This window comes from Cnephaeus nilssonii, assembly GCF_951640355.1.
Source record: "Cnephaeus nilssonii genome assembly, chromosome: 15".
NCBI classification, from domain to species: Eukaryota; Metazoa; Chordata; class Mammalia; order Chiroptera; family Vespertilionidae; genus Cnephaeus; species Cnephaeus nilssonii.
Window position 1 is genome coordinate 58643913 of NC_137086.1, and position 288358 is coordinate 58932270.

The window sequence follows — 288358 nt, forward strand, 5'->3', positions numbered from 1 at the left end:
AGGCAAGCCAACTGGGCAGCTCCCCGCCCCTCTGCACCTGAGTGGCCCTGGAGGGGGAGGCAGGGTGGGCCAGAGCTCAGCCTGCCCAGGCATACCTGGCAAGGGGCTGGAGAGAGCAGGGGGCCAAGCCAGTCAGGCTTCTGATAAAACCTACCCTGCCCAAGTGAGTCAGGGGGCTCACAAGGCTCAGAGCTCAGGGGCTCCACCAGGAAGCGGGCGCTGAGAGTCTAGGAAAGCCCGCTCACTGCTAACCCCACTAGACAGCTCCTGTTCCCACTACCCTGAGAAAAGGAAGCAGGCTGGCCGGCCAGCCCCTCGGGAATTTCAGGGATGTTGCTGCCATGGAAGAATCTGACTGTGGGAATATGCAGAAGGCAGTAGCCAGAGCCCAAGAGTGGGGGGAGGGGAGGAAGCAGAACCTACTGGACAGACTGAACGAGGCAGTCACTCTGGCCTCACAGCCCCCCCAGAGCCACCATCGCTCTCCTCGCCCTGAACGAGGGACCCAGGAATTCCTGAAGGCTGAGTATGTCGCTGTGAGATGGAGAAGAAAGGTGCCTGGTGCTGCACCCTGGCTCCCCCTCATCATGGGCTGGACTTTGCAGCAGCCCCCCTCCTCCCACCTTTTGAACTAGGAGACCCCAAGCTCCTCTGTTGTCTCAAAGGCCAGCCCCTGTCTTCTTGGCAAGCCCACCTTTTAAGGTCCCAGGTCTAAAGCCAACAGCAATCAGAAAAGGACCCACAACAAGGCTCACAGACATGGGTCTGGGAAAGGGCCTGAGAGGGCGGGGCCTTCCGGCCTGGCCTTGCCCTCCATCCGCTGTGAGACTCATGGGTCTGGGAGGCCGAGCTGGGTCCTCTCAGGGAACGCGCTCAGATCCTCACACAGCGGCGACCAGCAGAGAAGGTTGTGGCGAGGCTGAGACGAGCAAATGCCTGGCACCGAGGCACGGGGGCTCCAGGTGAAACGCAGAATGCCCAGTTAAATTTGAATTCCAGACAAACAACAAATGATCCCTGGTATAAACATGTGCCAGACATTTTATGGGCATATTTATACTAAAAAATTACTCATTGTTCATCTGATATGCAAATTTAACAGGGTATCCTATTCGTCTGTTTTTTGCTAACGCTGGCAACCCCAGAAGTGGGTCTGTTTATCCCCTCGTGGTGTCGCTGTGAAATGTGCCACACTCTCCCCTCAAAGGCGAGACAGAGCTTTCTCAGTGCAGAGTCCCATGGGCTTCATGCCACCCTCCATGCCTTCAGGCACAGAGCAGGCAGAGGCCTCCTACCCTCCCCAGGCAGCCTGGCCAGGCTTAGGGTCCACCCATGAAAGGCCCCGCACTGCCTGCTTACCTCACGGTGAAGCCTCCTCGTCAGTAAGCCCTGCCCTCTCCCCACCCACAAGCACGTGGGGCTTCCAGTCCACATGGAACAAGCGTGCGGCCGGGTCCCCCTACATCTGGAAACACTCTCAGTGCGAGAAACTCCAAAACAAACACATGGAACCAGAGGTGCAGAGGCAACAGCACGGAAACAAGGAGAGATTCCGAACAAATAGCCACTCCCGTTAAAATTAATATTCTGACACAGCAATTAAAATTCCACCTGCCAGAAAGCATCACTAGACATGGATCTACCTAAAATTATCGTCAACAATAAGTCAACAATTAGCAGTCAAAACCTGTTACATAAAAAATAAGGAAGTCTTTAAAAAATCCAACCAAAATAGATGAAAATGGCTGTATGGTGTGAGGGAGGCTGCGGCAGGTGCCAGCTCTGTTTCAGTATTTGTAAATCAAACTTTTTAGTTTGGGTCATTACAGATTCCTAGGTAGTTATAAGAAACTAGAGGCCTGGTACATGAAATTTGTGCACAGAGGGTGTGTCGCTCAGCCCAGCCTGCACCCTCTCCAATCTGGGACCCCTCGAGGGATGTCCGACTGTCCGTTTAGGCCTGATCCGGATCAGGCCTAAATGGGCAGTCGGACAACCCTCTCACAATCCAGGACTGCTGGCTCCCAACTGCTCGCCTGCCTGCCTTCCTGATTGCCCCTAATGGCTTCTGCCTGCCAGCCTGATCACCCCCTAACCACTCCCATGCCAGCCTGATTGATGTCTAACTGCTCCCCTGCCAGCCTGTTTGTCCCCAATTTCCCTCCTCTGCCGGCCTGGTCACCCCTAACTGCCCTCCCCTGCAGGTTTGATCATCTCCAACTGCCCTCCCTTGCAGGCCTGGTCCCTCCCAACTGCCCTCCTCTGCTGGCCATCTTGTGGTGGCCATCTTGTGTCCACATGGGGGCAGGATCTTTGACCACATGGGGGCAGCGATTTTGTGTGTTGGAGTGATGGTCAATCTGCATATTACTCTTTTATTAGATAGGATAGAGGCCTCGTGCATGGGTGGGGGCCAGCTGGTTTGCCCTGAAGTGTGTCTCGGATCAGGGTGGGGGTTCCCTTGGGGCATAGGGTGGCCTGGGTGAGGGGCCTGTGGTGATTTGCAGGCTGGCCACACCCCCCAGCAACCCAAGCAGAGGCCCTGGTATCTGAGATTTATTTATCTTCTACAATTGAAACTTTGTAGCCTGGAGCAGAGCCAAGCCTTCTGCTCGCTCCGTGGAGGCAGCCATTTTTGTTGGGATTTATTTATCTTCTATAATTGAAACTTTGTAGTGTTAAGCAGAGGCCTGGGCTGGCCAGGGTGTGTGGAAAGCTTGGCTTCCTCCATCACTGGGGAAACCCAAGCCTACCTCCTGCTCTCTCTGTGGCCACAGCCATCTTGGTTGGGTTAATATCCATACTCGTTCCTGATTGGCTGGTGGGCATGGCTTGTGGTTATGGCTTGTGGGTGTAATGGAGAGATGGTTAATTTGCATATTATTCTTTTATTAGATAGGATAATGCAGAGGCCACACTGCTTTTTACTGAGTTTCCCCCAATGGTAACATCTTGCAAAAGTATAGCCCATTGGCACCACCAGCATGTGGACTTCGATACAGTCAAGATACAAAATTTCCATGACCATGAGGGCCCTCGTGTTGCCTTTTTATGTCCACACCCTCCTCCTGTGTGCCCAGCCCACTGAGTAACCCGGTACCCATTAGTTTGTTCTCCATTGCCATAACTTGTCATTCTAGGGAGGTCATATACCTGGCATCATTCAGAAGGTAGCCCTGGGCTGTTCTCACTCAGCATTTTAGGAGTGATCCCATTCCTCCACACCTTGCCAGCCTCAGAGGGGTCACTGTTTCCTGCCTTAGCAGTTCCCTGATGTGTAGTGACACCCTGTCATGCTTTAATACTCACTCCCTAAAGGCAAATGACATTGGACACCTCCCCTTTACAACTTACCTCCAACGCATTAACTCTGCTCCCCACAGCTCTTCCGGAAGTGCCTGGCCGGACCTTGCCACATCTGCTTAGGGAGGACCGGTCTGGCCTCAGGTGAGGATGGCACATCCACAAAAGTGGGGACAAGGACAGTACATAACAAAGAAACAAAATAGAGCCCTGTGCACCTGTTGCGGGAATAGAGTCAAAGGCCAGGTGCGTTAGGCAGAAATGCCGACCCTACAGAAAAGGATTGTGTTTGGGGTGTTTGTTGGGTGAATTTTCTTGCTTTTGTTGATTTTATTTTGTTTTTTTTAATCATTTATTTGTAGTAATGCTGTGAAACTTTTACTATTTGCCTGATATCTATCAATCTCAAACAAGCATAAAAAAAAAATCATTCATAGCCCTAGCTGGTTTGGCTCAGTGGCTAGAGCATCAGCCTGCGAACTGAAAGGTCCCAGGTTCGATTCCCGTCAAGGGCACGATAGAGCCCGGGTTGTGGGCTCGATCCCCAATGGGGGACTTGCAGGAGGCAGCTGATCCATGATTCTTCTCTCATCACGGATGTTTCTATCTCTCAATCTCTTCCTTCCTCTCTGAAATCAATAAAAATATATTTGTTAAATAATCATTCATATACATGAGTCTTCTATTATCGACCACACAAGACTTTCAACAGAGAAGACATGTGCTCTGTGCACAACTCGACACTTCCTTCCCACACACCCCGGGGGGAAGGAGCGGCTGGGGCCTGGGGTGCAGGGGAGCTGGGAAGCCTGACAGAGGAAGCCGGCAGACGGGCAGTGGGAGCAGGGCAAGCTCTCCTCCCGGCTGTGAGCCAGCTCTCCTGGCTCCTGAGGGACCTGAGCTCTCTCCCTGGTGAAGTCTGGGATGTGAGCACCTCCCAAACCCTGGTCTGGCGCTCAGAGACATTCATAGACTATAGGGAGGGGCCATGGAAGAGCAGCGGAAGGATGAAACCCAGGACAAGAGACAAGAGGAAAAGAAAGGTGCATCCTGGAGAAGGTGTTCAAGTCCACGATGGTGAATAAACAGCCTTTTAAACTTCTACCAAGAATTGAAAACACCTGTGAATTTCATTAATTGGGGTGTGTGTCGGGGGGGGGGAGTGCGGCTTCAGGCTTGGGCACAGCGAAGCACAGAGGCCACGGGACACTGGAGCTTTCCCTTATGGAAGACCCTCAAGGACAAGCTGGACACCTGCTGGGCTGGGGTGTTTTTTCTGAAGCCCCAGAGATGAATGAGGGGTACAGGTGACTCTCCTGATGCTGCCTTCCCTTGCCCAGAAAGAGATAAATGGGTGTCCATTCTGGGACCCAAAAGGCAGTGCAATGGAAAACAGCCTGAGTGATGGAATTCCACCCCGGAACACCAGGGGGCTGCACAGGTGTGAGGGCAGCATGAACTCGAGCAAAAAGCCAGGTAAATGGAGCAGTGTGTCCGGGAGGAGGTGAAGGCCTGGCCCAGAGCTTTGACAGGTCATGGTCAAGAACCTAAGGAACGCGTTTTTGATGAGTGTGTCATGAGTCAGGGGTCACAGTACTCTGGTGTTATGCCCCTGAGGTCCGGATCACAGCATAAAATGAATAAATTCTTAAAAATTAGGAGTTAAGTCTCTGGGTAAAATGATGAGGGATTTTTATTTCCTTGTAACGTTTTCTTGGCTGAGCAGGTAACCTTTTCGTAATCGGAGAGAGGCAGGAAGATGGTGTTTGAAAGGAAGAGAAAGCACCATGGCTCTTCATTAGGCCCTCCTTTTCTCATTCTAATTTTTATCTGTTTCCCAATTATATAGATTTCATTTTTATTTCTTAAATTTTTTAAAAATATGTTTTTATTGATTTAGAGAGAGAGGAACAGAGATAGAAACATGGATTGGCTGCCTCCTGCCTGCCCCACTGGGGACCGAACCCTTAACCCAGGCATGTGTCCTGACCAGGATTCAAACAGGTGACCTCTCAACGCATGGGACAATGCCCAACCAACTGAGCCACACCTGCCAGGGCACAAACATATCAGTCTTTAGGCATCAGGTGTCCTGTCGGGTGACAGGACATTTCCGGAGCCGGGCCTGCTCCTGGAACAAGCTGGAGGCAGCAGCGAAGCCAGCCTCCCAGAAGATGCCTGGCCGTGTCTCCGGCCTCAGCTCTCTGCTGTGGGTGCCAAGGTCGAACCACAAGCCAAGGCGCCGTGTCAGAAGTGGGCTCACCGCCACGCTGGCTGGAGAGAAGCCCTGTCCAATCCAGGCCATTCTGCTCAGACACGGCCTCCAGCCAGTGTCCGCCGGAGCCCAGGGGCTGCCAGCCTGGGCCAGGAAGCTGGTGGTCAGCTGGTGGAAGCTGGAGCACACACTAGCTCAGTCGAAGTCCTCTCACTCTTCTAGTGGCTACAATTCTCTCAAAAGCCACAATGTTCTCCTAAATGAAATGAATTATGGCAGCAAGAGTGGGAAGCAGACTCCCTCTGCGTCCTTCCTGCACACTGAGAACTAACTGCAAGGCTGTCTAGATCCAAAGTGGGGGCCAGCTTGAGGCCAGGGCCAGCAGGAAGGAGGGAACAGTGATTCATTTTCGAAGGCACGTCCCACAACGTAAAGGCACGTGTCCTCCGGTCCAATGAGGATTCCTGTGTCTGAAGATTGTAGAACAAAAACGTGTTTGGAAATTCCGAGTCCGGCAGGTAACGTGTTGGGGTCATTGTAGACCGGTCTCTCCACTGGCTCATTGTTTCCTTTGTCTGGCCTTGGACTGGTTCTGTCACCTCTCTGTGCCTCAGTTTCCTTCTGTGTAAAATGACAGTAATAACACTAACACCAAACAGGGCCGGTGAGGACTAAACAAGCAGACCAGCTGGTGGTAATGACATGCCCTCAGTACGGGGTTATCACTCTTACACGCTTTTCCGATGGCGAATGTTGAGAGAAAGAGGCTTCCCACCCAGGGGACGGGCTGGCACGAGTGGCCTGCCCTTTGTGACCACCCACGGGAAGAGCCTGGGGAGGACACCCGGCCAGCGACCCCCACGTGGGCCAGGCCTGTCCTGGGACAGTGAGGTGGGCCCTGGGACCCAGGGAGCTGGGAGGTCATGGCTCCTCCTATCCCTGAGGACAGGGCGCTTGCCAGGTGCCCTGCTAGAAGCTGGGGTGGCAAGGGGGTGATTTTGGACACATCACTCATCATATCCTAGATTCTGTTTCCTCCTTTCTAAAGTCAGGACCAAAACTGAGATGCAAAAAAGAAAAAATCGTGTGAATATCCAGTGGCCCTCGGGTACCTTGAGGCGGGGCCTTCCACCGGATGGATTCTAAGGTTACACACACGTGCGGCTTCTCCAGTGACCTGAAGGGGTGGGCGCTGACCGTGCCCCCAGCGCTGTCAGGATGGTGGAGTAGGTGAAAATCCACCTGTGGGGCCACATCTCTGTAGCTGGTGATGCGGCGACTGTTTCTCAAACATTGGAGCTTCGGGCCCTCTGGGTGGGATGGAGAGAGCAGGACAAAGCCAGCAGGACCCACGGAAAGTCAAGGAGAGATGAAGGACATAATAAAAGGCAGAGACAAGTAGTGGGTCAGCCACCGGGAACGAGTGATATGACGCCTGGTGAGTATTTGGTGATCTCTACGTGCACTCCTTTTGGCTGAACGTGCCAGGCCCATCTGTAACGTACCGTGCCTCTTCGTGATCCACAGAGTGAAGAGGGTTTTAAAACAATGACCTGACTCAAATGTTTAAAAAAGGCAAAATCCAATGTAACAAGTTCCGAGAGGGTACAGGAATTGTACAAATGACTAAGAGTATAGGAAACTGATGTACATATGTGAGACTTGCTTAGGCTTAGAAAAAGGAATTACATAATCCTGTTGCTTCTAATCATTATTTAAAATTCAGAAACTGCCAAAGATGAAAAAAAAATTCCACTGCATTTAAAAAGAGCAATAACAACGACGTTTTTATGGCAAAAATAAAATGCCGTGGGCAGACACGCAAGGTGAATAGGTAAGTAGGATAAAATGCTGCAGTTCGTAACAGACCAGAGATATCACCTTAATGTGTAATGAGCTCCTAGAAATCAATAAGAGAACGAACGCGAATGGATAGTTCACAGAAAAGAAAATGCAAATGGCCCATGAAAACGCCGTAATAAAAGTTAAAACTAGTGAGATCGCATTGTCTGCCACTCGGGTCGGCAAAAGTCCAGGAGTTTGCTGGAGTTGGCTTTTACCAGCTCACAAGAACCAATGATTAAGTTTTCAGGAATGTAGCAAGCCAATACAAAAATTTAAAATTAGCCATTACTAACATTTTAAATATATAAATATATAATGAGTACATCATAATAAAAACAAAAGAACTAAAACCCAGAACTTCCTCATTATGCTACAACGTTTCACTGTTGCCTCTGCTGCTTGCATCTCTCAGGTCTCTGTGTTGGAAATGCCCACAAAGATGTGTTGCTCGATTCTTCCCAGTCCACCTGCAGGGACATGGAGTTGGTAGCTTGAAGTTAGCCTGAGTGGAAGGAAGTATTTACACCATGGCCATCAGCAGACACTGCAAACCAGAGCTTTTTCTTTTTTTGGGTTTGGGATTTTCTTGAGGGAGAGGTGGTTGTTCATCGATTACCAGCACACCCCTGCAGAAATCCCGATGTTAATAGCATCAGGGGAGCCCGGGGCAGCAGGTGCTTCATTCACTGCCAATGAGAGTCCAAGGAGTTGGTGGGACCCTGAGGAGGGCACTGGGCAACATGTGTCAAAATTAGGAGAATTACGTCCCGCAATTCCCTGTCTGAGCGTCTGTCCAACAGCTCCGCCTGGGCGTGTGAGAAGTGAGGGAATGTGGGCACCTAGCAGGGCTTGTTTTAGCAAAACGCACCAGCCGGCCAAGAGCCTTCTCGGGGGCTGGGGAACGCGAGCACAGTGGGCCACATCGGTGGGCTACGCAGCCTGACGAAGGGCAGCGTTCAGCACCACAGTGCGGGAAGATCTCCAAGGCACAGTGACTGACAAAGCAAGGCACACGGCAGGACGCTGCTTTATGTGTCAAAGGGGAAGACACAAGGTATTTTTGCTTATTTGCATTCGCATAAAAGAACTCTGAAGGACAGAGTGGTTACCCAGTTCAGGAGGCAGTTGTGGGGCAGGTGGGATGAGCGGGAGACAAACCTTTTTATCTAGCTGTGATTCTTAAACGATGTGACTATGTTATCTATTTAAAATGTTTAAATTAACAATAGTCTTTTTGTGATGTGATTTATCATCCATATCTCCATCAGTCTCCCCGGTCTCAAACCTAGCCTCAGAGAGCTGGGCTTCAGGCCTGGGGGAGGTTGGGGGCATAGTGACAGCACACGTCCCAGCCCCTCCTTTCAGGCAGGGAACCCCTTCCCAAAGAGGCCTCTCCCCCTCCCTGCTGGCTGCCCGCACATTAAGCAGTTATGGCTGAGACAGAAACTGCGCAGACTGAGTCCTGGGAGAGCCCTGAATCTCAGTGCTCGGGCCCAGGACTCACTTCCACAGGCCCCTGTTCCCGCTCCCCACCCGGCCAGGTTCCGTCCTGCGGTCCCCGAGGGAGAGGCAACGTGCCTGGATCCTCACTGCACAATCCATGCTCATCTTTTTCCTATAAAACAACTCTGAGTACCTGAGTTATGCATCTTATCAGAAACCATGTGCTGGCTGATCTTGAAGTATTATCCCCCAACTACATGTATATTATGCCAAGGAACCATCAACTGGGAATTCCCTTCTGCTCCAAGGGCCACAACATGTTCCTGTCACCATGCAAGTCATCCACATAAAATTCAAAATGCCTCACATTTTGTCGTTAAGATTTACAAAATTTATTGATCTTTATAGCCATGGAAAGCAAGAGGACATATGCTTAAGTTCACGTATTTTATTACTGATCCAACTGACCATGTGAAACAGCTCAGATTTATCATCCGTCCAGTCGCCAGCATTTACGGCAACTTTTAAACATGTCATTGAACCGGGGACTTCTCACGGTTTGGGCCACTTTGGGAATTTACCCAGTAAGTGTGATTTCAGGATCAGAACAAATAAACGGTTTGAGTACTTTTGCAAATCATTGAGAATCTGAATTCACTTGAGTCAAGATTGTGAACTGTGGGCCATAGAAACTTAGGGAAGGGCCAAACACTCCCCAGATTTATGTCTCTTTCCATGTGGGAATAAAGGCCCAGCTCCCTCTGCCAGACACAGGTTCCCATGCTGGGGCGGGGGCGGAGACGGTGGCGGGGAGGAAGGGGGCAGGGAGGTGTAGGGGGGCAGCTCTGCTTTGTCAGGGACCTTTAAGAAAATAGTATTCCATTGTACCTCCATTTTCCAAAGAAAAGGTGATTATTTATACATGGGATGGAGGCTTCGGTTTCTTTTAAAGTGCCCTTCAGTGCTGTTTGCCACGAAGCAACTGTAAATAGAACCGTCTTCGCTGTGCATGGAATCTGCCTCTGTTCATTCTAGAGGCAGGAGATGGTTTTAAAATACCAGCACCCACAGGCGTCCCACTCAATCCCTGTGGAATTCAAGGTGGGGTCCCCCTTGCCTCTGCTCCTCAGGCCTGCACATCCAGCTGCTGCCTCGGGCCTGGGTCATGGTCCCTGCGTGCCCACCTCCTCTCTCCCACCCTCGGCTCAGTGCACTCTGCCACCCACACAATTGACTTTCTTTAAACCGAGTTTGTGACGTCACCTCCAGGCTCAGCTACCTCATAGGCTGCACGGACCCAGAAAACAAAGTTGAAACATGTCTACAAGGCTGAAGTCCCCGCTGCGTGTGCATCCGATCTTACACCCAACGTGAGATTTCTGCTCCAAGCACCCCTGTGAACCCAAACACCCAGCTGCCTCCGGACTTCGCATGTAGCAGCTCCACAAAGCATCCCCACCGATCAGCCTTCAGGGGTGCCTGCCCTCTCCTCACCTCGGGCGTGTGCGGCAGCTGGCTCCTGCTCCATCCTGCACAGCTCTCTCTCTCTCTCTCTCTCTCTCTCTCTCTCTCTCTCTCTCTCTCTCTCTCTTTTATTGTTTAAAGCAGGGGTCCTCAAACTTTTTAAACAGGGGGCCAGTTCACTGTCCCTCAGACCGTTGGAGGGCCGGACTATAGTTTAAAAAAAACTATGAACAAATTCCTATGCACACTGCTAAGTCGGCTGCTAAGCAGGACAGGCAGCGGCGGCAAAAACACCCGGCGGGCTGGATAAATGTCCTCGGTGGGCTGCATGTGGCCCGTGGGCCGTAGTTTGAGGACCCCTGGTTTAAAGTATTACAAATAGTAGTACATATGTCTCCTTTTTCCCCCATTGACCTCCCCCTGGCCTCCCCTACCGCCTGGCACATGCCCTCACCACCACCCCCCCCCCCCCACAGTGTCTATGTCCATTGGTTATCCTTATATGCATGCATACAAGTCCTTCGGTTGATCCATTACCCACGCCCCAACCCTCCCCTGCCTTCCTGTTGTAGTTTGACAGTCTTCAATGCTTCTTTGTCTTTATATCTATTTCTGTTCATCAGTTTATGATGTTCATTATAGTCCATAAATGAGTGAGATCATGTGATATTTATTTTTCTCTGACTGGCTTATTTCACTTAGCATAATGCTCTCTAGGTCCATCCATGCTGTTGCAAATGGTAAGAGTTCCTTCTTTTTTACAGCAGCGTAGTATTCCATTGTGTAGATGTACCACAATTTTCTAATCCACTCATCTGCTGATGGGCACTTAGGCTGTTTCCAAATCTGAGCTACAGTGAATTATGCCACTATGAACACAGGGGTCCTGCACAGCTCTTGTTGGACACTCAGCTGTGTGTCCAACTGAGTGTTCTGCATGTGGCGTTGCTACCGCAGGACTGGACACCTGAGGTAGGTCCTGGGTCCCACACACAGGAATCCTCCCTGGGATCTGGCCCAATGCTTACAAAGAGTAGGTACCGAATAGACAGGTTTTGAATAGAACTGAATTTATCTGCACAAAAATTCAGGCTATAAGCAGATAAAAATGATGCAAACTCATTCACTTCACAGTGTTCTGTGGACAGTTTATACGAGCTGCACGTGAGGAAGTGCCTGGCAACATCTGTAGAAGAGGTGCCCACGTCTAGAAGTGACCACTCCCTCACCTATGCCTCCCCTTCCCCACATCACGTGCCCCTGTCTGCAGGTCTCAACAGCAACACGTCCCCCGAGGCCCAGGACTCCCGGGCAGGAAACGGGAGCCCAGAAGGAGCCGAGGTGCCAGGCAGTGGCCAGCTTTCTCCGTCTGCAGGGGAGCTGGCTCCATCCTGTGGGTCAAAGAGAACACATGTGTTTGGGTTTCTCAACCCATTCAATAAGGCTGGAGAACGCCCTGTCTCTTTCAGGCACAGAGGGCTGGTTTCTGCCCTGGTTCTGAGAGAATCCTTAGTGGCCAGATTCAAACCCCGCCATCCAGGAGTCAGACCAAAGCACACGCTTCCCATCACTGTGACAGGCAGTCTGCTTGCTAGGAGAAATGAAGGGGCACCAAGGAAATAAAAGCGGAAGGAAAGAAACGGTAATGGAGAAGACTGCTGTCAAAAACAAAAGCTCCACAACGTAGCCTCCGGGAGCGGCCGAGACAGGCACCTGCAAGGATGCTCAGACAGCCCAGGACAGTGTCTTCCAATCTGAGATGGCCATGGACCTGAAGGGGTGAATGGGGCGTCCCTCCCCCAAGGTACCCACTGCTTTGGGTGTGACCCTTTCAACCGTCCCTTGTATGAGTTTACTAGGAGCTCCGTCCTAACCAAGTGCCACAAACTGGTGGCTTAAAGGACAAAACCGGTGGTCTCCCAGCTCTGGAGGCTGCATTTCCCAGCTCAGGTGAGATGGGGGCGGTTCTCCCTGAGGCCTGGAGGGTCTGTCCCGGGCCGGCTTCCGGAGCTTGGCTGGCATCTTCGGTGCCTTTGCTTGTATAGGCATCGCCACAGGCGCCTTCATCGTCACATCTGGTCCCCTGTGTGTGTGTCTGTGCCCAGATTTCCCCTTTTTATACAGACACCCCACTTCCAGCACGACCTCTTCCTAACTAACTCTAGTTGCAACTATTGCTTCTAAATAAGGGCGCATTCTGAGGTCCTCAGGGTGAGGACTTCATCAGAGGTATTGGGGGGGGGGGGGGGAAACACAATTCAACTCACATTATGTTTCTGGCGCTGGATCAGCTCCGGAGATAGAGAAATCAGTAAGATGGCCTGGGAATGTAGCAGCTCCCTGTGGGGAAACTGAGGCTATACCCAACACTGTTCCTAGTTGTGACTGCATGAAAACTGACAGGAGACCCGGCAAGCCCCGATGCCCAGGACCCACAGGGTCTACCTGTGCACACTGGGATGACACCTGTTCAACTGGTGAGCAGTGGGGTGAGGGGAAGTTTCCAGATTCTGCAGGTCTAAAACTTGAGGCATGAAGTCTAGCAGTTGCATAAACCCTAGATTTCAACAGCACAGAGAGAGAGGCACACAGGTGACCCCATCTCCACCTCAGTGAGAGATACTCTAACGAGGATGGGACACAGGTGAGGGAGCCACGTCTCCGCTCCAGGGCTCCAGGTGAGGCTGGGGAGACAGCGCAGAGGCTGGTCCCTGACAGGGGGCAGGGTTTCCCAGGGGGCACAGCATGAGCCAGGCTGGCAGAAGGACCAGCGGGCAGACACACACCGAACAGCAGGTCCCAGGCGTGTTTCCGAGAACCTCAGTTTTGCACATTGTTCAGACGGTTTCTTGTCACCGAGCTGGTGTCTGTGGGAAGTGAAAGTGTACAATACAGTGGTTTCAGAAATAGGTGTTTATGCACCTAAAAAGTTATGAAAACCTTATGCTAGGCAGACAATGTTAAAAGTTAAAAAAATATTTAAGTAAAATAATGTAACTAAGTTCCTTAACTTCTGATGGTTGCAGAGAAACCCCAAAAGCATTAAAAGGTGGGTCTATTTTTGCTAATACATTCTGGAATGTTCTGCCATCTATAGGGCCCAAATTGAATACAACAACGTCTAAAATGGTTGGATTAAAAGAGAAAATTCTCTCTCCAGCCCCCTCCATCCGGGTAGGTATGACGAGATGTCTTGAGATGCTCACGGCTCCTCCTCCCTGCGTGTCCTCTCCCAGGCGCTGTTCCCTGCTCCCTGCTCCAGGCAAAGGTGACTTAGACAGCAGAGCACACAGGAGCGTCTGCCTTCACTTCTGTGTGTGGCGCCGAGGTCCGGGGTGAGGCCAGGCTCCAGGAGGAACAGCATGCAGGGGCTGGAGGGTCCTGGGAAGGCCTGTGCCCCAAAGTGTGTGCCATGGCCACTTCATGTGATTTGGGGGATCAATGAGCAGCAGGATACCCTCTTCTTATAAGGACACCCATCAGACTAAACCAAGGCCCCTCACAGCCTCATGTGAATTTCTTGGAAAGCCTTACTCCCAGAAGAGCCCATTGTGAGGTGCTGGGGTTAGGACTCAATGATGAACTTGGGGGTGGGGGGCATAATTCAGCCCACAGCAGATGATAATAGTTAGAGATTGAAGTTGTTACATTCTCTTCACACTTTTCTCTTTTTCTTATCTAACTTTCCCCCCCAGGAGACATGTAGCACTGTAACATTGATGTTAAAGGAAAAAATAGGGCACCACGGAAGCTCTTCATGCATCCAACACACGTGAGAGCACGCAGGCCACAGTCCCGACCACCCTCGGGAGTGGACTTCTGATGTCACCGTCCCCAAGAACCAAGGAGGCAGGAAGAAAACAAAGCGGCAGACATCCTCTTGTGGGGGGGGGGGGGGTGCAGGGCAATGCTCAGGTGGAATCCATCGCCCCCTCTCCCCCGGCTCTGATAAGCAGGACCTCGCTGGCCATCATCTGTCAGTACATTCAAGACGCTGCCGCTCTGCCCCACTCGTTTGCACAGTCAGCGGAGCTGGAGCGCAGTGCCCACGGTGCCCACCTGGGGCTTGCAGAGCACGGGGTAAGTCCTGGCACAGCTGGAGGGCAGGTTCAGAGCAGCCTGGCTGTGACGTGTGGCAGCTGGAAGGCAGGTGCACAAAGGTCCGCAGCTGGAACAGAAGTCACCACCCTGCCCGGGCCAGCTGTGGACGTGGTCTCCAGGTGAACAAGGGGACTTCCATATTTTCCCACTTAAAGTGAACTGAGCCCGGCCAGCATGGCTCAGTGGTTGAGCGTCAACCTATGAACCAGGAGGTCAGGGTTTAATTCCCGGTCAGGGCGCATGCCGGGGTTGCTGGCTCGATGCCCAGTGTGGGGTGTGCACGAGGCAGCCGATCAATGATTCTCTCTCATCATTGATGTTTCTATCTCTCTCTCCCTCTCCCTTCCTCTCTCTGAAATCAATAAAAAAAATTTTTTTTAAAGTTAGTCAACATCATTGCCTCTGCTGACGTGCCTAACATCTAAGACAGCTGGGCTCATGCTCCGGCTAAGGATGAGTTTTCCCTCCCATTTTTGTTGTAAAAACATTCTGACTAGAAAAGGAAAATCTCTCAGAACCTCTCTATCCCAGACAATACTCTTTTTTCTTTTCTTTCCCGTTTGTTCATTTCTGGAGCATTGCCTATGCACTAATGGATTTTACACAACGGATCAGAGGACAGAAGGGAGGCATCAAAACTTTCTTTCTTTATAGAAGATGATTGTGCGAGCCCTCCTGCATACCAACACACACACACACACACACACACACACACACACACACATGTGTGCGCACTCACTTGCACACGCATGCATACACACACATGCGCATGCACACACACTCACACATGCACACACACACACACGCATGCATGCACTAACACTGGGCACTCTGTTAGCATTAACCAAAGATCAAAACAACACCAGCCTTGACCTTAACTCAGAAAGAGACTCTGAAGAAAAAGGAAAAGGACAAGGCTTTGAGCGAGGGAAGTAGAGCCACTAAAACCCTCACCCAGAGCAGCGTGGCAACAGGTATTGGATTTAAAGCCTGCTCAGGCCTTTTGGGCCCTGTGGCCCAGCAGCGCAGCTTGTAGATATGTCTCATGAGGAAGCAAGGACCAAAGAGACTTAGGGTCCCACATGCTGACACAGCCTTTTCTATGACAGTTAAGAATGGAAGCAACTCGATATCTAACTGTAAAACAATGATTAAATGCACATGCCGCACCCTGAATAGAAGGCGAACGTGTGTGCCCTGCGGAGCAGGAAGGGCTCCCCAGCACCCCCACCCACGCCCACAGGGGGCCAAGGGGAACACCAGCCCCCGGGTGCCTCCCCAGCCCGGGGCATCCAGATTGTGGAGAAGGTAGCTTGGTGGCCAGACCCACAGGTTCCAATCCACTCAGGCAGCTCTCCTGCCCCCACCCTCGGACATGGGCCGGAATCCTGAGCGCTGGGGCAGAAACCACAGAGGACGGCCAAGCCGGGGGCTTTGCCCTGGGAACACAGGAAGTTGGTTTGAGAGGTCACAGAAACCAGGAGTTCTCCCTGGGAGGCCCCAAGTCCTAGAATTGGGGTGCTGGAGAAGGATCCAAAGAAAACAGGCTCTGGTTCGGAAGCAGACACTGCTGTGGGCCACACCAGCCGTCGGAGGGATGGGATGGGGCTGGCGGGCAGGCAGGCGCTCTGCTTCACTTGGCCATGATCCACGTGTTTACGGTGGTTTACTGTGGATGGGAGGCAGGAGAGGACTTTCCTGCCTGCTGCAGACAGAAGGCGGCGGCTGCCAGCCACCTGGAGGTAGCTTCCTGCTCCCTCAGCGGGACCTCCTGGCGTGGATGCTGCCCTGGGGCAGGGAGCTGTGTCAGGGGCTCTTGCCCTGCCCTGTGGAGGCCCCAACGGGTCAGCCCTGCTGACACGGAGCTTCCCTGCAGTCAGTCCTCCACTTCCCCTGCACCCTGAAAAAATACACAAGTCCACAAACCGCCACTCCGTGGCATCCTCTGTCCTGCTTGCGTCATTGTTTTGACAGTCTTTCCAGTTTCCTTTCACATGCGCGGGAGGGGACACCTCTCCAGGCGCCTGGGTGTGACGGGCTATTTAGAAGCAGGAACGCGCTGGGGAACACAAGGACGTCCTTCTCGTGGGAGCAGACATCCTGGGCCCTGCGCAGCTGTGCAGCCAAGTGTCTATTTGGGGACAGGACTCCTGCAGGCCAGGCATGGAGGCCACACTGACAGGCCTGCCTCTCCTCCTTCCTACCCCCTCCTTCCATTTTCTTCCTCTTCCTCCTCTTCTCCATCAAAGAGACCAAGTACAACTAACGCTGAATATGCAGCAGGTGCTCTAAATGCTGAGCAAACACCCAAAGGTCCTGCAGAGACACGGTCCCCTCATCTCCACATGATGTCGCCAAGGCACAGCCACCCTCCCCGGGGAGGAGACGGGAAGGATGGAGGGAGCATTGACGGAGTACCTCCTCGGTGCTCCAGTGAGGCAGGTGTGGGAGAGCTGAGGGGGAGGGGGGGCAGGGAGTCCCCAGGGCAGGACTAGAGCTCAGCTCTCCAGCGCCCGGCAGCAGGAGTTACATTAAAACCCACCCAAAAGGCTTTTTGTTTTTGAAAACCAGTGACTTTTGCCGAAAGGCCACAATAAAAAGAACCAACATATAAACATTCAGAGAATGGATGATCTATAACTACACACCATGATATATGAATGAATCCTGTGGCCCCAGGGAGGGAGAGGGGGGTGGTAGGAAGGAGCCTGGCTCGGACCAGCTCATGGAGCTGACTATGACATATTCTAGAATGTTGCAAGCTGAAAGAAATCAAATGAGGCTTCAGAGAGAGACTCTCGAGTTGGCTCAGGAATGAGGCTCCAGCTCTGCCAGCTTGGGCACCTTCCCTGGTCACTCTGGGCCTCAGTTTCCCCACTGTTAAATAGAAAAAAAAATCAGACCTACGAGGAGGTTAAATATGGGGGACATTGCCTCAAATACTCTAAATATTCAATACATTAGCTATTGTGTATTTTTATTTTTATTATGAATCTGTCCCAGATTGGGTAGGAGGTAAGGGAATGAGCAGAAGAGGAAGAGCTAATATTTGTGAAAACAGTTCATGAAGAAGAGCACACCATTTCCCACAGAGTGTGTCTTTGTCTCTGTGCTCCCGCATGGCTCACTAAGCTCCCTCCCAGCTCTAAAGAAACCACGTCTGCAATAGTACAATGGCCCTGCGTCAAAATAACTCCGTCATGGAACAAGTGTGATTCTGGAGCAGGCCTGGGGACGGGGTCTGCTCTAGGTGCACGTGGAGGAATCCACCCAGGCATCCACAGCAGGTTCCCCGTGCGGCTCTAATGGAGCCACACCAATCTGGAAGGGCTGAGAAGGCTGGTGAGGGCTGAAAAGGGAAGGCTTGTGGAGGAAACTGTGAAGGCCTATAATGGAAACTGTGATGATGCCCTTTCCTTCAGAGTGGATCCTGGTAGACCAGTTCTTCATGCCTGCATCCCAGCATGACTTTCACCTGGACCTATCAGTAACCCACTTTGTCCTGCATCAGACTCACTTGAGGTTCAGGGAGAATCAGAGAACCTCTGAGGTAGAAGGGACCCATCTCATCCAGTCACCCACTGAGCGCCTCCATTTTCAAACAACATCACTGGACCAGTAGGTGGCCGCCAACATTTTCAACGTTTGTGCACTTTCAATAACAGGGAATCCCCTGATCCCCAGGGCAGCCTGGGGCATCTGCGCACTGCTCTGAACACCTCACTGTTCTGGAGAGAAATGGGTCTGACTGTGGCTGGGTCAGAGCTACCCAACATCAGAAAATGCCTCTTCCCTGAGCGTTTCCCATCACACGTGCACACCTCCCACCTGCCCACTCTCCTCTTTTCTTGGCAATGCCTTTGGAGGGCAGCACCTCCAGTTCTTCCACATATGACAGGGCTCCCCATATTTTCATCTTTCTGGTCTTGTTCCTATATTTTACTGCAAAACCACAAATCAAAGACTGAAGAGCATTATTTCCTCAAACTTTTTTTCTTTTCATTGAAAGTATTCTTACTCAATCCATGACATCCAGATCTTTTGTGCTCTGCCCCTGCCCCTATTTCCAGCCATGTCTCCTGGCCTGGATCCATGACCCCCTTCTCCTTCAGCAGCAATGGGTTCTCCTCGCCTGCTGCACAGTCATTCCTTCTGGCTCTGAAGTGGCTGCTCACCTCTCCCGTGCAGCTTCCCAACATCAGTGCCCATCACCCACCAGGCCAGGGAGCTCCCCCCACCACGGTCCCTCTAGGACTTTCTCTTCCCCTTGTAACAACACCTGCCCCCACCCCTCACTGAAATCCTTTCTTTGCCTATCCCTCTCTCACTAGACAGTGGATTCTTGGGTCAGGGACCACTTTTTCTTGTCATTCTTCCAGCTCTACCATCCTCTTCATACCTGGCAGACCCACCATTCTCACTGAATGATTTTTTTTGTGTGTCTGAAAAGCCAAGTCAGCTAAGTAAGTGTTTTCCATAAATTAGCTAGTTGTGTTCCTTTAAGAAATGTCAAGAGTACATTTCCTGATATAAATCACAGTTTGTGTAGAAATAGTACTTTAGTTAAGCAATGTGTTCAGATGCTAATCTTACGTAAGCCCACTAGATGAGGGCATTTCTCAGCATGGATTTCTAAGAAGAATGCTGCGGGGAGGGATCTAGTAACAAGATTTGCTCACAGAAGCAACTCACAGTATAATATAAAACACCATATAATTGGTCTGTGGGATATGAAACCCAGCCCCTCCAGTTACGCTTTTATTATATTGGAATTTGATCACATTTACAGATTAATAATCCACTATGCTGAAATCTGTCATAAGTTAGTTAAAATGAGCAAATTTCTTAACTGTAATACCAGAATTTCAGCTCATGGGAAGATAAAATACATGTACTTTTCCTGTTTCTACTGCTGAGTTCAACTAAAAGCCCTGGACATGAAGTACGATACATACATACATACATACATACATACATACATACATAGAGGCCTGGGAGGTGGAGAGAAGGCAGACAGGCTAGGGAACTCAGAATCCAAGTAACAAAACAATGATGAGTTCTCTGAGTTAAGTTTTTAATTAAATTATTTTTTAATATCACCTGGGGATATGTTTATTGATTTGAGAGAGAGAGGGAGGGAGGGAGGGAAGGCTGCAGAAACAGAGAGAGAAGCATTGATGTGAAAGAAAAATATCAATCAGTTGCCTCTCGTACATGCCCAGACCTGGGATCAAATCCAAAACCCAGGTATGTGCCCTGACCAGGAATCAGACCTGCAACCTTTTTTGGTGTACAGGACGACGCTCCAGCCAACTGCACCCCTGGCCTTATTAAAAAATATGAATTCAAAAATATGGCTCCTTGAATTCATATTTTTCCTTATACTTCCCAGACTTGCAGCTGAAGAAGCCAGCAAACTGGGAACACCAATGGGCACAGGCAAATTAACCCAGACCAGGGCCTTCCCTGTCCACTGAAGGACAGCAAAAGAACAGACTAGAAAGACAGAAAACTTTTAGACCACCCCACTCCAAACACATGCCGCAAAAAAAGCTGTGGCCCCACTCCTACCCACACAAGCACAGGCACAATGAAGCGCCTGCAGGAGGTGCCCCATCCACCCGTCAGGTGGGCATCAGAAGAGGCGGAGTAGAAAGCCGGAACTTCCATCCCACCCACAGTGAAAAGCACTTCCTGCCACAACGCAGTGTTGGTGGAGACCACCTGGAACCTCTGGGTTCCACTCCAACTCTGCATAAATGAGGCTCCCCCGCCCTGCTGAGCTAGTGAGGAGGCAGGAGTCAGGATTCAGGAGTGCCCACAGTCATGTCTCCTCTGCCCCCAAGTGGTGTCCACTGAGGCCACAGGAGGAGCAGCACTGAGCCCCTCCCTCCCTCTCAGCAGGGAGGCATCTGTAAATACCAACACTGAGGTGTCAGAGATGCTAGAATAATCTGACAAAGATTTTAAAGCAGACATTATAAATATGCTTCAACAAGCTATTACACACGCCTGTGCAATGAATGAAAAATAGAAACTCTCAGCAAGTAAATTGAAAGCCTCAGCAGAAAAGGAAATATTTTTTTAAAAGAACCAAATAGAAATTTTAGGATTGAAAAGTAAAATATCTGAAATAAAAAGCTCTGTGGAATGGACTCAAAGTAAAATGGAGGGGACAGAGAAAAGAATCAGTGAGCTACAAGGTAGAACAAGTGAATTGACTGACGGAGAGAAAGTAGACTAAAAGAAATAAGTTAACATATTTTTGATGCTTACTCCGTGCAAGGCGCTGCACTCACCTGCCACAGCGAACCAGACAGGCAGAGCCTCCTGGGCTCCGCTCACTGCGGGGACCTCAGTGAGGATGGGCCGCCTGCCGACTAGGCTGGGGTGTCTCAGTGGTAGCCTTTGGAGAAAATAAGTTTCACAAAAGTGAATATTCCTTTACTCCAACATTTGAAAATTGCTTTTATTTATTTTTATTTTTTGTTAATCCTCACCTATATTTTTTCCATTGACCCTTTAGAGAGAGTTGGAAGATGGAGAGAGAGAGAGAGAGAGACATCGATGTGAGAGAGACACATCCATTGGTTGCCTCACACGTATGCTCTGACCTGGCTGGGATAGAACCTGCAACCCAGGTACATATCCTTGACCGGGAATCCAACCTGCGACCCTTTGTGAGTGGGACAACACTCTAACCACGGAGCAACACCAGCCAGGGCCAAGTTGCTCTTATTTTAACCATATAGGATAGAAAGTTTTCTGTGTGGAGTGCACCATCACAAAATGGGTCAAAGTCTGAACTCCTCTGGGTGGTCCCCAGCCTTTGCCACACTTCTGTCTCCTGCCCTTGTTCTGGCTCAGCAGCCGGTTTCTCTCCCACCTGCTTTCTTAACTCTCCTCTCCCGCCTCACGGTCAGCCTGCCAGCTGTCACTCCGACTTCAGGGCACCTACTGCTGGAAGGCTCAAGGAAAGCACATGGCCAAGGCTGTTTTTATTGTATCTGAATTCAGAGTAAATTGACTATGAAGGAGAATCAAACAAACGTATGTTACAAGCCAGAGCTTGGGTGCTTGGACTTTTGATAACATTTTGGCAGTTTGGTGGCTATCTATATATTCTATATATATAAAAGCCTAAGCAACCGGCCAACCGTTTGACCATCCCAATGGTAGCTATGATGCACACTGACCACCAGGGGGCAGTCGCTCAATGCAGGAGCTGCTGAGCTGCAGTGACTTGGCAGTTGTGGTTTGGGGTGACACACCCGGAACCAGAGAGGAGGGAGCCCGATTCCGGTGTGAGTCACCCGAGAATCACCCTCTTACAATCCGGGACACCTCGAGGGATGTCAGAGAGCTAAGTTTTGGCCCAATCCCCGCAGGCCAGGCCGAGGGACCACACTAGTGCATGAATCTGTGCACCAGGCCTCTAGTTTTCACTATAATCTTATTGTTGGTCATGTTCCAGATAATCAAGGCTCCGAGACAAGTGGTCTCTAGATAAATTAAGTATTTTTTCACTTGTGTTATAACTCCCTCTCCCCCTCCCCACACAACAACACCTAGCAGTTTTAAGTTCATGACACGAACCCAACAAGCCCTTGTTGGGGAAAATACACCAAAGTGAAGATGATTTTTTTCTACTTTTCTATTATAAGAAAATAGCTGAAAGGGCATTTTATAACCTCCAAGATAAATTGTTTCTGTGCCAAAATCCAACATGAGACATTTCAACCCAAAATAAAATCTGACAATGCCACTTCGTCACACCTGTTCTACAGGAAAACAGTATGAGGCAAAAGGTTTTCATCTGAGCATTGTTGGAAATAAAATCCAGTTATAATTAGCGTTAACTGCACCGGGTAATGCCATTTCCAAAATGTAGAGCATTCCTAGCCGGTCCAGATTTTAACTGTGAGGCTCAGTGCCAGGGACATGGAACTCCGAGAAGGAAACCTGGGAGGCCACACCGCAGGCCCTGGAGTTAGCCCAGCTGGTAAAGGGACACGTGCGACGTAACGGGACAAAACAGCAGCCAGCCAGGTACTTCTGATCTCACCTGTTGGGACTCACGATGACTTCCTATCAACAGCACACATGGGAGGACAAGATGAGCCACCTCTTCCATCTTCCTGATGCACAGGGTCTCCTGGGTGACTCAGCATCCTCCCCCTCCCCTTTCCCGCAATCACACTGACTCATTCATTCTGAGGCCTCCCTTCCCACTTTGCCCTGCGTGGTGTGGGCAATTACATCACCTTGAGGCCCTGCTTCCCTTCTCAGGCTCAGCTTGTCTCTCTCCCCAGAGCCCGAGAAGAGATGTTTCTTAAGGAAATTGGCCTCCAGAGCTGTTGCGTCCGTGGGCCGCACCCTTCCACGGCCATGTGCCCTGGCGCCAGCCTAAGCGGTGATTTTGGTCCAGCAGCGTCTGCACCTGGCTGTGCAGGAGTGTGTGTCTATGCACGTGTGCATACTTACATGCGTGTACACAGAGGTTATAAACAGGAACCCCCTCGTGGGCACTTTCTTCTTGACCAGCTCTCAGAACTCCAAACAGCCTCTAATGTGTCCCCCCATCTGACCTGCCGCTCCCAACCCCTCCCATCCCCTGCCAGATGGGTCTTTCTGAAACCCAAAATGAGAGCAGCCATCTCCCCCTTCAGAGCCTTCTGGGGACTCACTGTCTCACTGCCTGGAATGGGGGGCTACCTCAAAGCCACACTTGTCACAATCCTCTCCCCCTTTACACTGCTCAGAAAATGCCCACTTACTTTCATGACTCCTTTAACACTCGTACCCTCCACAAACCTTTCCCGACCAGTCTATCCATCTCTCCACCTCAGCAAGCGGAAGCAACACCAGATGTATCGTTTATTCCGCAGGAGCTCTCATCCCGTGTGGCAGTATCCCTCTATGGCAGCGGTTCTCAACCTTCCTAATGCCGCGACCCTTTAATACAGTTCCTCATGTTGTGGTGACCCCCAACCATAAAATTATTTTCGTTGCTACTTCATAACTGTAATTTTGCTACTGTTAATGAATCGTAATGTAAATATCTGTGTTTTCCGATGGTCTTAGGCTCTACAGCAGTGGTTGGTCGCCTAAGACCATCAGACAACTGCATGAATACCTCTTCAGGTGGCAACACATTCCTTGAATAAAGGACACAGTTTTAAAAAAAATGTTTGAGCCCAAGGCACTTTCCCACATTTGGGAAAGTGTGCAGTGGGGGAGCCTGCTGGGTCCTCCACAGAACCCACAAATATGCCTCCCAAGAGGGCCCCCATGTGAGTGTCAATGATGCAGAGGGTGCTTACAGCCAGCAAGGACCAGGGGGGAGGACCTGAGCCGTGGTCATCTTCTTCCCAAACTGCCCCAGCACAGGGGGTGTGAGGCGAGGAGAGGCAGAAGGCAGAAGAGGGAAAGAGCAGACTTTATCTGCATCCCTGCCCAGTGATGGTCCCCAGAGCCTAGTCAGACCTGTAACTCAGGAAGGGACACGTAAAGAGGGTTTTAGTAGTTGGCTCCTTTCCTGCTCCCCTCTCTCCTAGGCTCTCACTTCCCTTTTCAAAAGAGTTACTCAAGGAAGGGATCTGAGGAGAAACCAGCCAGAGCACACACGCCTTCCTTTGCTCTCATCTCAGACCTCTGGAGATGACAGTGAAGTGTGTGTTATAACATAAAACCATCCCTAACTGGGATAGACAACCAGAAAAACGTGCCCAGAGGACCAGAAGCTCACAAGACCCCTGAGAGATGAGATGAGATGGATGCAGAGACCACATCCAGAGACCACCTTCCGGTCCCACCACACCCTCATCACTAGGTTGTAGTAAAGGACACATGGCGCTCAGACAATCTCCAATACAAAACTGGAAAACAGCCACAACAGGACGAATATTTAAAGAAAGCAAGCATCATGAAAGAAGCATCATTCTCATAAATGGAAGAATAAATTGTCCAAAGAATCTAAAGTAAACATAAGAGTAAACATAATTAATCGTATACCAATCAAAATAGACATTTTAAAAATTTGAGTAAAAGTTATTAAAAAGAGCACAAGTAAAATCTTCCAGGTATAAGAGAGGATAGGCTTTATGAAGAAGGAGGAGGGGAGGGAAGGCAGGGGAGAGAGAAGGAGGAGGGTGAAGGGAGAAAAGAATAGAATATTCTATACCTAACTAAACTATCGTTTAACTGTGAGGGGGGAGGGGATTTCATTTACATCATGGTAAATTAAATTATTGTTCCCAGTTCTTCACTCCCTCCCTTCGGCTATGGGACCTTAAAAATGCCTCCTAGCAGAGGAGGAGGAATATATATCCCCACCCTATTGGCTTTAGGCTTAGCCATGTGACTTGCTTGAGCCAATGACATGTGAGCAAAAACCTGAGATGTCATTGCATGGTTTGGCCAGCCTCTTGAGCTCCTGTGATTTGCCATGAGAAGAGTATGTCCTGGGAGCTGCTTCTCCCAGAATGAGATACATGGGGCAGATTCAAATCTGATTTACAGTTGAAGCCAAGCCTATCCCTAAGCAGCCAACCCTCAGCCGGCCAACAAACCCACAAGCCAGCTAAACATATGTTTGCCATTAGAAGTCACAGGACCATGCATTAATTGTTATGTAGCATGAATGCAGCAACACCTGGTTAACAGGAACACAAAAGGTTTATTCTTCAGGACTTTTTCTGGAAGAATCACTAAGACTGTCCTTCATCAATACAGCCCAAGAGATAGCCAGGGAATTTAAAAGTGATAGAAAAAATAAAATATACAGTTACATCTAAGTAGGTGTTGATTGTAAGAAAAAATTAACAATGATCTTGATGCTCAGTCCAGATCACCTGAAAATGACAAGCAGTGAGGGCAGGGAGAGGAGAGTTAAGGTTGCATCTTGTTCAGCTTGGGACAGGGGATGAGGGACGTAAAGGTAGTTAAATCAACATTGGTAGGGAAAGTAAGTACCAATGTGTAAATTAAAGTTTTAAGGGTGATCACTAGAAAAATATAGACTTGAGATGTATTACTTTCAATCCATTAAAATAAAAGAGAAACAAGAAAATAAAAACCAATCAATCAAAAGGCAAAAAAGACCTTTTTTAAAAAAAATTTTAAAAAGCGGATCAGGTAGCATTATAGAGATAAAGCATAGAACAACATAGAAAGAATAAATTCAAACATTAGTAATCACTAAAAAAGCAAGATTAAATCTTTCTATAAAGGCAGAAATTCTGGGATTACAAAACACTCCTGAAACAAAATAATGCAAATAGAATAAAAAGAAAAGTTAAAAAGAAAATAGTATAGCAGGCAAACACTAACAAATATATACCAGAGCAATGTTACTTTCAGACAATAGAGTTCAAAGGTAAAAGCATCAAAGAGGACAGAGAAAAGCATATCTAACCAATAAGAAAGTAAAATCTATATTATCATCAACCTTGATGCACAAAAATAGTTAATACAAACACTGATAGAAAGTTAAAAAAAAAAAAACTGGACAAGTCCCCCACACAATAGACACTTTAACAGATTTCATCCAAAACTCAGCAGGTTAAATAGGCCTGCCAAAAAGTGAGGGTTGAGAAGATTTGAATGATTTAATAGAGAACTTTGTATCCACAAGCAGAAAATACACATTCATTTCAAGCACATAAAACCCACAGAAAAATTGGCCACTGTTAGGCTTCAAAGAAAACCTCAACAGGCTTTCAGGCAAGATCTCACAGGGCATCTTTATTGAACACAATTCCATAAGATATAAATTGATAGCAGAACATGAGCCAAAAATCCAATTCATCTAATAACTTTAAAACCACAGAAAAACTCAAGCAGTGTAGTGAGCTATTTTAAAACAAACAGGGCTAAGCATAGCAAAACCTGCACATTGCTTTCAGAGAGGCACTCTGAAAAAAATTTAGTCTTTCATGCAAACATCTAAAAATTTTTTTAAATAAAAATGTGTAATAACTATTCAACTCAAGAAATTAAAAAACCCACAAAATAGCAAAGCAAACTGCAGAATTAATAAATACAACAGCATAGATAAATTAGTTGCTTAATGAACTCAAAGATGCTTTTCTTGAAAACTAAATCAGTATCTAGATAAATAACTGTTTAAAATGCTTAGAGTGTAGTTGCGTGTGTATGTGTGTGCATGTGTGTAAGTAAGTGAATATGAAATTGATGGCATCACAAATCAGGGGGAAATTAAATAAATTCTGTTGGGATAATCAGTAAGGTTTATTGGGACAAAATTCAGTTTATGTCTCTACCTTACACCATATACATAAAAATGAATTCCAAATGAATCAAAGAACAAACATAAAGCACATACTATAAAAGCATGACAAGAAATATAACATTTTTTAAATTAAATTAAATAGAAATAAAATGCAAAGGTGATAAACAAAAGGACTATGTATGTTTTCACTTATGTACAACAGAATGAAACAAAATATATGCAACATGCATAACAGTTAAAGAACTTGCACCCAGAATTACACACAATTTAATAAGGAAAAAGTGACAACTTTTATGTAAAAAACTGAAGGATGTGGAGGGCAATTCACACAAAGAGAAATGCAAACTGGGCAGCAAGCACAGGAAAAGAGGCCAGCCTCGCCGGTCTCTGCCACCTGCACCTGGCTGTGGGGAAGAGAGAGGGCAAAGAGAAGCATGACACCTTGGACTTGAAACCCTTAGGAGATGTGCAAAGTAGTGATGGAGGAAAAGAAGTTTGGGTGCCAAAAGGTGGCATTACCCACGGATGTCTCCCACCAGACTCTGAAAAGTACTTAAAGGGCCTCTTTTACCCACCACAAGTTGTGCTCAACATTCTTGGGAATTTAAGAGCAGCACAAACTTTTGTGTTTCCATCTGCATCATAAATGGGATCACACTTTGTTTTCCTTTTTGGATCACACATTCTGAAGCGAGTCTTACATGTAATTATTCTTGAAAACTCACCCACGTGTAAATCAGACCACAATGTTTTACTTCATGCAAAAAGCACCCAATCCTTCTTCCCAAGATTGCAACATGAAACTTAGTCAATATCTTAGAAACCACAGACCAGGCTTGCCCACAAACACACCACTCCCAAGGGCCGGAGCCCACTGAGCCCTGGCGTGAGAGTGCTCAACCGCATGAGACACTCAGAGCTGAGCACAAGATGCAGAATTCAGAGCCTGCAAATAAGAGGACATCAGGGAACATGGGCCAGGCCAGGGAGGACATGACAGCTATATCAGTGTTCCTAGCACAAGGCACATGACATCTGAGGACACAACAGCCTGTCCTAGGATCAGCTCTCACCTCAGAAAGTACTGCATGAACCATCCTATTTTATGTGAATTGTGGTAAAATACACAGTGAAAAATTTATCTTCTTGGACATTTTTACGTGTACTGTTCAGTGGCATTAAAGTATGTTGACATCATTATACTACCACTTCCACCATCCACAAAAATCTTTTCATCATCCCAGCTGAAACTCCAAACCCATCTATACTAATAAAAGGGTGATATGCTGATTAGACTGGGCATCCTTCCAGATGTCCTTCTGGACAAAGTCACAGTAGCAGGGGCCAAGGCAGAGGCAGTTAGGGACAATCAGGCCAGCAGGGGAGCAGTTAGGAAACAATCACGCCAGCAATCAGTGGCAGTTAGGGTTAATCAGGCAGGCAGGCAGGCGAGTGGTTAGGAGCCAGTGGTCCCAGATTGTGAGCAGGATGTCCAACTGCCGGTTTAGGCCTGATCCGAGGAGTCCTGGATTGGAGAGGGTGCAGGCTGGGCTGAGGGACCCCCATGCATGAATTTTATGTACCAGGCCTCTAGTGAAATAATAACCACCTACACCACCTGTCCGCAGCTCTGAGCAACCACCATCCTATTTTCTGTCTCTAGGAATCTGACTGCTCCAGGTCCTCATATAAGTGGAATCATACAGAATGTGCCCTGTTGTGGCTGCCTTATTTCACTAGCATAATGTCCAAAAGTTTCATTCATGTTGTAGCACATGTCAGAACCTCCTTCTTTTTTTACATCAATAAATAAAGAATAGTTTATCTAACAAAATCAGAACCCCACGTGCATGTAAAATAATGATATAGAAGTTGGTGACTAGTCAAATCGTTCAGGTTCATATTTTACACTTTCTACCATTTTGAATTGCATTGATTGATTCTGTTCAAAAGAACGTTTCCTTACATCCTCTCACAATGGGTCTTTAGTCTCTCTCGGTGGTATCCAAAATGAAATTATACATAAGGACTGACTAGGCAAGGTTTAACATACTATTTTAAGTTGTTTTGCACAATGAGATAGGACACAGTCTTACTTAAGAAAAAGAAAAAGCAATGTCAATAGTTTAAAAGTAAGTACTCCTTGAAGCAGCAGATAAATACATTCACTACCAGCCTGTGCCAAAGAACCTGGCAATGGCAAGATGTGTGGCTTATGAAAGAACCATCACCACGACCTCTATATACAATTTTTGTAGCATTTGACCACATTTTTATCTCTTGAAAAATCCTCCCGTTCTTCAATATAAGTAAATATTTATTAATCAAAAAGAAAAAAAAAAGTCAGGTTGTGGGGAGATAATGATAACATTTGTTTAAAATATTAAGATGCCAATGAACATTTGTGCAGTCTCCCAAGACCGTGAATTTCCATCTGTGGGTTTTGTCAAAGGGGAAACCAGCTGCAGGATGGACAGAGAGATCTTTACTGACTAGAAACAACAAACTTCTGCATTTTGGCTCCAGGAGAGCTCAGCATAACATGATAAACCACAGTCAGGCACTTACCTAGTTCATTTGGGTCAGTGGTCACCAACCAGTAGTCCGTGGACCGCTGGTGGTCCGTTAGGTCCAACAGGTTGGCAACCGCTGATCTGGGTAGAAGAAAGGAAGGTATCATGCAAGTTTTAGGCAAGTCAGACATTTATGGCAACTGAAAGTGCCGCTTTCCTCAGTGCTCGCCCAGCCACTTCCTGCCCTGAAAGGTCAGTCTAATGGGCCCAACTTGACTTTCAGAGAAATCAGGCCCTCCTGCTGGCAGCAAGCATCTGATTCAATCTTTTTTGGTTGTTATTAATCCTCACCCAGATATATCTATTGATTTTTTTTTTTTTAGAGAGAGAATGGAAGGGAGGGAGGAAAGGGTAGAGAAAGAGAGAGAGAGAAATAGAGAATCATTGATGCGAGAGAGACACATGGATTTGTTGACTCCCACACACGCTCCCCCACTGCGGCCCAGGAACGAACCTGCCACCCAGTACGTGCCCTTAACAGGAACTGAACCCGAGACTCTTTGGTGCACAGGCCCATCCCCTACCACTGAGCAACAGGAGCCAGGGCCCATTTGCTCTTGATCGCTGATGGACATATTTGACAGAAATAATAAGGTGAAGCAGGAGGGAACTGCTTGAATAGCAGCTAGAAGAAAGAAGTAATAGTTCAATGGCAGCCACTGATATTACTGAAGTCTGCGTGGTTGCTCATCTACCCAATGGCCTTGATGGACACCAGCGCCGGCAGGCCCGAGCCCACGAAGGACCTAGCGCCAGAGAAGAAAAAGAACAAGCCCTGATGGCACTCTGCATGGACCTGGGGGCCATGGAGGATGCGAATTCCAGACCTGCTTTATACTTGCCAATATCCCACTGATGCCAATCAGCACGAACTGTGGGACCTGCCACCATACCAGCAAGTCCACAGCAAAATACGCGACATTCCCAGAGATCTGGGTACTGGTTTTCTCTTTCATGGGTCCAGCCTTTTGCTTTTCAAAATCCTGCAAGGAAGGCAGAACACCTGACAAAGAACATTCCACAGTGATCCTTTACTAAGGACGACAGCAGTGAGCTGTGTCTTCTCAAAATGGGAATTAACAGGAGGACGAGCACCATGTGGGACATGGTGGGCCAGGCTGCAGAAAACGTACTGAAGATACCTGAATCCCCAAAGATGTAACACACGCATCTTCTGCATTTGAAAATACGCTGTCCGGCAAGGTATCAAAGCCAAGAATGTGGGAATAATCTCGACAAGAGACTTCGCATCTTCCCCTTAGTCTTTCATAAATGGCCCTCCAGGAGATATTTTACACAAATCAGACTTTGTTTGCTTAAAGAGTCCACCGCCTTCACCACCACGACCCTGCCCCGTTCTCAGGTCCTCTTTAGGGGACAGCACGAATATGCCAAAATCTTGAACATATGGAGGAAGGCACTGCAGCTAGAGGTCTTGGTGATGAAACAGCTCTGGCCCCAGAGGAAGATCAGGAAAGAGAAGCTGATGCAGACAGTGAGGATATCATAGCCTATCACAAAGCGCACATCTGCTGATGTAGGCAATGCCTCCTCACGAGATTAGTGCTCCAGTAAAACCAATGAAAGTACCTTTCGTGGCTTCCCGACCTCTATCTTTACCTTGCTTGGCACCGAAGGGCGTGACCGCACCCTCACCCAGGCCGACCATCGAGAGCGCATTGCACACACGCAGTATGGTCAGAAAATACTTGATATGATTTCAATCTTCTTAAATTTATTGAGACTTGTTTTGTGGCCTAACATATGACCTATCTTGGAGAATGTGCACTTGAAAATGAATGTGCACTAGAAAATGATGCATATTCTATTGTTCTTGGGTAAAATGAAACCTCAAAAAACTCTGAATAGCTAAAGAAATCTTGAGAAAAAAAACAACAAAGCTGGTAGTATCATGGTCTCTGATTTCAAAATATACTACAAAGCTATAGTCATCAAAGCAATATGGAACTGGTACAAAATAGGCACATAGATCAATGGAATATATTAGAAAGTCAGGAATTAACTCATGCTTATATGGTCAATTAATTTATGGAAAAGGAGGCAGAAATATACAATGGGGAAAAGACAGTCTCTTCAATAAATGGTCTTCAAAAAATTAAAAATAAAATTACCATATGTTCCAGCAATTCCACCCCTGGCTATTTATCCACAGAAAACAAAAGCGGGAATTCAAAAAGATATATGTATCCTTTTGTTCATTGAAGCATTATGTACAATAGCAAAGATATGGAAGCAACCTATGTTTCTATTGATGAATGAATCAATAAAAAAAGAAGTGATATGGAATATTACTCAGCCATAAAAAGGAATGAAAAAAGTTTAGCTAAATCAGAAAGCAGGTCTAATTAAGCAAGTTTATTCTATATATATAAAAGATTAAGTTGACTCACGCATGCACAATACATATAAAGCTCTCGCTAGCGCCAACCCCACACGTGTTTCAATCTATCATTGTCGATAGTGAATTTTGTTGACACTTCTATTATAGAGAAAGGGTGAATAGCAAGATTAAAATATTTCTTCTAATTAATTTCCTTTCAATGTGCATGAATCCATGCACCGGGACACTAGTATGTGAAATATAAAACACACACACACACAACCAACAAATTGTTGAATCCAAGATGGTGGTGGAGTAGGTGGAAGCTACATTCACCTTCACCCAGGACCAAACTAGAATTACAAGTAAATTATAAAATAATCATTCTGAATAAACCAACTAAATATTATCTGAATAGCAGTCGTATAACCAATGATTTACAGAAGAAGCCACATAGAGATTGGTAGGAAGGTCTAAGACATGAAAACGGCTGGCCCAGTTCCCATAGGCCGTGGCTGAGGTTCCCAAGGAATATCTCAGCCGCAGGAGGGGTCCCCCTGAGAAGTGTGGGGTCTAAACCTCAAGCCAGGCTCCCCATCCCAGGGCACTGGAGCCAGGAAAAAGCACCCACATAACATCTTGCTGTGAAGAGCATACAGGTTTCTGTCTGTCGGGGAGGGACAAGAATCCCCTAAAGACACAGGCGCCCTCTTAAAGGGCCAATGCACAACGTTGCATTCACAGCCTCTCAACCTGGGCTCTGGTGGAGAGAGGGTGGAGCAGATTAGTATCATGTGAGCAGAGCCGGGGATTTGTGCTTCTGGGGAGAGAGCTAAAGGGACAGCCACCAGGATCCCTGTGCTGAGTCATTTTGCATACTGCAGACACCATCTGTCTTGAGTGGAGCACTTCCCTCTGTGTAACATCAGCCTGATGTAAAGCAATAGCCCCACCCTCTAACCTCCCTCTCACCCCACCCTGTGGAGTTTATGCCCTACTGAGGAGTCAGCTGCCTTGGCAATGGGGTCGTGGTCTGGACAGACTCAGTGGGTGTCAGTGACAGAGTTATGTGACTTTGGGTTGGGGGCCATTCTCCCCACTTTCCCATGAATCTGACTGGCACTTCCCCCTCAAGGGAGATCCCTAGAACCACCCTCCAGGCCTCAGAGGTCCCACTTGCTTGACTCCTACTAGCTCCACCCTGCAAGATCAGGGCAAAATTCAGGATAGACTTGAGTTGTGTGGCTCTGGGACCAGGCCCACACTCCCCACCTTCCCTGAAGTCTGACTGGCACCTCCCCCTCATGGGAGATCCACTAGCCCCATCCTCCCAACTCCTGGTGGCCCCAAACTGCTGAGCTCCATCTCCTCTCAGCAGAATCTAGGACAGACTAAACTGTGTGGCTCTAGGCCAGAGGCCATTTTTCCTTTGCACACCCAACTGGAGCAGAGCCCTCCCTTCACATGGCCAAATGTTGGTCTGTTTGTGCCTGATAACCTCTGCTGGCCTTGCCCTGATAATTCTGAGACCCCAAACACAAAAGTGTGCAAGCACCCAATGGGTGGCAGCTAGACTTGGTATGCCCTGGGATATTTCTGAGTTGCCTTAGACCCAGCCCTGGCACCAAGTTTGAACCTGCATCAATCTGCCCCTACCTGGTGACTCATTGAGAACCGACCTCATGCAACTCGAATACCAACAGAAGCTCTTTCAGTGACTGAACCTACAGGCAGCTGGCAAGTGGAGACAGACAGAGGTGGGTTTCAGAATGCCTTGGGACATGTGCAGGCCCGGTGCTGGTAAAAGCTGGCCTTGGTGAGCAGTTTGGTCCTTATTGTGTGTACCCAGGTGCAGCAGATGCAGCCACAAACCGTAGATCACTCATAGCTCCAAATAGGTTGCCCAGGGTTAGGCACAACAGTGTCTGACATTGGCCTGCACCAGAGTGCCCCCAGGAGGCCCAGAAACAGCATACCCAGTGCCCAGCTTCAGACAACATCAGAGCAGGATCCAAGAAGCTTCACAAACAGCATAACCAAAGGGAGATCTCAGCAGGCACCAGACCCTGCTGAGACAAATTCTGCTTTGCATGGTCATCACCTGCACAGCAGCTCATACACTGAAGTCAAGACTAAGCCTCACAGTCAGCCAGCCTTAGGGTCAAATTCCACACATGAAAAAATAAATAGCAATCAAGACTAAATTGCAACAGGAGGGCCCACATAACCCACACAGGGGACATTTCTGGAGCACTATACTGTGATCAAGGAGACTATACTGTTGTACCCCACAGGACACCAAGTACATAAGGCCACCCCTCAAACACTGGGAGTCATAGTAGATCTGTCTAATACATAAAAACAAACACAAAGGGGCAGCCAAATGGAGAGACAATGAAATATCCATCAAGTGCAAGAATAGGAAAATCATCCAGAAAAAGACCTAAATAAAATGGAGGCAAGCAATTTATCAGATATAGAGTCAAAGTATCAGATATAATGGTTGTAAGGATGCTCTACAGCAAGATAAAGGACATAGAAACCATAAAAAAGTACCAGTCATAAAAGGAGGAAACAATATCTGAAATGAAAAATAACTGGAAGGAATAAACAGTAGGTTAAATAAAGCAGATGATCAAACCAACAATTTGGAAGACAAGCTAGAAAAAAAAAAAACCAGAGCAGCAAAAAGAAAAAAGATTTTTTTTTAATGAGGATAGATTAAGGTAGCTTTAAGACAATATGAAGAGTAACAACATCCAGATCATAGGATACCAGAAGGGAGAGAGAGAAAGCAGGGGAGCAAAAACCTATTTGAAGAAATAATAACCAAAAAACCTCCCTAACCTGGTGAAGGAAATAGACACACAAGTCCAGGAAGTGCAGAGAATCCCAGACAAAATGGCCCAAAGAAGGCCCACACCAAGACACATCATAATTAAAATGGCAAAGGTTAAAGATAAACAGAGAATCTTAAAAGGAGCAAGAGAAAGATAGTTAGCTACCTACAAAGGTGCTCCCATAAGACTGTCATTTGATTTTTCAATAGAAACATTTCCATTCAGAAGGCAGTGGCATGAAGTATTCAAAGTGATGAAAAGCAAGGACCTAAAGCCAATACTACTTTACACAACAAGAATATTAACATTGAAGCAGAAATAAAGAGCTTCCAAGACAAGAAAAGGCTAAAGGCGTTTGTTACCACCAAACCAGTATTACAAGAAACATTAAGGGGCTTGCTTTAAGAAGAAAAAGAAGAAGAAAAACAGAGGAACATAGTTAAAAGAATAAAATGGCAATAAATACCTATCAATAAATCACTTTAAATGTAAAGGGCTTAAATGTTCCAATTGAAAGACATAGGGTAGCTGAATGGATATGAAAACAAGACCCATATATAAGCTGTCTGCAAGAGACTCACCTCAGAATGAAAGATATACACAGACTAAAAAATGAAGGGTTGGAAAAAGATATTTCATGCAAATAGAAAGGAAATAAAAACTGGGGTAGCAATACTTATATCTGACAAAATAGACTTTAAAACAAAGGCTATATAGTAAAGAGACAAAGAAAGACACTACATAATGATAAAGGGAACAATCCAACTATAGAATATATTTCTTATAAACATTTATGCACCCAACATAGGAGCAGCTAAAAATGTAAAGCAATTCTTGATGGACATAAAGGGAGAGAGCGACAGTAATATAGTCATAGTAGGGGATTTTAACACCTCACTGACATAAATATATAGATCTTCCAGACAGAAAATCAACAAGGAAACAGTGACCTTAAATGACACACTAGATCAGATAGATTTAATTGATATCTGCAAAGCATTTCACCCCAAAGCAGCAGACTATACATTCTTTAGAAATGTACATGGGGCATTTTCTAGGATAGACCACATGTTAAGACACAAAACATGTCTCAATAAATTAAGAAGATTGAAATCATATCAAGAATTTTTTCTGACCATAAGGGTATGAAACTAGAAATCAATCACCAGAAAATAACTGAAAAACACACAAAGACATGAGGCTAAATAACATGTTACTAAACAATGAATGGGTTAACGATGAGAGCAAAGAAGAAATCAAAATATACCTTGAGTCCTGGCCAGTGTAGCTCAATTGGTTGAGCATTATCCTATGAACTGAAAAGTCCCTGGTTAAATTTCCAGTCAGAACACATGCCCAGACTATGGGTTCAGTTCCCAGGGTCAGAGTGCATATAAGGCAACCGATCAATGTTTCTTTCTCACATTGATGTTTCTCTCTCTCTCTCTCTCAAATCAATAAAAACATAAATAAATAAAAAAGATATATGAAAACACAACTCCAAATTTATAAGACACAGCAAAAGTAGTTCTAAGAGGGAAATTCATAGTATTACTGCCCTATCTCAAGAAACAAGAAAATTTTCAAATAAACTATCTAACTTTACACTTAAAGGAACTTGGAAAAGAACAACAAACAAAGCTCAAAGTGAAAAGAAAAAAGGAAATAATAAAGTTCAAAGCAGAAATAAACAAAATAGATTCTATAAAAACAGTACAAAAGATCAATGAAACCAAGAGATGATTCTTTGAAAAGATAAATAAGATTGACAAACCTTTTACCAGACTCATCAAGGAAAAAAAGAAAAAAAACGAGGAACCAAATAAATAAAATCAAAAATTAAAGAAGTAACAACTAACACCAAAGAAATGCAAAGGATTGTAAGAAAATATTACAACAAATTGGACAAACTGGACGAAATGGATGAATTCCTAGAAACAGACAATCTTTCAAAACTCAATCAGGAAAAATGAGAGAATCTGGACAGACAGATTACAACTGATGAAATTGATGCAATAATCAAAAAACTCTCAACAAACAAGTCTTGGACCAAATGGCTTCACAGATGAATTTTATCAGACATCTTTCAAAGAAGAACTAACACCTATCCTTCTCAAACTATTTCCAAAAAAGTCAAGAGGAGAGAAGACTCCCAAGCTCATATATCAGTGATGACGAACCTATGACATGCGTGTCCATTTCTGATGACACGCGGCCGCTGAGGTGGCTGCATGCGGAGGATGAAACATTTGCTGCTCCTGAGGATGAAACATTTGCGAAATAATGTTTTTTCCTCAAAGTGACACACTACCTGAGTTATGCTCAGTTTTTTTGGTGAAGTTTGACACACCAAGCTCAAAAGGTTGCCCATCACTGTCATATATGAAGCCAGCATTATCCTAATTCCAAAATCAGATACACACACTACAATGAAAGAAAATTACAGGGCAATAACCCTGATGGATATAGATGTTAAAATCATCAACAAAATATTAGCAAGCTGGATCCAGCAACATATTAAAAAGATCATACACCATATTCAAGTGGGATTTATTCTGGGTACAATATCTGCAAAACAATAACTGTGATAAACCACATAAACAAAATGAAGAATAAAAAAAAACCACATAATTATATCATCAGATTCATAAAAAACATTTGATAAAGTCCAGCACCCATATATGATAAAAACTCTCAGCAAAGTGGGAATAGAGGGAACATACTTCAAGGTAATAAAGGCCATATATGACAAATCCAGAGCCAACATCTTACACAATGGGCAAAATCAACAAGCATTTCCCTTCAAATTAGTAACAAGACAAGAATGTCTGCTTTCACCACTCTTATTCAACACTAGTGGCCTGGTGCATGGATTCATGCACATTGAAAGGAAATTAATTGGAAGAAAGATTCGTGCAGTAATTATGTTACTGCAAAAAATTACATTTCCAAAATAGTATCCTACCTAATAAAAGAGTAATATGCAAATTAACCATCACTCCACTACACCCACCAGCCACGCCCACCAGCCAATCAGAGCGAGTATGCAAATAAACCCAACCAAGATGGCTACAGCCACAGAGAGCAGGAGGGAGTCTTGGGTTTCCCAGGCAATGGAGGAAGCCAAGCTTTCCACCTGCCCTTGCCAGCCTAAGCCTCCACTCAAGGCTACAAAGTTTCAATTATAAAAGGTAAACAAATTCAAACAGTAATGGTGGCAGTCACGGAGCTGGAAAGAGTGGGAGGCTAGGGTTGCCCCTGGCAATGGAGGAAGCAAAGCTTTCTGCACACCCTGACTGGCCCAGGCCTCCACTCTAGGCTACAAAGTTTCAATTGTAGAAGGTAAATAAATTCCAGATACCAGGGCCTCTGCTTGGGTTGCCAGGGGGCGTGCCTGGCCTGCAAACCACCACAGGCCCCTCGCCCAGGCCGCCCCATACCCCAAGGGAGCACCCACCCTGATCCAGGACACCCTTCAGGGCAAACCAGCTGGCCCCCACCCAAGCACCAGGCCTCTATCCTATCTAATAAAAGAGTAATATGCAGATTGACCATCACTCCAACACACAATATGGCTGCCCCCATGTAGTCAAAGATCCTGCCCCTATATGAACACAAGATGGCCATCACAAGATGCCCAGCAGGGGAGGGCAGTTGGGAGGCACCAGGCGTGCAAGGGAGGGCAGTTGAGAGGGACCAGACCTGCAAGGGAGGGTAGTTGGAGATAATCAACCCTGCAGGGGAGGGCAGTTAGGGGTGACCAGGCCAGCAGAGGAGGGAAGTTGGGGGCAAACAAGCTGTCAGGGGAGCAGTTAGACATCAATCAGGTTGGCATGGGAGTGGTTAGGGGGTGATTAAGCTGGCAGGAAGAAGCAGTTATGGGGCAATCAGGAAGGCAGGCAGGCAAGCAGTTGGGAGCCAGCAGTCCTGGATTGTGAGAGGGATCCCAGATTGGAGAGGGTGCAGGCTGGGCTGAGGGACACCCCTCCCGCCCCCATGCATGAATTTCATGCACTGGGCCTCTAGTATATAATATAGCATTATAAAATTGAAATATGCATGCAAATTGGCACCAGCGAGAGCTTTATATATATCATGCATGCACAAGTCAACATTCATTTTTAAATTGCCAGTGTGCGTCATATGTACTGGTCAGTCGGTTGGTCAGATGGCCACCCCCATGTGGTCAAAGTGACAGACAGTTAGTCACTTAGCCTTTTTATCTATATAGATAGTACTGAAAGTCTTAGCCACAGCAATCAGACAAGAAGAAGAAATGAAATTGGAAAGGAAAAGTAAAACTGTCACTATTTGCAAATGACATGGTATTATATAGAGAGAACATAAAGACTCTACCATAAAACAACTAAAACTGATAAATGAATTCAGTAAAGAAACAGGATACAAAAATCCAGAAATCAGTTGCATTTCTATGAACTTTCAGAAAGGGAAACTAAGAAAACAATCCCATTTACACTTGCATAAAAAAATATCTAGGGATAAATTTAACCAAAGATGCAAAAGACCTGTACTCAGAAAATTATAAGACACCAAAGAAAGAAATCGAAGAAGATAAAAATAAGTGGAAGCATATAGTGTGTCCATGGATAGGAGCAATTAACATTATTAAAAATGCATATTACCCAAAGCAATCTATAGATTCAATGAAATTTCTATCAAGAAACCAAAGGCATATTTCACAGAACTAGAACAAATATTCCAAAAAATTTATATGAAACTACAAAAGATCCCAAATAGCCACATTAATCTTGAGAAAGAAAAACAAAGTTGAAGGAATCATGCTATCTGATATAAAACTATACTACAAGGCCACAGTCATAAAAACAGCATGGTACTGGGGTAAAAACATCCTATATAATAAAGGGGTAATATGCAAATTGACCATAACTCCAACACACAAGATGGCCATCCCCATGTGGTCAAAGATGGCCACCCCCATGTGGACACAAGCTGGCCACCACAAGATGGCCAGCAGGGGAGGGCAGTTGTGGGTGATCAGGCCTGCAGGGGAGGGCATTTGGGGGCAACCAGGATGGCAGGAGAGAGCAGTTAGGGGTGACCAGGCCGGCAGGGGAGGGCAGTTAGGGGTTACTGGGCTGGCAGGTGAGGGCTGTTAGGGGTGACCAGGCTGGCAGGGGAGAGCAGTTAGGCATGACCAGGCTGTCAGAGAAGGGCAGTTAGGCATTGATCAGGCTGGCAGGGCAGTGGTTAGGGGGTAATCAGGTTGGCAGCAGAAGTGGTTAGGGGCAATCAGGCAGACAGGCAGGAGAGCAGTTGGGAGCCAGCAGTCCTGGATTGTGAGAGGGATGTCCCAGATTGGAGAGGGTGCAGGCTGGGCTGAGGGACACCCCCCGCCCCACGCACGAATTTCGTGCACTGGGCCTCTAGTACAAGTATATCTATGGAACAGAATAAAGAGCCCAGTAATCAACTCAAGCCTTTATGGTCAATTAATATTTGACAAAGGAACAAAGATAGATAATCTATTCAATAAATGGCATTGGGAAAATTGGACATATACATGCAAAAAAATGAAACTAGACCACCTTCTTATATCACACACAAGAATAAACTCAAGCCGTGTGCCCCTGGATCCGGGTGAGGCTGGGTCCCAGGCCCGGGAGAGGCCACGCGCCCCTGGGTCCGGATGAGGCCAAGTGCCCCTGGGGCCGGGTGAAGCTGAATCCTGGGTCTGGGCGAGGCCGTGTGCCCCTGGATCCAGGTGAGGCTGGGTCCCGGGTCCGGGTGAGGCCGTGGGCCCCTGGATCCGGGTGAAGCCACGCGACCCTGGGTCTGGGAGAGGCCACGCGCCCCTGGGTCCGGGTGAGGCCATGTGCCCCTGGGTCCGGGTGAAGCTGAATCCTGGGTCTGGGCGAGGCCGTGTGCCCCTGGATCCGGGTGAGGCTGGGTCCCGGGTCCGGGCGAGGCCACGCGACCCTGGGTCTGGGAGAGGCCACGCGCCCCTGGGTCCGGGGGAAGCTAAATCCCGGGTCTGGGTGAGGCCGTGTGCCCCTGGATCTGGGTGAGGCTGGGTCCCGGGCCCGGAGGAGACCACGCGCCCCTGGGTCCGGGTGAAGCTGGATCCCGGGTCTGGGTGAGGCCGAGTGCCCCTGGATCTGGGTGAGCCTGGGTCCCGGGTCCGGGTGAGGCCATGGGCCCCTGGATCCGGGTGAGGCCACGCGACCCTGGGTCTGGGAGAGGCCACGCACCCCTGGGTCCGGGTGAGGCCACATGCCCCTGAGTCCGGGGGAAGCTAGATCCCGGGTCTGGGCGAGGCCGTGTGCCCCTGGATCCGGGTGAGGCTGGGTCCCAGGCCCGGGAGTGGCCACGCACCCCTGGGTCCGGGTGAGGCCATGCGTCCCTGGGTCCAGGTGAAGCTGAATCCTGGGTCTGGGCGAGGCCGTGTGCCCCTGGATCTGGGTGAGGCTGGGTCCCGGGTCCGGGTGAGGCCGTGGGCCCCTGGATCTGGGTGAGGCCACGCGACCCTGGGTCTGGGAGAGGCCACGGGCCCCTGGGTCCGGGGGAAGCTAGATCCTGGGCCCGGGTGAGGCCGTGGGCCCCTGGATCCGGGTGAGGCTGGGCCCCAGGCCCGGGAGAGGCCATGCGCCCCTGGGTCCGGGTGAGGCCATGCGCCCCTAGGTCCAGGTGAAGCTGAATCCTGGGTCTGGGCGAGGCCGTGTGCCCCTGGATCCGGGTGAGGCTGGGTCCAGGGTCCGTGCGAGGCCGTGGGTCCCTGGATCCGGGTGAGGCCACGCGCCCCTGAGTCTGGGAGAGGCCACGCGCCCCTGGGTCCGGGGGAAGCTAGATCCCGGGTCTGGGTGAGGCCGTGTGCCCCTGGATCTGGGTGAGGCTGGGTCCCGGGCCCGGGTGAGGCTACACGCCCCTGGGTCCGGGTGAAGCTGGATCCCAGGTCCGGGTGAGGCCGTGGGCCCCTGGGTCCGGGTGAAGCTGAATCCTGGGTCTGGGCGAGGCCGTGTGCCCCTGGATCCGGGTGAGGCCATGCGCCCCTGGGTCTGGGAGAGGCCACGCGCCCCTGGGTCCGGGTGAGGCCATGCGCCCCTGGGTCCGGGTGAAGCTGAATCCTGGGTCTGGGCGAGGCCGTGTGCCCCTGGATCCAGGTGAGGCTGGGTCCCGGGTCCGGGTGAGGCCGTGGGCCCCTGGATCCGGGTGAGGCCACGCGACCCTGGGTCTGGGAGAGGCCAAGGGCCCCTGGGTCCAGGGGAAGCTAGATCCCGGGCCCGGGTGAGGCCGTGTGCCCCTGGATCCGGGTGAGGCTGGGTCCCGGGCCTGGGTGAGGCCACGCGCCCCTGGGTCCGGGTAAGGCCACGCGCCCCTGGGTCCGGGTGAAGCTGGATCCTGGGTCCGGGTGAGGCCACGTGCCCCTGGGTCTGGGAGAGGCCACGCGCCCCTTGGTCCGGGTGAGGCCACGCGCCCCTGGGTCCGGGTGATGCTAGATCCCGGGTCCGGGTGAGGCCGTGTGCCCCTGGATCCGGGTGAGGCTGGGTCCTGGGTCCGGGTGAGGCCACGCGACCCTGGGTCTAGAAGAGGCCACGCGCCCCTGGGTCTGGGTGAGGCCACGCGCCCCTGGGTCCGGGTGAAGCTGGATCCCGGGTCCGGGTGAGGCCGTGTGCCCCCGGATCCGGGTGCGGCTGGGTCCTGGGTCCGGGTGAAGCCACGCGCCCCTGGGTCCGGGTGAGGCCACATGCCCCTGGGTCCGGGTGAAGCCGTGCCCCTGGGTCCGGCTGAGACCAAACCAGAGGGAGTCAGACCTGCATTACCACCATTTGTCCACCATCCAGAGCTGAGGGGTCAGTGCCGACATGTACTCATAAGGAACTGGTGGACATTGATATTGGGTCTCAAAAGAACTGTTGGTCCAGAAAGAAACTCACTACAGACTGATTCATTTGCCTGTCAGCATAACTATTATTGCTCGTCTCACATTCAGTTCTTATAAGTTTATCTCTAGTGACACATGATTTCGCTCATCTAGGGGGAATGATGAACAACATAGACTGATGAACAACAACAGAACCAGAAACAAGGAGGCATCGATCGGACTATCGGGCCTCAGAGGGAGGATAGGGGAGGGTGGGGGGAGGGGGGAAAGATCAACCAAGGGTCTTGTGTGCATGCATACGAGCCTAACCAATGGTTAAGTTCAACAGAGGGTTGGGGCATCCGTGGGGAGGGGTGTGGGATGGGAATGGGGGGATGAGGACAAATATGTGACACCTTAATCAATAAAGAAATTTAAAAAAAAAGAATAAACTCAAAATGGATTAAAGACTTAAATGTTAGACTCAAAACCATAAAGATCCAAGAAGAAAACATTGGCAGTAAAATCTTGGATATTTCTCATAGCAATATTTTTTCTCATATATCTCCTCGGGTGAGGGAAAACAAAGAAAAAATAAACAAATGGGACTATATTAAACTAAAAAGTTTTTCCACAGCAAAGAAAATCATCAACAAAATTAAAAGACAATCCACTGTATGGGAGAACATATTCACCAATGATACATCTGATAAGGGGTTAATATCCAAAATTTATAAAGAAATTATACAACTCAACACCCCCCAAAAAAAACCAAAAAAATCCAATTTAAAAAATGGGAAAAGGACCTGAATAGACACTTCTCCAAAGGGGACATACAGATGGTCAATAGACATATGAAAAGATGCTCAGCATCACTAATGATCAGAGAAATGCAAATTAAAATCACAATAAGGTATCATCACTTCACACCTGTCAGAATGGCCATCATCAATAAATCAACAAACAACAAGTGTTGGTAAAGATGTAGAGAAAAGGGAACTCTAGTGCACTGCTGGTGGGAGTGCAGATTGGTGCAGCCACTGTGGAAAGCAGTATGGAGTTACTTCATAAACTAAAAATGGAACTTCTTTATGATACAGTGATTCCACTTCTGGAAATATATCCAAAGAAACCAGAGACACTAATTTAAAAGGATATATGCACTCATATGTTCATTGTAGCGTTATTAACAACTAGAAGCCCAATGCATGAAATTCATGCAAGGGGCTCAGCCCTGACAGCCCCAGCTTTGTCTGGACGGTCGTTCTACTGTTCGGCCATTCATTCAATTTGCCTATTACACTTTTATTATTATAGATAGTCAAGATTTGGAAGCAGCTCAAGTGCCCATCAGTAGATGAGTGGATAAAAAAGCTGTGGTACACTTACACAACGGAATACTATGTAGTAAAAAAGAGAAGGAAAGCTTACCATCTGTGACAACATGGATGGACCTGAGCATATTATGCTAAGCGAAATAAGCCAGTCAGAAAAAGACTAATACCAGACGATTTCACTTACATGTGGAATATAATGAACAAAATAAACTAACAAAATAGGAACAGACTCATAGATAGAGAACAGACTGACAGGTGTCAGAGAGGAGGAGTGTTGCAGTGCTGGGTGAAAAAAGGTGAAGAGATTAAGAAAAACAAAACCTCATAGACACAGATATCACTATAGTAATTATCAGAGGGAAAGGGGGTGAGGGGGGTAGAAGTGTGCATAGGGGAGAAAATTGGTGATGGAAGGAGACTTGACTTGGGGTGGTGAACACACAATACAATAACAGATGATATATTGTAGAATTGTACACCTGAATTCTATATGATTTTGTTAACCAATGTCAGCCCAATAAATTCAATAAAAAATAAAAGAATTGTTAAAGGTAAAAAGTAAAAACAACAACAAATGAACAAACAAAACAAAAACAGACTCATAAATATAGAGAATAAACTGAAGTTTGCCAGTGGGGAGGGTAGCAGGGAAAGGGCAAAAAAAGTGAAAGAATGGAGAGGTACAAACTTCCAGTTATAAAATAGTAGGTCACGGGACATAATGCACAGCACAGGGAATACAGTCGATAATATCTTTTTAAAAATATATTTCTTTATTTATTTTAGAGAGGAAGGGAGAGTGAGAGAGAATCATTGATTGGCTGCCTCCTGCACACCCCCTACTGGGGATTGAGCCCGCAACCTGGGCATGTGCCCTTGGCCAGAATTGAACCTGGGACCCTTCAGTCCACAGGCCGACACTTTATCCACTGAGCTAAATCAGCTAGGGTCAGTCTATAATCCCATATAATAAAAGCCTAATATGCAAATTGTCCCTTCGGGCGGTCATTGAACCGGGAGTTCAACCAGGAGACCAGGAGTGTGAGCACTTGCTATGACATGCGCTGACCACCAGCGGGCGGGGTGGAACATGGCAGGCGTCAGCGACACGGCGCTGGCAGTGGGCAGCAGTGGAGGTGCTGCTGGCCCCAATAGGCCCCAATGAGAGTGGGACCATGGTGGGACGGTGGAGCAGGTGAGCGGGCGGCGCCAGGTTAAGGCGGGTCACCCCACAGACGGCAACCAGCAGTGGCAGCAGGGGGTGAGGCCGCCACCTGGCTCCCAGGCGCTGAGGGAGAAAGGGCAAATAGCAATATTAAAATATTTCTTCCAATTATTTTCCTTTTAATGTGCACGAATCCATGCACTGGGCCACTAGTATCTTAACAACTGTGCACGGTGGCAGTTGGTTACTATACTTACTGGAATGATCACAGTGTAAGGCAGGCGTCCTCAAACTACGGCCCGCGGGCCACATGCGGGTGTTTTTGCCGTTTTGTTTTTTTACTTCAAAATAAGATATGTGCAGTGTGCATAGGAATTTGTTCATAGTTTTCTTTAAACTATAGTCCAGCCCTCCAACGGTCTGAGGGACAGTGAACTGGCCCCCTATTTAAAAAGTTTGAGGACCCCTGGTGTAAGGTATTGAAATCTTGTGTCACTATGTTGCACACCTAAAACTAATATAATATTGCATGCCAATTATACTTTCACAAAAAGAAAGTAAGTTTATACTAATAAAATGCAGCCGTTAGGTATTTTTTAAAAAACAGGGAGGCAGAATCTTTGGTTAGACATGTGATTTGAAGATGGGGGAGTCTGGAAGCGGGGCAGGGCCCTCAGTTTCCATCCAGCAGGAAAACAAGGAGCTCAGTCCTATACCCACCAGCAACCCAAATAAGTCAAGAAGCAGATGGTACCTGACTGGCCTCCAGCGGGGAACACCGGCCTGCTGACACCTGACTGTGAGACCCACGTCGGACTTCTGATCCGAAAATGTAAGGTCATACACGTGTGCTCTTTTAAGTTACAGCAGCAAGAGCAACTAATACAGGTGATAATCACGTGTCACTGTGTCAGGCCTGTGCTGCGTGTTTTATGTGTGTGATCATGTTTAACCTTCACCACGGCCCTGTTAGGTAACAACTGTTACCATTATCGCCACGTTATAGACTAGGAGGCGGTGTCCAAGAGAAGCTATGTCCCATTCCAAGGTCACACAGGCTCCAAGTACAGAGTTTGGATTGGATTTCGAACTGATCAGATTCAGAGGGTTGTCCATAAGCCACTGTGCAAGTGCGCCTTCCCAGGTCCCAGGGCCCAGCACAGAGCACTAAATCACTGATCCTCTAACACACACACACACACACACACACACACACACACACACGCACACACACGCACACACACGCACACACACAGGAGTGACATCCTGCTCCATTACTGTGCTGATGACCCTGAGTACCTTTTTATAGAAACTTCTGCTTGTTTTGCTTGGTTATGAGGTCACTTAGAACTTGGTGGCTTTCTAGGTCTGTCAACAGGGCATACACTAGGAGAAAGGGTTTCTCAGTTCAGCAGCTGCTCCAGTAAGAAAAAGCCATCACTTGGAAGGTAGTTGTGCCACTTAAGAAAGAGTTAGAGACCGGCTGGTGGGGCTCAGTGGTGGAGTGTCGCCCATGAACCAGGAGGTCGCCGGTTTAATTCCCAGGCAGGGCAAATGCCCAGGTGTGGGCTCAGTCCCCAGTAGGGGTTGTGCAGGAGGCAGCCAATTGATGTTTCTCTCTATTAATGTTTCTATCCCTCTATCCCTCTCCTTTCCTCTCTCTTTAAAATCAATAAAAATATTTTTTTTAATAAAGGGAGAGAGCCAAAGTCAACACCCCTGCCACTCTCTACCATAGGAGATCAAAAGCATTGGCTTCAACAAAACAAATCATCTTTAGAATCCTTTTCTTAAAAGTCAAGGGAACCATGTATAAATCTAGAATGAAAAGTCTTTCGTTAATAAAGGGGGCCGGGAGAGAATCCTTAATCAGTAGTGTAATTTCTTCTTACTGCCTGATAAAAATCAAGATGACAGACATCACACCAACTGTGAATTGACACCCAGGAGGCACAATCTCTGACGTTTGTTTGTCACTAATTCTCAAAATTGTAGACTGGAATGACAGTCATCCTAATAAGCCACAGTTTGCAGCCTTGATTTCCTGAATTAAAAAGGGGTTTCGCCCAGGGTTAACCCCTCAGTCACTTTCTGTTTTTCAACTTTGGCAAAGGGCAACCTGACACAGCAGCCGTGCCCCGGGGGGGACCTTCACTTTCTGTGAAGACCTAAGCTCAACCCACCAGATCACTCCCTGTCTTCCCCCAGGGCTTGCTGGGTACACAAAGGCGACTTCTCTGATTATGTAAAAGAACTAAAGTCTGCAATTTTGTGGGATGTATACAAATCCCCCAAATGAAGAGCCCTTCAGTTCAGCAAGTAACAAATTAGGAAATAATTCCTAAGAGAGCCTAATGGGTTCTCCTTGAGGACCATGCCAGCAGCCTCCACCAGGAACAAGGAGGGCATCGGAAGAGACGCTTTTTCATTTACATCCTTCCTGGGGTTCCCGGAGAGCCCACTCCAGGAGAGCACAACATGGATTGCTACTCAAACACCTCTAGGCCAAGGAGGAAGGAGGAAATAGAGATTGCGTCTTTACCATGTCTCAGAGGCTGTGGATATAGCAACACTAGGTACTCTGCTGTGCCCATTACATGTATCACCTCATTTGTTGTTCACAGCAATGACCAAAGTCCCTAACATGCAGATGGAGAAACAGAGGTGTCCCAAGGTGCTTCAGGTATTGGATCATAAACCCAGATTGGAAGCCTGGAGCAAGAAGCTTTCACACGCATCCACTGCTGTATTTGTTACAGAGCAGGAATCCTTGCCGCTGGTTTACCAAAGGTCGTCCGTCTGGAGGGAGGGGAGACATGGGTGAAAACCACATTGTCTTTCCCCAAAATGAGACAGGTTTAAGGAAGGTGCATTGAATGTAGGGAAAGCCTGCCACTGAAAGGACTTGCTACCTGGAAAGTAAGCAGTGGACAGCTATGGGTTTACCCCCACAGAGGCTGACCAGATGGAGCAAGCAGAGTCTCCCAGGCTTTCAGCAGGCTGGAGCAAGGAGAATGTGGAGGGCTGCAGACAAGAGGCTGACTGGGCTCTGCAGTGTGGGCTGATAAGAGCTGAAGCAAGCCCCAAATCATACCTGCATACAACACTCTCAGACAGGCCTGCTCTTGCTTTGTGAATGTGAGAGACTTGGTGCTCAGAACCAGGAACACAGAGCACAGAGACATGGGGAGGAGTGTGACCAGAGGAGGGAAGCTAAGCCAAACACTTTCCTCCCTTTCTCCATAGGTTAGTAGCTTACAGTCAAGGCAAAGCTTTTAAGCAGTACTGATTCCCTTCCTTTTAAAAACAATGTCTTTCCCACCACTGCATATGTATCTTGAGGGGAGAAAGAAATTTCCATTTGATAAGAAGCCTGTGCCATGGAGCTCCTCCTGCTCCAGAAACAACATAGGAACATCATCCCTTCACCCGTGCCTCACGGGGTGCCTACCATGTGCCAGCTGTCATACAGGCACTTGGGAGTCATGCAGAGCTGGAGAAGGCATCACACAGGAAGCTGCGTGGCTATGCGGCTTTGCAGCGAGGTAAGGTGTTGACTTAGAGCTGTGGGAGCAAGGAAATGATTGCTCTGGGGTGGAGCAGGACAACAGCATCATCTCCGTACATCTGGACGTGAGGAAATCGCGATGGACACCGTACACATGAAGCAAGTCTGTTCTGTCTGGGAGCCCTGGGACAAGGGAGGAGCTACCCAGACGGTTGACTTCAGAGTTCTGTGCACAGAGATACTTTGTTTTGAGACATCTCCCAGGCCAGTCAAGCTAGAGGAGGATCTAAAGATACTCTACAGCAATGCCCTCCTTCACAAACAAAGATAATGTTCTGAAGGAAGTGGTCTCAAGAGAGTTTCAGGGGCCTGTTCGAGAGAATCAGATGAGTGTCAGATCAAAAGCTGAAGCCCACTTATCTTTATTTTGTCTGGATCATCAATTTGCTCTGATTCATTCATTCACTCATGTATTGAAACTTTTATAGGACACTAATTACATGCCAAGAATTGGACTTGGCTCTTCATCTATCTAGAATGAAGGATCTAAGGTTCCTGCAAATGAACTTCATTACCACTATTTAAACTAATCCTTAGAATTGTTGTGATTTATTTTGTCATTTGTTGTTTTCATGCCTATCTAACCATCTGCTGGTGAAAGGAACCAAGGGGATGTGTATGGTGCATTGCAGCATCTTCTATGATACACTGCAGTCAAATCACATAAAGCCAAAAGACAGAAAAATCTTGAAAGTAGCCAGAGTGGGGAAGACATGTTACCTTCAAAGGAGTAACAATGAGGATGACAGCTAACTTTCTAATAAAAACAATGGAAACCAAAACAATGCAGTGATATTTCAAGTACTGAAAGAAAAGTCACAACCTAGATTTCTATACCCAGTGAAATACCTTTCAAAACTGAAGGCAAAATACATACACTTTGAATCTCAAGTACCCATAAGAAAAACCAAAAAGTACTCATCAAAATAAAAAACACACTGAATGAGATGCTAAACAAAATTCTTTAACAAAAGGCAAATTATTCCTCCATCAAAAAAAAAAAAGAAAGGAAGAAAGAAAGAAAGAAAGAAAGAAAGAAAGAAAGAAAGAAAGAAAAAGGAAAATCACAGAAATAAAAAAAGAGCAAGGGAACAGGCATATAATGAGTAAAGTAAATAAATATATCAACTGTACAAAATAATAATGATGGCTTAATGAAAATAAATTATATGTGGAGTTAAAATTTATGATTACTATAACAGAAAAGATGAAAGTGTTCTGTCATAAAATTGTCTGATAAATGGTAACAATATTTATTTATATTCAAGGGCAATAGGTCAAGGTTATAAAACTAACAAGCTCATGGAAAAGGGGAAATTGAATAACGAAGTTATTTTATTAATACAAAAGAAAGCAACAAGGGGTGAAGGGAAGCACAAAACAGATGGCACATGTAGAAAACAAACTACAGGAGGACATAATTATATGAAATAGAAATAAAATAAATGTTCCTGTTAAAAGATTGAGGTGACATGAACAAAAGTGGAGAAATAAGGACTTCCAAAAGTTCCACCCCCTCTCCACCCGCCCCCCCCCCCATTAAAAGCAATTTTTAAATTGGTAAAATTTCTCAAAAAAAACTTTGGAAATAAAACTCTGGAAATAGCAACTTGACTCACAGCAACCTGGGAAGCATTTGGTCAAGAAAATCAGCTAAATTTCATAAAGAAATAAAAGGCATCTGATTAGAAAGGTAAAAGTAGGTCTGTTAACAGGTGAGCTTATACAAGAGTGGACAAAAGTAGGTTTAGAGTTGTTCATATGGAAAAGAATACAAAAATAAATAATACAAGAATCACAGATGGAATATTAAGCAAAAGAAGCCAGGCTCAACAGACTACACACTGTGTGGTTCTGTTGATGCAAACTTCTTAACAGGCAAAACAGTCCATGGTGAGGGAGGTGAGCTTTAGAGCAGACTGGGAGCTGGTGCTGCTGTGTCTTCACGAGGTGGGGTTTTTACAGGTGTGTTGATACTGACATACAGCATGATGCACACATTGCTCCCTATGTATGTTCCACTTAAATTAGAAGGTTACCAAAAAAAGCTTAGCAAAGGCCATCCCAAAACTGCCTGGAGGCATGTGCGTAGACAGCAGTAGAGGTGAGAAGGAGGCTGAGCAGAACCTGTGAGCAGAGTTGAAAAGGTAATGTACTTTGAGACCATTATCTATCCTATCTAATAAAGAGGGAATATGCTAATTGACATTCATGCCCTCACAAGATGGTGGCACCCATAGCTACAAGATGGCGGCACCCAGTCCCCTCAGCCCCGCCTCATCCAGCCTCAGTCCCCCAGTCCCCTCAGCCCTGCAGGGGAAGACAGTTGAGGGCAATCGGGCCAGCAGGGGAGAGCGGTTGGGGACGATCATACCGGCAGGGGTGCAGTTAGGCATCAATCAGTCCAGCAGGGAAGTGGTTAGGGGACTATTAGGCTGGCAGGCAGAGTAGTTAGGGGCAATCAGGCAGGCAGGCAGGTGAGTGGTTAGGAGACAGCAGTCACGGATTGTGAGAGGGATGTCTGACTGCTGGTTTAGTCCCACAGGGATCGGGCCTAAACCAGCAGTCGGACATCCCCCAAGGGGTCCCAGATTAGAGAGGGTGCAGGCTTGGCTGAGGGACACCTCCCTCATGCACGAATTTCATGCACTGGGCCACTAGTCTATACTAATAAAAGGGTAATATGCTAGTTAAACCAGGAGACCTTCTGGACGTCCTTTCAGACAAAGCCATGGTGGTGGGGCCGAGGCAGAGGTGGTTAGGGGTGATCAGGCCAGCAGGGGAGGGCAGTTGGGGGTGAGCAGGCTGGCAGGGGGAGCAGTTGGGGCAAGCAGGCCGGCAAGGGGGGCAGTTGGGGGAGATCAGGCCAATGGGAGGGGTAGTTGGGGGCAAGCAGGCCAGCGGGAGGGAAGGTGGGGGTGAGCAGATCATCAGGGGGGCAGTTGGGGGAGATCAGGCCAATGGGAGGGGTAGTTGGGGGCAAGCAGGCCGGCAGGGGGGGACAGGTGGGGGCAAGCAGGCTGGCGGGGGGGGCAGTTAGGGGCGAGCTGGCCAGTGGGGGATGGTAGTTAGAGGCAAGCAGGCTGGTGAGGGATGGCAGTTGGGGGCAAGCAGGCCGGCAGGGGGGTGCAGGTGGGGACGAGCAGGTCAGCAGGGGGGGCAGGGGGGACAAGCTGGCCAGTGCGGGGGGGGGGGGGAAGGGGACAGTTGGGGTTGATCAGGCTGGCATGCAGAGTGGTTAGAGGCGATGAGGCAGGCTCATCCGGGACCACTGGCTCCCAGGCAGGTGTGTGGTTAGGAGCCAGAGGTTCCAGATTGCGAGAGGGATGTCCAAACTGATCGGGCCTAAACCAGCAGTTGGACATCCCTCAAGGGGTCCCAGATTGGAGACGGTGCAGACCGGGCTGAGGGACACACCCACCCCATGCACGAATTTCGTGCACCAGGCCACAAGTTGTTAATAAAGACTCATGTCAAACATTTCATGGAAGTGACCACACACACAAAATTTCAGCAGTTATAAATGATGTTCTCTTCAGAGGTTCACATATACTTGGCAAAGTTCCATTTAATTCTGTCCTCAAATCCTGCTCTTTGTTCTATTAAACAGATTACCAGCCTAGTGAGGGCCTGTCCCTTTAGAAAGATCTTTTCAAGTGCAGGCTGTTGCACGATAGAAAAACTGTGTGCTGGCATTTCTTTTTTTTCTTTCTTTCTTTTTTTTTTTTTTTTACTTTTAATCCTCACCTGAGGATATGTTTTTTGTTTTGTTTTGTTTTTATTGATTTTTTTTTTTTTTTTAGATAGAAAAGAAGGGAGAGATAGAGAAACATAGATATGAGAGAGAAACACTGATCAGTTGCTTCCTGTATGCATCCTGACCCAGGATCAAACCCAAAACCTAGGTATGTGCCCTGACCTGGAATCAAACCAGCAACTGCTTGGTGATGGGACAGCACTCCAACCACCTGAGCCCCCGGTCAGGGCTGTGCTGGCATTTCCAGGCACTACTCCAGGGATGCCTGTGAGCCGGGGCTGCTGGAAGTGAATTCATTAGCATCGTGCAAGAGCTGTTCCCCATCTGGGACTGTTGAAACCCTCCTTCCTTTCTCTCTGGAGCATTCCAGAAGCAGGCTGACAGACAGGGCTCACGTGAGTATTTCTTGCTTCTTCTAAGCACTCAAATGTGGGGACCTGAATATAAACTGGCCCAGAGACCTCCCCATCATAAATCACTGGACCCCGAATGTTCCAATCTGGGAAGGTCTGCAATGGGGTATAGCTGCTTCTTCTCCAAAAAGAAACTTGCTTTATCATCACGGCATGTCTAAGATAGCTTTCAACTGTGATGAAGAAATGTGTGCACAATTTGGAGTGTTATAGGTCAGTTGCAAGGTGGTTAGTAAGCCCATTTACAGTGCACGGTCTATTAATGCCGCTTCCAGGTCACTCGCAGCCACCCTCCTCTGTGTACACCTAGTGGAACCAACTCCTTCACAAAGCACAGCCACACAGAGAACCGCCTGCTTAATGCGAAAGCTGCAAGGTCTCAGTTAGTCCAGGAGAGCCAGAAATGATGGCTTCAGATGTGCTGCCCTGGGAGGGAGGGACCTGCCGGGTGCTCTGGCTACTATCAGCCCTGCACCAACTCGCCCCTGCCCCTCCCACCCACTGTGCCCACCGGCTCCAAAGAGGGAGACCAGTGCTGTAGCGTTTATTTCTCTTCAAAAATGACGTTTCAGTTATTCCTTTCAATAAAGGTGCAGCTAAGTGTTAAGCTTAATGAAAAGAAAGGGTGCCCTGATGAGAACCTCAGACCACGCTGCAGAACTGCCAGAGCCGCCTGCTCAGCCAGGTCACTCCACAGTCAATCTGAGGAAACAGTTTTGAATTTCTTTTTCCAAATCCGATCATTATCTGCTGCAAAATGCAAAGATCGTCAAGGCTCTCCACCAGAAGAGAAGAAAGAAAATCTAAGAAGGCAACTGACAAGGTTCTTAGGAGAGTTTTTGAGCCCCTCACCTCTCTTGGGTCTTCAGAGAGTGTAGAGGTTCACAAACTTCATTAAAGACCAGATTTCTTGTAAAAAAAAAAAAAAAAAAAAAAAAAACCACCCCTGAGCTTTCTCCACCCTATTGAGGCTTATTTATAACGAGAGGCCCAGTGCACGAAATTCGTGCATGGGGGGGGGTGTCCCTCAGCCCAGCCTGCACCCTCTCCAATCTGGGACCCCTCGAGGGATGTCCAACTGCCCAAACGGGCAGTTGGACATCCCTCTCACAATCCAGGACTGCTGGCTCCCAACTGATCACCTGCCTGCCTTCCTGATTGCCCCTAACCGCTTCTGCCTGCCAGCCTGATCACCCCCTAACCACTCTGCTGCCAGCCTGATTGATGCCTAACTGCTCCCCAGCCAGCCTGTTTGTCCCCAACTTCCCTCCTCTGCCGGCCTGGTCACCCCTAACTGCCCTCCCCTGCAGGGTTGATCGCCCCCAACTGCCCTCCCTTGCAGGCTGGGTGCCTCCCAACTACCCTCTCCTGCTGGCCATCTTGTGGTGGCCATCTTGTGTCCACATGGGGGCAGGATCTTTGACCACATGGGGGCAGCTATATTGTGTGTTGCAGTGATGGTCAATCTTCATACTACTCTTTTATTAGATAGGATAGAGGCCTGGTGCATGGGTGGGGGTTCCCTTGGGGCATGGGGCGGCCTGTGTGAGGGGCCTGTGGTGGTTTGCAGGCTGGCCACGCCCCCTGGTGACCCAAGAAGAGGCCCTGGTATCTGGAATTTATTTACCTTCTACAATTGAAACTTTGTAGCCTGGAGCAAAGCCAAGCCTGCTGCTCGCCCGTGGCCAGCAGCGATTTCTGTTGGAGTTAATTCACCTTCTATAATTGAAACTTTGTAGCCTTGAGTGGAGGCTTAGGCCAGCAACGGGAGGCGCAGAAAGCTTGGCTTCTTTTGTTACCGCAGAAACCCTCCCGCTCTCAGTGGCTGTAGCCATCTTGGTTGGGTTATTTGCATATTTGCTCCTGATTGGTTGGTGGGCGTGGCTTGTGTGTTGGGCGTGGCTTGGGAGTAGCAAAGGTGCAGTCAATTTGCATATTACTCTATTATTAGGTAGGATTGGTGCTTACATTACAAATAAGAGTCTTGCTCTTATTACAGTTACGGGTATATTATTTTTTATCTCTCACACTTTATTTGTACTGTACCTTTTCTATGTTTAGAAACACAAACACCACTGTGTTACAACTGCCTACAGTGTTCAGTACAGTCCGTGCTGTGAGGGCTGTACCTCAGGAGCAACAGGCTGTCCATATCGCCCAGGTGGGCAGTAGGCCGTACCATCTAGGTGTGTAATGTAGCCTAGGTGCTCGGACGATGAAATTGCCTGACACATTTCTCAGAACATAGCCCTGTCATTAAGAAGCACAGGCTATACTTTCTGTATTGTGTTTTTAAACCACTCCCAGCCTCTGCAGCATGTGTTAGGGGTGACCAGTGCATGGCCACAGGCTCGGGCCACCACCGCCAAGAAGGCGCTCAGATTTCGGCATGGAGTGGGCCAGTTCTGACCCAGACCTTCACACGGAGCCTGAAAGTACAGCCATTGCCGGCCGGGTTCATGTTTATTGTCAGCAAGGAGGTGGGTTAGGTGGGGTGCTCTGTTGGGAAAAAGGAGGCAGAGACGGGAGCCACTCGGAGAGGCAAAGCAGAGAACAATCTCGTGAACTTGCACCTTCCAGTCGAGGTGACAGAATCCTGTCACCTACTGAAAAGCTGAGGAAACACGCGGGTCTCCTGGCGAGGGGCTGGGGCTCCCGGGCGTGGCCTGGGGACAGGAGGATGCCCACCCCTGGCCTGCCACCTGTCTCCACAGCACAGCAAGGACAGAAGATGCAGGCTTCCCTTTGCTTTCCGAGGAAAGGTTAACAAAAGTAATGACTAAAAGTTTTGTTGCCAAACCCGCAAACGCAATCTCAGCCCCAAGACCAAACGGTTTCAACTCCAGCTCCCTCTCCTCCCTCCCGCCTTCCCGATGAGCCAGGCAGCTGCCTGCACCGGAGAGCAGGTTGGAGACCCTGTGCCCCACACCCTCGCAAGCCTGCTCTGTTCCCTAAGGACAGTCTTGCCGGGGCCCTCCCTCTGTTCCGTGCCACCTTACTAAACAGTTCCTTATTGACTTATCGGCCACAGGGCACAGGTCTAGCTGGTTTCCTCACAGAGGGCTGTCAGCACAGCACCGTCCCTGACCCCTGGGCAGAGGATGACCAGACGCCGATGGCCGGCCTGAGCCAGGAGACCGGGATGATGGCTTATCCAGGAGATTGGGGTCTCTTACTCTCTCCCTTTTTCAAAGCTTTCCAGGTGTCTCCTGCCACATCCAGGTCCACCCTGCCCTCTTATCAGGTCTTCTCCACATCCGCTTCAGTGGCTAATGAGGCCGGCTCCCTTCGCCTCTCCAAGCTGGTTCTCTTAGGACCGTGGTCAGCAAATTGCGGCTTGCGAGCCACATGCGCCTCTTTGGCCCCTTGAGTGTGGCTCTTCCACAAAATACCACGGCCTGGGCGAGTCTATTTTGAAGAAGTGGTGTTAGAAGAAGTTTAAATTTAAAAAATTTGGCTCTCAAAAGAAATTTCAATCGTTGTACTGTTGATATTTGGCTCTGTTGACTAATGAGTTTGCCGACCACTGTCTTAGGGTCATAGACTCAGGCACACCCGCATTCCCCCCAGCTCCCTAGTGCTGAGCCCAGAGACCCCAGGGACATTGCTCAGCCTCTGAGCCTCCATCTCCTCACCTGGCAAGCAGGGATGAGAAAGGGCTGCCTCCTGCAGCTGCTGTCAGGGAGAAGGGGGGCTGCGTGTGGGAAGTGCGGCCACAGTCCCTGGCAGAGTAAGTGCTCAGTAAGCAGTGTCTGTGGTGATGGGGCTCATCGTGTTCTGGTGGGAGAACTGGGAAACAAAGAGTCAATGCCATTTGGTTGAACCCTTTTGGTTCACAATGAGGAGCCAAGGCCCAGAATTGGGGGACTGGTACTCGGGCGCGTGGACACACAGCCAGGGTTGGGAGCCACATCTCCTTATGCCCTAGCTCTCTCTGTGTGACTTTCTGAGCTTTGAAACTGCTTAGGCGACGTATCACCAGCGCCGGGGCTGTGCTGTCCTTTGTCCTCACGCCGCCACCCTGGGTCCTGCCACTCCTTGAGCTCCTGCAGAGCTGGGGGCTGCATCAAACCTTTACCAGCCTCACCTGTTCAACTTGGATGACCACCCTCAAAGGCAGGTCCTGTCACCAGCCTCACTTTACCAGTAAAGACTGCCAGACTCAGGAGGCAGAGCATGTGATCAGAAAGGTGGCACTTTCTCACCACCCGGATCTCCAGGGCGGGCTGGAGCCCAGTTCAATCACATGATTGGATCAAACCCGCCCGCATTGAAACCCTGGACGAGACCGGAGCAAGGCTGGGGGTGTCCTGGCTGGTGAAAGCATTGGTACTGGGAGGGCACCGCCTCCTGATCCCACCGGATGGAAGCTTCTGCACCTGACCCCCCACCCGCTTCCGCCTTTGCTGCCTCGGTCATCTCTCATCTGACAGCTATTTGTATCCTTTATAATAAAATGGTGACTGTAAATGTAGCACTTTCCTAAGCTGTGTGTCTTTCTAGTGAATTATGGACACTGGAGGGGTGATCACGCCCAAATCGCAGGCAGGTGGGACCGAAGTGTGAGTAGCCTGGGACCGGGACTTCCCATGGTGTCTGAAAGGGCAGGCAGTCATGCGTAACTGGGCTCCTGAGCCTGTGGGTCCATGCGCGCTCTGCATAACGTCAGAATTGGACTGGACTGCAGGACACCCCGCTGCTGTCTGGGAGTTTGTGTTGGAACAGATGTGCCCTCCACCCGCAGCCGCTGCATGAAGGCTCGCAGCCCGTCTCTCGGCCTCTTTTCCTCGCCAGCTTCTTCTCTTCGATCATACTCCTGTCTTCCGACGCAGTAACACCCACCCACCACACACCTTTCCCACTCAGATAACTCCTGCTGGTGCTCAGCACGGTGCCAGGTTGTGAAGAGAGCCACAAGAAGGGGCGTGGGGTAAGCTCATCACTGCGGGCAATACCCTAGTGATGAAATTCACAGTGAGAAACTCAGGCAGTAGCTAACTACCTTCTCCCAAACAAGGCCCTCCCAGAGCTGGTGTAAAGCTCCGTGCTCAGTGAAACACTGAGGAACACACCTGCGGGAGACTCGTCATCAGTGGTGTGATGGGCCGAGCGCACCGAGTCTCTGTGGCCGTGCAAGGGCCCGACCATCACTGCCCGTGTAATTGTTGCACAGACCTTTCTTGAGTTGCCTCCAAGATTACACACGCTGGAACAGGGTAGAGACCAGGAGCCTGCTCTCAAGTTGAAGGTTGCGTTGGCCCTGGCTGAGTCCCCAGCTCTCCCTGGTGTTACCCACCGGCTGTCGATGTGGTCGGCAGGCCCTCTAAATCAAGTCTCTCTCTCGTTAAACAAGAGGCCAGTGATGGGGGATTGATCGTATGTTCTTTTCACAAATCTGTTGGGAAAACACACAGCTTTATTTAAGACGGTATTTTTTCTTTTGAAACTCAGCCTGTGATTCTCTGTCTCGTTCTCCTAATTCAACACATAAAACTCCCCATGTCCCTAATGTCCCCTCCATCTCCTCAACAAAACTGGGCTGAAGCTTCCTCCAACAACAACACTACATTGCAAGTTTAAATTTCCAAGTAACTTTCACACGCATGGCCCTTTCCATTTTCCTTTTTACTTAAAAAATATTTTTTTATTGATTTCAGAGAGGAAGGGAGAGGGAGAGAGAGATAGAAACATCAATGATGAGAGAGAATCATTGATCGGCTTACCTTCTGCATGCCCCACACTGGGGATCAAGCCCATAGCCCAGGCATGTGCCCTGACCGGGAATTGAACTCTGACCTCCTGGTTCATAGGTTGATGCTCAACCACGGAGCCACACTTGCCAAGATGTAATTTTCCTTTTTAAGTATGGGAGAACTGAAACCTCCAGCATAATAGTAACCATGTATTAAACATTTATTCTGCCTGGGCCTCCATCATTTCCATGTATTTACCCCTTTGGGCCTGTCAACACCCTATGAAAACCATGCTGTTAGTGACCCACTTTACAGATGAGGAAACTGAGGCTCAATGGAGCCAAAGAGATTACTCAGGGCCAAACATAGCTAGTGAGGGGCAGAGCCAGGCTTCTGGCCCTGAGTGCACAATGCCACCTCATGGGCTCCTAGGGCCTCATACCCTTGGCAGCCCATCCATGGTGTAAGCCCCACCGTGCCTGCTTTCTTTGAGATAACACAACAGATATGGACTCGATGGCCTGGGGGAACACCTACCACATCTCTGCCAGCGTCTTCCCTGTCCCAGCTTCTTCCTCCTAATATTCACCCTTGTGAGGAGTCAAGGCCACAGGCAGAAAATCATGGTGCTACTCACTCCTCAGACCTTGGCCTCTTCCTGCCTTCTAGCTCGGCTTCCTTTCCTGGCTCTCCTCCCACCAGGACCCCCTCCCAGCCTTTTTCCCTGGCACCTCCTCTTCTCTGAGGTCCAGTCTGTTCTCCCCTCCACCCTCACAGCCACACCTACTGCCATCTCTTCAACCATCACCTCCAGGTGGGAACTGCAGGGGTTGGGCTAAAGCATTTGATTTGTCCTATGTTTGGACAAATTACTGGATGCATATGGACCCAATAAATATCTGTTTAATTGAATCATAAACCCATAAATAGGAGTAACTTATGGTCTAAATCAGGGGTGGGGAATGTCCGGTCCAGGGGCCATATAAGGTCTGTGAAATCAATTGGTCTGGTCCTGCCAATGCATGAGGGATGAGTTAATTAAATATTTGGCCAAATATAGCAGACTAATTTTTTTTTCTTTTTAATCCTCACCTGAGGATATTTTTGCATTGATTTTTTTTTTAAGACTGGGGCCAGGGATCATTCCAGATGCTGCCTCCCTCTGCTGGTTCCACCAAAATTCATTCTCAACCTTTGTGGTGACTGCTTTGGCCAAATGCCCAGCAGGAGGGACTGGATGGACACAGCCCGCACTCCTGGGGAGGGTTTTCCGGGCAGGACATAATCCATCTTGCTTTTTCCATCAACATCGGAAAGACTGCACCTGTCATCTTTCACTAATGGACAGGGTCCAAGCAGTCCCTGAACCCATGTCTCCTTCCACGCCAGGCCTCCTGCTTCGGCCCGTGTCTTTGGCTGTATTTCTTTGCTAGTGGAAGTGGGAGTTCCCACTCACTAGACAGTTTGCCTCCAGGTCTGGATTTTCCACTATACTTTTTCAGTAAGAACTTCCTCTGGCCAACCCCCTCTCTTTAAAGGCATCTGCCCAAATTTGTTTTCCCAAAAGCTTGGCTCTTAGACAAGCATGAGGGAACATAGACTCCAAGTGAAGATTCTGAAAGAGACAGGCCAGGGATTGGCAGCAAGCCCTCCATGGGCTGAGGGTGAGGAGGACGCTATGACTGCTGCCCTCCCCCTCCCCCCCCCCCCACCCACCTGAACTGCAAGAGCTCTTTGCTCTGGGCTTTGAGGTTAGAGTAAGAGTGTTAAACACACATTTGTTTATGATAATTTTTTTAAAGTAATAAGTAGTCAACATTTAAAAATCAGGAATTTTTTTGCCCTAACCAGTTTGGCTCAGTGGATGGAGTGTCGGCCTGCGGACTGAAGGGTCCCAGGTTCGATTCCGGTCAAGGGCATGTACCTTGGTTGCGGGCACATTCCCAGTAGGGAGTGTGCAAGAGGCAACTGATCAATGATTCTCTCTCTCATTGATGTTTCTAACTCTCTATCCCTCTCCCTTCCTCTCTGTAATAATCAATAAAATATGTGGGGGGTTTTTTAATTAAAAATCAGGAATTTTTGCATTAAAAAATTCTAATTCTAGCTTCTTTAGGGGAGGGGAAGTCAGAAATCTGACAATAACGGGCTCTCATTTTCCCATGGCAAAGATGGCTTGAAGCTGAATGGCTTTATTCCGTGGAGGTGGCTTTGTTCCCCCTGCCCGTTCTGGAGGCACTGGAGCTCGGCCCCCAGCAACAGGCCTTGCAGCTTGGTTCTCTCCTTGCACACTCCTCTCCAGCTTCAAACTCCCCATCCTCACCCCAATGCCTGCCCATCTAGTTGCTCCTCAGAGCAAAAAGAAAAGACATGTGTACACAGCCGTGCAAAGAAACAAAGGCTGTAAACAAATGAAGGATTTGCCCTCAGGGTTAGGCCTGCTCCTAAGTCTCAGACCTGTGCCTGTGTGAGTTTGAACAAAACAGGATGTTTCCTATCTAATGAGAGGATACATTTTCCCCAGACAGTAAACTTCAAGAGAGACAGTTACCCAACAAGTCTCCCCAACACTTATATCCAAAAGAAGCAGGACTTACACCCCAGACCCCAAAGATAAGCTGTGCCGCCATGAGTGCGGAGAGAGAACCTCCCAGGAGAGCCCCAGGCCGGCAGGGGAGCAGGGGGCCGGCAGGGGAGCAGGGGGCCGGCAGGGGAGCAGGGGGCCGGCAGTGACCGGGAAGAGAACGCTGCCCCAAGTCCTGCAGGAGAACCCCCCAGCTGTCCAGCTGTTCTTCCTGAACTCGGGTTATCCTGTCACACTCCAGAATCACCTTGGAAACCAAAACACCATTTGGCTTTGCTGCCCTCAAGTTTCCTTCTCCTCTTTCACTTCCTTCAGGAGCCTTCTCAGATGCCAGGCCAGGAGGGTGCATCTTGGCCCCTCCCCACCACCACCCAAGGCGGCCCTGCTCTCTAATGATGAACAGATTGGCGATGTTTCTCCTTTGACTTACATTTTCATAAATGCCCCCTGGAAAGAATTCATTAGTGTAGTAAAGTATGATGGAGCACTGTGTGCGATGGTTTAAAACAGTCTTTAAGATCTAGAACGCTTTCTTTGGGTGGACTTCTAGGAGGAAACTCCAATATGAAAAGCAAACAAGGAGGGTGCTTCGAACTGAAGCGTGAGCGGCAAGGACGGGCCAGAGCCTCTTCTGCTCTGGGGCCTTTAAATCCCACTTCTTCTCCACCCCGCAGGGGTTCCTCAGAGTCTGAGGGTTTCACAGGTGTCATTTGAAAGCCTCTGCAATGGAGTCTTGTCCAAATGTGAGTGAGAGTGATGGCAGTGTTGCTGGACGTGGTGGCAATGGCAGTGGTGATGGTGGCCATAGCGGCAGTATGCTAATCGTGGTGGTGCTATGATCATAATCGCGGGGGTAGAGAGGGTGGAGGTGGTGATGCGATATTGGTGCTTAGGGTAGCGATGATAGTGGTGATGGTTGTGTTAACGGTAAAGTTGGAGGTGATGGTGATGGTGATGGTGGTGGTGGTAATGGTGATTGCAGTGGTCCTGGTGGTGGTGGTGATCATTGGAATGGTGGTAGAAGTAGATAGGAGGTGGTGGTAGTAATGATGGTGATGGTGGTGTTGGTGGTAGTGGTGGTGATCATTGGAATGGTGGTATAATTGGAATGATGGTAGAAGTAGATAGGAGGTGGGTGGTATTTATGATAGTGATGGTGGTGTTGGTGGTGGTGGTGGTGATGGTGATCATTGGAATGGTGGTAGAAGTAGGTATGGAGGTGGGAGGTAGTAATGATGATGATGGTGGTATTGGTGGTGGTGGTGATGGTGATCATTGGAATGGTGGTAATTGGAATGGTGGTAGAAGTAGATAGGAGGTGGGTGGTAGAAATGATGGTAATGGTGGTATTGGTGGTGTGGTGAGTGTAGTGATGGTGGTAGTGGTGGCAGCATTATGATAAAGGCATTGGTCGTGATGGTGGTGGAGGTGGTGATTGTGTGTGCAGTGGCCACGGTGGCGCTGGCATTGGTGGTGACAGTGGTGTGAGTTGTGATGATTGTGGTAGTGATGGTGGTGACAGTAGTGAGAGCTGTAAACAAGGTTGTATTGGAACAAAGAGCTTAATAAAATGATCTTAATTTCAGGCACTCTGGTAGGGAAAATAAGACAGTGAACCCCTTTTTGAAAAGTATTGCCTTCCAATTCTTTTGTATTCTCAATGCTAAACATATAACACCAAAGGCACAAAGGGGTGCTCAATGAATGTAACTTCATTGCATATCTTTATGTCTTAAAGGAAGCAGCTGATCCAGAACTTTCTCTTAGGGTATACCTAAACCCAGAAGGACACAGACTAGAGAGAGAAAAACATTTTTCCTATGAGAAGGAGATAAAGATATTTCAATACAAAGGAGAAAGAGCAGAGAAGTCGTCTATTAAGAAACCCTTTGAAATTAGGGAGGTGGACACTGACCTCCCGCAGGAAGGAAAGGAAATAAGAAGGTCAATGTGTGGGGAGCCCCTAAGGGCAGCATGATGACCCCACATTCTGCAGGAGCCTCCAGGTCCCCACGGAGGCGTTGGCGCTGCCAGCACCACAGCCTGAGGGCTAGAGGCAGACTCCGGCAGCCGGCTCTCTCCGACACAGGTCTTGGACAGAGGCTTGAATTAGCAGAGGAACCGAGACACCCCTCTGAGCCAGCTAGCACCAGGGACAGGACTGGCTGTGAGGCGTGGCAGTGAGGTGTGGTTCTCAGGCGTGGATTTGCTGACTGGGCTGTTTAACCTCGGTCTTGGGAACCTGCCTTAGGTTTTCACTCTGAATAGATTGTGGCTCAGTTGCCCGTGCGCAGTTGGGTGCGTTTCACTATGAATCTGGTATGAGATAACAAGGACCCAAACATGTCTGAATTGTGTGTGCCAAACACATGACCAGCCAACACTGGGAGACCACCCGTACCTGCTTTTGGCGTTGGCAAAATAGAAAGAAATATCTTTATTCTTCCCCTAGGGCACCTCCAACCACCTAGTCACGCTAAGTGCGATTGGAGCCAGGCCTCGCCACCACTGAGGCCCACCTTTGCTCCACTGCTTATGTGATTTTTGTGGCTCTATTCTATACAGGAAAAAAATGTGAAATCCTTTATTTTTTCCATTTAAATTGATTTGTCATGTGATAAAGGCAATAAATACTTATTAATGACATTTTGAAAAATATTTAACATAAGTTAAAAATTCAATTGCACAAGATCAAGCATAGACCTGGGCATGAATAAATGCTTCACATTTGTGGGTGAGTGACTCTCGAGTCTGAATTAGATACAGTGTCCTGAGTCCCCAGCCACTGGCACAATTAAACTGTGCCCTCAAGCATAGATGGCAGCCCCTGCCCCATTGCCCACTCCTGGGTCCACAGATTCAAATGTGCATCTCAGCCAGAAACACCTCCCAGACACACCCAGAAGTAGTGTTTTATCTGCGCACGCTGTGACCACTCAAGTTGGCACATGAAATTAACCACACGCCATCCCTGCGCGATTGAGTGCTGCCCGACTGTTAAAAGAAATGATGGCGATTTGAGCATAGTGCTGTGGAAAGATGTCCATGAAACATGGAGTTAAAGAATGGAACCTAGCTGCAGACAAATGTGCATATGAGGGCCCAGCGTGTGCTAAATGGGATGCTCATGTATTTGTGTATGTTTGTGTGTGAAGAGAAAAAATTCTGGAAAGACAGTCAACAAATTACTAATAGTGGTTACAGCAAGAGTAGGTTTTAGTAGGGTGATTTTTACTTTATAAATTAAACTGTTGATTGATTATTTTTGTTACTCAGATAATATTTTTTGGAAGTGAAATAAAAATTATCCATTATTTGAAAAACTATATTGATGTTTGGATTTGCTTAGTGCTGCAGACTCAGATATTTACCAAAAGCAGTGAGATGTTTGACTAGAAAAAAATAAAAAATATTCATAGTAACTACATGCTTGGGCACACATGGGGGAGGGCGTGCACCGTGTTCTGCTTGGACAGCAGCGGGTGGGGACACTGACAGCCACTGGTGGTCCCTGTGGAGCAGGGCTTGCTCATGTTTAAAGGGAAGCAGAGAGATCAACCCTAGGAAGATACAGAGGACCTGACAAGTTAAACAACAGGTTGAGCGCCCCAGAAGGTCACAGTTCGATCCTCAGGTTGGGGCACGTATGGGAGGCAACACATCAATGCCTCTCTCTTACATGGATGTTTCTCTCTCTCTCCCCCCCCCCTTCCTCCCTCTCTAAAATCAATTTAAGAAAAATTTCTTCATCTACAAAGAGTTCTTGCCCAAAAAAGCTGGCCTTGCCTCCAGTCCAGCCTTCAGATGAATTTCCATTGATTGGGAAAACAACAGTAGAAGATCAGGTTTGCTCTGGTCTGAAAGTTTGTATCCCCTTCCCCCCCCCTCCTCAAATTCATATGTTGAAAACCTCATGTCCAAGATGATGGTATTCAGAGGTGGGCCTTGGGGTGATTAAGTCAAGAGGGAAGAACCTCGTGATGGGGACTAGCGACTTATAAAGTCCCATCGACCTCGCTCTCCACCTGCCCCCAGCCCCACTCTCCCCCTCTCTCCATTCAGACATTAAGGAAAGGCCATGTGAGGACATCAGAAGGCAGTCATCTGCCAACCAGAGCGAGCGCTCTCACTGTGAGAAATACAGGTTGCTTACGCCACCCCATCTATAGCATCTGGTTATAGCATCCTGAGCTGACTAAGAAAGCAACTGAGATCTCCTTTAGAAACTTGAATCACACGCCGAAAAAGTGCACGGGCACCTACGACAGCATCTGATCCAGCCCAGCACCTGCCCCACCCCCTTTGTGAGTAAGAGCGGTTAACCAAATATTTTCAAACTATGTTTTTCCTACTAGACTGAGTTATGAAAAACATAACTACCATGTTAAAATATTACAATGGTCTTTCTCAGGCACAATCATTTTTAAAAAACATTAGTTCTTTCCTTCATATATCACCTTAAGTGTTTCCTACAAGAAAGGGGGGAAAAGCCAATTTACATACAAAATTAACTTTAAGGTAGAAAAGCTATGCCTTCCAGGTTTCAAAGACTTGACTTGTGACCATTCTGACCCCTAAGGTCTGTATGAAAAGGTGAGCTTCACTCCACGTGCACAGGGCTACATCACCATGTGTGTTCTTAAGGTCATAGAGGCTTTCTTTCATGGCTGTCCTAGTTTCCTATGGCATCTATATATACACTGAGTGGCCAGATTATTATGATCTCTGAACGCATAATAATCTGGCCACTCAGTGTATATCCTATGTAATAAAAGGCTAATATGCAAATTGTCCCCTTGACCAGAAGTTTGACCAGCAGGCAGGCCAGCCAACCACCCATGTCCCCAGGCTGGCTGGACCCCACCCATGCACAAATTCATGCACTGGGCCTCTAATATATATATGGTGGCCAGATTATTATGCATTCAGAGATCATAATAATCTGGCCACTCAGTGTATAAAAGGCTAAGCAACTGTCCAACTGTCCAGCCAGCCAGTAGGTATGACACACACTGACCACCAGCGGGCAATGCTCAACGCAGGAGCTGCCAAGCTGCAGGGACTTGGCAGCGGTGGTTCTCAGGTAAGGCACTCCAGGAACCCTCAGAGGATGTTGGAGAGCTGGTTTTGGCCCAATTCCTGCAGGCCAGGCTGAGGGACCCCCCCTGCCAGAGGGACCCCGCTCACTCTGCAGATGCCCTTTGAGCCGCAGCGCCACCCCAGGTGTGGCTGGCTGGGGAGAGACCTTAGGAGGTTGGCTCCAGGGCGTATCCAGCCCATCTTGCTCATCCTGCCCCACCAGCCACCTTTTAATTAACTTCCTTTCAATGTGTATGAATCCATGCACCGGATTACTAGTTACATATAACTAGAGGCCCGGTGCACAAAATTCATGCATAGGTAGGGTCCCTAGGCCTTGCCGGCATTCAGGGCGGATCGGGACCTTCCGGCTGCCAGCCTGGACCTTCCTTCATTCTACGCTACCCCCTGGTGGTCAGCACACATCATAGCAAGTGATTGAACTCCTGGTCTCCTAGTCGAACTCCCCAGGGAACAATTTGTATATTAGCCTTTTATTATATAGGGTTATCCAATACTTAACAGTTTAAAACCATGTCCACCTGTCAGCTCACAGCTTGTTAGATGACAAGTGCACAGCTGGTGTGGCTGGCAGGGCCAGGTTCTCTGTCCAGAGTCTCACAAGACTTTAAATCAAAGCATCAGATGGGTGCGTTCCACCTAGAGGTTCCAGGGAAGATGCTGCCCGCAAGCTTATTCAGATCATCAGACAAAGGAGCTGTTGGATTTAGGTCGCCGTTTCTCTGCTGGCTGTCAACTCCCAGAGACCAGCAGCATTGCCTGCCACACGAGCCCTTCCAGCTTCAAAACCAGCAAATGAGAATCTCTGTCACGTCAAGTCTCTCTCACACTTTAAATCTCTCCCCCGAGGAAGAGCCAGTCCCTTCCAAGAGCTCGCCTGCTTAGGCCAGGCTCACCCCGGATGAGCTCCTTTCCTTCAAGCCTCAAGCCCACTGGCTGGGGGATCTTAACTGCAGCTGCAAAATCCCTTCCAGCAGCACCTGGATTAGTGTTTGATTGAATAACTGGGAGAAGGTGTGCCCCGGAGGTGGCGGAGGGGGGAAGGGGAGGGGGGTCTTGGCAGTCATCTTAGAGTCCTGCCTACCAGAATGGCTTAGCCTGCCTCATTGTCTGCTTTATTCAAGAAGAGCAGGGAAAGCTCCCTCACTTGTAATTATTTCAATATGCCAGAAAATAAAACTTATTTTGGAACTGACAATCTATTCTGTGGCCAAATTGGCTACATTCCAGAGACCAAAATAAAACCCAGCCTATTCTGAAAATGTCTTGTGCAGGGCTTTACATCGAAGTCTCTTCCCAGCGTTACTCTCATCAGGACACCTCGGGCCCTGCAAGGCACCACAAGGCGCTCCGGGGTACCTGGGGCCTGCACAGATGGGCCTAGCTGTCATCTCCCAGCGGACACTGCTCTCAGAAGCAGCTCTGATTACCGAAACCTTCACTCCTCAAAGTGTGGTCCTGACCGGCAGCACCCACGCCAGCTGAGAGGTGGGAGGAGATGCAGAATCTCAGCCCCACCCAGAACTACCGAGCCTGGGCCTGCCTTTCAGCCAGACTCTAGATATCCACGTGCACGTTGGGGTCGGAGGAGCACTGCTGGGAAGCCACACGCCCAAGGACCAGAGCGACTGTATGCCATGCAAAACCCATGACCACCAGGGGAGACTGAACATGTCACTCCACAGTGTGGTGATTGCTGGGGGGCGAGGGGAGGGGAGGAGGAGGAGGGGATCGGAGGGATAAATGGTGATGGGCAGAGACTTGATGTAGGGTGGTGAACACACAATACAGTGTACAGATGATGTGTTATAGAATTGTGCACCTGAAACCTGTATAATTTTGTTAACCAGTGTCTCCCCAATAAATCCACTAAGCAGGAAAAAGCACATGTCATCCTTCACACTCCTCAGGGTCCTTGCCAGGCCCCGCTTGCTAATGGGTTAGATCCATACTGTATCTGACCATTTGAGAGGAATCTCAACGCACGATTCCCTGAACTCATCCCCACTTCCCGCTATGCTCAAGCCAGAGAGTGCGCGGAGGGATGTGGGGCCGGCAGTGTCATCCACTGGCAAGGTTGCTGCCTTCTCTGTGACATGGGACAGCAAGTGCTGCCTGCACAGGGTCAAACGTGGGGCACCTGGCATGGGTGCCCAAAAACAGGCAGAGAGAATGCGAATGAGACAAGGCTGGCCTGCTCGCCGCCTGCCTGGAACAGCTTTTAGAGTCTGAGGCCAGCCTTCAGCGGGTCTTTCAGACACAGCTGCCCACGAATGGCAGCCCACACTGTGCGCAAAGGACTGGCGTCCTGGGAAGTGCTGGGTAGTCCTGGGCCAGGTGAGGGGTGTCCCTGGGCCAGGGGGCCCCAGAACCTGGGTCTTCATGTTTGTCATCGTCAGGACAACGCTGGCTCTGCAAGGTCCCAAAGTGCAGCTCTACCACAGGCTTTGAGGCTGGGCGGCCGTGGCCTGGTCCTGGCACTGTTCCTCATCAGCGGGCGGCTCTGAGCATGTCACCTGACATTGCTGGGTCTTGGTTTCCACTTGGGTAACCTGAGCGCCTTAACAGCATCTCCCTCTTAGGACTGCAATGAAGGATGAGGATGAGTCAAGGAGTTAAGAGTTGTGGGGACTAGCCCGGCTGGTGTTGCTCAGTGGTTACAGTTCAATTCCTGGTCAGGGCACATGCCTAGGTTTCAGGCTCGATCCCCAGTAGGGGGGTCTGCAGGAGGCAGCTGATCAATGATTTTCTCTCATCACTGATGTTTCTATCCCACTTCCTCTCCCTTCCTCTCAGAAATCAATAAAAATATTTTTTTATGAACGTAGGGGTGCAAATATCCTTTCTGATTGGTGTTTCTAGCTTCTTGGGATATATTCCTAGAACTGGGACCACTGGGTCAAATGGAAGTTCCATTTTTAGTTTTTTGAGGAAACTCATAGCAGCACAATTCACCATAGCTAAGATTCGGAAACAGCCTAAGTGCCCATCAGCAGATGAGTGGATTAAAAACCTGTGGTACATCTACCCAAATGGAACACTATGCTGCAGTAAAAAAGAAGGAATTCTTACCATTTGCAACAGCATGGATGGAACTGGAGAGCATTGTGCTAGTGAAATAAGCCAGTTAGAGAAAGATAAATATCACATGATCTCACTCATTTATGGAATATAATGAACAACACAAACTGATGAACAAAAACAGATCCAGAGACAGAGAAGCATCAATCAGACTGTCAAACCTCAGAGGGAAGGTAGGGGAGGGTGGGGGTAAGGAAGAGAGATCAACCAAAGGACTTGTATGCATGCATATAAGCCTAACCAATGGACACAGACACCAGGGGGGTGAGGGCATGAGTGGGGGGGAGGGTTGGGGGGTAATGGGAGGGTGAGGACACATATGTAATACCTTAATCAATAAAGAAATTAAAAATATATATTTTTAAAAATATATAATGTGCTAATAAATAAACAAAAATAAAATAAAATAATTTTTTAAAGAGTTGTGGGGACTAAACATGCAGCCTTCAGGGTGCAAACTCTCATCCTAGACTCCGCACCTCGGGCGCGGATGGGTTTGGATGTGGTTTGGACACACAGCTGGCATCCCTCCCTGTCCAGACTTCTCTGACCCTTTGTGCATCACGGTGCCCACAACCCTGCCGGCCCATGTACATGGAATTGTCACGCTTAGGTGGGCCTCAGTACATAGCTGGTCACTGACAGGTTTTTACCTGTGGGGAGCCAGCTTCCCACATCTCACACACTCTCCTGGCCCCCGTGACCATGCCATGTACAAGGGGGCGTGTTTATCACGGGAACACACATCCTGATGGGAGGCCAGCTCTCTGAGCGGTCTGCACTGTTGGCTGTGGCCGTTCCTGGGCGGAACATTGTTTAGACTGTGGATGGATGGACAGAGGACAGGATCCCCTGGTCCCCTCATCCTCAGATCCCACCCATCAGCCACCTGCCTCAGGGTTCCCGGCAGACCCTGTGCCGGGGGTTGTTGACAACAGAGGGCCGGCCACTGTGCGGAAGACAGAATTTTGCCTTATCCCCGAGGTGCTTGGGGCTCATAAGCCAACGGTGCTCCACACCCCGTATGGAGAAATCAGCAGCAATTACGAAAGGGCCAGGCTGAGAGCAGCTGGCCTTCTGAAGCGCCCATTTCTTTAAAAGGCTATTTTCGTTGGTGGTTGTTTTGGAATGTGACAGTCCTTTTCTCATTTTGAGCAGTTTTAGAAGAAAAACATCACCTGTCCAGGAAAACCATCGTAACCTGCTGTGTTTCAAAGGGGCTAATTTTGGAAGGGTCTCAGAAGTTTCTAGATTTCTAACAGTCCTGTGTTCTCAGAGGAAAAGAGAGGAGCAGCCTTTACCAAGCCGAGGCTGTGGCCCCTGCGGCCCCCTCTCATGCTCTCCAAGGTGTCTCATCCAGGTTTCACCAATGGGCAAGGCCTCCTCAGGAAATCGGTGAGGCCTTTCCTGTTGTCACCGTGATGGGGAGGGACGTTGACAGCAGCTGTCACATAAAGTCAGGACTCCAGGAGGGTCCCATCCTGCAGGACTGTCAAGCCTCCCCCTTGATATCCGCCTGGGTGAACATCTGTCCCCTGTTCAGTGCCGGAGCCGGAGCTGAACTCCATTTGCCATGTAAACATCGTGTATTTATTTTTTTTACATGGTTGAAAATACATGCAGTCGCCCAGGATTCCAGAGAAGACGGTACTTTGACTCATTTAAAACTTCCCCAAGAGCCTAGACAAGCAGGGCACAAACACTGCAGCATCCCAGGGGTTCCGGGGGGCAGCACCGCGCCCCAGCTCTGTCTCATTGGTAGGTGTCGAATTTGTAGTGATTCTACATTTAGAAGCGGCTGGTGTGTGGACATCACTCAGAGGATCCCTTGCCCAGCAGGGCACATTGGCAAGGGGTTTCTCAGGTGGCGAGTTAGAGGGCTAAATGAGGAACAGAGGACTGAAATATTTGCCTTAGGTCCTCCGACATTTAAATGTACCCACTGACCCAAATCATAACTGAGTCCAAGAAAGAAAAAAGTCCATGTGTTAAAAGTTCCCCTCTGAGGCAGAATGAGTCCATGTGAGCAGAAGTCAGGTCCTATGGCTTCCAAAGCTCCTCCCAGAGTCTGTCTCTGCACCAAGGACTCGGGCTCACTGAGAGGCCTCCTGGGCAGCCTGTCCTGGCGGGTGCAGCCTCCCTCTTCCCAGTGATTTCTCTTCCCGGTGAAGGTCAGACACTCCATCCGGTCTGAGGACAGAGCCTGAATTTTGTAGCAATGGGTGCCCTGGTTCTGCTCTCACCTGCTGGCCAGAGCCCATCGCCTCGTGCAGGGGCCGCTGAACCCAGACTCAGCTCCAGCTCCCCTCTTTCCAGCCAGGTGACCTTGGGCCAGGTCCTCCCCGTAAGCCTCTTCCTCCTGCAGGAGGAGGGAGTGCCTGCCACAGAGGCTGGATGGGGGCTGCATGGAGAGCATGCGGTGGGCCAAGTGCAGTGTTTGGAGGAGGGGTGACCTCCCACAGCTGTGATCTCTAAATTCCACTCTTGTGGAGCCTATTTGTGCAGCTCTGGGCTCAAATGCAGGGTGATCTCCTTCCTTCACTTTCCATCCCAAGTAACATCTCATTTTAGGGTCCCTGGTTCCACTTGGAGTCATCCTGATACCCCACTGGGGTGTCATTGGAAATTGGCCAGCTAGTCTCCCTTATAGTCTCAAAGGGGCGCCACCTTCCCGGGACTCCTGTAGCCCTGGCCTGTCCCCAGGCTATGCCACAAGCTTCTCCCACGTGACACTGAGCTCTACAAGGGCAGGGCTCTCACCTCTGTCCTCCCAGAGCTGTGCACACACTGAGCCTGACAAGTACTCACGGGTTGGATGGATGGATGGACAGACAAATCTGACAGCAGACCCAGCGCAGGTGGGAAGGCCCATGAAGATGACCAGGGTTTCAAAGTGGCCCTCCCCCTCCCTAGGAGAGAAAGAATGCCCCTCCTGCCAAGGCCCTCTCCCGGGCTCCCTGCAGCGGACGAGACAGTAGAAGCTGGTGGTAGTTTAGGTTCATCTCAGTATCTCAAATCATCTTTCAAACTCTTGGCCCAGCCCCTCAAACCCTTTGCCAAGCACTTTCCTCTCGGTTTTTTAACCCTGGGGAAATGTTATCGGAGTGTTTCCAACTCGTTTATGCTCAGCTCATCAAAATGCCATTTTATAAGAGCTGTGTGAACTCCAGAAGGATCTGGGAAGCCTTCCCCTCGTGTATTCACATGTGAAAGGCAGCCAGGGCTCTCCTGTTAAATGGGGTGCCCTGCTGTGCTGTCGGGCTGTGCTCCCCCGCTGGCCCCCAGGACAACCTGGGCAGGTGAGGAGCAGAAAACTCCAGGCAGGTCAGGCTTGGCGCCACCCGGCCACCTCACCGCTGCAAAAAGAGAAAACACTCTTGGATCCAGGAGGCGGTTTGAGTCCCCAAATACAAATATTTTTCAGGAAAAATCCTCCTGAGCCAGGTTCCTTATATGCAAGTGAAGGCATCCAGAGCTGTCCAGGTGGGTGCTGGAAGAGGAGCCGGGGCTGTGTTCTGAGACATGGAGGCCCACAGAGTCTCAGCGTGCCCTTCCCTTTCTTCCTGACTGCATCATGGGGTCTAGGTGAGATGTGTTCCGCAGTGCACCTGGGTCTGCCCTCACCACCTCCAGCTCACCCCACAATGCAACATGGAGTCAGAAACACAGTAAACACGCTGGATCTGCAGGAATGCCTCCTCCGTGACATCGGCTGTTTCCTGCCATGTCTCCACCCCTTCCGTCCACAGCCCTCCAAACAGAAGGATGGAAACAGTTTCCTCCCCCGACCCCTTCTCTGTTTCCATGATCCAGTTCAAGCCTCGCCTGCTTGGGGGGAGGAGGAGCACCAGAAGTCAGACATCAGGAAAAGCAGACATGATTAGAATTGGAAACAGAAAACCAATGGAGAAAATCAATGAAACAAAAAGCTGGTTCTTTGAAAGATCAATAAAATGAACAAACCTCTAGCAAGACTGACAAAAAAAAGAGAGAGAGAAGATGCACATTACCAAGATCACTAAAGAAACATGATAACTACAGATGCAGCAGACATCACATGGATTACAAGGAAATGCTGTAAATAACATTACATGCATCAATTTGACAACGTACATGAAATGAACCAATTCCTTGAAAATTACCAATTGCCACAACTCAACCAATATGAAATAGATACTATGAATAGCCCCATGACTAATAAATAGATTCAATTTATAATTTTAAAATTCTCTGAAAAAAATCTCCAGGCTCATATTATTTCTTTGAAAGGAATTTTAACTAATTTTTTTAAATGTTTAACACAAATTCAACACAATTTCTTCCTGAAAATAAAAAAGGAGGAAACATTCTCAATTTTTTTATGAACTTTGTATTACTTGATATCAAACCAGACAAAGACAGTACAAAAAAGAAAACTACAGACCAATATATCATAAATATAGATGATAAATTCCTTAACAAAATATTAATGAATAAAATTTAGCAGCATATAAAAAGAATGCCACATGACCAAGTGGGGCTTATTCAGTGATGCAAATTTGGTTCAATACTTGAAAACCTGTCAGTGTATTCCATCATTAACAGATGATAGAAGACAAATAACATTATCAGATCAATTAAAGCAGAAAAAACATTTGACAAATTTTAATTCCCTTTCTTGACCAAAAAAAAAAAAAAAAAAAAACCAGGAAACTATGAATAAAGGCGAATTTCCTCAACTTGATATACAATAGCTACTAAAAACTGTAGCTAACATCAAACTTAATTATGAAAACCTGAATGCTTTCCACAGAGGATTAAGAGCAAGATAAGGCTGTCTGCTCTCACCACTATTATCAACATAGTTCTGGAATTTCTAGCTACGGCAATAAGACAAGAAAAGTAAATGAAAGGCTCACAGATCAGAAAGGAAGAAAATAAAATGTTGCTCTTTGAAGATGACAAGATGGTCTCTATAGAAAACCCTAAGGAATCTTCAAAACAAAACAAAGAAATAAAAACAGGTCCACACAGAAACTCATACACAATTTTTTATTGTTGCTTTTTAAAAAAAAAAAATAGTTAAAACACTGGAAATAATCAAAATATCCTTCAATGAATGAGTGTTAAACACACTGGTACAACCATACTATGAATGAGAGACAGAGAGAGAAATATTTTAAGGGATTAGCGCACAAAATTAAGGAGGCTGGCAAGCCCTAAATATGTAGGCTGGAAGGCTGGAGGCCAGGGAAGTGATGTCGCAGCTCAAGTATGAAGGCCATATGCTGGCAGAATTCCCTCTTTTGGGGGGAAGATCAATCCTTTCTATTAAGACCTTCAACTGATTGAATGAGGCCCACCCACATTATGGAGGGTCATCTATCAAAATCTACTGATTTACATGTCAATCTCTTCTTTTAAAATACCTTCATTAAAACACATAGAATAATGTTTGACCAAATGCCTACGTACCATTGTGACCTCATCACAATAACATAAAATTAACCATAAAAAAAAAATACTACTCAACAAGAAATGGACTACAGGCACCCCCAACAGGTGCGGGACAGGTCTCAAGGGAATTCTGCTGAGTGAAAAAGATGCCATCTCAGCTCTGGCCAGTGGCTCAGTGGTTAGAGCGTCGGCCCATGGACTGAAGGGTTGTGGGTTAGATTCTGGTCAAGGGCACGTACCTCAGTTGCAGGCTCGATCTCTCTGTCCCTACCCTTTCCTTCCATTCTCTCTAAAAATCAATGGAAGAAATATCCTTGGGTGAGGATTAATAACAGCAAAACGCCATCTCCAAAGTCACATACGCTATGATTCTCTTTTCATAACATTTTCACGATAACCAAAATATAGACACGGAAAACAGGTTAGTGGTTACTAGGGGTTGGGGATGGTGGGGAGAGAAGGGAGTGTGACTACAAGGGGGTCTCTGTGGTGACGGGACAGTTCTGTGTCGTGATTGCAGCCTTAAGACTGCACGTGCGATGGAGCCGCATGGAACTATAGACACACGTGTACCCAAGAGTGAGTTGCCTGATTTGGTATTGTGCTATAATTATGTAAGATGTATCCAGTTGGGTCAACTGCATGGAGGGTACACACAACCTCTTTGCACTATCTTTGCAACTTCCTGTGAATCTATAATGATTTCAGAATAAAATTTTAAAATAAGAAAACCAAAAGGATTTACAGCTAAGAGTCAATATGCAAATGTTCAACAATAAGCATGTGTTCCTCCTGAAATAATACAAGTTTCTTTCTGTTTCCTTTTATTTATATTTTTTACAAGAATGTCCAAAATTTTTCCCTTAGAAGGAATTAAGACAAGCAGCAATTAACGCAGTGACGTGTGTTAATAACCGTTAGAGGAAGCAGGAAAGGGAGTGGGCCTGCCTCAGAAGAAGGTGGAGGGTGTCCTCTGCCTGAACCCCAGGAAGCCACAGGGGTGGCCCAACCTCCAGTTGCCAGGCTCCAAAGGAAAGACTGAACCCCTCACGCCCCCCTCCTCTCCCAGTGGTCCTGGGAGGGCACGGCTGCCACGCGGGCCAATGGCACGTGGAGAGAGGTTGCTATGGAAGCAAAATGCATTCTTTGCCATTTCCTCACATTTTTAAGACAAACTTTCTTTTCTAGATAAATGAATCTGTAAATAAAAAGTCAACACCATGTCTGCTAAGCCACACGAGTCTGTGTGAGTAGATCCATTGAGACAAACATATCATAGCCCAAGAAGATGGACAGCACAGCCCTCCCTAAAACAAGTGCTTTATCACTATTAGTGGAAAAGTACAAATAGAATAAATTTATTTTTGAAGCCACGTGACTCATTAAGCTGACCCTTTGGTTATGGGACTAGACTGCATGCACGCTGCCTTTCAAAGAGCCTGGAAATAAACATGAGAACCATGTGCACAGGACGTAGAGGAGTCTAAGGGGCCAGCGAACAAGAGGTCAGCGACTGATGGCCTCCAGTCACGGGGGAAGGACCGGCGGGGTGACATGACCGGGCTGGCTCATGGGGAACAGCCACATGAGGACTTTGCTGTGGCGTCCCCTGTCCCTTGCCTGCAGCCCACCTCCTCCTTGCTCGTCAAGACCCTCCTCCCCTCTGACCTCTCAGCCAGGCCCCTGCCTCTCGCCGTCGTGGGGAGATAGGTTTGCGGGCTCTGCCTCCTGCCTGTGGTCCTCACAGCCGACTCACCAGATCCAGCGAGCTCACGGTTTGGGTTTTGATGCAATCACTTTACAGTGGCTCCTTTCCCCTCTGTCACTACAAGTTCTTGGGAAACATAACGTTTACCAGCTGCTGACGTTGCCGGGACCACCTGCTTCCCAGTGCTGGCTGTCACACTGGCTGACCTTGCGTCCTCCTGGCCTCGGACCATCCAGTGGACAGCGGACACCCACATGTGGCCATTCTTGGGAATTTCATGTGGCTCGTGGGTCCCAGCAAGTCCTAAACATCTCTGTATCGTTTCTCCATGGAAACATGACAGACACTAAAAGGAAAAAAATAAACCCTCTAATGAAGTTACTGTGGCCCTGAAACGGCCTGGCCGTGAGCCCATCTGGAGCTGCTCTGGGATATTTCCATTCAGTGGTTCCGATCACGGAGAAGCAGTGAACGTTCCCACCTGAAGTGACGGAACTTAGCTCGCAGCGCCCAGAAGAGGGTGTTAGAGAATCCCTGAGTCACAGAAATCTTTAAATAATTATGTTTGCCACACAAAATATGTTTACATACCGATGTTCAGAGCAAAAGAACTTAAAATATCGTGTTTACAATAAGGCACTTGTCTCCCCATCCGAATAGATGCTGTACGTTAGAAGAGTGACCACCAAGTTCTTCCCTCAGGAGGCTGGGCGGGTCAGGTGGAGGTGGCGGGTGAAGTCACAGTGCAGGCCGGTGGGAGCCTTACACAGTCACTCCGATGACAAAGGACACATGCGTCTCCTGTGTGAAGGGATAAAGCTCGCGAGAAAGGCAGGCAGTGGTCACAGCAGCCTTGTCCGCTGAGCGCACACTGGGTCCCAGGCACCGCACCAAGTACTTTTTATGGAAAACAATCACCACCCCTTGGTGGAGGTATTTTTGGCTCCAAAATGGCAAAGGGAGGAATGCTGAGCTGCAAATGCAAGAGCTCACATCCCAGAGTTCAGAACAGTGTATGGAGCCAGCAAACAGTGTTCCCAAGCCAGGGCCTGGAGCCCCTGCCCTCACGTGGCTGTTTCTGGTCAGAGGCGGGAGAGACCCGCCACTCTCGCCAAGGCTTTCCTGGGAGCTGCCACCAGCTTTGGCTCCTCTCAGCCTTGTGCCACTGGTAGAAATGGTAGAAATCGGCATCCGCTGTTCCTCTCTGATTGCTCTGGGGCAGCAGGCGTTTCCAGGTGGCCGCCAGAGTACCTCCCGCCCCACACGCTCTGCCCAAAGCTTGCATTCCTCCATCAGGATGCGGATTGATTACTGTCTTCTAGGTCTGGGCCGGCGTGGGACTTGCTTACAACGAAGAGCATGAGGCAGTGGTATGCCTGCTCTCCTGAGCTGGGTCATAAAAGGCAACACAGTTTCCAGCTGGAAGTTGGAGTCCTAACCCCCTGTGAGCAGTGACCGCTCTGAGGCCGCCATGCTGAGAGCACGTGCCACAGGTAGTGGTTCTGGCCAACAGCCCAGATGAAGTCGCACCGATGGCCAGCATCACCACCACACAGGCCAGCCTTCGGAGGAGTCCAGGCCTCCACCTGAGACACCACCAGTCTTTGTGTCTTCCCAGCTGCGGCCCCAGACATGGTGGCGCAGAGCCTGGCCCGGAGGCCAGGGCAGCCGGTAAGATGTGACTACAAGGACACAGAAGGGAACTCACGAATGAGTGGCATCACTTCCAGGACTACGTAGGATTAGTGGGTGGTCAAGAAAATAATTGCCCTGAAATCTTACAGCTCATGCATGAAGGAAACTTAAATAAGGAATGAATGGCCCACACTCTCCAAGTTCACAGCTCCACGGAAAAGCTGAACTGGAGAACGTTGTTGGTCCCAGAAACCAACCTGGAGGCGCATCATCTCCGCAGTCAGGGCCCTGGACTGGCCAGAGGGGAGGTAGGATCCGCTGGCTGTTTGGAAGGTGGCGCCCGGGCCCACTCGGGCCCAGAACATGGTGGGAAGGAACTGGGCCATCGAAGAGGCTGGTCCCACCCCAGGCGTGCTTGCCCTCTGAAGAGGAAGCAGAGACAGCCCCGCCTTCTCCCCGCGGGTGAGACTCGAGGAGAGGTGCACGTGGCCACGAAGGAGAGCTCCCGGACAGCAGGTGGCCACGTTCCCGCACCTGGGGCCCAGCCTGTGCAGGCTCCTCGCGAGCCTCCCAGTCAGACACCACACGCTCCTCCTGGGGGACAGGTTGGCAAGTTGGGTGGAGCAAAACAAAGGGCTCACCCCAACACTGCCCCTCCAGGGAAAGGGAAGCAGTTTCCTCCCCTCGAGGTGACCTTGAGAGCAGAGGAAGAAAGCCCCACACGGACACACACCAAAGGGTTTTAGGTGCAGCCGGTCCTGCTCTCTCCAACGCACTTGTGGTTGCATTGTTTTCCCCGCCGCTCCCCGCTCAGAGCGAGCTCACAGACTCCGGGCCCAAATAAGGAAATCGCTCCCCTGTGTCCACAGCTCGAGGCCCCCGACCGCTTTGAGGGGGTGCTGGGCTGGTGCCGAGAGGGACCGCAATGGCCCCCTGGGCTCCTTTCTCTCTGCACAACGTGAGAACTCGTTCCGTGGAGAGAAGGAAAGACTGACTGTGGAGGAAGGAAAGGTTGTGGTCACTGGACACGATGGGAGTGTGGAAGGAAGACACTGCGTCAGCTGAGGGAGGGACACGGAGCACACGCAGCCAAGCTCGCCCAGACACTCCGTTCCCCTGGAAGCCAGTGAGACAGAGGAGGCGGTGCCTGGCTGCTCTGTGGGATCTCCCCTCCTCTTGGCCCCTCTTCTGGGCAACAGCCCTCCATGCTCCTGTCATGCCTGGTCTTGGATGAGGAGATCGGCTGGGCAGGTAAGCGGCAAGCAAGCATGTTGGGGGCTGATATCCCGGAGCTACTGCCAGGCAGAAAGACAAAAGCTAGACACAGAGAGGCAGACATTTGGGGCACCTTTAACTCCTGGTGAAAATGCTCCCAATCTGGCCTGGGCGGTGTCACCCAATGATTGAGCATTGACCTATGAACCGCTCAATTCCCAGTCAGGGCACATGGCTGGGTTGCGGGCTCCATCCCCAGTGGGGGGATGGGAAAGGGGGGAGCATGCAGGAGGTATCCAATCAATGATTCATCATTGATGTTTCTATCTCGATCTTCCTCTCCCTTCCTCTCTGAAATCAATAAAAATATATTTAAAACAAAACAAAAAAAAATAGGCTCCCGGTCTGTGTTTCCTGGCAGATCCCAGCCAACTGCAGTCCCGAGGCTGGCGGCCCACACTGCCCCCACCCCAGTGGAGAGAGCAGCCTTGATTGGAGCCAACTCTTGCCATTTCGAAGGTCTTTGCAGGAAAGTCTGAAACTCATCTTTTCAGGCCCAGGAACCCTAGGGGACGCCGGCTCCGGCAGCTGGAGAGGCGGGTTCCCGTGCTCCTGTGTGGAAACGCGGAGTGTGTGCGTGCTGTGGCCTCGGGAGGGTGGAAAAGCCGCAGGGTCTGGCGCTGGTGGAAAGAGAGCCCAAAGCGGCATTTGGACAAACGCACGGCTTTTATTTCCATCCAAAAAGCCAGGGAACCCAAGGTGAAAGCTGTCAGCCCATCCGGGCTGCCTGGGGAAAATTGAAGGCAAGGTCAGAGCAGCGCCCGCTTCCACATGGGGTAGGGTGGGGTTGCTCGGAGGGCCTGGGGGCCCTGCCGCTGGCCCAGCGAGGGAGCAGTTCAACTTCACCCCGAGAGCAGCCACTCCAGACACTGGCCCTGTTCACAGCGCCGCAGGGGCCTGTGCTCCGGGCGCAGTGGTGCCCGGGGGCGCCTGTGAAAGGGTCTGCTGGCTACCCCTTATGTCATTCCTCCTTTTAGTGTCAGGCAGCGGGCAGCCGCGCGGCTGCAGGACGGAGCTCGGCGCAGGAGCAGTGTTTCCAACAGGCACCCAAACACCTGTTTTTCTTGTTAAGTAAAAACAAGTGAATAGTCACAGCAAAACCATGAAAGAAAACCACAAGTGACCTAAGGATCTCTGACTCACCAGCCTGGGTGCTCTGTGACATTCCACGGGAAGCCTTCAGCCACCTGCAGCCTCTGAAACTGCTGAGGGGCAGGCTGGCTCCGCTCCGGGCAAGCACCGCCCGCCTGCTCCAGATGGCTGGCCTTCAGATGAAAAAAGAGAAGAACAACAAAAAAACCACCTTCCCCCTAAGCCGATGACTAAGAAAAGCTGGCAGGGACCCTCCCTCAGACCATAATTGTGGGAAACCTCTTGCAAAACAGTTTTCTCTGCGAGATAAACGGTGTCTGTTCCCAGCAGCGAGAGCCACACCCCGGAGAACGGTGAGAGATTTCCTCTAAGAAACCTCCCGAAAACATTGCCAACGCTCGCTCTTCTGGGCCCCGGGAATGGCTGCCTGAGATACATATCTTTTGTCTTTAAAAAGACAAATACTGCCTCCAGGATAGGCAATTCTGGAACCAGGGTCATTCCTGCCAACTGTCTGAGGCTCCTTCCCTCCTGTCCACAGAGCGTGCCACGCGCCAGGCACAAGTCAGGGCCCTTTCCTTGCAGGCTGGGCGTGGCCGCCTGCCCTGCTGCCCAGGACAGCACAGGGGCAGCCAGGCCCACAGCCACCCCGGGAGAGGTGGCCCGCGTGACGTTGTCCCGGGCCGTGTCACACAGCACAGGGCGCAGGGTCACACCAGGCAGAACTGGGCCTGGGCTGCCCCAAACGCTGCCTTTCGTGGGCTGGACTAGGGCTCTGAGGGCTACGAAGTGCTGTCCCAGCACGGCCCTGGGCGGACGGGGCCCTCTGACCCAGCAGCACCTCCCGCTCACTGGGGTGTGGCAAGAGCACTGAGGTCACTACAGGGGCAGGTGAGGGGCGGCCACCTCTGTCTGCCCTGGGCCCAGCACTGCCCGTGAGCTTCTGGATCCTCAGTCACCGGCCTTGCTGTACCGGCACTGGGCTGGGCCCTGTGACTCCTGGACTGCCCAGGCCCCAGGACACCTTTGCTCTCCGAAGGCGCCCAGCGGGCACAGGGCTCAGGGCCTCATAGCCACGGCGGGTGCTAGGGATTCAGAGAAACCAGAGGACAGGGAAATGGCGGGGGGGGGGGGTGGGGGAGGGCTCACAAGAGAGGAGGCTGCCTGGGGCACCAAGCAGGGAGGGGCTGGGGGTCCGGGCCCCACGTGGGGGAGCCCCACATTGTGCATGTGTGGTGAGCACCCTCTGAGGCTCAGGCATGTCTCTGCTCAAGGAAAAGCACCTCCCTTGGTGGCCTCTCCACAGAAACCCCCTTCCCGGTTGCCACACGCTGTGTCACATAGCACAGGTCCCGTGGTCACACCTGGCAGAACAGTCTAGGGGCTTCTCTCTCCCCCTCGGTGAATCTAGGGGCTCGTCTCTGCCCCCTGGTGGGTCTAGGGGCTCATCTCTGCCCCCCGGTGAGTCTAGGGGCTCGTCTCTGCCCCCCGGTGAGTCTAGGGGCTCGTCTCTGCCCCCCGGTGGGTCTAGGGGCTCGTCTCTGCTCCCCGGTGGGTCTAGGGGCTCGCCTCTGTCCCCAGTTTGTTGTCCTGTGGGATGAGGCACCTGCAGTATATGTTCTTACAGTATATGTTCTTTCAATGCAGGACCACAGCCACCTCAGAGGCGGGGGCCGTACCGGCTGAGACGTGTAAGGTCTGCAGGACCCAGTTCTACGCCGTGAACATCAGACACCACCAACATTGTCGGTGGCGTGGCACGCTGCCTGAGCACAGCGCATGCGCCTGCCTCTCTCCTGGTGGTGCCGGCAGAGCCAGTTCCCTGGAGGAGGAGGACTCGGCAGGGTCTCCTGCTAGGCCTCTGCCCCAGGTGGCCCTGATCCCGGGACATCTCGGGGAGAAGGGGGTCCTGGGCAGCCTCCCTGGGGCTCCTGCTGCCCATTTCAGCCTTCGAAGCACTGGCTGCAATGCGTGTTTTCATGGGCATTTCAAAGAAGTAACCCTAAATCTGAGAACAATCATGTTCCCTTCTCCAGCACTTACATTCGTGGCTCCGAACTCAGCAGCAGCAGGAGAAAGTCCTCCAAACCTGAGGGAAAAACCACCTCCAGAAGCCGAGCCTCGCCAGACACCCCCAGGGTCCTTGTGTGGGTCCCCGTGTTCAGGATGACGTGCCGAGTGACAAGCGGACACTTCCTGGAGGGAGCGGGGCCTGCGTGTGCCCAGGACACGCCGCAGCTACTCCGGAGCAGAGAAAAGCTGGAAGTCACAGCTTCTCAGGAAGGACAGGAAGAAAGCAAAAAGCGTGATGGGCCCTATACCCTCGCTCATTCCCAGCCAAGGTGGCGCGACACCTAGAAAGCTATGGGAAAACCTGAGCTCAGAGCCTTGACAGGGCCCCACACGTCCCCTGGCGATGACCTCGGGCAACCCGTTGGAAGCAACCAGTCAGCAGCTTGGTTCATTTGCAAAGACATTCACTGAACCTCCTATGTAGTTGAAAAATCTGGCACCAGTATATTTGTCTGGTAATACGGGGTTGGTCAAATAAATGATGGTACATCCTTAAGATGGGAGAAATAGCAATTTCAGGATGGTGTTTTTTAAGACTATTCAATGATATAGAGATGTGGTTATGCTGTCATGTTAAGGGGAAAGCTAAAGCTATACAAAATTATATACACAAATTCCAAAAACATGCAAAAATTGCACATATATGTGTGTATATGTATGACTGGAAAGAATTATAGCAAAATGTTACAAGTGGCTATCTCTGGATGGTAAGATAATGATTCATTTATTTCTCTCCTTTTGTCCCTCATTATTTTCTATATGTTGTCATTAAAATTTTAAAAAGCTATTGAGCCCTGGCCAGGTGGCTCAGTGGTTGGAGTGTGGGCCTGTTCACGGAAGGACCCCAGCTCAATTCCCTGTCAAGGGCATGTACCTGGTTTGCAGGTTTGATCCCCAGCCGCAGTTGGGGCACCAGTGGGAGGCAACGAATTGATGTCTCTCTCTCACATTAATATTCTCTCCTCTCTCTCTCTCTCTCTCTCTCTCTCTCTCTCTCTCTTATCCACAACCCCTTCCACTCTCTCTAAAAACCCATGGGAAAAAAATTCTTGGTTGAGGATTAACAACAACAACAAATTTTTTAAGCTATTGAAAAGAAATTTTCTCAAAAATGACAAGAAAGAAACTTTCCATCATTAGCAGTTCAAGTTGGAGACTTTTCTATGGAAATTTTTCTGTTTGAATTTTTCTAGGAAAATTCTCTATGTAAAACTACAATTAAGTCCGGCCGGGTCTGCCTTTGCCCTTGCTGGCAGACTTTGTTGAGACTCCACAGGAGGAAGAGGGGTAGGGTCTCAGTAGCACTCCAGACTCCCAGCAGGGTCTCAGGACCCTGAGCTGCAGCAGCCGGGGCTCCTTGTCTTTCCTCGTTCTTCCCAGTGCTGTGGTGAGCCTCAGGAGAGGACGGTGAGTTGCTGTTCACACTGGGAGAGTTTCTTTAAGAAAGGAAGCTGTTAGTTTCAGCCATAGGTTACAAGACTGTGCTGAAGACACACATCCACCCCAGGCTGGAGTGTGACGACCACCAAAGCCTCCTTGTCTCACGCAGCTCTGAGCAACGGGCAGGTCCACCTGGGTGCTGGTGCAGGTGGAGGAGAGGGGAGGCCGATGTGTGGTCCCTGGTTAGGACTAGGCAGCGATGAAGACCTATCTCTGACGTGGCTGCCTGCAGCTCTGCATCCTTACCCACACCCTTTGGGCTCACCCACCTGATTTCCTCCCCTCGCCCTTCAAACGGGTAGATCATAATACTTGTTCTTGACACAGGTCAGAGAATCTGTCCAGGCTCCTGCACCAACATCGCCACAGAGAGCAGCGCCAGGGCACCCTGCCCCTGCCGCAGAGCCCGCCCCGTGCCAGTAGAGGGCCTGCGTGTGCACCAGCCCGAGGCCCGAGTCAGCCCAAATGTACATGGGTGTCTGCCACCCGCACAGGGGCCTGAAGAAAGGCCACTGGGGACTCCTGCCGCCGCTGGGCCTCCTCTGCCCATGGGCCGCAGGGCCGGCACGTTCACCTCCGATCGCTGCCCTTCCGGCTGGGGCACTTGAGACAATTACATGAGATCATGAGTGAGAGCTTTGAAGAGTGAATAAGCTACATAAATCCAAGTTATTTTGATTTTCTAAAAACATTTTTCTTGCTTTTTAATTTTTCAATTACAGTTTACATTCAATATTATTTTGTATTTGTTTCAGATGTACAGCACAGTGGTTAGATAATCATATACTTCACACAAAAAAAAACAACAATTTTTTTTCAAGCCATGGAAAGTAATAAACCCAGGAGTGTAACCATTTAGTGACTTCAGGAGAGAGTTCCCACCTCAAGCAGAGGACACAGACAGGAGGGAGGAGTGACAGGAGCTGTGCTCCTGAGCGCGGAACAGGGGTGGGGAAGAGTGGGCCCGGCTGCAGGGACACTCTGCGAGCCTGGCAGGGGACATGGGGGGCGTGGGGAGAGAATGGAGAGGCCCAAGGTCACAGGGCGGGCAAGACTCTGTGATGGAGGAAGTGACCATTCCCCACACCCCGGGGCCTGTGAGGACTCCAGGTGCGGGTTGAAACCAGGACTGCCGGGGGACACGCCAGGGACGCTGCCACCCAGAGCTTCCCTCCCTAAAGCAGGTGAGCAGCACACGCTCAGGTCTTAGTCACCTGTGTGCGCAATGCAGGCACCGACTCACATAACAGGCTTCAGAGCAGGAAAGACACCTAAACCAATATTTCTCAAACCATACCCCTCGTCACCACCATCGCCACAGAAAGGGGGTTTTGTGGTAAAAAAAAAAAATCGAAGGAGATTCTGCTGAACCCCTGAGCAGCGCTCTTCCGTGGGTGAGCGCCAGTGAGCCTTGTAACTGAAGGAAGGAGAGTCGGTGGGTGTTCCCACACATACCTGACCAAGGACCCTTCTCAGTGGGCCATCGTCTGGCATGTGGAACACAATCCTCTGCTTACCGTTTTAAAGAAGAGAAGCTAAAAGGTGGAAGCACTTGTAGGATGTCCTGTCTGACCCAGGTGCTCTGCCTCCCCACCCCCACCCCTCCCCGCCAGGTAACCAACCTCCCTCCACCGTGTCCTCCTCATGCAACCGCCCTTCCAGATTGTCCCAAACCAGTGTCTGCAGGCAAGTGTGGCTGAGCTGTCCACCACATGACCCCATGAGAGGAGACACATTGGTCAGGTGTTGGTTGGGATGATTCACATTAGTATTGGTTTATAGATGATTCAACACCAGGAGCCGACAGAACAAGAGAATCTAACCCTAACTGAACAGTGGGCTTGTGAAACCACCATGGAGACCTGCTCGTCCCCATCTCAGGAATGCCTCTGTCCTCCCCTCCCCCCCGATGGCCCATGGCAGGGCAGAGGGAGATGACACCCTCCTGCCGGGGACCAGGACCCAAGGCCAGCCCTGAAGAGAGGGTCCTGTGTGGCACCCTCACAAGAAGGCTGGTTGGTGAGAACTTTTTAAAAAATTTGTCTGGGTATGCCCTGCCTGGACTGGCTCAGTGGTTACAGTGTTGGCCTGCGGACTGAAGGGTTAAGGGCATATTCTCTCTCTCTCTCTCTCTCTCTCTCTCTCTCTCTCTCTCTCTCTCTCTCTCTCCCTCCTCCTCTCCTTACACTCTCTCTAGAAATCAATGGAAAAAATATCCTCAAGTGAGGATTAAAGAAAAACAACCTGTTGAATAATCAGTCCTAGACATCAATCAAGTTGTTAGAAAGAGCTTCTTACAAAATAGTAGATACTCTGCCCAGGGTCAGGAAGGAGAAGAAGTGGGAAAGAAGTGATAAAGAACCCCGGTGTGTTCCAGCGACGGCCTAGTGTGGTCCTGTTTGCATAACAACTATGCACACATCACTGGTCCAGGTAGGAAGAGAGACATCACCTGGTCCAGGTCGGTAGAGAGACATCAGCTGGTCCAGGTCGGTAGAGAGACACCACCTGGTCCAGGTCGGTAGAGAGACACCACCTGGTCCAGGTTGGTAGAGAGACATCAGCTGGTCCAGGTAGGTAGAGAGACACCACCTGGTCCAGGTCAGTAGAGAGACATCAGCTGGTCCAGGTCGGTAGAGAGACACCACCTGGTCCAGGTCGGTAGAGAGACACCACCTGGTCCAGGTCGGTAGAGAGACATCAGCTGGTCCAGGTAGGTAGAGAGACACCACCTGGTCCAGGTCGGTAGAGAGACATCAGCTGGTCCAGGTCGGTAGAGAGACACCACCTGGTCCAGGTCGGTAGAGAGACACCACCTGGTCCAGGTCGGTAGAGAGACACCACCTGGTCCAGGTCGGTAGAGAGACACCACCTGGTCCAGGTCGGTAGAGAGACATCAGCTGGTCCAAGTAAGTAGAGAGACATCACCTGGTCCAGGTAGGTAGAGAGACATCAGCTGGTCCAAGTAGGTAGAGAGACACCACCTGGTCCAGGTTGGTAGAGAGACACCACCTGGTCCAGGTCGGTAGAGAGACACCACCTGGTCCAGGTCGGTAGAGAGACATCAGCTGGTCCAAGTAGGTAGAGAGACATCAGCTGGTCCAGGTAGGTAGAGAGACATCAGCTGGTCCTGGCAAGAGAGAATCGACTGGATGGATGTTGCAGCCCTATGGGCAGTGTTGTCCTAGGGGCTGGATCACAACTGAAACTGGCTTTCTTCCTTGCAATTTCCTGCATTTGCATTACTTTCCTTTTCAGTCAGGATGATTTCCTATTGCAGAAATCTTTAAGAAAGTCAGGTTTAATCCCTGTCCTTGGAATTTACCATCAGGTTGGGATGAGCTGCCATCTACACTAATAAAAGAGAAACATGCAAATTGACCATCATTCCGCTACACCCACCAGCCAATCAGAGCAAGCATGCAAATTAACCCAACTAAGACAGCGGCCGCCATGGAGCTGGAGTGAGCAGGAGGCTTAGGTTGCCCCTGGTGATGGAGGAAGCCAAGCTTCCTGGCTGACCCTGGCCTCTGCTCAAGGCCACAAAGTTTCAATTATAGAAGATAAATAAATCCCAGATACCTGCTTCCAGCAGGCCCTGGCCTATGCTTGGGTTGCCTGGGGGCGTGGCTGGCCTGCAAACCACCACAGGCCCCTCGCCCAGGCCACTCCACACTCCAAGGAAACCCCCACCCTGACCCGGGACACCCTTCAGGGCAAAACAGCCGGCCTCCACCTGTGCAACAGGCCTCTATCCTATCTAATAAAAGAGTAATATGCAAATTGACTGTCACTCCAACACACAAGATGGCTGCCCCCATGTGGACACAAGATGGCTGCCATAAGATGGCCAGCAGGAGAGGGCAGTTGGGGGGGACCAGGCCTGCAAGGGAGGGCAGTTGTGGGCAATCAGGCCAGCAGAGGAGGGAATTTGGGGACAACCGGGCCTGCAGGGAAGGGCAGTTGGGGGGGGGGGGGGGACCCAGGCCTGCAGGGGAGAGCAGTTGGGGGGGACCAGGCCTTCAGGGGAGAGCAGTTGGGGGGGACCAGGCCTGCAGGGGAGGGCAGTTTGGGGGGACCAGACCTGCAGGGGAGGGCAGTTAGGGTTGACCAGGCCTGCAGTGGAGGGCAGTTTGGGGGGACCCAGGCCTGCAGGGGAGGGCAGTTTGGGGGACCCAGACCTGTAGGAGAGGGCAGTTGGGGGAGGGGGACCAGACCAGCAGGGGAGAGCAGTAAGGGATGATGAGGCTGGCAGGGGAGGGCAGTTAGGGGTGACCGGGTCTGCAGGGGAGGGCAGTTGGAGGGGACCAGGCCTGCAGGGGAGGGCAGTTGGGGGGGACCAGGCCGGCAGGGGAGGGCAGTCGGACATCCCTTGAGAGGTCCCAGATTGGAGAGGGTGCAGGCTGGGCTGAGGGACACCCCCCCCCCCCCCCGTGTACGAATTTCATGCACCGGGCCTCTAGTCTATATATATAAAAGCCCAGTGACCAGAATGGCAAAATGGCCTGAATGACTGGAATGACTGATGTCTATGATGCCCTGCAGCAACCAACCAGCCTGATCTGAGCCCCAATCGGCCCCCAGAACCACGATCGGGGGCCAGGCCAGCCAGCCAACTACCCACAGCTCCTCCCCCTCAACAGCCCAGCCCAATCGGCCCCCATCGGGGTGGGCCGACTGGACCGCACCTGTGCACAAATTTGTGCACTGGGCCTCTAGTCCTATATGATAAAAGCCTAATATGCAAATTGTCCCCTCCACCAGGTGTTCAACCACTCGCTATGACATGCACTGACCGCCAGGGGGAGGCGCAGAACATGGCAGGCGTCAATGACGTGGTGCTGGCAGCGGGCAGCATTGGAGGTGCTGCCAGCCCCAATGGGGCCTGACAAGAGTGGGACCATGGAGGGATGGTGGAGCAGGTGAGCGGGTGGTGCCAGGCCAAGGCAGGTGTGAGTGGGGCCCAATCACCCTGCCGATCGCCCTGCAGACAGCGACCAGCAGCTGCAGCAGAGGGCAGGGCGGCCACCCAGCTCCCAGGAGCTGAGGGAGCCGAGTGGGGCCCGATGACTTAGGCAGAGGGGGGTGCATTGGGGCCTGGAGTCCTAGGTGCTTCCCAGGGCCCAGAGGTCAGCTGGGACCTGCCCTTCCATGCCAGATGCTCGCACTTTGATCACTGGCCAGGCCTAGGGACCACACCTGTGCACGAATTTCATGCTCCAGGCCTCTAGTAAGCTAATAAAAAGGAAAATGTAAGAAGCTGGCCCTGACAGGAGAAGGAAGGACTCAAGCAGGTCAGGGTTGCAGGGCAGAGGCTGGAGGAGGGACCACACCCGCTGAGTTCACGAGGCAGAAAGTGATTCTAAAAAATGAGTTAAGTGGCCCTGTCTGCACTGAGCAGTGGTTAGAGCATCAGCCTGTGCATTGAAGAGTCTCAGGTTCGATTCTCAGTCAAGCGCACATACCTGGGTTGCAGGTTTGATCCCCAGCCCCGGTTTCGGGCACATGCCAGAGGCAACCTATCGATGTGTCTCTCTCACGTCTATGTTCCTCTCTCTCTTTCTGTCTCCTTACTCCCTGCCCCCACTCTCTCTGAAAACCAGTGGAAAAAATATCCTCGGATGAGAATTAAAATATAATAAAAAATAAAAGCTGAGTTAAGTGGAAGGTTGGTTCTGGTGTGTTATTGTTTTTATTGAACTAAAAATGTTCAAAATATGATGCAATATAACACATCACTGTCCTTTTCACCCCTCAACCACAGGAAAGCTATGCCCACAGCCCCAGGGGTTTTCTTGGAAGGTCAGGGTCGGTGAAGGGCCAGGCAGGGCCCAGCTCAGCGTGGGAACAGCAGGGTGCACGCAACTGCCCCAAACCGAAACACAGCAGAGGAAGCTCTGGGAACAAAAACCACAGGTGAGTCAGCTTGCGGGAAACGTGGACCAATCTTCTGCCCCTCCTGAGACTTGGAGAGAACTTTCCAGGGAAAGCAAACCTCACCCTGGTGCCAGCTCAGATCAAGTCATTCTGAGTCCTAACTCCCGCCCCTGCCCAGGCTGACCATGGTGGCAGCAAGCACTCGCCTGCCCCTGGAGGGGCTCGGCCTCCCCCGGGCCGCCCTGAGGACGCCTGTCCTCCTGGGCCCACAGCTGTGTGCAGCATGGAGGGCGTGGTCACCGCAGAGGTGGCAGGGAGGGTGGCCACGCCCACATATGTCACCTGCCTCTAATCACGAGTCATCACTGTGATTCATTGAACCCAATTCCCTAATCATACAAAACATGTGTGTGAAACTCATTCTTGTCCTTTGACACTAAACTGTTTTTCATGAAAAATGGCTTTATTCTGGGGCTGGGTAGAGGAGGCTCAAAGGAAGGGGAATGGGGGACATCTGTATTATTTTCAACAATAAATAAGAATTACACTATTGTTTTTGTATTATAGGATTTAAGCAATTCAAAAATTATAGAAAGTAAAAGTGGCCTCTAAAATCACTATCCCCAAGCAATCATCATTTTAAGTGAACATAATTCTATTATCTTTCTATGTATATATGCAAATAGAGACCAGAAAGAAAGCTTTGAAATATTTTTCAGGAAACAGGAGTCATAGTGTATGTGATATTTTAAGAACAAAATATATTTATTGTTTTTATTTGAATTTAGAGGTAGCAAATGAAAATGAGATGATATGAAAGGAATTGCTGAAACTCAAATGTTTTGAATTATTATTTCTTTTTATATACTTATTGTTGAAAGTATTATGTATGTCCCCTCCCCCCCCCCCATTGACCTCTCCCACCCCACCCCTACCATACGTCACAGTCTTAAAGGAAAAGTGCTGGATAGTGATGTGACGCGGGGCAACTGAGAGACAGCTCTGCCCAGCGGAGGGGGTCAGGAACCCCCTCTTGCCTTGCGTGGACCCCATTAGGGATGAGGACTCCGCAGACTTCAGTGCCCCGGGCACTGAGCCCAACTCCGCCGCAGTGATCTCATCTGTCCTCATGACCCCATGAGGGGCTTCTACTATTACCCCATCTGCCGACAAGGAACCTGAGTGCCGGGCGAGGACACTGCCCGGGTCCCGCGGTAAATGCAGAACTGGAATTTGAGTGCAGCCAGGACCCCTCCAAGTCCCAGGCTATGGAAACTGCCCAAACCTCGCTGCAGACAGCCTCACTCCTATGTGAGTGGACGTGAGAGGGCCCGGCCTGATGCCCAGGCTCAACACAGAGCCAAGTCTGACTGGAGTGGCAGCTCCCCAAAGGGTTCATCACCCCAAAATGTCAGCCGCATATCTGGGAACGGAAGTGGGCTGTGCAGGGAGCATTCCAGGCCTTTTTCACCAAGATGCCCACAGAGCCCCTGGTAAACTTTACATGCAAAACCAATGCTCTCCCGTGCAGCAGCCGCCAGGCAGGAGAGCGAGCGCCGTGCAGGAGGGCAGCAGGCAGCTGCTGGGCAGACACCGACCCTCATAGTCTGGCCCAGCTGTAATGTGTCCTGCTCAGCCGACTCGTTGCCACTGGCAGGTTTGGGAGGCTAGCAGAAGTGACTGTGTGGTAGGAAATGCCATTTAAGGCCTACCTGTGCCCCCACAGCTCTGCACGCTCCTGGGGCCCTGCCAGCAGCAGCCCCCCGCAGCCCCGGCCACCTAGGGCCCAGGACCTTGCCTGCCTTCACCTGAGCATCACCGCCCACTTTCTCTTGCTTTAGACTCAGGGCTCCAAGGCCCAGGCGAAGGAGGGCAGACGGCAGATCTCATCCCTCAAGAAGCCAGCACTTCCCTAAGACAAGCCCCGAACCCAGGCCCACAGGAACCCCAATGCCACACTGGGCAGCCCGTGCATCTTCACTGGGAGTGGGTCCCGCGCTTTCCTTGGGTTCTCAGAGAGGTCACCTGTTAGAGGGTGAGTCCTGCCTCAAGGAGTAGCCCCCTGTGGCTCCTGAGAGGGGCTCTGAGATTCTGGACGGCAGCCAGTTCTGGGGAAAGGAGCCTCAGGGGCTGCCAGCCACTGTCCCCACAGTGAGCCAAGGACGGGCCTTCCCACACGCCAGGGGCCAGCTCTGGGACGGCCCCAGGGGAGCGTGGTCCTCTGCTGGGCCTGCTCAGTACTCTCCCTGTTCCTACAGCGCTGCTGTCTTTCTGTCTGTCTACTTACTAACTATTCAAGTAATAGCTCAGCCCTTACCTGTGCACACTGACAAAGGTGACAGAGACGGTCCAGGGCACGGGCACACCCACGGCAGGTCCCGGCTGCCTGCAGACCAGACATCCAACAGGCAGAGGGAGGTGGAGGGGCGCAGAGGGCGAGAGCCTGAGCAGCAGCCGAGGATGCAGGCCTGACGGTGAGGGTAGGCCGGGCCAGATGGCAGAGGAGGAGGGTGCTGAGAATGCGCCCAGGCCCCTGAATGGCCCCGCAGGGTGCTGAATCTCATCCTCCTTTACCTAACTAGTGTCTTAGGAATTAATTACCTGATGGCTCCGGGCAGAATCCGGGAGCAGGGGCCGCCGCAGGCAGTGTGGGGGCCTCAGAGCCAGGCAGCTTTGATGCTGAGCCAGCAGGACCCTCAGGGGAGAGAGGTGGACATTCGAACACTTCTGTCGCTCAGCCTGCATCCGAAGCTACCGTCTCCCACAGAAGACCCTGACCGTGAGGAGTGTATCGACCGAGAACAGTTCAGGGATGAGACAACTTCAAGAAACCTCTGTGCTCAAACATCAATCTAGCACCTTGATTTTTAAAAAAAAATCAAAGTAAATGAGAATAGGGCAATGCACAGTTGAAAACAAAGGAAGCTTATCATGAAAAACTTGAGGAAAAATGGGGGAAATTGAAAGCATGTGAGACTCCTGGACTTTGATTTTGTACTGATCGGCCACTTTCCCTTCGTGGTGGAAACTGTCTTCCCAAAGGGCCTTCTCACCTGTTTTAAGTAAAGATGGTTTTGTAAAACTGAAGCTTGACGAAGAACTGCCCATCACTGAGCCCGCCGCAGTGGCAAAGGGAATTCGTGAGCAGCGATAACAGGAGCAGGGACGCACAGCTGAGCCGTTAGGACTGAACACGGACAGAACACGGACATCCTCAGAAAATGCGCGATCTGCGTCAGAGCCAGCCCGCGGCCTCAGCGCAGGCTGGCTGTGTGCTCTCCGGGGTATCTCAATGGCAGGTGTGGACAGTGCACAGAGGCCCCGGAGGACAATGCAGGGGGAAGTCTAGCGAGGGAAAAGCCGTTCTCCCGCACTCCCAGTCGTTGTCCAAGGTTTGTGTGCAACCTCCAGGATTTATATACTTGCATACATGGGCAATAAAAATTTGCTGTGTGCATCATTCCACAGCTTTAACAATTTGTCATAAAGATCTTCGATCTGATTTTCTAACAGGAAAATAAATTAAGCCATTTCACAGCTTCGTTCAAATGCTGGCCGCCCCCACGTATCACTTACCCAGAACCTGGGAGGAAGCTGGATTCTCGGGGGCCTGTGATGGGGTCACACCTGAGGACTGGGGCTGCATTTTAGTTCAGAAAGGACCTGGGAAGTCCTCATCCCAGGACCCCTCTCTGGCCAGATCCTCTCTAACGGGTTCCTCAGGGCTGAGGTCCAGGCAGAGCCCGGCCTTCCCAGAGGCCCAGCCTTGCTGTGGCGACAGGGAGCGCAGGTCTGAGCGCCCCCCTGGGGACCAGCTCTTCCACAAAGGGAGGCTCTGGCATCGCCTCACCCAGCTCTGCACCCTGCTGGGCTCCACCTCCGCGGCGTGGCTTCTCCACCTGTCACTGTGGCACGTCCCACACAGGGCTCCCTGCTTTCCACGTGGGCCTCGACAGCCCTGGGGAGCAGAGGGCCCCACTCCCATCGTCCACACGAAGCCGAGGCCACAGGAGTGTCCTGCGTCCAGCCACACCTGCCTGACGTCCAAGCCTGGTGCTCAGCCGCATGGCCATGAGGCGTCCCTAAGAGTCCACCCCTCCAACCACGGAGCGTCCAGCATCCAGCGGGCCCTCCTCACACGGAGTCATATCACTCTGAGTAACAACAGAGAAAACTATCACAATGCAGGCATCACCCAGCCAGTGTGGCTCAGTGGTTGAGCATCAACCTAGGAACCAGGAGGTCACGACGATTGGATACCCGATCAGGGCACATGCCCAGGTTTCGGGCTTGATCCCCAGTGTGGGGCAGGCAGGATGCAGACGATCAATGATTCTCTCTCATTGTTGATGTTTCTGTCTCTCTCTCCTCCTCCCTTCATCTCTGAAATCAATAAAATATATATATATATATATATATTTTAATGCAAGCATCTGCCCTGTTTGCTGACTCCCCACCTTCCAAAATCCCGCCTCAGTGGACTCACGTGTAAAATACTTCACTTGATGGCTGGCTGGTGGGTGTGTAGGTGAGAGGTCGGGACACTAGGTGGGAAGAAGCATTCCTGGCCACGCCCCCAGTGTCACCAGCCCGCCACCCGCAGTGGTGGGGGAGGGGTGCTGTCCGTTTGCTGATGCCCCCGGAGAGCCTGCCCACACCCATCCAGGCACAGGACCTTCCTTACTTCCTGTCAGGCCACGCACACCCACACTTACGGAATCCACAAGATGGGCTGGGACCGTTCTCTGTCCCCCCCCCCACGCCAGGCTCCTGTGCCCTCTCAGCGGGTGAGGGGAAAGCTCTTCCTTTGTGCCCTTCAGCCCTTGCCCCACTTTGGTGCGGTCAGTGGGGAGGGAGGCCTCACTGTGGTCTGGCCTGGGGTGGAGTCACCACAAGACAATCAAGCTGTTAGGGGCAAGACAATGAGCCCTGAGACCTCGGTTCTTGTCTTGAAGAAAGTATTTCAGTCAGGACACAAAGTGCAGCAAAGCAAGCAGGAGTTGACTGGCCACACTCAGGACAGTGAAACAGGAGGGCGCAGAAGCAGCACAGGGGAGCCCCGGCCGGCTGCTTTGGCTCACTGGGAAGTCAGAGAAAAGAGGGCCTTGGAGACAGGGCCAGGGGGTGAGCCCTGGATGAGCAGTCACTACTCCCCTGGCTGTAACTCTCCTGGGGTCCCTTACAGTTTAGGGATGCATGCCTGTGGGGGAAGGAGGGGGAGGGAATGGCACAGGCTTGCTCCCCTGCAGGTGGGAATCTTCGGGGAGATCTCAGGGTGAGGGTCTCAGCAGAATATTCATTAGCTTTCCAGGTGTGCTCTTTCGGGTCATGGTCTGTACTGATTGGGCCCCACCAGGGCAGGGGGTCACTAGTCGATGCAGCTGGTCCTGAGGCTGCTTTCCTGGGCCTGGCGCTGAAATACAACTGAGGCCTAGATGCCATGTCAGTGAGGAAGAGCCAGGGGCTCCAAGCCGCACACCAGCGAGATGCTAGGGGAGGGAAGGCTACCCTGGGGGCAAGGTCCTGGTTTTCCCAGGGCTGCCCCTGCCAGGCACTGGGCTCTCCGCCCTGGAGGCCTCTGTCCTGGCCTCTCGTCCTTGCTCTGCTCACGTCTGACTGCCTGTTCGGACGCTGCTGCGACTCGCCCGGCCTGAGCAGCACTCCCACGGCTCTGCTGTGAAGGGCCTCTCTGCCGTGTTGCCTGTTGCAAAAACGCGCCCGCAGTAGATACACGCATGTCAGCCCCAGGACGGAGGCAGAGGCTGAGGGGAGAGAAGTTAGTCCCCTTCACTTAGCCCCTTAGCTATACCCACTTGTGGTTAGTACAAGAAGCGGTGTCCTACCTGAACAGGTAAACCCCTGTACTGTTTCAAAACGGCAGTCCCCATCCTGTCCCTGTGCCGTCCCCACCCCCACCCCCACCACGTCTGTTTCCCACCAAGCTGCGTCAGTGATACAGAGCAAGCCCGCCTTTCCACAAGGGAAACAACGCAACCGCCGAGAGACGCAGCACCCACGGATGCTGCTCCCAGCAAAGGCACCTCCCAAAGCGGGCATCTGAAACACGACCCAGGAGGCAGACACCTTGCTGATGGCCCCCGGAGAGCCTGTCCCCACAATGCTGAGAGAGAAGAGCTGCAATGCTGAGAGAGAAGGCACGTGCACAAAGCTGAGAGTCCCCTCATTTCAGGACAAGCCCACTCCCAGATCAGCCTCTGTGAGTTCACAGGTACCCAGCCCACCAGCTGCCGGCCTCCCCACCAGGAAACCCACCCACTCCTCCCAGAGCAAACTTCACTCGGAGCTGCAGCTCTGCCCTGGGCCACCGCCCCTCGGCCCAGCCGCACGCCCGAGAGCCACAGAAACGTAAAGCTCGCTGGCCTAGCAGGGAGCCTAGTGCTCTCGGTTGAATTCTTCTTACAGGTGATTTTTAAAATGCTTGGTCAAGTTTTAGAAAAACAAGACCCACCACCCCACTTCAGGGATGCAAGGATGGTCTCAGGGGCGTGAGCCGCCACTAAAGCACGGGCTGTCCATCCAGATAGCGCATGAAGCAGTTTCTTCCTATGTGACCGCAAAACACAGATGAGCAGACAATGCCACACCCCCGTGAAAAGTGTCACGTATTAAAAACCAAACATGATATTAACTCCCCAGTCTCAATGGCCAAATACAACTAAGAGGAAATCCTTTAAAAATCCAAATGCCCAGCGACAACTTGGTACCTCTGCGCATCTTTACTTGTTGTCGCATCCCAGCTCCAGTGTAGTAGGTCTTTCCTCTAAGGGTTAGTCTGCAACCCCAGGCTTAGCCACTTGGGTTAAGGTTCCAGAGTGAGAGCTGAGCAGTTGGGGTGGGAATCATGGGACAAGGGGGTGGATCAGGCAGCAGGAGACATTGGAAAACCAATGGTTAAATCATATTTTGAATCTAAATACCTCCTGGGTAGTCATCCACAGCCTGGCCAGCATCCCTCCCCTGCAGCCTACCCCTCCCACACTCACCCCTTCCTTCACATCCCGCGGCCACCACCAGTCCCTGTCGTTATCATGCCTGCCTCCATCACCACAGCAGTACTCAGTGTCTGCCCAGCCAGCCAGTCCCCCTGACACCACTGACAGCAATTCATTCAGTTCATCCAGCAAATACTTACTGCACAGCTCCAGACACCAGACTGTTCCGGGCAGCTCCTGGCAATACTCAGAAAAGAAGACAAAGTTGTTTGTTCTCACATCTTACCTAATAATAGACAAACATGTAAATTGACCATACCTCCGCTACCCCCACAGCCAATCAGGAGTGAGTATGTAAATTAACCTGACAAAAATGGCAGGCCTGTGGGCAGCATGCATGGGCGCAGGCGCTGAGCGGCTGGGGGGAGGGCAGGATGCTGGCGTCGTTGCCCGGGCAACGAGGTCTGATGGTTTGCCCGCTGTATCTGCCTCCCAGAGGCGCGCCTGCGCCGGCGGCTCCTACATGCAGTTCCAACCACTGAGGAGTGGTCAGACCCCATGGCCACCGTCTCTGCCGAGAACCAGGAGGCCGCTGCCCCGAGGCCCAGGTGAGTGCACAGCTCTGCCTCCTTCAGACCCACCAGGGCACAGGAGCAGAGCCCGGCCTTCACGGTCTCTCTGGAAGCAGCCTCCTGGGGCAGGTGAACGGGAGGGAGGTCATGCCTTGGGCTCTGCGCCTTCTGGCAGGCGGGCAAGAGGCAGCTCAGCTCCTCCTCCTCTCCCCAATCCCCTTCCTTTCTAACCAGGAGCCTCACTGGGAACTTAACCTTTTTTGTTAAACAAAGGAATTCTGGACAACGGTTGTCCAACCTCTGCAAACCCAGCGGGAGAACACGTCTGGGGCTGGGGTGCCCCGCCGGCCCGGGACTGGGCAGTGACTGTGCACAAGCACACACCTTTCTTCCCGCGGAAGATGGACGGCTGCTCAGAGAACTCTGTGGAACAGCAGGGATCCGCTGAGCAGTTCCCAGGCATCCGGCGACCAGTCCGCCTGTGAAGAGGTTACGGGAGAAGGGTGTCTCTCTGCCACAGGCGCTCCTGGCCAACCCTCTGACACCCTCAATGGCGAGGTTTCCCACAGAAACCGCAACGCAGGACGAGACCTGCATTTCCTCACCATCGAGCTCTCTGAGAAACTAAGAAAGAGGCTTCCAAAGCTGTGACTGTGATTGCTTCACGCAAACCCACATGACCGCCTCCCCAGCCAACACCCGGCACCTGCTATCACCCACGGGTCTTCCATTATCTGTTCACCCAAACCTATGACAGCACACCTCTATCGCTGCGAGCTTAGGGGACCATGATGGAAGAAGGCACCATGACTGCTCTGGGGACACAACAATGAGGCGACTCAGGGTGCAGAGAACTGGCCGCATTCCCAATGCCGGGATCTGGTTACTGCACGGGATCAAGGCTCCAACTCCCCAGGCTATGCTTTCCCCTAAGCTACACACAGCCCCAACAGGCACCACACTGCTGGGTAGCACAGTGCAGATGCATGAGATCCCCCAGCCCAGGAATGAGCCAGTCTCAGGCAGCTGGTCATGAACTGGCCACTGCAGGGATGGCCCTGCTGGCCATCCCCATACTCAATTGCCTGCCGAGGTCCTGACCCTACGGTTTGGTTCACCCCTCTTCCTTCCCAACCCCCTCTAGAGACCCCAACTTACATATATATAATCATCTGAAGAAAGAATGATTCAAAAATTTCCAAATTTAGCAAAATATAGTAAAAAAATATAAACCCACAGATCAAAGAAGCTCAGTGAATAGGAAACACAGGACATAAAGCTACATCAAGACACATAAAAATCACATTGCTCAACACCAATGATGAAAAGAAAAAAATTTTAAGTAGTCAGAAGAAAAGAGACACACTATACACAGGAATAAACATAAGGATTACAAAAGATTTCTCATCAGAAACAGTGTAAGGGAGAAGATCGTAGAGCAACATCATTAAAGTACTCACAAGGGGGGTAAATCCTCTCAATTTATAATTGTAGACTGAGTGAAAATATTTTTTAAAATAGTTAAAATATATTTTTCATATATGAAAGATTGAATTTTTTTATCACCAGCAGATTCGTAATGTAAGAAATGTTAAAAGAAGTCCTGCAAGCAGAAATAGAAATTTTTCCAGATACAAATAACGATCTATGCCAAGAAATGCAAAAAAAAACAAAGAAATAAATGCATAGGAAAAAATATAATAGAAGTTTCTTATTATTTAAATATATTTAAAGATAATTAACTATTTAAATAAATAATAATGTAATGTCAGTTTTATAACATCTGTGAAAGTAAAATACATGACAACAATAGCACAAAGATTGCCCGGGAAAAATGAAATTTTGTTACTGTGAAGTTTCTATACAAGATGTGAAGTGATATAATATCCACTTGAAGTTAAAATCCTATATAATAAAGAGCTAATATGCAAATAGTTATCACGTCCTCATGGCATCACGCCATAATGGCTCAGACACTCAACACTGGGGAGAGAGGAATGGGGACCAGCCAGGCTGCAGCCCAGGAGAGGGACAAGCCACCCGCTCCAGGGTCCTGGGTGCCAGCAGCTGCGCCTGCGCCTCTGGCCCAGGAGAGGGACAAGCCACCCACCCCACAGTCCTGGGCGCCAGCATAGGGATCGGTCCTAAACCGGCAGTCAGACATCCCTGAAGGGGTCCCCGATTGGAAAGGGTGCAGGCTGGGCTGAGGGAACCCCCACTCCATGCGTGAATTTCGTGCACCGGGCCACTAGTCCTATATAATAAAAAGCTAATATGCAAATTGTCCCCTCAACCAGGAGTTTGACCAGGAGTTCAACCAGGGGGCAGGGCTGGCCAACCACCCTTGGCCCCTACCCCTGGCTGGCCCCACCCCCGATCGGTGCACGGGCCCTCTAGTTTTCATAAGAGCAAGGACACAGTCAGTTAACAAAGTAACTTCACGTGGTGATAAGTAGCAAACAGGGAGGGTTCGTTAAGGGATAACAGAATGATGGAGGGTTACTTTATTGCAAAAGTTCACCAAATTCCTTGGGTAACAACTGACCGCTTAGCATCCACCGTGAATCTGCAAAAGCAATGAAATTCTTCCATAAACTCAATTGAACTAGAAATTGAAATGCTTGGGCAAGTCTCTGAAATAGAAATGTTAAAAGTTTCCTTGTGTTTGGTATTTTAATAAAGACCACATGATATGAAGCTTACTTCTTAGCTATTAAAAAAGAAGGATAAGGGGAAACGACTATTTTACACAAAGTTCCTGGCAAAGCCTGTGTGGCGAGGGACCCGAAGGGAAGGAAAAGGCTAGTCATGCAGCGCTCAGAAGGAAAGTGCTCCCAAGAGAGAAAGCAGGTGCAAAGGCCCTGGGGCAGGTGTGTGCTTGCTTTTAAGGAAGGGCAAGGCATCAGATAAAGGAGGAGAGTGTGGATGGCGTGGACTGAACCACAGACCAGACTGTGCAGAGCCTTGTGGGCTGTGGCAAGACTCGGGATGTTATCCTGAGGGAAATGGGGAACCCTGTGAGCGTTTTGAGCAGGGGAGTGACACGAACTGACTAGTTTTTAGAGGATGGGCAGAGTAGCCTGCAGTGGGGCACGGGGAGAAGCAGGGAGTGCAGTGGTCCAGACAGGGCGGGTGTGGTGGTGGCTCTTAGTGCTGGTGGGGGAAGTGAGGGGATTCTGGGTATGTCAAAGGGAGCCCCAATCTGAGGGATCAAGTGTCGGGGTGAGAGATGATGTCAGGGTTTTCACCCCTAGCAGCTGGGGGATGGGTGGCCTCTTCCTAAGACTGGGAGGGTGGGGCCTGGAGGGAGAAAGGCTGGGAAGGGAGGGTGAATGAAGGGCTCAGTGTGGGAGAGCTGAGTTCAAGATGCCCGCGAGAGGTCCAGGCGGAGCGGTGGAGCGGGCGCTGGCTGTCACGTCTGGAGCTCAGGGCTGACTCCAGATGGGAGACTGCGCTGACGGTGAGGAGCGGGGAGCCGGTGTTTCCATATGTACGTGCCTGTGAGCGCACGCACACGCACACGCACACGCACACGCACACGCACACGCACACGCACTCCCATTGGCAGTGCACGCGCTTGCCTCCAGGCGCTGAGGGGACCGAGGTGTCTCCGCTTCCAGGAGGCGCCGCGAGTCGGACGCAGCTCCGCTCCGAGTGGGCAGAGAAAGGCCTGCTGAGCGGGGCTCCCGGCCCGTATGCCTAAAACGGGCTCCACACACTCCTCCTCCAGAACCATCCCCGACGCCGCCTCCCACCGCTTTGGGCAGCATCCCCGGTCGGAGTGTGGTCACCCCGCCGGCCCTTCCTCCTGCCAGAGCCTTCGGAGGCCCGGCCGCCGGAGCGCCGGGGGCACCGCTCGCTTCCGTTTCGAGGACCCCTTCCTGCTGTGCCGTCCCAGCCCATCGTTCCCAGAAGGGCTGCCGTGACCCTGCCCCATGGCGCCGTGATGGCCCCTCCCCGGCCTGGGCATGTCCCGTGCTGCCCTGGGACGGGCTCCGCTCCTGCCTCTCTGTCCGGCTTCCCAGGTCAGCACCGCGCCCCGCAGAGCGGGCAGCCACAGCCGCCTGTTCCCCGTGCTGAGCGAGTGGGCGGGGAGGCCCCGACGAGGCCCGGAGGTGGCCAGGGCCCCCCGCAGCCCTGAGGCCCCGGCCCCAGGCGGCCTTTCCGGGCAACAGTGACAGCCCCGGGGCTGCCCTCTGCCGTCGCGTGGGCCCTGGAAGAGGGCGAGATGGGCTCACAAGCCCGGGACCACCTTCCCAGCAGCGGAGTCCCCCTCCACCCCCAGGGAAAGGTCTCCTCTAACTGTAAGTCACTCCACACTGTGTGCCCCGGGCAATGTGCTTTAAACAGAAAGAAAACGCTCCTGCAGCATCACAGCCATCGTGTCAGCGACCCTCCCAGCTTCCCAGCCTCCCCACCCGCTCACCGGAAAGAGAAAAACCCTGTCGTTTCCGTGTCCTCTGCGGACGGGCCGGGGACAGGGCAGGCGGCCACCTCCCCGCCAGGAACGCTGCTGGGTCAGACACAGCAGGGGCACTGCACGCGGCTCTTCTGGGAGGTTTCAGAAGCGGGCTTAGAAGGCAGGGGCACCCACACAGGAGACAGGAGACGCTGACCCAGGGGGCGCGGCGCCTGGGGGTCGGAGGGCTGTGCCCCAGACGCTCCCCTGGCCCGCGGGCTGCTGGGGTGGCCCCGCCGGTCTCCCCGCGCTGGAGCAGGTGCCCACACCTTTGCAAAGGTGGAGCCTTGGTCCAGACGTCCTAGTGTGACATTTCTAGGGTCCAGTCACTGTTCTCAGTGAAAAGATAGAGACACCCCCAACAGGCTTCAGATATAGGTGACCCCTCACCTCCCAGGGGTCACCCGACCTGGGACCTTACCCTCCAGGTGTGTCCCCGGCTGAGGCCTAGGTTCCTACTGCTGAGCCAGGAATAAGCGAGGGGTCCCGCAGCCACCACCTCAGAAACCGGCAAGAACAGTGAGGCAGCGCCAAGAGCTCAGGGCACTGTGAGCGCCTTCTCTTCAGAGGCCGGGTTTGACCTCGTGATAAACAAGCAACATGGCCTAAGTGCCACAAACCCCATGATCTGGGGACACCAGGAGGCCCCGACACGGTGCGTGCCTACCATGCCGTAAGCGAGCTCACATCCACAACCCGCCGCGGAGGGGGTGAAGGGCGGGGGAGCACCCAGGTCCCGGGGAGGTGCAGAGGCTTGGTGAGCAAGTCTTCCCAGGGAACGCCACGGCGCAGCTGCACAACCTCCGGAGGCCGTGGGTTCTGACAGCCTTGTAGGAAGTTCTAGCCCACAGCCGGGTCCCCCGTGCTCCCAGCCCCGTAACTCCTCTTAGAACTGGGAGTCAGTGCCACCAGGTGGGAGGCACACAGCCATTGGCCCCAAGCCAAGCATGGACAGCAACCATCCTTGACCCAGACACTCATCATCGGGGTTTAAACTTGACCCCGCTGCCCCGGCCGCACAGGTAGAGGCGGGGCACGACAGGTCAGCATGCCTGCGGACTCCACGAGTGAGCCCCTCCCACCCCACTTGACCGCCTCAGATAGTCTTCCCTCGCGTCCCGGCGCGAGCCCAGCCCAGGACGAACCTGAGACGGGCATTGGAGGCTCACGGGCAAAGTGAGCACATGAGGGCCGCAAGGCTCTCAGGAGCCTGACACACGCGTGCCACGGCCATGTGCTGTTTCCTCAGGAGGAGACGCGAACCTTGTACAGCACCCACAGTTCAAGACTGGGGCCATCTCCTTTTCTCTAAAAGCCACAGGCCTTAATTACACGTGGATCCAATACAGCTTCTCGAAACCATCACAGACAGGTACCCGTGGGTGTCAGAAGGCCAGTTTTGTGTCCTGGACTGAACGTGACCATTTTGGAAACATTGCTACTATGACCCAGAAAATCTTTTTTTTTTTTTAATATATTTTATTGATTTTTTTTTTTTTAGAGAGAGGGATAGAGAGTTAGAAACATCGATGAGAGAGAAACATCGATCAGCTGCCTCCTGCACACCCCCCACTGGGGATGTGCCCGCAACCAAGGTACATGCCCTTGACCGGAATCGAACCTGGGACCCTTGAGTCCGCAGGCCGACGCTCTATGCACTGAGCCAAACCGGTTTCGGCATGACCCAGAAAATCTTATATTTGCCCAAGAAAAATGGAGACAGAAGTCTACATTCATCGTCACCAAACACTAGAAGCAGCTCAAATGCCCCTCAGCTGGTGAGCGGGAGGTCCCTACAGTTCGAACTGCTCAGCAATGAGAAGGACTGACCACTGACACAGTTAATCCCACCAAGTGACAGAGGCCAGACATAAACTACATACTGTTCGATTCCATTTGTACGAGAAAAGGCAAAACTAGTGATAGAAAACGGGTCACTGGCTGCGGGGGCCAAGGAGGGGTGACACGAGAGGTGAGAGGGAACTTCTTGGGGCAATGAGTGTCTGTATCTCGCCTTGGTGAGGGCTACACGCCTATATGGAAATATCACACTACTCCGAGGGTGCACTTGAAATGGATCAGTTGTATTTTATGTCAGTTACGTCTCAGTATTTTTTAAGAGTCCCACCTCCATTCTCCAAAAAACCAGTCTTCCTGCTGTGTGCTCTCCTCCTTTATTGCACCTGCTGTAGCTGAGTTCCATGGGATGTGAGGGGCTGGGAGGGAATCCTGGTGACCTGTCACTTTCCGAGCAGGGCGGTCCAGGACAATGACACACCTCAGGAAGCCAGAACAGAGCCCTCGGCCTGGCCTGCTGCTCCCAGGAACAGCCAACAGAGACGAAGTGCTGCAGCCCAGAGATGATGCGTTCCAAGCCCCACAGGAGAGGGCCGTGTCCTGGCGGGCACGCGGTCAGCACCACCTGCAGGTGTTCAGGTGTCCAGAGGGGGACACTGGCCTCCAGGGTCAACCCCATGAGTGCCTGGACCGCAAGAGAAAGGCCAGTGTGACCTTGAGAAATCCGCCAGGACTGGCATGAAGGACCATGAGGACATGAGCCATGACCATCGCAATTCAAAGGACCAGGGCGCGTCCATGCCGATCGAGAGGCACGGGAACCCAGAGAATGAAGGACTGAGGCATGTCACCTGGAAGTTCGGCCAGGTTCTGGCCCAGAATCCTCTCTTCCTCACTAGGAAACAACCGGGAGCTTCTTGTTTAGGGAGCAACGATGAAGGTGGACTGTATTATTTCTGCAAATTTACACAAACACCAAGCCTGGGAAAATTCTTGAGCAAGAATACGAGGTGCCCACGGTTGGAGTTTGCAGGTCAGCACACTGACCACACTCCCTCCCACGGCCTCGCCCTCCTGGAAAGCTGTTGGGCAAACAGGAGAACCAACGCTACCACATGACATGCCAACCGCTGGTCCCCGTTTCTGTGAAATCACAAAGAAGTCATCGCCGATTTTCCTGAAGCCAAACCCCTGAATGACACCAACAATACCACAACAGCCCCCAAATTAAAGGTTGCAGCTGCCAGGCATGGAGGACTGTGGGCCCCTCCCTCCCCTGGCCCCTGGCCTCTGTTGAACACCACCCACACTCCCAATTTCACAAGCCGCAGGAAGGTCCTGGGCCTTTTGCAACCAACCTCCAGTGAATCTGCAGAAAATGCCCCACTCAGCAAACAACATCCAGCCTTCCTACTTCCCAGGGCTCCTGGTCAAGTGACTGGCCCTGCGAGCTGCTCCTCCCTCCCACGTTCCTTCGCCCTTCAGGAGAGAAGTGGCCCTCACGCCTGCCTGGGCCAGTGAGCAGAAGAGCTGTGAGAAGGGGAAAGGCCTAAGCCGCAGGATAGAATGGGAGGGTTGTGGAGCCCCTGAGTGACCCGCCACGCCTGCCTTCGGTCGGCCCTCTCCCTGTGTGTCTCCCCCACCCCCCACCCCCCCGCAGACAGAAGGAGGTCATATTTTAAAATCAAAGCTGAGATGCAAACTCGGCATCTGTCCCGGAAAAGGAGCTTCCCACAGTCCAGCAAGTGCATCTCAGAGCCACAACCAATCAGGCCGCGTGGCCGGGGTTAGGGATGGTGGGCTGTGGAGGCTGTGAGCAGATGGCACGTCCTCGAGAGCCCAGGCCTGCCCGACCGCCCCTCGCAGCTTTCCTGCATCCTTAGGCCCAGCCTCAGTTTCCCCACCTGGAAAGCAGGATGCTCTGCTGTCACACTGGCATGTCATAAAGAGAGAATGAGACAAAATCAGGGAAAGGCAGACTGTGAACTGAATGGCTAATCAAGATTATGACTGGACCCACCTTATTAACATCCATTTAATAAAGCCATGAACACAAATAGCCCAATATTATTAGCCAGCAAACATCTCAATGCTTACAACGCTCAATAAGTTAGTAATTATGTTAATAATAAAACTGGCGTTCTCCTGCCCTGGAGGAGTTGTGACAGTGCTGGGCAGCTGCCCCGTTGGCCTGCTGCAGGAATGAAGCAGAAATCAGGACAGAACCCTAGGGAAGCTGAACCCTCCCCCCGCCCCAAGCCCGGCCCCCAGGTGAGCCAGGAAGTGAGAGCTCCTGTGCGGGGACCTATCCCTGGGGGGTGGGGGGAGAGTCCACCTGAGCTGGAACCCGGGCTCCTCATCTCCCTCCCCCACCGCAGGGAGCATGTCCGTCTGTCCACCGGCCAGTAGTGGGCACTGTCGGCTGTCACCTGAGTGCAGGGGGGTGAGCAAGAGGAAGCTCTCACGCCCACCTCTCTCCTCTCTCTGCCCAACTTGAGCTCAGCAACACTCTGCTCCCATCTTGTGCTGAGCAGATGACTGGAGGGGGGCGGTGGCAGCACCCGAGATGCCCCAGCCACACTACACGGGTCATCAGTTCACTCAGGCCTCCTGACATCTCCCACACAGTTACATGACCCTCTTGTGTGGGGGGAGCTGAGACACAGAGAAGGGGAGGAGCCTGCCCAGGGCACAAGCAGGGCCCAGGTGCAGGCCCGGGGCACCAGCTGCCCACCTCCCCCGCCCCCCGCGACCCAGCGCGTGGCCATTCCCAGAGGAACTCTACACCAACCACGCATCTGCCCCCTCCCTGACCTCAGCTCCGGGAGGGCAGGCTGCCCTGCCCGACTTGTGTGGGCCACAGAGTGTATCTCTTGGAGATGTGTGAGAACATTTGTAAATAAATGAATTTAGAGATAAGAGGCCAACCCACAGCAATGATGGCAGGTGACCCCAAGAGGATTGGGAGTGACCACACTCCGAGGAGGGGACTCCCGGGGCCCCATCAGCCTGACGTCTCCTGTCCTCAGAGGATCTGAAGCCGCATTCTCTTCAAAGCGAAGCCTCAGGAAATGCCAGGGGCCTGAGATTGGTCCAAATGACGCTGCCCTAAAGTGCGTCCCTGGTGGAGGAGCCAGATGTGCCCACACCCAAAACTCTGGGGAGAGGGCAGGGGCGGGGGCGGTGGGATCAGCTTTACCATCATAGAAAGGTATCGGGAGCCTAGCCCACACAGAGAAAGTCCTGGAAAAAAACAAACTTAGTGTCCACACACCAGCGCACAGCCGTTAGGGTGGCCACTGTCCCAAAAGCAGCCCAGAAAATAACTGCTGGAGAACTACTGGTGGGAATGTGAAATGATGCAACTGCTATGAAAGCAGTATGGCAGTTCCTCAGGAATTACAAACAGAATTAACACATGGTCCAGCAACCACACTTCTAGGTACACACCCAAAGCAACTGGAGGCAAGATCCTGAAGAGATATTTGCACACCCAGAGCAGCCCTGTCCACAGTGACTAAAACATGACAGCAACTCACATGTCCTGAGCACATGCATGGATAAGCAAAACGCGGCCTATACGTGCAATGGAGTGTTATCCTGCCTTAAAAAGGAAGGGAATTCTGACACGTGCTACAACATGGGTGAACCTTGAGGACATCATGCTAAGTCAGATGTAAGTCACAAAAGGACAAATTTTATATGATGGCACTTATATGAGGAACTTACAATAGTCACATTCACAGAGACGGGAAGTGGAATGGCGGTGCCAGCGGCTGAGGGGAGGGCAATGGAGTCACTGTTTAATGGGGGCAGTCTCAGTGCTATCGGAGGACAGCTCTGGAGATACACGAGATGCTGCTGCACAGTGATGTGCGGGCTCTCAGTGCCGGGGAACTGAGCACTTAGCAATGGTGCGGGTGGTCAGTTTCATGTCTCGTGCATTCACAAGTCTTCAGTGTCCACGCCTATTCAAGATCCAGGCGCCTAGTCCTCACTGCCCCGCCAGCGACCACATCCCACTTTTGTTTTGCCACGGGGTGTCTCCCCTTCAGCTTCATCTCCATCTGGTGTCAATTCTATTAGTGGCAGAATAAGACTCAAGTTAACTTTTCTCCCAAGAAAGGACCAAACCCAGAAGCAAGCAACTTGCCAGGAGCAAAGATAGGAAAATAAGCCAAGGCCGGTCCTAAAGGTGGGGCCCCGCCCAGAGGGAGGGGCTCTCATCTCCCCAAACCTTGCCATTTGGGGAGAGGAAGGGCAGGGTAGACGGAGGGCCAGGTTACAACCCACAACATGCATTATCGCTGTCCTTCCTGGTTCTAAATGTTCCTTTGGATGAGTCACAAAGGTTAACTGCAGGCTCTTAAATTAAAAACCCGCAGGGTGTTCCTTTTATAGCCTGTCCTCAGGAGACCTCTCACTGTGTTCCCTCTGTCCTCATCCCTACTGGCAGCTGCTCCTAGCACGCGTGTTTACAGAAATTCCAGTAGTCATTGCATGTTCCTTCCATGTGATTAAGTGTTGCCAGAGAGGGGCTGGTTGAATAGATCTTCCCTCTGAGGGAGCAGGAAGGCAGCACAGCCAGTGTGCTGCTTGTGCCACCTACTGGCCAGTGCCGGGATCACACACCCGACGTCGAAGGGGTGCACAGGTCAGAACCACTGTTCCACCCACCCTGAAGGACAGAGGCGACTAGGAAATGACCCCAGCCAACTGCCCCACACTGGACCCGGTCCCCAGACCTGTGTTCCCGTCAAGGGAAATGAAAGCCAAGGAAGCAGCCCGTGGTCTCCCGCTTCCAGGAGAAGGGCCTTCGGGACACAGGGGCCTTGCATGCTGACCTGGTGATGCGGGGAGAAGACCCACTGCGGCCCATAACTGTACCACTGGCCATGTGGCATTTGACAAATACTGTCCAGACCTGGGCGTGATCAATAAGGACCCCGCACAAGCGGCCCCTCGGGGCCGGGCTTCTGAGGGCCCTTCCCCGAAGCTGGAAAACACAACACATGACCAGGTTAGAAACACTTGTGCTGCCCAGCCCCAAGTGACAGAGGCCCGCAGGCGTGCCAAGGAGATGGAGCAGACGCAGCCTCCGAGCCGTGACATGCCATCCGAGCCGGCGGGAGGGCTGCAGGAGGCAGAAGAGGAGAAACCCTCCCTCTGACTCTCATTCTCCTCGGCTGCTTATCGCCCCTGTGAAAAGGGAGGCCCCTTCCAAGAAGCCGGCCCCTGAGAACGGGGCCGTGTCTCCTGGGTGACATCAGAGCCGCCCTCTCTGACCTGCTGGCACCACACCACAGGGAAAAGATGAGATGTCAACAGACGGGATGAGGTCCTGGACTTCCAGGCTGCAGAGGGAAGAAGGCAGAGCAAGGGTGAGAGAGGGTGGCTTCTCCCCGATGCTGTTGCACTCTGAGCTGGGCCTGGCCACTTCCCGGGGCGCGGCTTCTGTGCAGGCTCGTTAGATTAGAGCTGAGAGCTGAAAGCCAGCGCCCCTCAGTGCTCCCCGCTCTGAACACTAGAACCCCCTGGCTGGTTGAGGAGTAAACTGATCATTACAGGATCAAGAGAGCAAGCAAATCACTGAGTGCTGGAGAAAGAGGCGGACCGCAGGGACAGCCCCCGGCTCATCCTGAATGAGAAGATGACCACCCAGCGGGTGGCCGGCCTGGCTCTCCACCACAGCCACTCCAGCAGATGGTACCTGCTCAGGTTCTGAACCTTGAGTGGGCACACATGACCACCGGCCCCAAATCACGATGGCACCTTAAAAGCAAGGAAGGCTGTGAATGTAATATTTTGGGATTCGGCACTGGGAGGCAGGATTTACGCCGCGGAGAGCTACAGACTATGAAGAGCGTGTTGAAAAGATGTGGGGGAGCTACGAAGGCTACGTCACAGGAGGAAGGGGGACAGGGACACTGTCTGAGCCACACTCCAGAGGAATGGGGCTCAGAACCCCTGCCTGCTTCGGGATGACAGAGGAAAACAACGCCTGGCCCTGGGGAAAGCAGGAAGAAGGTTGCTGTTCACCAACAAAATCTCCTCCATGAAGGGACTCCACATCGGCAGTGCAGCTCCGGTCACTGTCTGGCAGTAATTGGGGTGAGGCTGGGGCTCCCCGCTTATGTCCCCCTCTCACAGGGACCACTGCTCTGCAGGGCCGATGAGCAATGCCTGGAGACTGGCTTGTTTCACTTTCCCATACACTTTGTCCTCATTTATTTCGGGTGGGGGGTACATTCAGTCCCTGCTACTCCACCTTTGGGGAAGCAGAGTGCAGAGCAATGGTTCCTGAGGGTTGGGAACTGAGTAGACACTATGGACTCCATCTGTCAGCCTCAGAGCCTCAGAGGAGGCGACTCCATCAGCTGGGCTCTCAAGCCCTCCAACACATGGCTTGTTTGGGTTTTGTTTTTGTTTTTGACTTTAGAGAGAGGAAAGTAGGGAGAGAGGGATGAAGGGAAGGTAGGGGGAGAGAGAGAGAGAGAGAGAGAGAGAGAGAGAGAGAGAGAGAGAGAGAGACAGCTTGTTGTTCCACTTATTGATACATTCATGGTTGATTCTTATATGTGCACTGACAGGGAGTCAAACCTGGAACCTTGAAGTATCTGGACAACACTCTAACCAACTGAGCTGCCTGGTCAGGCCCAACACATGGTTATTTTAAATCTGTGTGATAGATTGTATGATGGTCTGTTTCTTTGGGTGCCCATAGTTATATAGTCACATCCTTGTCATGCCTCATAGTGGACGAAGTATACAGTTAACCCTTGGACAATGCAGGGGTTAGGGCACTGACCCCTGCATAATTGAAAATCTAGGCATAATGTTTGACTCCCCCCTCACTTAACTACAATTCTGCTTCAGAATCCACAGGGGATTGGTTCCAGGATCCCCAGTGGATACCAAAATCTAAGGATGCATATCCTACCTAATAAAAAAGTAATATGCAAATTGACCCTAATTCCGCTACATCCACAAGCCACGCCCACCAGCCAATCAGGAGCAAATATGCAAATAGACCCAACCAAGATGGCTACAGCCACAGAGAGCAGGAGGGAGGCTTGGGTTTCCCCGGTAACAAAGGAAGCCAAGCTTTCCGCCTGCCGTTGCTGGCCTAAGCCTCCACTCAAGGCTACAAAGTTTCAATTATAGAAGGTAAACAAAGCTAAACAGAAATGGCGGCAGCCACTGAGCTGGAAAGAGCAGGAGGCAAGGGTTTCCCCCGGCAATGGAAGAAGCAAAGCTTCTGCAGCCCTGGCTGGCCTAGGCCTCTGCTCCAGGCTACAAAGTTTCAATTGTAGAAGGTAAATAAATCCCAGATACCAGGGCCTCTGCTTGGGTTGCCAGGGGGCGTGGCTGGCCTGCAAACCACCACAGGCCCTTCACCGAGGCTGCCCCACACCCCAAGGGAACCCCCACTCTGATCCGGGATACCCTTCAGGGCAAACCAGCTGGCCCCCACCCATGCACCAGGCCTCTATCCTATCTAATAAAAGAGTAATATGCAGATTTACCATCACTCCAACACACAAGATGGCTGCCCCCATGTGGTCAAAGATGACTGCCCTCATGTGGACACAAGATGGCCAGCAGGGGAGGGCAGTTGGGAGGGACCAGGCCTGCAAGGGAGGTCAGTTGGGGGCAATCAAGCCTGCAGGGGAGGGCAGTTAGGGGTGACCAGGCCAGCAGAGGAGGGAAGTTGGGGCAGTTCATTGCCCCCAACTGCCCTCCCTTGCAGGCCTGGTCCCTCCCAACTGCCCTCCCCTGCTGGCCATCTTGTGGTGGCCATCTTGTGTCCACATGGGGGCAGTCATCTTTGACCACATGGGGGCAGCCATCTTGTGTGTTGGAGTGATGGTAAATCTTCAATTATGCAGGGGTCAGTACCGTTTCAGTACATAGAACGCAGTACACTGAAACGGTAGTAAGCAGTACGTGGAATATAAATAGACATTTTGAAACTAATCATTCCCAGCTCTTGGAAAAAAGTGAGGATGAAAGGAAGGAATACATTTCCAGGCAGCTACACCTTTATAAGAGCCAATATAATTCCATCCTTAAATTTATGAAAGGCTCTACAAATTTAACATCTGCAAGTTTGAGCATTGCTCACTCTATAGCTCAGCATGGAAAAGCGCTCAGTGAGGGAGAATTTATTAAAGAAACTCTCCTAAGATGTGCACCAGTTCTATTTCACGATATGCAGAATAAAGATGCAATTATTAAGAGAACTACTGAGTTACCACTCAGTAGAAATATCATAAAAGACCGAATAATGAGACTGAATACAAACGTACAACATCAATTAAAGAGAGACATAAGGAAGTGTAAATATTTTTCAATCTCTCTTGATGAAACTACTGATGTCACATCACATGTTCAGTTGGCCATTATTGGTCGATATTCTGATGGTCTCACAATGAGAGAAGAGTTGATAAAGTTAGTATCAGTATCAACAAGTAAATCAGGAAGCAAAATATGTAAGGTTGTTATACAAACATTTCGTGACCTAAGCATTGATATCTCTAAAGTTGTGTCAGTGACGACAGATAGGGCACCAAACACGGTGGGGAAAAAAGTCGGATTTGTCAAATTGTTTACAGAAGCTATTGGAAATCCGATTGTGCCTTTTTGTTGTATTATCCATCAGGAGGCTTTATGTGCCAAGGCAGGATTCACCGACTTAAACGACTTAATGTCAGTTGTTACAAAAATAGTTAATTTAATAGCTGCTCACCCCCTTCACAAGTGAGAATTTTCAGCACTTTTACTGGAGGTGGATTCCACCTACAGTGGACTGCTGATGTATAATAATGTAAGATGGCTGAGCCGAGGCTAAGTTCTTGAGCGCTTTGTGGAGTGCTTTGAAGAAATTAAGGTATTTCTTGATGATAAGGATCTGGGAAACTTTCCTCAGCTTAATGATGATAAGTGGGTCAACACCCTGATGTTTTTTACAGATCTCTCTGTTCATATTAATGAACTGAACTTAAAGTTACAAGGTTTTGGCAAAAGTATTGACGTTATGTTTGGATACATAAAAGCTTTTGAAAGTAAAGTTACAATTTTCAAGCGAGATGTAGAAACTAAAACTTATAAGTATTTTCCTCGAGTAACAAAGTATTTTGAGAAGGCCAGTGCAGCTGTACAAAATGAAATGGAACTCTTGCATATGAAGTACCAGCATGTTTTAGACTCGTTACTTGACCAGTTTAGTGATAGATTTAGTCAATTTAGAAGTCTAGAACAGACCATGAAAATAATTAAGTATCCTGATGTAGTAGTCTACAGTAGTTTGGAATTAAATGTTTTCCAATTGATGCAAATTGATGATTTGGAGATGCAACTTGCAGAATTTCAAGACAGTATCTGGGCTCAGGTGTTTGTCGACTTGAGGTCAAAGCTTGAGAATCTGGAAAGGTGCCGCTTGGAGAATCAAGAGGAGTGCCACTACGAACAGGAAATTTGGAGTGCCTGGAACCGACTACCAGAGACTTTTAGCACCCTGAAAAATATAGCAATGGCTTTACTCACAATTTTTCCTTCTACATACTTTTGTGAGGCCTTATTCTCAGCGTTAAATAATATCAAAACCAACAACAGAAACAGATTGACAGATGAAGTTAGTAGCGCTTGCTTGAGCCTGAAGTGTACAAAATACCAACCTTCAATTGAAGATTTAGCCAATGAAATTCAGCAACAAAAAAGTCACTAATAGGCAGGTTAGTTAAAGAATTCCCCCTCCCACTCACTTATCTTAGTTCACGGCACTCCACACAAGCTAAATAATATCAAGACCAACAAAAGAATCCGACTGACAGATGAACAAAGAAGTCACTAAGCAGGTAAGTTAAATATTTAGTTTTTGGTTTATTAAATACAATTATATATAATAATTATACATTTATGTTATTTAAACTATAAATATCGCGAAATAATGTTTTTTTCCTCAAAGTGACACACTACCCGAGTTATGCTCAGTTTTTTGGCGAAGTTTGACACACCAAGCTCAAAAGGTTGCCCATCACAGGGTTAGGAGGTGATCAGGCTGGCAGGCAGAAGCGGTTAGGGGCAATCAGGAAGGCAGGCAGGCAAGCAGTTGGGAGCTAGCAGTCCTGGATTGTGAGAGGGATGTCCGACTGCGCGTTTAGGCCCGATCCCACCAGGATTGGGCCTAAACGGGCAGTCGGACATCCCTCAAGGGGTCCCAGATTGGAGAGGGTGCAGGCTGGCCTGAGGGACACCCCCCTGCCCCGTGCACGAATTTTCGTGCACTGGGCCTCTAGTCCTACTCAATAATAGATGCATATGCAAATTGACCGTACCTCCGACACACCACAAGCCATGCCCACCATCCAATCAGAGCGAGTATGCAAATTAACCCAACCAAGATGGCTACAGCCACAGAGAGCAAGGTTTCCTAGTTACTCAACTTTAGCCAGGCCTAAACCTCCACTCAAGCTACAAAGTTTCAATTATAGAAGGTAAACAAATTCAAATAGAAATGGCGGCAGAATGGAGCTTGAGAGAGCAGGCCAGGGTTGCCCCCAGCAACAGGGGAAGCAAAGCTTTCCGCACACCCTGTCTGGGCCAACCCGCTTAAGGCAACAAAGTTTCAATTATAACCCCAACAGAAATGGCTGCCGGCCGCGGAGGAAGCCCCAGGCTTGGCTCTGCTCCAGGCTACAAAGTTTCAATTGTAGAAGGAAAATAAATTCCAGATACCAGGGCCTCCGCTTGGGTCGCCAGGGGGCGTGGCTGGCCTGCAAACCACCACGGGCCCCTCATTCAGGCTGCCCCACGCCCCAAGGGAACCCCACCCTGATCAGGGACCAGCTGGCCCCCACCCCTGTACCAGGCCTCTATCCTATCTAATAAAAGAGTAATATGCAGATTGATCATCACTGCAACACACAATATAGCTGCCCCCATGTGGTCAAAGATCCTGCCCCCATGTGGACACAAGATGGCCAGCAGGAGAGGGCAGTTGGGAGGCACCCGGCCTGCAAGGGAGGCAGTTGAGAAGAACCAGGCCTGCAAAGGAGGGCAGTTGGAGGTGATAAACCCTGCAGGAGAGGGCAGTTAGGGGTGACCAGGCTGGCAGAGGAGGGAAGTTGGGGGCAAACAGGCTGGCATGGGAGTGGTTAGGGGGTGATCAGGCTGGCAGGCAGAAGCGGTTGGGGGCAATCAGGAAGGCAGGCAGGCAAGCAGTTGGGAGCCAGCAGTCCTGGATTGTGAGAGGGATGTCCGACTGCCTGTTTAGGGATCGGGCCTAAACGGGCAGTTGGACATCCCTCGAGGGGTCCCAGATTGGAGATGGTACAGGCTGGACTGAGGGACAACCCCCCTCCATGCATGAATTTCGTGCACCGGGCCTCTAGTATATATATATCCATAATCTGAGTGACCAGATTATTATGATCTCTGAACGCATAATAATCTGGCCACTCAGTGTGTGTGTGTGTGTGTGTGTATGGATTTGGAGTGGGGTGTTGAAAAAATTCTAAAATTAGATTGTAGTAATGGCTGCACAATTCTGTGAATATACTAAAGCTATTGAATTGTACACTTTAAGCGGATAAATTGTATGGAATGAACTACATCTCAATAAAGTTGTTTAACAGACAAACATTGCCTCAGTTTTTCAAAAAGTAAATTTACTATGTGACCCAGGAATTCTATTTATTAACTCAAGGAAAATGAAAACATATATCCACTTACACATGAATGTTCATAACAACATTATCCATAGTAACCAAAAAGTGAAAAAATTAAACAAATGTCCATCAATTGGTGGATAGCTAAACAAAGTATAGTTTATCCATATAATAAGTCACAGTTCAGGAATAATAACCAACCAAGTATTGAAGCATGCCACACTATAGATGAACCTCTGGAAAAGGTTCATCCTTAGAGAAAGAAAACAGACCCCAAAGAACATATATCGCATGATTATAGTTACATGAAATTTCCAAAGGCAAATCTGTCGAGAAACACAGTAGATTGGTGGTTGCCTGGGGCTGGAGGGATCTGTGTGGTGATGGAAATGTTCTAAAATTAGGTAGTGGTGATGATGATTCAACTCTGTGTAAACACATTAAAATTCATTGAATTGTATATTTAAAATGAGTGCATTTTATGCTATGCAATTTCCACATCAATAAAGGTGTTTAAAAATAGATGAGAGAGAGAGATAGATACATGGATATGTGGCAAATCATTTATAGTAAAACTAGAGGCCCGTTGCATGAAGAGATTCGTACAATAGGCCTTCCTTCCCTTGGCTTCCAGCACCAGTTTTCCTTTAGCACCTGGGACCCAGGCCTTCGCTCCCGCCAGAGTCTGCCATCTTCGTCTTCGCTGCAGACTCCAGAGTCTGCAGTCTTGTCTTTGCAGCAGCACTCCGCTCCTGTAGATCCCTTGGGCCCTGCCCTCCCTCTCATAGCAGGCGTCCTGCCCCACCTAGCCACTCCGTGCCTGGAGCAGCTGGGCGGCTGCCATCTTTGGCCTTCTAATTTGCATACTCACTCTGATTGGCAGTGGGCGTAGCAGAGGTACAGTCAATTTACATGTTTGTCTATTATTAGGTAAGACTAGAGGCCCGATGCATGAAATTCATGCACGGGAGGGTGGGTGTCCCTGAGCCTGGCCTGCACCCTTTCTAATCTGGGATCCCTCGGAGGATGTCTGACTGCTGGTTTAGGCCCAATCCCAGGGATCATGCCTAAACCGGCAGTCAGAAATCCCTCTCACAATCTGGGACTGCTGGCTCCTAACCGCTCGCCTGCCTGCCTGCCTGATTGCTCCTAACCATTTCTGCCTGTCAGCCTGATCGTCACCTAACTGCTCTCCTGCTGGCCGGATCAACGCCTAACTGCTCCCATGCCGGCCCGATTGCCCCAACTGCCCTCCCCTGCCATCCCAATTGCCACTAACTGCCTTCCCCTGCTGGCCTGATCGTCCCCAACTGCCCTTCCCTGCCGTGACCCGCCTCCTCTGCTGGGACCTGCCTCCTCCGTGCAAGGCGGCTGAGATGCCGGGACTGGCCTCCGTGCTGCACAGAGCCGTGGGACCCCCAAGCCTCACCATGTGGAGCAGCCGCCATGTCCTGCCTCCACTGTGCACATGGCCATCTTGTGATAACATCGCACGCGAGGGCACGAGGACCACCTTGACTTTGTCATTGTAGAGTCTAGGTCCTACGTATACAGGTGCTTATTGTACAACTAGAGGCCCGGTGCACAAAATTCGTGCATGGGGGTGAGGGGAGGCCCCTCAGCCCAGCCTGAACCCTCTCCAATCTTGGACCCCTCAAGGGATGTCCGACTGCCCATTTAGGCCCAATCCCAGTGGGATCGGACCTAAACAGGCAGTTGGACATCCCTCTCACAATCCAGGGCTGCTGGATCCCAACTGCTCACCTGCCTGCCTTCCTGATTGCCCCTAACTGGGGGTTCCCTTGGAGCGTGGGCAGCCTTAATGAGGGGCCCGTGGTGGTTTGCAGGCCAGCCACGCTCCCTGGCGACCCAAGCGGAGGCCCTAGTATCTGGAATTTATTTACCTTCTACAATTGAAACTTTGTATCCCGGAGCGGAGCCAAGCCTCCTGCTTGCTCAGTGGCTGGCAGCCATTTCTTTTGGGGTTTGTGTATCTTCTATAATTGAAACTTTGTAGCCTGGAGTGGAGGCCTAGGCCAGCCAGGGCTACAGAAGTTTTGCTTCCTCCATTGCCGGGGGCAACCCTTGCCTCCTGCTCTTTCCGGATCAGTGGCTGCCGCCATTTCTTTTTGGATTTGTTTACCTTCTATAATTGAAACCTTGTAGCCTTGAGTGGAGGCTTAGGCCTGCAACTGCTTGCGGAAAGCTTGGCTTCCGATGTTACCAGGGAAACCCAAGCCTCCCTCCTACTTTCTCCATGGCTGTAGCCACCTTGTTGGGTTAATTTGCATACGTGCTCTGATTTGCTGGTGGGCATCGCTGGTGGGTGTAGCGGAGTTAGAGTCAATTTGCATATTACTCTTTTATTAGGTAGGATTATTTCAACTTTGCTGGATATTTGAAAGTTCTTATAATACAATAATAGTAATTTTTTTAAATTTATCTGCTGAGCTAGAAAATCAAAACCTTATACCATCTCCCCACCAAGTTTAACTTAGCAGCTTCGCCATGTGGCTGATCTTCAAATATTTTAAAAAGTACTTCTTTAATTTCCAAAATATCTTATCTTTACCAGGCTAAATATATTTCATTAGCACAGATTACTACACTTCCCAAATTAATCTAAAGACAATGCACTTCCTTCCAGAATCTAAGAAAACATTTTTACATACAGAGATAAATTTATTGTTAAATTTATAAGGAAAGGCATAGGACCTAAAATACCTTGAGCAATTTTGAAAAAGAACAACAGCTTATCCAATGTTAAGGCTTACTCTACAGCCAGTCACTGGCACATCGTGGTGCTGATGGAAAGGTAGATATGTAAGCCATTGGAACATAATAGAGAGCCCAGAAGTAGAATCTGACAAATATGCAAAAAAACAATTCAATGGAGAAAGATTGTCTTTTCAACAAGTAGTGCTGAAGCAATAGAACATCCAAGTCAAAACTCCAACCTGAGCTAAACCTCACACCCATACAAACTTCACACAATCAACTCAAAGTAGATCATGTAAAATGTAAAACTAAATATAACATTTAAAACTAAAACTTTTAGAAAATAAACATAGAACAAATCTTTGGAATCTAGGGCTAGGTGAAGCACTCAGACTGACACCAAAAACACATTCTAAAAAAGAAAAAATGATAAACTGAATCTCATCAAAATGTAAAACTTTTGTTCTATGAAGGAGGGCAAAAGACAAACTATAGACAGGTAGAAAATATTTGCAAATCACTTATCTTACTTGTATCTAAATATACAAAAGCTCTCAAAATCCAATAATAAAAAAGGAAACGATTGATTCAGAAAAGACATGAACAGACATTTCACCAAAGAGGATATACAGAAGGCAAATACACACATGAAAAGGTGTTCAACATCATTATCTATCAGGAAAATGCCACCACATATGGTTAAAATAAAAACTAGTGATAACACCAAATGCTGGTGATGATGTGGAGAAATGGAATAGCTCATCATTGCTGGTGGAGATGTAAAATGATAGAAGAGTATGGTGGATTCTTACAAAACTATGCATCTTGCCATAGGGCCATGGAGTACTACAAAACAATAAGAAGAGTAAACTGTTCATGTATGCAACAACTGAGTGATTCTCAAGGGAATTACCGTATTTTCTGTTGTATAAGACGACTTTTTAACCCAGGAAAATATTCTCAAAAGTCGGGGGTCTTATACGCCGGAAAATATGGTACCTGTATCCCCGGCAAGCTGCTGTCCCAGTGCTGGAGCTGAGAGTGAGTACCATATTTTCCGGCGTATAAGACCTCCTACTTTTGAGAAGATTTTCCTGGGTTAAAAAATCGTCTTATACGCCGGAAAATATGGTATGCTAAGGGTGAAAAGCCAACATCAGAAGACTACAAACTGTTTCTATTTATATAATACTAGAGGCCCAGTGCACAAAATTAGTGCACGTGGGTGGGGGTTGTGTCCCTCAGCCCAGCTGCACCCTCTCCAATCTGGGACTCCTCGAGGGATGTCTGGTAGGATCAGGCCTAAGCAGGCAGTTGGACATCCCTCTCACAATCCAGGACTGCTGGCTGCCAACTGCTTGCCTACCTGCCTTCCTGATTGCCCTTAACTGCTTCTGCCTGCCAGCCTGATCACCCTCTGACCACTCCCTTGCCAGCCTGATTGATGCCTAACTGCTCTTCTGCCAGTCTGATTGCCCCCAACTTCCTTCCTCTGCCAGCATGGTCACCCCTAACTGCCCTCTCCTGCAGGCTTGATTGCCCCCAACTGCCCTCCCTTGCAGGCCTGGTCCCTCCCAACTGCCCTCCCCTGCTGGCCATCTTGTGTCGACCACCTTGTGTCCACATGGGGGCAGCCATCTTGTGTTGGAGTGACAGTCAATTTGCATATTACTCTTTTATTAGATAGGATAGAGGCCTGGTGCACAGGTGGGGGCCGGCTGGTTTGCCCTGAAGGGTATCCCAGGTCAGGGTGGGGGTTCCCTTGGGGTATGGGGTGGTTTGCAGGCTGGCCAAGCCCCCCGGCGACCCAAGCAAAGGCCCTGGTATCTGGGATTTATTTATCTTCTATGATTGAAACTTTGTAGCCTTGAGTGGAGGCCAGGGCAGACCAGGGCTGAGAGAAGCTTGGCTTCCTCCATTGCTGGTGGCAACTCAAGCCTCCTGCTCTCTCCAGCTCCATGACTGCCGCCATTTTTGTTGGGATTTATTTATCTTCTATAATTGAAACTTTGTAGCTTTGAGCAGAGGCCAGGGCTGACCAGAGTGGGCAGGAAGCTTGGCTTCCTCCATTGCCAGGGAAACCCAAGCCCCCTGCTCGCTCTGTGGCCACAGCCATCTTGGTTGGGTTAATTTGCATACTCACTCTTGACTGGCTGGTGGGCATGGCTTGTGGGTGTAGTGAGGTATGGTCAATTTGCATGTTTCTCTTTTATTAGTGTAGATTTTTGAAACTGGAAAATGATGGAGATAGAGCAGATATGAGTGGTTCCCAGGGGTTAAGAGGATACTATTAAAAGAGTAGTATCCTGACTGTTCTGCATCTTGGTGATGGTCACACGGGTGGTACACATGATAAAATCATAGACCTAAATACACACTAAATAAGCAAGTGCATATAACACTGGGGATACCTGAAGAAGGTCAATGGATTGTACAGGGTCGATTTCTTGTTGTGACATTTGCTATATAGTTTTGGAAGTTTGTACCATTGGGGAAATTTGGTGAAAGTCACATGGAATCTCTCTGTATTCTTTCTTAAAACTGCATGTGAATCTATAATTATCTCAAAATATAAAGATAATTTTTGTCCTGGCTGGTTTGGCTCAGCAGGTAGAGTGTCAGCCTGTGGACCAAAAGGTCCCAGGTTCAATTCCCATCAAGAGCACATACCTTGGTTGCAGGCACCTCCCCGGCCTAGGCCCTGGTTGGGGCTCAGGCAGGAGGCAACCAATCAATGTGTTTCTCTCACATGGATGTTTCTCTGTCTTTCCCTCTCTCTTCTACTCTCCCTAAAAGTCAATGAAAAAATATCCTTGAGTGAGTATTAACAATAAATAAGTAAATGTTAGAAAATTTTAAATCTTAATATGCTCATAGCTAAACACAAATGAAATTACCTGAGTAACTTACTTTGTATTTTCTCCATTTTTCGATACATGGATGTATCACTTTCATTTGGAGTCACTGATTGATTTAACACAAGATGAGTTTCATACTGGAGGTAACGTTGGGATAACAGGAGGTGAGCAGGTGTTCAGGCTGAGACACTAACTCCCTAAACCCATGGCTTTTCCTTGAGTGACTGACATACCAGAGCGCCACCTGGTGGAATGGTGTGAGGTCATTGTGACCCTGGCAAGGCTCTGGAATGTTGGGAGCCATTTGATCCCGAAGGCTTGGCTATGGCCAGTACTTTTTCACACTGTTCTGAGGCTACACTCTGAGTACGTGTGAGATCTTGAGAGAGCCACGAAGTGCTCACACCAGGTGGGCAGCAGGCATTCCTGCACTAGACTGAATGTGGACACTGAACTCACTCCAAGAAGTCCCAAGAGAGGTGGGTGGGAGCACTTGTGAGTCTCCAGAGAAGTGACTGGGATGCAATAGGAATGACAGCAGGTCTCAAATTTGAGGGAAGAGATAATAGAATAAGAGGTGGGCAAAAGGAAGAAGGAAGTAGAAATAGGAGGAGAGAGCAACTCGGTAGCCAGGGACTGCCTTGAGAGCCTCGGGGGCCAGGACTGCGGTAGGAGCAGAAGGAGCCCTCCACCAGTCAGGAGGAACGTGGTCCTTGGATGGAGTGCGTGGCACTGGCTGTCTTGAGGGGGACAGGAGGCACTGCCTCAATCAGCCTCAAGGGTCTTTTAGACAGGCATGACCACTCTGGTCATATATTTTTTTTAAAATATATTTTATTGATTTTTTACAGAGAGGAAGGGAGAGGGATAGAGAGCTAGAAATATCGATGAGAGAGAAACATCGATCAGCTGCCTCCTGCACACCCCCTACTGGGGATGTGCCTGCAACCAAGGTACATGCCCTTGACCGGAATCGAACCTGGGACCCTTGAGTCCGCAGGCCGACGCTCTACCCACTGAGCCAAACCGGTCAGGGCTCTGGTCATATTTTTGCCAGATTTGATTGCCCATGATTTTATAGTGGTTCACAAGGACATTTAGGTAGAGCTGATGACAGAAATATAAGTATGGAAGGTCATCCAGCTTGACCCTTAGAAATATGACCGAGCCTCAACTGCCCTGGCTACTAGCCATTCTTCCCTTGAGCACAAGACAGGCATGAGTTCTAATCCCAAATCCAAAGTGTTCTCACCATGGTCAAGGAGCACATCCTAGACAATTCATCTGTTCCTCACCTGTAAATCAGGTTAGTCATACACTTTACCTCACAGAGCATTACAAGGACTGAATCAGGTAATTCTTAGTGCACTGACCAATACCTTAAGTTCAATAAGAAATTAGTAACTGTTAGCTACTCTTACTGCCATTTTAATTATTAGGTTTCACAAGGAGCACGTTAAGCAGAAAGAAACAGCCCGCTCAGAAACAGGTGGGGAACCTTCAATTGTTTTATAATGGAAGAAAGGATCCCTCTGAGCTCCATGTTCGCTGCCCCAGACTCTCCAAGCCAAGAAGAGTCGAAGAAAAGGGTGTGCATGGAAGGGCAGGCAGGTGTGCAGCTATTCACCCCTACCCCTGGCCTCTGAAACAAAGTGTGGGAACATCATCCCCGACTCTCATGAGTGTGGGTCTGCGGGTGAGACAGGGAGGTCAGGATCTTGTTCCTTTTGGTCACTATTAAGGACATCTGAGTGCAGAATCTCTCATTCATTTCCACAGAGATGTCCTCCGGACAGGATTCATGCGAAGAGACACAGGACAGCAGCTTTCTCTTGGAAGAGGAAGGTAAATAATAACCCAATTCCTACGCTTCTCTATAGACAAATGCAACGGGAAGGATGGTCATTCTTCTCATCCTTTCAGATGTCAAAGGCAGTCCTTAAGGTGGGAGGAGCCCAGTATTTCCCAGGTCCCCCCATGAGTCCACAAGTCCCTCCTCTCCCTGCAGCTCTGTGGAATAGGAGCTCTCTGGCCTCCAGTTCTGCCTCTACAGAGGCCATCCCTAAGCACAGAACCAGGGGGACCAGGGGCCAGAACCAAAGGTTTCTGTATGCCAAGGCAAGTACATGTCCCGAGGCATCGCTCTGCTTCCCCAGCCTTGCACGGAGCATCAGTCACTGCTAAGTAACTTCTTGTCATTTTGTCCTCAGTAGACTAGGTCCAGTCTTCAGGGTGAACTGTGACAGGACACAGGGCCTGCAGTAGGCCAGGTCCATGCTCACAGGGTCTTTTGTTCCTGCAGCTAGCCAGGAGAATGGCTCCTTGGTCCCCAGTTTGGCCTCCTCAGAAACCATCTTTAAGCCGATGACCCGGAAGAGTGGGCAGCAGAGAACCAGATGGACTATCAACTACATTGAGGGAACAAAACTCTGGATAAAGAGGAGAAGATCCAGTTACCGCCCTGAGGACCTAGAAGCCTTCTACCGACTCCTGGGTGTGTGCTCAGAGCTGTAGAGTGCACAGGGCCCTCCTACACTGAACTGAGGGGGACGGTGGCTCTGGGTCATACTTCTACCTCCCCCTGATCCCTCACCCCAGCTCTCAGCTGTGAGGCATCCAGGTGGCACCAACGTAGAACAACCCTGGTTCTACTGTGGTGCTGACAGGTTTTCCTCTCAGTCAGGTTCTTGGAGGGAGGGCTAAGAGGCTCCCAGCTGAGTGTTCAATTGTTAAGTTATTTCAGCCCAGCTGGTATGGCTCAGTGGTTGAGGGTCAACCTATGAACCAGAGGTCAGGGTTCAATTCCTGGTCAGAGTGCAGGCTTGATCTCCAGTAGGCAGGTGGCAGCTCGTCAATAATTCTCTGTCATCATTGACGTTTCTTTCTCTCCCTATCTGAAATCAATAAAATTATATATGTATTTTTTAAAAGACATTTTAGGACAAACCATGCTGCTCACTGAAGTGTATTTTTCCCTTTAGTTAGGATCTGAGAGATAGCGATGAAAGGTAAACTAGAACTTGCTGGCTTTATGCTCAAAGAGAGAGACGAGAAAAACCAGGTGGGCAGAAATAAAATGCTCTTAGCCAATGACACATGCAGAGCAGGACATTTGTTAAAAGGCAATGACGCCTGGAGATGGGGCATGAACAAGGGTGGGAGAGCTTCGAGAACGGGGAACTTAGCTCAGGGAAGGCGCATCTGAAGGTGACGTCAGGACCAGAGTCAGGACTTAGGGACACACTAAGCATTCTCTAATACAGCCATGAGCCACAGGTAGCTTTTCCGTAAATCTACATGAATTAAGCAAACTGTTAAAGTTCAGGTCCCCTGTCTCACTAGCCACACTCCAAGCACTCAGTAGATGAGCCTGGCAAATGGCTGCCACGATGGACAGCAGACACAGACTTCACCTGAACAGAAAGTGCTATTGGACAGCGCTCTTCTGAGGCCAGGCTGGCTGGAGAGGGGCAGGCAGGGCCAATGGCCTCTTACCCCAACCTCCCCTGGGCAATGTCGTAGCCCTGGACCTGGGCAGTACCCAGGGAAGGTCAGATAGGACCCATCAACCTCAGGTCTCCCATGGAAAATGGCACCTCCAGGAAACAAGTCTAATCCCAGATGAGCCTGCAATTCCACTGCCAGGTCACTGTCTGGGAGGGCGAGGGAGACTAGGAAAGGAGGGAAGCCGCGAACTCTACCCCACGGGTGCGCTCTTACCGATGGGGCAGCAGTCACAGCAGGATGAAGTACCAAAGCCACAACCTAGCCTTTGACTTGAGGCTAATGTTTAACTTTGAGATACGGGTCACATGAAGTAAACACACTTACCGCTTCCCATGTGTAATTGAGTAAAAAGCGCAAAACCCATGCCCCAGTTGAAACTCACTCTGCGTGTTTCAGAGGAAGGAGCAGTTGTTTTTCTGTTAAGGCTCACAGCCCTCACTGCCACAGAGGGCGGGAGGCTCTGATTCCCCTCCCCTCTGGAATGTCCCACAGCCCATGCTCACTTCTTCCAGCAGGGCTGCTCCGAGCCCTCATCCCTCTACATTCCTTTGCAGAGGACCCCATTATCCAGAACTTCCTGGAAGCTGACATTTTCCTCAAAGTGTCTGACAAGGTATTGGCAGCACAAAATGATGAAGGACTGAGGGGTCTGCAGTCACCAGCCTATGGGGGGCCGGTGCAGAGTAAGATCCCTGCCAGGCAGGCGCATCCCTGGAAAGACCTGCTTTTGGTGCCATCTCTTCCCCAGGCTTTCCCTCAGCTCATCCCAACCCCCCGTCCGAGGGCCCTGGACCCTCGGCACTCCCCCGAGCGTCCTCCCTCACAGCGCTGTGCCCACAGTACCTGCTGTCCATGGTGGTGGAGTACTTTGGCCGTGTCGGGCTGCCCGGACATCTCTACAACAAGATCCACTTCTTCCTGGCCCTGTGAGTGCCTCCTTGGAAACTGCTCCCAGTTCTGTCCAATACGTCCAACCCCCCACATTACCCCAATTCCACTGCCCATGTCCTGACGGTCTCAAGAGGGGGTTCCCCTTGGCCATGAAGAAGGCAGGCCACGAGCAAGGTCCTGGGATAAGGAAAGTAGCCAAGAACCCCACTTGCTGCCCAGAGATGAGGGACTGAGGGAAGACATGAGGGAAATGGGAGCTAGGAGCCTGGTCTGGGCTAAGCACAGCAGAGCCCCATCAGGCTTGCACTGAGGTCAGTCCTGCTGCCCCTAGATCCAGGTCCCCACAGAAAGAGCTCCCCCAGAGTCTCTCTCCTGGACACACTGCCCCAGCACCCAGTGTGCCGAGGCTGGAAGTCATCCCTGGGCCCATCTAAGGCTCCCTCCTTTCCTGTGGCAGCTACATCGCCTCCGACATGGAGGAAGACAACCCCACATCCAAGCGCAGTATTTTCCAGTTCCTGCTGGGCAGGGAGCACTGGCTGGAGCTCTACAAGGAGTTCCTGAGACTGAAGGTGGAGTTTTTCCATGCGATGGGGCACCAGGCCTGGGTCACCCAAGAGCTATGTGAGGAGGTGTGGCCCTCGGGAGGAGGCCGGGCCACCTGGGGTGTTGGGTTGGGCCCTTCCTCCAGGTGCTCACTCCCTTTGCTTCTCTTTCAGATCCAGGCCCAGAATCCACATCACTGGGTTTGGGGTCGGGGTCGCCATTGCATCCCCTAATCTCCCAGGGAGTGAGCAGGGGGCTGCTGGTGGTTCGGGTGAGTGCAGGCGGAGGCTGGGCTCTACAGAGTCAGACAGGCCCACCTCTGTGTCCTGTAGTCACCTCAGCGGGGCTGGTGGCCTGAGGAGGAAGCTACTGCATTCCTCAGTGCTCTGAGAAGGCCTATGGTAGAAGTACCTGTGTTTACACCAAAATTCTCCAAATGAATGGACTGTGAAGTCAAGTACTATGCAACACAAGCACCAATTTGCATATTAACTTTCCCCGTTTCCCCCCCACCCCCCCAGTTTAAAGTCTCAGAAATGCTGATTTAAGTAATGAAAACCTCTGCAGGGTTTTTATCTGCCTTGAAAATTTTGAACGTAAACTCAAGAGAACACTGAGGTCACCCTTTCTGGAAAAGGGGCTATGACCATGGAGACTTGGGGAGGAAAGAGAGGATGGGCTCCCGCACTGCATCACCTCTTGTGTTCCTCCCACGCGAAGGGAGCTCCCAACCTGGGCCCTGAATGAGGTCAGGGGGAGGGCGCTCCAGGGCTCTGGGCTCTGAAAAAACAAGATTGCCAGGGGAAGGAAGCAGGTGCACAATGAACTGTGAAGAAGTACACAGACGACACATTTATAGAGAACGACCTCCTTTATAACCACACTCTTTGGAGAATGTGTTCTCCTTGGCTTCCATTTAGGTTTTACATTTGTTCTTACTTGAAGTGGGGAAACCCCTTCCCTGGGCAGAGGTGGTGCTAGAATAACCAGGTGCATGGAGCCACGCTGCACAACAGGAGTGCGAGAGCCTTACTGGCCCTGGGAAAGGAAGGCAGGCCAGGTGCTCTGACATGAACCCCTAAGTTTAATTCATCCACAGGCTTTTTATTGAGGACCAAGAACTATTGTATGTCAGGAATCTTAAAATTCCAAGAAAATAGCATTTTTAGCACAATAAAAAAAAAGAGAGAACAGCGGTAAGGGGGGCCCCCCCTGGGGTCTGGCCATTTATCGGAGCATGAAGGTGATGCTGATTTCCCCTGAGCTTCCTAACGTGCAGCATGTGGCAGGGTGTGCCTTCCCCTCTGCTCTGGTCTCGCTTTCTTGCTTTTCTTATAGCTCTCGCCCCTCTCTCCCTTCCAGATACGGAAGCTGCTGCCTCCTTCCCAGGCTCCAGGTGGCACCAACATGGGGCCTCCAGCTTCCTCAGACCTGCAGGATGGACAATGCAGGGAGCACAAACCACAGCAGCTGTGGCACAGTAGCCCCCAACCTTCCAGTAGGTGTCAGCCAGCAAAGGTCCCTAACCCCCGGATGTCCCGGAGGTCAGCAGTAGTGTGGAGGGGCACCCAAGGGAACCGAGAGACTGGAGCAGGCACCTCGGTGAAGACTAAGGACCTGCAGAGGAAGAAGGGATGGACTACTGAGGAGGAAGAACATGAAGGGAGAGGCCAAAACATGACTGGAAGATGGTAGGAAAAGAGGAGATGGGAGTGGTGAAACACAGGAAGAGAGAGGAGGCCCACCCTCTACTCCATCAGCATGGCGACAGCTGTGCTGGAAGCCCCTCCTGACAACCTCAGAGCAGTCCTGTCCATGGAGAGATGGTGAAATTTCAGCCACAGGACTAACGGACACTTGAGCCTACTTATTGGTGTGTCCATCTGAGGCTGATAAAAGAGTGGGAATAAAAGGGAGAGAATGCGTACCCTTGTATCCTCTGGCATTGTAGAAATAGCCCAATTTTCAGAATGAGAGTAGGGAGAGAAAAAGGAGAGACCGTCAGTGGGTGATGGGATAAGTGGGGAGGTCGTAGGGATCCAGCAGTGCTAGAGCCAAGATGGTGAATGCTGAGGTTAAAAAAAAAAAAAGGGTCTGGAGGGGTCGTATGAAGATATTAGTGTAAAAGTATTAAAAAAATACTTTTTTTTTAAAGCCATCCCAAATGCTAAGAGCAATGAATATAACAAATGTTTAAAACCAAAACAGACCAAATAAAGACACAATAAATATAAAAAAGTATACTAAATAGCATAAAAACGGGAGACATAACTGAGATCGGTCATACTACTTGTATTGATAAATTTAAAGTTGCTACTAGATTTTTAGACAGACTCACAAGCAAAACTCAGTTCGATGTGGTTTGCAAGAGATTATCCTTAAATCACTTAGAGGTGCTCAATAATAAGGGGGGGGGGGGGGGGAGGCGCAACACAGAGAAGATGCCTCAAAACAAAGTAGAAATTGTGATCTTGACACAATTCAGGTTCCAAGTCCTTCAGAGACTGGGAAAGATAGCAGGTAGGGTGGGTGGGGACTGAGGATCAAGCCCAGGGTTCAATGTGACCTAGGAGTCACTACAGCTTGATTTGTTCATTTGTGTGTAGGTTTGACAGACATAGGAGCTGGGACATGCCCCTCACCAGAAACTACGAAGACATGGGTTTCTACACGAAGGGTGAGAAAGTGGCCTATTCAAGTAGCACCCAGGGAAGTTCTTGGGGCCGAACCCAATGTCTCCTGCTAAGGCCTGGCCTCTATGCCTCAGAACTGCCGCAACTTCAAGCCTTAAACAGATGTCAGCATCCATCAGAAAACAGTCTGAGGTGGGTGTGTAACTGTACTGTGTCTTTAGTTATGTCCGTCTACAGAGGCAAGTGTGTGCACTTCTACCTGTGAGTAGCAAAGATGGATGTGGGAGCTAGTTAGGAGCCACACGGTGACCGACACTTCCAGCACCGGCTAGTGTCTGATCCCCCTCCCCTTGACGACAAGTGGAGGAGTAGGCACATGAGGTGGAGCAGCATGCCTACTTCCTGCCAACAGACTGTGACTGGAAGTGACGTGGTGACTTCTGGGCCAAAGCCCTTGAGAGTGGGGGTGTTTCCAAGCTCTTCCATTGCCATGGCTCTGAGAAGGCTGGGATGGTGAGAGCTACGCTCAAGATTTTTTGAGAACCCATTAAGTAGCTGAAATTGATTCTGATGACCCTGGTGTGCCTGCCCAAGAGCACACTGCCCAGAATATCCTTTTTGCTCCCTGCCAACTAATCACAAAGCCCAACTACAGAGACAGAGCTGTCTCCAGACTGTGCAATCTTCTGCTCTGCTCCTGTATAAAGCCCTATTTTTGCTTTTGTTGACAACATTGTAATGACCATTTTCCCTCCTACATAAGAAGAGTTCATATGTGTGCAAGTCACTATCTCTCAAGTCATTCTTCAATCAGAGAAAAGCATACAAATTATAAGCAATTGAGAGTGAAGGCAAAGCAATAGTAGTCAAGATACTGAGTTCTTTAAATCTAGATTGAAATGGAATTTCTATAATCTACCATTTTATCCCTTTTTAGGTAAAGAAGAAAAACTATTTAAGACTGAAGGGAAGCACATTTCACCTTTGGGGCCAGCTGCATCTTGCCCACACCTCCCACACAGGAGCGGTCACTGGGGCAGGAGAGCAGATGGAACCCTGAGCGTCCAGGGAACCAAACCGCTGCCTCTAGATTCAAGTCTGGAGAAGAGCAGCACCCGCTGCAAGAGCAAAAACCGAAGGGGTGTCGCCAAAAATCTCCATGGAAATGTTTTCATTTGCTCTAATTTTCACTTTTAAAGTTAAACACCACAGTTCAGGAAGTGGACATGTGATGTGAGTACAGCTTCTACCAGTTTACGGTCCCAGTGGCCTCAGGAAGCACAGCGCACGCGTCACAGTGGAGACGGCAGGAGGTAGCTGCGTCTGTACTGGAAACACCTCCATGAGTATCTTTCATCTTCTAGTCCAGAGACCCCTGATACAGATGAATATTCTCTACATCTTGGATGGAAATGGACAATTTCTGAAGCCATATCTATAGTGGAAATTTCATATTTTCTCTATCTAGAACAGGCTTCACATTGGGTAATTCTTCCTTAGGATATAAATTTCTCATTTAGATGATCAATCACACTTTCTGGTACAAACTAAACAGGACAACTGTGACATCTTAGAAAATGCTGAAGGACTTATGTTGATGTAGAAAATTTTAAAAGCTTCTTTAAAAACTGCATTTTTGAGCATAAAGTCACTTCACTTGAATCACCATAGATGAAGGACTTTAGAAATCAATGTCCAGCCCAGACTCCACTGCTCTATCTCTGGAACCCCAAATGAAATCATCAAGAGTTCTGAAAACAAACCAAAAAACTTTATTTAAAAAAGTAAATTCTAACTCACTTGTATAGATCATGTGTTAATGCTGACAGCAATAGTCTAGAATATTTAAAACACTCAGATTTTAAAATACATTGAGGTTTGTGCAGCTCATTTCCCCTGATTATATTATAAAACTTACAAATGTTTCTTTAGCTGTGTTGTTTGGTCATGTTTTTGTGCAGAAGTCACATTGCAGGACAGTTTTTCCACCAGAGGCAATCACATAACCATTGGCTGTGGGTTTCCAAGAAGCAAAGGAGCCAATCTTAGCAAAGCTCGCACAGGCATTTTCAGCTGTTTAAATTTGAAGAGTAGTTCCGCAAAGCTTGTGCTCCCTAAAGAGATGCAAATGGTGGGAAAGGTCACACCTCTCAATAGAGTCAGCCCACATCCTTCTTCAAGGAAACAGCCTCAGCCAGGTTAAAGCTAGCATTCTTCCTTTAAAATCAACTACCCAAACACAAAGTTTAATTATGCATTTCCCTAATGCACTGTAAAATATAATTTAATGTAAACATTTAAATTTATCCATTCTGTAGTTCAGAAAGTGACCTACAACTAACTATATGTGAAACTATTATTTTTTAATTACATATATTATTTAAATACAATTTAAAAACTAAAAATAACTTTAAAAAATCAAGAGAGAAAAACAACATGAACATTTAGTTTGCTGGTACAGACAGGTTGTTTGGGCTCTGTGAAGAAGAACCCATCCTTTTCTGAATCTATATAAAAGTTTATGCATGTGTAAAGTTTAGAGCATTTTTGTCAGAAAAGGTTCTAAAAAGTAATACCCACCCATGAATGAAGACAAAAACCCCCTAGAGAAAATAACTCACTAGAAATGTCTCCTACCAAGAAACTAAAAACCTAAGTGATAACATACTGAAAAGAGGGATTCAGGTTTGCAGTACCTTCCAGTCCTACTGATGGCAGGTGCCGCGGAGCTGGTACCGAGTGGTAGACAAGGAAACAGGCCAGCATGCTCAGCTGAGACTCTTCCCAGGGCTGCCCACTGAGATAGGCATGCACACACACATCACCCCCAGCTGTAAGAGAAACACAAATGAAACTACATACCAGACAGGCAGAGGGAATGCCTTCTTTTTCATCAAGAACTCAATCAGCATTTACCATATACTAGGCAGGGACTGTCGCTGCAGAGTTGGGGAGAACAGAGAGATCACACAAACAAATGCATAATTGCAAATTGTGATGCGTGCTATACAAGTACAGTGGCACACTGTGGCTGTCTCCATAAACACCCATCTCACCACGCTTCCCTCCACTGTGTAGCACTGGAGGAATCTGACTTCAGCTCCAAGATGGGATTCTGATTAGTCTTAGCCAGAGGTTCTCAAACTTGAACCCAGAGAGCTGATTAAAACACATCCAGAATTTCTTGAATGAGACCAGAAAGCTTGCATTTGTAACAAGTGCCCAGTTACTGCTGCTCCAGGGATCTCACTTACAGAACTAGTGGTCTGGGCACCAGGCAATCCCATTCTCCCGACAGGGACAGGGTCAGGAGAAGGACATTCCCTGTCACGGGAACTGACTGAGGAATATCCAGGAGTTGCAATTCAAGTCCAAGATGTGAGATGCTGGACAACACGTTAGGTGGAGGCTCTGGGAAACAAAAATGTCCTAATTCCTATGGCAAAGCTCAAATAAGCCATTCTGTTCTTCCTCTGAGCAAAATGCTGAGCCTGAGGCATGGAACTGTTACAGTCACTAATCCAAGTTCTTGCTTCAAGAAAGTAGAAAAAAAAAAAGCTTGCTTTAGGTTTATTTTGCTTTTTGTTTTCTAGTTTCTTAAAGTAGGAACTTAACGATTGTCTTGAGACTGCTCCTCTTTCATATTGTAAGCATTTAGTGCTATAAATTTCCCTCTCAACATGATGACTCCCACTACTAGATTTCATATTTTACTCTGAACCTGCAGTAATTAGGACAGTATAGTCCTAGCATACAGACAGACTGACCAACCAATGGTACAGCACCGATACAGAAATAGATTCACAATGATTATTCAGCAAATGATTTTCAACAGAGTCAAAGCAATTTTATTACAAAAAAAAGTCTTTTCCACAAATGGCCCTGGAACAACTGGACAGTGTATTAATTAAAAAAAATTTCAACTCATACCTCAGACCACATAAAAGATTAATTTGAGATGAATCATATACCTAAATATCCTATATAATAAAAGCCTAATATGCTAAGTGCCCAGTCATCCGTTTAACCAGTCAAAGTGAAATATGCTAATGATATGCTAAGGCTGCTCAACTGCTTGCTATGACATGCACTGACCACCAGGGGGAAGATGCTCCAACCAGTAGGTAAGCTTGCTGCTGGGTTCCGGCAGATTGGGACTGAGCAAGATGGGCCAGACACACCCTGGACCCCTCCCGTGGTTCCTCCCGGGCTGGCCAACCTCTCGCGTCCCTCCCCAGCCTGATTGTGCACCAGTGGGGTCCCTCAGCCTGACCTGCGCCCTCTCACAATCGGGGACCCCTTGGGGGATGCAGAGAGCCCGTTTAGGCCCGATCCCGCAGGCCAGGCCAAGGGTGCACCAATTCGTGCACCGGCCTCTAGTAAAAGATAACATTGCAAAGCTTTTAGTAGAAAACTTCAGAATTTTTTCATGACCTGGAGTAGGAAAGGTTTCTTGGACAGCATTTACAAAGTAATAACCATATAACAAACTGAGAAATTAAACCTCATCAAAACTTAAAACTTCTGTTCATCAAAAATTACTCTAAGAAAAGGAATAGGCAAAAAGTAGGACATATGTGCAAACCATCTCACAAAGAACTTGTGGCCAGAACTTGTAGAACCTCCTGCAACTCAATAACTAAAAGATAGACAATTTAAAAAATGGGTAGAGGTTAAACAGACACTTCACAAAGGGTGTATGAGTAACAAAGAAAGCACATGAAAATATTTAACACCATGAATTACCAGGGAAATGCAAATTAAAACTAAATGAGATACCACCACATATTCACCAGCTGCCTAACATTAAACCAACTGACAATGCCAAAAACTGCACTGTAACCCCCTGCTGGTGGGGACAGAAAAATGGCACAATTTGAAACATAACTGAATGTGGCAAAGAGTGCAGGTACAGATGACAGAGGATGGCAGAATGATGGTGACTGCTGAAGCCGGGTGACAGGCTTATGAAACTACTCTGTTTACTTGTATTATGTTTTAATTTTCCATAATAAGATATTAAAAAGTTAATAGAACTTCTCCAAGTTCTTAAAACCCATTTTATTTTGCTCAGTTTAAAATCTAATTGAGGAGACATATACGCATCTAGACAATATGGTAAATCCAATACATTTTTGGATGGATAAGTGATCTGGGTTATTAGAGAGTGACTTTAAAAGTAAGGCACAAACATGAGGACATTTCCATGATGATGCATACATAAAGTTCTAGATCTTCACTGAATTTATTGTGCTCTATCCCAAAACCAACAACTAGTTCTTCTGAGAATGAAGATCATACATTTAAGAGTTTTAAAAAGTGATGGTTCCTCACTAGAAAATAAATACAGATGTTTGGGAATTGAGGAAGCTAATTTGGTGGAGGCTCAGAGCAATGCTGGAACCATCAAGTATCCTAAAGAGCAATAGGAAGAAAGCCTATTGCTTTAGAGAATGCTCTAGTCACTGCCAAATTTTCTTTTTGTTCTATGAAATCTGCAAATCAGAGATTTTTTTCTCTATTGATTAAGGTACTACAAATGTGTCCTTATTCCCCCATTGTCCCCCCACCAGCCCCCAAGTCCTGCCCTCACCCTCACCCCCTGCTGTCTGCGTCCATCGCTTATGCTTATATGCATGCATATACCCTCACCCTCCCCTACTTTCCCTCTGAGGTTTGAGCATCTAATTGATGCTTCTCTGTCTCTAAATCTGTTTTTTTTCATCGGTTTATGTTGCTCATTATAATCCACAAATGAGTGAGATCATGTGATATTTATCTTTCTCTGACTGACTTAACTTCACTTAGCATAATGCTCTCCAGCTCCATCCATGCTGTTGCAAATGGTAGGAGTTCCTTCTTTTTTACAGCAGCATAGTATTCCATTGTGTAGATGTACCACAGTTTTTTAATCCACTCATCTGCTGATGGGCACTTAAGCTGATTCCAAATCTTAGTTATTGTAAATTGTGCTGCTCTGAACATAGGGTTGCATATATCCCTCTGGTGTCTTTAGTTTCTTGGGATATAGTCCTAGAATTGGGGTCACTGGGTCAATTGGAAGTTCCATTTTTAGTTTTTTGAGGAAACTCCACAGTGGCTGCACCTGTCTGCACTCCCACCAGCAGTGCAAGAGGGTTTCTTTTTCTCCGGATCCTCGCCAGCACATGTCATTTGTTGATTTGTTGATGATAGCCATTCTGACAGGTGTGAGATGGTACCTCATTGTCGTTTTGATTTGCAAATCAGAGATTTAAGGATGTATTTCTTAACAATAGCAAAGGTCTACAGTACATGATCAAATGCTAAATAGAAACAAAACAAGAAAACCTATAAAATGACTTGTGTTTTTCCCCCAAAGAAAAAATGTATTTAAAAAAAGTTTTAAGCTGTGTGATCTTTCAAATGACAAGAGGAAATGATAGGGTTCAAATGTTAAATGTAAGCACTGGGAGTATGAAATTGCTGTTTCCCAAATATGGTTTATAATTTACTTTTTTCCAGAAATTTATTTCATAGTATTTTATTATAGGTAGATTTTCTTTGTTTTGTTTTTTAATATATTTTTATTGATTTCAGAGAGGAAACAAGAGAGAGAGAGAAATACAAACATCAATGATGAGAGAGAATCATTAATCAGCTGCCTCCTGCACACCCAACAACACAGGCATATGCCCTGACCGGGAATCAAACCATGACCTCCTGATTCATAGCTCAACACTCAACCACTGAGCCACACCAGCTGGCCTAGGTAGATAGTTCTTAATTATGGTCAAACTCTTAGGTTCTTGATCGCTAGTACATTAAAGAATCAAGAATGTTACCACTAATGTTACTAGGGTTAGTATTTACCCAAAGCAGATTGCTGTCAGAAATGTATCAGAAGCATCTGAATGAACGGAAAAGATTAAAATCAAAGAGTTAACTACTAAAAACCAATCTCAGCCATGTCACACACAGACAGCTTTCCATAAATCAAAAGGCTCCGTCATTTGTCTCAGGGGAGGCAGACTGACTTTGACACTATTATGAGTAATGTCACAATTTTCTTTCAAGCACAAGCCAGTATGTCCACGGATAGAAGGCCACTGTTACATGATGTCCCAGGTTCTCATGGACTCAAGATTTGGTAAAACAAGCATTTGCTCAATATGCACACACCAAATTTTCAGTGTACAGTGGGGATGGTGGACTGGGGATTTAGGGGGTAGAGAAGATGGAAGAAGACAGCTGCTGGCCTCAGGGAGGCAACAACACTCAGAAACAGAAGACAGAAGCCAGGAAGAAAACATGATCTGACGCTAGAGAAGGTTCTTAAGTGTCAAGTGCTATTTAAAATGCTATGTATGTTCTCTCCAGGGTTTACAAAACAGGGTTAAATACATTTTTAAAGAAGCTGAAGGCTGGAGCAGGTAATCAGTCTACCTCATTACCTGGAAACATTAAATCCACAGGCATTCTGGCTTCTCCTCAGATTCGTCTTGCTTTCCAATGAGAACATGTTAGAACAGAAAAGCCGAGTCCCAGTGTCATCTAAGAAGCACAATGCGCACAAGCTCTTATTACCTTGTAGCCACTGGTCCAGGGTGTTATCAATAGAGCATTTCACGACGGGCAGGAACTCAGAGTTCATGAAAAGCCCTCGCTTCGGGTGGGTCTGCAGCCGCTCCTGATGGCTTCTGGAGCTGAAAAACTCCAACACCAACTTTATTTGCCAAAGTTCAGATGTCTCAGACATTTCTCTTCTCCCCAGTCTTCTTACAGCCTTGAGTAGAGAAAAGGAAAAGCTCTTAGGTAAAAGCCACAGGGAAAATGAGGTCACTCTTGGCTCAATGGCTCTGAAAAAAAACGAAACCCCAACAGGTCCATAGCCAGTCACCACTAGAAACCCTGCTGGGTAACATGGCATGACTGGGGTCAGGCCAGGGATCCCAGGATCAGAAGGCAAAAGCAACAATTCTGATAATACTGCTCTTAAGACCCATCTGCAAAGCCACCATGGTGGTAACCATACAGGACATTTCCTCCATAGACCTCCCCGACACAGCAACAAGGAAGGTGCAGAGCTGAAGGAAAGCACATCCCAGCCACAATGGCAACCAGCACCAGTGTGCACTTCCACATTGACACTTCCTCCTCAATACTGTCGGTGACCAGGCACTGAGACATTCTGGGCCTATGTGATTATATTGGACATTGCCTTTTAGTTAGCATATTACTCAGTATGGTGCAATTTTCACGTCTGGGAGATTGTCCCTGCCTAAATGTATTTCCCTCTCCGCTTTTCAGTAGGGACAATTATGCCATTAGATGATTTACTTTGGCTTTAGCCACTGAGTCCCAAATGCTTATCTGTGAACTCACTGTCTCATATTCACCTGAAGAGCCCTTTATAGCTGACCCAGTAGCTATAAAATGGGCTTTGAGATCTGTATTTTTAAGATTTCCCAGATAAATTTTAGCCAAGTTAGAAAACTACTGGCTTAGCTTAACTGCAAATTTGAGTCTGAAAGATACACTACGAAAAAGCCTTATGTGTTACTAATAACCCAGAGTGAATCAATTACTTCGATCCTTTAGGAAAGCTGTCAAGTATCATTTCCTGCACTGCCCCTTTTAAAACAGCAGTCACACACACACACACACACACACACACACACACACAAATTAGAAATGAATTTCAACTCCCTAAACTATAAACTGGTCCTGTAACCTTTTGCTAGCTTCACCTCACAGGTGGGCACACAACTGCCAACAGCAGGCACAGTCTGTTCACTCACTGCTCACTTGCAGTCTCCTCCACGGAGAGGCTCTCAGGGGGGAGGCCAGAGACCACACAAGGTGAATGGGAACCCTGGAGTAAGATAGCCCATAGAGGGCACTGCTGTCATAAAAAATGCTGAGTTTTGATAAGCATAGAGCTTTCAACTTTGATAAAGCTTCATTTTCTGAATTTCTAAATGCAGAGAAGTAAAAAGAAGAACACTGGGAACCTTTTCCCCCCGTTCAGAATAAGTCTCATTAGAAGTGAAATAGGTTTCTGAACCACACCTGATCCATTGCTATGTATGCAGGCAGCATCTCCGGGGTCTCCTGAGTAACACACTCGTAGAGCACTGAAGAAAACAGATCCAGAAGTTCCTGCTTCTGTGAAAAATTAGAAGCTGTTTGTAGCACATCAATGTACATTCCAGAATCAAATAAAAAACAACTGTATACCAACTAAATGGCCCATTCTTTTTTTGTTGTTAATATATTTTTATTGATTTCAGAGAGGAAGAGAGAGGAAGAGATAGAAACATAAATAATGAGAGAGAATCATTGATTGGCTGCCTCCTGCACACCCTCTACCAGAAATTGAGCCTGCAACCTGGGCATGTGCCCTAACAGGGAATTGAACTGTGACCTCCTGGTTCATAGGGTCAATGCTCAACCACTGACCCACACTGGCCAGGCTACATGGTCCATTCTTAAGCTCTGCAGTGAATGACAGAAAAGGGTCAACAGCTGGATCTTAATAAAATCACAGCACAAGCAACATTAAACATCAATAAAATACAACCAAAATTAAGTCCCAAGGGACAGTTAAGGATGTAAGTGCTATGAAGGAGAGAAGTGAATCAATCCTTGGGCAAGGGCAGGATCCAAAAAGTGAACCCAGTACCCAAAAATGTAGTAGAAACACTAAGCGGAACAAGTCTGGGGGAGGCAGCTATGTCACATCCAGCTGAGATTAAGGGCACACACGAGCCTTCATCAGAGTCCTGTGACCTTTGGTGCAATGCCCAGTCTGTGATCCTGGGCATGTGACAACTCTGAGTGACAGTTTCCTCATCTGTAAACCCTGAATGATAAAGTACCTACCCTCAGGGTGAGAATTAAATGAGAAAATTACATGAAGTACTGAGCAGAGTGTCTAATACAGGCATCCCTCATTTTACTGCACTTCACATGTTGCACTTTTTTATGAACTGAACACAAGACCCTCCTCCAGCAAAGATATGACAACCTGCATAACGTTGAGACCCAAGTCACCACGGCACATGGGTTATCACGGTGGTCTGGAACCCAACCCACAAAATCTCCAATGTATGCCTGTATACAGTAAAGATTCAGAGGGTACAGGTTATTCCACTTTACCCTCTAAACAAGAATGTAAGGTAGGTTCTCGTATAATCCCACTTTTACAAATGAGGTAACTGCCTCTTGGAGAGGTCAAAAATTTTTTTAAGGCCACACACACTCTGACTGGCAATTGGCCATCAATCCCAGATCATCTAATTCTACATCCAGTCTGTCATCTGCAATGATTGAATAAATCAGTGATCTGGGCAACCTGTGAATCCTGAAGAGAACAGTTTTATGGCCAACAGACAGAAGGGTTATAAAATACACAAGAAATAAATTACATAAATATAAGAGAAGGTTTGTAAACACTGAAAACATATATCAGTATAAAAATGGACATAAGGATGTTATATCACCTATTAAAATTAGTGTCTTAGAAATTTTTAATTGCTTCTTCTATCAAGGTAGGAAATTACTAAATTTTATAGTTTTAGACTATGTAAAAATCTATTATTTGCCAAGCAAAAATCATCTAAAGTGCCTGAGGCATGTCATCAATGTCAAAGATTGATAAAGGTACTATAGATTTTCTTGGTGGCATCCATAGGTAGACATAATAACAAATTCTAGTCTTGAAGCTAAACAAATCATGTAATGCATACCTGACCCATGTTCACAGTGGGTTTGCAAAAGTACTCAGCAAATGACAGAAGTGCTGGATCAGAAGTGAATGCTGAAATTGTTTCAGGCTAAAAATTAAACAAACGACAAGAAATATAAGATCAAAGGATTATGTCCTTTATGCTTCAAATGGTAACGTATGCAGTTTTAAGAAATCTACCTCATTTTCTTCAATAATACCACAAAACCCGAGGTTGTACAAACTTGCTAGAGCTTCATCAACCTGTTCTCAGAAGTTATAAGAAATCAAAAGGTCAATAATAAACAGGTCTTGCTTACACAATTCACCCCCAAAAAAGGCTTTCACCTCATTCATTGACTAACTGAAAAGCAAACTAGATTGTTACTGAAAAGGTATGGGGGAAAAATGCCACTCAAGTCACTTGCAGAAAGAAAAATACTAGCTACATCATTCCACTTACATGAGATAATAAGTCTTCAAAATCATAGAGACAGAAAGTAGAATAGAGGTTACCAAGGGCTGGGGATGGGGTGGAAAGTGGGGAGTTATTCTTGGATACAACGTTTCCATTTTGAAAGATGAAGAGTTCTAGAGACATGGAAGTGATGACTATACAATATGAATGTACTTATACCACTGACCTGCACACTTAAAGAAGGTTAAAATAGTAAATTTTATGTTATGTGTAGTTTCCAACATAAAAAAAATTAGAAGGGAAAAAGAAATGAATATCTCCCAAGGTTCAATACTGAAAACAGAATATGAATGTATATTACCATTTTATCATTTTCCACTAAGGTTTATATTTTACTTCTGAACTCCCAGCAGGCAAAAAATTGAGATGTCTTTAATTGTCATACACTTTCCCATTCAAATGCAAGTCTAAATGTACCTATTTTCTTTACAAACTGGATTAGGGTCTTTGAGATGGGCTCTAATTAATATAAGAAGCAATAGTGCTAATAAATTAAGTTAAACTTTGTCTAAAAGTCCTACAAAGGAATTTCTTAGACAACCTACCAAATACTGCCAAACAGTATTCCCTGATGTTAACTACATCTATTTAAACCTAGGGAACTATTGTACTTAGCCATAGGTAACTGACCTAAAGTGAAATAAGAAATAGGAGTTGAGTTAAAATAAACTGCTATCTCCTTACTTAGAAAAACAAAGACCAATACTTAGTCCTCTGCTGCCACTGAGCTAGTCTGTATGCCATATTTTGCTGTATGTAACTATCCTTAGGGGTCCTGACTAGTTTACAAGGCTTCTAATGTATCTCCCGTAGAAACATATTTGTTCATGGAATTCCTGAAAACTGGGTTAAATTCCGAAATTCTGATGGTAGATCATGGAACATATTTCTAGCATGGAAGCTTATTTGACTTCAGCAAAATATGTACTGGCCCCATGGGAATGAGATTGCTTCGTATACCTTTTAATTATTTATTCATTCCAAATATTAGCATTCAGATACTTGGGGGATAAAGCCAATGAAATAAGGCTAAACCTGTCACCATTTTATCTTCACCAAGATATAAGCAACAAACAACAAATACAAGTTTAAAAATGGTACTACTAGTAAGTGGATCCTGCAAAAATATTTTTATATTTTTGTCATGAATTAAGTAAATCCTGACAGAGTGGAGGATTAATAAGTGAAATTATTAAACTAAATATTTCTATAGTGTTAAGATATATTGTGACTACCCTTGCCATGAGATGTGAATCATCCTTAGAGTCCTGCGCATGGCCCATATTTTACTTGGGTGCCACTTAAAGCAGCGGAGGCGTCATTCACTCTTTACAATCTGCAGTGATGAGAGGAAGCAGATCTATCTAAACCATACCATCAATGCTATCACAGAAGTATGTTTTCAGGTGGGTTAGAGGAATGTGGAACTCTTCCCTCTCCTTCAGTTTTTACCAAGCCACACTACCTTGAAAGCCCGAGCTTCCGAGTTCCTGTTAGCAACAGTCTGGGCCAACAGACTCTGCCATCCCATTGGATCATCCTTGTAGGAGAGCTGGCCTGCTCTTAGCTTAACATATAAAACCCCATCCTTGGAAAGGATTGACCTGAAAGGAAACAAGAATGAATTTAATATGAGGTATTACTGGCAGCTCTTGCTGGAAACATCATGTTTCCCAACACCATGTTCCCATGAGATGAAATCTTTACCAGTTTCCAATAAGATATATGATTATTTACTGTGTCTAAAATCAAATCAGTCCCTACGAGAAAGCCAAAATAAAGTTCTGTTTTTCTTTGGTGTCTAGATTCATGGAACTTGTTAAATAAGTTGTCCACTCATGAGTGAGCTTCAAAGGCAGTATTTTATGTGACATGTCTTCATGTTCACTATATCCCTTAGTCCTATGCGTAGGACACAGAAGTACCAAATCACTACTGACTGGTGTGCAGCAAAAGAAAATAATACTGCAAATCTAAAGACAGAACAATACAGAATACAGCTATTATATAGAAATTTGGTAGGAGATGGAAAATGAGACTAAATTATAAAAACTTTTGCAAGCTTGTTAAATTTTCTGGAAATATAAAGACTTAATTCACATATCGCCATAGGTATAAAACTACTATATTAATACTAAAGGCCCGGTGCACGAAATTCATGCATGGGGGGGCAGGAGGTGTGTGTCCCTCAGCCCAGTCTGCACTCTCTCCAATCTGGGACCCCTCAAGGGATGTTCGACTGCCCTCTCACAATCCAGGACGGCTGGCTCCCAACCACTTGCCTGCATGCCTGTCTGATTGCTTCTAACTGCTTCTGCCCGCCAGCCTGATCACCTCCAACTGCCATCCCCTGCAGGCCTGGTCCCCCACAACTGCCCTCCCCTGCCAGCCTGGTCACCCACAACTGCCCTCCCCTGCCGGCCTGCTCACCCCCAACTGCCCTCCTCTGCCGGCCATCTTGTGTCCACATGGGGGCGGCCATCTTGTGTGTTGGAATGATGGTCAATTTGCATATTACCTCTTTATTATATAGGATTCTCTATTCATTAAAAAATTACTTACATATGATTTCGACTCAAAACCAATCTATCATAAGCTAAATTTTAGAATACAATCTAACAAGAGAAGGTAAAGAGATGCAACAGAAACTGTCATCTGACAAACATCAGCTCCCTTTGTGAGCATACACATCAGCCTTATTTTCTTAAACTAAATCATTCATGATTGCTCCAACTACAGTTCCATTACTGCCCCAACTTAAGTCACTTAAAGTTTCTCAATGAATAAACAAACATTTAAGGTTTTATTTCTAAATTAAAATTTTCACTTGCTAACACAAATGTTTCAAAGATATCGTTCTAGGTGAGATCAAAGGATGACAAGAACTATTCTAGATAATCATCTGTAATTTATGTCTTCCCATATGCTTCTATTCACTTTACAGATATGTCTGAGAAATTGAATATACTTACTTTAAGTGCTGCGTTCCCTTGCTTAAATCTATGAGCAGTTCCCAGTATCGTGGACCTTTAACTTTAATCTGCCAAGACAAATATAAATACAGCCAAAATAATGCTGAAAAAGTGCTAGTCTAACAAAATGAAACCCATGCTTCACAGAAGAAATAAGAATAACTGGACTAGAGAGAGATGTTTTAAGGTTAACAAACTCCATTTCCAAAGGTGCCTGTGAGTCATGTTCTGAGGCCAGCTAACCTACCAGCAAAGACCTTCCAACTCCCCATGACACCTCCTGGGACTGTTTTTCTAACTCCTGCAGAAAGCAGGAAAGGGGTAGTAGGCACCATGTCTGGCTATGAAGGTGGCAAGAAGCAGGCCAAGGAGATGGATGAGGATGGCAAGGCATTCAAGCAGAAGCAAAAAAAGGTGAAGAAACTCAAGGAGCTAAAAATCAAACGTTGTGGGAAAGGTCCCCTGGATACAGATAGAACTTAAAAATCTGGCAAACCCTGGTGTGGCTCAGTTGGTTGAGCACCATCCTATGCATCAAAAGGTTGCCAGTTCTATTCGTGGCCAGGGCACATACCCAGGTTGCTGGTTCAAACCCCAGTCAGTGTTCAGGAAGCAACTGATCAATGTTTCTATAGATGTTTCTCTCTCTCCCTAAAAAGTTAATAAGAACATGTTTTTTTTAAAAAGAAATCTAGCAAAAAAGAGCTGCTCCTTATGCCTAGGGCAATGGTGATCCTTAACTCCATTTGTTTTAACATCTGGATTCACTGTCATAACATCTGTTGCCACCTATAGCTAGAATGAAGTGTTCACTGGAGCCTGTAGTACATTTGAGAATAAACTTTTGTAATCTACACTAATAAAAGAGAAAGATCAATGCCCACCAGCCAATCAGGAGTATGCAAATTAACCCAACCAAGATGGCAGGTTAATTTGCATACACGGGTGCTGAGCAGCCAGGGGCGGAATGCAGGAATTCCGCACTGCCCCAGCCGCTCCGGGCCTCTGGGCAGTGTGGGAAGGCGGAAAGGCGGCTCTGGACAGAGGGAAGGCGGAAAGGCGGCTCCGGGCCAGAGCAAAGGCAGTGCCGGTAGCCAGGGGAAGGAAGGCCCATTCTTGCATGAATCTTCATGCATTGGGCCTCTAGTAAATAATAACCATGCAGTGGCTCTTTAGTTCTTCTCCCTCTACCATTTCAACCTTAGCTGTGCGGTTAGAATAAACCCAGCCCAGAATCCTGCCAAAATGTGTTCTTCAGTCTTCTATTCTGATTCTGTACCACCCGGAATTAAATCTGCTCATTTGGAAAGAAAACAAAACAAAACAAAAACCACAGAGAAAGCAAAGGATTTTGTTTAGCTATCTATTATGCTATGCTGCTCTGGTTGACCTTATCCCTTGGATAGATATCCCTAAATCATATCCAACTTACCTGCTTTAAAAGATGGAGCTCAGGAAGAAGGGTGGGAGCCATCAGTTCTTCTTTGGTTTGCTCATACCACTGAGTGCCCTTCAAAATTACAAGAGAAGAGCCACATTCACTATGGAGTTAGGGCAATGATTTTCAACCATTTCCATCTCGTAGCACACATAAACTATTTACTAAAATTCTATGGCACACCAAAACATACATTTCTTGCCAATCTGACAAAAAAATAGGTATAATTTTTATTCGTTCACCCCAGACTGCTATTATTGTAATGGCTGTAGTCATATTTAAAATTTGACAATCTAAGGGAAAAGAGGTCAGTGCACCTGACTAAATAGTCAGGTATTGAATGTTTTGAAAATTCTTGTGGCACACTGGTTGAAATTCTCTGAGTTAAGGGGAGCTACAAAGAAGAAACATCTCCACTCTACACTTCTCCTTCCCTCAAAGAGCATAAAATCCTCTGATACTCAAATGTCAAAGGGCACAAGCCAACAACCCACTATGGGTCCAACATCACTTTTATCATGTAGAGCGCTGCACTCCAATGCTGGCAATACTGCCAATCTGCCCTTGACAGGCCTCATGTTGTCTTCTCTGCTGGGACCATGTACCTGCGGTTGGAATATCTCAGCCCAAATACAAGACTGTGGGCTTTAACACACTTTGCTAACAAATCTTAGAACAGTTCCAACTCGGTTCATTTTCCATCAGCCACATACAGTTCATAGGGACACTTTCAAACAAGCTCTGAGGATGAAAGAGTAGCTGCTAATCTCTAAGATCTTAGACTCACGGACTGTAAATGAGCCTGGCTGGCTGGCAGGATGTGTGAGAACTGTAGAGGCTTCAGTTTTTATGAGAGTTCAACTCATTACTGTCATTTTTTAAAGGACACTTCGGAAATATTTTGACCTGGAAAGATGAAAGAGTAGTTGTAAAATTACAAACAAATGGCAGATGAAAGTGTTACCTTATAGGTAACTTCTAAGAGGGCATAGCAGGGGGTGTTTGTGTCCACATCCACAGGTACCAGCAGCCGTGGTTCTGCAGCCAGCACATACAGGTGCCGCAGAGCCTGGAGGTGATACCTGTTCACAGAAAACAAACAGGAGGTAACCAACAGGTGACAACAGCTCGAGCTCTACACTCTGCTATGGCCGAAAAGCTGAACCAGAAAGACGCTAGCATGCTCTCTTCCAATGACAATTATACTGAAGGAAAATAAGGAAATCCAATTAAAAAGTCATGGAGAAATTCTTTTAGAAATTATAGATATTTGATTCTTTACCAACAAACTCTTTATTTGAGTTTCCAGTTATAAGGTTTTATAGGGTTATAAAATTTATCTAACATGAAAATATGTAGTAATAAATTGATCATTTAGAAAATTAGTCCTCAAATATCCTTTGCTGCTCAACACAGGCATCCCTTTTCACCTCCCAAGGTATTTACTTGCAGTTCTTATTTTTTTCCTTAAGCACTCGTAGGGAAGAAAGGAGGAAGAAAGAGTGCCAGCTTTCCCCAGATAGGAAAGCTCTCCTACAAGGATGTTACACCAAAAAATAATGGGTGACATTATGACATTTTTCTTTGAGTTTAAAAAAAATAAAATTGAAACTTTAAAATTTATATCTTAGAATTTAAACACACAAAAAGATTTTTATATTTCAAGATCCCAGAAAAAAAGGATAAAACGAAACCTCATTATTTTTAAATTTTAGTTATAACAATAACCCTCCCCTTTCCCACCAAGATCTACCCACCCTACAAATCTATCTGAAATAACATCAATCATGGCTAGAAAAAAACTATTTATCAGTTACATAAAGGTCTTGAATGCTTAACACCAAATTGCTTTTTTTAAATAGCTAAACCAACTTATACCATAACAAGTAATATGTGTGGTTTTCCACTATACTCTCACCAATAGCTGACCATAACAAGTTAAACGTCTTTCCTAAATTATAGTAATCCTAATATATAAAAACCCAGGGTCCGTGACGTCCAAAACGACCGAAGGCTCGACCAAACACCATAAATCACTCCTGCAGTCAATGCAACCCAGCACTGACTGCCAAGGGGGCTGCGGATCAGGCCTGGAGAGAGGCCTGGAGAGAAAAGCAGGGTCTGATCTGTATCCTCCGTGACAGCTGTTGATCAGACCTTGTGTCTCTTTTTCTCTGGGCCTCCGCGGGGACTATTTATCAGCCCCACCTCTCTGATAAGGCCCGGAGATAGGCCCAGAGATGCCAATTGACAAAGAAACCGACCAATCAGAACCATATCTGGGTGAACTGTGAGAAGCCAATGGCTGCCTAGGAGGCGGAGCTTTTGACGCTGACTGGCATAGAAATGGACCAACCAGAACCTAATCTGGGTGAACTGCGAAGGTAGAACCTAAGGTGGGGGCTGAGGAGGGGTTTTAAGGGCAACTGGTGATTGGTGTAAGGCAGGCGTCCTCAAACTATGGCCCGCAGGTCACATGCGGGTGTTTTTGCCATTTTGGTTTTTTACTTCAAAATAAGATATGTGCAGTGTGCATAGGAATTTGTTCATAATTTTTTTTAAACTATAGTCCGGCCCTCCAACGGTCTGAGGGACAGTGAACTGGCCCCCTGTTTAAAAAGTTTGAGGACCCCTGGTGTAAGCTGTAAGAAAGCAGTTCAATTTTTTAATGACCAGTTAGGCAGTATAGTGCATATGGCTGGCTATCAGTCCAGATATAGGGATTATGTATTTTTGTCTGCCAAGAGCATCTCCTCCTGCTGAAAAAAGCTCCCCCTCTGCCCCCATTTAAGCAAACCTATCCTATATAATCTATCTATACTAACAAAAGGGTAATATGCTAATTAGACCAGGTCAACTGCCATCTTCCAGACGTCCGACTTCCTTCCAAAGAAAGCCATGGTGGTGAGGACTGAGGCAGAGGCAATTAGAGGCAATCAGGCTAACAGGGGAGGGCAGTTGGAGGCGAGATCAGGCTGGCAGGGGAGGGCAGTTGGGGGCAACCAGGCTGGCAGGGGAGGGAAGTTGGGGGTGAGATCAGGCCGGTAGGGGAGAGCATTTAGGGGCGATCAGGCAGGCATATGCAGCTAAAGGCGATCAGGCAGGCAGGCAGGTGAGCGGTCAGGAGCCAGTGGTCCCAGATTGCGAGAGGGATGTCCGATTGGAGCGGGTGCAGGCTGGGCTGAGGGAATCCTGCTCCCCTCATGCAGGAATTTCGTGCACCAGGCCACCAGTTGAACAATGATGTTCTTATGCGCCGCCTATCATTAAAGTGTGGGCTTGTTTAAAATGATGGCTTTGCTCCACAATGAGGCTTCATCCCTGGGTGCCTGGGGTGCCTTCAGTTGAGCATACTGGTCATCTCAGATGTCACTGGGATGCAAGCAGCTACTTCCCTCCCTTACTCCATGCCGTACCTGATATCTAGAGAAATTGGTTTCTTGTGCTCTGAAGGCAAAGCGTTTCTATTGTCAGACTACTCCTATGTGTTTAAGATTTACTGCTCACAAGGCAAAGCGTTTGTATTGTCGGACTATTCCTATGTGTTTAAGATTTACTGCTCACTACCACTTTTAAATTGACTGATTTTTTGCTGCATTTTGCTTTTCTTGTCCTCATGTCATTTATACAAAACTTCTTGGTATTCATGTAAAAGAGAAAAAAAGTATTCATGTAGACACTGCCACTAAATCAGACAAATTTCTGTCTTGGAATTAATTATAGCACAAAATGTATCATCTTCAGCTCCTCTTGGCTATATCTTTTGATTAAATTTTCCCTAAAGATAACCTTGTCAGTCTACTTCTGGGTCTAGAGCAGTTCTAGTGGTTGGAGAACCATGAAAGACCAACCAATAATCAGATGTCCAAAGTTCTCTTCTGGCCTAATACTTCATAAATGAAACTTTAAAAAATAGCCAGAAAGACAACTAAGTTCAAGAACACAATAAAGTTAATTTGGAAACGAGTCCTTGGAACCAAAACACGACCAAATTATCCCCTTAGAGAGTTGCAGAGAGATCATGTGGGTCAGAATTACTGGACTCACCGATTGTCAGTACTGTGAGCTGGGAAGTGTGGGTAAAGGGCACAAAGGAGAGCAGCGATGGAGGAGTTTGAGGTGCTCAGCGAGTACCTGGAAGATAAATTCAGGCAGTACAGACAGAATTAATGATACTGTCAAACTTTCATGGCATTCTTGAAAATGAGGCAATTGGGGTATTTATTGTGGCAAGGCATACCGAAGGCAAGGCCTTGAAAATACATGTCAATGCTGTGAACATTTCACTTCTCAGTAAGTAAGCAAACCACCTCAAGATCATGCACTATTTAAAGCAGAAGCAATATCCCACAAATGCTAAATTACAAAATTTGAACTAATAAGCAAAGCTTTAACCTAAAATAGCATTGTACTGTGGACCATGAATGCAATCCTAGAGATTATGGACATTTAAAAAGTCATGCATAAAGTACACCCCTTTCTTCTCCAGTTTTATAAATACCTGTTTTTAAAATTATGAATATTACTTTTAAATACACAAGGTTTTTACTGGGTATCTAAAATTTATTTCTGTAAAGCATGAGCATTTCCTTAGAATATTTAACTAAGTGAAAAAGAAAAAAGTTAGTATAAAAAGTTGCAATGATTGTATAAACAACTATTTCTCAAAATATAAATGGTCTTTTATTATCAATGATAACAAACTTATCTTATAAAAGCCACATACTCTTAGTAAAGTAAAATCTTCCAAATTATTTTAATGTTCACATTCAGCATGGCAAACAGGCAGGTTAGTCTAAAGTTCTGGAGTTTTTCTTACAAATATTTTGAAATAAAGATGGTACAAGACATCACATAAAACCACTGTTGAAGCTACTCAATATACATACACATACATACACACACACACACACACACACACACACACACACACACACACATCCCAATCACTTTTCCTGCCTATCTTTAAATTAGGGTATCAAGTAAGAACTTAGCATTTATCATACACACATATTTAATGAATTTAGAAAGAAAAAATTTCAAAATTTAAGAAAATATTTGACAGGTTCATAAAACAGGCCATTTTCTCTTTACCATTTTACAATAAAACTAAAATCCAAATGTTGGCCATTAATGACAGGAATTTTGACATTGAATGTAAGGGTGTAGCTGTATTATAAACATAAATGTTGTCACAGAGTACACATAACCATGAAACGACCAGGAATCACTAGAAGAGCAGAGGTAGAGTGGGAGAAAACCTACTTAACATGAAAGACCAAGTAGGGTTGTACAGTATAGAATGATGAAAGATGGCATAGAATAAGAGAATAAAATTAATGTAGGGTCTCATTTTGAAAGGAAAAAAGTATTTCAAGAATCATAAAATAAGAATTTTTATACTAATATTTCTACAGCCATTCTTAATTCTATACAATTAAAGAAAGAACAAGTGTACAAAGCCTGTTAAAAGGGCAGGCAACTATGCTCTGGAAAGGCGAGTTCCAATGTTTAGTTCAGTCTTAAAGAAGAGGACAAATAAACCTACGTGACTTTAGAAAGCATGTCAGTGAACCAAGATCACACACACTAGAGCTAAGTGCAAGGGTGCATGACATTCACAGTCTGGAAGACTCAACACTGTAACAGATTTCCATTCCTTCCAAACCCACGGAGACTCAGTGCAATTCTGATCAACATTTTATCAGCTTATTTAGTGTGAAAATCACAAATTCCAATACTGATACAGAAGTGAAAAGCGCCAAGAACAGAAAAATAAACTATTAAGAAAGCAATCCCAGTTTGGAGGGTTTCCTCTACCATACATCAAGAACTATTAGAAAACTACAATAATTAAGACAGTGTGGTACTGGTGAAAGTTAGATACATAGACCAATCGTATATAACAGCGCACAAATAAACACAAGTATACGAACACTTATAACAAAGGTGATTCTGCAGAAGAGTGAAAAAATATAAAACTTCTCAATAACACTAGACCATCAGTTGAGGGGTGGGGGGAATGCAGAAAAATCAGTTCCAGGTAGATTTTAAATCCTAATGAATAGAAAAACTAAAAAAACTTCTGAAAGACAAATAGGACAAAAAGTACAAATCATAAAATAATAATTCTGCTCATCAAAAGATATCATTAAGAGAGTTAAAAGGCAAGCTAAAGAGTAGGAGGAGATAACTACAACATACAAAACTGACCAAGGCCTCAGGATCACAATGATAAATCAATATGGAGTAGACAAATTAAAAGAAACAAAGAAGAATAGAGGTTGAATGGGGCTGGGGTAAGGGGAAATAGAGAAGTTGTTGTATAAAGTTTCAGTTTTGCAAGACAAAAATGTGAATATACTTAATGCAACTGAACTGTATATTTAAAAATATTTAATGTGGCAAATTTTATGGTATTTTACCACAAATAAAATTTGAAAAACAAATAAACCAATATGAAAATAAGTAGCAAGAGATTTGAACATTACAAAAGGAGATTTCTAGTTGGTCACTATCATTTCAGGGAAAAGGAAATTAAAACCACAATGAAATACTACTACCAGAGGCTAAAATTAGGGTGACTAACAAGTGTTGACAAGAATGGGGATCAACTAGAACATCATAGGTACTGATGAACATGTGACATGGTATGAACACTTGGAAGCACAGAAGGCACTGTCTACAGAAATTAATCATACCTATACACCCTATGACCCAATTACACTCATAGATTTATATACAACAAATCAAAGACATGTATAAGAATAGTCATAATATTATTATTCATAGTAGCCCCACACTATAAATAACACAATTATGTTCACCAACAGCAGAGTAAATCAGTAACTGTAACTATTGATTCTATCGTACAGGAATTCAACGGCATTGAAACATGACTAATATGCAACATGCAACATGGATAAATCTCGCAAACATAATATTAAGCAAAAGTTACAAAAAATACATAGTGTATGATTCTATTTGAATTTTAAAAACTGGTAAAAACAATCTAAAACTAATTAGTGGTTACCTTTGGGCAGAAGTAAAGTACCAGTCATTAGGAGGGGCATGGGTGAGGTGAAAACAGGTGATTTGAGCTATATCTTGATCTATATGGTACTATTTCAAGTAGTTCATTAAGCTGTGCTCCTATGATTTGTACAATTTTTTGAATGCTTATTTTTATTCAATAGAGATCATTAAAAGCCAGGAAAGTCTTATAAAAGGATAAGGTGGTGAGGAATGACAGATAATGAAAAAAGAGTGAGGACTTAAAAACTAAGAAAATCCCATAGAATCTATTGGCTATTGTGTTCACGACCTTTATAAGAAAGCACTTTAGTAAAAGGGTAACAAGAGGATTAGCAATGAAGTGCTAAGTTCATACTCTTCTGAGAAATGTAATGATGCTAACTATGTTAGAGAGAGGATGGTAACTCTACTAAGTAGGCATAAGTTAATGGTCAAACCATTAAAAAGCCCTTTTAAAGTGTACTAATGCCTCCAGATAAGCTAACAGCTAATCAGAATAAAAAATTTTCACCTTCAAATTCAAAATAAGTCACTCTTATAGATCTTGTTCATAAGATCTTCATTGAAGAAATATATATTCATTTACCTTCCTCCTCCTAGAAATAGAATTCCAAGGGCCATGTGATGGGCTAAGTGGAAACCGTAGTTCATTTCACCACCTGTTTTCATGTGCAAGAAACGACAAAGCTGCAAAACCTTTAGGTTCCCCGAGCCAGCCATAACCATGGCCAGAGACAGCAGCACCACACTCAGGCATGTTTCCAGGTTGTAAGGACCTGTCTGGAAATACGAAAAGAAGACTGTTACATTTCTTCATTATCAAAAACAAGTTAACAAAAACAAATGTTTATAACTTTTTAAAAAACTATAAAAACAAGTATTTACTCTGGTGAAATTTAAGTTCAATATAGAACACTCAGGAAATAAATTATCAAAAAGGTAATAATAATCACTTGGAATAGTAACACCCAAAGAGAACTGCTGTAAACACTTTGCCTTTCGTTTTCTCCAGATCTTTTCCTATATTTATATACATATTTTTTTCAAATTGAGACATTCTATACACAATATTTTTAACCTTTTTTAATCTATTATAAGAAAACTCACAACAAAGTCTTCTAGAACACGATTTTGATAGCTCCATTGTAAAACAATGTACAGATATAATCAAACTTACTTAACCACTAATTTTCTCATATTATAAATAATGTTTCTAATTTTCTCATATTACAAATAATGTTGCATAAATCTGTGTGGTTTTTAGCAAGAAATAAAAATCTTGCAGTGTTCCTGTCATAAAGCAGCAATGTATAAAAACAATTGCATGTTTACTAAATACTAATTTTTAAAGGCAATTATTAATATTCAGTACTGAGACAGAATGGGGGACAATATGGTTTTTCTTATTTTCCTCTTGTCACAAGAATTAGAGACCTGTGCATCCTTCTAGGATTATCATATTTTCATCTAAGTATCCCAGAACAAAAATGCAAAGATAAACCAAACTTCAAATCTCCCATTCTAAATTCAAGCAAAATGCAGAAATTATTGCCGAAGCCGGTTTGGCTCAGTGGTTAGAGCATCGGCCTGCGGACTCAAGGGTCCCAGGTTCGATTCCGGTCAAGGGCATGTACCTTGGTTGCGGGCACATCCCCAGTGGAGGGTGTGCAGGAGGCAGCTGATCGATGTTTCTCTCTCATTGATGTTTCTGACTCTCTATCCCTCTCCCTTCCTCTCTGTAAAAAATCATTAAAATATATTTTTAAAAAATGCAGAAATTATCAACATATTAAGTAACTGAATTATTGGTGAATGTCCTTCGAGTTTAATTTTATTCCCAAGGAGACTCATCATGAAAAAAACTTACCACAGAAGCATTAGGTGCAGACAAGTAAGTCATAAAATCTTTTGCAAATTTATGCTGAAAAAACAAAAGAAAAAATTTAAAGTTAAGAGGAAGCATATTGAGGCTTTGTGAAAAAAGAAAACAGAATAGAATAAACTAGGATACTTCTTACCAAACAGTTAAATGCTGATAAGTTTTCTGAGCCAGCAAATCGAAAACCCAGGGACAAACAGGCTCCTGCAATTATGTAGACATGTGCTTGCCTAGAGACAGATTACAAGAAATTTACTACTGTCAATATTCTGCCTTAATATTCATTATTAGTATTATCTTGGGGTAAAAATAGTAATTATTTGTTTCTGTTCTTCTGGGGATGCTCAATTGTGCCTCTACTAAATCAGCAGGTTCCTATGCCCTTTTCTTCAGCAGAAACACCAGGTGGCCCTTACTAATAAAATACGCTCTTGCCTGCATATGTTTCACATACAGCAAAAGAAGATAATTTTTAAAAACACTGCCATTATTTTAATGGAAAGGATAAAAAAAGGAGTGTGTACAAGTTAAATCGCCAATATTGGTTTTTGAGGGCAAGAGCACTGTATTTCAGAAACCTAAACAAAAGCAAACAAACAAAAATTCATCTTTCTGAACATCTGATCAGCAATGGTTAGAAAAAAAGAAATTCAGAAATACTCAAAAGTCAAGGGCATTACTGCTCTTACAGAGTGCATTTCTATTATTTATCTGACAGATGCTAGGGTAGCTCATTTCTATTCCTCATTTCATAACTTACGACAAAGTTTCCAAATTCAAATCCTCTGAGCAAGGCAATTCAATTTCACTGAGAGAGATACTATTTTCTCTTATAATCTGTGAAAATACAAACCAAGAATACATGAACATTAATATTCAAGTTATAAATATTTAATGACCTGAAAAATAACATACTGCTTATCATGGTCATGTTAAATAAAACAAGCTTTGCCAAATCATTTCATTTTCAAAGGCTTATATTATATTCACATCCATGCAACCCAATTTTAAATCTAAGATGGCCCAATAAAAACAGTAACTGAATTGGACTGAATGAACACAAACTAGAGGACTTAAGTATATTCTGAATCAATAGCAGAGTAATACTTCACACCAATCAGCTGAAATAAAAGATGATGGCTGCAGAGGAGAATTGGAACAGGAGTGCCGGGAAGCAGCAGGAAAGAGGAAAAAGCACTTGGAGAGAACTCAATTCAGACACATACACTTCTTAGTCATGGGACGTTTCTAGCATTAAGGTGAGGTGAGGTTAGTCACTAGATTAATTACCTGAGTTAAACTGAACTATTAATGTTTTAATCTGCAACTACTATGTAGAAATATATCCCTTTCCTTTTAGTATAGGTAGTGAACAAGAATTTTTTTAAAAATAGAGTATCTATCTAGGTTTTTTTTTTTTAATATATTTTATTGATTTTTTACAGAGAGGAAGAGAGAGAGGGATAGAGAGTTAGAAACATTGATGAGAGAGAAACATCGATCAGCTGCCTCTTGCACACCCCCTACTGGGGATGTGCCCGCAACCAAGGTACATGCCCTTGACTGGAATCAAACCTGGGACCCTTCAGTCCGCAGGCCAACACTCTATCCACTGAGCCAAACCAGTTTCGGCATATCTATCTAGTTTTAACAACCAAGAAAAGACTTGATCTACTTCACTTAAAAAATACAAATAAAAAGAAAAAAATATATTTTTTCTAAACGTATGAAAGCAAGTATACAGAACAGAGGAATTCAAGATTTATTCTTATCATTCTTTTTAGAAGACTGCTCAGGAGAGTAACATTTCAAGGTGCTTTCTACTATATATATATTAGCGTTCCCGTTGCAGGAAAAATCCTGCAATAGGGTTTCCTGCTGCATTCTACCCCGCCCCGCCTCCGCTCCTCCCTTGTCCCCCGGCCCGCCTTCTCCGCCAGCCCACCCCGCCTCCGCTCGCCCTTCTCCTCCCCCCGGCTTGCTTGCTTCTCCACAGCTTTGCTCCCTTCAGCATCTCTTGGCTTCTTTCTACGCTGTCTTGATATGCAAATTAGCCGCCATCTTTGTTGGGGTAATTTGCATACTCGTCCTGATTGGTTGGTGGGCGTGGCTTGGTTGGTGGGCGTGGCTTGGGCGTAGCGAAGGTGCGGTCAATTTGCATATTTGCCTATTATAAGGTAGGATATACATATATATATTTGTGTGTGTGTTTGTGTATATGTGTGTGTATGTATATGTATATGTGTAAATATATATATACACATATAAAGAGGTAATATGCAAATTAGCCAGGACGCCATAACAGTATGACTGGTTCTGGAGGCGGCTGCGCACACAGCAGGGTGGAGCAGGGCCCGCAGACAGCGGGAGCAGGGCGGGCCTGCCAGCTTGCTGGGGCGCACCAGCAGTCTCACCTCTGTGGATGAGCTACAGAAGAAACACCTTTTCTGACCATTTATCGGCTAAGCTCCTGGTACACTCCTCACAGTGTTCTTGGTAACTTGCGTAATGAGAATCCAAGAAGGTGATCTATGATTTTTCCACCTCACTCCTGGAGGAAAAAACGAAGGTCTGCTGCTGGAGGGGCTAAGAAATGTCATATCCTGCCCTAGCTGGTTTGGCTCAGTGGATAGAGCCTTGGTCTGCCAACCTCAGGGTCCGGGTTTAATTCTGGTCAAGGGCATGTTCCTAGGTTGCAGGCTCCTCCCTGGCTGGGGCCCAAGTCAGGGCTCATGCAGGAGGCAACCAATCGAAGTGTCCCTTTCACATTGATGTCTCTCTTTGTCTTTCCCTCTCTCTTCCACATTCTCTAGAAATCAATAGAAAAATATCCTCAGGTGAGGATAAAAAAAGAACTGTCATATCCTATGAAAAAGACATCTTGAAAATGCCTACAAAACACTGTCATTTTTTCATGGTGAAATGACTGGAGTCCGTGTTGATGAAAATACCTTGGCGGCCTGCAGCGGCCAGCAGTGGCAGCAGCAGCGGGATGATGGGGGCAGCGCCTTCCCTGATCAGCCTGGTCACCTCCTGCAGAGGGAGGCCAGACTGCGGCTTAGGCCCGCTTGCCACAAGGAGCGGACCTAAGCCGTCAGTAGGACATCCCCTGAGGGTTCCCGGATTGCAGAGGGTGCAGGTCGTGCTGAGGGACCCCCCCCCCCCGCCGTGCACTAATTTTGTGAACCAGCCTCTAGTAAAACAATAAATACTCAGAAGTCACTTATGACACAAACTTCTTATGAAATAAAACAAATATGACAAAATCAAAAAACTCCAAATACCTTTTCTCTTTGATAATCTCAATAAGGTAAGCAATTATGCCCGCTGTGTAATATAAGCTAATAACTACTTCCATCGTTCTTCCTCTCATCTTTACTTTTAATGTTGACTACTATTTATTCAGAAATTGAGTGACATTCTAAAAAACTGATTGAACTCCAAAGTGATACATAGATGGATAACCTGATTATAACATTCATATAAATTAAAGTGTTTTAACTACATCATTATACAGGAATGAAATGCTTCTATTTTGACAGCAGGCATTTGTAAGCTTTTTTTATCTTCAAAAGCAGCTTGAAGGCCTAGGTTTGAATCCCACAGAGCCACATTAGCTATGTAAATGAGCATAATAGGGGTTCCTACCTTCTAGGTTTCTGTGAGAATTAGAAGGCTTAATCCACTCAAAAACCTCTTACAATTAATGCCTGGCACTTAGTAAGTCCTTTATAAGTATTAGCTATTACTATTATTATTATTATTACTGATTTGTACCACCTCTATCATAACACCACATTGATCACAAATCATTTAAAAGCATCACTAAACCTGGGTTGTAAGTAACTGTATGGAAGGAGAACCTTCTTCAATTTGGTCCTTGTCACCTTTTCTATGGTCTCTTAAAAGTTTTTTTTTAAAAAAATCCATATAAAAAAGTAATCAAAGGAAGAAATGTAATCCTTCAAAGGCAAGTTGAGGTATATAGGAAATGAATAAGAAAAGACCACCAAACTCCTCTGTCCAAGGCAAACTTCTTAAAGATCTGAAGTCCTACAACTAGTTTCAGTATGACCCCACCCCTTACTAGCCAGGTGGTTTTGAACCAGTCTGTCCTCTTTCAATGTAACAGTAATGTACTGAACTCCAGCCAATGTGTACTAGTTGTTAAAAACAAAACGATGGAAAAGAACACTAGCTGACTTTGAGGAGTTCACAGTATAAGGATGCATAGACATTTGGTAAAGAGTTCATTGCTCCCACCCACACACTGGGGCAATACCTGAACAATATTCAGTACAACACTGCATCAGATACACAGAATGGAGTCCTTTTGAAAAAAAAAATTAAAATAAGATAGAGCTAACATAATACTTATTATATTAACTATTTATCTAACTAACTAGAGGCCCAGTGCATGAATTCATGCACAGGTGGGGTCCGGCTGGACCAGCCCCAATCAGGGTGGATCAGGGCAGGCCTGTCAGGAGGAGACAGTGGGAGGTTGGCCAGCTGGCCTGCTCCGATCAGGGCCTGATCAGAACTGGGCTGGCTGGGGGGAGGGGCTGCAGGCGATTGGCAGGTGGGCTCCGCCCCCAATTGGTGTCGGGAGGGGTGACCGGGGGCGGAGCTGGCTGGGGGTATGGGCTGCAGGCAAATCCGGGTGGTGGGGGCCCATCGGGGGCGGGGCCGGCTGGGGGAAGAGGCCAGGGGAGGTTGGCCAGCCAGCCCCACTACCCCGATTGAGCCGGTTTGATAGCCAAGGTGGGCGTCATAGCGACTGGTCGTTCCTGTCATTACGGCGTTCTGGTCACTTGCTTTTTATATACATTGACTAGAGGCCCAGTGCACGAATTCGTGCCTGGGTGGAGTCCGGTTGGTCTGGCCCAAATTGGGGCAGATCAGGGCTGGGCCTAACGGGAGGAGGAGAAGGTGGGAGTTTGGCTGGCCGGCCCACCCTGACCGGGGCCTAATCAGAGCCGGATCAGCTGGGGGGAGGGGCCGTGGGCAATTGGCTGGCAGGCCCTGCCCCCAATTGGGGTGGGAAAGGCCGATCAGGGGTCAGCCTCCAGGGAAGGTACCATGGGAGGTTGGCCAGCCAGCCCCACCCCCACTTGGCAGTGGAGCTGGCTAGGGGAAGGGGCCTCAGGTTGATGGCCAGCTGGCCCTGCCCCTGATCGAAGTGGGGGGCCAATCTGGGGTGGGGCCGGGTGGAGGGAGGGGCTACAGGAGGTTGGCTGGCTGGACCTGCCCCCTATTGGGGTAGGGATGGCAATCAGGGCAGGGCCAGCCAGAGGGATAGCCTGCAGTCCAATTGGGGTGGGCAGGCTGATCAGGGTTGGGGTTGGCCAGGGGGTAGGGGCCACAGGAGGTTAGCTGGCTGGCCCCACCCCCGATGGGCCAGTTTGTTGGCCGCAGTGGGCATCATAGTGACCTGTGGTTCCAAGTTTTATGGCGTTCCGGTCGCTGGCTTTATATATATATGTAAAAATAAATGTGCATTTAAATGTCATAGGTTAAAAGGTTGATATACAAATATCAATTTCATATTTTACATCAATTGTATAGCAGCAAGCAATTAGAAAACAAAATTCTACATAAAGATATAATAAAAAAATATAAAATACTTAGGAATAAACATTAAACTGTTGAAGACCCTTATCTTTGAGAAAATCTTTGAGAAAATTTTAAAAAAGGACTAAAATAAATGGATTCTCTATTCTTGGACTACAAAACTCAATTATTTAGTTCTCCATACATTTATTTATAGAAGGGGTGGGGAACTTTTTTTTCTGCCAACGTCCATTTGAATATTTATATCATTTGAGGGCCATACAAAAGTATCAACTTAATAATTAGCCTGATGTATTTGGTCAAACATTTAATTCATCCCAATGCCGTGGCAAGGCCAGACCAATTGATTTCACAGCCTACAGGTCAGATGTTCCCCACCTGAAGAAATTCAACACAATTTCAATTATAATCCATCACTTTTACATCGATACTGATGAGGTGATTCTAAATTTTAGATGGAAATGCAAAGGACCTAGAGTATTCAAAGTAATCACACAAAAACAAAAATGGCAGATACACAATACTTGACTTCAGGACTTACTATAAAACTACAGTAATATAGCCAAAACCAGTTTGGCTCAGTGGATAGAGCGTTGGCCTGCAGACTGAAAGGTCCCAGGTTCGATTCCGGTCAGGGGCATGTACCTTGGTTGCGGGCACATCCCCAGTAGGGGGTGTGCAGGAGGCAGCTGATCAATGTTTCTCTCTCATCAATGTTTCTAACTCTCTATCCCTCTCCCTTCCTCTCTGTAAAATATCAATAAAATATATTTAAAAAAAAACTACAGTAAATATAGAGTTTGATACTGGCAAAAGGACTGTCAAATAGATAATTCAGAGCACAGAAATAAATCCACACTTTTGTGCTCACCTGACTTTGACAAGGAATCACAGGAATTCAACAGGGAAATGGTGTTTGTATAACTCAATACCCATCTATATATATAAAAGCCTAAGCGACCATTCGACCGGTAGCTATGATGCAGGGATTGGACCAAATCCATGCACCGGGCCTCCGACATCCCCCAAAGGGTCCCAGATTGCAAGAGGGCACAGGCCAGGCCGAGGGACCCCACTGGTGCACGAAGCTGTACACAGGGCCTCTAGTAGTTTTATAAAACAAAAACCTCAATGCCGACCTTATGTCATAAATAAAATTATTCTGAGATGGATTCCAAACTATACACAAAAGCTAAAACATTAGTTTTTAGAGAAAAAGAAACAAGAGAATATCTCCAGGACTTGGAGTTAGGCAAATGTTTTTTTCATAGGACACAAAACACAATAACCATAAAATAAAATAAAAACTGATAAACTAGTCATTATCAAACTTTGAAAATCTGCTCAGCAAAAACATTACAGACAAACCACACACTGGGAGGAATATCTGCAAAGCATATATCTGAGAAAGAATAGGCTTCCAGGATGTATTAAAAATCCTAGCAATTCAATAGTAAAAAAACAAAAATACTTTTTTTTTTTTAAATGGGCAAGAGATAGGAACAGATGCTTCACATAAAAGGATATATGAAGGAACAATTAGCAAATGAGAAGGTTCCCTTGTCATCAGTCAGGAGGGAAATACAAATGGAAACTACATATTTACCAACATAACTAAAATTAAAAAGATTAACACTACCAAATATGGATGAGGTGTGTAGCACCAGCACTTTCAAACACTGTTGGCCAAGTGTAAAATGGTACAAAGTCTGGGAAAAGACCCACCAGTTCTTATAAAACCAAATACATCATCTACTCTATGCCTATGTAATTCTAATCTTAAATGTTTATTCACAAGAAATTAAACATAAATGCACAAAAATATTCATATAAGAATATTTATAGTAGCTTGACTCATAATGGCTAAACCTGGAACCAGCCCAGATATCCAACAAAAGAGAATGGAAAAAGAAACTGTGGTAAGTTAATAACAATGGAATACTACTTACAATAAATAGGACGAACCATTACCATCCCACAATCATGCTGAGTGAAGGAAACCTTATACAAAGGGTTTACACTACATATGAATCCATCAATATAAAGTTCTACATCGGAAACCTGGTTGCATTGGGAGTGGGGAGGGAGTGAACAGACTGAATGGGTAGGGGAAGGAAGGAACTTCTGGTCATTTTGAAGGAGGTTTGTTTCCATAAGCATAGACATTAGTCAATTCTTATCGAACTAGAGGGCCGGTGCATAAAATTAATGCACGACGGGGGTGGGGAGGGGTCCCCTCAGCCCAACCTGCACTCTCTCCAATTCAGGACCCCTTGGGGGATGTCTGATTGCAGATGTAGGCCCGATCCCAGGGACTGGGCCTAAACTGGCAGTTGGACATCCCTCTCACAATCCTGGACCGCTGGCTCCTAATTGCTCACCTACCTGCCTGCCTGGTTGCTCCCAACTCCCCCCACACCTGCGTGGTCACCCCTTACTGCACCCTCCCACCGGCCTGGTTGCCCCCAACTGCGCCCCCCCCACCCCGCTCGCTGGCCTAGTTGCCCCTCACTGACCTCCTGCCAGCCAAATCGCCCCCAACTGCCCCCCCTGCAGGCCTGGTCACCCCACGCAGCCTGCTGTTCAGTCATTTGGTTGTCCTTCACTAACCCCCCTGCCGGCCTGGTCGTAGGCAGCCATCTTGTGAGGTTGTGAGGGTCAATTTGCATATTACCTCTTTATTATATAGGATTATTATATAGGATACTATAGTTAAGATCTGTGCATTTCATTGCACATAAATTTTATCTTAAAAGGGAAATATAAAATTCTAGTTATTAACACACATGCTAAAACATTTAGGGAGAAATTCAGTACTACCTAATTAACTGAAATATATTTTTAAAATGATGGATTGGATAGAGGAAAAATGGAGATATGTGGTTAAACAGGTTTTCACAGTAAAATATTAATTGTAGAGTCTAGGTAGACATAGGTATTTCTGTGAAGTTCTTTAAACCTTTCTTTATTTTGAACTTGTTCTTATTCAAATATTAGGGGAAATACTCTCAAGCATTCCCAAGGATAAGTAGATTTATTTTATAAGTGGAACTGACTACCAGAAATGGACTGTTGGTTAAAAGGGCAATATTTATTGATAATATTTGATTTGTAGTTTTTATGAAGCCTGCTTATTTATAACGATTTGGCTTATTGAATAAATATGTCATAAAGTAATTAAAATAAGTTATTAATAAGAGACTTAAATTGTCACAAAGTATATAGTAGCATCTTAGATAAATGTGTACCAATTCAAATAAAAATGACAAAAATACTTTAAGGTACTTTGGTATATTTAATTTTTAAAAACTACAATTTCTTGGGATCTTAGGTCAGAAAGGAAGGTTAATCTATAATAAGCACACAATCTTAAAATGAAAGTTGCTATGTTTTCAAGAGATACCATAATCATCAATATTGCCTTCCTAAAAAGAAGTATTTTATAGGGTTTTGGAAAGTCCATAAGAAATCATAATTTTATGCCATTACAGATAAAACAATATTTATCATATGTACTTACCTGAGGAACATTGCTATCAACCCACTTGGAATTTGGTAAAATATCATCCCACAAAATCAGGCATCGAGCAAGTGTCTTTAAAATGTAATAAAGATAAAATTAATTAGAGCAAGCAAAGTCCACAGATTTTATAACAATGATAATGTTAAATAGAATAATTTAGAATCAGTTCCCAAATGACGGTAATTTCAAAAAATAAAATTAGTATATAGTATCAACCTAAAGCAATCATGAAAATAAACTGATGATTTAGATTTTAACCCAAAAATCTAAAATTGAGTTGAATGTCATCAAAATCTGGAAAAGCTAAAAGGACGTTTTAAAAGAAAAGAACCAAAGCCCTGTGGACGTACTTTCAAGGCTCTCATAGGCTAAAAACAGACAAGTTTTTAAAACATTATAGAGGGAATAATTCAGGTAGTTATGTCAAAGTGTTATTGTTATTATTTATACCCTTAATAGTAATACTGCATCCTTACTAATGAAAGCAGTAGTAAAGCTCCAGTCACTTGCTGTTTGACAGGAAGTTTTGAATAATAATGTAAGCCCTGGCCAGTTTTGTTCAGTGGTTAGAGTGTCGGCTCTTGAACCAAAGGGTCATGGGTTCGATTTCCAGTCAAGGGCAAATACCTTGGTTGTAGGTTTAATCCTCATCTACCAGCAGCAGCAGCTGGAGGCAACCAATAGAGATGTGTCTCCCGCCCTTCCTCCATCTCTCCCTTTTTTTTCCTCCCTCTCTCCCTTCCTGCTCTCTCTCTCTCTCTCTCTCTCTCTCTCTCTCTCTCTCTCTCTCTTTCCTTCTTCCCACAGTCTCTAAAAAAAAAAAAAAAAATCAATGGAAAAGATATCCTCTGGTGATTAAAAAATAGTAATAATAAGAGAAGCTGAAATGTCAACTCCAAATATTACATGTCAATGTGGCTGCCTTTTCAGCATTCCTACAGCTAAATGTGGGAAACTTCAAAAGAACATTGTCAATTACATGTGCATATTGAATTAATAGTAAAAGGTCCCCTTGGAGAAAAATGTACATTTGCAAGATAAACCTGAGGACCACATACAGACTCCTCATGTTAACAGAAATGAGAAAGTGCCAAGTACCATACCCGAAGCAAGAGAAACTCTGGTTTCACAAAGTCCAACAAATACATAGTGTCAGGAGCTCGAAGCCAATCGGCAATGGACCTGTTAGCGGAAGATATTAACAAGTGCCTTGCTCAGGAAGAGGCAAAATAATCAAGAAGTCCAAGACAGATTTCACAACATTTCTTCCCACTCCATCCACAGTCCTAGTTTCTTTGCATACATAATACTTCACAACCTCTAGAATAACATTTATTATGTATGTGGCTTACAATAACACAGCTCCATGAGGACAGATATGTTTAGTTCTGTCTTGTTCCAGTACCAAGAAAGCACTGACATACACATTCACCCAAGTAGTAAATGAACAAATGCCTATTCTTACCCATTTTGTTAATTTTGCAAACATTTACTTTTTCTAAGAGGAAGAATTCACAACATTAATAAATGTCTTGCCCTAGCCAGTTTGCTCAGTGGATAGAGTGTCGGCTTGCAGACTGAAGGGTTCCAGGTTAGATTCTGGTCAAGGGCACTTGCTCTGGGGTTGCAGGCTCGATCCACAGTATGGGGCATGTAGGAGGCAACTGGTCAATGATTCTCTCTCATCATTGATGTTTCTATCTCTCTCTCTCTCCTTCTGCCTTCCTCTCTGAAATCAATAAAAACATATTTTTTTAAAAAATTCTTCCCTGGTTAGTGTGGTACAATGGTCAGAGCATCTGCCCAAAAACCGTAGGTCAAGGGTTCAATTCCCGGTTAACAGCATGTACATGGGTTGTGGGTTGCAGGTTTGATTCCCAACCCTGGTCAGGTGGGTGCAGAAGGCAACCAAAAGATATGTCTCTCTCACATTGATTTGGAGTTTTTATGGAATCTCTCTCTTTCTCCTCCTCCCTCCCTCCCTTCCACCCTCTCTAAAACTAACAAAACCAATGGAAAAAATATCCTCAGGTGAGGATTAACTAACACACACACACACACACACACACACACACACACACACACACACAGTTAGTGTGTTTTTTAAATTAAAAGAATTAAATAGGGTTTAATATCTCCTATCCAACTTACATTCCTATACAATATGTAAAAGAATAAATGCCAAAGGTCTATTTTCAAATGTCAGCACTAATCACGGGGGTTGGGAAGACAGATGGTGTGGTCACCAAGAAAAGCTTGAAGTAAGCAGAAACCATTTTTATAAATAGGAACAAAGAATAGAATAATGCTAAGTATTTCCGGCTTCACCAGTCCTCATGACATTCAAAATTAATGAAAAGCACTTTGGGCATTTTTTTTAATAGTCAGTGATAGCAACCAGAAAACAGAAATGAATAAAGATTGGCAATTAATTATGTTGTCAAAAATTATTAAAGTAGCCAATTTTATTATTTCTAGATAAAAATCCATATAATCTGTACTGTTTGAGAGAATTAAAATCAGGTTGATCTAGCAGATGGGAAATAAACACATTAAGATACTTTAGTTTCACTACTGAGGTCAGAAAAGGAAGTGACACTGTCTGGCCAAGGATGGGGTCAGAGATGCAGTACCTGTTATTGGTTTTTAAGTAGATCATAGCCAAAGCAAGAGTGGCACCTGGACAAGTTACATCCACATTTATGGTATCTCCTTCCTATCAAAAGAAAAGATTATTCACATAAAAGAGTTATGAATTATTATAAAAGTCTTCTGAATACTAGCCTATGCTTAAAATTAACATATTTGTAAAGGCTGGTATAAAAACTATTTTCAAATTATTGCTCTAGCCCTAGCCAATTTGGCTGGGTGGATAGAGCGTCGGCCTGAGAACTGAAGGGTCCCAGGTTCGATTCAGTTAAGGGCACATGCCCCGGTTGCAGGCTCTATCCCCAGTGGGGGGCGTGCAGGAGGCAGCCAATCAATGATTCTTTCTCATCACTGATGTTTCTATCTTTCTCTCCCTCTTCCTTCCTCTCTGAAATCAATAAAAATATATTTTTTAAAAATTGTTGCTCTAATTTGTACTTACTTTGATTTGATAACTTGGAGATTTATGTTTCTCCCTGTGCATTCCTGCTTGAAAGCGCCTATGACCTCCAACCATGTACTGATAAAGCTGCTCAGGCACATTGAGGTCAGACATACCTATCAGGTTACTGCCGTGCTGAAAAAGTAAATAACAGACATGTAAAATGAAATCTTAGGAAATAAGTCCTATATTACATGAAAAAGAAAAGAATGAACTAACTTCAAAACAGGGTGTTATGAGTTAATACTCAAGCTATTAATAATTCACATTAAAATTATAGTATATGTTCAAGTTAATACTTTCATGTCACAAAATACATAAAGGCTTCAAAATACAGTTAATTGCACTAACAAAGATTAACTTACTTAGTATGACAATTCTATCAAACAGCTACTCTTTTATAGGTGAGGAAAGTGAAGCACAAAGAGTGAAGTCCAAGGTGACATTGCTGGCAAATGGCAGGGCTGGATATAACTCCAGGCTGTTTGGCTCCACTATCTATGGAATTGCATAACCACTAGACAATGCTGTAGTTAAATGATAGGACTACCTGGTCAGGACCAGAATTCAGATGTCAATTCCCATTATGAAGCTTTTCCTTTGAATTGTCTGCCTCTTTAGTTCACATGTAAATGTGAGAGTCAAACACCTAACAGTTAACTTGTTTTGTATAATCTAGTTTCAATGTATTGGTGGTTCCCAAGGGACCCACAGTCCAGCTGGATGAAATGAAATGCTTTTGATAATTCTATACCATGTCTCATGGATGGGGTTAAAAATGGGTCAACATGGTATTGCATTCTATCACAAAGCAAACACTACAGTGGCAACCTTCTGCCAGGCCTCGTGAACACCAGGGAGCCAAGAAAGGGCTATGGTTTCTCTCCAGCAACTACTACAGACTCTTAAAAGTTCCCCACCATATACACATTTTTCACTATTTTCTGTTTTCTGATTGATTAGGCTGTTATACTTCATCTTATGTCTTAAAATCTTTACAAGAAACCTCATCCCTTAGTTCATTCATAAATACTTCCATCTAAGACAGGAAAAATAAATTTTAAAGCCCCACTCTTTGCTATACAATTTCTCTCCATTTCCAAATCTAACACTTTAAAAAGCATCCAGAGAGAAGAAAGAGTTTAGAATCAGTTTAAATCAAGTCACAGTATGGCAGAGCAGTATTCAGTATTCAGATTATTCATCTCAACACGCAGACCTCTTCCCTGAAGCCTTACAAGGCAGAGACTGTGCTTACCCCCAAGCAGACCATGCCTAGGGCCAAGCCAGCAGCTAAAGAGTAGGACTCTCTGTCAGTGCAGTATTCCATTTCAGGACCAGGGGGCCTTCCTGTGAAAGAGGAAATAACGAGGTTCATGGTGGCCTTTTAAAATATTAATTCATAAGAGCTTTAGAGTTAACTTTCTAGTAACTAAGTTGCATAAGAACTATGGATTCAATATAACCCCACTCAGAAAGATACGACATCACAAATGGTGTCCACATCTCTGTTTACTACAAAATAAACACCAAAATGATTCTTTTAGTTTTCTAATTTAAAAACAATGCCTTTATTTGATTCATATTTATATATTTTTAAATATTTATAGTTGAAAGTATTATATATCTCCTTTTTTTCCCCATTGACCTCTTCTAGCTTGCCAATGCCCCCCATCCCTACCCCAGGCCTTTACCACCCTAATGTCTGTGTCCATGGGTTATGCATATATGCATACAAGTTCTTTGGTTGATCTCTTCCCACCCACCCACCCTCCCCCGCCTTCCCTCTGAGATCAATAACTTTAATACACTGTGAAACTTGTTTTTTTTAATTAAGGTTTTATTTTTTTTAATTAAGAAATAGGAAATAAAATTTTTAAAGGGAGCCGAAACCGGTTTGGCTCAGTGGATAGAGCGTCGGCCTGCGGACTGAATGGTCCCAGGTTCGATACTGGTCAAGGGCATGTACCTTGGTTGCGGGCACATCCCCAGTAGGGGGTGTGCAGGAGGCAGCTGATCGATGTTTCTCTCTCATCGATGTTTCTAACTCTCCCTTCCTCTCTGTAAAAAATCAATAAAATATATTTAAAAAAAATATTTTAAAGGGAGGAGTACTCAACAAGAGTTTTAATTTTTAATCTCTTACATTTTGTTTTTGCTTTATTATTTTCAAATCCATTCATTAGATGTGGTGAAAACATGTTGAAATACAGGACGGACACTTCCCGCAAGTTTTAAACACATTAAATATTTTGTTTCCAGACATCTGTTTTGAACCTATATAATACTGAGCTGCTCTATTATGGTAGAATTTCTGTGTATTGATCCTAAATGTTTGGCTTGATGAAAAGTTTATACTTACAAAAAGCACCACATAACACTAACTCTACCCTTTAAGGCAGCAAAAATGTATTATATATAAAGACCTCTCCCTCCAAAAAATCGTTCACATTCCTGGGATTTTATCTTCAGGGGAAAAATGCAATTAAAAAATAATAAATATTACACAAAAGTAATCAGCATAATGTTTATGCATAACAGCAAAGAATTAGAAACTATCTAAAAGACCTGAAAATAAAAAATAATTAGGCAATTTTATTAGTAAGATCATTCTACCCTCACATCAGCTACTATTTTTCCTTAATTTTAATAATTTTACTATCATTCTTACTTTGTTTCCTGTGGAATGAGAAAAGTATGCTAATGAAGACACAGCACTATTGATGCCATACCTATTTCAGCCAGCAGGACTTCTGCAGTGTGCCTATGAGCTGTCCCTTGATATACAAGGCCGATGCCGACCACCGCAGCCACCTGGACATTGTGAGGAACATCAAGCTCTGTGGACGTTGGGGGTAAGAGAGCAGGAATGTGGATGCTAAGCAGCCGGGTAATGGACATATCCATAGTGCCCAGCTTAGCAGCAGAAACACCAAGTAATAGTCCAATGCTTGTCATTTCATGACCCTAAGACAGAAAGGAGAGAGAAACTTAAGCCACTACCGAAACAGATACGAAGTTTTAAATAAAACAGTATTTTCAATAAGTACGTTTATGTGACAGGCACAGTGAAAGGCACCAAGTACACAATAGCAAACTACACAGACCTGGTCCTTGTCCTCACGAAGCTAGTACCCTAATGGGGAAAAAGTGTTAAACTAAAAACATACAACCATATTATTAAAAAGTAATGCATTGAGCCTTAGCTGGTTTGGCTCAGTGGATAGAGCATCGGCCTGCAGACTGACAAGTCCCAGGTTCAATTCCAGTCAAGGGCACATGCCTGGGTTGCTGACTAGATCCCCAGTAGGGGGGCATGCAGGAGGAAGCCAATCAATTATTCACTCAAATCATTAATGTTTCTATCTCTCTCCCTCTCCCTTCCTCTCTGAAATCAATAGATATATATATATATTTTTTTTTTAAAGTGACGCATTGAAAAAGTACAAAGTAATATGAAAGAGTATTTTAAAGGTGCCTAATTTAGATTAGAAGGGGCTGAGGAATTATTAGGAATCTTTAAAAAAGTAAACTTCACAATAGGACCTGAAGAATGAGTATAAATTAGCCAGGAAAGTGGCAGAAAGGGGGGCCCTCAACTTTAGAAAGGGAGAATGTCAGGTGAGAGAACAACATATAAATGACTTTGAGGTGATCCAGAAATAAACCTTCACATGGATGGTTGATTAACAAGGGTGCTGAGACAATCCAATGGGGAAAAAAAGTCTTTTCAAAACACAGTGCTGTGATAAGTGGAGAGCCAAAGAATGAAGTTGGACCCCTTCTTTATAATACATACAAATATTACTGTAAACTGATCACGTAACTCAATGTAGGAGCTAAAACTATAAAACTTTTAAAAGAAAACATAGGTGTAAGTCTTTGTGACCTTGGATACAACACAAAATATAGCAACCAAAGAAAGAAGAAGTGAACTGGACTTGGTCAAAACTAAAAACTTCTGTGTTTCAAAGATGCCATCAGAAAGTGAAAAAACAACTGAAAGAATGGGAGGAAAATGGATAAATCTTGTATCTGTTAATGGACTACTATCCAGAATATATAAAGATTACAACTCAATAAGATAAACCAGTTAAAAAAATAAGCTAAGTATATGAATAGACATTTCTCCAAAGAAAACTTATAAATAGCCTATGAACACATGAAAAGATACTGAAGATCATTAGCCATTAGGGAAACGCAAAACAAAACCACAATGAGATATTGTGGAGAAATTGGCACTCCTAGGTACTGCTGGTGCAACTGTAAAATGGTGCACCCACTCTGAAAAACAGTTTGGTGGACCTCCAAAAATTTAAACAAAGAGTTACCATATGATGCAGCAATTCCACTTCTAGCAATATGCCCATGAGAAATGAAAACGTAAGTCTACATAAAGACATGTACATGCTTATACCACATTATTCATAACAGCCAAAAAGTAGAAATAATTCAAATATCCATCAACTGATGCAAGATAAATAAAATGCAGTATATCCATACAACAGAGCTTCTACTCAGCAATAAAAAGAAATTAAGTGTTGATATAAGGAATAACATGGTCGAACCTTGAAAACATTCTGCTAAGGGAAAGAAGCCAGTCATAAAAGACCACATATTGTATATTCTATGTATACCAGTATGAAAGGTCCAGAATCAACAAATCCACAGCCACAAAAAGCAGATCAGTGGTTGCAAGGGGCTGGAGGGAGAAAGGAACAGAGAGCGGCTGCTACTGGATGTGAGGTTCCATTACAAGGTGGTAAAATGTTCTAAAATCTGTGAATTTACTAAAAACCACTAAATTGTATACTTAAAATAAGTGAATTTTGTCCAGTTGATGTGGCTTAGTGGTGGAGCATTGACCCATGAACCAGGAGGTCACGGTTTGATTCCTGGTCAGGGCACATGCCCCCGTTGCAGGCTCGATCACTAGTAGAGGGGGTGCAGGAAGCAGCCAATCGATGATTCTCTCTCCTCATGGATGTTTCTATCTCTTTCCCTCTCCCTTCCTCTATTTTAAATCAATAAAAATATATTTTAAAAAATAGATGACTTTTTATGGCATATAAGTGGAAGAGTTTATGCCAAGAGGAAGAGTTTATGCCAAGGAGCAAAAATAGCCAGTCCCCATGGTTGGAGGGTGGTAGCAAGGGGGAAGAGTGGTACAAAGTAATACTAGAGAAGTGAGTAGGATCACTAGGCTCTAAAATGTATCTTCAGAGCAACGGAAGACTATTACACAGTTTTGACCAGGGAAGTGATATATTCCAATTTACACTTTAGAAAGATTACTCTGTTTGCTATGAGAAGAATGGATTTACAAATATAAAGAAGGAAGAGCAAATAGAACAATTAGAAGATACTGTAGCAGCTCAGGTGAGGCACTATCCCAAGACCTGGGAGCACCACCTTTCTCACCTTCGTCAGATAGTCATGGATATTGAGAGTGGCCAGCTTGGTGAGGTGCCCATTCAGTCCCAGGGCCATGAGGAAGCCAGCATACTCATTAGCTAACTCAGCATGCTTGGGCTTATTGTAAACAATCCACGCCGAGTCGATCTGGGAGGCCGGGGCTATCTTCAGTCCGGCAGCCACACCATTATGAAAACTGGCCCAGCTTGTCATGTTGGGAGGCACATCAATGTTCCCACTGTTAAGGTCTACTGTTGTGTTCCGAGGAGGGGCACGCCCTATTCAGGCAAACAAATTTAAAACTGAGAGAATAGAAATATACAAAACCAAAGTTGTTAAATTTAGGTTTTTGAGAACAGAGACTGCTTTTTCTACATTTGAAATCCTTAATAATATTAGCTTACTATGAGTTCTGAAACCTTTATACATGTGAGTAAAAGCTGACGCAAGGTGGAAAAAACCTTAATTGCTTAAAATAATTAATTGTCCTTTTTGTTCAAATACATGGGGCTATAATAACGTAACTGATACCAATTTACTTTTATACAGATCTGATTAGGATACCCACTGCTTAAAAATCTTTCTTTCAAACAGCAGGAAGCTTATTAAAAAATAAAACAAAGACTAGTGTCACAGTTAAACTATATGAACAATAAATTCCAACATGCGGTTGGTGACACTGATGTTAAATATGCCACACCCTATTTTTCTCAGGGCATTAAGTGAAAATGACATTTTTAAAAGAGACTAGGACCTTTATAAATTCATTCTGCCTCTTATCTATGTCTGTCTATACATATAGTATAGATATCTAATTATATGCTATTGTTCACAACACTAAATTCATTCATAGTGCTATAAAAAGCATCATTTTACAGACTTGAGTTATCCAGTGAACCATAAGAGTATGCATTAAATTTAAGAGCAACATAAATTAAATGGTCGTGACGTTTTTTGAATTCTGAGTCTGGTTTTGATTTACCCCATTAATAGGCAAATATTAAATTATTTTTATATTTCTAACTCTAGCCATGACTCTCTCTTATATAAAAGGCCCATGGCCAGCACGTCGTAATGCCATCATGACAAAACGAGCAACAGCTCTCTTGGTGGGTGGGGCAGGGAGCGAGCTACTAGTGGCGGAGAGCTATGAACAGTGGAGGGTGAGGCAGTGAGCTACAAACGGTGATGGGTGAAGCAGCCAGCTGAGGCAAGTGGAAGCGAGCTACTCACACACAATTTCGTGCACGCTGGGCCTCTAGTTTAAAATAAATATCCTAATATTACATAGTTATACAGTTCACTGGGTGTTTGAAAATGCTATTTTAAAGAAGTTCTGAAAGTTATGTAAAATCAATTTTAAATAGATGCACAATATTTTACTTGGAGTTTTTGTATACATATACACATATACTCACAGAGACACAAGCACAAAGTAAAATACATGACTGTACTATTTGCTTTTTGTACCTACGAACTAATTCAAATGTTGGTGTCAGACAGCACTACACTGGTAACAAGTTCATGAGTTATACTCTTACTGTCCTTAAAAAAGGCACATTGATTATTCTTAAAAAACAAGTAAACTTACCAAAATAGCAATTCATCATATACATAACCATAACATTTGCACACAAAATAAAAGGCAAAGGGTAAAGCAGTAAGAATTCAATGTATTATTCAATAAGCATAACAATATATGTAAGTACAACAGGCCTATCAGTGTGAGAGTAAAGGGAGTATTTAAAATATATATTTTTTTCCTAAATTAACTTATTATTAAATCAAGATTTTTTTCCTTAGGGGTGTCTACCAGAATGGCTAAAAGAATAAAACTTTGGATTAATGTCATAAACATTAATCATGCAAATTAAAATCATGCAAATTTAACTAAATGTATTTTTTCTCAAAAGAAGAAGACAATGATTCATGTACTTATTTAATACTCACCCAAGTATTGCCACCCAGATTTAACCCTTTGCACTCGCTTGCTCTTTTCTTGATTCCTTTATTCTACTTGGGATTTAATTTTTTAAATACCCCAGATTTTACAAAGCACGGCAGTAGAATAAAAAACTGGAGTTTCTTTTCATACAAACTTATTTGGATTTTTTTATATTTCAAATTATTGATACATTCAAAGAGTAATTTTAATCTCGACATCCGAGTGCAAAAGGTTAATACTCTTTAACATTTGCCAATTTTGCATGAAATTCTTTTCTAATCCAAGCTTATTCTTTGAAAAGCTCCAAACATTTGAAAGGCTAATAAAATAAACACCTATATACCATGCCCTCCATCAAGACTCAACAGTTGTTCAGATTTTGACACGGTTGTTTATCTCTCGGAGAGAGAACAGTTAAAATAGTGAAGGTCACTCTGCTTGCTTTGCCTATCAATGAGTTGGATGATGGGCTCTTTACTCAGCTTGTCTCATTTTCTGCAACCATTAAAAACACAGTTCCTTACAAATCTGAGGAGACCCTATATTTTTAAATTTACATAACTTGAAATATACATTTTACACAAGTCTCATAAAAACACATGCACTGCACTTTGAAAGATTTTCAAGGATAACTTTGTACACGATTGCCACCTATAGAATACATTCAAACTAGTATCAGGTGAATGGGCACTATAAAACCCATTATAACCAATAACAATGGGAAAAGAACACTCTCATATCTGGCAGAAGTAAAAGCTCACGCAGCCAATCATGTGATAATCTGCTGCATCAGGGCCTTAAAATCTTGTTTTAGGAGTTCTTCTAAACAATTTCTAAACAAGTAAGATGAATACACCCCAATATATACTTATAATAGCAAAAAATAATAATTTCCAATAATACCAGTCTGTTTATATAAATTATATTTCACTAAATGAAATACTCTAGAAAAAGAAAATGAAGTTGTTAATTAAAAATGTGTATACAGCCTGGCCAGCGTGGCTCAGTGTTTGAACACCAACCTATGAACCAAGAGGTCACATACAATTTGATTCCCAGTCAAGGCACAGGCCCAGGTTGTGGGCTCAATCCCCAGTAGGGGGCATGCAGGAGGCAGTCTATCAATGATTCTCTCTCATCATTGAGGTTTTTAACTCTCCCCCTCTCCATTCCTCTCTGAAATCAATAATATGTATTATATATATATATATATATATGTAATATATATATCTATGTAATATATATATACATATATATATATGTGTGTGTGTGTGTGTATACATATATACACACATATTTAAAAATGTGTATATAGCCGAAACCGGTTTGGCTCAGTGGATAGAGCGTCGACCTGCGGACTGAAAGGTCCCAGGTTCGATTCCGGTCAAGGGCATGTACCTTGATTGCGGGCACATCCCCAGTAGGGGTTGTGCAAGAGGCAGCTGATCGATGTTTCTCTATCATCGATGTTTCTAACTCTCTATCCCTCTCTCTTCCTCTCTGTGAAAAATCAATAAAATATATATAAAAAAAAAAGTTACAGAATGCACAATTATACATTTAAAAAAAAAAGTGTATATAATATCTACATACATACATATACACACTTGTATCCATAGATATACTAGATATGGAAGAATGCTCATTATATAGTAAATTTTAATATATACCAAAATGTTAACACTAGTGGGACTTCAGCAAGTGAAACTACTGTAATATTTTCTAGTTTTTGTACAAGGATCATCTATATATATAAAAACCTAAGCGACTGAGCAACCAACCGACCAGTTGCTATGATGCGCACTGACCACCAGGGGCAGATGCTCAATGCAGGACCTATCCCTTCGTGGTAGGTGCGCTCCCACAGCGAGCACAGCTCAGCTGACCTTTGGGCACCTGACACCAGGCTCATGGCTGGTGAGCACAGCTGCAGCAAGGTGAGCCTCTCCCGCCTCCAGGGCAGCACTACCAAGCAGCAGCGGGTGGCAGGCGCAGCAGGGCCTGGATGAGCCAGTACGGTGCCCGGCCTGGGCTCGGGCTCCTCTCCAGCCACCTGCCACTTCAGCACTACTACACACTTTGGGGGATGTCAAACTGCCGGATTCGGCCCAATCTTTGTAGGCCAGGCCCCGCCAGGATCGGGCCAAAACCAGCAGTCCAACACCCCCCTAGGGGTCCTGGATAGCAAGAGGGCACAGGCCAGCCTAAGGGACCCCACCGGTGCATGAATCTATGCCCTGGACCTCTAGTATGTTCATAAAAGACATAAGACATTTTAAGACTAAATACTTCTACATATTATACTTCATGATTATTTAATGTTTAATGTTACCATTATCCATTATATATTTCTAAACTTTCCCAATTACCATTCTATATCTTGAAATGGTCTCATTAAAAGCAAAAATTAGTAATGGGATACGTTCTATTTCCCTCAACGTTTAGTCCAATTTGTTATTCGAGCAGCAATAACCACTAGAACAGCTACTAACAATATGTAAGACCACTGAAGATAAAAAGAGCATTTCATTTCCTTTCTCACTGAGCCCAGAATTTAACATACCTGTCAAATTCAACTTAGGAATAGGCAATGGTTCCGTTGGAACAGGATGGTATGAAAACAAGGTAAACATCCCTCGTCCTACTGGAAGGGCCATAGTTCGCTGGCACAACTGGAGCAATCTGTAATAAAAATTAAAACCAACATGTGAAAAAATTTTAAGCAAAAAAATTGGAATGCTATCTGTGGCAAGTATTTCAAAGGAAGGCACACTGTATAAAATGAAGTCACATCGAGGAAATCCACAAAGATGTCGTTGAATCATCCCAACATGATCATTCTCACTGTAATACTATTGCCCACTCCCCCTTAGAAAGTCTAAGAGGAGGCCCAATTCCTTTTTTTGTTTCATATTTGCTTTGAATGAAAACCAGCTGGTACAAACCGGCCAGAGTGGCTCAGTTGGTTGAGCATTGTCCTGTGCACAAAAGGTTGTGTCTGTCTGTCTTTCTGTCTGTCTCTCTAAGCATGTCCTCAGGTGAGGATTTAAAAAACAAACAAACCACAACAGCTGGTCTATAAACCAAGTCAACTCTCCCTAGGTATCCAAAAAGAGAAACCTAAAAGTTCTACTCTGTTGCTAATACTCTCATAGGAAAATATTATACTCTTGGTTCACTATGTTATTTTCAGTCTAGTTGCCCTCAATACATCTGGGTTCCTACTCCTATCCTTTTAGCAGAGAGACTCCGTGGTCTGTACTCAAGGAAGGAAAGGAAGATCCTACAATGAAGGTCAACCGATTTCATGGCATCTCTAGGAAAAACACAGAATCAGTTTCCCTTATATGACAGCTAGGATTTACGGGAATGATAGATAGCACTATGTATCAGTGAGGTTCAAGGTTCAAATGGCTTCTATGAGCTACTTGTTTTTATATTAAAGTAAATCACATTCTGTATAGCACCTTAAAACAAAACGAAATCAAATATGAAAGCAGGGGCATTAAAACCAGGAAACATAACACAAATGAAGTATCTCTCCTGAAGCTAACATTTTCTCTGCAGACAGCGCTATTCACAAGCATGCTCTCTCCCTAACTATACACACTCATAGTTGTTTTTCTAGTTCACTGGTGAGGAAAATTTTGCTGTCCTAAGATTCTTTCAGAACACTGCCTACATTAATCTAGAATCATGGAAACTCAAGGCCAAAAGGCAACATCCATAACATTTCTTTAGCAAAATCTTATATATAATCCACATTATCATAATGGAAACAATTAATACCATATTCCTTCTATTTATGATGCCACTGATTACAAGATACATCACTATTTCCTGAGGCACTAGGAAATAAAAAGCATCGTCATTTAAACTATAACAACTACTGACTGAAAGACATTCTGATTTCATAGATAGTAAAAGGTTAAAAAGAAATTAGCCTCACAAAATGAACTCTGTTCATGACGGACTGCACTAAGGTTTACTGCACACTGAGCAGTGTTACCAGCATTATGTAGAAACTAGAGGCTCAGTGCATGACATTCGTCACTGAGGGGGGGTCCCTCAGCCTGGCCTGAGCAGGCCTAAGCCTGCAGGCAGACATCCCCCAAGGGGTCCGTAGCACAGCCATGGAGGTGGGAGAGGCTCCTGCCATTGCTGTGCTCACCAGCCATAAGCCTGGCTTCTGGCTGAGCGGCACTCCTCCTGTGGGAGCGCACTGACCACCGGGAGGCAGACACTCAATGCAGAAGCTGCCCCCTGATGGTCACAGTGCTCCCACAGCCAACCTCCCACCGCCAGCCAACCTCACATGGTCCCTTCCCCCAGCCAGCTGGCCCTGATCAACCCCAATCACCGGGCGGGCTGAGGGACCCCGCATGTGCATGAATTCATGCACCGGGCCTCTAGAATATAGATAAACTTGTTTAATTACACCTGCTTTCTGATTTAGCTAAACTTTTTCCAGCCCAGTGAAGCACCCCAACTCCTCTTTCAGGTAATTATCAGCAACACAGCAGTAAATATCAACATGAAGCAGATTATTGTTGTAGATCATGCAGGGAGAATAAGGGGTAAAATGTTTAATTGCAGCAGTGTTTGACTGTGAGAAAACCTGAAGTCATTTTCAAGGTCCATCATTTCTTACTTCTTTTCAGTCGGGTCAAGTTTCTAAGCTTCCTAAATCTCCATTTTCTGGCTAATGAAAAGAAAACAGGATTCCACCGAGTCTCCTATCTACCTACTCTAGGACTTCTATGAGGATCAAATGAGATGAGGCATGGGAAAACGCTTCACAGACATTTGGTTCAAGTGTAAAATGTTTCCACCTGGCTATAAAGCAAGTCGTGTTCCTGGGCTGAAGAAACTCCAAGGAGGCTAGTAGCTAGGGAGAGGAAGCCAGGCGTTGCTTCGTGACGTCATTACGCAGATGGTCGGACACTTAGCACATGAGCCTTTTATATATAGACTAGAGGCCCGGTGCACGAAATTCGTGCACGGGGGGGGGGGGGGCAGCGGGGAGTGTGTCCCTCAGCCTGGCCTGCACCCTCTCCAATCTGGGACCCCTCATGGGATAACCAGCAGTTGGACATCCCTCTCACAATTCAGAACTGCTGGCTCCTAACCGCTCACCTGCCTGCCTGATTGCCCCTAACTGCTTCTGCCTACCAGCCTGATTGTCCCTAACTGCTCCCCTGCTGACTTGATTGCCCCTAACTACCTCTGCCTCGGCCCACACCTGGTACCCAGGATTCCCTCCTCCAGCTGACCACAGGCACCCAGGATCCGGGCTTCTCTCCCTCTGGTCAGCCATAGGCGCCCAGGCTGGCTGCAGCCTTAGGGGATGGTGGACAGGGGGCTTCGCCTGTGCTGCAGCTGCAAGTGCTGGCGCCCAGGACTGCAGGGTGGGCGGCTTCTTTGTCTCCCAGGCCACAGGTGCTGGTGCTCGGGACTGCAGGGTGGGCGGATTCTCCATCTACCATGCTGTAGTCAGCTGCAGGTGCTGGCACCTGGACCACAGGGTGAGCGGCTTCTCTGTCTCCCAGGCCACAGCCAGCCACAGTTACTGGTGCCCAGGTCTGCAGGGTGGGTGGCTTCTCTGTCTCCCAGGCCACAGCCAGCCGCAGGTGCTGGCGCCCAGGACTGCAGGGTGGGTGGCTTCTCTGTCTCCCAGGCCACAGCCAGCCGCAGGTGCTGGTGCCTGGGACTGCAGGGTGGGCGGCTTCTCTGTCTCCCAGGCCACAGCCAGCCGCAGTTACTGATGCCCAGGACCGCAGGGTGGGTGGCTTCTCTGTCTCCCAGGCCACAGCCAGCCACAGGTACTGGTGCCCAGGACCGCAGGGTGGGCAGCTTCTCCATCTCCCGGGCTGCAGCCAGCCTCAGGTACTGGTGCCGGTTTCTCCATCTCTCCCAGGACGTGGGGCGGGTGGACATGGGGTGGGCAGCTTCTCCAGCTGGCTGTAGCCTGGGATCATAGGGCAAGTGGCTTCTTCATCTCCCAGATCGCATCCACCCTCAGGTACTGGCACCCGGTTTCTTGTCTCCCCCAGGACGTGGGGAGGGCGGCTTCTCCAGCTGGCTGCTGCTTGGGATCACGGGGCAGGCGGCTTCTTCATCTCCCAGGTCGCAGCCAGCCTCAGGCGCTGAGGCCGGGTTTCTCAGTCTCCCCCAGGAGGTGGGGCAGGCGGACCTGAGGTTTCTGCTGCTGGCTGCAGCCTGGGATCACAGGGCAGGCGGCTTCTTCATCTCCCGGGCTGCAGCCAGCCTCAGGCACTGGCACCTGGTTTCTTGTCTCCCCCAGGACGTGGGGTGAACCGCTTCTCCAGCTGGCTGAGGCCTGAGATCACGGGGCAGGCAGCTTCTTGGTCTCCATGGCTGCAGCCAGCCTCAGGTGCTGGGGCCCGGTTTCTCTGTCTCCCCAGGACGTGTTGGGCAGGCGGACCTGAGGCTTCTGAGGCTGGCTGCAGCTTGGGATCATGGGACGGCAGCTTCTTGGTCTCCGTGGCTGCAGCCAGCCTCAGGCGCTGGGGCCCAGTTTCTCCGTCTCCCCAGGACGTTGGGCAGGCGGACCTGAGGCTTCTGAGGCTGGCTGCAGCTTGGGATCATGGGGCAGGCGGCTTCTTGGTCTCTGTGGCTGCAGCCAGCCTCAGGCGCTGGCTCCTGACTTCTCCAACTCCCAGAGACCTGGAGAGGCTGGGGGGCGGGGCTGCCGCCATGTTTTCAGTTTAATTGCATACTCACTCAGATTGAATGGTGGGCGTGGCTGGGGCGTGGCTGGTGGGTGTGGCTTGTGAGTGTAGCGGAGTGATGATTTGCATACTACTCTATTATTAGATAGACTAGTGGCCTGGTGCACGAAATTTGTGAACGTGGGGAGGAGGGATGTCCCTCAGCCCGGCCTGCACCCTCTCTAACCTGGGACCCCTCGGGGGATGTCCGACTGCTGGTTTAGGCCCAATCCCACAGGACATCCCTCTCACAATCCAGGACTGCTGGCTCCTAATCACTCATCTGCCTGCCTATCTGACCACCCATAACCACTCTGCCTGCTGGCCTGCTCACTCCCAACTGCTTCCCCCCACACCCCCGTTGGCCTTCTCACCCCTAACTGCCCCCCCTTGCTGGCCTGATCACCTCCAACTTCCCCCCTGGCAACCTGCTCACCCCCAACTGCCCCCCTGCCGGCCTGCTTGCCCCCAACTACTCCCTCCCGCCAGCCTGATCACCCCAATTGCCCTCCCCTCCTGGCCTGATTGCCCCTAATGGCCTCTGCCTTGGCCCTACCACCACGGCTTTGTCTGGAAGGTCTCCGGTCTAGTTAGCATATTACCCTTTTATTAGTATAGTAGATAACTCACTTGATACACAAAACCTTTTGAGGTATGTGATATAATCGTGCTTCTTATAGAGGCAGCAACTGAGGCAGCAAGAGGTTAGTAATTTATCCAAAGTCACCCAGCAGATACTGGCCAGGCATAGCCCAGAGACCATGCTATAGACTAGTCTCTCACACAGCATCTCTGTCACTCCATTTCCTCATTTACAGTGACAAATAGCTGCGTCCATATGGGAAGGAAATAGAGATAGGGAGTTATGACTGACTCAGACCTTCAGCAGCCTGAAACTAAGTGCGATGGTCCTTCCCTAAAAGTTGTAAGTTCCAGAGTAAGAAAGAAAAAAAGAAAAAATGTACACATATAATATCTTAATTAAAAAAATGGGGGGAAAAAAAGAAAGAAAAAAAACAGTGACAGAGATGACAGGCAATAGACACCAGGCAGATAAAGGGACTGGAGAGAATTTTAAAACCTAAATTGAACTATCAAAACAAAAAGACAACCTACTGAATGGAAGAAGATATTTGCCAATGGACATCTGATAAGGGGTCAATATCCAAAATTTATAAAGAACTCATACAACTAAACACCAAAACAAACAAACAATCCAATTAAAAAGTGAGGAGAGGACCTGATTAGACACTTCTCCAAAGAGGACATAATGGTGTTCTTAACCATCAATAAACAAGAATTTATTTATAAATTTCCAAACCTGCCACAAGTGGCACTTTCCAAGCCCTAAGCCCATCATTCTTATCAAGCTCCAGAGGGCAACAAGTTCTCCCACCTCCACCAAGCAAACCAATACCTCAGGCCATGCCAGAGAACTTGAGTGTCCCCTTCCTCTAGAAGGCTTTATATACCTGAGCCCAAGAGCTAGGGTGGCAGCTCTCCCAGGAGATGATGGCGACCAGAGCCGCTTGCATGAATTGAGGAAAGAAAATAAGGGAGGAGGTGCCAAATAGGGCTCCCTGAAAAACCCCAACTTATCCCCTGTACAAAAAAGTGGCTCACACATAGAAAAACCTGCTCTCCAAATAGTGCAAATACCCAAAGAAAACGAATAACATATGAAAAGATGCTCAGTCACTAATCGTCAGAGAAATGCATATTAAAACCCAATGAGATATCACCTCCCACCTGCCAGTCAGAATGGCTATCATCAATAAATCAACAACTAAGTGCTGGCGAGGATTTGGAGAAGAGAGAACCCTGGTGCACTGCTGATACGAATGCATTTGTGCAGCCACTGTGGAAAGTAGTATGGAGGTTACTCAAAAAATTAAAAATATAACTATCTTATGACACAGCAATTCCACATCTGGGCATATATCCAAAGAAATCTAAAACACTATTTCAAAGATATATGCACCCCTATGTTCACTGCAGCATTATTTACAAGAGCCAAGATATGGAAGCAACCCATGTGCACACTAATAGATGATCAGATAAAGAAGATGTGATATATACATATACGTAATGGAATATTACTCAGCCATAGAAAATAATGAAATCTTGCCATTTGCCAACAACACAGATGGACTTAGAGGGTATTATACTAAATGAAATAAGTCAGACAGAGAAAGACAAATACCATATGGTTTTACTTATATGTGGAATCTAAAAACCAAAATAAATAGACAAGCAGAATAGCAACAGATTCAAAGATACAGAAAACAAAATGAAGGTTGTTGCCAGAGAATGGAAAAGAGGGGGTGGAAAAGGTGAAGGGATTTAAGTGCAAAGTGGTAGTTAAAATGGTGACAGTGATGTAAAGTACAGCAGAGGAAATCAATAATCTACACTAATAAAAGAAAAACATGCAAATTACTACCACTCCATTACGCCCAACAGCCAATCAGAGTGAGTATGCAAATTAACCTGAAAAGATGGCGGCAGCCCTGCCCCCCAGCCACTCTGGGCCTGTGGAAGTCAGAAAAGTCCAGTGCCAGTACCTGAGGCTGGCTGCGGCCCGGGAGACAAAGAAGCCACCTGCCCCGTGATCCCAGGCCACAGCCAGCCACAGAAGCCTCACGTCCTCCTGCCCCATGTCCTGGGGAGACGGAGAAACCGGGCCCCAGTGCCTGAGACTGGCTGCGGCCCGGGAGATAAAGAAGCCTCCTGCCCCATGATCCCAGGCCGAAGCCAGCCACAGAAGCCTCACGTTCTCCTACCCCATGTCTTGGGGGAGACAGAGAAACCAGGCTCCAGCGCCTGAAGCTGGGTGAGGCCCAGGAAACAAAGAAGCCGCCTGCCCCATTATCCCAGGCTGCAGCCAGACGGACAAGTTGCCCACACTGCATCCCAGGGAAGACGGAGAAGCCGCCCGCCTGAGGTCCAGGAGCCAGCACCTGCGGCTGGCTACAGCCTGGTAGACGAAGAAGCCACCCACCCCGCAGTGCCGGGCACCAGTACCTGCGGCTGGCCGTGGCCCGGGTGATGAAGAAGGCGCCCACTCATGGTCCCAGGTGCCAGCACTTGCAGCTGCAGCTCAGGCAAAGCCACCTGCCCACCATCCCCTGCGGCTGCAGCTGGCCTGGGCGCCTATGGCTAACCAGAGGGAGGGAAACCCGGATCCCGGTTGCCTGTGGTCGGCTGGAAGGAATCCTGGGTCCCAGATGCGGGGCCAAGGCAGAGATGGTTAGGGACAATAAAGTCATCAGGGGAGCAGTTAGGGACAATCAGGCTGGCAGGCAGGCAGGTAGAAGTAGTTAGGGGCAATCAGGCAGGCAGGAGAACGATAAGGAGCCAGCAGTTCTGGATTGTGAGAGGGATGCCCGACTGCTGGTTATCCCCTGAGGGGTCCCAGATTGGAGAGGGTGCAGGCCGGGCTGAAGGACACCCTCTTCCCCAGCCCCGTGCATGAATTTCGTGCACTGAGCCACTAGTATGGTAATAACTATGTATGATGCCAAGTGGATGCTAGAATTATTTGGGGGATAACTTCATAAATTATATAATGTCTAACCACTATGTTATATATCTGAAACTAATGTAATCTAATAAAAGAGTAATATGCAAATTAACTGTCACTTTGCGATAAAGATGGTTGTGCCCACAGCCAATAAGGAGGGAATATGCAAATTGACACATCAAAGATGGCCGCGCTGGCCGGAATTATAGAGCCAGCCAGAGAGCAGGCAGGAAGGTTTGGCATCCTGGGTTGCCAAGCCTGGCCAGAGAGCAGAGCGGTAGAGCGGGTGGGAGTTCCCAGTCCTTTTGGTTTCTGCAGCCCCTGGACCAGCAGCAGAAGCCCAGAGCTCGGGAGCACCAGGAATGCTGGGAATCGTAGTTCTGGTGGCAGACGTGTTGCGTGATCTCCTAGACCAGTGATGGCGAACCTATGACACGCGTGTCAGCACTGACACGCGTAGCCATTTCTGATGACACACGGCCGCTGAGGTGGCCGCATGCCGAGGATGAAACATTTGCTGCTCCTGAGGATGAAACATTTGCGACTAGAGTCTTGGAGTTAGTTTTTTCCTCAAAGTGACACACTACCCGAGTTATGCTCAGTTTTTTGGCAAAGTTTGACACACCAAGCTCAAAAGGTTGCCCATCACTGTCCTAGACACTGGAGCAAAGTGAGCCTGGAGCAAGTTACTGCTGCGGGTGGGGGATGAAGGGAAAGCAAAGGTGAGAGACATAAGTAAAGGCAGAAGAGTGTTGAGGAAAAATTAAAAGGAAGATATCCTGCAACTTCTAGGAAATCTCCACCAATGGAGCAAAGAAAAAGAAAAAAAGACCTCTATTATTCTGTGAGCACCAAACCAGTCTGCGCTGGGGTCTCAGACAATTTGCTCATATGATTGCAAAGACAGATAGAAACTTCACTCTTTTATGTAGCCAGGCAGATAAAATGCACAACATGCACGTTTTTGCGGAAAAGGACTTAACAGCACTGTTTGCTATAGAACCTTTGGTAAGTCACCTTTTTGGTGGCCAGGTGTATTAGTTAATTGCCATAATCAAGAGTAAAAATTAAAACTTTTCTATCTCTATGACAAGCAGGTCCTGACAGCTTGGAGCAAGGCAACTATCTATAATAATAAAAGTGTAATATGCTAATTAAACTGGATAGCCAAACGACCTTCTAGACATCATTGCAGAAGTCCTTTTGGACAAAGCTGTGGTGGCAGGGCCGAGGCAGAGGCAGTTAGCAGCAATCAGACAGGTAGGTGAGCAGTCAGGGGCGATCAGGCAAGCAGGCAGAGGCAGTTAGGGGTGATCAGGCAGGCAGGTGAGCCGCTGGGGCAATCAAGCAGGCAGAGTGGTTAGGGGTACTCAGGAAAGTTGGCAGGCAAGCATCCCGAATTGTAAGAGGGTGCAAGCAGAGCTGAAGGACCGCCCCACCATCCCCCATGCACGAATTTTGTGCACCGGGCCTCTAGTATAAAATAATATTGAATTTCAACTATAATTTTAAAAAATTAAATTGAACTGCCCCAAGATAACAAGTCTGGAATGTTACATTGATTACTACTGAATCGTATAATTTATTAAGGGATAAATTAGTATTAGCAATGTAATAAAGAATATAACTTTTAGAGAATGGCAAAAGAGAAGGCTTATACAATACTAGAGGCCCGGTGCACAAAATTCGTGCATGGAGGGGGGTTGTCCCTCAGCCCAGCCTGTACCCTCTCCAATATGGGACCCCTTGAAAGATGTCCGACTGCCCGTTTAGGGATCAGGCCTAAGCGGGCAGTCGGACATCCCTCTCACAATCCAGGACTGCTGCCTCCCAACTGCTTGCCTGCCTGCCTTCCTGATTGCCCCTAACCGCTTCTGCCTGCCAGCCTGATCACCCCCTAACCACTCTGCTGCCAGCCTGTTTGCCCCCAACTTCCCTCCTCTGCCGGCCTGGTCACCCCTAACTTCTCTTTCCTGCAGGGTTGATCACCTCCAACTGCCCTCCCTTGCAGGCCTGGTCCCTCTCAACTGCCCTCCCTTACAGGCCTGGTCCTTCTCAACTGCCCTCCCTTGCAGGCCGGGTGCCTCCCAACTGCCCTCTCCTGCTGGCCATCTTGTGTCCACATGGGGGCAGGATCTTTGACCACATGGGGGCAGCTATATTGTGTGTTGCAGTGATGATCAATCTGCATATTACTCTTTTATTAGATAGGATAGAGGCCTGGTACAGGGGTAGGGGCCAGCTGGTTTGCCCTGAAGGGCATCCCAGATCAGGTGGGGGTTCCCTTGGGGTGTGGGGCAGCCTGAGCAAGGGGCCTGTGGTGGTTTGCAGGCTGGCCACGCCCCCTGGCAACCCAAGCAGAGGCCCTGGTATCTGGGATTTATGTATCTTCTACAATTGAAACTTTGTAGCCTGGAGCGGAGCCAAGCCTGGGGCTCCCTCCGAGGCCGGCAGCCATTTGTGTTGGGGTTATAATTGAAACTTTGTTGCCTTAAGCAGTTGGGCCCAGCCAGGTTGTGCGGAAAGCTTTGCTTCCCCTGTTGCCGGCGGCAACCCTGGCCTGCTCTCTCAAGCTCCATTCTGCCGCCATTTCTGTTTGAATTTGTTTACCTTCTATAATTGAAACTTTGTAGCTTGAGTGGAGGCTTAGGCCTGGCAAGGGCAGGCAGAAAGCTTGGCTTCCTCTGTTACATAGGAAACCTTGCTCTCTGTGGCTGTAGCCATCTTGGTTTGGATTAATTTGCATACTCGCTCTGATTGGATGGTGGGCGTGGCTTGTGGGTGTGTCAGAGGTATGGTCAATTTGCATATTTGTCTATTATTAGATAGGATTACATATCACTACTAGAGTTTCTAATGGGAGCTACCGAAACCGGTTTGGCTCAGTGGATAGAGCGCCGGCCTGCGGACTGAAGGGTCCCAGGTTCGATTCCGGTCAAGGGCGTGTGCCTTGGTTGCGGGCACATCCCCAGTGGGGGTTGTGCAGGAGGCAGCTGATCGATGTTTCTCTATCATCGATGTTTCTAACTCTCTATCCCTCTCTCTTCCTCTCTGTAAAAAATCAATAAAAAATATAAAAAAAAAAAATACTGGTGTAAGTTTATACTGAAAACAATACAAGAAAAAATTCAAAATATTTTCCTGATCAAGAAGCCCAAGGATGAGTTCAGTGTTTTCCTTTATAAATTCTTAAGATATCTAAGCAGAGAGCTATATTTCAAGAGGAGGAGAGTCTGAAGTATAAGACTTATCGGTACTTTTAACTTTAAAGTATTCTTTTTTGGGTTTTAGCATTAAAAAAAAAAATCCCCAACGCGCGGTAGTTCATGCTTTCAATTACCTGTTTTCCTTCTCCTCAATGAACTCATGGTCACTGAGCTCTGGGTACTGCACCACATTGACACGGACAGGATGCGCACTTTGAAGAAGCCTCCGCACGTCCTGCACCCTTAAATCTTCACTCCATATGAGTGACATAACCTCCTGATTCATGTCGTTCATGCCATCATCTTCCTCCTCAGTCTCTGTTCCTGAAGGAACATCTGATGAGAGCACCTGAGTAACAGACTTGGTTGTAGTGACAATTTACAAACTAGTTAACACGCACTGACTGACAAGCGCATGTCAAGGATGACATATCTGACCACCAAGAGAGAAAAACTATGCATTCAAAAGCAGGCAGGCCTGGATTCCCATTGTGTACCGGGACTCGAACACAGAACTCTCTGTTATAGCACAATTAAATTGCCCACTTAAAAATTCTTTATTGAGCCAAGAGAAGAAGTTTAAATTTGAGATAAGAGTCAGGAGGAGAATTCCTTTGAAAGGGTCTGAATAAATTGTAAAAACCTAACTATATCCTAAACATCTTGAAAACAAGATTACCGTAAATGGATATGACACCCCCATTATTACTTAAGAACCCACACTAATTTAAATATTATATTTTATTAATATAAGCAGAAAAGAAAAACATGCAGAATATGCAACAAGGATTGGAGGAAGCTGAACAATACTTTCTCCCTTTAGTACTTTAAATGCAATGGATCATTTTGTTTGTAAATATCTTCCAAATAAAAATTTCTTAAAAGGGAAGGGACTGAATGTAACAAAACAAATGAAAAGGGGTCAATCCTTGATTATCATTCTGCCCTCATAAGCTCACTGTATGCTTTTAGTATGAGTCTTCCAGATCAAGTACAGTCAAACCTCGGCTCTCAAACTTCTCCCATCTTGAACAATTGGATTCTCGACCAGGTTGTTCATGGAAAAAATGTCTGGGTTGTTGAGTAAGCGTTGGTTCTGGACATGACAACCCTTTCATGCTGATACATCAGAATGACAAAAAGCATCTCTCAGGCCATAAACAAAAGAGAGAATGCAAGTCAGTTTACTGCTAAACCTAGGATTATTAACCTCTTAGGAAATAGTGCTGTGAATATTTTTGTGTTGTTTTTTTATTTTGTTTTGCTTTTGCTGCTAAATGGAGGATTGGCACAATTTTAAAACTTACAGAGGCCATCAAGAGTGCTAATAGTACTAAGGATGTGAAAAAACAATGATCACCGGCAACTGAAGAGGTAGAAAAACTATTGGATAGAGGAAAAGCAGGTAGCCAGTGAGAGCATTTTGGAGGCGGAGATATGTGAAAAAGCAGATGCCACATACTGACCTCCTTGAAAGAAACTGGGGAACCAGTGCTGAAAGTGATTCATTTAAGGCTAGTTGCGGGGGCAGGGGGGAATGATAAATTTAAAAAAAGAAGTGTTTGTTTATAGGTTAAATAGTACATTAGACATGTACTGTATGTAAGAAAGGTTAAAGCAGGGAATCATTTGGGGGGGTTGGAAAGAATTAATAAAATTTACATTATTTCTAAAGGGAAAAAATGATTCTGTTTTCCAACAAATCACTTCTGAAAACAGCCTTCTGGAACGAATTAGTTAAAAAACTAAGGTTTCACTGTAATTCAGACTTCAACACAGATTTGAATAGCATGAAATCTTTTCTCTTAATAATGTTTTATATTCTTTTAACAAAAGATTAAATTCTAGTTAAAATGCTAGAGTTCTGTCAACATTTAATATGGAAACAGCATTAACATGAAAAATAAATGGCAGATATGGCTAATCACTTTTATTTAGTTCATAAAAATTTATTATGGATCCTATGAAATATCTAATTTTAAAAAGAAACTATATTTTAATGGGTGGGTTAGCTATAAAATATAGACCTAAATAGCTGAAGTTATTTAGGTAAGTTAAATTTAGATGAGTTATACAATATAGTAAATAACTGAACTGAGTTTAAACAGAACTACTTAAAATGACAAATACGGGTGAATGGTTTCAGTGCTAATGATGTTACACTGCTCTTACTCTAGTAAGTGAAAAGAGGTCTAAATGCTAAAACTTACCTTGGCCAAGGAAAGAATAAACATTTTACTAAATTCCCCCACCCCACCCCCAAAAAAATTGGTTTTCTGTTTAAGACAAAACAAACACTAACTCAAATTAGAGTTGTTATGTAGGTGCAGACTGAAGAGCACTATCTGATTGGACCCTGCTGAAGATGGATCCTTATGGAAACAGATTCTGTCACAGTTTCATGAAGCAGCACTAATGTCAGGAATAAATTTTGATACAGGTTCTGAAGCATCAGTAGCCTAAGACCTGATGTGGATTATAAGTAGTCAAACGTGTTGATTATTATCTGTTGGTTCAAAGGCTAGTAAGAGATTAGGCAAATTTCTACTGTCATCTTTGGACCCTCCTGGATGCTCACAGTAAAACATCACTACCATTTATGATTTTAAAATTAACTTGAGTTTAGCAATTTTAAAAATTTCATTTTTAAATTTTTAAAGAGGCTGATTTTAAAAGAAGTAATTGGAGAGAAATGATGTAATTCACTTTCTACCTTAGAACCCATTCTTTAAAAAACATATTTAAAGACTGATGAAGGACATTATTCAGAAGGGATAATAACATTAAGACATCTTTCAAACAACATTAGTGCCCTCTGCTCCCTCCCCCCAAAAAATCCTTTTCCTGGGGCTTCAGTTTGATGTGATTAAACATATATTTACAATATTTAAAAGTTAAATTTAAGAAAGCCAACTCATCAGAAATGTATGAAACAGAAAACAGTTATATATTAACTATTCAAATTCAGGATCTATGCTCTTGCTTTTCCCACATAATTATAAATTAGTTAATTAACAATACAATATAAGTAGGGAATCAACCATGGTAGTTGCTCTACTGATCACTCAAGGTGAAGAAAGGTCCAGGAAAGACAAAGCATTCCAAAATCTCCTGTTCTCATGTTTAATTTACAATTAATAACATTTGTCCAATTATAAATGCCATCTGGCACATAATATAAAAAAGGCAATGTAATATACACACTTGCAGAAAGATAAAAGAAATGTAGAACATTTCTACTTTGATGTTACTAAGATTAAAACTGAACCTTGAGCTTTTGGTGTTGACACTCACAGATTTCCCTTTGGGTAAGTTTCCTTCACAGGCCTGCTTGGATAGGTCCTGGCGTCCGATCAAGAGACACACAGCCTCTGGCCAGTCTGCAGCAGGCTGCTCTCGACAGTGATAAATTGCATCTCTAATGGGAAGAGCAATTCCAAATGGAAGAGTTTCCAAGTCTCTTAAAGTGAAACCTGATGGTGAAAAGAAAACATTTTTCATTTGCATTTAGACTTGCCACTCTCCTGTTTACCCTCTGACTAAAGTTAGCAAACATCTATTCTGACAAGAAAGAAAGAAATTCATTTTATCATCTTACTACCAGGCTAGTGTCTTGACATCAGAGATTAGTAGAAAAGGTCTCTTTACAAAATTCTAAAAAACCTTAAGAAAAAGAACCAAAACAATAGGTAAACCACTAAGGACTTAAAAACCATTCCATAGATTAAATACAGAGTCAATAAACATATGAAAAGATAGTCTATCCAAAGAGTGATCAGGGAAATGCAAAACTAAAACCACTAAAAAATAGAAGTTCGCACTAGCCTGACAGACAAATATTGAAGTAAATCATCAAGTATTGGTTACTATGCACAGCAACAGTACGTCTCAACCACAGTTGAGATATACTGGTACAACCACACTGGAAAACACTTGGCATGTACAGATAGGCCGACCCCTATGGTCCAACAATAGCCATACAGAAACCTGTGCACATGTGTACCAGGACACAATACTAAAATATTTGTTAGGCCGGAACCGGTTTGGCTCAGTGGATAGAGGGTCGGCCTGCGGACTGAAGGGTCCCGGGTTCGATTCCGGTCAAGGGCATGTAGCTTGGTTGCGGGCACATCCCCAGTGGGGGGTGTGCAGGAGGCAGCTGATCGATGTTTCTCTCTCATCGATGTTTCTCTCTATCCTTCTCCCTTCCTCTCTGCAAAAAATTAATAAAATATATTTAAAAAATATATATATATTTGTTAGCAATGTTGTTTCAATATGGCAAAAAAAGGCAAGGAAGGAAACATCCCAATTGCTTGCATCAATAGAATGGATAAATAAGGCCCAGCCAGTTTTGATCAGTGTAAAGAACACTGGCCCAAGGACTGAAGGGTCTCGAATTTGATTCTGGTCAAGGGCATGTAAGTCGGTTGCAGGCTCGATCCCTGGCCCCCACTGGGGCACATTCAGGAGGTAACCAATCGATGTGTTTCTCTCACATGGATGTTTCTCTCTCTGTCTCTCCCACTCCCTTCCACTCTCTATAAAAATCAATGGAAAAATATCCTTGGCTGAGGATTAACAACAAAATAAAGAATGAATAAATTTTAATATTCAAACAATGAAGTATTTAGCAATGAAAATGAGTGATCTACTGCTACATGAATCAACATGGATGAATCTTTAAATAATATTGAGTCCAGACGGTGCGGTTCAGTGGTTGAACTTCGACCTCTGAACCAGGAAGTCATGGTTCAATTCTGGGTCAGGGCACATGCCCGGGGTTTCGGGCTCAATGCCCAATAGGGGCTGTGCAGGAGGAAGCCAATCAATGATTCTCTCTCATCATTCATGTTTCTATCTTTCCCACTCCTTTCCTCTCTAAAATCAATAAAAATGTATTTTTCTAAATTTTTAATAATAATATTGAGTAAAGAAAACAAGATAGCAGAAACATTTATATTTTTATATCTGTTTACATAAAGTTCAAAAATGTAAAACACTAAGCAATATATAAAGATGATAAAACTACAAAAAAAAATGAGAAAAGTAATACAAAATTTAGGTAGGACAGTGGTTACATTTAGTGGTGGGTTGTATGGGAGGACACGATGCAGAAGTAAACACACAAGGGTTTTTCAACCACACTGGCAATGTTCTATTTCTAATGGTGGGTGACCAGTACATATTCACTTTATTGTTGTTCTCCGAACATTTCAAAAATTCTTTTGTATGTATGCCACATTACATTTTTAAAATTTTAAAATCTTCATGTTAATTAAATTTTTATTTTTCCTAAAATAATATCTATATTTTGTAAATTATATATAATCTATTAATATAGAAACTTGGTTAATTAAGGTAAAAATGGTTCTTTATATGAGAATAACCATTTTATTAAATATTATGTAACATATAGATAGAAGTCGGCCACTATTTTTTCAGCATAGGTATCTTATCTGTAATACTAATGACAATTATTATAATTCTGAAGAGGATATACAAAAAAGTACAATAAAAAACAAAGTCATTTAGAGTAGTCTTTAAGAATTCAGAAATATCCTGTAACATTCATTAGAGCATTACTTTCTAATATAAAAACATCTGCATTCTTTTTATATCTTCATGTAAGTAATTTGACTTTTTTTTAGTTATTTTCATGAAAAATTTCTTTAGTACTTTACTCAGTTTGAAACCTAGGATCACAGAGTTAGGATTGGAGAATAGAAAACGCTTTTCTCCGCCCTCCACCTATGAATCTTCATCTTGGCACCTCAAATCCCTGGTCTATACCCTCCCAAAGCACACCTGCAACGTTTATACAATTACTTTTAGGTTTTGCCAGGAATACTCCCTTCTGGTATCTGAATATGACAATGGCTTAAGGTCTGGTGTGCAGTGATTGGTGCTCTCCATTCTGAGGCCCAGAGATCAAAAGCTAGTATTGCTGATGTCATATGAAAGTTGTGAAACTGTTAGGGAAAGGAAGTGTGGCTTGATAGGCCATAATCTCAACCCTGTGGGACCTTCTCTCCTCATGCCTCCCAGCTCTAGCTTGCTTTGAGGAAGATGGGCTTCGTGAGGATGGAGTGTCCAGGGAAAGCAGAGGATTCTCACTAGCATTTCAACAACACATAAAGAGTAAAGACAATCTTACCTACATTAGCCATCCAGACAACTAATCTTTCAGCTAGACTAGAAACTGATGGAGAATGCCTGAAATTAAACCTGTAGGAAACAAAACACAGTTATTAAACAGAAGAGTGACACATAATCATGTTTTATATATTTAATATAAAAAGCACAATCTGAATAAAAGTCACCTGTTTTCCTCTTGTTCTGCTTGTGACTTTTGGGGGGCTACAAAATAACAAAACAAATCTTTATTTTGATAGTCTTCCTAGTAAAGAAAATGCATAAAATGCACAAGAAACTTGGAAATAAAGCTTAACAAACAACTCCTAGAAAATAATAAAATAAGCAGGCTAGAAAGTATAATTTCCCAGAAGTTAAAATAATCCTTCTAAAAAAATAAAAAAATCTTTCTAAAAGTATGAAATAAGGCACACTAAAAGTATGAAGTAAAATTTTTAAGTCATCCTGGTCTCTAAAATTAAGTTGTGGACTTAGACCAGAGCAGTGTAAGATACCTCTACAATGAGATAAGATGTGGTCTCTAAACAAACATGCAACTATTTTTCAATGTCAACTCTGATATCAGTATTTATAAAATTTTGTTTGCAAAGCCTAACATTACATTGACTTACCTAGAGTAATTCTCGATAAATAGTGTGAGGATTCCTCACAGACAGAGCTTTCATCACCAAGAATGTAGAGCGCAATACTCTGCACAAGGAGAAAATTAACATCTTTTTTAAATGACTGGGTTATCATTACATCTAGGACGGTTCATCCATTTTAGGTGCAAAGCTCTGCATTTTGACAAATGTTACCCAATCCCATCACCATTACCACAATCATGACACAGAATACTGTCCTCACCCCAGAAAAGGCTGCAATGCCCTTCGTGGTCCACCTGCTCCTCCTGGCACCAGCACCAGAGACAAATCATCTGTGTTATATCCCTGTAGTTTTCCCCTTCTACAGTGTCATGTAAATGGAACCACAAATGCGTGGTCTTCTGTGTCCTACTTCGAGAGTATGCCTTCCACATTAACCACATCTATCAGGAGCTTGTTTTTTTCTATTGCTGAGCAGTATTCCATTATATAGATGTACCAACTTTGTTCATCTACTCATGAACTGATGGACATTCAGGTCATTTCCGGTTAGGTGAACCCTAACCCTTTTCACACTTCTGCCATCAAGATTCTCTTTTTTGTTATTGTTGTTAATCACCAGAGGACATTTTTTCCATTGCTTTTCAGAAAAGGAAAGGTAAGGAAGGAGGGAGGGAGAAAGAAACATTGATGTGATCAACTGGTTGCCTCCCACACGAGCCCTCAATGGGTCCGGAGAGTGAAACCCACAACCCTGGTATGTGCCCTGTGACCTGATTGAGCATCGAACCTGTGACCCTTTGGTTCAAGGGCCAACCACTGAGAAAAACCGGCTAGGGCCATGGTTCTCTTTTGAATATCTGTCCCACCAAGATCTGTACATGCAGTGGCACTTTTTTTTTTTTAAAAGAAAGGAGCAGCATTTTACTGAATTTTAGTACAAAACTGAGGATCTTAAAATTCTATATACCAGGCATCAAATCTAACAAAGAAAAGTTATAATGTGAATATCTATAAGTTGACTAATGTTTTATTTATTTTTAAAAATATATTTTATTGATTTTCCACAGAGAGGAAGTGAGAGAGACAGAGAGCTAGAAACATCGAGGAGAAACATCGATCAGCTGCCTCCTGCACACCCCCAACTGGGGATGTGCCCGCAACCAAGGTACGCGCGCTTGACCGGAATCGAACCCGGGACCCCTCAGTCCGCAGGCCGACGCTCTATCCACTGAGCCAAACCGGTCTTGGCTATAAGTTGACTAATGTTTTAGGTTGGAGGTTGAAGAATTATGGCATATTCATAATTCTCTGGCTCCCCTTTTTGGTTAGATATACACTGGGTCCACCCCATGGGGCAAGACCAAAAATTTGGTGGTTTAACTTAAATGCTTCCACACAAGCTGCAAGAAATGCAAAAGTTCTAGGATTAAGCTGTTCTGAATACACTGTGAATGTATTTAATGCCACTGAAATGTCCACCAAAAAACAGTTAAAATAATAAATATTATGTTAGATTATCACATTATCGTTTTTTTAAAAGAGCAGAATCACCATTCTACATGTCTGTGTTAGAGCCACGGGGGTTCTGAAGCCTTCCTCAACATGAAGGCAGAGGCAGAGTAAAGAAAAGGTGTGTGGGGTCCACTGACATGTGGGAGAGAAGACAAAGCACACGGTTCTCCTATAAGCCTGAAGGGTCCATAAAGGACCTCTGCGCAGGCTCCTCCAGGGCCAGGGGACCGAGAGATAGGTGCTAAAAAAACTCACCTTTCCAGATGCCCTTTGGTTCTTACTTGAAGATTTGACCATGGACATGTACTAACTATGCAAAATGAACTAATTTTTAATAATAAATAATGTACTTCTCTGGGGGGGGCGGGGGATGGGACTTGGGAAGTTACAAACTGGTTAAACACTTAAATGAAAAAGCAAAGGAACTAAAATAGCTAAAACAATATTGAAAAAGAAGAGTTTTTACATTACTGTAAAAGCAACAAAGAAACAATATTCTTTTTAACAAATAGTGTTAAAAGATTTGGACATCCATATTGAATAAGAACCTTGACTTAAACCTCATGTCTTATAAAAAATTATCAAAGTGGACCGTTGCTCTTAATGTAAATCATACAACTACAAAACTTCTACAAGGAAACAGAGAGAAAATCTTGTGTACTGAAGTTAAACAATGAATTCTTTTTTTTTCCTTTTTTTTAAAAATATATTTTATTGATTTTTTACAGAGAGGAAGGGAGAGGGATAGAAAGCCAGAAACATCGATGAGAGAGAAACATCCAGCTGCCTCCTGCACAACCTCCACCGGGGATGTGCTCGCAACCAAGGTGCATGCCCTTGACCGGAATCGAACCTGGGACCTTTCAGTCCGCAGGCCGATGCTCTATCCACTGAGCCAAACCAGTTTCAGCTAAACAATGAATTCTTAAACTTGACACCAAAAGCACTATCCATAAAAGAAAAAAACTGGATAAACTGGCTTCATCAAAATTGAGCAGTTTTGTTCTATGAAATAAACACTAAGAGAATGATGAGACATGAAAAGTTGCAAACTAGGAGAAAATATTTGTAATCCATATATCTGACAAAACTTCATTATCTAGAATGATCAAAATATCACTAGCCATTAAGGAAATGAAATTAAAACCAAATGAGTTATCAATACACATGTACCACAATGGCAAAAATTAGAAATAATGACAATACTAAACACTGACAAAAATGTAAGAACACTGGAATACTCACACATTGCTGGGGAAATGTAAAATGGTATAGTTGGTGTGAAAATAGTTTATAGTTTCTTAAAAACTAAATATATACTTACTACATAACCATCAATCCCACCTCTGGGTATCTACTCTAAAGAAATGAAATCTTATGTTCACACAGAAACCTGAATGATTACAGCAGCTATATTCACAACTGCTGGTACAGGGAACACTTGCATGAATCAAAAGCATAAGGGAAAATTTGTCAGAAGGGAAGGGGTCTATTCTGTATCCTAGTTATGGTGGTGAATACATAAATCTACACGTTCGTTGGAATTCACAGAACTGCACACTAAATTTTTAAAAAGTTAATTTTACTGTATGATAATTTTTAAACCATATGTTAAAAGAAAAAGAGACAAACAAACAAGTTAGGCAATAGTATGAGTACGTACCAAAACTACAAGTCGGCTTCTTTCACAAATGCCAGGGAGGTAAGGGTAGGGTGGCATTTCTTCACCCTTCAGACAGGAACTCACCCACTGGTAAATACTTGGTGGCTCAGAAGTAAAAAATGGTGGATGATGCATAAACCCTGTTTGACCTTTAAAATTAGATAAATGTTTATACACATACAAGAATACATTAAGAAAATGCTCTTTTATTCTAAAGGGAAAGTGCTTTTTAAAAAATATATATTTTATTGATTTTTTACAGAGAGAAAGGGAGAGGGATAGAGAGTTAGGTCAATGAGAGAGAAACATCGATCAGCTGCCTCTTGCACACCCCCTATTGGGGATGTGCCCACAACCAAGGTACATGCCCTTGACCAGAATCGAACCTGGGACCCTTCAGTTCACAGGCCGACACTCTATCCACTGAGCCAAACCGGTTAGGGCAGGGAAAGTGTTTTGAAATGTCAGATACTGTTATCAACTGGAATAACATTTTTCCATATTTTCTGAAATGTTCCATGTTTCCTGCCACAGTAAATACACTAACTATATTATAATATGTAGAATTTGAATGACTATTATTTTATCCCCTGCTAGATAGAAATTCAGCAAATTTTTATGCGCAAGTCATATAAAGAATCTAACCAAAATTTTCTGCCCTAACCTGAAAGGTGAGAAAACAGAAAAGACAGTCAGGATTCCTCTCTGTTCTTTCACTGGGCCCCAATCCTGAGTCCCTTTAGCTCAGGGTCTAATACAGTACAGTGGTAATGAACATGTTCCAATATGGCAACCACTAGCCCCATGCAGCTACTGAGCACTTGAAATGCAGCCAGTGCAACTGAGGAACTGAATTTTTAATATTAACTGGAAAGACAGACAAGCACAGGTCTTGGACACAGGATCCTTGGCAGTAGAAGCTCTCTAAGCTTCTGCAACTCAGAACCTTAAGGATGAGTATAATTTGCCCACATACTGAGGAAGTTATGGCTTACTGCAAATCAGAGATCAATCACAAACTGAAATCTGCCTAGTGGGAAGGCTCTGCCCCCTGACTTAGGGACTGATGGTTGCAAGCAAATGTCACTACACCGTTTACAAATATTTAATGATACAGTTGCTTACCTTGATCAATTGTGCACACCTGTCCAGTAGTTCTGACAAGTGTTGGGTAATCCCTGTAGTAATGATCTAAGTAAGGCTCCAATTTTAAGTCCCTAAAACAACAAGAACATATAAAATATAAATAACTAGGAAGGTATTACAACATCTTCCCCCAACAGTTAGCATTCATCAATAGAACTTTCCATTTTAAAACCTTACCTGTGAGAAAGACAACAATAAAATCTAGAATCTCTTTATTCTATTTCTGGACTTTCCAGTGCCCAATATGGTATGTGCATCCTAAACTCCTTTCGCTAGACATGTTTTGTGGAGGTGAAACTACTGTAAACACACTGAGGCCTAGGTTCTCCTCCATTACTTTATTAGTCATGTGATCTTCAGCAAATCAAGTCTAGAACCTCAATATTTTCTTCCAGAAAATGGGGAAATACCAGTTAATTCACTGTGAAGTTTTAAAACTAAACAAGAAATGTGAAAAATATCTTATAAAATGTAAAACATTATACAAATGTTACTTATTTCAGAGAGCCCATGATTAGGGTTTGGAAATTATTTCATTACAAAAGAATTTTCATGATAGTAATGATTTGTCCTAAGAGAAATCAAACAATCAAAACTGTCATGTCTCAGAAAATAATTTCAGTATCTAAAGGAAGATCACAGAAATTAGAAAATGTGCTGTAACCTTAACTCAGACATTGACATTTTTATTCCATTCAACTTTCTTTATCATCAAGGGTCACAAAAGCTTAAACAACACCCAAGTGTGACCTTTAGAATTCAGTACGAAACACACGGGGCTCACAAGGCTATTCAAGTGCATTGTCAGAACAATTTAAATGTGGATCCACTAGGAACCTGGAAGACAAGGATGATCACAGACAGTGACAACACAGTGCAGCAGAGAGCCCACAGCTAGCCAAGCGTCATGGTCTTGGGAACACACCCGGACAGGTTTTCTCATCACTAAATGGGGATCATGACTACCCTGACCTTGTTGACAACTTATGTAGCTAAACTGCAATTCTCTGAACTGTAAGCACCTATAGAATGTAGGTATTGTTACAGTACAGCAGGTATTGTTACAGAACTTCCACCACAGTGCAGCCAGTCAACTTATCAACATGAAATGCTCAGCAGGTCACCTCCAGTGTTTAACATATTTTGTGACTTCCCACTGTTCTTAGGACAAAACTAGCAACCCTAGCATGATCCATAGGCTCTTACACAGCCAATATCTTCAAACAATTCTGTGGTTCATAAAAAATGCTCTGGGTTCTTAAGGCCAATTTCTTAGTCACCTAAGCACTCCTGGAAGTTTTCACTCTACACACGGTATTTACCTTGCCAACTGAACAAGGAGGTCAACAAGTGAATGAATTCCTTCTCCCATCAGAGTATTCAATTTAAGCTCCTCGTAGACAAGGTGAAGAACAAAAAACATTGCAGGTATGTGAGAGAAGAGAAGTGTAGAAGAATCCAGACTGAGATTCTGTGACAAGTCCTCATCCTTTATCTGAGAAACTTCCAAAGGACTCAGACATAAAGATCTGTTCAAAAGGTGAGACTCAACCTTCTGGTGGTAGTCTGAATTCAGTAAATACTCCCAATCCTGAGAAGAAACAGAATTGATTTTTAAATGATGCCTCTTTGTAATGTTGTCATTTAAAAGTTCAATTAAAGCAATTCAAGTTCCATTTCACATTAAGTTGCTTTAAGAATATGAAAAAAAAGCACAATGCTAAAACATAAAAAGAATGTCAAAACAGCTGAGTGATGGCCATGATATTCTAAGACCTTTGTGTCATTTCCACAATCTCCGCAGCACCTTTCCCAGGAGGAGCTGTGCGACTCTTCCTTTCACTTGAACGTGGAGGCCTTGTAGGGTTATTAGTTGTGCCACAGGGAAAAAAGGGCAGCCCAAGGAGAGGGAAACAGGGAATGGGGAATGGCCAATCAGTGGAGTAGTCAGAACACACACATTTATCAAATAAGTTCACCATCTCATATGGGTGCAGTTTGTAGAGACTCAAAACAATTACAATAGTAACATCAAAGATGACTGACCATAGATCACCATAATAAATGTAATAAAATGAAAATGTTTAAAATACTGCAATATTTATCAAAATGTGACACAGGGACACAAAGTGAGCAACGCTGTTGGAAAAATGGCACCAGCTGACTTGCTCAATGAAGGGCTGCCACAAACCTTCAATTCTGAAAAAACGCAGTATCTGTGAAGCCCAATAAATCCGTAGGCATACCACAGAAATGGGAGACTAGTAAAAGTATCTACAAGGCAATTTATATTAGCAAGAAATAATACTTACCTCATCAGATCCCGTCTCAGAAGGCCTTGCCTTTTTGGGTGCAATTACTGGGGAAAGTGATCCTTCAAAGTCAAACTGGAAGATAAACCCAAAAGAGAAGACAAAGATCATATAAAGTTGTTACTGTCAACTGACTACAAAGATTCAGAAATTAGCCCTAGCCAGTTTTACTCAGTGGATAGAACATCAGCCTGCAGACCGACCGGTCCCGGATTCTATTCGGTCAAGGGCACATATCTCAGTTGCAGCTCCTCCCCAGACTAGGCCACAGTCAGGGCATGTGCAGGAGGCAATCAACCAATGTGTTTCCTCACATCGATACTTCTCTCTCTTTCCCTCTCTCCTCCACTCCCTCTAAAAATCAATGGAAAAACATACTCACATGAGGATTAATATATATGTATGTATATATACACTGAGTGGCCAGATTATTATGATCTCTGAACGGATAATCAAGTGTACTTCTCTTGAGTACCTCATTTATTTGATATCAAAGATACTATAAATCGTGCACCTGATCAGTTTTCCCCTTTGCACTGGCTAATAGAAAGCTCAGGCAAATAGGTGGTTGATCTCCTGCAAAAGTCTAGAATACTTTTGGTACCCATTTGAGATGCAAATACACTGAGTGGCCAGATTATTATGCGTTCAGAGATCATAATAATCTGGCCACTCAGTGTGTGTGTGTGTGTGTGTGTGTGTGTGTGTGTGTGTGTATTTATTTATTTATTAGAGGCCCGGTGCATAAATTCGTGCATGGGTGGGGTCTGGCCAGCCTGGCCAGGGGGAGGGGGCCTGCTGGTCAAACTCCTGGTTGAGGTGACAATTTGCATATTAGCATTTTATTATATAGGATATACAGAGTGGCCAGATTATTATTATGCGTTCAGAGATCATAATAATCTGGCCACTCAGTGTATATTCAGAAATCAGTTCCACCAACGATGGAAAGTAACCAAAACTCATTCTTTCACCTGGAAAAACATGGTAAATATCTTTCTTCTAGGATCACTGTGAAGAGTAAATGAAACCATGTCTGTAAAGCACCTAGCACAGTGCCTGCACTCACAGGCACTGCAACAGAAGTTTCCTTCCCTCCTCTACTTCTGTAATGGCACACATCATCACTCCTTTAGAAGAACAATAACCATGACTCATAACCAAATATGCCATGTCTCAAAGAGTCACCCAGTCAACCCAATGTTAGCCACATACCAGAAGGAAACAGACATTTAGTTAAGAGTCTGTTCACAGTGGACAGTCTAACAATTCTATGGCAGAGACAGGTAGTTCCTTTCTAAAACCTGTGCTCTGCCCCTTCTCCTGGACCCAAAGCCAGGCTACATAGCCCTGCTACCCTCAGAGTTAGGTGTGGCCCTGTGACAGTGTGACTCTGAATGAAAGTGGATGTCACCATTTCCTGGCCCAGTTCATGGAGACACCAACCATGAATGCTGCTCCATGCACTTTAACCTTGAACCTGACTAGATGGAGACAACCCTAAGGCTACCTTTGAAGCCTCAAGTTGAAGATGGCACATGCTCTATCAGCCTGGGTCCCTAATAACTATGTGGCCTGTTTACCTGCTAAGAACTATCATATGAGCAAGACACATTTTTAACATGAGCGAGCAATTACGGTATATCTTTTGAGGATTTTCTGTTTTAACACTTAGCTGACCCTAACTTAACACAATTACTTAAAAGCAACTTTCTAAAACAGGCGTCCTCAAACTACGGCCCGCGGGCCACATGCGGGTGTTTTTGCCATTTTGTTTTTTTTACTTCAAAATAAGATATGTGCAGTGTGCATAGGAATTTGTTCATAGTTTTTTTTAAACTATAGTCCGGCTCTCCAACGGTCTGAGGGACAGTGAACTGGCCCCCTGTTTAAAAAGTTTGAGGACCCCTGTTCTAAAAGTTCATTCTTATTCAATTTCCTCTGGCATAGTATTTGCCACCTCAGCTACATCATGGCCTCCTCATCAACTATAACTCTAGAAATGGTAATGCTGTTTCCTTATGCTCTATGAAACGTACATATATTTACTTATCAATTAATCCCATTCCCCTAAAAGTTGGTTTCTAAATAAAAGCTAAATGATAGGTAGCAATAAAGTAACTTTTAAAACTGCATAAAGCAATTTTTAAAGCTGGCCAAGAGAAAAGGTCTCTTTCTTGTGAAGCATTCAAATGAAACACAGTCCAACTCAAACACAATATTATCAAAAAAATAAAAATGAGAAGATTGAAATCAAAGAAACAGATGACATGGTAGTTATCTTACCTACAAGTTCAACCAAAATACAGGTTAGGGCAAAAGTAGGTTTACAGTTGTTTATATGGCAAATAATACAATAATCTGTATTATAAAAGGCCTGTGGCCCTAACACCGTAAAGACTGGCACCAGTGGGTGGGGCTGTGCGATTTCCCATGCTGGCTTCTAATTAATAAATAGTAATACAAGAATAAACTGTTTTGTATATTCACAACAGTATAGCGCACAAACACACATACACAGTGCCTAAGTCCCACAGTCAGAGAGAATGCCTCTGCTATTGTTCCCAGTAATCCCTCTCCTGGGTATATACCTCAAAAACTCGAAATCATGTGTTCACACCCCTATGTTCATTGCAACATTATTCACAGTGGCCAAGACATGGAAACAACCAAAGTGTCCTGCAAAGAAGACTGTATAAAGAAGATGTGGTACATATACACAATGAAATACTACTCAGGTATAAGAAAGGATGAAATAGCACCATTTGCAACAACAGGAATGGACCTTGATAACATTATGTTAAGTGAAATACATCAGTCAGGAAAAACTAAAAACTATATGATTTCACTCATATGTGGTATATAAAACTGAAACTCGTCAACATAAACAGCAGTGTGGTGATTGCCAAAGGGAAGGGGGGAAGAGTAGGGGATCCTAGTATATGGGGACAGGAGATTTGCCTGGGTGATGGGCACATGGCACAATAAACAGATCTTGTAATATAGAAACCCACACCTGAAAACTATGTGTTCATGTTGACCAATGTTACCTCAATTTAATAAATAAAATAAAAAGATAAAAACAGATTCAACAATGTTCAATTAATAGCTATTGGTTAGGTGTGATAAAACCACATGGTCACCTTTTATGAGGATGATGAAATTACGGCTTTTATTTGAAGGATGTTTTAAAAGATGGGAAGTTTTCACTGATATCATATTTATCTAAAAGGCAGTAACAAAATAATTTACAGTGGCCATCTCTGTATAGTGTTATTCTTCTTCTGAATTCCTCATTTTGAAAGTTTTCCTCAGTAAGCATATGTTCTTTCATAATGAGGAAAAACAAACAATCTTTAAAATAGATTTGCTAATACAAAACTAAAATGTACAGACAGGTACAGCTGAGATACCTGGACAAGGAGTGATTTCTGCAGAGTGACCCAGGCAAGGTTGTCCTGAGAGTCATCTCCAGAGCCAAGAGCAAATCAAGATAAAGGCATGCCCTTGCTGATTGTGTAAATAACTCTGAAGGACCTTCTAAGGAAGTCTCTGGGGCAGGAGATGAGGGACACAGCTTTCTATCATTAACAGAGTAGACACTCAGGCTAAAAGCACTTTCAATCCCCCTCAAATCAAACCTCCCTTCTCACAGATCAAGAACTTTGTGTATGAAAATAGTCTGGGCTTCGGAAAGGAACACAGAGCCACGAGTCAGCAGACATATCTAGGCCCCAGTTTGAGCAAATCTCCAGTATGTAATCACTTTGTGACTCAGTTCCTTCTTCAGTAAAACCAGACTATTACTACTAATCCTAGCATAAATTGTAGTTACTTTACAAAGATGAAATGAGAAATAATACTCTAACATGCTCTGCCACATTATAAAAATGTAGTAATGATAATTACTAGTAAAATGTCATTAAATATGAAATGATATCCGATTTAGAATACAGATACAATTACCCTTAGTATTATTCCATCTTGTTGAATAAGGTATACCTATTAAACTGCTCTGCTATATATTCTGAAGGTTGTATTACTATTTATGCAAACGTTACATTAATAACAACAGAATAACTCAGGAAGAAAAACAACTGGATGTACTTACATTTCGTGTCCACGCTAAGCGGTCTGTGTTATAACCCATCATGTTCATGAGACAAATCACAAATAGATTCCACTCTGAGTGATAGCTGGGTCCACCTGGAGCACTGTGAACACTGTACCACTTGACAAGCATCTGAACCGCTATTTCTTTTGGCAGGATAAACTTAATTGCTTGCAAACATGTTTGTACTGTTAAAAGCAAAGATTACTTTCAGTATGGTTCCTATGCATGCATTTCTCTTCCCCTTTTAATATGAACATTTTTAAACTATGACGACTATGTAAAGTCCAATTACCTTAAAGAGAGAACTGTCATGAAAGAGCCAAAAAGATGCCACATTACCTAACCCATCACTGGAAACCTAAACCCACTACTAAAGTCCACAGGGTCTGCAAGAGGTCTCAGGGTAGCTTTTCAGTCATTCATTTTTCTATCAGAAATAGATAACCAAATAGCCCACATAACCTGAGACAGAAGTGATTGACATCCACTGTCCCAGCAATTATTAATTGCTCCCAATTTCAGCCTCAAACATTCCTAGTATGGACAATGAATTAAAGTCATTGTATCAAAACACAATTTCTACACAAATAAATTCATATGAAATAATTGCTTTAATACTTCAGACGATTGTAACAATCAACATATGCCTCTTCTACTAGCACAAGAGATTTCTCCATGAGTGAACACTCCTATTAACCAAAGCTTTACAACACTGAATGATCTGACAGCATTCAGAGTCTAAAATGTTCTCCAGACTCTCTTAGACCTTTTAATACCACGTTACCACGTTTCTCTTAATGACCCAGAGTCATTTGTATGAGTGTCAGTTACAGTGTTCCACTGTCATTCAGTGACACCTCTAGGTGGCATGGGCTGCTGCTGTGAAGGGCCTGGGTCTGCTTTTAGTAGCAAATGGCCCCAAACAGCAATGTGCTTGTATTCTCCTATGTTCTCTTCAGAGGATTCTTCCCTTCACACTGTCACTGTCACTGGGCCCATCCTCAGCAGCATATCCTTTTCCTCATCAATTTGCTATGTGCATGCACACACAAAGGTTGAAATCAAATGGAATAAATGTTAGAAAAACAACCAAATCTGTCACGGCTGAATCCAAAATAAGTGTAAACCAGATACTGCCCGAGGAGCTAAGAAGCACTTTATAAAGTACAAAAACTTCTATTTGGCTGTGAGAGAGTAGGATTTCATTTTGGTTTTATTTAATTTAATCTGCTATTAATTTATGTATATTTTGTTTAGGCTTATACTTCTAGGTACATAACCCTGTGACTACTGGCTAAATATCTTTGAGAGAAGCAATGTTATCTCTATACCAACTCAGAATATCACTTAGCACACCGATGAAAGGTATTTCCTACAATAAAAATGTCATTCTGTCCTACTTAACAAATTCCAGAAACCAGACAACCTGCCAGCGCTTTGCTTTGGCATTTACATTTTGAAACTAATATATGTCATACATTTTCTTTTGTCACATAGGCATTCTTTTAACTTACGTTTGTTGGCAAATTTTTTCAATTCTAGTTATACTATTCTATGTTCAGAAATATTCTCCACCTAGTACTTTCCAAACTGCATTTCAAAAATCATTCAAGCAGACTCCAATTGTATGAAAAACACTTCTGACTGTATTTTTACTATAATATTTTTATTCAATTAAGGCAATTATGTTCATGTCTCAATTGAGAGATTTAGGATTAAAACCATCAAGTATGCCAAAAACTATTTTAATTGCTTAGCCTTCCTTATTGCAAGATTTTCTTGCAAGAAGCGTGTTCGGATGTTGTAATCTCATTGTGTGGTATCTTCCACATAAAAAAAGGCCGAGAAACAGAACCAGCATCTCCTTCAAGTCACGTCCAGCCTCACAGTACACATGAAGAGTACAAAGTAAAAAACGCCATCCTGTGGCTTTAACAGCAAAAATTTTAACACTTCCAATTACTAACACAAATCAACAGTGACTCCAAATCTTTACAAATCAAACTAAGAATACACAGAATTCAGGCTTACTCCTCAATCGCACCTAATTCAGACGTGGCGATTTCAGGAAGAGTGATCCTCACCATGGAGCCATTACTCAGCTCCTAGAAAAAGAAGGGAACAAACCAGAATAAGTCAACAGAATCTGTGCATCTAAGTCTCTGAATGCTTAACAATAGCCGATGCTTTACAAGATTTTGCCTGCCAAAGCAAAATTCAATAAAATAAAAGAAAATAAACAACATTTGCCCTAGCTTGTTTGGCTCAGTAGATAGAGCATTAATCTGTGGACTGAAGGATCTTGGTTTAGATTCTGGTCAAGGGCAAGTACCTGGGTTGCAGGCTCAATTCCTGGCCCCAGTGGAGATGCACACAGGAGGCAACCAATCGATGTGTCTCTCCCCTTCCCTTACATTCTCTCCAAAAAAAAAAAAAGAATCAATGGAAAAATATCCTCTACAAACTAAGTAAATAAATATAAAAATGAACATTTTCCAAACAGAAGTATTTCCAAAATTCAGAAATTATAAATGTGCATAATTGTAAAACATTTACAAAAATTCTGCTTCTAATAAGTGTCTCATTTTCATATAGACGCTAACAGTCACCATCACCAAAAAGAGACTTACATGTAAGGAAAAGAAAAAAAAAATCATGTCAATACAAAAATCAACTTACTGAACAAGCTGTTTTCGATAAATTTTTAATAATATAAAAACTTTTAAAAAGTTGAACAGATTTACTTCAAAGTAAAATAATGCAAAGAAATAAAACATCACAAAATACTTTAAATGTCATCAGAAATATTTGCTTTCGATTTTTAGACAAATTCTGCATTCTGACAAATTTGATATGACAGCCATATCTCCCAGAGAGCCACCTAATCTACACATACTTACTAGAGTCACTCTGTTTCGGACAGGGTCTCTTATAGAATGAATGTAAGTTCCAAGCTGTTGGAAAGTGCAATCCTCATTATAGAGAGAATCGTGGAGTTTTGAAGAATCCCTTAGTTCTGGAACTGGGGACAATAGAACAACCTATAAAAAAGTCATAAGTACAACACATATCAAGTATTTTTTGAGAAGTGAAGGTTATTCCTTTTTGCATATAGTCTAACAACTGTACATAATGATTTACAATCATTCTGCTCTAGGCAGAATCATGGGGGATAGGGCTAGACTGATGTGCAAACAGGGATACAGAAAGAGAAAGCAGCAACACTCTTGGCAACCCAAACAGGGCTACAGATGTAACTGTAATGTGAGGAAGGCATGACAGACAGGATTGGAGGGTCCAAGACGCGGGAGAGAAGGAAAAGCAATGAGAGAGCAAAGAACTGAGACAGCTACTTAGTGATGCTTCAGAACAGGTGAACGTCTGATAAAGAGCAACGTTTTTTCTCAACTGTAGATATGCAAGCAAAAATTTTAAATGATCGTAGTTACTAATTACATGCAGATGCTTCCTATTCTAAATCTATTCCTGACCACCAACCTTTTTGTATTCCTGTAACTCAATTTACAGGAAATTTATAAGTGACTATGTTGTCAATATTAAGAGCCAACCCAGCTTAAGATGTATAAACTATATTCTAGCTTCTACCCCAATAGCTGCCCCAAAACTGAGTTCCATCGGTCCTAGAAATGGGAAAGCCATCAGCCAATATGTTAGACTGGGCTGTGATCTGACAGCTACCATTAAGACACTAACCATTCCTAAGTTTATGAAATTACAAGAAAGCTAGGAATCATCTTACGTTATAAAAGAAATTCTTCCAAATCACACAGAAATCTGATAGTTCTATAGCCCCTCCCACGAGTTCTGCAAGTGTCTGGCTTAACAGGAAACAGCTCAACACTGCATATGTTTAAAAAAATAATATTTAGTGAGCAACAAAAGAAAAATATAAATAGGACCTCATTAAAGTTTAAAACTTTTGTTCATTGAAGAACATAAAAATAACACTCAGGGCCTAGACACTATCCAACACAAGTGCATCACCAACCTGCACTTTGAATTTTCCCTAAACACGTGCACTCAGATGTCTCTGAAACACACCCTGCTTTTCTCAGGCTTCCTAACCTGGTCTGCCTAGGAATCCACCCAGGTTGCTCAGAGAACCCCCGAGTCTCCTTTCCCAGCACCTGCCCCAACACAACACAAATCCAACCAACTGATAAACGCTGTCTTTTCCACCTCTCTAGACCTCTTGTGTCACTTCCCTTCTTTCCAATGTACTGCCCTAGATCAGTCTCCCTTTGCACCTCTTAAACTAACACAAACAACACACTTGGAATCTAACTGGTCTCTCTATCTTCAATCCCAAGATAAAACTATCTAAAACATGGATCCCAAAACACTCATAACTTCATCCTCAAAAACTGTAATGCCCTGGTGATTGCATTCAGAATAAACACAACTTTTTCATCCTTTCTTCTATTAAGGGCTTATCAATAGAGTGCAAATCCCAGCACCACCATTATTAGCTACAGGTCTCGTAACAAGTAACCTCCTTGTATCTCTATGTACCCATTTGTAAAGTAGGGATCAGTAACTTCCCAATAAAGCTGGTCTAAGAAATTAAATAAGTTAATACATACAAAACATACAGAACAGTGCCTACTACACAGAGAACACTCAAAAACAGGTTATCATGACAATCCTAAGAGATTCCTTGTACTTGCATACACATTCGTTCATTCTGCCTTCAGACATGTTGAGTCTTAACTTGTGCACTAGGAGATGGAGATGTGAACATGCACACACGTGTTCTGTACTCTCCTGCCTCCATGCCCGTGCCCCTGTGAGCCCTCTCTCCCCAAATGCTCCTTCTCACCTGCAGATATCCCACTTATCCTCACAGGCCAACCCTACTCAGATGGGCCTCTCCAAGATTAGAGTTGGTTCTGCAACACTGACGCATCAGTGTATCTTATCAGTACATCTCCTCAGGACATTTTATTAGTCATCCTAAGTCTTAATAGTCTATTTTAAATATAATTTATTATGCAGACACTACATCTGTTTCACGCAAGTAAATGGTGAGATCCCTACATGGGAAAGAATGCCTCGTTCTCATCTCTGCAGCACCTTTCACTGTACCTTCCACATCACAGAGAAGGTCAGTGCATGTTGACTGAGACATTGGTCTTGGAAATATTCATATTCTACAAGTATGAGCTAAACTGCCAATTCTGCCATTTTTTTAAACAGGGGGGAAAAGATAATCATGGAAAGAACATTTGACCAAACTTCTTTAAAATTATTAATGTTTAACAAGACCTAATTCCTTTCTCACCTCATCCAAGGATCCAAGCAGTTTACTAAGAGGTGTAGGAGTGCTGACGCTGTCAAGTGGAGTGCTGGGCCGAGGCATCGCATTGGACATTGTCAGGGAAGGAGCAGGAAGTCCAGGAATAAAAACCTTTCCCACCTTAAAGCAATAAAAGGATGTAAAAATATTTATGTTCTTTTGGTATTTCAAATTTTATGCTCAAACACTAAAAATCAAAGACAATTAAAATTTTAGTAATGTATCAAATTCTACTATCCAACTACACATATCTTGGTATAATTTCTCTTGGTCTGACTCCTTTTCTTCATTACTGAGAAAAGAATTATTTTTTGTAGGAAAGTGGGAAAAATACTCAAAACTAAACAGAAATTTTAATAATATACATATGTATGTCAATATACTTCCCCAAAACTAATAAAATTACAAAAGTTGCCAAAATAAAATCCATAGGATTAAAAAACAAAAATGACAATGAAAACTAATGCATACAGGGGTAGGGCAAAAGTATGTTTACAGCTGTGAGTATGCAAAATTAAGTTTATTTTCGTATTATTTACTAATTTATGTATTATTTTCCATACAAACTGCAAACCTACTTTTGTCCCACCCTGTATACATATAATGCTTTTAACAAGCTACCAGAGACCTCCAGTTAATGAAAATATGGAGAAAGCACATTACACACTATTCTTCCCACTAATTATTACAGCAACAAAAAACTCTGCATGAAATTTAGAATGCAAGAGAAGACTCTGAAAGATGAGGAAAGAAAACTGACTGGCTAAGGACCTGAGACCCAGGAATGAGCTCTGATGAATTACCTCAGTTTCTATTTCTTATTCTCCTTACATAACCAGGCCTTGGGCACGTGAGGGGCAGACCAAAAGGGGCCCCATGAAAACCTTGCTCATTCTAGCCCAAGTGCTAGGAAAAGAATGACCAAGAAGGACAGAAACATTTACACCAGACCTGCCCCACTCTAGGCAACACTATGAAACAGCCATGGCGCTCAGTGACCTCTGGTCTGAAGACACCTTTGCACCTGTGAGGACTAAGTGGGCTTTCTCCCCACAAAGAGACTGTGGGCCAGGCCTACCTTATAGGTAACTTAGTGCCATCTCCTCTCCTCCTCCACAAGGCAGCCCCTTCCCCTCACTGTGGTGTGCAGCCACTGCACAAGAGCAGAAGCACTGGCTTCCATCCTTGCTCTGCAATACAGCAGCACACCTCTCCTCTTCCCTCCTGCACTGCATTCCACCCCTACCCTGCAGTAACAAGGCAGTAACTCCTCTGTCTCAACTAGAGGGTGAAGGGAGAAGTAGAGGGAAGGAAATAGAGAACAGGATTTTCTAAGTATGTGTATGAAATCCTGGGCAGGCCTCAACAAAGCAAGTGCGAAACTGACCAGCAAGGACACAGTAAAAGATGTGAGAACTAAATGCTGCTCAGGTCTCAGACTGGGTTGCATAGAAGTTGAGGCACAACCTCATTATGGGAACAGACAAAAAAATAGACCCAAGAAATACTTCTGTCCCTGAGCAAAGAACCAGGAAAGGGATAACCTAACAAGAGAGAAACCTTTGCGACAATAACCAATCTACTCCAGACAAACACCATAGAGAAGCCTGGGCCCCACTCTCAGCCCTGTCAGCAAAGCCAAGTGGGGTGCCTAGACTTCCATTCTTACCTGGCTGTAAATGAGTCACCAATTTGGGGGAAAAATAGTGCTGTGGATTAGCAGCACTGTAAAAAGTACTCAGAACTCTCATACACTGTTAGAGGCCAAGAGTAGGGGCAATGTTATAAATTGGTACAACATACAATTTGGAAAACTATCTGGCACCACATAGCCAAAGTGAATATGCATAAACTCTAGAGCAAGGGTGGGGAACATCCGGCCTGAGGGATGTATAAGGCCCACAAAATCATTTGGTCTGGCCCTGCCAAGGCATTAGGGGTGAGTTAATAAAATGTTTGACCAAGTATAGCAGACTAATTTTTAAGCTGATCATTTTGTATGGCCCTCAGATAATGTTATAAATATCTAAATGGCCCTTGGCAGGGTTCCCCACCCCTGCCATAGAGGCTAGGGGACATATACTAGTATAAGGATTTTTTAAAAAATTATTGTTTACTAGAACTACAGCAGAAACAACAAACAACCTTAGTGGCAGGTCAAATAGTGAAGGTTTGTATCATCATACAATGGAATATCATGTAACAGTGAATGAGGAAACATCAATTACACATCAAGATAGATAAATCTAAAAGTAGCACAATGTTGAGCCAAATAATCAAGTCAGATAAAAGTATATGGTATGGTGTCCTTTACATAAAAATTCAAAAACAAGGAAAACAAAACAATTCACTCTTTAGTGATACACACATAAGTACAAAACGAGTAATAAAAACAAGGGACTGATTTATGGCAAAAGTCAGGATAGTGTCTATCTGGGGGAGGTGGAGAGATGAGGACACAGTCAGGGAAGAACTCCCAGGAGACAAATGATACTGGCAGCCCCTATTTCTTAACCCAGTGGTCGGCAAACTGCGGCTCACGAGTCACATGCGGCTCTTTGGCCCCTTGAGTGTGGCTCTTCCACAAAATACCACGGCCTGGGCGAGTTTATTTTGAAGAAGTGGAGTTAGAAGAAGTTTAAGTTTAAAAAATTTGGCTCTCTAAAGAAATTTCAATCGTTGTACTGTTGATATTTGGCTCTGCTGACTAATGAGTTTGCCGACCACTGTCTTAACCTGAGCATAGCTTACACAAATGTTCTTGTCATTATTCTTGAAACTGTGTGTATGTACTTAAATTTCGTAACTTAAATTTGTAACATTTACATTATTTATATATAAATTTCACAACTGATAAAAGATCCACCTAACACAGTATACATTTAATATAACGGACCTTTACAAAAACTTTGAGAATTATCAAAGCTACCCGTGTATCAATTTCAAAACTATAAATTTATAAAACTTCAGCTTAACTCTTTTTTCAAGTATCTATCTATCCTCACTGAAGGTTCCCCATCTATTCTGGGTTCCCAGTGCCAATCTATCTATCTAATGGCAGTGAGTCAACCTCCCACTTAGGACCAACCTAAATTGGGAACTTCATTTTCAACTCTTACAAAAAAAAAACCAAACAAACAAAACTTCTGCCAAATCCTACAAATGGGAATAAATATTAAATATCAAACTAAAGCAACAATAAAAAATCATAACTAAGCAGGCAGCCCTACAAAAGCACCAAAAGCTGCTTCTGACTCACCCGAACCACTCCTGTGTATAGCACCAGGTTTCCACTGCTTTCCAGGACCAGCATGGTGTCTATCTTCTAAAAAAGGACACATATTTTATTTTAAAATCTGTGCAAATTACGAAGCATAATGATTTTCAAGTTCTCAAGAAAAATGCCTGCATTTACCTCCACTGGTGCTGCGTCCTTTGCCTGTATGTTGGTAATAGAACCAAAGATTAGCTGGGTCTTATCGTTACTCTCTTGAAACTTTACGCAGCTGAAGATTAAATTTAAAAAAACACAAAGTATTAACACATGTAATAACCTGTACTGACCTCAAGGGTATTATGCAAAAAGCCCACCTCAAAAGGTTTCATATTGTAGCATTCCTCTTATGTATCTTGAAATGACAAAATTATAGAGATGGAGAACAGATTAGTGGCTGTCAGGGGTTAGTGACGGGGATGGGGATGGTATATCCTATATAATCCTATCTAATAAAAGAGTAATATGCAAATTGACCATCACTCCAACACACAAGATGGCTGCCCCATGTGGTCAAAGATCCTGCCCCCATGTGGACACAAGATGGCCACCACAAGATGGCCAGCAGGGGAGGGCAGTTGGGAGGGACCAGGCCTGCAAGGGAGGGCAGTTGTGGGGAGGAAGGCCTGCAGGGAGGACAGTTGCAGGGGGGACCAGAGCTATAGGGGAGGGCAGTTGTGGGGGGACCAGGCCTGCAGGGGAGGGCAGTTGGGGGGTACCGGGCCTGCAGGGGAGGGAAGCTGGGGGGAACCAGGCTTGCAGGGAGGGCAGTTGGGAGAGACCAGGCCTGCAGGGGAGGGCAGTTGTGGGGGGACCAGGCCATCAGGGGAGGGCAGTTGGGGGGAACCAGGCTTGCAGGGAGGGCAGTTAGGAGGGACCAGACCTGCAGGGGAGGGCAGTTGGGGGAAACCAGGCCAGCAGTTAGGGGCTACCAGGCCTGAAGGGAAGGGCAGTTGGGGGGAACCAGGCAAGTAGGGGAGGGCAGTTAGGGGCAATCGGGCCAGCAAGGGAGCAGTTAGGCATTGATCAGGCTGGCAGGGGTGCAGTTAGGGGGTGATCGGGCTGGCAGGCAGAAGCGGTTAGGGGCAATCAGGCAGGCAGGCCAGCAAGCATTTGGGAGCCAGCAGTCCTGGATTGTGAGAGTCACGTCCAACTGCCCGTTTAGGCCCAATCCCATCGGGCAGTCGGACATCCCTTGAGGGGTCCCCGATTGGAGAGGGTGCAGGCTGGGCTGAGGGACACACACATCTCTCCTCCATGCATGAATTTCGTGCACTGGGCCTCTAGTAAAACACTAATATGCAAATCGACCAAACGGTAAAACATCGGGTCACTACGACGCACACTGACCACCAGGGGGCAGACACTCAATGCAAGAGCTGCCCCCTGGTGATCAGTACGCTCCCACAGAGGAAGCACTGCCCAGCCAGAAGCTGGGCTCACAGCTGGTGAGTACAGTGGCGGTGGTGGGAGCCTCTCCCGCCTCCACTGCAGGCGGGTGGTAAGGAACAAGGGTTCCCGGACTGGGAGAGCCCCAGACTGCGAGAGGGATGTTTGACTGTTGGCTTAGGCCCGATCCCCCGGCAGGCGGACATCCCCTGAGGGGTCCTGGACTGCGAGAGGGCGCAGGTTGGGCTCAGAGACACCTCCCCCAGTACACGATTTTTGTGCACTGTGCCTCTAGTGTAACTATAAAGGAGAAGTACAAGGAAGACCTTTGAGGTAATAAATAAGTTCTGTACCTTGCTTGTGACACCTGCACAAATCTATAAACTGAGAGAACCTCCTGGAATCACACATATACGTACACGTACACACACACACACACACACACACACACAAACATCCATGTAAACTGATGAAACCTGAATAAAGGCTGTAAATTATACTGATATCAATTTCCTAGTTTTGATCATGCACTAAAGTTATGTAAGATGTTACCTCTGAAGCAAAAAAAGTACAAGGTACACAGGACCCCTCTACTATTTTGCAACTTCCTGTGATTTATAATTATTTCAAAATAAAATTATTCACTAGAATGGCTACAATCACAGAGATTTACAATACCCGTTCTTGTAAAAAAGAAACTGAAAGCCTCAGATGTGGCTGGTGGGAGTGGAAAACAGTTCAGCCTACTTGGAAACAATCTGGAAATTCCTTAAAAATTAAAAATGAGGAGGACCAAGAAGGCAGCAAAGTCAAACAAAGGAACTTCGCGCACAGCAATTTCAAAGTTAAACAAAGGAACTTCGCCGCGCACAGAGCGTCTGCCACCCAGAACCACAGGAGAACTGGCTGAATGGTGGATTTACAGCTAAGAGAGAAGAGGAAAGAGCGAACTCTGGAGAAGCTGAGGTGCGGAGGCGCGTGGGTCGGGGGAAGGGACTTGTGGCTTTTGTTCCAACCCTAGGGAAGATTAGCTCCCCAGACGCCTGCGGGAAGAGGCTGGACTCTCGGCCTTCCTGTCGGAGAGTGGGAGTGACTTCCTTGTGGAGGTGCGCCCAGCAATCAGTGTTTGCTGCGCTGGAGTGAGGAATGAGGGGGCTTGGAAACGTGGAAAACAGAAAAAGCAGACTTACAGCCAGAGCGGTTCGCCTCGCCATGGCCTGGTGGCGCCCTGAGGCCCCGCCCCGCCCTGAGACCCGCCCCGCCCTGGGACCCGCCCCGCTCGTTTTGCAGGTCCGCCCCGCACGTCTTGCAGGCACACCTGGGCTCCAAGCAACGGCTTTTGCATGTGGGTGGCCCGCCCTATGGCAGCTTGACCAGATAAACTGCGGTTCTAGTCGGACTGCTCTAGGGACACTCAGACAGGAGGAGGAAACTGCAGTTTCTGCCGTAAGTCCTGCTGAGTGGTCTCAGGTAGTAGCTGACCTACACACCATTGGAGACCCAGAAACGAGGGCATCTAGTGGTCGGTGTGAGATGACACCAGATTTCAACCACTCGCATAAAGGACACATTCCAGAGGCAGAATCAATGAGCGCCAAAGCCTTGCTGCACCAAGACCCGGCCCATAAATCTGTCTCCTACACAGCAACTCTTCCTTTATAGACACAGAGGATCTGCACGGCCAATTGGCCTGGAGGACAATTCCTCCCAGCGACACCAACAACAATCAAGACTTAACTATACAAAGGAAGACCAAGATGGAGGCATAGGGCGGAAGCCTGATTGCTGCCTACCACAACAATTTTGAGTCTACGACGGGAGAGCGGAGCAGACACCATCCAGAACCACCGGAGGGCTGACTGAGCAGACGCTCTACAACTAGAATAAAAGAGAGGGGTACTCGGGATGATGCTGATGCCGGTGACACAAAGATCACACTTTAAGAACTACGGCTCAGACGACACAGTGGCGGCCTGGAACGTGCTCGGCGCAGTTCCCCCGGCGGTCTCCGGCTGAGGGGAAGGCCCCACTCGCTGCCGAGCACGGACAGACAAGCCCCTGGGAGACATGGGGTGGGAGACTCCGCGCTTGCTGACCTCCGAGTCCTTCAAGAATCTCAACGCCCCGGAAGCGGCCAGGTGCGCACGCTCGGTGACTGGCCACCGCTGCAGACCCAAGGGCCGACGCAGCCACCCCGGACCAGCCCGCTGCCGCGCACCGGGCACACCGGAGCTTCGCCGAGCCCGCCGCCCAACGAGTTCTGCGGCGGCTGCCCTGGAGCTCTGAGAAAATGGCCGAAGGAATTACTGAGATGGAATTGACCAACAGGAAATGGGATCAAGAAGATGAAACCCCGCTGGGTCCCGGATCCGGGTGAAGCTGCGCGCCCCTGGGTCCGGGTGAGGCCGGGAACTGGGTCATGGTGAGTCTGGGTCCCGGGTCCGGGCGAGGCCGCGGGCCCCTGGATCCGGGTGAGCCTGGGCCCCGGGTCCGGGCGAGGCCGCGGGCCCCTGGATCCGGGTGAGCCTGGGCCCCGGGTCCGGGCGAGGCCGCGGGCCCCTGGATCCGGGTGAGCCTGGGCCCCGGGTCCGGGCGAGGCCGCGGGCCCCTGGATCCGGGTGAGCCTGGGCCCCGGGTCCGGGCGAGGCCGCGGGCCCCTGGATCCGGGTGAGCCTGGGCCCCGGGTCCGGGCGAGGCCGCGGGCCCCTGGATCCGGGTGAGCCTGGGCCCCGGGTCCGGGCGAGGCCGCGGGCCCCTGGATCCGGGTGAGCCTGGGCCCCGGGTCCGGGCGAGGCCGCGGGCCCCTGCATCCGGGTGAGCCTGGGCCCCGGGTCCGGGCGAGGCCGTGGGCCCCTGGATCCGGGTGAGCCTGGGTCCCGGGTCCGGGTGAAGCCGTGCCCCCCCTGGGTCCGGCCGAGACCAAACCAGAGGGAGTCGGACCTGCATTATCACCATTTGTCCACCATCCAGAGCTGAGGGGTCAGTGCCGACACGTACTCATAAGGAACTGGTGGACATTGATATTGGGTCTCAAAAGAACTGTTGGTCCAGAAAGAAACTCACTACAGACTGATTTTTTGCCTGTCAGCATAACTATTATTGCCCGTCGCACATTCAATTCTTATAAGTACATCTCTAGTGACACATGATTTCGCTCATCTAGGGGAAATGATGAACAACATGGACTGATGAACAAGAACAGAACCAGAAACAAGGAGGCACCGATCGGACTATCGGGCCTCAGAGGGAGGATAGGGGAGGGTGGGGGGAGAAGGGAGAGATCAACCAAAGGTCTTGTGTGCATGCATAAGAGCCTAACCAATGGTTAAGTTCAACAGGGGGTTGGGGCATCCATGGGGAGGGGTGTGGGATGGGAATGGGGGGATGAGGACAAATATGTGACACCTTAATCAATAAAGAAATTAAAAAAAAAAAATTAAAAATGAATTTGTCATTGGACCCAACCATCCATTCCTATCTATCTACCCAAGGAAAAATAAATCATGTATGTCTACACAAAGACTTTAGCTCCAATGTTCATAGTGCCATAACTCACAAGGGTCAAAAAGTAGAAACAGACCAAATGTCCATCAACTGCTGAGGGATAAACCACACCTGATGCATCTGCACAATTGAGGACTACACAGAGATGACTACAGCACTCACACAAATTACAACATGGTGGGTCCTAGCAAACATTATGCTCGTGAAAGAAGCTAGCTACAAAAGCTACATTCTGCACATTTCTATAAAATGTCCAGGAAAGGCAAATCCACAAAGATGCGAATGCCAGAGGCTGGGAATGGGAATGAGACTGAATACAAATCATGCACAAGGGATCTTAAGATTAGAGAAATTTTAAAAACTGGATTGTGGTGATGGTTGCACAACTCTATAAATTTTCTAAAAATTGTTTAATTATATACTTAAACATGTCAACTTTATGGTATATAAATTACTGCAATAAAGCTACTCGAAGGAAGGAAGGAAGGAAGGAAGGAAGGAAGGAAGGAAGGAAGGAAGGAAGGAAGGAAGGAAGGAAGGAAGGAGAAGGGAGGGGAGGGAGGGAGGGAGGAAGGGCAGCCCTACATTTATTTACACATAATATCAATGGGAATATGCACTTACCGTAACTGGAGCTGGGACTCTACTAAAAAGCACAAGAACTTTTGCCCACATAAGTCAGATGTAATAAACACTTTTGAGGCCTGTGAATTTTTCTCTCTGAAATAGATATATTAATAAAGTAACTGTCAGCATTTGCTCAAAAATCTATCACAGCAAATAAATTTATTATCAAATCACAATAAACTTAATCAACATCAATGAAATTTTTACTTCCATAATATGCAAGTCACCAACTGCTAAAGTAATGTAGACTTGAATTCCTATCCCTTTAAGGGGTCAGACATTTTGTAACATGCCCTTTCCTATACCTCTCCACTCTCTCTCAGATTAGGTTCTATTTCTTCACTTTTTTCTATCCACACCTCTAATTGCCAAAGATTTCTTCCTAGAATGGTGCAGATCAGAAATCTTTAAAATAGGGATCTGCAATATATTCAACTTACCAAGAAGGTCTTTAAAAGTAGGAATTTTTTATTTTATCTTATATCAGAGAAGCTACTTCAACACTGTATCCCCATCTCTACTTTCCTCCAATGACCCTCTAAGAGCATGCATTTGCCTTCTGCCTCAGAGACAAGAGGCTGTAAGGCTTCAGCTCAACCCCCTGACTCTATGTCTGATAACCACCACCTTCTTTCTCCCCAGGCTAATCTCTACCTGTGCTCCTTGCTGGTTTTGTCCATCGTCATTTCCTCTCCCCTATATTTTCAATGCTTTTTCTGTTTTGGTTATGCTCCTGAAAACCTACTCATCTATATATATAAAAGCCTAAGTGACCGAACAACGGAACTACCAGTCAACTGGTCGCTATGACGTGCACTGACCATCAGGAGGTAGACGCTCAACACAGGAGCTGCCCCTGGTGGTCAGTGCACTCCCACAGCCAACCTCCCAAGGTCCCTCTCCCCCTACCTCCCGCCGAGGGACCCCACCTGTGCACGAATTTGTGCACCAGGCCTCTAGTATTAACATAAAAGCCTTGAAACACGAAGACAGACTATTAGATGATATAAGGGACTTACTGTTAATTGGCTAGGTTAACAATGGTATTGCAGTTGGGTAAGGAATTGTCCTTACTTTTTAGAGACACACACCGAGGTATGTAGTCAAGGCTAATTTTCTTTAAGTAGGTCAGCAGAAACAAAACTCTACCTTGACCTAGAGCAGTGATGGCGAACCTCTGACACGTGTGTCAGCACTGAATATTTAGTTTTTGGTTTATTAAATACAATTATATATAACAATTATACATGTATGTTATTTAAACTATAAATATCGCGAAATAATGTTTTTTCCTCAAAGTGACACACTACCCGAGTTATGCTCAGTTTTCTGGCGAAGTTTGACACACCAAGCTCAAAAGGTTGCCCATCACTGACCTAGAGACTCTGTATGGCTAACTATGTATCCTCAACGTCATTCAAAGGCAATCTCTTTAAAATAGTCTCTTCATCTATGTTCATTTCCTCAGCCCCATTTACTTCCTCCACCCACTGCACTCCACCACCTGTTCCCCTAGTGTTCTTGCCAAGGTCACTGGTGAAATCATTGCCCTCCAGGTACCTCTTATGCCACACGTCACCAGCTCCAGGTAATACTGGCACTGCTTTGTGAAAGGCTCTTTTCTTGGGTTCCATGACATTTCTTTCCTGCTGCTTCTCCCACCTGACCTCTTGCTTTGTCTCTCTGCAGCAGCTTCCTCTCTTTACATTTTCACCCCCAAAAGTTTAAGTTTCCAAGACTTCAGTCCCTAGCCCTTTTCTAATTCTACACCCCTAGGTTTTAACTATATGGAGGTCACAGACCCACTTTGAGAAGCTAATAAATGTGAAAATTCTCTCCTGAGGAAAAAGCCTACACACTACAAATACATATGATTACTATGCATGGTTCCAGAGGATTACCAAACTCCCTGCAACCCCAAGCTCACCCACAGGACCGCCAGGAACCTGACCCTTACACACTCCTTAAATTCCAACTCTTTCTCTTACCTCAAACACCACTTATAAGCCCATAACTCCCATGTTTTTTGCTCTGCTCTTTCCCCCGAGTTTAAACCCACATATAAAGCACCTTCTTACAACTCTCATCAAAGGAAGATCCCTAAAGGGCAACCTGTCTTTCTCAGCCCTTTCTCTTCCCCCAGGCACAAGCAGAGTAAGTACATCTGTAGTTCCCTGAACATACCATGAGCTCAACCTTATAAACATCTATTCTGAGGCCCTCTGACCACTGTGCCTCTCCATCTTTCCAAAGCCCTGCCAGCAGAACAGGGAGTGTCTCCTGTGTCACCATCCTTCCATGTCTCTTTGAGGCCAGGGACAGTGACTAATTTACCTGCTAACCCACAGCCACTAGCACAAACAGTGGGATTGGCAGAATAAATGGATAATTAATGAGAACATAAAAGGAGAAAGGTCCCACAGAACAGATCTGAACTGTGTTTCTCAAGAAGAAGAGCCAACACTCAACTAACATAAAGAGAAAAACATTAAAAAATGTTATAAAAATTCTGTTTCCTAATCTACAGAAATTAGTTGTTTCTCCCTATACCATCAAACACCTCTAACCTGAGAGATTATTACTAACTTAAAAAAAGAAATAACAAATGACAAAAAAATATATTTTTATGATCACTTTAATGTCATTAACATCATCTCCTGAAAAAGAGGTGGCCTTAATATGTGTCTATACATTTTCATAAGTATTAATAACTGAATGTATTAAAAAGAAGTTTAGGCAAAATAACAAGTATCTTCTAAGACTTTTAGCAACATTTTCCTTTGAAAATAAAAATATATACTCCAAACCTTATATTAGTAATTGCTTCTGTCCATAAATGGTCAATACAAAGTTCAGGAACAATTGGCTCTGTTTCTGGTGCAAGAAAAGAGCTATTCGAATTACTATCTGGAGAATGAGAAATACTGTGTCTCCTTGGAGATTGATTATGGCTTGAAAGGTTGAACCTTTGCACCCCCGTGAAAGAGTGCACTCCTGAAGCAGGGGAATGAGCACGACTGCAAAACAGAGGAGAGAGGGCATCATAACCACAATGCAAGACGGTATCACACGCTTTCCACAACACTTTCCAAACTTCCGGGTACAAAGAGCATTCGTGATGGCAAAACCCCAGTCAGAAAAACAATTTCTTAAAAAAGGAATAACTACTTCATGTTAATGTTTTATTATACTGTAAAGATTTCCAATTCTTCTCAGAATTCCTGCTTTTAAAGCTGAAAATCAGTTCACTTTCTACCTCAAAAAATGAATTGTTTGTATCATTCAAAAGGTCTAAACTATGTTCCTGTATGCTCACATATGCACACCAACAAAACTACATTACTATATCAATAGATAGATAATAGCTATAAAGACAACCAAACAAAAGAAAAGCTAATTCAAATTAAGACAAAATAGCATCAAAATATTTTTGTAACCAATAATCATCAAATTGCTGCCACTTAGCACAAATGAGATAACTAATTTTATGACAAACACAGGCAGCCTCTAAATATGACTCGTTAAAAACGGGTAACATAGTAGACCTGGAAGTCTTACTAACACAACTGGAATAATGGCTGTCTTCCCCAAAACTATCCAAGGGCTGGCAATCGAAATTTTAAATCCCTAAAACTAAGAGAAAGTTTCAAAAAAGTTATGTTTTTCTTGGTCTATCTTGGTAAAATAAGGAAACACCCACAATGGATCCCCACCTTAGAGCCGCCATGTTGGAGATGGAAGGAGAGCGTGAGTGCAGGCTGGGCGAGGAGGTGGAGCGGCTCTGACTGTGGATGGAGGAGTAATTCTGGAAAGGCGAGGTCACAGGGGAATCTCCTTTGGAGAGGCTTCTGAGGTTTGCTGTGAGGGAGCTACTGGGGGCCACATTCTGAGGAGTTCCCCCCTGTTCAGAGAATTTTAAAACAGCATTCTCTTCCTTAAGTCAAAATGATGAGAAGGGAGAAAAGATTATAATTAGATAAAAAGGGTGATTTCCTTGTGAAAATTCAGGGTGGATCTGAATTAAGGACACCATCTTTCTTTTTCCCTAAGAAGCTAAATCTATTTCACAAAAACATGTGAAGGTTTTCGGTATTAACTACCCTTTATCCTTACCTCTGCTTTGACTCTCCGGAGAACCCACACAGAATGCAGACACTGAACAGTGTCATAGGTCATTACAATGGAAGGGTCAGTGCTGAGAAAAACTATTTTCATCGCATGATCTACAACGTATTGAACCCGTGATGAACCAAAAAGACCTGAAAGATAAAACAGAAATGATGAGGTTTTGAACAATAAACTTTACAAACCTGTTCTTTATAAAAAGACACCTTGCAATTCCTAAAGATCAAGAGAAACCAAACCAATTAAGGCACAAAATCCATTAATATATTAATTACCCTATATTTTTAATAAATTTACTTTGAGCATCAAATTCCTCAGAATATATTAAAGATGAGAGAGTTACCAGTTTCAATTTCACATATACACAATTAAAAATTGAAGATTTGTGCTAATCCACCATTAAATTCATCAGCCATGGGTGAAAGGTCCACTCCTCCAATAACCAACTTGTTCATCAATTTCAATCAACTATTCTGTCAAGTTTGACTTCCTTATTGATTCTCTTCTTCTATATGAAATTTGTCCTTCATAATAACCATTCAAACAGTGAAGAGTACACCTGTTTCTGCTTTACTAATTATACATGCAAAATAAGACTTAGAGTTTAGTTTCTGAGAGTACGAAGAATTGACTTCTCTGTCCCTATTTGACAACATATTAAATGATCCCCTTCCAGTTAAATTAGAAAATAAAAGTATGCAATTCTTTTATAAAAATAAGTATTTTATTAAAAAAAATAAAAAGCACTCATAATACCACCATCTCAAAATAGCCACCATTAATACATCAGGGAGTATTTTTTCTAGTTTCCCTATACATATACACACACTTCTTAGGTCTTTTCAAAATCAAAATCAATTTGTATTATTTTACATCATAGTTAACATTATGAATAAGCAACTCTTGAGCTTATTATTCAAAAACATGATCAATAATGGCCACACACAAATCACAGGTGCTAACATGTTTATTTACGTTGTCTGTAACTGTTACCAATACAATATAGAATTATCAAACTTTTTTCTATAAAAGACCAAAGAGTAACTAGTTTTGGCTTTGTGACTGACTCTGTTACATAATATTTTTTTCGGCTTTTTTTCCCTACATCCTTTAAAAAGGTAAAAACCATTATTAGCTCCTAAGCCTTACCAGCTATGGTTTGACAAGCCCTGATACAGAAGACAAACACCTCATGATATTTCAGAATACTTGGGATAAAATCCTAAAAATAAGAGTAAAACACACACACACATATGTACATATGTGTGTGTGTGTGTGTGTATTATTTTTTTCTTTTTAGCTTTCTATCCTTGTTAGTCACAATTACCGATTATCATGTTTGGCCACATTGAACATTTTAAAATACTCATCCAGAAATACCTGCAGCAAATATTAAAAGTTCTGAGACCCAGTAAATCAGGTTATTATGAGCAGGGAAAATGAAATATTAAAATTTACACAGTACAGCCCGGATAGCGTGGCTCAGTGGTTGTTCAATTCCCAGTTAGGGCACATGCTCGGGTTGTGGGCTCGATCCCCAGTGTAGGGTGTGCAGAAGGCAGCTGATCAATGATTCTCTCTCATCATTGATGTTTCTATCTCTCTCTCTCTCTCCCTTCCTCTCTGAAATCAATAAAAAAAATATAAAAATAAATAAAATTTACACAATAGGGCATAAGAACCTGTATTTTTCTCTTTAAAAAATAATCAATTGTAGCTCATCTAAATATCATTCATTTACTTGTTAATAATTAAGGAACAGAGACCAGAGTCTTCTACAGATAGATTAGCAAATCTATCAGTAATCCTGATCAATTTACAGGCCTTATTTTTAGGAAAAGAATAGCTGTTAAAATAGTTAATATAATGGTATTCAAGAAGTTCTTACTTTAATATGAACTATTTCCATAATAAGGTTATTTTTGTAAAATGCATTTTTATGAAACAAATTAAAGTTTTCTAAGAGCCTTCATTTTCTCCCCACTCCCAAATTCAAAAAAAAAAAAAAAAGAGAGCTATGCAAAAGAATGTCTAAAAATACACTTACTTCCAGATTTACAAACAAGTGGAGTTATTTCATCTAGTGGATGCAGCATGCTGAACATAGTGGGTAAAGGTTCTCTAGTAATAAAAAAACACATAATCAATCACCAATACAAGATGACTCCATTTGTGCACAAATTCTTGCAAAGAAATATCTTCTCTAGATTACACTAACAACTAGAAACCTATCCTTTCAAAAAGAAGCTCTCTAACTCTCTACATACTGTTTTTTAGTTTCTCCGATTTCATTCCTAGAAATCCCTCTTATGCAAGAGACTCTAAGCATACCCACACCCAGAAAAATCAATGTATCCCGGAGACCATCTGCAAACAGCAGTCATCACATTACAGAACAATGGGATAATGGGCATAAGGCAGTCTGATTTTTTTAACTACTGTTAGCAGCAGTGTCTTTGGAAGCTAAGAAAGAAATTTTGTCTCCTACACCTATTAACACAGGAGTGTTCTTGAAAAACTTTAAGTAAATAAAGAGGCTGTGTGTTTTAAAGAGGAGAGGGGAACAGACCTTCTATCTAAACACAGAAAGAGATTAAAATCTGTAAGCAATTTTCTAAAAACATAGTATCTACTAATTGCACCACACTCTGATAAGGCACTGTATGTCCCTGCCCTTCGTGAGCTCATAACTGATTCATTCAGAGACAGGTAAATACACCATCAATGAGCACCTACCATTTCTGGCGCTTCTAATACATACTAAGCCAGGGGTCCTCAAACTTTTTAAACAGGGGGCCAGTCCACTGTCCCTCAGACCGTTGGAGGGCCGGACTATAGTTTAAAAAAAACTATGAACAAATTCCTATGCACACTGCATATATCTTATTTTGAAGTAAAAAAACAAAACGGCAAAAACACCCACATGTGGCCTGCGGGCCGTAGTTTGAGGACGCGTGTACTAAGCCGTGTCAAAGGTTAGATACTTTAGCCCTGGCCAGTATTGCTCAATAGATAGAGCGTCGGCCTACACACCAAAGGGGCTCAGGTTTGATTCCCAGTCAAGGGCATGTACCTTGGTTGCAGGTTCACTCCTCACCCCCAGTTGGGGCATGTGCAGGAGGCAACCAGTCGATGTGAGAGACACATTGATGTTTCTTTCTCTGTCTCTCTCTCTCTCCTTCTCTCCTCCCCCCCACCCCGTCTCTGTCTCTCTGTCTCTCTCTGTCACTCCTCCCTTTATCCCTCTCTCCCTTCTACTCTCTCTGAAAAGCAATGGAAAAAATTCTCATGTAAGGATTAACAACAACAAAAACAGGTTATATACATTAGCTCACTTAATCCTGCATAAATCCTAAGAGGTAAACTAGAGTATTTCTATAACAAATAATAAAACTAAAGCCAAGAAGGCTCCAATGATTTGCCCAAAGAAGCACAATAAAAAGATGGCAGAGCTAAGAATTGAGTACTGTTATCTTTAAACCTTATGCTTGTTCGATTTTACAACTTGGGGGTCTGGGGGAGGAACTATAGGTGACTCAGAACCCAAGTGAGGAGTAGACTCAGGAGAGCCCATTACTGAGATGAAAGTGGCATAAATCTATACTGTTATCATGGAAATTATCGTCATCCCAAACTCACAGGGAAACATTTCACCTCAGAACCAACACAAAAAACGCTAGTAATAATATTCTGAACTGAGTAAACTGAATACCTGGGTGGACCTAGAGGTACCTCATGTGAAGAACTGCTTCGTTCAAACAACAATCCATATTTGGTGGGCCAAACATTTGCAACCTGCCAGGTAAAAGGGTGGGGAAAACAGAAGTAAATGAAACTATTCTTTATAACATGTTTTCAGAAAACAATATAGAAAATTAGATGTTCTTCTAATTTAATAAGAGCTTTACAAAATAACATGATTGCCTTGGCTGGTTTGGCTCAGTGGATAGACCGTCAGCCTGAAGACTGAAGGGTCCCAGGTTCGATTGCAGTCAAGGGCACAAGCCCTGGTTGTGGGCTCTATTCCCAGCAGGAGGCGTGCAGGAGGCAGTGGATCATTGATTCTCTCTCATCATTGATGTTTCTATCTCTCCCTCTCCCTTTCTCTATGAAATCAATAATAAAAATATATTTTAAAAATAAGTAAATAACATGATCATTAACTATAATATTTTTAAGAAGTAATTCTAATAAGCATGTGTAAGACAAAATCAAATCTAAGGAAATATTCAACCCAATTTTCTGCCAGGGGCTGCAAATATCAGTAGCAAAGCTACAATGTGATAAAACTTTAATGTGATGAAGAGAAACAGGGAAAAGACTAATACTATCATATGCTTACTATAATCAAAATTATTTCCTGTGTATCACTTCAACTGGAAAAAAAAAAACTCAGAAAATAATTCATCTTCACTCCACTAAATTACTTTTTATGCAAAGAATGGGAAAATGGTAAGCCACTCAAGCTGCTTAGTTATTTTGAGTAAAAATAACATCCTTGATAACTATAAGATATAAAAGTAGTAATACTTCTGAAACCAATTAACTAAAAAGTATTCTCCAACCAAACACAACATGGAAACACTCAAGTTTACCTGAAAAGGTAAAGAAGCTATGTAATCCTTTCCTTCTATGCTATGCATGTTGATACATGAGCTTTGCAATATACATATACATTTTTCTACTTCAGCGCTACCTGCAAAAAGAGATATAACAACATGTATGCTTTCCCCCCACAAAAAAAATCCCAACGATCAAAATTACAATTCCCAATAACACATTCTTTAATGAACAAGATAAAAATACTTAAGCAAAACCACTATTATTAGTGGCTACTTATTTTGAAAGAAAAAACGAGGTATACCTTTGGAATCAAAAAGTGCAATAAAATTTCAAGAAACTTACTGTAGGCTTTTTCAGACTTATCCTGTGATATAATGAAGTCACACCACAATGCCTAAAATTAAAACAAAATGCTTGCCTAAGAAAATTGTATCTAAACAATAGCCTGTTAAAATGGTATCTACATAATAATTATGACATCTACATAACACCTGTCTCCTCATCAGCTCAACACATGCACCATGGGAACAAAAAAGAGTAAGATAAAATAAAATTAGACTAATTAATGGTAAATATTATAAGGAAAGATAAACTATGTGTACAAATAAATTTTATGACAAGGGAAGACAAAAATTAAAAAAATCTACTAGAGAAGCCTTGCCACAAAAGTGACCTCAAACAGTAGCTTAACCTGTATTAGACCCTATCCTATCTAATAAGGAGGGAATATGCAAATTGACAGTCACACCATAACAAGATGGCTGCACCCACACTGGAGGCAGGGATCCCATAACACAAGATGGTTGGGCCCACAGCAGAGGCCAAGTTACCATAACAAGCCTTAACAAGCAATCAGCAGGGACCTGAGACTGAGTGGTGAGGGGCCAGGGCAAGGGACCTGAGGCTGCGCCCCCTGCCTGGTGGGACTTGACAGGGGACCTCAGGCCGTGCCCCCTGCCCTGGCACCAGGCTGGGGGACCTCAGGCTGCACCCCCCCCCCCACCCGACAGAGCTTGACGGGGACCTCAGGCTGCATCCCCCACCCAGAAGAGCTTGATGGGGGACCTCAGGCTGCGCCCTATGCCCCGGTGCTGGGCCAGGGGACCCACAGCCGCACCCCCTGCCCGGCGGGGCTTGATGGGGACCTCAGGCCGTGCACCTAGCCCCAGCACCAGGCCAGGGGACCCGAGGCTGCATCCCCCGCCCGGCAGGGTTTGACAGGGGACCTCAGGCCACACCCCCTGGTCTCGGCCAGGGGACCTCAAGGCGTGCCCCCCGGCCTGGGCTGGGGGATCTCAGGCCTCCCCCGCCCCGGGCCAGGTGACCTGAGGCTATGCCCCCCCACCTGGCGGGGCTTGACGGGAGTGGGGCCGGCCGGGTCTGGATGTAGCCCAATGGGGGTGGGGCCGGCCAGGTCTAGGTCTCATGCAATTTTGAGGCACACATGGGTGGGCGGAGACTTGACTCTGGTTCCCGTGACACGCCCCAGACTCTGACAGGAGGAAGATTTTCATATACATTTTACTAATTTTCTTTCATCTCTGACACTTCTATTATAGAGAAAGGGCAAATAGCAATATTAAAATATTTCCTCTAATTCAGTGATGGCGAACCTATGACGCGTGTCAGCACTGACACGTGTAGCCATTTCTGATGACACGCAGCCGCTGAGGCGGCTGCATGCCGAGGATGGAACATTTGCTGCTCCTGAGGATGAAACATTTGCGAAATAATGTTTTTTCCTCAAAGTGACACACTACCCGAGTTATGCTCAGTTTTTTGGCGAAGTTTGACACACCAAGCTCAAAAGGTTGCCCATCACTGCTCTAATTAATTCCCTTTTAATGTACACGAATTTTGTGCACCGGGTCACTAGTGTCCTATATAAAACTAAAGATTATCCAAAGAGCTATTTTATAACCTACAGATTTACTTAACAATCTTATCATTCTTAGACATTCCTAGAGGCACTTCAGAAAAATCTTTGGAAAAACTAACGTTTCCCTTTTACCTTACAAAATATAAACTAGGAAATGCCATTCAGCTTTCACTGGCATGCCTGACAATCACTTAATGAAATTACTTAATGGCATTTTATGGATTTTTTTCAATTGTGGTTAAATATCCTACCTAATAAAAGGGTAATTTTCAAATAACCATCATTCCGCTACGCCCACGATTGGGCCGGCGGGAGGCTGGGGGGCGGGACTAGGGGTGACCTATCCGGCAGTTGAGAAGATCAAGATGGCAGCGCCCAGTCCTCTTAGCCCCAGCAGAGTCCGCCCAGTAGCAGCAGTCCAGGGTGTCCGGCTGGGAGGCACCAGCGCCCAGCGTGAGCCACGGGATCGCTGGCAAGCTGGGGCAGCTGGGGGGCGGGGGTCTCAGCCGCCCCCAAGCCGCAGGATCGCTGGCAAGTCGGAGCGGCTGGGGGACGGGGATCTCAGCCGCCCCCAAGCCGCAGGATCGCTGGCAAGCCGGGGCAGCTTGGGGAGGGGGGGTCTCAGCCGCCCCCAAGCTGCAGGATCCCCTGGCAAACCAGGGCGGTTTGGGGGTGGGGTCTCAGCCACCCCCAAGCCACAGGATCCCCTGGCTGTGAGGACAGCTTGGGCTGGGGTCTCAGGCCTGCAGGGCCGGGCACCCCCACTGCATGATCACCCAGCCAGTGGCAGCAGCCTGGGCTGGGGTCTCAGGCCAGGAGGGCGGTGCATCCCCACCATGCTATCTTCAGGCCAGCGAAGGCAGCCTGGGCTGGAGCTGTGCACTCCCACCGGGCTATCCCCAGCCAGGCTGAGATGGCAGCCTGGGCTGGGGTCTCAGCCTGGCCAGGGCTCGATCCCCTTCCAGTGGTGGCAGCCTGGGGTCTCAACCATTGAGTCACACCAGCCAGGCAGATATGGAGGAATCTTAAATGTCTTTTTTTTTTATAATATATATTTTATTGATTTTTTACAGAGAGGAAGGGAAAGGGATAGAGAGCTAGAAACATCTATGAGAGAGAAACATCGATCAGCTGCCTCCTGCACACTCCCCACTGGGTATGTGCCCCCAACCAAGGTACATGCCCTTGACCAGAACTGAACCTGAGACCCTTGATTCTGCAGGCCAATGCTCCATCCACTGAGCGAAACCAGTTAGGACTGTCCAATATGCTAAAGAAAAACCCCTATCTAATAAAGAGGGAATATGCAAGGAGGGCATTTGGGGGTGACCGGGGTATCAAGGGAGGGCAGTTAGGCATTGATCGGACTGGCAGGGGAGTGGTTAGGGGGTGACCAGGCTGGCAGGCAGAGCGGTTAGGGGCAATCAGGAAGGCAGGCAGGCAAGTAGTTGGGAGACAGCAGTCCTAGATTGTGAAAGGGATGTCCGACCGCCTGTTTACAGGCAGTCGGACATCCCCCAAGGGGTCCCAGATTGGAGAGGGTGCAGGTTGGGCTGAGAGACACACCCCCCGCCCGTCCCCCCCCCCCCCATGCACGAATTTCGTGCACCATGCCTCTAGTACATAACATAAAATTTACCATTTTAACCATTTTGAGGTGTACAAATTCAGCAGTATTAAGTACATTCACAAAATTGTACAACCTCACTACTATCCATTTCCAAAACTTTTCCATTATCCCAAACAGAAACTGCCAATTCAACAATAACTCCCCATTCCTCCCTCCCCCAGCTAACATTCTACTTGCTTGCTATCTTTATGGATTTGCCTATTCAAAGCAAAGTACCTCATAAAGGTGGAATCACACAGTATTTGTTGTTGTGTCTGGCATAATGTCCTTAAGGTTCATCCATGTGTAACATCAGAATGTCCTTCTTTCAAAGGCTGAATAATATTTCATTGTAGACATATACCACATATTATTTATCCAGTCACCTGTCCTCACAGGTGACTGGATAAATAATATGTGGTATATGGACTTGGATTGTTTCCAATTTTGACTACCATGAATTATGCTGCTATGAACACTGGTGTTCGACTATCTGAGTCCCTACTTTCAATTCTTTTATGTATATACTAGAAGCCCGTTGCACGAAGTTTCGTGCAAAAGACCTTCCTTCACCTGGCTGCTGGCACCAGTTTTCCGCCAGCACCAGTTTTCCTCTGGCCACCCGCTGATCGGAGCGCCGTTTCCTCTGGCCTCCAGCGCGATCAGCCACCCCGAGTTCCTCCAGTGCCATTTCCTCTGGCCACCAGCACGATTGGAGTTCCTCCAGCGCCGTTTCCTCTGGCCACCCGCCGATCAGAGCGCCTCCCAGATCAGCCACCCTGAGTTCCTCCAGCGCCGCCGGTGGAGGAACTCTGGGTGGCCGATCGCGCTGGCGGGAGGCACTCTGATCGGCGGGTGGCCAGAGGAAAACTGGTGCCGGCAGCCACGCAATCAGCCACCCCGAGTTCCGCCACCTGCACGTTCTGCTGGCCCCATGGGTCCTCCCGCAGCGCCGGCTGTTGGGGACGGCAGGAGGAACGGGGGCGGGGACTCGTCAGTCAGCCCAATCGGCCACCCCGAGTCCCGCCCCCAGCCTCCCAACAGCCCAATCGTGGGCGTAGCGGAGTGATGGTAATTTGCATATTACCATTTTATTAGGTATGATACCCACAAGGGAATTGCGGGATCACATGATGATCCTAGGTTTAATAACACTTTGAGTAACAACAAAATTGTCTCCCACAGAGGCTTTTTTTCCTCCATCACCAGCAATGCACAGGGTTTGTTTCAAAATCCTCACCAGCCCTAGCTGGTTTGGCTCAGTGGATAGAGTGTCGGCCTGTGGACTGAAGGGTCACAGGTTCGATTCCGGCCAAGGGCACATGCCTGGGTTGTGGGCTTGGTCCCCAGCGGGGGGCATGCAGGAGGCAGCCAGTCAGTGATTCTCTCTCATCATTGATGTTTCTCTCTCTCTCTTTCTCCCTTTCTTTCTGAAATCAATAAAAATATATTTAAAAAAATCAAAAAATCAAAATCCTCACCAATACTTGATATTTTTTTAAATAACAGCCATCCCAGTAGGTATCTCATTGTAGTTTTGATTAGCATTTGCATAATGATTAAAGATGCTGGGCACTGTTTTATGTGCTCATTGGCCATGGGCAAATCTTCTTGAGAACTGTCCGTTCAAGCCTTCTGCCCTGTTGTAAACTGAATTGTTCGTTCTGTTGTTGAGTGAAGAAAAACCGGCATTAGAGCCCACCTGAAACATCTACACTAAGTCTCAGCTTCCTTTTATGAAATCCCATCCTCCCAGTCTCTGAAAGCATAGTATCTTCACACTCTCCCTTACTCCTGATATCACAGACATCCCTAGTCCCCTGCACATGTCCCTCAGCTCTGTCTTCTCTCTTCATGGCACCAATCTTTTCCCCCTGAACTATCACAAAACAGGATCCCTGACAACAGTCTCTCTACTCTCCAGCCAATCCTACATATTGCCACCAAAGTATTATCTTCTCAAAATACAGAACTTAAGATATCCTTTCCATTTTAATGTCCTTGGCGGGCTCCTTCTGCATACAGTTTAGAATCCAAGTTTCCAGATACAAACAAGGCCCTTCAGTTTGGATCCACTCCACCCCTGTAAGCATCTCTCCACACCCAAACCCTCTGTACATCCATTCTGAACTTAGAAAACATCATGTTTTTCCATCTCTTTTGGCTGTGATTCCCTCCGCCTAGCTTTCCCCAACTTCCAATTCAATCAGCAACTAACTTCTTTGAGAAATCCTTCTTACAGAGCCACTCCCCCTGGCTCCACCACACTGTGGACTCAGCTGGTATATGGCACTTTAGTTTATCTGCATACAGCATTTTAGTTATCTGTTTATTTATTCATCCTTAACAGTATGAGTTCTTCAATGGCAGACAACAAATAGCCATCTTTGTCGCCCTAGTGGCCAGCACCCTGTCTGAAACAGGGATACTAAACACTTGCAGAATGAAGGAAGGGATCAACTAAATCTGAGTCACATGCACCTAGTATTGTTTCTTAACCAAAATATAAAATTATCTTTCTCCATACTAGCAAGAAGACTAAAATAATGTTTCCCAGACCAAAAGGACTGAAATTACAAATCTTATTCTACTTATAAATGACCCTAAGATAAAGGAGATAAAAGAGACAATACATCTAAATGCACATCCATGAAATCAAGTAAACAGGCAATCATTCCTTGGAGAATTTAAGATGGAAACATAGAAACAAAGCACTAGTTGGATATTGTCATGCCACTTTTCAGAACTACACTAATCATATGGTTACATGGGGGGGGGGGGGGGGGGAGAATCATCAAACTGATCACTGGTTTCAACACTCCTGGACAGAAATGCTTTTACACATGCCCTCAAATTTAGGAGTAATTCAGGTTATCCCTTCCCAATATATTGTTAGATGAGTACAATGTTCATCAGGAAATAGTTAATGGGTAGAAAGTAGTGTCCAGGTTCCAAGAGTTCAGTGTTTACCAATAAGGAACTTAACATTAGTCAAAAAGCCTTGAAATCTCTTGTCACTAGCCCAACAATTAATTCAACTACTATAAATGTACTCTTTTTCCCCAAAACTTTTTATTCTAAAAATTTTCAGTAAGAAAAGCTGAAATAGTACAGTGAACACCTGTTTCATCTAAATCAAACAGTTGTTAACATTATGCCATATCTGCTTATGTGTATGAGGGAGATTTGGGTGGGGGGGGGGTACTGACTACCTGAAAATCCCCCACATCATGACACATCACCTCCACATACTTCATTATGCATTTCCCCCAAAATAAAGATTTTCTCCTATACACCACAAAACCATCATCTTGCCTAAGGAAAAAAAAATCTAACATCACCTAATATTCAATTCATTTGCAACTCTTCAAATTTTCCCCCAAAATGCCTTTTTTGGCCAATTTTCTAGAATCAGGATTCAATCAAAGTTCATTCAACAAGGTGCAAAAATAAAATATTGCATTTGGTGATGTCCTTTTAGTCTCTTTTAATCTAGAACAGGCCCCACCATTTTTTTCTCTCACATGACCGACTCTTTAAAGAGACCACAATGTAGACTGTCCCATATTCTGGATTTGTCTACTTGTTCCTCATAGTGGTTTTTTCTTTAAGTTTTTTATTATAGAAAAACTCAAATATATACAAAATAAAGAGAGTAATATAATGCATCCCCATCAGCCAGCTTCAATAATTCTCAACTTCTGGCTATTCTTGTTTCATCCATACTTCCACCCATTCCTCATCTCATTTTACAAACTGATCCTCTAGCCCCCATACTTCCTGTAACTGGAAGTTAGGTCTACATATTCATGTCAAATATTTTGGGGAAGAAAACTAAGTAGATGGCATCATGTCTCCATGCTACATTACAGCTATAGGTATAAAAGAGTCCTTTGTCCCCTATTAGTGATGGTAAACCAACTGGGTTATTGAGGTGGAGAACAATATGCAGCTTCAGAGTAGAAATGCATTTGTTTCTTCACTTTGGGTGACACCTTGGTGCCATGCTAAATACCTTTCATGCAATGGCATTATTATCTATTTACAATCTTTATCTGAATCAGAGGTTACACAGAACAGCAATTTTCAAATTCTACCATTCCTTCTATATTTATTAGCTGGCATTCTTCTTTAAAAAAGGGTTTTCCTTCATTAACTAGAGATGAACCAGAAAGCTCCTAAAAAGGCAGGGCAAATGCTTAATTCTAACCCTTTAATTACTAAGTTTTAGGAGAGAATTAGGTGTAATAGCCAAGTGCAATGACAACAAATGAGATTTATTTTCCTTTCCCTTACTCTCTGAGGACTACAATGAATCTGATTTTTATTTATTCAACATTCTGCAATCAAATATAATCATGTGCTAATATATTCTTGTACTCTTAGTCTTATAAATTTTATTGACAATAACTGACTGAATTTCTCAAGTGTTTAAACATTACCAACAAATTGAAAAAGGATGGTGTAAAAAATTGATATAGAATATAAATGCAACGTTTATTTCCCTACCATTATCTTCACATGTTAAAACATACACAGCTACTGGGATCATTATACTCTGATTTTATCATTTCTGTTAAATATTAAGGCAAGAGCTTTGTTTTTTAAAAAATTATTCCACAGTCAATCAAATACTAAAATTCAAATCAACTCACCTGTTGAACAGGACTATCAACTGTAAAGGCCTTGTAAACAGCCAATGCCTGGCTTTTACTTCCTTTGCTCCAGATCACCATATTTCCAGCCACATAGAGTTCCTCGTCATAATCCACTTCTCCAATTTCACTTCCGCCTCTCCTTAACTGCCAGCTTTCCTTAAAAATTTACATAGGTAAGACTTGTTTAAATGCTGTTTTTCTTTTTCAACATTATGGAGCAAGATTTATTAATTAAAATTGAACAGCAATCCAGATACAAGTCTCCTACTCTCTCTTTGCCTGTGGAGTAAGATTTAGTCCAAGCCCAACTCTTAGGTTGATTTCATAAATGAGAACTTACTCAAGAATTCTCTATATTAAGTGTTTTACATTATATTACCATATTATGCTGCCAAAAGCATAAACAAACAAAAATAATACCTTTCCTATTTATGCAAAAACTAAACCAACATTCTTGGGAGACTAAAAAGATACATTAAGGATATGGGAGGGGGGGCGATACATAGGGGGCAGTAAGATGCACATGAGATGCTGGGGGAGCTTATCCACCATTCAGATTTCCCTGCTTCACATACATTCACCTTCCTGCCCTTGTCCCAACCATCAAAACAGGCAGAGAAAGGTTTAGATTTCTAACTACAGACTTCCCCGCCCTGAAATTTTGAATAAGAAAGACTATTTAACATGCACTTACTTCTCATTCCCCTATTTAAAAACTAGTACTATATCTATATGGCACTTCTTTTCTCCTCTGGAAACATGTAAGTTTTTGGCAGCAGGGACCATTTCTAACTCTACTATCTAATCATCAAATAACCATGTAGGGACCATGAAATCTGGTCCCCACATACTAAGTGAAGAGGTTTTAAATGGACCATAATCATAGTGTCTCATTATAAATCCCTGAGTTATGTGTCTAAATAAACAGCCATGACACTATAATACAATAAGGTCATTATTTTTAGCCTTGATTAAAATTATCAAATCTTAACCTGTACCCTAGAAATAGCATTATACTCATTTCTCAGTTGTACCTGGGTAGCCTTAAATTACAAGTAGATCACATCTCTCTACATTTCAAAAACAAACTGAGAATCTTAATAAAACCTTCTGTTTTTCGTGGATTGTAACCTCCTGCAGGGATCCCACCAAGCCAGCAGCACCATCAGACGACCATAACTCAGAGGCTGGCTGCAGCTGCCGAAGCTGAAGGTTCAAAGCATTAGGGTGGTGTTTGCAGTGGTCTCGACCAAAAGGAACAAATTCCTGCAAATCCCCAGCTGCAATCATTGTTGCCCTTTCTTCATAGAAGTTCGACATGGGTTTCAGATATCAACATTATTTCTGTATGAATTCAAACACATTCTGGTCAGCTGTTGGGAGTCAAAGCCATAAGAAAATTACCATAAAAGTTTACAGAAGAGCCATTAATCTTTAGGGGAGTGTCACACAATCCTATCACATTGTAGGTGTACAAGTAATCATAACATCAAAGGGCATTCCAGATCTGACTCTTTCAGATAATTACAATTATCATTTTATACTTACCTTACACTATCCTATATAATAAACAGCTAAGCTAATATGCTAATTAGAACGAACAGCTGAAAGACCTTCCGGATGAAGCCAGGGCTTCGAGGGCTAGCGGAGGCTGCAAGGCACTGGGAGGGCCGAGCCCCTTGCACGAATTTCATGCATCGGGCCTCTAGTCATTACATAATTGACACTACAGCTACATTTTAGTTGCAGGTGAATCAATAGACAGGTAGGAATCTATTGGGTTGAGACAAGCATTTATGTCCCACAATAACTATCCTACGTTTCCTACTACTACACACTAATTTCTCCACACTTCACATTTGAAGTATTTAGACAAGTTTTACTTTATAGTAAAAGGCTCTAAACATTTAAGGGCATTTCTGTTCAGGTGCTGACACCTCATTTGAAAAGCACACCCAACAGATCACTGCATATTGAAATGAAACAAACAAAAACAACATATTACTTTTAATTCATCAAAAGTTAAACTATTTACTGCTTCAAGAAACTACCAAATGTAATCAGAAAGTTTGAGCCCCAATTCATTTTAAACATATAATTGCAATCAATTCCAATTTCTGGTCCAAACCCAAAAGACCAAGGCATGAATAAAATAAGTCTAGCAATGGGTCAGTCAGACTTGTTTGCAAATTTAACAGTTCTAGCTTTGAACATAATCTATTCAGCTTCTTGCTACAAAGAAGTCGATGAGCTGTAGGTGGAAACATGCCCCGCTCTCCACTACTTCCAGAACATTCCTACAAACAGTAACTGACAGCCACTCCAATTCGGACACTATATAATGTGGCTTATAAGGAGGACGCCAGCTGTCTCGGAGACAACGGCCACACAAAAATGGGTTTTGTGGCATCATGGTTAAGCTGCAATCCTCAAGTACAGAAATCAAAACAAACATTCATGTCAGCACTAGACAACCTTTAAACACAGTGTTTGAAAAGGCATTTACAACACAAACAGTTTAATATGACTTCGTTTCTCCTCTGAGGTCTTTTTGGCACCACAGCTTTCTTGGCTGGAATATCTCAAAGCCTCTGGTTGCCATGCAGCTCCTTTAGAGTTGCGGTTATTTTTGCTGTGAATTAAATGTTATTCCTGAGAGAACGGTTATGTCACATTCATGACACTTTTTCCTCCTTCTGATAGGTCAGTTTTGAGAACAATTAAACATGGGACGTGACTGAGATTAGTGCCTTATAAAACTTACACAAAAACACAAAATCCAGCTGGTCTTCCTATATTCTAGTCAAGGGGATAACCAGCATATTAAAACTTTGAGAGGAAGTCACAGAATTAGTAACTATAGAATTATCTGCACAGTACAATTACCGCTTTGTGTTAATATACTTGGTTCTCTTACAGCCCCCAACTTGTGTTTTCACTTCCCAGGGGCACCTGTAAAAGTACTGCATTAAACTGATGCGCTGACATGGAGACATGGGCCTCGCTTCCTGGGGACAAGAACTACCTGCCAGAGGCAGCCGCGAGGCGGCTCAGGAGGAACCCAAATGCACACCGAAGGCACCTGGCCCGAGTCTGGGCAAAAGGGCCGCTTCCGGGGCCCCTCAGGGGTCGGTGAGACCCGCAGGCTGAGCCTGGGCCTCACCCAGCGCCGTCCGACGGGCGGGCGCGCCCGGAGCCGCGGCCGCGCGGACACCGCGCTCAGCTCGGAAGGAGGCCGAGGGGCGGCGCGGGAAGGGGCGCCGCAGAGCCCAGGCCATGCCGCCCGGGGCTCCGGGCCGCCCTCGGGCCCCGCGCCGCCCGCTGCGGTCGGGTGCGGGGTCAGGGACACGCGGCGACCAGCAGCGCCTCCGGCCGGGCTCTCACCTGAGTAACTCGGGACGCGTCAGGCGCGGCGGGCCCGGCTGCGCCCCCAGGGCAACAGCAGAGTCGGTCACGGGGACTCCTCCGCCGCCGCAGCTTTTCATTCCCTCTCCGTCCCCTGCTCCCGAGAAACAGCGAACGGCAAAAGAGGGCTGCTGGCGTGAGGTTATCCGCTCAGATGTGGCGCTCAAATGAGAGCATCCATCTTGGTGTCCCGTCCTGCTTTGCGCCGGGCCCGGGGGCGGGGCCTTGAAGGACCGCGTCTCGCGAGAGGCGCAGCAGCCTGCGGTCCCAGCATCTGCACGCCCCGTGGGGAAGGATGCAGGAGTCCGCCCGCCCCGCGGGGAAGGATGCAGGAGTCCGCCCGCCCCGCGGGGAAGGATGCAGGAGTCCGCCCGCCCCGCGGGAAAGGATGCAGGAGTCCGCCCGCCCCGCGGGGAAGGGTGCTGGAGTCCGCCCGGCTGGTACCACCTCCTTCCCCAGCGCAGCGTAGAGCCCAGAAGCAGGACCAAGTCAGCTAGAGTCTGTATTGTGACAGGACCTTCCTGGCTTCTGCATCTTCTCCCGGTCATGTCACTACGAGCCTGAACTGCCTCCTAACTCTGAACTACCACACGTTCAGGCTGGTTTTGCTCACTCCCCCAGTGGGATTGGGGAAGTGAGGGGGCATGCTGATTTTGTCTCTTTGCTAGTGATCTTTAACCCTGTAGGGCCCGACCCTTGGAAAAGTTCAGGAAATACAAGGAAGCCCTCACAGAAACATTGTGTGCAATTTCTGAGCTTCACAGACACACCCCCAGGTGATCTGGATTAAGAACCCCAGCTTTACCCTCCGCCCCCCCACCCCCCACCCCCCACCTCCGCCCCTGGATTTAGCTGTACAATTTCACACTGATGGAAACTAGAAAACTTTCCTGAGATCTAATCTCCCATTGCATAGGATCTCTAGGTTAAAAATATTGATGAAGCTCTGGCCAGGTTGCTCAGTTGGTTGGAGCTTCTTCCCATACAACAACAACAACAAAAGGTTGTGATTTCTAGTCAGGGAACATAGCTAGATTGCAGTTTGATCTCCAGTGAGGGAGCATGCAGGAGGCAATCGAAGTTTCTCTCTCACATAGATGTCTCTCTCTCTCTCTCTCTCTCTCTCTCTCTCTCTCATAAATAAATACATCCTCAGGTGAAGATTAAATATTATATATATCAATGGACATCCTATTGCCTAAGAAATAAGTTCAAATTCTTTATCCTGAAATATAAAATTGGCTGAAACCTTGTATCTGCACTAAGATGATCTCCTGAGAGTCCCAAAACACTCCTTGCACTTTGTGGTCTTGGTATTTGGTTACATCCTCATTTCTTTATTTGGAATGCCAACCCTCAGGGTTTAGCTCAAATACCTCTTCTCAGAAGACTTCATTCCAAGAAGGAGCTTGCTGAGAGGACTGAATACTTGTGGGCCGCCCCCCCCCCCCAAATTCCGATGTTGAAACCATATGCTGCATGTGATGGTGTTTGGAGGTGGGCCCTTCAGGAGGTGCTTAGGGCATGAGAGTGGAGCGTTCATGACTGGCATTAGTGCCCCTTCCACAAAGTGAGGACCCAGTGAAGGGAAGGTTGTCAATGAGCCAGAAAGCAGGCCCTGAGCAGACACTGAAACCACCAGCACCGTGATCTTGGACTTCCCAGCCTGCAGAACTATGAGAAATAAGTTGTTGCTAATAAGCCATGGGGTTTATGGTATTTTTGTTATAGCAGCCCAAACACACTAAGACAGAGTCACTCGTAGAACTTTGAGTGGCCTGCCTTTCTCTGTGGTCATTTCCCTAAAACCAAAATATCCACACATTTCTCTGGCCTGAGGATACAGGGGGCAAAGTTTGATCCATAGGAATAGGGCAGGAAGGAGCCAGTAAAGTCTCACTTCTCCCTCGGGTGCACTGCTCTGAGGCACGTTTCTCCACACAGCCTGTCAGGAGATGTGCCATGTGACTGAGTGGGCACGCCTGCCTCGCAGGCGGCTGAGGTTCTGGCAGCCTGTGGCGATGCAGTGCCAGTGCGGGGCTTCTCATCCTTCCCTGCCTCCTTCTCCGCCCCTCGTCCTCTCTATCTGGTGCTAAAGCATCAGCGCTCATCAAACGTGGCCTGGCTATGGTTTCTAGGGACCTGGAGGCACTATCCACAAAGAGTGTCTTATGCTGCTAATCGTCCCACCTGTGAGGCAGGGTCACTGACAAGGTCACCCAGCTCTACTCTGGTGTTCCCTTGTCTGCCTGTAAACCCTCTCCAGATGCCTCTCTGTGAGGACCCCAGTCTGTGCTGGCAGTTCCCCCCACCCCCAGTCCTCCCAAAGACCCCCGTGCTCAAGTGCCAGAGCAGTGCTGCCTTCTCAGCAGAATGTGTCGCCCTGCCGCCCTGCAGCACTCCAGTGGCACTGACAGCACCGCCTGGACTCACGATCTGACAAAGTCTCTTAAGAAAACAAAACCTTCTGCTTCTGCCATGACCTGCTCTGCTCATGGGGGTTCTACCTCACATCCGGGGGTTTCAGAGAACAGCCCTCTCCTGTTTTCTCCATCCTCCTCCCATCCTCTTCTGCTGCCATGATAGGCATCTGCTGCCTCAGAGCACAGAAGCCCTGGCGTGGACTCCTGCAGGCCACGAACTCGCTGCTCTTGCGCTGTGCCTGCAAACAGGAGCAGTTCACTTCAGGACCCCTGAAGCTGTGTTTTGGATACAGACACAGATAAGCCCGATACGATCACATAGACCTCTGTGGTTGCTGTACGCATCCCAGTTGTTAGCAAAACTCTCCAGATATAATCAGTATGCAGAGAAAATTTTAATAGATCAAACCCTTAATTCTCACTTTTAATATCTGTGACAAAATATACAGGTCTCTACCTTAGAAGCTATTGCTGCATAACAATATCACCACATTAACAGGTTAATTATGTCAGTTCAGGAGTCCAGGCCTAGATGGGAAATTTATAGCAGTGAGCACATAGAAGTCTAAAAATCTAGGAAATTACAGGTTTTATTAATTTAATCAAAGCTTGTCTTATCTCACAGAGGAAGTTCATATTTCTGATTTAAAATTTTATTTCTTCTCAAAAAGGTTTACAACATTGTCATTGCACAATTGAAGTGTTACATTTTCAAACCTCAATAACCCACTTCCCCCAAGAGAAACACAGTTTTAGAGAGCTGCGATCAGATTGAGAGTAGGTGGCATGTGGAAGCTAAATACAAGATGAGATTCCACCGACTTCTTAGGGAGACAACTCTGAGGTGAGTTTGATTAGTACCTTTTATATCAGGTTCTTGATTGCTGATCCTAACTTTAACCAACAATTCCCCATGTTTTAAGCCACTGGGCCCCTTGCTATTGTACAATTGCTAAGTTAGTAGACGGCCAGACTTGAAATGGTGACTGCAATGGACTCTGAGACGGCACCGTGAAGATATTATCATATGGGACCGAATGGAAGCGTAGCTACAAATGGCACCAGGCAGTCATTCTGTGGGAGGGATGGCAGCCTGGTCATGTCATGAGCAACTGGTAAGAATAAACTTCCTAAAATCCCTCCACAATAAAAATATTCTTAAGTATTGTTCATGCCAAACTAATCCTGGTTGTGGAGACGTTACCAGGTAACGGTGTGGCTGAGGTTGGTAGAAAAGGAGTGAAATCGTGTGCTGAGGGGGAGGAATGGCAAGGCTTTTAGGAAATTGTGTTACGAACGAGCACCCTCTCCAATAGGAAGTTTCTTCTATACAAGTCAACTAAAGACGGAGAATCCGATTTGATAAAGGATGTGGCATAGTCATTCCTTGATGTGGAACAATGTTACCACTAAGCTAGTGACAGAACACACATTCGTGGCTATCTGACAGCTTCTGCAGTCATGAGCAGGGCATGGTGTAAGCGGTCCCTCTGATTCCAGGCTCACAAGACCAGGGTTTTGGCTGAAACTGGTCTCCCCTGAGTGTCTGGGAGGAAAGGAGATGCTTCCAATCTCACCCGGTTGTGGGTAGAATTCGGTTTCCTGCAGGTGTGGGAGTGAGGGGTGGGTTGCTTGTGGCTGTGGCTGCAGGCGTCCTCAGCTCTGAGAGGCCACAGGGAGCTCCGTGGTGTCCCCAGCCCAGCCACTTGCTGCTGCACAGCCCACAGAGCAGAGGGCCAGTAACTCCAGCAGAATGGGCACTGCAGTCTGTGTGAGGGACCCGTCAATGTGTCGGTGCCACCACGGTGGACATGTGCTCTCCTGCTGTCTTCAGATGTGTTCCTGGATGGGGCTGGATGGGATCAGGATAAGCCGGGTGGGTGCTAGGGTCTCTTTCCAGGAGCCACCACTTGGGGTTGAGTGACAGTGTGTGTGTGAGGAGGGTGTGGGCACCAGGTGCCCGTGGACTTAGAAACAAGAGAAATGGCCGCCGAATCGTCATTTCAATGGTCTGACTGGGTGTCTCTGTCCCACAGTCTGACCATTCCCTGACCTAAGTCCCTGAAAGTCAGCAAGTGGAGCAGTCCCAGGACAGGAAGCACTTTCTGGGCTTTTCCCCAAAGGCCTCGGCTGGGAGCCCAGTGTCACCATCCATGGAACCACCAGGAAGGAGGTGCGTTGTCCTGAGAGCTGGGGCTGCATCTGTGATTCTTGGGGCAGGAGTCCTACAGCTATAGATGTGGGGTTTGCATTTCCTCCAGCTCCCACTCTAGCACCCAAACTAGCCGACCCTGACCAGGCCCTTCATGGACATCCATTCTCTTCCCTGTGCACTGGTGCAGGCCCAGGCTCATGCAGCCCAGCCCAGGGCCCTGGGTCCACCGCAGGGAGGTTCCTGTGCTCTTGGTGGAAATGGGTGAGAACCTGCTGCCTGAGCTCCAGCCCCCAGGAATGTCCAGGGCACATCCTTCCAGATGGTGTCAGTGTGACTGAAACTTCAGGGAAGCCCCAGGCCATCAATTTCAATAAAAGTAATTGAGGTGAAATACACGTCACACAAAACTGACCATCTGAGTCATTCTTACATCTACAGTTCCCTGGTATGACGTATATTCTCACTGCTGTGTAACCATCCCCACCCCCACCTCCACAGCATTTTCATCTTGCAAAATGGTAGCACTAAGTCCCCACCCGCCTCTCCTCCCATTCTCTAGCAGCCACCCTTCCACTTCCCTTTTCTGTGAATGAGGAAACAGGAATGTCAGGAAAGTGGGATTGTCCATATTTGGCCTTATGAAATGGGATCATTTCCCAAACAAAGTGCCCTCAAGATGCATGCGCTTGGTCCCAGCAGGTGTCAGAATCCCCTCCTTCTGAGGCTAACACTGTGGGAGCAGGTGGTGTTAGGTGGGGGGAGGGGAGGGCTGGCAGCTCCCTGCCCATGGCCCTGGAGGCTCCTTCCTTGGAGGCTGAGGTTGCACTGCAGGGCTGCAGGTTCCCAGCACCACATACCCATCCAGGTCTGGGAGGGAGGAACACACCTCCAGCTGCTCCTGGGGGTGAGGTCCTTGTCCTGGCCCCACAGACAGCCCTGCAGCTTTCACTCAGCTGGTTTCAATACTGGACACATGTCTAATTTTATACAAAAGTTGAATTTCTAGCATCCAAATGAGCCATTTATATATCTCAGCCCAGGGCCTTCCATGCATTAGGAGAAGACGGTGAAATGGAACCTGAGAGTGTCCTCCTGGCCTCTGCCTGTTCCACCTGAGCCTCCTGGGCAGTAGCTGCTCCCCTTCTTGGCTTCTAGGCCCAGGGCAGGCGCAGGTTCTGTCCTCAGCTCAGTGCTCCTGCCTTTCCCTGGAGGAGGCTTGGCTGAGCCTGATGGCTACCCCCACCTAAAGGTTCCATCTTTCTCCAGAAGTCCCAAGGACCCCGAGAAGTTCGGGCCTCAAACCAAGAACAGACACCCGCAGATCTATGGTCTGACCCAGCTCTTCATAAGGGCGATGTGAGACCAGGGCAGGAGGGGACATAGGCAAGGCCTTCTTCCAAAGTGGCACTCATTCTGCTATTCATCTTATGTTATGGAGTGCTTCCTAATGTTGGCCAGGCACTGGTGCCCAACCTCAGGTGCTTACAGACACTGAAAAAAAGAATGTTTAAACTGATTTAAAACATTTAGACACCCCCCTTGTGATATGCCAAGTGTTCTCATCATTTTCCAAACATTAACTTTTTAACACTCTCTATAACCTCTGAGAGGGTAGTTTTTTTTATTGCTGAGTGTCTAATGGGGAAACTGAGGCACAAACAACACTGCTCACAAATCTTGCACCTGTAAAGTACAAATATTAACACCATGCAAGGTCTGTAGAGCAGGCATCTGGATGTGGTTGGGTTGGGTGCCTCTGCCTCAAGGTGTTTGTGAAACAGGAGATGTGTTTCAACTGAGGCTCGACTGGGGACAGATTTCTTCCCAAGGTCACTTGCCTGGTTTTTGTCAGGATGCAGTTTGGACTGAGAGCCTGAGTTCCTGCCTGTTGGCCTGGGCACTCCCTCGGTTCTCTCCTATATGGCCTCTACATAGGGCAGGTCAAAACATGGGTACTTGTTCTCCTCATTCCAGAGGTATGACAAATACACGCACGCACACGCACACACACACGCACATACAGAGAGGAAGTGAAATCGAGAGGAAGGAAGGGACATCAAGAATGAAAGTCTGAGAGATGTGACAAGACTAGACATCACCTGGGCTGTACTCTACGTTGTTCAGAAGCCAGTTACTGAGCACTCAGCGGACACACAAGGATGTTCCCACCAGGAGGCTGGATTCATTCGAAGCCACTGTGAAGGCCCCTAACACTTGAACCCACATGAGGCACTGGATCTGATTCTCAGCTTAACAAGAGACACTGGAAGGTTTTAGGCCAGTGAGTGACAATATCTGAATTTCCTGTCATTTCAACCCTTTAAGGTGCAGACTTGAAAATGAGGCCGACATGAGCAGTGACTTTCCTGAGATTACATGCTGGACCCCAGGCCTGTTTTGTCTAGTGTTCCATGCAGGGTCCCACTCATTCTTGTTGCTCACCCACCTCTATCTTTATGCATCAGATTCATGGGATGCCAGCCCACAGGTGTTAGGCGCCTTATCTCTTCTACACCTGATGACTTCCTATGGAAATGGTGCGTAGCATCCTCCTCATTGGACATGTTGGGAGACTGGGGGAGGCCCTGAGAGGCACAGAGGCTTCCCCAGGACACAGAACACGTAAGGAAAAGGGGGTGTGAATGCAGCTTTCTCCCCCAAAATGGGGGCCTGGTACATTCCCAGGGAGGTGGGGGGAGGGCAGGGTTAGGTATTGGTGTACAAGTATAGAGATGACATGGGCAAGTAGGGTGAGCGGTCAACAGCCCAGAGGGGGCTTTGGGTGGCTCTGAGAAGAGGAAAGGCTATCAATGCCCATCTCTGAGCCCAGGAAGGGCCTGGGTGGAATTAGGGGGAAGGAGGGTGCCCCTGTGTGCAAAGACCCTATCCCACTCCTTACCCTCATTCAGGCAGTGTCTGCATCCTCTCCTTCCCTTGGACCCAGGAGCAGAAAGTGATGGAGGAGATAGTGCTGCTGCAGGAGGCGGCACAGAAATATCAACTGGAGCCCGAGGAACAATTCGGGGCCTGGTTCTGGGTCCTGGAGCAGCTCAGAGAGAATGAGAGGTGAGACGGGGCAGGAGTTGGGCAAAGACAGGGGTGGACTCTCCCTACTGGACAATCCAGAGAACCTGTGTCTATGGCTCCCTGGTCTTCACAGACCCAGCTGTGTAGCAATTCCTGGAGCTCCTGCCACTGGGAGGAACACCTGAGGTGTGGCTCCTGGGATCTCACAGGTGCCACTCTGTCCTGTCATCACATCCGGTCCTACCAGCTGGAACCTGGGTCCTAGTTGCCCAGCAGAAAATGCAGCAAAAGGAAGTCATTAAATGCTTGACGGCAGAAGTGGAAATGATTCTTAACATGATCTCATTTTATGGTCTTTGACCTCATGGAAAACATGTTTAGATACAAAATCTCTCTTCATGGAAACTCTTAGGTTTTAGGTAAAAGTTTATTGAAGTAAGACTAAACAAAATCAAGATATTCTTCTTAAGAGTGGCACAGCAAATATCATACATTTTCCTGGCTATGTGTTCATTTCCACAGGATGAGGAGGGACACCTCCAATGCTTGTTGAAATGATAGAAACTAGGAAGATGATAATGATAGAATGGGCTCTCTGGGACCCTCTCTTCAAGATGATCAAGAAAAGAGGGAACAACAGTTGTGCCAATAAAGGCCGCAGCCATGTGCAGCCTATTCGCTGCACCAGCTGTGCCCAATGCCTGCCCACGAACAAAGCCTTTAAGAAGTTAGTCACTGGAAGCAGTAGAGGCCACAGCCTTTAGGGACATTTCCGAAGCGAGGGTCTTGGATGTCTGTGCCATCACAGCAAGGAGTCAGGTTCCATTCTCACTACATCAGAAAGGACCGAACACCCCCACCCGAGTCAGACCTGTGGGGGCTGCCCCATGACCCCCACCAAAGCCCATGTAAGGAGCTAAGTCTTTAAGGACTGAAGCAACATTGTCTGGAAAAAATTAAATGAAAATTGTACTCTTAAAAAAATGATAGAACTGAACCAGAGGTCTTTTGAGATACACTCCATAATCTATATAAATAAAAATGTAAATGTTCATTTGCTCAAAATCTTAAATCTCTGAAAATTCTTCACCAATTTCTTTGAAATTTTGACACAACGTTGCATTCGAATACGCGCATGTTTTTATATACCGTATACCTACTATTATATAGATGTCACACCTGTGACAGGTAAAAACATGCTTTTTTGTAAAACAGCGCCATCTGTTGGACGTAAAAGCAACACAGGCTATACTAAATATTTAAGATTCCATTTCAATGTTGGGAATGATTGAAGATTTGTGCTTAGAAATCGCGAACAGGAGAAACCAAGATGGCGGCATAGGTTAAACACCTAACCTACAGCCGGGCACAACAATATCAAAAACACAACTAAAAGTCAAAACGGACATCATCCAGAACCACAGGAAAGCTGGCTGACTGAAATGCCCACAATTAGAAGGAAAAAGAAAACCACAAGGAAAATCAGAGAAGCCGTAAAAGCTTGAGGTATGGAGACACAGGCGGAGACACGAGCCCGCGAGCGTGCGGGGAAGACGGAGCCGGAGAGGAAGGGGCGGCTGACGGCCTGGCTGGCGTTCTCTGGCGGGAAGGAGATAAAAGCGCCAGATTGTGCTGAACCCCAGCTCCGACTGCACTGAACCCCATTTCCCGGCGAAACCCTGGGAAGCCGGGCTCATGCTGGGGGAGTCTGAGCTGTGGGACGGAGACACAGAGGAGCTGCGCCGGAGCCGCGCACGGGAATGCGCGCAGAGGAGGGTCTGTTGCCTGTGCCGCTGGATTGCCCTAGCGGGAAGGAGACAAAAGCTCCGGACTGTGCTGAATCCCTAGTTCCAACTGCACTGAACCCCAGTTCCGGGAAAGACCCGGGGAAGCCAGGCTCATACTGGGGAAAACTGGACTGTGGGGCAGAGATGCAGAGAGGCGGCGAAGAACAGAGCACCGGAGGCGCGCACGGGATTGTGCGCGGAGGATGGGCTGTTGACTGTGCCGCTGAGTCGCCCTGGAGGGAAGGAGACAAAAGCGCCAGACTGAGGTGAGCCCCAATTCTGACTACACGGAAACCCAGTTCCGGGAGAGAATCTGGGAATCCAGATTCATTGGGGGAGAGACTAGACTGTTTGGCAGCGCGCGAAACTCCAGGGCACTTTTCTCTCAGAGGTGTTTGCTGGGAGTACGGAGGGACACAGGAACCTCATAGGGCGGGGCTGACAGGAAGCCAAGGCGGTAGGCTCCGCCCTGTAACTCCGCCCCATCAAAGCTGAACACAGAGGCTTTTACAATTTTGCAAGTCTAGTTGAATGGGGCTGTCTCCCGGCATAGACACAGCTGATCCTCACAGCCAATTGGGCCGGAGGTCACATCCTCCCAGTGTACCAACAGCAACCAAGGCTTAACAACACCAAGACTTTGCACTCAGCCCACAAAGGGGGATATCAAGAGCGACCACCTAGGGAGATTGGGGAAGCTGAGCGATAGGGAGGCAGCCAAAAGGGGAAGGCACCGAAACAGGTCACGAATATAAGGGATGCTGTAATTCCTGCTGAGGGGCCACAGGCAGTAGCTGACCTACACTACATTGGAGACCCAGAAATGAGGGCATCTAGTGGTCGGTGTGAGATGACACCAGACTTCGACCACTCCCATAAGGGACACATTCAAGAGGCAGACGCAGTGAGCGCCGAAGCCTTGCTGCACCAAGACCCGGCACATAGGCGTGTCTTCCGCACAGCAACTCTTCCTTTATAGACACAGAGGGTCCGCACGGCCAATAGGCCTGGAGGACAATTCCTCCCAGTGACACCAACAACAATCAAGACTTAACTATACAAACAAGGACCAAGATGGAGGCATAGGGCAGAAGCCTGATTGCTGCCTACCACAACGGTTTTGAGACTACAACGGGAGAGCAGAGCAGACACCATCCAGAACCACCGGAGGGCTAACTGAGCGGATGCTATACAACTAGAATAAAAGAGAGGGGTACGCGGGATGAAGCTGATGCCGGTGACCCAAAGACCACACTTTAAAAACTACGGCTCAGGCGACACAATGGTGGCCTGGAACGTGCTCGGTGCAGTTCCCCCAGCGGTCTCCGGCTGAGGGGAAGGCTTCACTCGCTGCCGAGCACGGACAGACGAGCCCCTGGGAGACATGGGGCGGGAGACTACGCGCTTGCTGACCTCCGAGTCCTTCAAGAATCTCAACACCCCGGAAGCGGCCAGGTGCGCACGCTCGGCGACCGGCCACCGCTGCAGACCCAAGGGCCGACGCAGCCACCCCGGACCAGCCCGCCGCCGCGCACCGGGCACACCGGAGCTTCGCCGAGCCCGCCGCCCAACGAGTTCTGCGGTGGCTGCCCTGGAACTCTGAGAAAATGGCCGAAGGAATTGCTGAGAGGGAATTGACCAACAGGAATTGGGATCAAGAAGACGAAACCCCGCTGGGTCCCGGATCCGGGTGAAGCCGCGTGCCCCTGGGTATGGGTGAGGCTGGGAACTGGGTCAGGGTGAGGCTGGGCCCCGGGTCCGGGTGAGGCCACGTGCCCCTGGGTCCGGGCGAGGCCATGCGCCCCTGGGTCCGGGTGAAGCTGAATCCTGGGTCCGGGCGAGGCCGTGCGCCCCTGGGTCCGGGTGAGGCTGAATCCTGGGTCTGGGCGAGGCCGCGGGCCCCTGGAGCCGGGTGAGCCCTGGGCCCCGGGTCCGGGCGAGGCCGCGGGCCCCTGGAGCCGGGTGAGCCCTGGGCCCCGGGTCCGGGCGAGGCCGCGGGCCCCTGGAGCCGGGTGAGCCCTGGGCCCCGGGTCCGGGCGAGGCCGCGGGCCCCTGGAGCCGGGTGAGCCCTGGGCCCCGGGTCGGGGCGAGGCCGCGGGCCCCTGGAGCCGGGTGAGCCCTGGGCCCCGGGTCGGGGCGAGGCCGCGGGCCCCTGGAGCCGGGTGAGCCCTGGGCCCCGGGTCGGGGCGAGGCCGCGGGCCCCTGGAGCCGGGTGAGCCCAGGGCCCCGGGTCGGGGCGAGGCCGCGGGCCCCTGGAGCCGGGTGAGCCCTGGGCCCCGGGTCGGGGCGAGGCCGCGGGCCCCTGGAGCCGGGTGAGCCCTGGGCCCCGGGTCCGGGCGAGGCCGCGGGCCCCTGGAGCCGGGTGAGCCCTGGGCCCCGGGTCGGGGCGAGGCCGCGGGCCCCTGGAGCCGGGTGAGCCCTGGGCCCCGGGTCGGGGCGAGGCCGCGGGCCCCTGGAGCCGGGTGAGCCCTGGGCCCCGGGTCGGGGCGAGGCCGCGGGCCCCTGGAGCCGGGTGAGCCCTGGGCCCCGGGTCGGGGCGAGGCCGCGGGCCCCTGGATCCGGGTGAGCCTGGCCCCGGGTCCGGGCGAGGCCGTGGGCCCCTGGATCCGGGTGAAGCAGTGCCCCTGGGTCCAGCCGAGACCAAACCAGAGGGAGTCGGACCTGCATTACCACCATTTGTCCACCATCCAGAGCTGAGGGGTCAGTGCCGACATGTACTCATAGGGAACCGGTGGACATTGATATTGGGTCTCAAAAGAACTGTTGGTCCAGAAAGAAACTCACTACAGACTGATTCATTTGCCTGTCAGCATAACTATTTTTGCTCGTCGCACATTCAATTCTTATAAGTATATCTATAGTGACACATGATTTCGCTCATCTAGGGGAAATGATGAACAACATAGACTGATGAACAAGAACAGAACCAGAAACAAGGAGGCATCGATCGGACTATCGGGCCTCAGAGGGAGGATAGGGGAGGGTGGGGGGAGGGGGGAGAGATCAACCCAAGGTCTTGTGTGCATGCATATGAGCCTAACCAATGCTTAAGTTCAACAGAGGGTTGGGGCATCCAAGGGGAGGGGTGTGGGATGGGAATGGGGGGATGAGGACAAATATGTGACACCTTAATCAATAAAGAAATTAAAAAAAAAAAAAAGAAATCGCGAACAAAGTTCTCAATCAATTGGGAATGCTATCACTGAATCGATCTGCTGCTGCTTCGTTTGATGTAGAATTGCGTCGTGAACAAAATTACAACATGGTTGATCTTTTGTCGTATGTGCAATGAAATATTCCTAAGCTAATGCTTGAGCAAAAAGGCATTTACGATCAAATAATGCAAACTGTCAATAATGGGGTTGGAGAAATCTTCTTCTTAGATGCGCCAGGAGGAACTGGTAAAACCTTCCTAATTAGATTGATTCTGGCAGCAATTCGATCCCAAAATGACATAGCCTTAACTACTGCATCATCCGGAATAGCTGTGACATTGCTACCAGGTGGAAGAACTGCTCATTCCACTTTGAAATTGCCATTGAACATGCAATTCATTGAAACTCCCACGTGCAACATTTCCAAAGCATCCGGCTTGGCAAAGTATTGCAGAAATGCAAACTTATTGTTTGGGATGAATGCACAACGACACACAAAAAATCGCTCGTGGCTCTTGATCAATCATTGCAAGATTTGCGTGGAAACATCAGACCATTTGGGAACGCATTAATATTGCTTGCAGGAGATTTCAGGCAAACATTACCTGTAATTCCTCCATCGACACCAGCGGACAAAATAAATGCTTGCCTGAAATACTCTACTTTGTGGCGACACGTAAAGATGTTAAAATTAACTACAAATATGTGTCCAGCTGCAAAACGATCGATCAGCTGAGATATTCTCACATCAATTGCTAGAAATTGGGAACGGAAAGGTGCTGGTTGATCTGACCTCAGGACGAATTTCATTGCCTCATAACTTCTGCAATTTAGTGACATCAAAAGAAGAATTGGTTGCAAAAGTATTTCCCAATATTCAAACCAATTATAAGAATCACAATTGGCTGAGTGAACAAGCTATTCTTGTGGCCAAGAACAAAGACGTTTACGAACTTCACAATATTATTCAGTCTAACATTCAAAGCGAGGCAGTCCCATACAAGTCCATCGACACTGTTGTGGAAGCAGATGAAGCGGTTAATTATCCAACAGAATTTTTGAATTCACGCGATCTGCCAGGGATGCCACCGCACGTACTGCAATTGAAAATCGGAGTGCCAATTATCATGTTGCAAAATATCAACCAGCCAACGCTTTGCAATGGCACGCGGCTTGCAGTACAAAAATTAATGAGCAACGTTGTAGAAGCAACAATCTTGACAGGAGCTTTCAACGGTGAAGATGTCCTCATTCCTGGCATTCCCATGATTCCAACAGATATGCCATTTCAATTTAAGAGATTGCAATTCCTCATTCGATTGGCGTTTGCAATCACCATCAACAAAGCTCAGGGCCAATCTTTAGAATTGTGCGGTTTAGATCTAGACAAGGATTGCTTCTCACATGGACAATTATATGTTGCGTGTTCTAGGGTCGGCAAACCAGACAATCTCTATATCTGCACAGACAATGGAACAACAAAAAATATTGTATACCCACAAGCATTGTGAAATTAAACATATTAGAAACGTGTGCTTTCTCTTTTCTTTCTTTTCCATTTAACCAGACTGAGCCACAGCAATGCATGGCTGGGTACAGCTAGTAAGTTAATAAAGGGAAGAGAGAAGACTAAAAGAAGGAAATGTGAAATTTAAAAATAAGGTAAAAGAAACTTGAATGGAGTAAAACTTTTAATACAAACAGTGAAAACTGTAAGAACTAAAACATAATGAGGGAAGTTGTAACTTTTTATATGACATTAAAATAGATTTTTTTCTTCAACTATGTTAGAACAAAATTTTAAAGACAAGAAAAAATATAAAGAAAATGGAATAGCAATAAGCTTAAAGAATGGATAGAGAGGTTGAATAGAGTGGAAATAGAAATAAATATAAAATAGTCAGCAGAGAGCAAGGCAATTGAGAGTCCTAAAACTATGCTGAGAAACAAACAAGGCAGAATAGACCAGTGTAGAAACAAGGAAATGTGTGTGAGGATGAAGGAGAGAACAAATCCAAGATATTTGTGTGTCTGTATCTTGCTGCATTAATGTTCTGGGATACAATTAGTCAAGTACATGTACTTCTGAAACAAGTGTCTTGCCACAATACAATTTGATTGTAGGCATGGGATTTATCTTTACAAGTACAATTTGGTTCAGAAAAGTATTTGAACAATTGCCAATTTTTAGGCAAAATCAAGCCTGCTCATTTTTCCAGGTAGATGATACTGGACACACTCCTTTATACTCATCTTCAATAATCAAATATACATACACAATTTATATCTTGAGACCAGTTTCTTCATCTTTACAATAAAGCTATTGGACTTAATTTTATTTTTCAAAATAAAAGTAGATTTTTTATTATAAATATAATTCATGGTTATAGGTAGAAAAAAGAAAGGTTTAAAAGAAGTGATTATCCATATACTAAATTGGAAATAGTTACACATATTTTTACATATATCCTTTCAGATATGTTAGCCATATATGTAAATATACACTTATTCATATTTATAATCATTTTATGTTGTTTCTGTTTGATAATGTATTTTACTTCTAATATTAAAAATATTTCTGGCCCTGGCCCATTTGGCTCAGTGGATAGAGGGTTGGCCTGTGGACTGAGGGGTCCCAGGTTTGATTCTGGTCGAGGGCATGTACCTTGGTTGTGGGCACATTCCCAGTTGGGGTGTGCAAGAGGCAGCTGATCAATGTTTCTCTCTTGTTGATGTTTCTGATTCTCTATCCCTCTCCCTTCCTCTCTGTGGAATTCAATAAAATATATTTAAAAATAATATTTCTGAAAAAAACATCATCTAGTATCTTTTCTCCTGCTACATCATATATTATGTAATTTAGCTCTAGTTAATGGGTTTAGTATTATTTTGTTTTCTGTTTTATGAATAATTCTGCAATGATCATTGTATAGATACCTCTGAATATTCATTCAATTATTTTTAAAATTAATTAATTTTTTATTGATTGAGATATTACATATGTATCCTTATTGTCCCATAACCCCCTAATTCAATTATTTTTGAATAATTTCCCACAAAAAATGTGTTTCACAAAGTACACATATTCTAAATCTTAGTATGTATAAATTTTGAATCATTTGCTCAAGTTCCCTTGGAATTTTGATTGGGATCTCATTAAAGTTGTAGATTGGGTTAACAGGAATTCATTTCCTGGCTCCTTTATCAGGTATGTATTGAGCGCCTCCTATGGGCCATGCACTAGAAGTGCAGTGGTCAACCCAAAGAGCATGTCCTGATGGCATGAGAGCCAAACCATAAGAGTCAAACCAGCTAACACATGCATACCGTGAAGTCAGGATGTGCTGCGTGCTCTGAACAAAAAGTAAAACAAAAAGACAAATGGTGAGGAGGTAATGTTGTGTGTAGGATGATGTGAAAGTTTATCAGATCAAGGTGATAGTTGAGGCTGCTTTGAGAATATGCATAGATGACCAGCAACATGTAAACATCCCAGCTGAGCCCCCATTTTGGGCTCTTGAGGCCAGTTCTGAAGTGAGGATCCACATGGTAGGCTGAAGGCAGGCGGGGCAGCTAAGTGTAAGCCACAGCTGGGGACAAAGCAAAAAGAGCAAAAGGGGTGGGGTGGTAAGAGGACAGAGAGAGATAGGATGTGGGTTTAAAATGGGTCATTGAGGATAATCTGTACACATTTCACACACGCTCATGGGGCCTGCAGTAGGAAGTCTTTCATCCTGTCACTTGTATGTTCAACATGATGGGTTGTGAAAACAATGCCACTGGGGTTGGGGCACAACCCCTCCTGTACTTGGATCCGTGGACATTGTCTTCCTGAGCCCCTGGATGACTGCTGCTGCAGGCCCTGGATAGTCCCTTTTTGTTAAGAGTGAACAGTATCACACAGATTCTAAACAGACCCTCGAGACGACATGTAGTGGGCAGCCCAATATGGGCTCTAGGTTGGCGTTGCCCTGCTGAAGTTCAACAAATGTAGCTTTTGGGGTAGAGGTCCTACAAACATGAAAATAGTTGTACAGCAAGGGATTTGATGTGGGTTTTTTCTCACATTTTTCTTCCCATATTTTGTAGGTTGGTGTCTGCTTCCACTACGAGGGGAGGGTGAAGTGGAGCTAAGTGACCTGAGGCTAGGTCAGGAAGGCATGCTTGCTCATGGTGCCGGGTGCTGCCACACAAGACTTCCTGGCACACGAGGCCACTGTGGAGAAGCCTCACATAGGTGCTCTGCTCTGCCACTCTAGTCCTCACATCCTCCAGCAGAAATGCTAGTGACCTGGGGGAAGAAGCCTTTAGATGAGGGGCTGGCCAACCTTCTCGGTAGGGGCCAGATTGTGTAGCTTTGCAGGGCATAGGTGCTCTGTTACAACTACTCAGGTCTGCTGTCATTGCACAAAAGCAGCCATTGATTATATGCACAGGAATGGCTATGTTTCAGGCACACTTATTTGCACAGACAGGTGATAGGCCCATAGGCTGTGTTTAGCTTATCCCTGTTTTAGGTGGTACTAGTCACTGGCCATTTGAGCATAAGATGCCAGCAGAGATGGAAGAGCAAAGACAAACCATCTCCTGTGCGCCCTGTCCAAATCCTGACCCACAGAATCCATCTGTCTCATACAGTGGTGGTGTTTTGGCCCTGCTGTGTCTGTGGTGGTATGTCCCTCAGCAACAGATAATCAGCCCAGTTTTACACAAAGCAGGCATCATCAAGAAAGTGAGATTTGAATAATGACAGAAAACTTCCTGGATATGGGGAAGGAAAAAGTTACACAAGTACAGAGAGTCCCAAACAAAATGAATCCCAAAAGACCCACACCAAGACACTTCATAATTATAATGGCAAATGTTAACGACAAAGAGAGAATCTTAAAGGCTGCAAGAGGGAGACAGAGAGTTACCTACAAAGGGTGCCCCATCAGATTATCAAATGATTTCTCAACAGAAACACATCAAGCTAGAAGGGAATGGAAGGAGGTATATAAAGTGATGCAAAGCAAAGGACTGAATCCAAGAATACTCTATCCAGCAAGACTATCAATCAAAATTGAAGGGGAAATCAGGAGCTTTGCAGACAAAAAAAAGGCTAAGGGAGTTTATTGCTGCCAAGCCAGCAATGCAAGAAATGCTAAGGGAATGCTGTAGAAAGAAGAAAAAATAGAAAGGGAGGAAGGAACACAGGCATAAAGTACAGAAATGGCTACAAACAAGTACCTATCAATAATAACATTAAATGTAAATTGATTAAATGCTCCAATCAAAAGACACCGAGTGAGTGAATGGATAAGAAACATGACCTATATATATGCTGTCTACAGGAGACCCACCTCAGAACAAGGGACTTACACAGACTGAAGGTGAAGGGGATGGAAAAATATCTTTCAGGCAAATAGAAATGAAAACAAAAAAGCTAGGGTAGTAATACTTATATCTGACAAAGTAGACCTCAAGTGAAGACCATAACAAGAGACAATAAAGGCCACTTCATAATTCTAAAGGGATCAATACAAAAAGAGGATATAACTCTGGTAAACATTTATGCACCCAATGCAGGAGCACCCAAATACATAAAAAACTTCTGGAAGATATCAGGGGAGAGATTGACAGCAACACAATCATAGTAGGAGACTTTAATACCCCATTAACATCACTGGATAAATCCTCTAGACAAAAAATTAGCAAAGAAAGATCAATCCTAAATGATTCACTAGATCAGATGAGTTAATTGACATCTTTAGAACATTCCACCCCAAAACTATAGAATATACATTATTCTCAAGTGCACATGGGAAATTTTCAAAGATAGACCACATATTGGGACACAGGCAGTCTCTCCAAATTCAAGAGGATTAAAATCATATCAAGCATCTTCTCAGATCACAATGGCATAAAATTAGAAATCAAGTACAGTAAAAACAATCACAAAAATTCAAACACTTGGAGGCTGAATAGCAGAATATTAAACAATGAGTGGGTTACGAAAGAGATCAAAGAAGAAATAAAACACATCCTGGAAACAAACAACAATGAAAACACAACAATCCAAAATCTTTGGGACACAGTGAAAGCAGTCTTGAGAGGGAAGTTATAGCATTACAGGCTTACCTCAAAAAACAAGAAAAACTGGTAATAAACCAACTAACTCTGCAACTTGAAGAATTAGAAAGAGAGCAACAAGAAAAGCCCAGTGTGATCAGAAGGAAGGAAATAATAAAGATCAGAGTGGAAATAAATGACATAGATACAAAACAACAACAAACAACAACAAAAATACAAAAGATCAATGAAACTAAGAGCTAGTTCTTTGAAAGGATAAACAAGATTGATGAACCTCTAGCCAGGCTCACCAAGAAGCAAAGAGAGAGGACCCAAATAAACAAAATCAGAAACGAAAGAGGTGAAATAACAATAGACCCCACATAAATACGAAGAATCATAAAAAAAAATACTATGAGCAACTCTACTCCAACAAAATGGTCAACCTAGAAGAAATGGACATATTCCTAAAAAAATATGACCTTCCAAAACTCAACCAGGAGGAATCAAAAAATCTGAATAGGCCGATAACTATGAAGAAAATTGAAGCAGTAATAATAATAAAAAAAACTTCGAACAAACAAAAGCCCTGTACCAGATGGCTTCACAGTAGAGTTTTATCAAACTTTCAAAGAAGAAATAAAACCTGTCTTCCTCAGACTATTAAAAAAAAAAATTCAAGATGAAGGAGCACTTACAAGCTCTTTCTACAAAGCCAGCATTACCCTAATCCCAAAACCAGATAAAGACAATACAAAGAAAGAGAATTACAGGCCAATATCCCTCATGAACATAGATGCCAAAATCCTCAACAAAATTCTAGCAAATCGAATCCAGCATTACACTAGAAAGATCATACACCATGACCAAGTAGGATTTATTCCAGGAATGCAAGAATGGTACAATATTCACAAATCAATAAACGTGATGCATCACATAAACAAATTGAGAGATAAAAACCACATAGTCATATCAATTGATGCAGAAAAAGTACTTGACAAAATCCAACACTCTTTCTTGATAAAAACTCTCAGCAAGGTGGGAATAGAAGGATCATACCTCAACATAATAAAAGCCTTATATGACAAATCCACAGCCAACACCATACTTAATGGGCAAAAACTAAAACCATTTCCCCTAAGAACAGGAACAAGACAGGAATGCCCACTCTCACCACTCCTGTTCGACATAGTACTGGAAGTACTAGCCATTGCGATTAGACAAGAAGAAGAAATAAAAAGCATCCAAATTGGAAAAGAAGAAGTAAAACTGTCTTTATTTGCAGATGACATGATATTGTACATAGAAAACCCCAAAGACTCCATCAAAAAACTACTAGACTTAATAAATAAATTCGGCAATGTAGCAGGATACAAAATTAATACCCAGAAGTCTATGGCTTTTCTATACACCAATAATGAACTCACATAAAGAGAAATGAAAAAGAAATCCCTTTTACCATTGCAACAACAACAAAAATAAAATACCTAGGAATAAACTTAACCAAGAGACAAAGGACCAATACTCAGAAAAGTTCAAGATGCTAACAAAAGAGATAGACGAAGATATGCAAAATGGAAGAATATACCATGTTCATGGATTGGTAGAATCAACATCATTAAAATGTCCATACTACCCAAAGCAATCTATAAATTCAATGCAATCCCCATTAAAATACCAATGGCATACTTCAAATACCTAGAACAAATCCTCCAAAAATTCATCTGGAATAAAAAAAGACCCTGAATAGCTGCAGCAATCTTGAGAAAGAAGAACAACGTTGGAGGGATCACAGTACCAGATATCAAGCTATACTACAAAGCCACTGTTCTCAAAACTACCTGGTTCTGGCACCAGAACAGACATATAGACCAGTGAAACAGAACAGAGAACCCAGAGATTGACACAAGCCAGTATGCTCAATTAATATTGACAAAGGAGGCAAGAGCATACAACGGAGACAAGACAGACTCTTCACTAAATGATGTTGGGAAAATTGGACTGATACTTGCCAAAAAAAAAAAAAAGAAAAGAAACTAGACCACCAACTACTTACACCATACACAAAAATAAACTCAAAATGTATAAAGGACTTAAACGTAAGATGGGAAACCATACAAATCTTAGAAGAAGCAATAGGCAATAAAATAGCAGACATTTGTCATAGCAATATCTTTACCGATACAGCTCCTAGGGCAATGTAAACTAAAAAGAAAATAAACAAATGGGACTACATCAAAATAAAAAGCTTCTGCACAGCAAAAGAAACCATCAACAAAACAACAAGAAAGCCCATTGCATGGGAGAACATATTTGCCAATGTTATCTCTGATAAGGGTTTAATCTCCAAAATTTACAAAGAGCTTATACAACTTAACGAAAGGAAGATAATCAATCCAATAAAAAAATGGGCAATGGACCTAAATAGACACTTTTCAAAAGAGGACATTCAGAAAGCCAAGAGACATATGAAAACATGTTCAAAGTTACTAATCATCCGAGAGATGCAAATCAAAACAACAATGAGGTACCATCTCACACCTGTCAGAACAGCTATCATCAACAAATCAACAAACAACAAGTACTGGAGAGGATGTGGAGAAAAAGAAACCCTTCTTCACTGCTTGTGGGAATGCAGACTAGTGCAGCCACTGTGGAAAACAGTATGGTGGTTCCTCAAAAAATTAAAAGTGGAACTGCCATTTGACCCATTAATACCATTTCTAGGAATATATCCCAAGAAAACAGAAACACCAATCAGAAGGGATATATGCACCCCTATGTTCATAGCAGTGCAATTTACAATAGCTAAGACTTGGAAACAGCCTAAATGCCCATCAGCGGATGAGTGGATTAGAAAACTATGGTACATCTACACAATGGAATACTATGCTGCTATAAAAAAGAAGGAATTTTTACCATTTACAACAGCATGGATGGACCTGGAGAGCATTATGTTAAGTGAAATAAGCCAGTCAGTGAAAGATAAATACCACATGATCTCACTCATTTATGGACAATAAAGAACATTACAAACTATTGAACAAAAATAGAGGCAAAGAAGCATCGAACAGACTGTCTACAGCGGGAAGATAGGGGAGAGTTAAAGGGGGGTAAGAGATAAACTGAAGGACTTGTATGCATGGATGTAAGCACAACCAAGAGACGCAAGACACTGGGTGTGGAGGGGGGGGTTGGGGGGCGGGGACTAGGGCAAGTGCCGGGGGGCGGGTAGAGGAGGCAAGGAGGAGGTCAGTGGGGGGGCGGGGGGGAGACATATGTACTACTATTTGTAATACCTTAAACAACAAAATTAAATCAAATTAAAAAAAAGAAAAAGAAAGTGAGATTTGAGCAAAGATTTGAAGAAGAGTTAACTAAGAAGGTGTAAGTCTGGGGGAAGAACATTCCAGGTAGAGGGAACCATCATTGCAAAACCCTGAGGTGGGAGCGTCAGCATTGGTTCAGAAATCTACCACAGCGGCTATTAAAAACCGTAGAAAATATTCTACAAGAAACCTAAAAACTCCATGGACCAAGCAATAACCTTGGAGACCGCAAACACTTCTAGGATTTGAATTTTATGATCTCTGAGATTACTTTCAGCTCTTTGATTCTGAGTCCACTCTACAGCTTTTTTGGGGAGGTGGGGTGGGGAGGGAGAATGAAAATAAATTGAATCAACATCAATGGACTTTGTTTAATTCCATATTATGTGAGTCACCTGCTGCTAAAGAAATGCAGACTTGAATTCTGTCCCTTCAAGGGTCAAGGGGATCAGACATTTCAAAACATCTCTCTCTCTCTCTCTCTCTCTCTCTCTCTCTCTCTCTCTCTCTCTCTGATTAGGTCCTACTTCCTCACTCATTTTAAAACCATGCCACTGATGCCCCAAAACTTCTTCCTGAAGTGGTGTGGAAGACCAGAAACCTGTAACAGGGATCTGCAATATATTCAACTTACCTACAAGGTCTTTAAAGACAGGGGTTTTTATTTTATATGTGAGGACCAACACAGAGAAGCACCATCAGCACTGTATCCCCATTTCTCCGTCCCCTCCAATCCCGTCCCCCCTCTAAGAGCATGCATGCCTGCTGTGTCACAGCTCTACCCCTGCCAATGTGTGTGATAAACACCACCTCCTTTCTCCTCAGGCTAATCTGTCCATTGTCAGTTCCTCTCCCCTGTATTTCCAATGCTTTCCCTGCTTTGGGTGTGCTCCTTACAACCTCCTCTTTCAATTAAGATAAAGGTCTCAAAATATAAAGGTGGGTTGACTATTATTTTTTTTAATCTTTATTGTTGGAAGTATCACATGTATCCCCTTTTTTCTCCCATTGACTCCTTATATCCCGCCCCTGCCCCCCACTCCAAGCCTCCACCACCCTATTGTCTGTGTCCAAGGTTATGCATATATGCACACAAGTTCTTTGGCTGATCTCTTCCCACCTACCCATCCACTCCCGCCCGCTCTGACAGTCTGTCCCATGCTTCTGTGTCTCTGGATCTATTTGGACAGACTATTAGATGACATGCAGGACTCATTGAAAACTGGCTGGTGTGACAATGGTGTCGCGGTTAGGTGAGGAACTGCCCTCACTTTTTAGAGACACAATGAGGTATTTGGTCATTAAGACACATTTTCTTTAAGTAGGTCAGCATATACAAACTCACCCTTGACCCAGACCTCCATCTGGCTAGTTGTGTATCCTCATGGCCATTCAAAGGCAGTCTTCTTAACACAGCCTCTAAGTCCATGTTCACTTCCTCAGCTGCATTTACCTCCTCCACCCCCTCCCCACCACCACCTGCTCCCCACGTGTTCTAGCCAAGGTCCCTGTGCAACACGTCAGAAGGGAGGGGATCCGCTCTCCGTGCTCAGGCCTCAGGACTCTAGAAGGAGGATAACTTCCCTGCAATCCTCATCCACAAGGAAGTGGAGATTGGAAAACAGTTTTAGAAACTATGACATCCATTTTTAGTTGAGATGGAGGAAAATGGACTCGGTCGCACATTGCTGAAGGGGGTGTAAATTTTCTCCTAGAAAAGTCCGGTAAAATCTATTTAAAAGTATGCATGCTTTTCCCACTGTTTGCATTGTTTTGAGAGAATCTAGTGAATAAGTAAAAATTATATAAGGAGATTTATTGTAGTTATTTGCAAAAACCCTGGAAACCATTTCCATATTCATCAATAGGAATTTAGCTGAAGAACTATGGTATTTATGCTATGAAATATTATGTGCCTCTTAAAAATAAAGAGATGTGTGTGTGTGTGTGTGTGTGTGTGTATTGAATTGGATGGATGGTCATGATATGTTATTAAGTATAAAAAAGTAGTAAGTGGAAAAAGCAAGTTACTGAGTATGTGCAAAATATCCTCCCATTTTTCACTTATAGAAGAAGAAAAACTGCTATACAAGTATATAAATCTACACATGCACATACATGTATAAAAAAGGAACAAATATATATTTATGTAAATATCTGGAATAATACCCACACAAAAACTATTAACAGTGGTGAGTATAAAGGAGAGGGATTATAGAGAGGACAGGGAAAATTAACTGTTTGTATATCTTCTTGCTTGGTTTGACTTTTTGCAGTGATTCTACATTATTTTTATAATGTAAATAATATAATAAAATATTTTAATTGAACATAAAATATTCTGACCTTGTACTACCAATAACTTAAATAATATTATCAACACCATCTTTTTTCTTTTTTAAAAAATTGAGTTATAATTGACATATAATGTGCCGGGCCAGCACAGCCAAGGGTTTGGCAAGCCTGAGGAGGCCGGTGGAGGATGTAGAAGAGACAGAAAAAGAGAATAAGTTGGGTCTAGGTGGATCTCCTGTGCCTGGCTAAGGCCACAGAGAGAGATCCAGACAGAAAGGTGAGCCTTTATTTTATAGTCAGAGGTAAATAAGGTAGTGGTCAACATAGTTACAATGTTCTTATGAGTTTCACTTGTTTTGGAAGCACTTGATGCATCTCCCACAGCCCATTAGCTACCCAGATAAGATCTAGGGAGCATCATAAGGTCAAGCTTAACTATGCTAAGAGGGCTGTGCCCTCTTAATGATCTGATATTACATATATTGCAAAATGATCACCATAATAAGCCTAGTTAATATCCATTAGATTTCAGTTACAATTTTTTTCTTGTGGAAACCAAAATCCTTAAATCATCAGTTTATTCATTCATGAATTCACCCCTTGGGCTCTGCATCCAGTCAATTTATATTCAGTAATGCCTGACACTATGCTACATTGTAGGGCACAGCAGGGAACAAAACAGAGAGGAAGGGATTGGGAGAGATAGAAACATCAATGATGCCGCCTTCAAGATCTACAAAGTAGAACAGATATTAAACTAGTAGAACATATGAACAGATGTCACAAGGCCTCAAAATAAAAACATGAGATCCTGTGAGGAAATCCTAGGGTGCCTATGAAGCTGCTTGGACCAAATGACCAGGAAAGTCACTCTGAGAAGAACACGCATAAACTGAGACCCAAAGGTTGAGATGTAACCAAGAGTTGGCCAAGAGCTGAGAGGAGCATCGACCCACTCCACAGGGGGAGGCTGGCTGTAAGAAGCCTCTGTTTGATGTGCACAAGGAATCAGAGAAGGTCAGAGTGTCTGGAGCCCCCTGAGCAAGGGAAGGTGGAGTGAGATGAGGTCAGAGAGAGGGCTAGATACTGAGGAGCTATATGTGCCAGGAAGTAGTTTGGCTCTGGTTGTGAAGTACACAGAAAAGGGTGTAACTCGCAGAAGACTGCCAGGACGGAAGTTATGTTATGAGGCAGGTACCAGTGACACAGTCTCCAACTCCGAGGGCCCCAGTCAAGTGGTGGGGACATCTGAGCAAGTCACTCTGGTGTGGTGCTGACAGAGGTCTAGGGCACAACCCTTTGTCTCCTGAGGGACATCTCCATCACTTTGAGCTACCACTTTGAGCCAGCACCATGAAAAAGATGTCCTTCCATTGCAAATTATTAGAAGAAAAAAAACCCTCCCTTACTCTTCTGTCCTGGTGTTTCTCACATGGTGCAATGACTTACAGTTTGAAACTATGAATAAAGGATTTTATTAAAGAACAGATCTTTCTTTCACCTTTATACCACAGTCAACCATTTCCCTAGCCTTCTGAAATCCAGTTGTTGTTCCAGCCAAAGACCAAAGAGCCAGACGGTGGGACAAGTTGGTCACCCCACATGTGCACCTACTATGTGCTAGGCACCCTGAGAAAATACAGAGAGAAAGTGAAATATAACCCTTTTCCTTGAAGACATTACCAGAATGGCAGTGGTATTGTTGATGCTCAGGTGCCTTTATCCTTTCATTTCTGTGTATATGACCGGCTCTCACCCACAGACACCCATCTGCATGGCAAGGAAGGGGGTGCTTTTCTTTCACCTGGGCAAGACGAATGTGTGTGACGAGGACCCTTACAGCAGAAAAGAAGAAACACATTTGGAATTCAGCTTTGGACTATTAGAACAGAATTTTCAAGACAGTATTTTGGAAGTCATACTTTATTATTAAGATATAAAGTCGATATTCCCTAAGAGCCAATTAATGTGTGAAAAGCCAGACCTGCCTGACTTAAGTGAAGTGCGAACATGTCTCTTCACTCATTGCCACTTCAGTGGACCAAGCTCTGAGAGGGGACACACTGCGGCTGCGCGTTTCCAGGGCTGCCACCAGCCCCTCACTGCTCCCAGCCTCCACCAGGAAGTCCCGCCCCTGCCGGAAGTTAGACTGGGTGCTTCTGGAAGATGGTGGCTTTCCGGTGCTCATGGCCTCAGGAAGCACAAGGCAGGCAAGGGCCCGTGGGCGGAGGGCTGCAGGCAGGGCAGGGCCCTGAAGCTGCTAAGCCCACGGTGAGGAGTCCGCGCTGGGACCTCTTTGGAGGAGAATTAATTGCAGGTAGTCCCTTAACTTCCCCAGAAGGTGGCCAGGGCAGGGCAGGGCAGAGGGCAGGCCGGATCCGGATCCTCCTGGCCTGGGGATTCCCACTCTGCGGGCACCAGCTGCTTAGGGAGCCGGCCTTCTGAAGTCAGGGTGTTATTTCATCTTCACCACGGCCAGTCCCGCTCCTCCCTGCAGAGTGTGACGGAGCCTGGGTGTCTTCCTGTGTGAGACCAGGATCCTCCATAGCCAAATGGTTCTGGCTGGGACAGAATTTTAGGGAGATGTAGTTAAAGCCATAGACCTGACCACTGACAGCAGGTCAGGCATTCACTGGACCTGAACACAAGAAGTTAATGGTCCACTTCTCACTTAACCTTCACTCATGGCATGAAGGACACCAGATATGACTGGTTCCAGGGAAGCCATTGTGGTGCTTCAGCTAATGGCATCCCCTGAATCCTGTGTCCCAGCGATGAGCATTCCCGATGCTGCTCCCATTGACCTCCAGTTCTGTGGGGGTAGGAAGGTCCTCACGGAATTGAGAGTGGGTCACCAAGTCCTTGGGGTCAGTCACTGAATTGCTCTTGAGTCACTTAAAACTAAAATCAGGTCTCTGCTGATTTTTGTTAAAATCCCATCAAATGAATATACGTGCTTAAATAACTTCAGTAACATGAAGGATATTGCTATTTTTAAATGCTATATTCAATTATATTTTATTTTGAAGACATCAAATCAATTCAAAATTTGATATAATTAAATAATCCCATTCGTGTGTTCAAAACATCCAACCTGAGTGGCTTTTAAGCATGAGTTTTTCTTGATATCTAAAGAATTCTAATTTCTATTTTTTAAGTTATATTTGAACATAATATAGTGGCTCTTCAGGTTTAGCATTAGTGAAGGTGCTGGAATGGGGAGTTTACAAGTTAAATTTATTTATTAACTAAAGAATATTCCAAGTCTATAGGAGCTGGCCTCTGTGAAGTCATCGTACCATCCTACCCATCTGTGCCTTTCTCTGGAGTCTTCTAGCATTTAGTTTTTGCACTTTGGCAGTGACACTGTATATTACAGTCTAACCTGTTGAGCTCACATGCACCCACAATTTAACTAGCCCCCACTAACCTGATCTCCCTCCAGGTTTCTTCTTCCGGCTTTTGTTCCCCAATGTTTAAATCTTTCTCATCCAGTGTCTGAGTGGCTGGTCACACCTGCTAGTTGTCCGGCACAGCTGTGTTCCTCCAGGTCTAGGTCTCACTTCCTGACTGGACAGTTGACATCCATCCAAGCCATCCTACTCTGTCTCCTCCTCCTCCAGTCTCAGCCTGCATTTCAGAGTGAGTGCTGTTAGATATGTATTGTTGTGCGTTACAGACAGAGATGCGTTTGAACACTTCTAACAGTGCTGTTTTGCCAGGGAACCAGATGGCTGCTGGCCAAAGCGCACCACCTTGTAGAAGATGAGGGGGTGGACTTACAGGGGAGGTTTGAGTGCTGTGGCAGATTGCTCTGTGCTTCATTCACCAGTCCGTGCTGTTGTCTATCAATGCTGTACACTCAGACTGGTTTTCAAAGATTATGCCCTGTGGTGTGTATACCCTATCATATGTATATCTATGTGTTAATCCTATATAATAAATGGGGAATATGCAAATTGACCAAGGGTTTCCGCAACACAAGATGGCTTCATCCACAGCTGAGGCCGAGTTCCCATAACAAGTCTTAATGAGCAATCAACAGGGACCTGAGGCTGCTCCCCAGTGCCCCCATCCCCATGGGGGCTTGACAGGAGACTTCAGGCCATGCCCCCTGCCCTGGTGCCAGGCCGGGGACCTCAGGTCATGCCGCCCACCCAATGGGGCTTGACAGAGGACCCTAGGCTGCACCCCCCTCCCAAAGGGGCGTGACAAGGGACCTGAGGCTGCGCCCCCACCTGGTGGGGTTTGACAGGGGACCTCAAGATGCACTCCCCACTTAGGCCCAGGCTGGGTGTCCTCAGGCAATGCTCTCCACCACAGCGATGGGCTAGGGGACCTGAGGCTGCCCACCCCCATTGGGGCTTGACAAGGGTGGGACTGGCTGGGTCTGGATCTAGCCCAATTGGGAGGGCTGGCTGCATCTCACATGATTTTGAGGTGCACGTGGGTGGGCGGGGACTTGACTCTGGGTACTGTGGTGTGCCCCAGACTCTGACAGGAGGAAGATGTTCATATACTTTTTACTAATTTTCTTTCATCTCTGACATTTATATTATAGAGAAAGGGCAAATAGCAATATTAAAATATTTCCTCTAATGCATCCCCTTTTAATATGCACGAATTTTGTGCTACATGCCACTAGTTTTAATATATTTTTGTTGACTTCAGAGAGAAAGGGAGACGGAGAGAGAGAGAGATAGAAATGTCAATGATGAGAATGAATAACTGATGGGTTGCCTCCTACATGCCCCATATTGTGAATCGAGCCAGAAACCCTGGGTGGGCTGTGCCCTGACTGGAATTGAACTGTGCCCTCCTGGTTCATAGTTCATTGTCCAACCACTGAGCAACACTGGCCGGACTTATGCATTAATTTTTAAAGTACTGACTCTTTCAACATAAACATCTAATTTTGTTGAAAAGAAGGATCCCTGAGAGTAACTTGCCGGTACAATTGTCAAATGTTTGCTCACAAGGTTCATTGTTCCTGTGCTGGGACCTCCCCATTCACAAAGTTGACTGGCAGCCATATCTGAGTTTTCATCAGCGTGGCCCTCACTGTTTTCTCCACCCTGGTGATTCCCTGAGACCCCATCCCATCCAATTTGCATCCCTACCCAAGAAGTTTGTAGCCAATTTTCCATATGAGTGGCCTATCCTGGCTCTGGCTTTAGACTTTGCTAGAATCTCTCAAACAAGCAGCAGCTGGCATCAAACCTATCAGTAAAAGGCCCAAGACTCTGCACTAGCACCAGCCAGTTTTTCTTCACAGCTGGGTCTTACCTGGGCACTTCCTAGCTCAGAACAAGTAGCAGCCATCTGCAGATCTCTCTAGCTCCTGCCAGGTGGTCCCAGGCAGTGGCTGACTTTGCCAATGAATCCGGTGGACAGCTTCAGATCATAACAGATTACAACTCTGCACATCCACAAGCAACACACTCAAGAAGCTGACTCAGTGAGCACCAAAGCCCCACTGAAACAAGTCCTGTTCCATAGGGGTGTCTCCTGCACAGAAGCTCTTCCATTTTGGATGCAGCTGTTCCTCACAGCCCATCGGCCTGGAAATTAATTCCTCCCAGTGATGCCAATAGCAATCAAAGCTCAACTACAACAAGACTGTGCACACAGCCCACACAGGAACACACCTAGAGTGCCCAGCTCAGGTAATTGGGGAGGCTGAGCCACTTAGGCTCTACAGGACACCTAATACACAAGTTCTCTCTACCAATTCCAGGAGACATAGTAGCTCTACCTAATACATAAAAACAAGCACAGGGAAGCTGCAAAAGTTCAGAGACAAAGAAACATGTCACAAATGAAAGAAATGGAAGTAAGCAAACTACTGGAGACAGAGTTCAAAACAATGGTTCTAAGGTTACTCAAGGATCTTAATGAGAGTTTCAAGGGACTTAATGAGTGCTTCAAGGGAATTAATGAGAGATTCAAGGGACTTAGTGAGACTTTCAAGGATCTTGGTGAGAATGCCAAAGACATAAAAAAGGACCAGTCAGAAATTAAGCATATACTAACTGAAATAAAGAATAATTTACAGGAATTCAACAGTAGAGTAGAGGATTCTGAGAAACAAATAAATGATTTGGAATATGAGGCAGCAAAAACACCTAATAAGAACAAAAGGGTAAAGCATAAACAGGTATGGAGATAATGTAAGGAGCCTCTTGGACAACTTCCAGTGTACCAACATTCCCATTAGGGGGTGCTAGAAGGAGGAGAGAGAGAGAGCAAGATCTTGAAAACCTATTTGAATAAATAATGACAGAAAACTTCCCCCACATGGTGAAAGAGTCTTACAAGTTCAGGAAGCACAGTAAGTCCCAAACAAGATGAATCCAAAGAGGCCCACATCATAATTAAAATGCTCAGGGTTAAAGAAAAACAGGATTTTAAAAGCAGCAAGAGAAAAGCAATTAGTTACCTACAAGGGTGCACTCATGTGACTGTCAGCTGATTTCTCAACAGAAAATTTGCAGGCCAGAAGGGAGTGGCAAGAAATATTCAAAGTGATGAATAGTAAGACTACAACCAAGATTACTCTACCCAGCAAAGCTATCATTTAGAATTGAAGGTCAGATAACGAGCTTCACAGACAAGAAAAAGCTAAAGGAGCTAATCACCACTAAGCCAGTATTACATGAAATGTTGAAGGGTATTCTTTTTTATTTTTTTATTTTTTTTATTTTTTTATTTTTAAAATTTCTTTATTGATTAAGGTGTCACATATTTGTCCTCATCCCCCCATTCCCATCCCACACCCCTCCCCTTGGATGCCCCAACCCTCTGTTGAACTTAAGCATTGGTTAGGCTCATGTGCATGCACACAAGACCTTTGGTTGATCTCTCCCCCCTCCCCCCACCCTCCCCTATCCTCCCTCTGAGGCCCGATAGTCCGATCGATGCCTCCTTGTTTCTGGTTCTGTTCTTGTTCATCAGACTATGTTGTTCATCATTTCCCCTAGATGAGCGAAATCATGTGTCACTATAGATATACTTATAAGAATTGAATGTGCGACGAGCAATAATAGTTATGCTGACAGGCAAATGAATCAGTCTGTAGTGAGTTTCTTTCTGGACCAACAGTTCTTTTGAGACCCAATATCAATGTCCACCGGTTCCCTATGAGTACATGTCGGCACTGACCCCTCAGCTCTGGATGGTGGACAAATGGTGGTAATGCAGGTCCGACTCCCTCTGGTTTGGTCTCGGCTGGACCCAGGGGCACTGCTTCACCCGGATCCAGGGGCCCACGGCCTCACCTGGACCCGGGGCCAGGCTCACCCGGATCCAGGGGCCCACGGCCTCACCTGGACCCGGGGCCCAGGCTCACCCGGCTCCAGGGGCCCGCGGCCTCGCCCGGACCCGGGGCCCAGGGCTCACCCGGCTCCAGGGGCCCGCGGCCTCGCCCGGACCCGGGGCCCAGGGCTCACCCGGCTCCAGGGGCCCGCGGCCTCGCCCGGACCCGGGGCCCAGGGCTCACCCGGCTCCAGGGGCCCGCGGCCTCGCCCGGACCCGGGGCCCAGGGCTCACCCGGCTCCAGGGGCCCGCGGCCTCGCCCGGACCCGGGGCCCAGGGCTCACCCGGCTCCAGGGGCCCGCGGCCTCGCCCGGACCCGGGGCCCAGGGCTCACCCGGCTCCAGGGGCCCGCGGCCTCGCCCGGACCCGGGGCCCAGGGCTCACCCGGATCCAGGGGCGCACGGCCTCGCCCAGACCCAGGATTCAGCCTCACCCGGACCCAGGGGCGCACGGCCTCGCCCAGACCCAGGATTCAGCCTCACCCGGACCCAGGGGCGCGTGGCCTCGCCCGGACCCAGGGGTACGTGGCCTCGCCCGGACCCGGGGCCCAGCCTCGCCCTGACCCAGTTCCCAGCCTCACCCAGACCCAGGGGCACGCGGCTTCACCCGGATCCAGGACCCAGCGGGGTTTCGTCTTCTTGATCCCATTTCCTGTTGGTCAATTCCATCTCAGTAATTCCTTCGGCCATTTTCTCAGAGCTCCAGGGCAGCCGCCGCAGAACTCGTTGGGCGGCGGGCTCGGCGAAGCTCCGGTGTGCCCGGTGCGCGGCAGCGGGCTGGTCCGGGGTGGCTGCGTCGGCCCTTGGGTCTGCAGCGGTGGCCAGTCACCGAGCGTGCGCACCTGGCCGCTTCCGGGGCGTTGAGATTCTTGAAGGACTCGGAGGTCAGCAAGCGCGGAGTCTCCCACCCCATGACTCCCAGGGGCTCGTCTGTCCGTGCTCGGCAGCGAGTGGGGCCTTCCCCTCAGCCGGAGACCGCTGGGGGAACTGCGCCGAGCACGTTCCAGGCCGCCACTGTGTCGTCTGAGCCGTAGTTCTTAAAGTGTGATCTTTGGGTCGCCGGCATCAGCATCATCCCGAGTACCCCTCTCTTTTATTCTAGTTGTAGAGCGTCTGCTCAGTCAGCCCTCCGGTGGTTCTGGATGGTGTCTGCTCCGCTCTCCCGTCCTAGACTCAAAATTGTTGTGGTGGGCAGCAATCAGGCTTCCGCCCTATGCCTCCGTCTTGGTCTTCCTTTGTATAGTTAAGTCTTGATTGTTGTTGGTGTCGCTGGGAGGAATTGTCCTCCAGGCCAATTGGCCGTGCAGATCCTCTGTGTCTATAAAGGAAGAGTTGCTGTGTAGGAGACAGATTTATGGGCCGGGTCTTGGTGCAGCAAGGCTTTGGCGCTCATTGATTCTGCCTCTGGAATGTGTCCTTTATGCGAGTGGTTGAAATCTGGTGTCATCTCACACCGACCACTAGATGCCCTCGTTTCTGGGTCTCCAATGGTGTGTAGGTCAGCTACTACCTGAGACCACTCAGCAGGACTTACGGCAGAAACTGCAGTTTCCTCCTCCTGTCTGAGCGTCCCTAGAGCAGTCCGACTAGAACCGCAGTTTATCTGGTCAAGCTGCCATAGGGCAGGCCACCCACATGCAAAAGCCGTTGCTTGGAGCCCAGGTGTGCCTGCAAGACGTGCGGGGCGGGTCTGCAAAACGAGCGGGGCGGGTCCCAGGGTGGGGCGGGTCTCAGGGCGGGGCGGGGCCTCAGGGCGCCACCAGGCCATGGCGAGGCGAACCGCTCTGGCTGCAAGTCTGCTTTTTCTGTTTTCCACGTTTCCAAGCCCCCTCATTCCTCACTCCAGCGCAGCAAACACTGATTGCTGGGCGCACCTCCACAAGGAAGTCACTCCCACTCTCCGACAGGAAGGCCGAGAGTCCAGCCTCTTCCCGCAGGCGTCTGGGGAGCTAATCTCCCCTAGGGTTGGAACAAAAGCCACAAGTCCCTTCCCCCGACCCACGCGCCTCCGCACCTCAGTTTCTCCAGAGTTCGCTCTTTCCTCTTCTCTCTTAGCTGTAAATCCACCATTCAGCCAGCTCTCCTGTGGTTCTGGGTGGCAGACGCTCTGTGCGCGGCGAAGTTCCTTTGTTTAACTTTGAAATTGCTGTGCGCGAAGTTCCTTTGTTTGACTTCGCTGCCTTCTTAGTTCTCCTCTCTCAAAATGGCTAGAGGACTTGAGTGTAAGACTGGAAGTCTTAAGAATCCTCTAAGTCGGTGATGGCGGTCTCCGGGGCCCCGAGGATCTCAGTGGGGAGCTGGGCCAGGTCGGTGACGCGGGTGAGCCCGTCTCGCAGAAAGATGGTCTCTTCCTTCACCGAGAGCCGCTGCGCCGAGTCCGCGGTCGCCGCCACAGCAGCTGCCGCGGCGCCCACGAGCTCATGGCCCCGGGTGCGGTGCTGGTTGAGAGGAGCCGCCGCCCGGTCTGGGGAGACGCGAGCAGGAGTCGCCGCGCTCACCAGTCCATCTTTTAGTTGTTTTTCCAAAACTGCCATGCGAGGCAGCAGATCAGCCGTTCACCTCCGCCGCCATCTTCCTAGCTCTCCCCGCTTTATTCTCTTCTACCTCCCTCCACCGGCTTCCCCTGGGCAATCCTGAAGGGTATTCTTTAAGAAGAAGAAGAGGGCCGAAACCGGTTTGGCTCAGTGGATAGAGCGTCGGCCTGAGGACTCAAGGGTCCCAGGTTCGATTCCGGTCAAGGGCATGTACCTTGGTTGCAGGCACATCCCCAGTAGGGGGTGTGTAAGAGGCAGCTGATCGATGTTTCTCTCTCATCGATGTTTCTAACTCTCTATCCCTCTCTCTTTCTCTCTGTAAAAAATCAATAAAAATATTTAAAAAAAGAAGAAGAGGAAGAAGAAAAAAGATAAAAAAATATGAACAACAAAATGGCAATAAATACATATCTATCAGCAACTGAGTTTAAAAATCAAAATAAATTTACAAGAAATCTAATGAACAAAATAAACAGACGAATAAAATAGAATCAGAGGCAAGGAAACAGAACAGACTGACAAATCTCAGAGGAAAGGAGTGAGGGGGGTGTGGGAAGATATTAAGGAAAAACCTTATATACATGTATGCATTACCTAAAGACACAGACAATAAGGTGGTAAAGGCCTGGAGTGGGGTGGTATCTGGGTGGATGGGGAGGAAGGCAAAGGAAAGCAACTGGAAGGCAAAGGGGAGCAAGTGTAATGTTCTCAGCAATAAAGATTTTCCTAAAAATAAACGGATTTAGTAAGGAAGGCAAAAAAAAAAAAGAAAAGAAAAGAAAAAGATATTTATATGTGCCCTGACTGGGATCAAATTGTGACTTCCTGGTGTCATAGGTTGATGCTAGTAAATATATTAAAACTACGTAATTATGGTGTCATAGGTCAATGCTAATAAATATATTGAAACTACATAATTATGATATATACATATATAAATAAAAATAAAATATTATCTATGTTTCACGTATTTATTTTTAGGTGCTATAATAAACAGTAATCACAATAGAATTTAGCTATGTTATCGTAGTTTTTTTATATCATAGTTCATAAAATATGACCTACAAATTTCCAGCCCCTACCAGAAACTGTTGCCTGTCATTCCTCTTCAATTTGTTCTGCAGGTAGAATTCCTGAAATTATTTGAAAAATCAGAACCCAGAAGTAACACTTCCACTGAGACAGAGACAGAGGAAACAGATTGCAAAGTGGCTAAAATGGCAACATTCTTCTTGAAAAAATGAGAAATATAAAAAATGTTTGTCTTTATTTACTACTAGAGGCCTGGTGCACGAAATTTGTGCATGGGGGTGTGTCCCTCAGCCCAGCCTGCATCCTCTCCAATCTGGGACCCCTTGAGGGATGTCTGACTGCCCATTTAGGCCCAATCCAGGTAGGCAGCCATTTCTGTTGGGGTTATAATTGAAACTTTGTAGCCTTAAGCGGGTGTGCAGAAAGCTTTGCTTCCCCTGTTGCTTCCCCAATCCAGGTAGGATTGGGCCTAAACGGGCAGTCAGACATCCCTCTCACAATCCAGGACTGCTGGCTGCCAACTGCTTGCCTTCCTGATTGCCCCTAACCGCTTCTGCCTGCCAGCTTGATCACCCCCTAACCACTCCCCTGACAGCCTGATTGATGCCTAACAGCTCGCCTGACAGCCTGATTGCCCCTAACTGCCTTCCCCTGCAGGCCTGGTCACCCCAAAATGCCCTCTCCTGCAGGCCTGGTCACCCCTAACTGCCCTCCCCTGCAGGCTTGATCACACCCAACTGTCCTCCCTTGCAGACCTGGTCCCTCCCAACTGCCCTCCCCTGCTGGCCATCTTGTCGTGGCCATCTTGTGTCCACATGGGGACAGCCATCTTTGACCACATGGGGGCAGACATCTTGTGTGTTGGAGTGATGGTCAATTTGCATATTACTCTTTTATTAGATAGGATTATTCCTCAGTGACAGGAACTTCCCAACACTTTAATTTTTCTGTCTCCTAGAAATTCTATCAAATAAATAATTACATATTAATTATTTATTAATGTAGACACTATGTAACTCCCCCCATCAAAACAAAACAAAACCAAACCACACAGAAAAGTTACAGGGAATGGAAAGAGAGCTGGAAGGAGGAGGAAATATCTCTCAGCACTTAGTTTGGATATCAGCCCCCTCAACATCGGGACATTAAGAACTAGCTGCACAGGTCTCATTGTCAGAGAGTAAGACACGGAAAGCCTTTCTGGCAGTAATCAGTAAAATCTCTATATGTTTCATACCCTTTTACACTAAACTTAGTGATATCTAGTGTTTTGAAGAAGCAAATGCAGATTTTCATGACATTCAGTTTATAAAATGTAATCATTGTCTCATACTTAGAAGGAAATACACATAATTTCAAAATGGTTGGTGAATGGAGTTACCTATAAAAGAAAATAAAAATGTGTATTTGCTAAAAGGACTAGTTTTGTAAATAAAAGTCTAAAAAATCAATAAATTGAAACCCATTACATTTTTTTTAATTTTTAAGAGAAAAAGAGAGGAAGGCAGAGAGAGAAAAATAGCGATTGTTGTTCAATTTATTTATGCATTCATTGGTTGATTCTTGTACCCTGAGTGGGGATCAAACTGGCAATCTTGGCATATCTGGACAAGGCTCTAACCCACTGAGCTACCAGGCCAGGGCTAAACCCATTATCTTTTTACCCATAAAGAAGTTTGGAGAATTATTCTTTTCAGTATACCTAAACTTGTTTTAGCATATAATGTTTTAAAGGTAAGATCAAATGATAAACACTATGACTTAGTAATTTTTATGTGTTTCTCTATGTCAGCTATATTGTATAGTGATATTTGCCCAATATCCAAAAAGTGTTAATTGCATAATAAAAAGTATACTAACCAAAAACACTATTTAGTTTGATGAAATTTGGGTTTTTTTAAAAAAGTAATGGTATAGCATGTCTCTTAATTCAGTGAACAGATAAATGCTTTTTAATACACACATTTTTGTGTCTAAGCATGTCTATCAAAATGTTAAAATAATTAATTTTATACACAAATTCATATGAAATACATTTTATTTAGCTGTTATCTTTCCAGTAGTTTGATACAAAAATAGCATCTACTATATGAAAATGACAAAGCAGAGAGATGTCATTTGTATGTAATTTATGTTAGCTATCCAGTAACACTGCCAGCTAACAAAATTTATTTGAACCTCTATTAATCATTGAATTATTATTATTTTTAGTTTCTAGGTGGATAGTAATCTTTCAGTTTGCATAGCACCTGAAAAGAAATAGATGAAATATAGACCATATTTTATTTTTATTTATATATGTACAGTATCCTACCTAATAATAGACAAATATGCAAATTGACCATACCTCCGACACACCCACAAGCCACGTTCACCATCCAACCAGAGCAAGTATGCAAATTAACCCGACCAAGATGGCTACAGCCACAGAGAGCAAGGTTTCCTAGGTAATAGAGGAAGCCAAGCTTTCCGCCTGCCCTTGCCAGGCCTAAGCCTCCACTCAAGCTACAAAGTTTCAATTCTAGAAGGTAAACAAATTCAAACAGAAATGGAGCTTGAGAGAGCAGGCCAGGGTTGCTCCCGGCAACAGGGGAAGCAAAGCTTTCTGCACACCCGCTTAAGGCTACAAAGTTTCAATTATAACCCCAACAGAAATGGCTGCCGGCCATGGAGGGAGCCCCAGGCTTGGCTCCGCTCCAGGCTACAAAGTTTCAATTGTAGAAGGAAAATGAATTCCAGATACTAGGGCCTCTGCTTGGGTTTCCAGGGGGCGTGGCCGGCCTGCAAACCACCACAGGCCCCTCGCTCAGGCCGCCCCACGCCCCAAGGGAACCCCACCCTGATCAGGGACACCCTTCAGGGCAAACCAGCTGGCCCCCACCCCTGTACCAGGCCTCTATCCTATCTAATAAAAGAGTAATATGCAGATTGATCATCACTGCAACACACAATATAGCTGCCCCCATGTGGTCAAAGATCCTGCCCCCATGTGGACACAAGATGGCCACCACAAGATGGCCAGCAGGGGAGGGCAGTTGGGAGGCACCCGGCCTGCAAGGGAGGGCAGTTGAGAAGGACCAGGCCTGCAAGGGAGGGCAGTTGAGAGGGACCAGGCCTGCAAGGGAGGGCAGTTGGAGGTGATCAACCCTGCAGGAGAGGGCAGTTAGGAGTGACCAGGCTGGCAGAGGAGGGAAGTTGGGGGCAAACAGGCTGGCAGCGGAGTGGTTAGGGGGTGATCAGGCTTGCAGGCAGAAGCAGTTAGGGGAAATCAGGCAAGCAGTTGGGAGCCAGCAGTCCTGGATTGTGAGAGGGATCCCAGATTGGAGAGGGTACAGGCTGGGCTGAGGGACAACCCCCCTTCGTGCACGAATTTCGTGCACCGGGCCTCTAGTCCTACATAATAAAGAGGTAATATGTAAATTACCATCACTCCGCTACGCCCACGATTGGGCCAGCAGGAGGCGCAGGGGGCGGGACTCAGGGTGGCTGGGGTGGTGATTGGGCCGGCAGGACGCTGAGCTCGCTTCGAGGCCCTGACTGATGAGGCGGTGCTGGCGGGCGGGCCGGCGACGGGGCTCCCGGGGGAGGAGTCTGGCGGCAGTTGGGCTGCAGGAGCGCTCGGTGGTGTCCGCAGAGGACACGGGTTTCCACGCAGCCCGGGCCGGCCGAGGGAGGGCTCATGAGGGAGCTGGAAGGCAGAGGAGGCGGCGGCAGCCCCAGCCTTCCTGGGCGGGAGGCTAAGGCAAGACCCCGGCCTGGGCTCCAGCCGCCGGAGGACCATGCCCCCGCCCCGCCTCGCCCTAGGGGCCCAGGGACTTCGGAGCTGCCGGCCACACCGGGTCCTGACCAGCTGACAGATAGCCTACACGTGCATGATTAAATCATGCACTGGGCCTCTAGTATGTTATAATTAAGTAGTTTTAATATGACAGTGTTTAAATAAATGTATTACATTCATTGTCTCTGGGCTTTCAGCCAACAGAGTAGAGGGATTCTACCATTTCAATAACATTTCTAAAATAGTTTTTTTACATTAAAAAATGGTAAATGAAAAAATATGGTAAATTCGAGGAATGCTTATTTTTCTTAACCCTTGTTAGTGGAAGAAGAGTAAAGTGTAAATGGAAGAGCTTCCTCTAAAATAATTTTGTAAAAGTCTTTTAATGGTTCCCAAGTACCTTTAAAAGTTTCAGACATAGCCATAGGAATGTTTGTTATTAAACAGGAATTCTTTGCCCCTATTTAATATATCTGCATTAAGGTTCAGGTGTTTGTGACATTGGGATGAGTCATATGACACCGTTGGTTATTTTAAAAATTGCTTCAGTTTTTCAAATTAGTTTTAGGCTTACATATCCAATTAGCCCATTTAAAAATTCTATAAAGGAGAAACAGCTGTCTTTAAGATAAAATCTTTTTTTTAAAAAACAGTTTGCTCATCATCAGTAAACATTCTATTAGCAGTGCTACACCTAGACAAGATGGTAAGGTAGGAAAATATTTTTTCTCTTTGGGTTCCCTACTCCTCTTATCATTTGGCTTTCCTTTCCCTTCCAAGTTTTCTAGTGTTCTCCCAGTCTTGCCTTTCTGGAAATAAAGTCATCCATAGCAAAGTATTAGATGGTTCATGGTATCCTCCTTGGACTATTTGCATTCGTACAGAAAATAATGATCAAGGAAACCAATAATTGAAACCTACACACATACAGAAAAGAAGAAGAAGAGTGAATGAATGTCTTCCTGCGTGAATGGTGGATGCCCTGGTGAATGAATGGTGGTAGGCTTTAGGCATGGGAAGTCTTTATTTCCCTGAGACTCCTACTGTGTAAGTAATGGTCTGTCCTGTGAGAAGAGGGTCTGCCAAGTAGATTCTGCCACTATGCTGCTTTACCATACATCTTAGTAATTACTCTCAGCCACTGACATGTAGTGTGAACTTTACCTTTTGTCACTTGTCATACCAGTTTGAGATCAAATCCCTTTTTGGTAGGGAGGCATGGGAGAGGAGTTGGCTGAAGTCACCTGCCCCTGCCTTGACTTTTCCAAACAAGTCTTAGCCCCCAGGTGTTTACTTAGAAATGTCCTTGCTTGAAAGACACTACAAATACATGTGTTTTCTCAAGGATGCTTACCCTGCTGATAGTATCTAATAGTTAATTTTAGTTTAAGCTGTTGTTACAATAAAAGCCTAGGAAGGGAGACAAACAGGGCTGTTTTGGCTCCTATAGCCAAACAGTCCCTGAGCCTCTCTTTCACAGAATCGTGTCAAAGTAATCCGTTCATCCATCCCTCAGGGTCTGCTGGTCAGTCCCTGCAATTTTTATTTGTTTGTTGAAGGCTGGAAGACCACATTCGTTCTGTGGCTCTATTGGACACATGTCACCAGATACTATCAGAGGGGGAGACTCAGGACATGACAAGGTATGTTCTATTTTTGACACATCTTTCTATATCTCTATAAACTGTAAAATAAGAATCCTAGCTAATGACTTAGGTAGAGTCTCCAACAGAGTCCTCTTTCTGGTGTTGCCTTATCTTTACTTTTTCTCTCCTTTGCTTTGTATACATGAACACATTATGATATCTAGGGTTGTGGAGGAAAAAAAATAATAGAAAAGTTAGGACATACTGGATTTCTCTTTTTTTCAAGTTTTATTGGTGAGGATAATCTTTTGTTTTATACAGTAACACTCTTTGTTAAAGGAAACCTCAAAAGCAACTAATTCTTCATATACTAGTAATAATTTTTACGTTATTTCCATTAAAAGAATCTGTATCTTGAGCAAAGCACCAGCGGTAACTTTATATAAAACAAAAGTCATGCTCTAACTGGTTTGGCTCAGTGGATAGAGCATTGGCCTGCGGACTGAAGGGTCCTGGGTTCAATTCTGGTCAAGGGCATGTACCTTGGTTGCGGGCACATCCCCAGTAGGGGCTGTACAGGAGGCAGCTGATCGATGTTTCTCTCTCCTTGATGTTTCTAACTCTATCCCTCTCCCTTCCTGTCTGTAAAAATCAATAAAATAATCTTAAAAAATCATTCATTTTCTATGGCATGGGACCTGCTCTTTTAGGACTCAGCTGAGCCACAGCACAGTAGAAAGGTGTCACTGAATGTGCAAACTATCCATTGCTCCTGTGTGAGTCGCGCTTGGTGATTTTGGGCAGCGTATATTGGCATTACTGATTTTTGTTAGAAAAATACACAGGACATATAGTTGGCTGTGTCACGTTAGGTTGGTATTTGCTTTCTAAGAGGGCATTGAAAATTGAATCTTTCCTATTTTCTTATTTCCAATTGTGCTTTTAACTTTGTAGACATACTGGAAACACTCTTGACTGTCTTTCTCACAGAAATAATCATTGTAACACTTCTTGGAGAAAGAAAATAATTCTAGATATTCTCTGTTTTCCTAAGCCCTCTAAAGCAGCAGTCACCAACCGGTGGTCCGCAGACCACTGGTGGTCCATGAGATCCAAAAGGTTGGCGACTGCTGGTTTAAGGAAATCTTTGAGGCAGCAGTCGCCAACTTGTGGTCTGAGACCACTGGTGGTCTGTGAGGTCTGAAAGGTTGGCGAAGCTGCTCTAAAGAGCTGAATTTTTTCCTCCCCTCTTTGTATGTGCAAAATGAAGGCTGGGAAGAGGCTTTCTAAATAATTATGTTATAAAATCTAGGTCACATATTTTTATTTCATGTATGAAAGGGTACAGACCTGTCCAGTTCTTTCTCTTTTAAAAAAATATATTTTGCCCTGACCGGTTTGGCTCAGTGGATAGAGCTTCGGCCTGCGGACTGAGGGGTCCCGGGTTCGATTCCCCTCAAGGGCATGTACCTTGGTTGTGGGCACGTCCCCGGTGGGAGGTGTGCAGGAGGCAGCTGATGTTTCTAACTCTCTGTCCCTCTCCCTTCCTCTCTGTAAAAAAATCAATAAAATATATTAAAAAATATATATTTTATGAATTTTACAAAGAGGAAGGGAAGGGACAGAGAGTTAGGAACATCGATGAGAGAGAAACATTGAGCAGCTGCCTCCTGCACATCCCCTACTAGGGATCAAGCCCGCAACCAAGGTACATGCCCTTGACCAGAATTGAACCTGGGATTCTTCAGTCTGCAGGCTGACTCTTTATCCACTGAGCCAAACTGGTTAGGGCTGTCCAGTTCTTTCTTAACACTTTTGCTTTATTAATAACTTTCTCCAAGTAAGGGATTCTGACTATTTTTTGTTTCTCACCTTCTCCTCTTCCTTATCCCCTTGCAAAATCCCACATGCACAGTTCACATATCTTAAGTGTAGAGATGTTTGCTAATGACTCATCATAGGTTTAAAGACTATTGTTCAACTTTTCACAACTAGGAATCTTATTGTAGAGCTGTATCAATTGATTTCGAATCCCACAGCAGAACATTCTGAGGGTCTGACTCAGATGACAGTAAAACTGCTTGTATAAATAAAATAATTGAATTGTTGGTTTAGTTCAAGTCAAGATATTCTCTGAAACTATTGAAAATTTTGGTACGAATTTATAACTATTAAAATTTGAAAATTACTTTCTAAGTTTTCTAAGATCTAATAGAACCAATTTTCTTTTAATCCTAACCCAAGGATATGCTTACTGATTTTAGAGAGAGAGAGGGGAGAGAGATAGAGATAGAGAGAGATGTAGGGAGATAGCTAGCTAGCTAACTAGCTAGCTAGCTAGATAGATAGATAGATAGAATCATCTATGTAAGAGGGAAACATTGATTGATTGGTTGCCTCCTATATGCACCCTGACTGGGGATTGAACCCACAACCTAGGTATGTGGCCCGACTGGGAATCAACCCCACAGCCTTTCTGTGTATGGAATGCTGCTCCAACCAACTGAGCCATAGCAGCCAGGGCCTGGAACCGATTTTCAGGAAAGAAAACCTTATATTACTCCTAGAATTTCTGCATAACCAAGGTCCAAAGTTCAGGTAAGTCAGTGGAGTTGATGGAACGACTTGAGGCCTTTGAGTTGATTGAATGAGCTATAATGTGTGCAACGTGCTCATCACTGTGCCTGGCTTGCACACACTCTTTTGTGGTGTCAGTCTGACTGACCCTGTTTTCTATGCCACTGTTACGTGTTTGTTTGTTTTTTATTGTTTAAAGTATTACATGTAGTAGGACATATATCTCCTTTTTTTCCCCATTGACCTTCCCCCAGCCTCCCCTAACCCTTGTTGCATGCCCTCATCCCACCCCCGCAGTGTCTTGTGTCCATTTGTTGTGCTTATATGCATGCATACAAGTCCTTTGGTTGATCTCTTCCCCCCCCCCCCCCCCCGCCCAACACTTTCCTGCCTTCCCGCTGTAATTTGACAGTCTGTTTGGTGCTTTACTGCCTCTGTATCTATAGTTTTGTTCATCAGGTTATAATGTTCTTTATTTTCCACAAATAAGTGAGATCTTGTGGTATTTTTCTTTCATTGTCTGGCTTATTTCACTTAACATAATGCTCTCCAGGTCCATCCATGCTGCTGCAAATGGTAAGAATTCCTTATTTTTATAGCAGCGTAGTATTCCATTTTGTAGATGTACCACAGTTTTCTAATCCACTCATCTGCTGATGGGCATTGGGCTGTTTCCAGATCTTAGCTATGGTGAATTGTGCTGCTATGAACATAGGAGTGCATATATCCTTTCTGATTGGTGTTTCTGTTTTCTTGGGATATATTCCTAGAAGTGGGATTACTGGGTCAAATGGGAGTTCCATTTTTAGTTTTTTGAGAAAACTCCATACTGTTCTCCACAGTGGCTGCACGAGGGTTCCTTTTTCTCCGAATCCTCGCCAGCACTTGTCGTTGGTTGATTTGTTGATGATTGCTATTATGACAGGTGTGAGATGGTACAGCATTGTCGTTTTGATTTGCATCTCTTGGATAATTAGTAACTTTGACCATGTTTTCATATGTCTCTTGGCCTTCCTTCTGTCTTCTTTCAAAAAGATTCTATTTAGGTACGTTGCCCATATTTTTATTGGATCATTTATCTTCCTTTTATTAAGTTGTATAAGTTCCCTGTGGATGTTGGATATTAAACCTTTATCAGTGATAACATTTGCAAATATGTTCTCCCATACAGTGGGCTTTCTTGTTGTTTTGTTGATGGTTTCTTTTGCTGTACAAAAGCCTTTTATTTTGATGTAGTCCCATTTGTTTATTTTCTCTTTAGTTTCCATTGCCCTAGGAGCGGTATTGGTGAAGAAATTGCTTCGGCATATGTCTGAGATTTCTCTGCCTGTGGATCCCTCTAGTATTTTTATGGTTTCCCATCTTACGTTTAAGTCCTTTATCCATTTTGAGTATATTTTTTGTGTATGGTGTAAGTTGGTGGTCTAGTTTCATTTTTTTGCAAGTATCTGTCCAATTTTCCCAACACCATTTATTGAAGAGACTGTCTTGACTCCATTGTATGTTCATGCCTCCTTTGTCAAATATTAATTTGAGCATAGTGGTTTGGGTCGAAATCTGGGTTCTCTATTGTATTCCATTGGTCTATATGTTTGTTCTTGTGCCAGTACCAGGCTGTTTTGAGAACAGTGGCTTTGTAATACAGCTTGAAATCTGGTATTGAGATTCCACCTACTTTGTTCTTCTTTCTCAGGATTGCTGTGGCTATTCAGGGTCTTTTTTTATTCCAGATGAATTTTTGGAGAGTTCGTTCTAGGTCTGTTAAATATGCTGTTGGTATTTTAATGGGGAGTGCATTGAATCTATAGATTGCTTTGGGTAGTATGGACATTTTAATAATGTTGATTCTACCAATCCATGTACATGGTATGTTCTTCCATCTGTTTATGTCTTCTTCTATCTCTTTTTTCAGTGTCCTGTAGTTTTCCAAGTACAGGTCTTTCCCCTCCTTAGTTAAGTTTATTCCTAGGTATCTTAATTTTTTTGGTGCGATGGTAAATGGGATTGCTTTTATAGTCTTTCTTTCTGTAAGTTCACTATTGGTGTATAGAAATGCTACAGATTTCTTGGCAATAATCTTGTATCCTGCTACATTGCCAAATTCATTTATTAAGTCTAATAGTTTTGTGATGGAGTCTTTAGGGTTTTTTATGAACAATATAATGTCATCTGCGAATAGGGACAGTTTTACTTCTTTTCCAATTTGGGTGCCTTTTATTTCTTCTTCTTGTCTAATCGCAATGGCTTATACTTCCAGTACTATGTCGAACAGGAGTGGTGAGAGTGGGCATCCCTGACTTGTTCCTGTTCTTAGGGGAAATGGTTTTAATTTTTGCCCATTGAGTATGATGTTGGCTGTGGGTTTGTCATATATGGCTTTTATTATGTTGAGGTATGATCCTTCTATTCCCACCTTGCTGATAGTATTTATCAAAACTGGGTGTTGGATTTTGTCGAATGCTTTTTCTGCATCAATTGATATGACTATGTGGTTTTTATCTCTCAATTTGTTTATGTGATGCATCATGTTTATTGATTTGCGGATATTGTAGTACCATCCTTGCATTCCTGGGATAAATCCTACTTGGTCATGGTGTATGATCTTTCTGATGTACTGCTGGATCCGATTTGCTAGAATTTTGTTGAGGATTTTGGCATCTATGTTCATGAGGGATATTGGCCTGTAATTCTCTTTCATTGTGTTGTCTTTATCTGGTTTTAGTATTAGGGTGATGCTGGCTTAATAGAAAGAGCTTGGAAGTGTTCCTTCCTCTTGAATTTTTTGGAATAGTCTTAGGAGGATAGGTTTTAGTTCTTCCTTGAGTGTTTGGTAAAACTCCCCTGTGAAGCCATCTGTCCCCGGGGTTTTGTTTGCTGAAGCTTTTTGATGACTGCTTCAATTTCTTCCATAATTATTGGCCTATTGAGATGTTTAGATTCTTCCTGATTGAGTTTTGGAAGGTTATATTTTTCTAGGTATATGTCCATTTCCTCCAGTTTGTCCAATTTGTTGGAATAGAGATGTTCATAGTATTTTTTAATGATACTTTGTATTTCGGTGGGGTCTGTTGTTATTTCTCCTCTTTTATTTCTGATTTTGTTTAATTGGGTCCTCTTCTCTTTGCTTCTTGGTGAGCCTGACTAGAGGTTCATCAATCTTGTTTATTGTTTCAAAGAACCAGCTTTTGGTTTCATTGATCTTTTGTTTTGTTTTTGTTTTTTTGTTTTTTTGGTCTTTTTGTCATTTATCTCCGATCTGATCTTTATTATTTCCTTCCTTCTGCTTACACTGGGCTTTTCTTGTTGCTCTCTTTCTAAGTCTTTGAGTTGTTAGGTTAGGTGATTTATTACCATTGTTTCTTGTTTTGTTTTTTGTTTTTTTTTTGCAGTAATCTTGTAGAGCTATGAACTTCTCTCTCAAGACTGCTTTCGCTGTGTCCCATAGATTTTGGATTGTTGTGTTTTCATTGTCGTTTGTTGCCATGTTTTTTATTTCTTCTTTGATCTCTCTGGTAACCCAGTCATTGTTTAATAGCATGTTCTTTTGTCTCCTTGTGTTTGATTTTTTTGGATTGTTTTTATTGTAGTTGATTTCCAGTTTTATGCTACTGTGATCTGAGAAGATGCTTGATATGATTTCTATCTTCTTGAATTTGAAGAGACTTTGCCTGTGACCCAATATATGGTCTATCTTTGAAAATGACCCATGCACACTTGAGAAGAATGTATATTCTGTGGCTTTGGGGTGAAATGTTCTGAAGATGTCAATTAATTCCATCTGGTCTAGTGAGTCATTTAGGATTGATGTTTCTTTGCTGATTTTTTGTTTAGAGGATTTGTCCAATGATGAAAGTGGGGTATTAAAGTCTCCTACTATGATTGTATGGCTGTCAATCTCTCACTTGATATCCTCCAGGAATTTTTTTATGTATTTGGGTGCTCCTGTATTGGGTGCATATATGTTTACCAGAGTTATTTCTTTTTGTTGGATTGCTTCCTTTAGTATTATGAAGTGGCCTTCCTTATCTCTTTTTTTCCTTCACTTTGAGATCTAATTTGTCAGATATAAGTATTGCTACCCCAGCTTTTTTTTTTTTTTTTCATTTCCATTTGCCTAAAAAACCTTCTTCCATCAATTCACCCTCAATCTATGTGCGTCTCTTTTTCTGAGGTGGGTTTCTTGTAGACAGCAGACATATGGGTCATGTTTTCCTATCTAATCCGTTACCCTATGTCTTTTCTTTAATTTAATAAACTTTTATTGTTCAGATTATTAAATTGTTCCTCTTTTTTCCTCCCATAGCTCCCCTCCATCCAGTTCCCACCACACACTCTACCCTTACCTCACCCCCCTCTGTCCTCATCCATAGGTTTACAATTTTTGTCCAGTTTCTTCCCACACCCCCCACACCCCTTGCCCTCTGAGAATTGTCAGTCCACTTCCTTTCTATGCCCCTGATTCTATTATATTCACCAGTTTATTCTGTTCATCAGATTTTTTATTCACTTGATTTTTAGGTTCACTTTTTAGATATGTATTTGTTGTTCATAATTTTTATCTTTACTTTTTTCTTCTTTTTCCTCTTCTTAAAGAATACCTTTCAGCATTTCATATAATACTGGCTTGGTGTTGATGAACTCCTTTAGCTTTTTCTTATCTGTGAAGCTCTTTATCTGACCTTCAATTCTGAATGATAGCTTTGCAGGGTAGAGTAATTTTGGTTGTAGGTTCTTGCTATTCATCACTTTGAATATTTCTTGCCACTCCCGTCTGGCATGCATAGTTTCTGTTGAGAAATCAGCTAATAATCGTATGGGTGCTCCCTTGAAGGTAACTAACTGTTTTTCTCTCGCTTCTTTTAATATTCTCTCTTTGTCTTTTGCTCTTGGCATTTTAATTATGATGTGTCTTGGTGTGGTCATCTTTGGATTCCTTTTGTTTGGGGTTCTGTGTGTTTCCTGGACTTGTAAGTCTATTTCTTTCACCAGGTGGGGGGAGTTTTTGGTCATTATTTCTTCAAATAGGTTTTTAGTATCTTGCTCTCTCTCTCTCTTCTTCTGGCACCCCCATTATTCTGTTGTGGGTACGCTTGAAGTTGTCCCAGAGGCTTCTTACACTATCTTCAAATTTTTGGATTCTTTTTTCTTTTAGCTTTTGCAATGGAGTGAGTTTTGCTTCTTTGTATTTCAAATCTTTGACTTGATTCTTGCATTCCTGTAGTCTGCTGTTAGGTCTCTGTATAATATTTTTTATTTCAGTCAGTGTATGTTTAATTTCTAGTTGGTCCTTTTTCATATCTTTGAGGGTTTCACTAAAGTTTTCGGCCTTTTCTAGGAAATTCTTGAAAAACCTTATAACCGTGGTTTTGAACTCTATATCTAGTTGTTTGTTTTCCTCCTTTTCTTTCATTTGTGAACTGTTTCTTTGTCTCCACATTTTCACTGCTTCCCTGAGTTGGTAGGGTAGCTTTGTGTGCTAGTTGTCCTATATGGCCCAGTGGGTTGGCCTCCCCAGTTACCTGAGGTGGACACTCTTGGTGCACCCCTTTGTGGACTATGTGTACAGCCTTGTTGTAGTTAATTCTTGATTGTTGTTGGTATCACTGGAAGGAATTGACTTTCAGGCAAATTGGCTGAGAGGATCAGCTGTGTCTACACTGGGAGAACTTCTGTGCTGGAGACAGCCAGCAATACTCAGCAGTCAGTCCTCTCTTTGAGCACTCGCGCGCGCCTCCAGATCTCTGCCTTTCGCGGATCCCATGAGTTTCCGCCTGACAGTCCAGATTCCCCCGTATAAGCCTGGGTCCCCAGGGTCTCACATGCAGCTGTGGGTCAGTGCAATCGGAACTGGGGTTCAGCACAGTGCTTCCATTTCCCACCCGCTAGAGAAAGCCAGCATTGCACTCAGCAGTCAGTCCTCTCTTCGCGCACTTGCGCGTGTGCCTCCAGACCTCTGCCTTTCGCGGCTCCCCTGAGATTCCCCCTGACAGTCAAGATTCCCCCCATATAAGCCTGGGTCCCCAGGGTCTCAGCAAGAACTGGGGGTTCAGTGCAGTCAGAACTGGGGCTCAGCACAGTAGGGAGCTTTTGTCTCCTTCCCGCTAGAGAAAGCCAGCCAGGCACTCAGCCGCCCGCGCGTCTCTGTACCTCAGCCTTTCGCAGATCCTCTGATTCTCTGTGTGCTTTCCTCTTTCCTTCTAGTTGTAGAATTTCCACTCAGCCAGCTTTACTGTGGTTCTGGATTATGTTTGTTTTCTCTTTTAGTTATAGTTTTGAAATTTTTGTGCGAGGCAGTAGTTTAGGTGTTTACCTATGCCGCCATCTTGGTTTCTCTCCTACCCTATGTCTTTTGATTGGGGCATTTAATCCATTTACATTTAAAGTTATTATTGATAGGTACTTGTTTGTCTCCATTTTTATTCTTTTCCCCTGTGTTCCTTCTTTGCTTCCTATTTCTTTTTTTCTTTTTTTCTTTTTTTTTTTTACAGCAGACCTTTTAGCATTTCCTGCATTGCTGGTTTGGTGGTAATAAACTCCCTTAGTCCTTTTTTGTCTGTGAAGCTCCTGATTTCACCTTCAATTTTGATTGATAGCCTTGCTTGGTATAGTATTCTTGGATTCAGACCCTTCCTTGCATGACTTTGGGTATTTCATTCCATTCCCTTCTTGGTTGATGTGTTTCTGTTGAGAAATCAGTCACTAGTCTGATGGGGGATCCTTTGTAGGTAACTTTCTGTCTCTCTCTGGCCACTTTTAAGATTCTTACTTTGTCGTTGGTGTTTGCCAATCTTATCTAATAAAAGAGTAATATGCAAATTGACTGTACCTACGCTACACCTACAAGCCATGCCCACCTGCCAATCAGGAGCGAGTATGCAAATTAACCCAACCAAGATGGCTGTGGCCTTGGAGCGAGTAGATGGCTTAGGTTTCCTCAGCAATGGAGGAATCCAAGCTTTCCTCATTCCCTGGCTGACCTGGACTCCACTCAAGGCTACAAAGTTTCAATTATAGAAGATAAATAAATCCCAACAAAAATGGCTGCAGCCATAGAGCGAGCAGGAGGATTGGCTCCACTCAAGGCTACAAAGTTTAAATTATAGAAGATAAATAAAGCCCAGATACCAGGGTCTCTGCATGGGTCGCTGGGGATTGTGGCTGGCCTGAAAACCACCACAGGCCCCTTACCCAGGCCACCCTATGCCCCAAGGGAACCCCCACCCGGAACCCCCACCCTGATCTGGGACACTCTTCAGGGCAAACCCGCTGGCCCCAACCTGTACACCAGGCCTCTATCCTATCTAATAAAAGAGTAATATGCAAATTGACCGTCACTCCAATACACAAGATGGCTGCCCAATTAGGTCAAAGATGGCTACCCCTATGTGGACACAAGATGGCCACCACAAGATGCCTAGCTGTGGAGGTCAGTTGGGAAGGACCAGGCCTGCATGGGAGGGCAATTGTGGGTGATCAGGCCAGCAGGGGAGGGCAGTTAGGGGTGACCAGGCTGGCAGAGGAGGGAAGTTGGGGGCAATCGGGCCTGCAGGGAAGGGCAGTTGGGGAGGACCCAGGCCTGCACGAGAGAGCTGTTGGGGGCAAACAGGCTGGCAGGGGAGCAGTTAGGCATCAATCAGGCTGGCCGCGGTGTGGTTAGGGGGTGATCAGGCTGGCAGGCAGAAGTGGTTAGGGGGAATCAGGAAGGCAGGCAGGTGAGCTGTTGGGAGCCAGCAGTCCTGGATTGTGAGAGGGATGTCTGACTGCCCGTTTAGGCCTGATTCTGGTAGGATCAGGCCTAAACGGGCAGTTGGACATCACTTGAGGGGTGCCAGATTGGAGAGGGTGCAGGCTGGGCTGAGGGACACACCCATTCGTGCATGAATTTCGTGCTCCAGGCCTCTAG

At 46.0% G+C, this 288358-nt stretch overlaps 2 protein-coding genes and 1 pseudogene across 5 annotated transcripts; 1 reads left to right on the forward strand and 2 right to left on the reverse strand.

Moving 5' to 3' along the window:
- Positions 1–25210: 25210 nt before the first annotated feature.
- Positions 25211–30866, reverse strand: LOC307111954 (solute carrier family 15 member 4-like; annotated as a pseudogene). Its single transcript has 3 exons — positions 30340–30866; positions 29722–30257; positions 25211–25224 (listed from the first exon to the last, which is right to left on the reverse strand). The product of its transcript is annotated as a solute carrier family 15 member 4-like (transcript).
- Positions 30867–77234: 46368 nt separating this feature from the next.
- On the forward strand, positions 77235–129342 carry LOC307111955 (putative speedy protein E7; the record flags this gene model as incomplete). Its single annotated transcript, XM_079792228.1, has 7 exons — positions 77235–77307; positions 77679–77731; positions 78895–78946; positions 122781–122972; positions 124540–124668; positions 124734–124911; positions 125334–129342. 7 exons carry the CDS (start codon positions 77235–77237, stop codon positions 125653–125655), a joined length of 999 nt encoding a protein of 332 aa, XP_079648354.1. The 3' UTR covers positions 125656–129342.
- A 491-nt stretch (positions 129343–129833) lies between these two features.
- On the reverse strand, positions 129834–237609 carry ANAPC1 (anaphase promoting complex subunit 1). 3 transcript variants are annotated; one of them, XM_079792791.1, is made up of 48 exons: positions 237393–237609; positions 235116–235352; positions 234006–234164; positions 226205–226256; positions 225895–225995; positions 225012–225094; positions 223347–223420; positions 221288–221433; positions 220888–221108; positions 219982–220191; positions 217172–217267; positions 211796–211886; positions 211640–211702; positions 208366–208500; positions 205964–206104; positions 205108–205168; positions 203061–203248; positions 198950–199024; positions 197960–198228; positions 196617–196708; positions 195492–195640; positions 192341–192419; positions 191897–191933; positions 191731–191801; positions 188868–189046; positions 185708–185922; positions 174677–174795; positions 170175–170446; positions 167486–167720; positions 166012–166103; positions 164754–164888; positions 164296–164378; positions 162766–162844; positions 161660–161734; positions 153326–153402; positions 152705–152795; positions 152554–152607; positions 151273–151466; positions 147699–147785; positions 144616–144733; positions 143646–143723; positions 142214–142281; positions 140707–140845; positions 138786–138872; positions 137107–137202; positions 135622–135820; positions 130752–130886; positions 129834–130169 (listed from the first exon to the last, which is right to left on the reverse strand). In XM_079792791.1, exons 2-48 carry the CDS (start codon positions 235326–235328, stop codon positions 130054–130056), a joined length of 5829 nt encoding a protein of 1942 aa, XP_079648917.1. In that variant the 5' UTR covers positions 235329–235352; positions 237393–237609; the 3' UTR covers positions 129834–130053. The 3 variants fall into 3 exon arrangements, with proteins under 3 accessions (XP_079648917.1, XP_079648916.1, XP_079648918.1); XM_079792790.1 differs by having other exon boundaries at positions 211640–211705; XM_079792792.1 differs by lacking the exons at positions 235116–235352; positions 237393–237609 and adding an exon at positions 235043–235063 and having other exon boundaries at positions 211640–211705.
- Positions 237610–288358: the final 50749 nt, after the last annotated feature.

Excerpts from the sequence above, each read along its gene's own strand:
- ANAPC1 (XM_079792790.1), bottom strand. The coding sequence starts at position 235,328 with ATGTCGAACTTCTATGAAGAAAGGGCAACAATGATTGCAGCTGGGGAT. Across the intron at positions 221,109-221,287 it reads TCCGGAGAGTCAAAGCAGAG|GAAGAGAATGCTGTTTTAAA; the intron begins GTAAGGATAAAG and ends TTTTGACTTAAG. Across the intron at positions 211,706-211,795 it reads AGGACGCAGCACCAGTGGAG|AAGATAGACACCATGCTGGT; the intron begins GTAAATGCAGGC and ends GTCCTTTTTTAG.